The sequence below is a fragment of the Saccostrea cucullata genome, unplaced genomic scaffold (genome assembly GCF_032062105.1).
Source record: "Saccostrea cucullata isolate Sc308-1 unplaced genomic scaffold, CSIRO_AGI_Scuc_v1 ctg1483, whole genome shotgun sequence".
NCBI lineage: Eukaryota > Metazoa > Mollusca > Bivalvia > Ostreida > Ostreidae > Saccostrea > Saccostrea cuccullata.
Genome location: NW_026932763.1, coordinates 1 through 288,358, shown reverse-complemented (window position 1 = coordinate 288,358; position 288,358 = coordinate 1). Strand labels below are relative to the sequence as shown.

Here is a 288,358-nt window from a genome sequence, read left to right as displayed (position 1 = left end):
TCTGTAAGAAAAGAAATAACACAAAACTTAGCTGCATTTTATTTTAGCTGGACCGATCGAAGGTGGATGCATACTCCTCCATGGGTCATGGTATAACATTTGAAGATTTTGTAGGTCGTTTTCCTTTATATTTATATTTTGTTTCACTGGTCGTGGTCTTCACATTCTATAAGGACCTCGTGGGCGTAGTGGATCTACATATGCATTGATTCCATAATTACGATTGTCAATGTCTATTCCAAGGGGGCTTTAAAGCGCAGTCTTCTCAGTGCAATCTTAAACACATTTTAAGAAGGATTAACGTTCATGACTACAGAGAGGTAAGAATGAAACAAATTATAATTGATGAAATGCAGGGTCCTTTAAAAGTATAAATACTCTCAATAAACTCTTTGCAATACGTATAATTTATTTGGTAAAGGTACAGATGCAAATAAAATATGCAAATTTAAATATCAACTGGAAATTCAAAATTCAGTTTTAAATTCAGTTTCAAAAATCTTAGCCCTCTCGAGAATTTTTCATTCATATTGAGAAGTCAACGTTGCCGGTGGTGTTCTGTGAATTTCACACCTATACTTGGTTATTGCGCAGTGAAATATATTTTTCTTACATTACCTTTCTTTACATTCTATTGCTTTTTACTATTATAATAGTTGTCTTTGTTTGTATATTGCACTGTCCTGTTCAACTATTGTAAGTTTTTTTTTTATATCTTACTACAGCTATTATTTGTCGCTAGCAAGTGATGTATAGCATACGTTCGTCTACACCGATGAGAACTGATTACACTGAACAGTGACTAAGTCAGTCGCTTCATATATAGGTCTTCAGATATTGCAAGAGTCTGATCAAGAATATCACTGTACTTGTTTGTACACAGAATGAGAATACAGAAGAGTAAGCATCTCCTGTCGGCTCATCATGCCTAGTTCTTGTAATAGAGCAAAGAAAACAAGAGACTCAGGGGTTACATTGCTCAGCCGAACATTTTGTTAAAGGAAATGCATCAGTTCCCTCATGAAAAGTAAAATTATTGTTAACGACAGCTTTGCTGTTCTCGAGAAGATTTGGAAAAATTTTCTCCTTTGTATTTCTTAGTAAAATTAACCATTTTGGCACAACGTACCCCCTGGGATCATTATATGAACAAAGTTGAATCTATACTTTCTGAGGATGCTTCCATATGCATGTTAATATGACCAATCATGGTGTTGTTGTTCTCTAAAAAAAGATTAAAGATTTTTACCTATATATTTCTATGTAAAATTTGACCTCTGATATTGGCCCCACTCCACCCAAGGAGGGTGTGAGTTGAAAAAAACTCGAATCTACGCTACCTGATTATGCTTTCATATAAAATTAATAACAATAGCTTTGCTGTTCTTGCAACACAACATTTGTATGTATTTCAACGTGAAACTTGGGTGGCCAATTGTTGTCCAAGTCTTACCCCTGGGGCCATGATTTGAACAAACTTAAATTTGCACTACCTGACGATGCTTCCATATAGATATGTCGATTTATGACATATATGTTCTTGAGAGGATTTTAAATGATTGTTTCCATTCTCTCTCTATGTATTGGTCTAATTCTCCCTGGGAGGTCTTGATTTGAACTAATTTTCATTTATTCTACCTAATAATGATTCCACATACGGCTAGCTTCATATTTTCAACAATAGTATTTAAAAAAATTAAAATGATGCCATTCATTTTTCATGGAATCTCACTGTTCTCTCCTTGGAAGAAGGCGTAACCTTTCCTTTGAACAAATTTGAATTTCCTATACTCAAGGAAACTCTGTTGCAGGTATATTCAAAATAGACCAAGTGTTCCTAAGAAGAAGATGAAAATGTGAAAAGTTTACCACAATGAAAAAAAATAAATAAATGACTGCCGTCATGAGAAAAGGGCCCTTATCTTTTGACGTCACAATGCTCAGAAAACGACGTCAAAGTCGCGGTATTGTAAACACGGAAGTAAAAAAAAAAATTGTCAACTCCGTTTCGTGATCTAGAAAAAAAAAGATTTCAAAGTGTAACAAAAATTTGAAATTTGATGCGGACATTTTAATAGGTATATAGTATGATATTATTACTATTTAATACGTGTACGTGAATTATTTATAATTCTGCTTAAGTACATGTACTTAACTTGATTTTGATTGATACGCGACATCGGACATGCACCTTGCTAGGAACAGCGATGAAAACGACGTCTATTCGTGACTAAATTAAAGATGCTGCCTATTTGATTTTGAGAAATTTCCAAATGCTTAAATTTGAATTCATTTTCAGAAGTCTTAATATTAAAAGGTGTATTCCATTCCATACACCTCATAGTATTTTGTTCAGAGAGAGCAAGAAAGTGAGCGATAGGTCTATGCACTTATTGTATTACCGTTCTTATAAGCGCTTTTTTTTCTCTGAAAAATATATACCATAATTTAAATTTAGCCATTTTAATTTTAATCCAAAGATAATCATACTGATGTACCCCGATAGCTAGCCCACTGTTAACTGTCGATTTTAAAATGTATGTAAAAAAGGGGGATAAGTAGACAATACCCAAAAAATATATGCGAATAAAAATATAACCGGTTAAAGTTCAAACTAATAAACATAACCATCTTTGACTGGATATAAATATTCCGGTAACATGGGAGATCCAATAAAACCTTCTACATCAACAATGAATGATTCTATACTAAATCAACAGTAAGAGAATATGCTGAGGAAAAAACGGAAAAATACGGAGGATGGGGGTGCCATGAAAATTTTGCTAAGAATAAATTTTGTTTCAAAAACTGATTTAAAATGATCCAATAAATACATGTTTCAATTTTCTTAAATTTTTTTGATGAAATAAATGAATGAAATCCTACTGAACTGAAATATGTTTAGGAATTAAATACAGCTATTGCAGACTTTTCCCAAAAACATTATACCTTATTTTAAAGAAATGAACAATATGACATCGACAGTAATATTATGAATGAGGATATTTATAAACCAGAAAAAATATACTATAGATTAAGCGAAATGATAGCTGAAGAAGTGTTGCTCTCCCCCCCCCCCCCCCCCACAAAAAAAAAGGCAGACCGGAGAGCTACAATGTCACCCATGGTAAAAACTGTATAAGTGTATTTATTATGCACAAAATAGTTGCGCTTAGTTCTGGATTAATTCTTCCAAATTCTTACGTAAACTTCGAACAAGATAGATTTAAAAGAAAATACCTTACTCCTCTATAAAGTACTCTCGTAGTTGACATCTGCACGAAGTGTGTTGGACGGGGGAATATCTTTCAAACCAAAATGGCAGTATAAAAAACGAAGTTTTCGATAATCTCAATATCAGGACCAGGAGGGCTATTAACAACAATTATAAGAAATGTTTTGTTGTGGAAACAGTGAAATAATATGTTAGGAACACACAGTTCGTAATATTTTGAGATGGCATTTTAAAACATGGAGAAATAAATAGAGAAACAGCGCACCTTTTTCAATGGGTGGAACTGCAGTTCTCTGTCAAAATATTTTCTTCGGAGAGCTACAGATCTGCAGCTAGCGAAAGACGTACGAATTCCTGGCTAATGTCAGATATGGCGACATCTTTTGTGAATCACTGATAGAGCAAAAAGTCTTAATAACAAGTGGTTATGGGTGTAATTTCCAAAAGTTATGAAAATATTTAAAATCATAAACCACTTCAAACCTTAGACAACAAAGAAGTCTGAATTTTAGAATGATGAAAAAAATAAATTTAAGCACTGGTGATATTCATTGCGAAAAAAAGGACGTTCGTGCAAAACTTTAATGGTCGTGACTGACTATTGAATTCATGATATGAAGTAAATAAGTCTCGTTTTACTTCAACTCTGATACATGTACATGTATCTAGATACCCCGCATATCTCGACATTTATTAAAATTCCGTTGAAATCGAAATACTGAAGTTGATATCATAATCCTATAATGACTCTGAGGAATAGAATTAATAAACAAACTCAAATATTTCTGTATTGAAAGAAAAATACTGTCTACATTACAGTAGCACGCAAGAAGCATCAGGGAGAGCCGGGGGTACATTGAAAGTCCGGTTGCCCCCCCCCCCCCCCCACACATTTTGTTGCAGCATAGTCAAATTAGTGCACAATAGGACAAAAGGCAGTGTATTATATTTGATAAAGAAAAAATGATGCTGCAAAAAGTCTGATTTAACACCCCTCCCCCCAACGGTGAAATTGGATTCGAGTTTGGACAATCCCCACTTTTTGTTTTATTTTATGGTGAATTGGATTTTTATTTTGGTTGTCCCCCACCCTCTTTTCAAACGATGCTACGTCACTGAGTCGTAGGGAACAGGCGAAATAGAGTCATATATATATATATATATATATACTGAGTATATATTTTTTAATTTCGATATATCGAGAAAGTAGTACATGTGTGTTTTGAACTAATAACTAAGAAAAAATGGATTAGGGTAGTAGATCATAACTTAATAGCATCGCCTCATACAAAATACATAAACGTGTGTTGGACGTAATATTTCATTATTGGTTAAGACAATCGCATCGAAATGTGAAAAGCTTTTATTAGGTGTCAGATTAGCCAATGTCACGGAGGAAGATGAAAAGATGACCTTTCCTGGCCTTCAAAAATACAAATGTTATGTTCAAACGAAACAGAGTAAATGTGCCTCAAAATTTAAAAAAAAAGGTGAATGTGCAGAAATATTTTGGACCGATTTTAACCGTGATTTACTTTTTAAAAAAAGAAGTTAAAGTACAATTTCAATTTTAGGAATAAGTTCAAAGGAAGTTTCAATTTAAGGTACGGTATAAAACCATTCAAAAGACAATCCTTTGACATCATTTCCCTCTTTATTATAATTATTTTTACACCATAACTAAGACAGGCGAAGAAAATGATTTGTATAAACAATTGAAGGTAAGTGCTTTAAACATTTTAACAAAATATTCAAAAAAGTAAACTTTAAAAAAATCCGCTTGCATGGAGGTAGCGAACATGAATTCAATTCATACATTCATAATTTTTATTGGCGTATCTGCATTTATTCATTTTTCGGTGATACAGAAAATATATGGTGTTTTGATCCTATCGTAACAGTTATAGAGAAAAAGTGACGTGTGTGTGATGGTGAGTGAATTATGAATTTTGATGACTGATAATAAAATTATTTTCTTTTTAATTTCGGGTTCGAAGTGCTTTTTTGCGAGGGAATGTCCCGTCCTTCAGGGATTCTCTATTTATTTTAATGTTTAAGTGTCACAAGTGCTTTATGTACATGTGTATTATAAATTGAGAAGATTATTTTATATCACAAGAATAATTCGTATGGATTTAATCAAGTATAATTTTTCCTACTGAATATATTATAAACCTTTCCTAGATTTTCTCTAGACCCACAGCCCCCCTTCACGATATTACTAGATCTGTTCTAAAATAGTATGAAAATACTTATAAGATACGAAATCCCTTAGGAATAGTCACGTTGTCTCCTGGAAGAAAAAATATTTTCTCAAGTTTATAATTCTCAAAACGATTGAGTTTATTTAAAGAGCGTTATTTTAATACAATTTTTGGAAACGGTATTAGACACAGTCAACGTCATTACGTTTTCAGTGCGTAACGTCAAAGTTGTTTTGATTCGCTTTACTAAAATGCCCATAAAATAGTGAAAAAGCGAGATATTTTCAAAACTTATGTATATTTGCACTTAGAAAGAGTCCGGCTATCAAAATTTACCAAAAAGTCAATATATGAACATTTGACCCTAAGGGCCCTTTTCTCATGACGGCAGTCAAATTTTGTTCAGAAAACCTCGCTTAAGCCTTCTTCTCAGGTTAGCTAAAAAATTTGAAATTTTTGTTTAATAATTCATATGAAATATGCTACTGAACACAAGGCTAAGTAAACAGCATTAAAGTTTATTCAGTTTAAATTGATTAAAATGGTTTGATTTTTTTTCAGTTTGAACCATATTATCACGCCGTGCAGTGTTTTCCTCTAGGCACCTCGTATTGAGAATTGAACGTCGAACACACAATAGTTGGTTTTTATTCTGCAATTAAAAAAAGAATCAAGTATGAATAATCCAACAACAGAAAATAGTTCATCATATGAAAACGTAACCTATACAGTGTGTATTCTGGATGGATGTTCCAATATATCACCGTTACATACATTTGGAATGATAGTTGGAATTCTGATACTTTTAATAAATGGAGGTGTTTTTGTTATACTAATCAAGGATATAGGCATACGGAATAACCCATACAAATTTCTAGTTCTAATGTTAAGTGTGAGTGATTTTACAATCGGACTTGCAGTTGGGTGCATTAATCCCCCTGTTCTCAAACCTTTTATAAAATCTAACAAGATTATAAAAGTCTTACAAACATGTTTTGTGATTAATGGCTTATGTTTATCCCTTTTGCAGACTTTCCTTATCAGTTTACAGAGATACTTGGTTATCTGTAAAGAAAACTGGAACTTGTACATCTTTCAACAAAACCGAAAGTATTTTGTTTGTTTTGGCAGTTCGATTGTTATAACAATCATAAATTTTGCTCTTATTTCGCCACCTCAATGGAACTTTGACTTTTTCAGTGAACGTGCATTGTCGTATGTGTATCATGGACATTATCAGGCACATTCGATGTACCTAAGGTTTATTTCCCTGTCTCTCCTATCATCGACGCTCATCTTCTATTTCATCACAGTTTGCTATGTTCTAAAATCTTACCAGAAAGTTAGTCCTATGGGAGATTCTACATCCGTACCTAGGGGCAATTCATACACAACAAACGTGAGGACGATTTACGTTCAACCGGTACAAATATCTGAAATCAATGGTTCCACAAACAATAAACAAAATGCTATACTCAATACAAATCCCTCTACTAATGCGCGGATTCGCTCACTAAGACGGAAAAAAGTAGTCAGTACCCTAAAGCTAATTGGTATTTTGATTGCGCTCCTCCTAGTTTTGACGGGGCCTTATATATTTTCATTATGGACCGATGAAAAAGAGATTTCCGAATATTCCAAACAAGCACTAATTATGTTGTGTCTTTTAAATTCTCTTGCAAACCCGTTTGTGTATGTGTCCAAAATGTACGATATACGAGGAATTGTGAAATCAAAATTCCGCTGCAGTGTACATTAGTTACTAAAAAACGTGCTTGTATTGTTTCATTATATGTGCAAGAGGCGAGGTTAAATACTAATAAATGAGAAATATTTTGCTCTTGCTTTATTGTAATTTACCAACATTGAGCGTATTGAGTATAATGCTAGTGCTGACGCCGAGCAAACCCGGGGAGCACCCAAAGAGCGAACCCCAGATTCAGTACGCAAGTGAGTTAAGGCTACGTATGGAAGTTTCTATGCAAAATATTTAATTTAAATCTATAATTGCTATACATACCGCAAAGAAAATGTTAAGACTTGTTTTCTAATACATTCTTGGTACCCACGATATGCGATTGTCAGTACACATTATGACGTCATATTATGACGTCATCAGCCTTTACTACTATTGATGTTTATAAGAAACATCAATAAAATCGCTTCGGCGCAAGGGCATACCTTACTTTGTTTTTCAGAAACAAGGTATAAAGGAAAGCAGATTATTCCAAAGATTTAAGATATTGCTGCACAAATGTCGACACTGCAATAGTTCAGTTACTAATCGTACAGTTCTTAGTTGAAACAGGGTAAAAATGTAAAGTCCAGTGTAAGTTTAGTAAAATTTTTATCGATTGAAGAAGAGCATAGGATATGTGCAGCAATTTTATTAATTTTAAGAATATTTTCATTTATATTATACTTTATTTACTTTAAATTAAATAGGATATGCCCTTGCGCCGACGTTGTTTTGTTGATGTGTTTTATTACCTTGAATGGGAAAGAACTATGACGTCATATTATGACGTCATAATGTGCACTTGCATTAATATACTATGAGTACTAAGTATGTATAAGAAAATCAATTTGAACTTTCTCTGTACATAAAATACACAATTTATGCATTTTTATTAGCTCATTTGCATAGAAAACCCCATATTTAGCCTTAACTCGCTTGCGTAGCGGTCCAAGAGAGCAAATGCGCTTTCGGTATTTCTTTACAGAGCTGTCAATCAAGCGATCAACAAGTCAGCGCGTCGACCAATCAAAATGGCTTATTGATCTGTCGATTGGGACAAAAGAACGAACATGTTTACTTAATTCAATATAAATTCAAACATTGTACACGGAAGCAAAACGTGTGAGTAATTAAAATATTATTTCATATTTTTTTTTCATTTTTATTGTCCGTGTTGTATGTTGTTTTTAAATATTATATTTTTTTATTAATGCAATTAATAAATATATATGTTAATTTTACACGTAGAATGTTAAAGAATATTTACTTTTTTATTTTCTTAATTTTTTATACCAGTATTTAAAGTCCATTTGTAAATAATATGGGTACGTACAACAGTGATGTTTAGAAATGGTAATCAATAATTGGTATTCGAGTTTTACTGAAAAAGAGGAGGGAAGAAAAATAACTAGTCTTTGACAATTATTCTAAAATTTTATCATCTCAAGATACTAACAGTTTAAGAACATGTATATGCTCATTATCTAATTATTTGATTTCCATTATCTCAATTAACGTGTTTCTTTAAAGTATTTAAAATTTACATCAAAATTATTGATCTTCTTAATTGGGCAGGAAAAAATAAATGTACATTCTAGATTAAAATATTTGTCTAAGTATTATTATACAAATCATAATGTTTTTAAGTTTGACCAACTATTTAATTTGAACAGCAAGGAAAAATGAGATAAATTATGTAAATTTATTGGAATTATAATGGAGAGAGTCGACTCTGTTGGTCTGTGACACTGTCATTTTTTTTCCAATGTTTTTTCTTTTTCTTTGTCTCACGCATGCTTAATTGTAAATATTCTATGTAATATCCTCTCTATACTGTTTTGTACAGTTTATGAGAATAAAGTCTTATCTTGCCCTGTATATTATTTGAAAAAAAAATAATGCAGATTGCTGATAGAAAACAATATGAGTACAGGATTAGGACGACGACTCATAGAAATTTAAGAAAAGACATCAAGCTTAATCATTAAACTCTAGTCTAATGATAAGATTTTACAGATATGATATTTCATTCACTCTCTCTTTGTCTCTTTTTGATGTTTCCTGTATATTTTCATATTTAAATATTTCAATAATTTTTTTCTAAAAAATAATTTTAAATTTCATTAATGTGTGTATGTGAAGTAGGGGGATATATTAATATATTCCTTTCGGGCAGGGAGAACAATTATTATGTCATTTTATTTTTTCAGTTTGATTAAAATCATACTCACTCCATAATTCTGAGAATGATAAAATTTTGATATAATTTTGTTTGGAAAATGTACGATAAATATTTATTACAAACATTTAATGTGTAATTACTATAAATGAAATCTAAATATAACACGTGTACAAAGAGCTGCAGAACTGTAGCTCTCTGCTTGAGAAAGTTCGGATAGCTAAAACAGAGAGCTACATATCCAAGCGTTGTAGAATCCTTCGATTTACGCAGACAATTTTTGTTGCTACTCCAGGTATTTATTTTGTGTAGTTTAAACTTTCTCTGACTTTTTGAGTTGTATCATATAATTATATATATATATATATATATATATATATATATATATATATATATATATATATATATATATATATATATATATAGAAAAAAATTGCTTATAGCCCGCTGTTAAAATACTTGGAATTTCTCGGGATCGAAACTCCGAGGTCGGAGAAATAAAGGGAATTTTTACATGTAATTCTACATACAGTTGAATTTTGGTAAATTAATCAATGTTCTCCATAATGTCACTGTATACATGTACAATATTTATACATGTACAGTATTCATGTATCGATCGCCGCATAAACAACACTGATCGATTCTACAATTCCATAACTGTATTGGAATATAGAAGGGGCGGGGCTTATTGGTGGCGAAATTCAAGCGGGGTTCGATTCACGCATCAGTGCATAAAGCTGTTCCAGAAAGTGAACGCCGGGTTCGCTCATAGGGGACGAAGAGCTGACCCTTAGCGAACGCGGAGCGAACCCGGAGCGCACCCAGAGCGGTCCCAAAATTTTTGAAATGAAACTCGGACCCCGAGCGAACACCAGGTACGCATCGGGTTAGCTCTGGTGTTAGCTTGTGTTCGGTCGGTACTGTAGAAGCAGTTTCGAATTCAGCTTGGAATGAATATTTTTTTCTACAAGATAACGGAGTAGCTTCAAAATAAATTGTAGCTGTATATCTTCTTCAGTTATTTTACTCTCGCTTAGAAGGAGAGGGGATTTACTCTTTTAAACTTGTCTACCTGTCTGTCTGTCCTCAACAAATTTTTCGTCGCTCTTTTCTCACAAAAAAATAATTGGAAGTGCTTGATGATTTAACACACTCTTTTTAAGCATGTTATATGTTAAAATTCACTTTCGCTCGAATCCAATCTCAACTTCATCCTATCTGTGCGTCTGTCCGTACTATGTATAACAAATTATAAACAATAAAAATAATGACATACAAATAATTAACAAAATGCTATACTCAATACAAATCTCGCTAGCCATGCGCGGATTTGCTCATTGAGGCGGACAAAAGTTGTCAGTACCCTTTAGGTAACTGATATATTAATCATTCTCCTCTTAGTTTTGACGGGAACATACATATTTTCTTCGTGAACTAACAACGAACAGGTGTCCTTCCATTCCAAACAAGTACTGATCTCGAAATGTGTTTAAAATTCACTTGCAAACCCGTTTGTGTTTTTGTCCAAAATGTTTAATATGCCAAAAATATTGAATGGAGACTTCGCTGTGGTGTAAGTTAAAGCTGAACATGACTCATTATAGGCATAAGCCATTTCCGATATCAATATCTACGCTAGATCAACACCAGGTATACTTTTCAGATTCGTTGCAACCGACTGCTTTATTCCTACGGGTATCGGCGTGGAATGGCGAACGATGTTCATCCTGGTCATCTTGCATTACATTTGTTTACCTTTCATTGCAGTTACGTGTTTGTTTGTATACTGCACTGACCTGTACAAATATAAGTAAGTTTCCTTGGTATCTCACTAGCGACAATAATAACATAATACTTTGTCTAATGCAGGAAAGTAAGATACCGAAGAAACTTATATTTGTACAGGTCAGTGCAAATCTTGATACTTGAAATAAATGTGTATAATTTGCCAAATAAGATAATGGAATAAATATTTTTAAGAATATTTTGCAAATAAAAATTCTATGAAATAAACCATTTTAATTCAATGGGTTGCCGTGTCCCCCTTCCCCTTTTTCCGACTGCAGATTGCTTTTTAGACACATCACAGAGTGTTCAGAGCATAAATAATTTGTCCTTGGGCCACTATAAATTGGTGTAGAAAATTTAAACAATATCTGAATAAAAGTTTGGAGATAAGAAGCTGGGTTTTAAAAAAGTGTAAATTGTTTTTTTTTTTTTTTTTTTTTTTTTTTTTTTTTTTTTTTGACGTCCTTTGTCCATAATACATAAATCATTCTGCTCTGCAAATAAAATATACAGCAACTGCAAGATATTCAAGAATTTAAAAAATCATTTATACAAATAAATTGTTTTTATATTCTTTAATTAATTTATGCATATTTAAGGTTCAGCAACAAGCTGTCATAAAACAAATTAATATTTTCTAATTTAGGAAGGCGACGGGGGAGGGGGTTGATGATATGCCTGAAATTTCAAATTTGATCGGAAAAACTTAGTTTACATTTTTATCATAAGTCACTCATAATCATTAGCACAACATATATTATTTTTGGAAAAAAAAATATTGTTCAATTTTTGTCTTAACGTTGAAAACTGCTTTTAAGGTGAAAATATTACTGCGTAAATTTTCAATTAATATTTCCCCAAGCAAACGTGGAAATACTACATCTGTCAATATTTTCCGATACAATTTTTATTTTTTATAAATATAGAGCGTATCATGAAATAAGAAAATTATTTATTCACTTCAATTTTGATGCATGTATTGCATATTTAAATATTTACCTCATAAATATTAAAAAAAGAATGAAAAATGGTGTTTACAACCATGACCTTCATATGACCCTGCTTACCATGGTTTATATTTTCATAATATGATATCATTATCTTCAGGCAAATTATATGTAAAAATTAGAAAAAAAAAATCATTGGGCGGATTTCTTTTTCACGGAGCCTTGCAATCCCTTCCTGAATACGTCCTATTTCTACTATGGAGGAGTAAAAGTTCCTAGTGCGCTCTTTTGTATAAATAAAAAAAAAGGTCGCAAAATGTACAAATCAGAAATGATTTCTGGGACAAACGTAACGTAATCATTTAAACAATATTAGGATGTCCGTGAACAAATCCTTACAAAAATCAAATGAATCATATTATTGCTGTGGACTTTTTGTGCATGAAGCGGAGACACGACAACGATTTAAATTTTTATCTATTGGTAATCGTAAGCATCTGTTTATCGTCTAATTACAATGCACATGCCTCGGCAATATCGTATTTTTATTAATGGACGATGGATTAAGGAATCCCGCTCTCTGATATTTGTTAATTAATTTATCTATTCTTTAAGATATGGAATGGAATGACAATACATTTAACTTTTAAAATTGGATTGAGATAATTTGCATGTTTTATATTATCGTTATGCTGTCCCAGTCAGACGTCTACATGTAAACGCGCCTCATATTCTGAAAAGTGCTGTAATAGTAATACGAAGTATTGTATTAGGATAAATTTTGAAAGGAAATTTAATCAATTGACCATAGAGATGATATATATTAATTGTATTAGGATATTCTTCCTTTTCCTTGCGTGACAAAAAGCGTATATAGAAAAGAAGAAAATTACAACAAAACTCTTCCAAATTGCACTTCGTCAGTTTAAATCAAATATATGAACAAATTAAAGCGTGGTCCCTAGAAAAAGTTGATCTCATTTGCTTCACTCTTTGCTTGATTATTAGACAAAGGGAAAAATATTTTTGCCTTAATTAATTATCTGACATTCAAGAATCTGGCATGATTTTTTAACGTTTTATCGTCAGATAGAAGATTCAATTGACACTAATTATCAGCAATGAAAACCAATTTTGTAAATTATCACTATGATTATCAGGAATTTCGGAAAAAAAAATATTCATATAAACTGCAACTTAAAAAAAATATTGATTATTTTAAAATAGCAGTTTTTTTTTCTAAATACAACTTAGTACTGAGGAGTATCTATATTGAATAAAAGGTATGTAATTACGGCCAATTACAGAGTTTGCATTTTGGGCGAGTTACACTGTAAGAAAGTCCGTAAATGCATAAGGTCCATGAAGGGAGTTTTCCATGACCATTTCATGCATGTTTTGTGCTGAGCAGCGATAACATGACCTACGATGACCTACTTTTTTGGTATTGAAAAAGATGGATCAACTGTATGTAAATTTATATTAGTAATCATTTTCTGAAACATTGGATCTACAAATATATTAAATAAAGAGAATATTCAAACAGTAAATATATTTATTAGGCAATGCAGTTGAAACTTTCAAAAAATCAAAACTGTAGTTTTCTTTTGAGTAGCATGAAAAAGAGAATTACATGTATGTACATGTAAATGAAATGGTAATTCAGAAAAATAACAAGAGGCCAATAAGGCACATCGCTATCCTGAGTAATGACCATGCTGTTCTTCAACATATTCCCCCTTTTCATACCGATTGTGGTCCCACTCTACCCTTTGGGGTCAAGATTTTAACAATTTAGAATTTACACTACCCCAGAGTGCTTCTACATTATTTTCAACTTTTCTGGCCCAGCCTTTCTTGAGAAGATTTTTCACATATCTTAAGATATAAACTTAGATGCCAATCTACCCCCGGGGGTCATGGTTTGAACATTTAAAAATGTACACTACCTAAAGATGCTGGCACGTAAGTTTCTGCTTTTTTTTTTTTTGCCTACTGGTTCTTGAGAAGATTTTTTTTATGATCTAACCCTATTTTTGCCTTTTCTTGATTATCTTCCTTTGTAAGGGAATGTTGCCCTTTTCTAAGAAAAGAAAGATATGGAGATAACGAACATTATTCAATCTCAACGTCCATTAAACAATATACAAGATAACGGACAACGGGTGATTAGAAATGTTCACTTGATCTATCAACTCAGGTGGGTTAATTAGTATAGTGCTATTTGTGTAAACCGGATACCATCGGTTTCAGAAAAAAAAAATAGCTGGATATGACATAATCCGGAGTGCAGGAAAAAAAACGGTAATTTATCTCCGTCATATTGTACTGTATCTTCAAGTACATTGTATTTTATGTACAAGAACAATGCATTTTATCTTCAATATTCATATTCTTTCAAAAGATACATCAATCAGAGGCATGTCGTAAAGCTAGACAAAAAATCCTGAACTAAATTTGATAAGATAATGGAATGAATAAACATGTTGATTTGTTTACAAATGCCGAAAACTCAGGCTTGTTGATAAGACGTTACGGTGTCACCAACCCCTTTCGTTTTGACACACCTCCTGAGGCCTGTTGTGGCTAGATAGGGTGTGTTTATTCTTTGTATTTTTCATCTATCCTGGAATACACTTAACAATTGCCTAGAAGTTGAACACATGAAGACAAAATATACTTAACCGCTTTTGAAAGCAAGTCATTCGATGACAAAAAAATGACTTTTCTTAAAACAAGAGTTTTAAACTCCATAACCAAAAAAGAAGCCATTTAAAAGTTATTTAACTCAATCAATACCGAGATATAAACCCTAAAACTAAATTTCAATAAAAATGTTGATACTGAAATGTATTTCTGTAAGAAAAGAAATAACACGAAAAACCGCTGCCTTTTATTTTGATTGGACCGATCAAAGGGAGATGCCTATTCCTCCTTGGCACACTCTCCCAATTTTGAATGTCGATTTTGCTTTCACCCCCCTGAATTGTACCGTTTCGTTTGAATGGTGGTCGTCTTTACATTTCATTAGGACCATGTAGTGGATGTACATGTCACAGGTGGTGAAAAGTCAAGTCTCAACCGGGACTCGAACCCAGGGCCTCTGGCGTACCGTGCCAGCGCTCTAACCACTGAGCTATTGAGACCCCGATATATTGACTGACTCTCACGCACCTGTGAACCCGGTGACATACATATGTATGGAATGTATAATTAACTAATAATTAAGTGATTCTCGCTATGATCCTCCTGATCTGATTTGTACTTTTTTGTTCATCAATTCGTCGTCTTTACATTTCATAATGACCACGTAGTTGATCAACACACGTATTTATTGTATATACTCAGTAATTACCGCTGTCAATATCGTTCCCAGGTGGCTTTAAAGTGGAATCTTCTCAATTGACAACAATCATTGTAACTTTACAATTGATACCAATCTTAGCAACATAGCAACTGGGCATTCATGGTTACAAAAAGGTAAGAAAAAGAATTTAATCTAACATAACTGATGAAATACAGACTCATTTCAAAATTCCATTTTCAAGTAACCTTTAGTAATAAGTGTATGCATATTAAGTTAAGGTTCAGAAGCAAGAAGGATATGGAGATAACGAACAGTATTCAATATCAAAGTCCATTAAACAATACAAAATAGGAGCAGAGGAAACACGAACATCAAAAGTGTGATCCAGTGCCATGGAGGAGGGAACATGCAAATTTGAACACTAACTTGAAATTCAAAATTTAGAATAAAGACTGTAGCCCTCTCTCGAAAATTTCGCTCATATGGACACCACTACTTGTGGATGGAGGTTTGCGCGACTCAAAAGCACTGCACTTCTTTCCTACTGCAACGCAGAAAAGAATATACAAGAATAAATGCATTATTGAATGTAAGGCATGGTATATACAGATACTTAAACATTTATCAGCTAAATTTTGCAACAAATTAAGGAATTGTGATAAAAAAAAATATCTTTACCTGGCAAACATTATTCAAGTAACCTACCTAATTATGAATTCTATGAAAAATAATGACTACAGGTTAGGGCTGACCACGACTCATAAATTCACATAGGGCATTTTCGATGTTACTATCCTTAATATCAGTACCAATGTACACTTTGCATTTGATTCACCTTACTGCTTTTTGTCACAGTTTTCGATGTGGAATGGGGACCCGTGTTCGTGCTGGTTATCATACATAAACTCTGTTTACATTTTATTGCAGTTGTTGGTTTGGATTTTGCACTGACCTGTGCAACCATTTAAAATTCCTTTGGTGTCTTACTTTCCTTTTGCGATTGGAAGAATATACATTTTTTTCTGTCGCTACAAAGTGCTGTATAGAATACGCTCGTCTACACTGTTGACGATTGATGACACTGAACAGTGATTTAGTCACCGCTTTATATAGGGTCCTTACGTACAGAGTCTGATCAAAAATGGTGGACACCTTACTTTTACGAACCATGTTCAGCTTTAAAAAAAAATCTAAAGTAAACGACATAGACACGCATATTAATCTATATTTCGTAGAATAAATACATAAAGTATGTACATTTAAAAAAAAAGTTATCATAACTAAGGAAGATTTTTATCTTTATCTTTTATTTTTGTTCATATTAATGTTTATATGAATTTGATATAATTTTTCCTTACCTCCTTACCAACAAACTAAAGACGTTTTATTAAAAATATTACATATAAGAATGTTATTATATTTCAGTTATAGCCTTATTCCCTTTAAAACAAGAGAGGGTGAGTGCATGTACCTAATCACCAAAATGATATCTATAAAATAACTAAATATGGTTTCTGACATGATTTACAATGTATGGAATTGAAACAACTTATGTTAAAATTTTATTTCATTGTTTTCCGAAATAATTGGCTGTAATAAATTGTATATGTTACAGTAAATATGTTAAATCAGGTATGGTCTTCTTACAGGAATACACCTACAAAAAATGACAGTTGCAGTCTTAACTGTTCAAAGGGTATGACCAAGGTTAACGTTTTTAAAAAAGAAGTTCAAACTCTTATGTCAGGGTCAAAAGGTAAAAAAAAAATTACCAGCTGAAACATCAGTTAAAAAAAAGTGCATCTGAGAAGTTTGAAACCATAACTCTAACCGGTCAAAAGTTATGGCCAAGTTTAAAATGTAGTATATTTTATAAAAATTGGTCAAATTTCAGGATCAAATGGTAATATTTCATGGTACCCAAAGCATGGACTTGTCACAAAGACTAACCCGTGCAATATAAAGGCCATAGCCAACCAACTCAACAGTTATGGACTAGGTTATAGTTGAAATCAAAAGGACAGGACAAAAACAATGAAACCCGGATCTTTCGATCCAGGGGCATGAAAGAGACAAACAGACAGGACCAAAAAACATACCCCTTGGATATTTCGATCTAGAGGCATACTGCCTTAGTTAAAATATGTTCTGATATTGACAAAACATTCTAGAAAATGATTTAGTCATATGTTCTATATATTACAGAATAATGATATATTATAGTAATATCCCAAATACCGTGGTTTGAGAAAAAAAATAGTTCTTGGGGGTTTATTTGGTAGATGAAGTATTTTTCAGTAGTTGTGCATATGAAAATTTGCATATTCTGGCGGGCATGAATTCGTGAGTCTCTTCATACCTTGAAAACAACAAAAATCAAATTCCTATGAAACTTAATTTCATAATATTAAAAAAAGGTAATAGGGTGTACCAGCTCGAGATACCAATATCAGGCAGAGGGCCGAAGAATCATTTGGACGAGGAATGATACAGGATTTGATAAGGAAAAGGGTATGTTGAATTATGTTTATTACATACTTTCTTTTAGAATACAGTAAGCATTACGCTGAAAAGAAAATAAGTGAATAAAAATGTATGAACTTTTTACCTGTACACAGTCTACTGTCTCCTGGGGTTTTGGTGTGTTTCTACTAATTAAAATGTGCCTGATCCGTAATTTGAAAATGTTTTATTTGTCATTTACATCTACATATTTATGTATGGGGTCTCAACCGAGTAAGGAAAAAGCGACTTCACAAACGCCAGGTGTTTGTCACGTGACATGGTTGAAATGAGAAAAAAAATATCGGATACAAATATCGTAAAAATTCAACATTATGAGGTTAATTTTTACTAAGAAGTCGATTGTGTTTTCTTAAAAATAAATTACTTGTCCAGAAAAGTACTGGGAGAAATTCCCCCATGTGTTAGTAATTATAAGGAATACTAGTACTGGATGGAGGGGTTTTCTAGTTCATGTATTGCAATGCGAGAAGCGTCAAAGAAGGTTCAATTTTGTCGGGATTTTTTTGGATTAAGAGTACAGAAAACTCATGTATTTCTAGAGAAGTGTACTTGACAATGCTATTCAGACTATATTTCTCAACCATAGAATTTAAACTATTTATCTTTTTTTCTTGGAAAACCACGAAACACAAGAAAACTTTTTTTTTCTATTTGTATCATGACTAGTTTTTCATTAAACATAGTTTAAAAGCATGAAATCTATATTAATAGTTTTGAATGAAGAGGGAAAGCCGATGGACACAGAAACGCCACCTGGTGGGTTAACCTGGAGTTCATCCACAGCATTCATCATATAAGAATATATTACAGGACAGAAAATACACCATGGAGTAATTATAATTCAAATAGGCATTGTAGATAACCATATAAAATATTTAATCTTCAAAACATTGAATATCTATTTTTAATTAAATCAAGATGTGAAATGTTATTTTTGCATGACTTTTCAAACTTGTTTCAGTATTATTTAGAATATTCTCAATCTAATGAAACAAATAGTTCTCAATGTCCAACAAGCTTGTTATTTTATATTTTGGGGAAATGGCAATTAATTGCTATCAACACTTTTTACCTGAAAAAAAATCAAAGTATGCAAACCTAGTGTTCTCATAATAACTACAAGAAAAATCTAAGTAAAGAATAGATGAAATTTCTGATGTTATTTTATTTAGGTTTATAAAGAGACAATTTATACAAAAAGTAGATAAAAGAGATAGCCTTAAACTTTTCTCGGATTTAAAATATATTCATTTTTTTTAGGTCCTTCAAATGGTTTCACAACGAGTATTTGGGGATTTTATGTTCATGTTTCTAACACGACAAACAGACTCGAAGGCCATTTATGTTTCCATGACACAAACTATACAGGAGCCACGATTCCGGCCGTTATTGATATACCGTACGTGTCCTGTACATGGTCAATTTGTAATATACTATAATGAGAGACCACAGAAATCACCATAACACACAGAGTACTCAATTGATGCATACGCAGAATTATGTGAAGTAGAGGTTTTTGGTATGTTTTTTCAAGTTTTTTTTTTTATATTGGCTTTGAGATCTTTTTTATGTATCCCGAAAAGACTACATATTAACATTTTTTTACTATTCTAACCGTTTTAATACTTTTGGTCTAAGGATTAACAGTTATAATTGAAGCTATTGTTCTACAAGCGTCCTTAGAATACATGTATAAACATTTCATTCTAAATCGTCATATACCTTTTCTAAAAACTGAGAAATTGATTTTAAGAAATGTTATTTTTCATTAAAAAACAAAAAATAGTTCATTTACTTAAAAACGATTATAATCCCTGCTATTTAAGGTTGCTCTCAAACGGGTTACTATGGATCACATTGTTCCCTCCCTTGTCCCGATCCCAACTGTCGTTATTGTCAGATAGAAACAGGGGCTTGTCAGGGGAGTAAATCTGGAACCAGGGACATCATTGTGAATTACGTAAGTAGACCTAAGATTTAAATAAATAAAAAGCTTTCTTCTCTACTTTATCCAAATCATTTTTTTTATCTTTTTTTTGGCTAAAGGATAGTTTTATATTTTTACAAGGAATATTTTATTTGGATTAGTTGTACAAAAAGTATTCCAATGCCTGCATTTCCTATATGTACATTCGAATGTACAATGCCTGCATTGCATCAGTCTTGAGAGTCTATCATTGACTGTATTGGCGCTAATGATAGTCGTCCAATGCCTGCATTGACTCCTATGGGAGTCGCCCTATGCCTGCATTGACTCTTATGAGAGTCGCCAAATTCCTGCATTGGCTCGTATAAGAGTTGCTCAATGCCTGCATTGGCTCTTATAAAAGTCGCCCAATGCCTGCATTGGCTCTTATGAGAGTCGCCCAATGCCTGCATTGGCTCTGATGAGGTCAGTCAATGGACCTTGCGAGAGTCAGCAACTGCCTGCATTGGACCGCGAGTGAGTCAGCCAATGCCTGCATTTTACCTCGAGAGTGTCAGCCAATGCCTGCATTGGACCTTGAGAGGGTCAGTCAATGCCTGCATTGGACCTTGAGAGGGTCAGCAGGCATTGGCTCTCATGAGAGTCGCCAAATGCCTGCATTGGACCTTGCGAGAGTCAGCCAATGCCTGCATTAGACTTTGAGAGGGTCAGCCAATGCCTGCATTGGCTCTCATGAGAGTCAGTCAATGCCTGCATTGGAGCTTGAGAGAGTAAGCCAATGCCTGCATCGAACCTTGAGAGAGTCAGCCAAAGCCTGCATTGGACCTTAAGAGAGCATTGTAATGCCAGAATGACCATAGAGAAAGAAGGAGAAAGAAAGAGATATTCACATTGCCTGCATTGGCCCTTTTGGTAGTCGTGCAATTTGCATTGGCCAAGGATAAACACATAACCTTGAGAAATTATCATGAAATTCTGGCATTGGCTTTATAATAATAGTCGTCACTGCATTGCAAGTTTATTCACTTTCTTAGGTTGAAAATACATTGTGTATTTCTTTAACGCCAAATTGCATTAGTCAATTACTTTTAAAGAAATTTCGATTGCATATGTGATTAAGATAAAACACAAATAAGAATGAGATAAAAATTGCAAGAAATTGCATGGACATCATGTCATTGTTCCCGTGCATACTTGCATCAAATGAATTTGAAAATAAGTGAATAAAACCATACCATTTGGTTCGAATTTATTTTGTAATCATAAACAACTTCTGTATAAATCTATTAAATTATATTTACTTTGGTAAAAGAAGTCAAAATGTCTTTCCAAATTGCCCATAACATGGAATTTTAATTAAAAAAAATAATTTAGACAAATAAAAATTAATTGAGACTCCATAGCATCTAAACTTGATTATTTTAAACTCTCAAAATTCTTGTGTGGAAGTTTTGTTTTCGGAATAAGTATTAAATGGATTTTTAAGACTACTTAGCTCGTGCACTTTTGAAGAAATTTATCGTTGAGTGAGTATTCGCTCTTATTGTAGATGCTGAATTTTATCTAACTAAATATTGGCATTTTCAATTAAAAGAGCATGGACACAGATTCAGTTAAAAATTCTACTTTTCCCCCAATATCTTATTTTCAGAGATACATAGCTTTTTTTCTCCATTTAGGTAGTCAGGTGAAATTGATAAACATGTGCTCTAGAATCCACTTTGATGATTCTGCTTAAATTTTCTCATCGGATTTCAGTTCAAATATGAGAAGGAGCAACACAAACAACTTAAAATAGCATTAAATTTATTTGTAGACTACATATCTTTAATATTCTCTATATTTCTTCATAATACTCCAGAAAGTGCTGCAAAATTAATTTATCAAATTTAAATTCAATAATCATTTTTTTCTGCAGATATTTTTCACCTAATGTTTACACCTTTACATATAGTAACATATAGCACCAGGCAAAGCCAGTTCTTTTTGGCTTATTTCCTGTATTCTTTCGAGCAAACAAATCTTTTTAAAGTGTCATTTCGGTATTATTATAAGGATTGTACCTAGTCATGTGATCACTGTCTGATAGTAGCTCAATGTCATCCACTAAATGGTTCCCGTTTAAAGGGATGGGAGATTAATTCTATATACATGTATACATGTAAATCGATTAATTAGATTTAAATCACACAGATTCATTTCATATTATTTGATTTTCAAAGTTTTAAAATGTTCTGTGAATAACTAGGGTAAAAATAACAATTATAGTGTCTGATATCTTTGCTTTCATATATTTTTGGTTTTTACGTGATATGTTCACTATTTATAGATTAAAAAAATGATGCACCTAGTCTTTGATAAAATATCTATCTATAGGCATACAGGAAAACACATAGGAAATTCCCTTTAAAAATTACTGTTGTTCTTGGTCAGTGTCTATCAAAGGTAAGTGTTAGGTTTTGTTCTGAAATCGATGTTATTTCTTAAGTTTATTGCGATTGACTTATACTTCGACATTTTATCTTCTTGTTTAAAGATTTTCTTAAAGTTTTTTTATTATTTCCGAAGTTTATTATATATATTGTTTGTACATAATCGATATGTTATATTTCAGGAAAATTAATTGATACATTTCTTGACTCTCCCTTAAATTAATGATGTTGATAATTTTAATTTATTACAATACGCTGTAAATACATTAATTTCTAAACAAACACATGTGCACCAAGCCTACAGAGATAAACAATCCTTATAGATAGTTACATATTTTCACAGGTACGTCGATTTAACCTTACTGATCGAGAAATCCCTGTATGAATTTCATGACCTTTAAATATTATTTTAAGAATAAGAATGGTGTTATTGTAATACGATGTAGATAAGGTCATTTTACATTGAACAGTCATTAAAGTACGTGTAGATAAAATAATCTTTATATCGATGTGTACTATAGACATTGTTGGAAATCTGAACGTATTTTCCTTATCTGAGAAAAGGACTCGCGATTTTTTCATTCTTTTTAATTAGATACATGTATGAAGTCTAATAAAAATGTACTTTTGCTTATCTTACCTGAAAATATGCCACATATTCCTCATTTTGTTAAATTATAGAAACTGTTATAAAAAATACTTTAAGGGAAACATTTAATTCTTAATTTTGATTTTTTTTTTGTTAAGGAATCTGATTTTACACTTGTTTAGTTGTCCCTTGTCAATTACTGTAAAGGAACCATATAAGTTTGCAATGCCTTTCACAATAAGTAAGTATAGATTCTTTACCACAACTTATCTTACTGCCACTTTGATTCATTCATTCATGGGTTCTTAGAGAATCATGATAACCTTAACGAAAGATCTGAGCAGTATATCACGTTTGTTGATATGTGACATTATTTCTTCAATATTTGCATTTTTCTTCATTATACGTCATTTTCTCACATATTTTCCCATTTATCCCTTTAATAGAGCTCATGTGATATCGTTTTCATATCAACATTATGTATTCCGACGCCGAGTGACGTAATGTAAATAATCAAATACATGTGCATGATGGAGAGAATGACTTAACTTGTCAAATTTCACTTTATTTGATATATTTTAACAAATTTTTATTCATGAATTAAAAAAATAATAAATGCTGAAACATTTTTTTTTTATTTTTGAACAAACTATTCCATACAACGTAATATGATTTTATTACGTTATTTAGTCCGAGGTAACGAAAGGAGACAAATTACACATTTAAAGTGAACAAAAATATGTGATAAAAAGAATCTCCGATGATTTGTGGTTTGATAGGATTTTTATCCAACTCGTTGTATGTTTTCTATCCCCTCGACAAGGCTCGGGAATAGAAAATTCACAACTCGTCGGATAAAAAATCATATCAATCCACAAACCGTGGGAGATCCTATAAATATTTATTATACTTTCTTGTTTAATACTGAAATCTGATTGGTTTAGATGCAGTTAACAATCTGTTCTATTACCCTCAGCCTTAGCAACACACGTGACAACGGGTAACAGAACGGTGATGCCACATGTTGGGAAATTATGCGCGTACGGTTCACCGTAGAATTCTCAAAACGTCAGTTGCGCGTTTGAAAGAACCGGAATAAACTTGACGTCAATAAAAGCTTGCGTCCGATGTAGCTTACTTGAAAACAACAAACGACAGACGAAACATGCTTGCGAGTGCAGAAATAACGAAAGTTTAGATGATAAAGAACTCGTAGAGTATCAAATAAACAATAAAGAGTTCAGTAAATCTTTTTCGAAGTAGCGGGGAGTTTGAAAGCTTTCTAAACCTGAAAGAAAAGGCGATCGACGATTTGTTGTATTGCTGACATTTTAAATCTAGAAGACATTCAGTATAATAAAATAAATGGTGTCTGTTTTGGATGGTAACAGTTGAAATTGACACCCCTCGGAAAACCATTGTCAACCTACTCTGACGCTTCGGTTGACAGTTGTTTTCCTTTGGGTGTCAATTTCAACGATTACCCTCCAAAACAGGCACCGTTTCTGTAATGTTCATACGTTATCGATACAATGTTCTTGAATCCAGAAACAACTGTTTCATGAAATGAGAATGCCGATTTGATAGAAAATTGTAAGTTGTAAGTACATGTTCTCTACGGAATACACATTTTATGCAGATTGCATATTATTTCATATAATTTTTCAATGCTGCATTATACATGTACATGTATCAGGATCTTGATATAGAAAAACAGTATCTATTCATTAGTTTATTACAATGATAAGTGCATATATTTTGTTTGTCTTATTTTTATGTCCTCCTACGGGGGGTAAGTAGCCTTTACCTTATCATTCTGCCTGTATATTGGTTTTTCAACAAAATCTGTCCAAAAATATTGATTTGGTAGATTTATGACTCACATACTTCACATATTTTTTTTTCTTAAAAATTAATTTATAAACTTTGACCTTTATCTCTGACGAATATTTCTGAATCATTAAACCTAAATCTAAATTGCCAGTGCTAAGGTTGTCATGTTTTCATGTTTCAAAAAGTGTACTATTGATATAACATTTTTTTTAAATGTTAAGGAATAATTATATTTTTATTCATAGAGGGTTTTGAAGTTCCTGTAAGCGTTCCAAAGCTAGACACGCCAGGACCGTCAAGACCACGTTTTGGACATTCAGGAAGTGGTCCGGTTAAAGCCCCGTTACGACCACCACCACCACCACCACCTACCGGCAATTGTGAACATAAATAAATATGTCAAGAAAAAAACTATAATTTGTATACAGCAATACTTGAGGATGAAAACGTTTATCATTTACTTTCTCAAACATCTGAAATAAATCTTTTGGAAGAAATCTGAAATATCGCACTTAACGTATTTTTTTTTCTATTTAAACAAATAATATAAAACATTTCATATTTAAAAAAAAAAATCTGCAAGTTATTTGTTGTTCATATAACAATTTTACATATATGTGAATTTGTTTAATATAACAAATTATCTGAGTGTATTTTATTTCTCCCTCCATATCTTCCTTTTGATATCAAATATTTCAAATGAATTGCTAGGAAAAGAAATAAAATGACTGACTGTGTGTTATTTATGGCACATTCTAGAATGTGTCACTCATATACAAACATCACTATATATCGATGAAGGGAGAGTTCGCTTCGTGATCAGGAGGCTCGGATTCTATTCTCGTTCGCTGCGCAGCATCAAACCTAAGACGTAAGCATAGGTATATTTAGTCACTGAACATTCCTTTGCAAAGGGCTCGACATTAGAAGTGAAAGTCACCGGACCATTCGGATATGACCTTAAAATTGTAAGTTCAGTGTCATGGTAGGGGGTTGCACGAGAAAGAACCCCGAATGCTCAATGTCACTGAGTACCGAGAATAGATCTAATTTGAAGCTAATCACCGGCACACGGTGACTTCTCTAGATGCGTAAAAAAATTCTCCAATGTGATGTTACACTATACATATATTACATGGCTTCGAGGGCAGCATACCATAATATATGCCTCAAGTTGATAGGAAAGTCCTGGAGTGTTATGTCGCCCGATGCCGAAGGCAGAGGGCGACATGACACTCCAGGGCTTTTCTGTCACCGAAGGTAAAATATTCTGGTATTGCTGCCCGAGAATAAAGCTATGTATAACATTTTTAAACATTGAACCAAAATCGGTATTCCGACATCGAACACACTTATTGAACACTATGTACACATGTACGTTGAGTATGATTCCGAAATATCCTGTCCTGTTTCATGGCAGAATGTTTTCAATATGTTGACACTTTTGATGGTAACCTTTGTTACAAATTTCAAGATTGTTCTCCTCAATTTAATTATCTAATTCTTCTGAATTCAAATGAACAAATCGCAGATGTTGTCTCGACTTTTTAATTTTCGCGGAACTGTTTACGTTTGCTTAGCAACTGCCTCTGAGAATTTCGAACCCGACGTATTTGATATGCAGAATGATCGAAGCGAGGGAACATAACTGTGTGCGGGAAGGCAACATAACTGTTTCCGGTGGAACATAACTGTATCCGGCGTAATTCGGCAGTTTTTCAGTTATAAAAGTATAATATTTGTGATATAATGGGAAAACTTCTTCAAAAATGTTATATAAAATATTATTAATCGATGAAGAGCTTTAAATTTTGATCTTTACTGGACACTCAGTGCCACCAAGCATTGAATAATTTTTAACTGTGCTGATATATTTTATTGCATAACTATTTTTTTAATTTTAATTGATTATATTAACACATTTTAAATTAAATTATCAATGTGTATTTTTCTCCCTCATTAAAATAAACCAGTTCAATTTGCAAGTAATTAATAAAATAGCAGAATACCATTCTTCACCTTTCTCCACCTTTATTTTTTTTTTCACCCTACAATTGATGTTTCAACAAATTTATTTTCACATTATGTCACGCTGCAAAATGTAAGACATTCATGTCTCTTGATTTAAAATACAATTTAAAAATGCATTGGTCTTAATGTAATTCAACTATTATATCGATTTGAGAAGATATTTATCTCAAGTCTTCATATTGGGATTGCTTTATTACTTCACCAAGCGCCTGATATCTGTTACCGTCATCTTCGTCCGTTTTGAAAGGAATTGTGTAAAGTTCCAACTTTACTGACTTTCTTTTATCACCCACCCCACTTAGCTTCTGTTTCTCCTTCTTTTGTCTGACTCTCCTTCTACAGTTATGATAAAAAAATGAATATGAATTCAAAAATTAAAAAAAAAATCCTCATATACATTTGAATTATAAAACCTTGATTGTAATGATTGCCACCTTTCTTTTGCCATTATTAAATGCATTAATAATATATGGCATATTGACTTGACGTAGTTTTTAAAGATAGACACCAAATAACCCTTAATATTTATCCCAAACAGTTTTATAAATTCTGAATTAAAGCTTAAGGATATTACCTTACGTAAAATATCTTGAAAATAAAAAAGAACAATATCTGTTTACTATTTGAAATGAACTTTGATTAAAAAAAGAAGACGAACCTATTGAAAGCAATGTAGGTACAAACCACCAAAAATACAACTATGCAGACTCCTATGACTGCAAACACGCCATAGAACCATGACGGAGGATCCATGTCAGCCTTTCTTTCTGCCATTGTATCGAGAGAGAGAGAAAAAAATAGTTCGCGATTTTCAATTATATTACCTTAGAATAACCACATAAATAAGGAGCATTGAAGGCATGTATTTGGAGTGAAACAATTCACCCAAGCTGACCCATACAAATAAAAGAAAGGATATTGTCCTTGCAAACATTTCAATCCTTGCCATCCACCAATACATCCATCCTTACAATATCCAGTCACGTGGTGACAGTCACGTGATGTCTTGCAATATAAACTGCATCTTTCTTCGCAATCAGCTCCATAATAGCCTTTATAACACACTATTGTAAATGACAGAATATAAGAAAAGAAATACGTTAAATAGTTTCGTCATCTAATAGACAAATTTAAGCTTTTCCTTGTTTTAGGGACCAAAAAAAGCAAATACATATTGAGAGTTTGCACAATTATTTGTTTCTTGAATCTATGTGTTATTTATTTATTTATTTGAAGAAGGGGGGAGGATCAAACAGAAAAAAAACCCAGGGTTACCCTGATTGCATAATGTCCCTTGATACCCTTCAATATACGGCCCTGTGCAGGAACCATTTACATGATGGCAAAGAGAGTCCTGACAAAACCCACAGGCAAAACTGCAGTTTTGACCATATCTGTTTTCTGTGCATGCTTATTGCATGCGATAGAAAAAGAAAACAATATCAATTAAAACATAGATACATAGAAGTTTAAATTACTTTTGAAGTAAAGAAAAGTTCTTGCAATTTTTTATACTGTAAATTCCTTATTTTTCGCGAGAACTTATTATCGCGAGAAAGCTATTTTACGTCAAACCGTGAGAATAATTATTCGCGATTCGATGATTCATCAAGAGAAATTTAATGGATTTCAGCACCTTTAAATATAAAAGGAGAATTTTTATTTCGAGGTTGATGCTTCTCGCGAAATTAGGCAGTAATTACTTCCTCGCGTAAAATTAGGAATCTAGAAAACTTTTATTTTCAAGCATTGTTTAAGAAACTTAATGGGGAAAGAAGTAGAAATGGCAATCATATTAAACTGGAAAAGATAGTTGATCCTCTCAATCTTTGTACCTTGTTCACATTGAGGTCCTTCCCACCCTGGATGATATCCACCCTCACATTCACCTGTTGTTCTGTCACATTGATATGGCACGCCACAGTTTTTATTACAGTTCTGCTCACAATTATTTCCAAATGTACCAACAGAACAACCTATCAATATATGTTGTGTATTTATGCTATACATATATTTGTACAGATTATCATTCACCTACGTCGTACAGCAATCATGTTTAATGTATTGAAATGTTGAAATACAGATAAAAAATGTTTCTGGAGAATCACAAAAGAAATTACTAGTTTTACAGAGCTCTCCCGTAAATCCAGCGTCGCAGCCTTCAGTACACGAACCATTGATGTGATTACATTGTTTATACCCCTGACACGCTCCACATTTCTCTCCACAGTCATGTCCATATCTTTTACCGTTACACTCTAACAAATAAATAAGAATTACAAGCTTTCGGTGATAAAAGATACTGTACAGATTAGAGACCAAGCGCTGCTGCATTCGGATAACTATACCTATTAAAATCTTAAAGTACACACACATGAACACAAGTTCATTCACTACATTAAAGTCCTTTTACCTTGAAAACATTTCATTCCTTGCCATCCACCAATACATCCTTCCTTACAATCACCCATTACGTGGTGACAGTCATGTGATGTTTTGTTAAAGAGACTGCAATTTCCTTTCACGATTCTTTCCATAAAAGCCTTTATTACACACTATTGTAAAAGAAGGGGGGAAACGTGAAGAAAAAAAATACAGGAAATAATTGATATCTTGAATCCTATCGACCTTCCACTGACAACAAATTGCCTCATTGCTCAATTATCAATTATCCAAACAAACAGAGCATATTTAACAGAAAAACATGTTTTTACACTTTTACACAACTTAGAATTGGTTACATCATCCAAACAAGCTGAAGAAATACGGTCTTTCGATGCCTGGACTCTTCGTTGTTTACATCCCTAAATTCTTCGAGAAGGTATAATGCCCTGATATTATAATGCCTTGATTGACCTGATTGCATATATTTACTGAAATAAAAAGTTTTTATGTGCATAAACACTATTATTTTTATTGAAAATTGTGAATATTATCATTTTCTCAAACAATCATCAAGAAAATGCCAAATAAAATATTTTTATTTAATTTTATTTGACAGAGAAAATTGACAGGGGTATAATGTCCTGATTTTAGGGTATAATGACCTGATGACCTGATAAAATGAAAACCTATAATAAAAGCAAGTTTTCATAATATTTCTTTCATTTTTCAAATTAATTTATTTTCAGTAAGATAAATAAAGGTTTAACAAAAGGAATTTTCAAAAATATCGATTTTTAATTGCTCAAATGCGCTTTTAAAGTTAATAAGGGGTATAATGTCCTGATTTTTGAATGCCCTGATTTTTGCTAATGACCTGATTTCAATACCTATTGTCTATACGCATTCATTAAAGTTGATGAAAATATGAAGAATTCCCTAATAATTTGATGTTCATTAATATATTCTTTTATTTCAGTCTTCATTCCACTTGCAGACACTTGTTTCTGTAATAAATTTTTGATCCATAGTATAATAATACCATGGACCAAAGATTAATTCTAGAAACTGTCAAACAAGTGTCTCTGCTTAATTTATATTGATATTTTTAAGTTGTCACAAAATGTATAATACACAATATCATGCATTTTTTTGTAGAACTCATTGTCATGCATTTTTGTTATGCTAAGGTTTTTTGGACACAATAAAAATCTTTGAAGTAACTTTGATAGCTTTGGAAAAATTAATGAACTTCTTTTTAATGAACAAAATTTATGAGAGACTGCATGGTAGGCAAATGTCAATTTCCAATTATGTGATATCTATGTACTACTTAAAAAAAATATTATTATTATTTACTTTTTTGTAAAATTGATAGGGATGCAAACTTCTTCGAAAAAAATTGAACATGTACCGGTACATGTATATGATCATATCCCAATATTCATCTGCAATATTCTATGGCAAATCGATCAATTAAAAAAAACAGTTTTGATATTCATAAATTTCTTGTTTTTATTATGTCTGATAGTGTCAAAGAGGGACATAGAGGCCATACATATCCTCTTTACTACCTGGGGGTATATCCCATTTATAGCTTCTGTAATTATCACCTGTGTATTCCGGTGAACCGTGTATTCCCAGTCAACCATGTTCTGCTGACCTCATACTTCACAAACACACGTCATAGACTCGTAACTCTCTTATTTATCCTTTAAATTTTATATTAAAGACAAATTTATTCAATAATTAATAAAACTTTTGAATTTATATACTTTTGATGAATATTTTGAATATGTCTAATAACTACAAGTATAGAAACAAAATTATTGGTTCGATCAAAAATCAAAATATCATTATTTAAAATTTAAAGTATTATGAAGCGTTGATTAATCAAAATATCAGGGCATTTCAAAATTAAATTTGTTTTTTCTTGAATTGTTGCGGATATTTAGGTATTATTTAAATTACATGTAAAAATTTTGTTTAAGAAACATAGGTGTTGGAACGGGGAGGGGGGTTGGGGGTTGGGTTGGTAACGATAGAAATATAATAAAGGAATTGAACATTAGGGCGTGAGGTCTACAAAATGCTTTGAATGAATTTGAAAGCTACTGCTCAGAGTGGAAATTACAAGTAAATATTGAGAAAACCAAAATATTAATTTTTTCAAATGGTCCTTTGAACAAAAGAGTATTTTACTATAATAACAAAAGTCTAGAAACTGTCAAAGAATTTAAATATCTTGGTATCATTTTTTCAAGATCTGGCTCCTTTTTAAAAGCCAAGAAGCATCTCTGTGACCAAGCCCAAAAAGCAATGTACGGTGTTATCAGAAAAATAAGACAATTTAACCTCCCTGTAGTATGTCAACTTGATTTATTTGATAAAATGGTTTTACGAGTGTTACTTTATGGTTGTGAAATCTGGGGTTTTGAAAACCTAGATATTATTGAACGTGTACATTTAAAATTTCTGAAACATATTCTGTATTTAAAATCTAGTACCCCGAATTATATGGTTTATGGTGAAACAGGACGTCTCCCACTATCTGTAATTATATATTCAAGAATAGTTTCATACTGGTGTAAGTTACTGAATAGCACAGATAAGAAAATTCCATGTGTATTAAATCAATATTTAATTGCTAATTCACAATATGAAATTGGTAAAAACCCTTGGATTGACTGTGTTCATTGCATTTTTGATTCATGTGGACTATCTCATATTTGGAACGAACAGTTTTATTATCATCCTAATCAAGACTGGGTTACTTCTGTTGTTAAACAAAGATTGCAAGATCAATTTATACAAAAATGATATTCTGATATTAATAGTTCTTCTAAAGGTATTTTGTGTAAGACTTTTAAAACAAATTTTGAGTATCGCAGTACAGTTAAGGCAACACATGAAAAAATATGGTAATGAGGTCATAATGTAGTCTGACTTCATGACAGATGCTCCGACCTGATTGATCCATATAAAGAAATAGTGCTCAAAATAACTATTTACCGATATTTGCCAGACTTTGAAATAAACGGCAATATTTATATGTTTAAATGGAAAATACTTAGTGATTTTCTCGTATTTGAAATAGCATGTTTTTAAATAATTCTCTTTTTAATGTGTTGTTTGTCTGCATTCGGCTTCAGCCAAGCGCTTGCACTCGCTTGACATCAGCTGAGATTTGCAGTGGATTTTAAATGCAATAACCACACAATCTTTAAAGAAAATTGGGATAAAATAGGAGACCAGGCATTGCTTCTCCCTTTTACGAGAATATGAGGACATTATTTCGGAAAATGTCGGAAAACTAAGACGATTTGCACCAGCTCCGTAGATCCATCACTGTAATATTCCAGGCCAGGTATGTATGCGCATATGTAGGTACATGTATAGATCTACAATATGTATACATGCTTTTATCAACATCAAAGAAAAACCCCGAGTATGTGCATGTTCATTTAGATGTATTATTTATTACAGTCAGTGAAAAATTGTAATACATTGCCTTGTGTGTACCCCCTCCCTATACTAAGTTGCACATTTTTAGAATTATTAAAATTTAACTGCACTAAATATGTACTGAGTTCTTGTCAATTAGCTCATCTTCTTTGAGACAATATATGTAGTAATGTAGGTCATCAATAACACAAATTTAAACTAAACTAAATGAGATGTTTTCATTGTTTCAGTCAATGATTCACTAGTGACTAGGCTTAAACAAGTAATCATGTCTTTTGACATACAAACATACTACACAATTTCAAAAAAATTATCAGTATCATTATGTTGAAAACAGAGAACCTCAACTGGTTGTAATTTTGTATAATTTCTGAATTAATTAGAAAATATTCATTTTTTTGTTTAGATTACATGTACAATAAAAATATTTGTATAGTACTTTTATCATTGTAGCTGTCCAGAGTTTCAGACTTAAAGAATGAATAAATAAGAAATGTATCATTTCTCCACGGGGTATGTATACTTCTAAAGCATTTCACATTTTTAAAGCATGCATGTGCTATATAATTTTGTTTTTTTTTTTCATTTTGGTAAAGGTGAAACTCAGAATTTTGTTTAGAAAATATTCTATCAATAACTGTTGTAAATGTCAGAGGTTTCACTTTCCCAGAAAAGTTTTGTAACACAGTTTTTTGCCATTTATATGAATAATATAAATTCACTACAGTATACAATGTAGCATAATTTTTTTGTCAGATGTAATGCCATTTTAATTTACAATGTGTATTTAGTAATCTCATAGCATATAACTGCATACATATTGTGTTGTAGGCCTAGCTATTCCCAAATGTTGGACTAATGGATTCATTCAAGCAGCAAGTTAATCCATCATTTAAGGAAAATGGTATGCTCAGTATTAGCTATAAACCATACAATATTCCTAAACATGCTGGCAAGATTATTGAATTGTTTTGATAATAATTGAAAACTAACAGAAGAATTGAAAACATGTACATGTGCATATGCATTCTATGATAATTAAATGTTTCAATGCATTTTTTGTTTCACTTTTTTAAACACAAATTACTTTCAATAATGGTATTTCCTGATTTTCTTATATTTTCAGAATTCATTTTATCCACAAGAACATGAAGTGATGGAAATGATTTGCACCTGCCCAACATTCCTACAGTCTGTCATTGGATTTGTAACTCTTCAAGATAACAAATAGCTATTTTAACTAGAGTGTCTTGCTAAAAAATAAAACTGTTAAACATAAAATGTATCGAATTCCGTGAGTTTTTATAGAAAATGTTGCCTTAACTGTACTGCGATGAAAATTATTTAAGTATTTTACCACTAAAATTCAGAAAAATATTTGTCAAATTCCGTACTACTAATCACCGTCTACCAGTTGAGCTGGGAAGATGGACTGGTATACCATTAAATGAAAGATTATGTACACACTGTGATGCAAAACATGTTGCGGATGAATTTCATTTTATACTTGAATGTAATGCACTGTCAAAAATCAGGAAAAAGTATATTAATGAGTACTACTTAACTAGACCTAATATTTTTTTGTACATTTTCTCAACTGATGACAAAAGAAGATGCAATGTCACTTAAAAAACTTTGTATGTTTATATCAAAAATATACGATTTAGTCTGTCCTCCATAATTTGTTCCCCTTATTCATTTCATTATTACATGTATCAATATATTTTTTTCTATTTTTTTTTCATTTTCTTTTTCCATTTTTCTCCCATCTCATTTTCTGATTTTGTATATCATATACTTATACCTCTGACCTGATTATATATATATATACATGTATACATGTTGTAAATATTTATCTTTGTCCTCATGTACCATGTATTTAATATGGTGTTGAGTGAATAAATGAACTTGAACTTGAACTTGAACTTGAGGTTAAACAACCCGCCCCCACCCCACCCCTTCCCGAATTTTTGATTTAGGACAATTTACTATTTTTTTCCTTTTTTGTGTCGTTTAACATATGGGATCATTTGAATTTTTTTTTTCAGTGAAATAGCAAGTTTTGGGATGTGTGGAAAATGAGATCTGGTTATTTAAAAATGCAAATTTTTCTTCGATTGAATTAATTGTGTTTTAAAAGATATTCAACAATCAAGTCATTCCAAAATATTAGGTTATCAGATTATGTATCGGGTCATTTCAAAATATCAACAACTAGGTCATCAACTTTTTTTTACTATTATAATGAAATTCTTAAAATCATTTTCCTTTAAAAGTACATAGACTGTAAGTTCCAGTACAGAATCATCAAATATTATGCATAATTCCACCAATAATTTATTATCATATGCAAGCATGTTTTACATGTTTTACATGATACTATCAATATGCTTCATTTGTATATGCCTTTTTTTTCTTTTTTTTTTTAAATTCTCAAAAATTCACTATATATTTTTTCAATTTTTTTTTCTAATATCTACATTAAGATTATATAACTTAAGATTATCAAGAATTAATTAAATCACACATAATTTACATGTAAATTAGGTCAATCGGCATTATCAGGGCATTCAGAAATCAGGACATTATACCCCGTGCAAACTTTAAAAGCGATTTTAAACGATATACAATCGATAATTTAGCCCACACTGAATTAAACTACTTTAATATATGACCTTTAAAAGTTATTAAATCAAATTGTAAATTTTAAGTTTTGCTGAGTTGGGTTTATTAGAAGATTTTATACTATCAGGTCATCAGGTCATGATACCCTTCAATCAGGACATATACCCCTGTCAATGTTCTCTGTCAAATAAAACTTAATAAAAATATTTTATTTAGCATTTTCTTCATGATTCTTATAGAAAATGATGATATTCACTATTTCCATTTAAAATAACATTGTTTGTGCACATAAAAACTCTTTATTTCAGTAAATATATGCAATCAGGTCAATCAGGGCATTATACTATCAGGGCATTATACCTTTCCAAATTCTTCCGGTGACCGTTCACGGTTAGATCGTACGCCGTGTTACTCGAAGTTTATAATGTAAATCTGTTTTTAAAGAAAAGAATGTTTTATTTTCGATTGAAATTTTATAAATATTTCTTTTGTAAACATTTTATTTTGTATTTCGTTTTTGTTATTTATTCTGAAATAAGAATGAACAGTTGCTCGAATCTGATTGGCTGTAGGATACAGGATAGGCTAGGATAGGAAAGGATTGGATTAACTTCTATATGTTTCTATTGTGAATCCTCACTCCTGAATCCTATCCGATCCCATCCCATGTCAACTTGTGGGATAGCAGCATTGTAACCTGAGGTACGCAACTGGAAGTCGCAACTGCATTTGGTGTACATCAATCGGCTTTGCAGCGGTTAAATTCACGTCTCCACCAGCTAGGAACTCGGATGAAAGACCAAGAACTGGCTTTCCGAGCTAGAGTTACCACACCCAGATACGACCGTCAGATTCTCATTCAGTACCTGCTCAAGAACCTGGTATTCGTGTATGACGTCCGTACATTGGAAATCCACTTGAGCAAAGAGGTCGCAAAGAACATATGGATTGATTAAGACGTATGCCTCTAGAATTTAGTGGCTATGCCAATGACATCATCTTAACTTATCAATTTTGAACAGAGGACATGTTTGATTTTTATCACAACACACTCTAAATCACTTGAAATAAAGGTTTAAACTGAAAACTTAGATTTCCATGTTTAATCTGAATATGCGTTTCTTTCTTTTTTGTTGAGTATATATAATTCCTGTGACAAGAACCTATGCATTGCAAGTGCCCTGAAGAAGTCCTACGATTATTTGTTTTGTTTTTAAGAGTCATTTAACATCAATAAAATATCCCGTTCATTTAAAACCTTTACTCTAAACGACATACGAAAACATATCTTTTTATACAATTTTCACCTCGGTATTCTGTTATCCTCTTCATTCTAGTAAATATGCAAAATCTTCTCGAATGTAAAACGACTGATCCACTTTGACCAGTAACCTCAATATGGCAACATGTATTTGGTTGAATGGCTAATCATTTCAAGTCAAGTTGAGTGGGTCTGCAAAAATGTATGCAGATATAAGTGATAAAAAGTACAAGTATCAATGAGACTTACTAGTATTTGTTGTCCCCGGTTACTTGTCAAATTTCGAACATATATCAAAGGCCTTAAAATTTTTAAATTAAAGTTCGAGTTTTTGTTAATGTTGCAGAATCACCTCCGAGGTCAAAAAATGTTGTTTGAAAGATAAAAGGCTTTTTAATTTCAAACGGCATTTCGAGACCCATCATGTAATTCTACATCATTCCCGACAAGAAGGATTTTATTCTACTCTACTATGAGCTCTAAAATCCCTCTATAGTTAAACAAATCATATTGTAGGTCAAGTTTTGTGTACACTTTTCCATTGAACACCAAAACGTATTTTTTATTTGAGTATAAAAAACAGACTATTTAAGTTTTCGCTGCATTCAAAATTTTATTTCTTATGAATTTTTGTATCATTAATTTATTATTTTTTATGAATGTACAATAACAGAATCTGTTTTCTATTTTCTTGCTTTTATCACTAAAATCACGTTGTAAGGGGGGGGGGGGGTCTGTGAAACAGCCTAGCTTAGCTAATATGTTTTACGGTGTGACCGTTGGGGCGAGCGCAGTTGTACCATGAAAAACACTCTAAAAATTGATCAGCCACTTCAAACATCAAGCCGCACGAGACATCTCGACTAGCTGTGACGTCACACGACGTCACGGAGCTCGTTGGAGCTTACGGAGACAGCCCAGCGTCTGTTTGAAACTATAGACCTAGTGGAATTTTGGTTGAAAAACTTTGCAGAGTTATTTTTTTGTTTCTTTGAAAGGTTTCTACAAATTGATCTAGCCTTTATGCTTTACTTTATTTATTTATTTATTTATTTGCGCAAAGGACATTGGGTAGTGCAGGAATTCTGGGAATGTTGCACAGAGAATTTTGGCTGACGTATGTACAGATTTCAATCCGAATTTCCTCTGTTCTTACACGTTAGTCTATTGAGCTCGCTTCGCGAGCGTCGCTTCGCTACGTTCGCTGCGCTCGCTATAAAAATTACATTTATCAGATACTTTATGTAATTTACAGTTTTTCTACTGTGGAAGACGACACATCGAGTCTAAAAAAGTCGTTAATTTTAGATTCAAATATTCATTTCAATTTCACTTATCTGATACTCGTTTCTGATAATTATTGGATGACTTTCGTGATTTATTGGAGAATAATGTCCACAGCATATCTTTTATCTCAGAAGTAATTGTGGTAGAATATTAACTGATGATCTTGTTGTTTGATTCATCATCTAATATTGTCAAGTAATAGATATACGCAGCACGTGAAGATGTCTGTTGAGGTTTGGGTCCTTTGATTTTCATGAATATCAAAAGAACACAATGACAGATACACTCTTTAATAAAAATAATATTAATATTTTTCGTTAATATGCGACAAGATTTGCTTTTCCTAAATATTGAGAATAAAACTGAAATTTATGAAAGAGCAAAGACAGTCAATCAAACACTTCCAAAAATTCAAAGTTTCAATAACTTTTTGATTGAAATAAGATTTTATATATATATATATTTTGCGTTTTTGGCCTCCTCAGCTCCTGACCTATTCACCTGCCTAATTAGCATTCCCTTAGAATTATGAAAAAATCAACTCCGTCAATTTTCAGAGTTACAGTGTATCACAGAGAACAAGAAAAAGAAATATATAGATATATTTTCGAAGGGAAATTTAACCATGAACTGACCACGGAGATACTATATATTTACTGTATTAGGATATTCTTCCTTTACCCTGTGTGACAAACAGCGTATATTTAAAGAGTAAAATTACAGCATTTTACGCTGCTAAATTGCACTTCATCAGTTAAAGCCTGGACCTTATCAAAAGGTGATCTCTTTTGTTTCAAACTTTGCTTGATTATTAAACAAGGGAAAGGCATATCTGCCTTCAATAATTTTCTGATATTCTAGATTATTATAGTTGTACTGTAATTACTTTATATAATATTAATACCATAAAACTGCTGTCTATTTCCCCTAGAAGAGACCCTTTCCCTCACTTGAGGACTACTCCCTGAAAAATCAGAGCTACTCCCTTTGACTACTCCCTCATGAATATTTATTAGTAATTTTAACCAATCAAAGTGTTCAGTGGGCGGAGCGTTCAAGGAATCGCGAGTCTGTGACGTCATGTTATCAGCAATGTAACTATGATGTCAAAACATTTCGACATGCAATGTTAAATTCATACTTGAATTCTAGCAAAATTAAGACAACAATAATTATTCAAAATGTCAGAGAAAATACTTTTTAAATATAATTTATTTGTTTTAGGACATTATGTATTACTTATCATACAGTCTGTTTAACCGCACGCATTTGTAGCTATGCTTCTATTGTGTTTTTTTAAATGTCGGAATATTTGGTATATAAAAATTGAATCGCCTATGATTGTTTCGGTATGATAGAACAGTTATGGAATTAGAAATCGGGAAATGGCCAATTTATGGTTCCCCGAGGGAGGAAACTATTTCCCGAGGCGGTGAAGCTCCCTCGTTCCCATTCCATAACTGTATAATATTGTCCAAGTCTGTAAAATAGGGCACATACTTTTAATGTTTTATCAGGAATAAAAAAAAACAATGCTGTTAATCACCCCAATAATAATCTGAAATTTTAGAAGAAATATCTATATAAACAGTAATTTTTGAGAGAAAAAATATATTTTAAGAATGGTCTTTTTTTAAATACATCTTTGTGCTGAGGTGTTAATGTTTTGAATGTTGAGGTGTGTAATTAAGACCAAATACAGAATTCGTACACTGTTATTAAGAAGTGCATTTATGAAGTCCACAAAAAGTGGGTTTTCGCTAACCATTTCAGGCATAGTGCTGAGTGGAGGATAATAAATAAAAATATCAGGGTTCTAATGGACGAACTACATTTCTGGTATTAAAAAACAATGGACCCACCATGTGTAATTTACTTACTTTCTGAAACATTGCAACTTACAAAAACATTAATAAAACATATTCAAACAGAAAATATGTTTTAAAAGGCAATTCAGCTGAGGAAATAACATGTTTTTTCTAGAGTAGAGCGAAAAAGAAAAATCCGTAAATGTTAATTCAGGAAAATAACAAGAGGCTCATGGGTCACATCGCTCACCTGAGTACTTGGTAATAATGTTCTTTACCAGATCCCATCTATGATACATATTGTGGTCCCGCCCTACTCTTGAGGGTCAATATTTGAACAATTTAGAATTTACATTCCCCAAAATTCTCTCTCAGAAATTTCAACTTATCTGGCTAGGTGGTTCTTGAGAAGATTTTTCGTATATCTTAAAATCTAAACTTGGATTCCCTATTGTGACACCGCCCAATCCAGGGTTCATAATTTGAACAATTTAGGATTTACTCCACCCAAGGATGCTGCCACATAAGTTTTCAGCTTTTTTTGGCTCAGTGGTTCTTGAGAAGAATATTTTTTGATGAACAAATGCTGTTTTGTCTATTTTTGTCTTTTCTCTGTCTTCCCTTGTAAGTGGGTTTGGAACTTTCCAACTTTTGTACTTTTCAAGCGATTTATACTCCCTTTTACCCAGGGATACTTTGTACTACGTTTGATTAAAATTAGCCCATACGTTGGAAATGTAAAAATTTTTACAGACGGATGGGCGGATTGACGACAAACAACTGGTAATCAGAAAAAACTAACTTCATTTTTCAGGTTAGGTGAGCTAATTAATATAGTGCTATTTGTGCAAACCGGATATCATCGGTCCCAGAAAAGAAAATTTGCTGGATATGGCATAAAATCTGGAGTGCAGGAACATAATGATATTTTTTTCTTTTGTCTATCTACAAGTACAATGCATTTTACGTACAAGTACAATGCTTTTTGTAACTACAAGATTTGTGTTCATTCAAGAAGACGCTCAATCACAGCCATGTCGTAAAATAGAAAAATAATCTTGAATTAAATTTGGTGAAAGCATCGAATGAATATACATTTTGTTTTGTTTAACACATCCTAGAAACTCAAGCTATGTGATACGATGTCATTGTGTTAGTATCCCGATTCCTTTAGGCACACCTCCCGAGTCCTCGTAGTGGTCACGTAAGGTATTTGTAATCTTTAATTGTACTTATTTTCTGCATTAAAATTTACTTAAAATTGATTACTGAGTATTCAGAACATAAAGATTAGAATACAACTTATACTTTTTTTTATGATCCATTATAAAAATACCAAAATAAAGTGACCTTTACTAAAAGAAAACAGTTTTAAGCTCCTTGACCAACGTTCCTACATTAAGCCGTTTTATAGTTTATTAAACTTAATCATAACAGATATGTACTGTAGATTCCTTATTTTTCGCGAGAACTTATTTCCACGAAATTGATCTTCATGGTGAGAATAATAATTTGCGAATGAACAGTAGATCAAGATGATTTATATGGGTTTCTGCACCAGGAAAATAAAAGCGAAAAATTTTATTTCGGGACGGACGCTTCTCGCGAAATTACGCGATAACAAATTCCTAACGTATAATTAGGAATCTACAGTAACCACGAAAACAAAGCCTCAATTTAGATTTGACTTTGAAATGTATTTCTGTAAGAAAAGAAATAACACTCTGCTGCATTTAATTTTGGCTGGACCGATCAAAGGTCGATGCTTACTCCTCCATGGCTCTTGATATAACATTTGAAGATTTTATAGGTCGTTTTCCTTTATATTTATATTTTGTTTCACTGGTCGTGGTCTTCACATTCTATAAGGACCTCGTGGGCGTAGTGGATCTACATATGCATTGATTCCATAATTACGATTGTCAATGTCTATTCCAAGAGGGCTTTAAATCGCAGTCTTCTCAATGCAATCTTAGAGACATTTTAAGAAGGATTAACATTCAAGGCTACAAGGAGGTAAGAATGAAACAAATCATAATTGATGAAATGCAGGCTCCTTTAAAAGTACAAATACTCTCAATAAACTCTTTGCAAAACGTATATTTTATTTGGTAAAGGTACAGAGGCAAATAAAACATGCAAATTTAAATATCAACTGGAAATTCAAAATTCAGTTTTAAATTCAGTTTTAAAAATTTTAGCCCTCTCGAAAATTTTTCATTTTTCATTTATATTCAACGTTGCCGATGGTGTTCTGTGAATTTCACACCTATACTTGGCTATTGCGCAGTGAAAGATATTTTTCTTACATTACCTTTGTTTACATTTTGTTGCTGTTAACTATTATAATAGTTGTCTTTGTTTGTATATTGCACTGTCCTCGCAATACAGTTAAGGTGCGCAGTGGAAATATTCAGTAATTTTTGAATTTAAATATGTATTCGTAATCGGGATAGCGATTATTTTAAGTACATTATTTATATCGGATAATTGTAATTATGATTAATAACTACATATCGAGGACAATTATATTTTATATTTAGACTAGTCACGTGATACGGCAGTCCCTCGATTTTAGCACATTGACTTGAAGTATTGATGTTACATATAAATATCACTAGTGCAAGGGCATAACCAAGTTAAATTTCCAAGTTTAGTATATAAATATTTTCAACACGCATTGTAGTTTCTAAGAAGTGCTGCGATCCTGTCTAAATTCTAAAATTTCATTGTTAAAATGATATTTATATGACCGAATGCTATATTTTTTGCTGGTCAGCGGCATGAAATATTGATATTATTAAATTGTTTTTAAGATTTCATCAGGATTGCAGCATTTTTCAGATACCTTAATAGTTCTAGAGTTGAATTGTAAAATCTTACTTTAATCCATAGAGTGTATGCCCTTGCACTAGATTGATTTATTAAGACCCCCCCCCCCCACATTACCCTCCGACGCACTTGCATACAAATATACGGCAGTGTCAATTAAATACATAATGTACAGAAAATATATTAAATGTGGGTCTATGAGAAAACCAGGCAGGGGGCCATACATGAAGTGTCACTCACATTAATGAAATTTTCCCAAAAGACTCCAACAATATAGAATATAATCACAAGAAAATTTTCAATATTGGGGCCCACCAAGGGGGTACCCCATAAGCCACCATCTTTATCATCATTTTGTATTCACAATTTTATAAAAATTGCTATTTTCATTCACCATTCTCTTCTTTTCATTAAAATATTGAGTGATCAAATGTAAGAACAAAAGAAAATATATGTGACGCGCCAAGCAAAAACCTCCCTTATCTCTATTATGACGTAACGTCAAAAGACGCGTCTAAAGTTAACAAGGTAAAAGCGACGTAAAAATGCTTCCTCGAGAAAAACTCCCCAGAAGAAGAAGGGGATGTTGTTTTATTTATATGCTACGAGAGATTCTTGGTTGTGGTTTGATGTAGCTTATTCTTAAAGAAGTTAGTCTCCGTCAAGTGTCTGTGTGATTTTTCCTTTTCATAATTTAGTGTACATTTTTTGAAAGATGTCTAGTGGTGGTTAAACGATTCCCGTAAGGCCGTGTTTAAAATGAAGTTTGTTTGCCTTCTCCCTATTTGGGTTTAAAGAATGCGTCGGTAGGCACGTCGAAATTTTTTGTCGGAAATTTTCAATGTTGAATATCTGAAATAAATAAAAAAGTTGTTGATTGGGTGAGATAATTCCGGAATGAATAATTTGAAGGTTTTAGAAATATTTTAGTTGGTTCATCTTAAAAGGTCAAACAAACAAGTTTTTGAATATACATTTTATAATTTAATTGCCAGGTGTGTCATCGTGATGCATGTGCAAGAAAAATTAAATGGGAGCATTAAATCAAGAAAAATATCGTTTTTCTAAAATTGTGATGCGGCGAAAATGGACCTGAATTACTTATCCTTTACTTAATGAATGAGTTTAATTGCTATCTAATTTATACGTATAAATATATAAATGCATATTAAACTGAGTTGGGACAGTTAACGCTGCGGTTTATAAAAAAAACGTAAACTGTTCCAACCCAGTTTAAACCGTATAAATTCGGAAGCTATTAATTTCATTTCTGATAATTTATTTTCATTAAAAATCACTTCAAACAGTACAATATTGAAATGTAAACGTTCCGCGGATCGCTATTTGTTTTTATGCAAGTGATTGTGACATAGGTAACCAAATTTATGCATGCAAATAAAAAGTAATCAATGTCTTTAACCAATCAAATACCGCGTTATAACCTGGTTTAATCTTTTATTATGTACATTGTCTCTATTTTATGTGATAATGTGCTTGTATCTGTGTTATGCAGCCATGTAGCATCGTTTTTGAAAGTGGGGGGGGGGGCAACGAGAGAATTTTTTTTGACTTACCTGAAAAAGCTGACAAGCAAAAGAAAAAAAAACAAAAAAAAAAAAAGGATATTTTCCCAAACTCGGGGGGCCTTCTCTTTTCAAAATCCGATTTCGTTTGGGGGGGGGGGGGGTGTTGTAGAGGCCAACTTTTTTCAATGCAAACTTCTTCCAGTACCAATTTTTGTGCCTCGTATACTACATTTTCCTTGATATTAACTTAGTGTACCATAAGGTTGGGGGAGGGGGGGGGGGTTCAACCAGCCTTTCAATGTACATTTACAATAGTAGAAGTTATGTTGGCAAAAAAGTGGGGGACCCCCCCCCCCCCTTGCTACGTGCCTCTTATGTCCGCAGTGGGACCATGATTGGAAATAAATTCTATTCTATTCTATAACCGGAATTAAAAATAGAAGTATTCATTTTCGTAGATGATGCAAGTTAGAAAAGTGCATCGCTTTTTGTTGCACTTTTCTGTGCAAGTAGTAAGAACTGTACATAATCTTTGATAGCTTGCCAAGGATATTGATAAATAGTTAAATTTAGCTTCTTTTCAAAAAAAAAATGTAATTCTCTATAGATACGGCACAGAGTATTTAATTTGTTAGTTTTTAGCTGTTGATTTAAAATAAATATTTCGAAGAAAGGCCTTTTGAGCTTTTTAATTCATTTTTGTATTGTTTAACACCTTCTCATGTTGTACACAAAAATGTTAATAAATTCGCTCCATTCAACATTTTTTCGCAATAAAATGAGAGAAATCTACATCACTGCACAGCAGTAAAAGGAAATAGCAACATTTGAATAGAAAAATATCCTGTTATGGTAGTGGCTAGTGGATTATCCCTTAAACTCATTCAGTAGAGCACTGGACTGGCAAGTCAGAGGCCTCGGGTTCAATCCCAATTAAACAAGGACACTTAATTGTCTCTGTTACACTTTCAAAGAAGTTATAGATTTTAAAAATTTCGAGACAGCCCCCCCTCCTTCCCCCCACCGGCATGAAAAGTCTGTACAATAAACAGAATAAAAAGACATTATTATCATAGTTTATGTTTTAAATACCTGAATTTTTAAAGAGTGCGACAGGTTTATTTTATCTAATGGATACAATTACATTTTTACCACAAGTTTACTATTGACATGTTTTAGTTTCTAATGTTTTAATACGGGAAAAAAGTATGCATAATTACGGCCTCATCTCTGAAGACTTTTTGGCTATTTGATAAGATATTCCGCATCCAGGAATAAATTGTATTTGTCTCTTGTAGTAGAGTTCGATCTTCTTCTGGGTGTTGTTATAAAAACCAGTCTTTAATTCACAAGAGGAACTTGTTAGTTGTCAAACTTGTTTCCAATCCTTTTGTATATCTCAATAAATGTGTGTTCAAACCAAAACAATAGATATAAGGTGCATTAAATTTTAAAGTGTTCGACCATTATAAATATATAGTATAGTTAATTTTTTAACATTTGATTTATTTTTCCTGCCCCTCCGTTTTCTATTTTATATTAATACATGGGTCATTGAAAAGAAATATATTTAGAATTAATTTCATAACTATAAAATGTGTCTGCATACTTTTCAGTTAATCAGAATGTAACACCCAACCCCATCCAATAAAATATATATATATATTTTAAATCTGGTTTGAAGAAGAATTCTGCGATTTATATTTATGAAGATGATCATGAATTACTGCAATTTTGAATCGATCTTTGTTTACTAGCCGAATTACAAACCACAATACCAGAATATACATGAATCCCAAAAGTAACACACGCCACAACTTCATTTACATTCATTTCTGGACATAGCTTCACTGATATCTTCCTGAGAAAGTACATGCACACATTATTAGTTATTTAAATCATATCAAATACTAGTTACTTTTTAGCATAGGTTAAAACATGCATATTAAAAATTGCAACAGAAAGTAAGTCTCGGCTTTGAACATTCATGCTTAATTATTACCTGAACTAATTACATTTGTAAATAAGAAAAAGGCACCCATGTACAATCTTAAGATGTAACTTTTGTTATTAAAAAAACCTAATTTATTGTTGTAGGTTATACATATATTTTTCTTTTCTATAAACGAGAAGCTGTATGAATGGGTTCGTTGAAAGAGCACGCAATATTCGAGCCGACCAACATGTATTTTTTTTATGTTCAATAAATCATTTATCTTAGAACATATAACATTTTGATCATAGATTTAAGTAAAATATATTCAGATCGTATTTAAATCTTCCAACTTCCATATACCTTGAACAAATATAGGCATATCACCACGGATAGATGATACAAGCGATAACAAGAATTTATAATCAGAGCATTATTCTTTTCTGTGAGAAAAAGACTCCCATATATTTTTTTTTCATTCTTTTTGATTAGATATGAAGTTTAGCAAAATCAATTCATTATTTTAAAAATGGTTCTTTTCTAGATACATTTTAGTGCTGAAGAGTATTTCATAAAAAAAAAAAAATTAAAAAGAATTATCGTTGTTGCTGTTCGTTTGTTATAATCAGATTGATCTCATTCTCTGGAGCTTGTGGAGGTACCCGGATGAGTCAATTTCGCTCTTTCTTTTTGTTATACATTTCCTTGACATTTTATTTCCAAAGGATCTTTCCGAACCTGAAAACCGAACAGGTGTTGGGGAGTGGAAATGTTACCCAACCTATATGAAATGCAACCAAGACAGTCAAGATTCAGCTTTCCACTCTTTATTAAATTAAACAATCTATTTGTAATCGTTATGATTACAGTAAATAATTTCTTACAATATACTATAAATTATACTAAACATTACTAGTAATGATATAAAAGATTATAATCTGTAACTAAATTAAGCAATGTGAAATTTTTTATAATTTGACAAAAACTGCGTTATTTCACCCGTATGAAATACAACCAAGACATTCAAGATTCAGCTTTCCACTGAAATACTGTCTATCCCGGCCACTCATTTTATACTTGGTGTACCTTCTTAGATTTACATCTCCATATTTGTAACTCCTTCGAAATTTGCAGTAATTACTTTAAATTTCAATTTGAATTTCAATTACTATTACTTCCGACCTTGAGTACGTTTTAAACTTTTAATGCACTTTTAAAATAATTTCCAATCTTTTGCATAATCTTTAAATATTATTTGTTGTAGCTAATTTATTCGAATATCTGACCTCTGGTCACTTCAATACTACTGGTTTTTTCTTCACTATAACCAAATACATCTTTTGATAAACAAGTAAGTAGCAGCTGCATTCCCATGATTTATTTCGTGGGACCGTCCGGTTAAAAAGTTTAATTCCTATTGATCAGCCTCTTTAGTTACTTTTTAACCAAATCCATCTTTTCATACCCAAATAAATATAATTGATTCCAATGATTTATTTTTATCTCCAGAGCTCGCATCTTTTATCTCTCTAAGCCGGATAGTGCAAATCCATAAAATCTGTTTGATTTTTAAATTTACTGCATTTTTTGTTATGATAAGTATATGTGTTGAATGTTGAGCTGTGTAATTAAGGCAAATGACAGAGTTCGTATATATTGGGGTGAGGTTCACTGTAGGAAAGTAGGTACATTTCTGATGTCCAATCAGGGGTTTTCCGCTAACCATTTCATGCACATCTTGTGCTGAGCAGTGGAATTTTGAAAAAAAAATATGGTTTTAGGCTTCAAACTGCTGCATTTTATTATAGTTGGACAAGTCGAAGGGAGATGCTTACTCCTCCATGGCATGCGACCCCATCTTGAAGATTTTGAAGGTCGTTTTTGCTTTCATACTCCTTTTCTGTACTATTTTGTTTGACTGTTCGTCGTCTTCACATTTCATAAGGAACCACGTGCTGGATTTACATATATATTGATTGTTAAGTTAACATTGTCCATCTCAATTCACAGGAGGCAATAAAGCGCAGTCTTCTCAATTGACAGCAGTCCTAGGGACATTTTAAGAAGGGTCTGGACGTTTATGGTTAAAAGGAGGTAAGAATAAGAAATTTAAAAAAAGAATCATAATTGATGAAATGAAGTTCCTTTAAGGGTAATCAAGTTAAACACAAATTTGATGCATGGACTGATATATATTTTTTGACTGATTTTGATTTGAAATGACATAAACGATGAATCCATTAATCATAAAGAAATCGTAGGTTTCCTTGGTGCTTAGATATGAAACTTTATTTTGCTTTCTATATAATTCCATACAAAATTTTGCACAAATTTTTAAACTTATGACTCTTGGAAAATTATCCTACTATACTTGGTAAACATTATTCAGATTACCAATTTAAATGTTAATCTATAAGAAAAAAAATGCTGATTTCGGAAAAAAGGTTTTCATGTATTATTTATCCTTACAAATACAATTACACTCAATTCTTAAATATGATATTTTATCATGTATATTTTCTCAATTAATAGTGAAATTTAATACGGCATTAAAGGTGAAAGATTATACTAGTCAAAAAAGTCCCCAGGCAAATTTTTGCCTATACTGAATTATTTTAACAATATAATTTAATAAGTATACAGGATGAAAAAATTAGCAGAATAATTTTTCTCACTGAATTTATTTTATCGAGGCACTTTAACACAATATGCAGAAACGTTAAGGAACCCTTTAATTAAAAATTCACAACGTTAGATACTAGGAATGTCAACGAATATTCGAGTACTCGACTATCGTTCGATCATACCGACTATCGACTAAAATTTCTTTAGTAGGTTATTCGTTAAAAATGTTTTTCATCAAGGTAATTTTGAATTCAAGGCAATAAACTTATATTTGCTCATTTCATTTATTTACAGATCAATATTTTCATATGTAAAATTAAGGGTATGGTATAATTGTTCAAAGGAAATTATTTGTACGTCGATGTATGCTCGGCAAACATAACTTCAAAATCTACAGTTTTGGTATAGCTTAATAAAGGTAAACAGTGTTATCAAATATATGTGAAACTGAACTGTATTCTGCAGTGTAACATGAAACATGATGTATCATTTGCCAATCAGTCAAACAAATACACAGTCTTCAAATGAAACTTTCCTATAGTAAGTTCTCCGCATAAATGACAAAAAAGCAGAACGGGAAAGAAAATCAAAAATGTTTATTCATAATTATCTATCTCTGACTGTTTTAAATGGAGAGGGCAATTGTTTAGTTTTTGTAGATTCAACTAAGATCTGACCTTATACAACTATTAAGAACGAATATTAATTACTAGTAAACAGCCATAATATTACAAAATTGTAAATGCATGCAAATCGGAGTCAGTTAATATGAGAGTAATTAAACTGTGCTTTCTTTTTCTGATATTAATTTCATACAATCATTGATTGTTTGCACAAAATTTCATAATTTAAATTTATCCCAAGCTCTCGCTTTCTCTTTGTTTTTATAAGAAACACGCTTTATTTTTTTTCCTGTGAAAGGTCTTTGTCGGACACATAATAATTGGCTTCAATAATGGGGTACATGTAATACCGTTATGTAAAGAAAGCCAGGACAAATACGGGCGTTTGATACCCTGAATTTAGATAAAACGTGCATCTAAGATTTTAATTTTGAAATTAAATACATCGGATACAATATTGATGTACAATTTTAATTGCACTACGTACATGTTTACAATTCAGAAATTCGTTATATAATTGTGATAGCGTAGGTTCAATATTGTAAACCAGTCCGTAAAAAACAATCAGTGAAACTGGTACGAAAAAATAATTAAAATTAAACGAATATTCGACTATCGTTCGACTAAAGCATCCGATTATTCGACTAAGCTGTCCGAGAAAAATTGATATCCCTATTAAATACTGCATTATCCTCCATTCAAACGAATTCACAGCAAGACAATCGTTTCTCAAAGAGTTCACACTATTTAAGGAAAAATCTTTTATTCAATGTTTTTCCATGTGGAGACTAGGTCGTCCTCTAGTTCCGCTTGATTCTGCTGCTGGAAAAGCGGTCTCACACTCCAGTCTATCTTCTTCCATACATGTAAGTTAGGGTTGAGATAAGGATGACAAGTAGGCTTACCAAAAGTGCCTTGCCTTGCTGACAGTAGCTACATAATGTCTCATTGCATTTATTATCCACTCCTCCAGTTGACATCATTGCATTTATTTTTCCCGATCCACTGATTTTGTTGTGTTTGTTGAAAATCTAGCGATTTCTAATGATTAAAAGGAATTCAGGAATGCTTTGTATGTTTTACTGGCGGTAATTATAAAGGTTTGAAGTAAAATAAAGTCACATAGTGAAAGGAAACAGAATTCTCGTTAGCTACGACCAGTTTGGGCCATTTCAACTTCACTTTCACATTGTTGGTTGGACATACACCGCATTTTAATCAAACTTTTTTTCTGTTTTTCGTAATCAATTAAAGATGGAGAACACATGGAAGTATAAAATATGAAGAATACACCCGAAAAATATTTGGAACTCGAACTTCATGTTTTTTAACAAAAACGGTCACGGTCGAGTAATTTCACATTCGATTACATTTTTTTTGGCCGTGAAAGGTGAGCATTGAAAGCTAGAGGCAAAATTGTAAACAACTAGTACATTGATGTTAGGGTTTTGAACTTTTTGAAAAAATAAAAGTGGGGACTTTGACAAGTTTTGTCAAGTATACATGTGCATTTGATAACCTTTTTTGGCAAGAAAAGTTTACCTTTTCAACCTTACTTTTTGTTTAAAGCCTCATTTAAATGTGGACTAATATTTGATACACTTAAATTGTACTTTGAATTTCAACAAACAGTTTTTCTCTGTAAGTATATAAGAATCTGATTTGTCGATACTTTTAATTGATTAAATATACATGATATTTTATTAAAGCCTTATTTCAATGCTGACTAATGTTTTATACACTTAAAATTGCACTTTGGATTTCAACAAATGGTTTTTCACTGTTAGTATATAAGAATCTGATTTGTCGATACCCATACTTTTGTAAACAGATGTGTTCAGCTTAACATATTTTTATGTTAAGTTCTCGACTTCACACAGCTTTGAAAATATGTAATTGGTTGTGATAGAATCTTGTGTGTTTGCATATAAGTCCAGCTTCACACATTTTCATGCTCTACTTTACATGTCCTCAATGGAAAATATGCAACTATTGTTGTGTAAAATGTTTACAAGTGTTTGATACAGTTGAAAAAATATGTGTGTTTTGTTCTGCATGAGAAATTATATAAATATACTGCAATTGTGTCCTCTTAAGAAATTGACACAGTAAGTTCAAATTCAGTTTGCATAAATGTACTAAAAATTACATATCCGCTTAACAGGACTGTACTGAAAAAAAATAAAGTATCAGTCCTTATAAGGCCGTTTTGCAGCTTATAGTGACATAACATTTTCAGATAGTGTACATTCCATTAAAATCTGCATGGATCAGTAGGCTTATGTTCCAATGTAATGATAGATATTGATTCTTTAATGATACAATAATATTTGTTATGATATAGGGTCACAAATTAAGGCACTACCAGTCCGTTCTAGCGTTAGAATAAAAGGAAAATTCAAGAAGATGGCTGCGTTAGATAACTCCTACGCATGTCATTACCACTATTAACCAACACCAACATTTGGATGTAAACTTCTGTTAAACAAAAAAGTGACTATTAAATTATGAACTTGGTTAAGGGTGGCTATGACAAGTAAATAAATTTTGTCGCTTCCAATATACGATATTTTACGTTAATGGTAATCCAACAACGAAGGTATATGATAAACGTGATCACTTTAACTTTTCTATCGTCAATTTCCCTTAGTTATGCAGCAATATATTTTCATCACCTGCATACGCAGTGTATATATTTCAATTGGTTCGATACGCAAGACCATGCTCCACGTACGAACAATGTCTAAAACGAGGTAAATTATTGACCAGAAAGTTGATGAAACAAGAATATCAGCAGACTCGGTTAAAATCGTAATTTCTTAAGTTCTTTGGTCGGTACAGTGGCATTGTCAGCAGATACAATTTGTCATTGAGTCAGGAGCTGACTGACTCTTTTCATGCTAGTTGTTGGTCCGTTGTTTATACACTGAATTAACGACGGATTTTCCCGTTATTTCCCGATCATGACAAGGAGCACACGGCGGGTGTGACCGGTCAGCAGGGGTTGCTCACTCCTCCATAGCACCTGATCCCACCTCTGATGTTTCAGAGGCCCGTGTTTGCTTTGCTCTTATTTTGTATTGTTTTATTGACTTTGATATTGAATACAGTTCGTTATCTCCATATCCTTCTTTCAGGAAAAGCAACTACTCACAATGAAGGCTATCAGCTTACTATATGCTGATTATTTATTTTTATGAACTTTTTGATTAGAGTACAATTTTCTGTTGATTTACTCAGAATAGTATTGGACAAGTAATAAGACAAGTATTGGGTTTATTTTAATAATTACTAATCCAGTTTTATTTAATCGCAATCAAATTCCAGTCAGTGCTTTCAACATTTGATAATAGCTTTTATAGTTCAATAGAAACTTAGAAAACTCATATCTATATCTTACTTGGGTATTTTATGCGTAAAACCACATCAATAGAAATAATATAAATGTACAATTACAATATAAACCTATATGATCTTTTAATTAAATGCAAATTAAACTTTTTCAGCATCATACGGTGTGTATTTTGCAAAGGTATACATTCCAAATATGGAAAATGTAGATTCATCAATTTTGTTTTCATAAAAATATCTTGAACATACAATAAAAAAAAAATCTTTGAATTTATTACATAGGTCTGATGTGTTTCCGACATGAATATTCTATTTTTGATCATTTGCATTCAGAAACATGCATAGAAACTTGATGTGAATAGATCTATCCTCAATTTTACTTTAACTGACAGCCATTTTTTAAAATCTCTAAATCACCTGACTTAGGCGATCGATGTTGAAAAACAAGCATAAAATTCAATAAATGGAATGATTATACATGTAAGTATATAAAATACTATGTTTAAGTGATTTTAGCCCTAGCCCTAACCGTTTAGAAGTTATGACCAAGGTTAAAAAAAAATTAAAAAGTAGGTCAAACTCGAAAGTCAAGGTCAAAGGGTCAAAAGTCCTGCTATCAAATTGAAGTTTTAGTCACAAAAATTAAATATTATAAGTATGAAAGCGATAGACAGACGGACGGACACGACAAAAACTATATACCCCTAGACTTTGTTTACTGGGGGACATAAAATAAATCGAGAGCCAAGAGTGTGATTTGGAGGAATACATTTTGACGTCAGATTATTCCCGAGTACCAAATTCTGTCACCATAAATTGAAAACACCCTGCGTTTCTCTTATCAACTTTATTTTTATTTGTTTCTTGTTTGCTAAACATAGTTATAAACTAGAAACTGTTTTAGTTATATTTACAAAAACACAGTTACTGGATTTATATAAATAGAATGAATATTTAGCCAGTGTCATTTCATCCAACATACCCTATAACTCCGTCCCCAGGGTTCTCTACAATATGCCAACGTATTAAAAAAAAAGAAAATACCTAGTTAAATTTTTCAAACATTTTTTCTTACATTTTTAAGCTAAATATTTTTTTTTAGATTTCAGATATCATTCAATTGCATTTTTAGACAGGCATCAGCAAATACATAACACCTGCGTATAACGTATTCCATACGTAAAAAAAATGTCGCGCTAATGTTATCTGACCGCGTAAAGCATTCGGACAATTATATAAAAAATATCAAAATATGTTTTTCCATTTTCAATATGATAGGTCATGTTAAACCTTTGTAATAGACCATCATAAAAATAACTGACAGGTAAAAATGAGCATGTTAACGCACCTGTCAGATGTCGAAGAAATATCACATATGGGAAATGGTGTTTACTGATTTCACATAAAATATACCTGATAGTAACTTTTATTGATAAACAAAAGATATAAATTTCCAATCTTATTTAAACTGGCGCAAGTTATAGCGTGTATACTTTTAAAAATATATTCTAGACTTTATTCCGATTTGGTCCCTTAGGAGAAAACAAAGTTTCTAAGGTGATCTCCCTTTGATTACATAGTAACCTGGAGACGAGGAGACTGGATTGGGAGATAAAACATTGATGCATTGTATGTAAAATAAATAAGATTTGGAGGAAAGAGTGCCAATTTTTAATAACATTTCAGCATAATTAATCATGATAAGTTAAACATAGCTCAGCTGCGTTTGACTAAAAAGTCTTGAGTTAGGAATAGGGCGCAACAGGTTTACATCATTGCATCTTCATGCAGTCATGCTTATACAATAAAACTCGGTTACTACGAACACAAATATTGCGAATTCACGGATATAGCGAAGTTATCTTGGATCCCCAGTTATATAAATTCAACAAATTCTTACACGGATATAACGAAGTAATTTCATAGGTCCCAGTGACTTCGTTATAACCGAGTTTTACTGTAAAGACTATCGTACTTTTTTGGCACCACAACACAAAATAACGTATAATAAATGGAACATTTGCATTTAAACACTTATTAAAGTTTACAAAAGCAATATAGAATCTTGTTTCTTTTTCAATTAATATGGGTAAACCCATTATTTCTAATTTGGTGGTCGGTGCAAAGAGAATCGAACGAAAAGTATAAATTTTAATGTGGCATACCCCTTGAACAAAATGAAATAACGTTCTATTTGTTCATTTTTTTTAATTTCCTTTTTAATAGTATAAATTTTATTTTATTCAAAGGGTGTGGCCACAGAAAAAAATTGAACCAAAGATGAAAAAAATGCTTTATTTTGATAAAAAGTGGTAAAGTGCACGTGTTTAGATGTTTTCTACAAAAATATGACGTCACCAAATGAAAATTTTAGGGTAAACTATTCAAGTTTGATACATAAGGATAATATTTCCTTAAGTAATTTTCTTCTCTCTAAAATAAAGCCGAGGCGTTAGTCGAGGCTTTTATTATATATCAAAAACTTTTATTATATATCAAACAATATTTCAAGACCGAGAAGTTAATCCTACTTCATACCTGAGAACAAGGAGTTTATATCTACTCTGCTAAGGGCTCTAAAATTTTTCTAATGATGGAGAAAGGAATCACAATGTAGGTCACAAGTCTTGAGTACGCTGTTGCATTTATGCAATACTGTTAAGGCTTCCCCTTTCTGCATGGCAAGGTCGATTTTAAGTTTTATTTTTAAATAATATACCTAAACACGGTCAATTCTTATAGTTCCCTAGTATTTGTTACGATATCACATGACCTCAGTGATTAAGTGATGGTTATTTTTACCTTTTTGTCGTAGTTTTCGAAGTGTCTCGCATAAATCGCTTCGGCGCAGACCTATAACACAATTATTTATAACTTTTTGTCAAGTAAAAAAACTCGCTGCATCCTTGAGAACCCGAAATTAGCCTGGGAATAGTTATACTACTACTCTGGTACAAAATATTTCACAATAACTTCAACGTACCGGCAAATTTAAAGGTTTTTTCCACTCAATATCGACATCTGTTGAAAATCAACACCATCATACATTTTCCCCCACCAATACTCAGTTGGAGGGGAAACTTCTCTGACAAATTTTTACAAGAGACCTGAAATTAATCCTCATTAATCACTTGCGCCCGGCTCATTTTTTCACATACATGTATTAAGAATCATGTTTCTATTCAGGGGAAAGGGGAAAATATCAAACGTATATTTTCATACATATTTTGAACACGCTGTCTTTTAAACAAGAGACATAAAACACAATTATCTAAATTATTCTAATATATCAGATTTTTTAAAGATTAAAGAGAGATATTAACATCCACTGAATATTTTCTCCTTTATTTCTTAAGAAAACCCATTGCGTTAATCACTGCATGAACTACATTAGGCATGTCGCCTGTACAGATTTCTTGATCAGTGGCTGTTCCATCAATGAAACGTATAAAGACATTCGCATCATTAATACAATAATTAATCTTTTTAATCCTACTTTAAATGATTAAATAAACAGATATAAATATAAACAATAAAATGTCTTTCTTTGTTTGTTATTACTGGAATTAACGGTCACAGCTATTGCAGAAAAAATAACATAACCCGCTTACAGCTGCTTCCGTTAATTCCAGTAATAACAAACAAAGAAAGCATTTTATTGTTTAAATGATACACACAAACTTTTGTCATAAAAATAGAAAATAACAACCTTGGTCATGTTTAAGTGAGTAAGTTGAAGAAGTTTAACCGCAAAATTTTTAATTGTTCATTAACTTGTGAAAAACCTTTGTATAATAAGGATGGCTAAAGGAAGGCAAACATTTCAACATCAAAGACGGTTTGCAAATTCTTAATGATTTGGAAATTCATTAGGTGGATCAATTGCAATAAAAATAAGCCCAGAAATATATACTTATCCAGGCATCCATTTATTGTTTGTATCATCTGTTCTTGAGACACGTTTGATTTACACTAGCTTTTTGAAACTTTATACGCAGATTGGAATACGGTGTAAAGTTTATAACACTCTCCCCATTATTACAGCTCATGTTTGCTGTGACTTGACGTCATTTTCAATGATGACGTCATGTATTTGTAGTTCAGAGAAGTGCATGCACAGAGAACACAGCAATATTCTCTGGGAAGCCTATTCGTACCTGGGTAACACCAAAGAGTTAATTTGTTTCTTTACCTGCGTGTGAAAAGCAGACGATTTGAGCTTTTGCTGCATTAAAAATAACGGTTACAAAGTTTTATTTATTATAATTTTGTTCATATCATTCATATATTTTTTTATGAATGTACAATAGTTAAGTCTGTTGTATTTTTATTGTTTAATTTATCACAAAGGTCATGGAGTTAAAATATGGTGAAGGGAAGTCTGTGGAAGAGGCCCGCATAGCTATAAAATCTACATTCATCGGCTACTTTATTTAATTTACAGTGTTTCTACTGCGAAAGACGACACATCGATGAATCTAAAGAAGTACATTTGGTTCATTTTATAGTCAAATATTCATTTCAATTGCACAGGTTTGATACGTGTTTCTGATCTGATAATATTTTGATGATGTTCATGATTTATTGGAGAATAATCTCCGCAGCATATCTTTCATCTTGGCAATAATCATTGTAGAATATTAACGAATGTCTTTATTATTTGCATGAGTCATCATCTAAAAATGTCAAATAAAAGATATACGCAGCATACGAAGCTACGTGTTGAAGCTGGGGTCCTTTGTTTTTCATGAATATCAAAAGAAATCACTGACAGGTACACTTAAAAGGTACATAGACTCAGATTTGAAGTTAATATTTCCTAATTATTTTGTATCATATCACGTCTCATATACTGCAATAGCATTTCAAACGAAAATAAATAATAAATCTTATTTTCATCGCAATATTATTGAAACTTGATTTAGTAAATCTTATTTGATGTTGTAAAAGTGATTTTGTACATCTTCAATGTCTTAATTTACATGCAATTAACCTCTTTTTGCAGACTATACTAAAATACATAATAAAGTGCATTGATTTATTATTTCGATGAACGCTGAAGTTTCTGTGAAATTCCTTTAAAACGCTACTCCTCCTACAGTTTTGGTATGATTTCAATATAACATGGCACACACGAAGACTACAGTAAGATACATAATTTAGTGTATCATTTTTTTGTTTTCGATGAACGGTGTTGCCATGGTTACTAAAAATTGAAATTTCTGTGAAATTCCTCCTACAATTTTAGTTTGATTTCAATATAATTTGGCACATAAGTAGAGTACACTAAGATAGATAATTTTATCTATTGCTGCCTCTTGCAAAGTTTCAAATCCAAGTTCTACCTTTCATTTGTTATATCTGTAGACCAGTAGAGCTACAGTCTCTGCAAAGACTTCTGGTTTCTGTATGTCAATGATCTGAAAATAGCGAACAAACCGTAAACAAGCTAAAAGGCTTTGAAAACAATATTAATTTAGAGAACATCAAAAACACACTTTTGTACACGGAGTGGAAATCCAGAAGAGTAAGCATCTTTTTGATTGTAATTTGAAGCCCCACCCTATCCCAGGGGTCACGATTTGGACAAACTTGAATGTACAGTACCTGAGGATACTTTCTGTTAAATATTGCCATTCTTAGCTCTGCTGTTCTTGAGAAGAAGATTTTTAAAAATTTAAAGATTTTGTTCCGTATAATTAGTTCTTGTGTAAAACTTTGATCACCCGACGTGGCACCACCCTACACCAGGTGCTTGTGATTTGTATATACTTGAATCTACACTTCGTAAAGGACACCTTCTTTTAAATATAACTAAACAAAGCTTTGCTGTTCGTGAGAAGAATATATTTAAATATTTTTTTCTTATTTATTTCTATGTTAAGGTTTGGTCGCCAATTGTTGCCAAACACTTCCCTTGGGGTCATGATTTGAACAATCTTGAAGTTGTACTACCTAAAGATGCATCCATATAAATATGACCAATCATGGTTTTTCTATTCTTGAGAAAATTTTTCCATTGTATTTCTATGTAAAATTATGATCTCAGATTTTAGCACCATCCCACCCCAGAGGATCATAATTTTATTAAATTTGAATATACACTACCTCACACTGATTCCAGATCAGTTTAATATTTTCAAGCACTATAGTTCTTTCGAAGAAGATTTTTAAAAGATGCCATGATTTTCCATGAACTCTAAATAATCTCCATATGGAGGAAGGCGTGACCCTTTCTTTATACAAATTTGAATTCCCTATACCCGATGGTACTCTGTTGCAGATTTGGTTGAAATTGGCAGAGTGGTTCACGAGAGGAAGATGAAAATGGAAAGAGTTTCCGACAGCAACAATGGACATATTTCGATCAGAAAACCTTACCTAAGCCTTCGACTCAGGTGAGCGAAGTTATGGCTTAACATTTTTTCGATACGTGACTCAACACAGCGCTGAGTAAATATGTAAGCTTAAAGATTAATCTGTTTTAATTGAGTAAAATGCTTTTATTTTAAAATTTCAGTTTGAACTATTTCAACCTACAGTGTTCTCCTTTAGACACGTCATATTGACAATTGAAAATCGAACATGAAACAACTAGTTTTTATTCTGCAATTTTAAGGGGAAAAGGGGCAGTATGAATAATCTAACAGTGGAAAAAAGTTCATCATATGAAAACCTTTCCTGTACAGTGCGTTTTCAGCAGGACTGTTTCACTATATTACCGGCATATATCTTTGCGACGATATTTGGAGTGCTGATACTTGTGACAAATGGAGGCGTTTTCGTTATACTAATCAAAGATAAAGACGCACGAAAGAACCCATACAAGTTTTTAGTTCTCATGTTATGTGTTAGCGATTTTACAATCGGACTTGCAGTAATGTGTTATAGTCCCCTTGTTTTCAAACCTTCCTTAAGCACTAATAAGATTCTAACAGTCTTACTAACATCTTTGGCGATTAATGGCTTATGTATGTCCCTCTTACAGATTTTCTTTATCAGTTTACAGAGATACTTGGTTATATGTAAAGAAAACTGGAACTTGTACATATTTAAAAAAAACCGAAAGTATTGGGTTTGTTTTGGCAGTTCCATTGCTATAACAATCACAAATTTTTCTCTTATTTCGCCGCCTCAATGGGATTATGACGTTTCCAATGAACGTTTGTTGTCGTATGTGTACCATGGGCATTACCGGGCACATTTGATCTACCTAAGGTTTCTTTCACTGTCTCTCCTATCATCAACCCTCATCCTTTATTTCGTAACGGTTTGCTTTGTTTTGAAATCTTACAAGAAAATCAATCCTGTCGGAGATTGTACGTCTGCACATAGGGAAAATTCAAATTCCACAAACGTGAACACAATTCATGTTCAACCGATACAGATATCTGAAATCAATGGTGCCACAAAGAATAATAGAAATACCAACCTTAATACAAATCCCGCGAGTCATGCGCGGATTCGTTCAATGAGACGGAAAAAAGTCGTCAGCACCCTTAGGTTAATTGGCATATTAATTGCCCTCCTTGCAGTATTGACTGGGCCTTATATATTTTCTTTTTGGGCTGACGACGAACAGGTTTCCTCTAATTCCAAAAAAGTACTGACTATGATATGTCTCTTCAATTCTGTTGCAAACCCGTTTGTGTATATATCCAAAATGTATGATGTACAAAGAATTATCAAATCGAGACTTCGCTGTGTACATTAAATACAATAACTTGCATGTATTGTTTCATTATATGTGCATCAAACGAAATAAAAATATTGATAAATGAGAATTAACTTTTTAAAGGCACACTATGTTTTTGTAGCAACCAAGTGGCGACTTTAAAACACTTTTGCTTTATCTTAATTTACCAACATTGAGAGTGTTGAGTATAATCCAACGGTTGAATAAAAAGAAGCAGTTACAGTTAAGAAGAGGTAGCTTTTTACAAGCTAACGAAGTAGCTTCATAATAAATAGTAGTAGTTGTATATCATCTTTAATTATCGTAACTCCGCTCCAAAGGAGAGGTGGATTTACTGTTTTAACCTTGTCTGCTTATCTGTCCGCAACAATTTCCTTTCGCATTTTTCTCATTAACTACTCATCACAGATGTTTGATGTTTTAGCACACTCTTTGTTTAGGCATGTCATATGGTGGGGTTTTGCTTTTGTACGAATCCAATGTCAACTTCCTAGTTATCCCTACGTCTCTCCGTCCCAAATATTCAACAGCAACTTCTCACAGATGAGTGAAATTTTATCACGCTCTGTGGGCATGAAGCGAAGTCTAAAGTGAGGTTTTCTGATCGAAATTTTTCCGAGGTCTGTCGTTATCATTGGTTTTGTTGTCGTCATTGTCGTTGTCATTGTAAAAATTTTCACGATTTCATCTTCTCCTCCAGAGCTGATGGGTCAATTTCAAGCAAGCTTGGCACAGATTCTAGCTCGTTGGTCCAGGATAGATGAAACTAAGTGAGATTTATTTTCAGGTAATGTTGATTCAAGTTTCTTCTAATTATGACCCCCTCCCCGATTTAGGGTGGGGGCACAATTGACGATCAAAGTTTTAACATAGGATTATAGAGGGAAAAAATGAATGTCTTCGACAGAGCTAGCATTAGTCATATTTATTTGAAAACATTCTCATGTAGTGTAGATTCAAGTCTGTTCAAATTATTACACTGTACGTCCAGGGATAAGGTGGGGCCATAATGGACGATAATAATTTTCATAGGAGTAAACAGGAAAAATTCTTTTCATCCTCTCAAGAACCCCAAATATATGATTAGCCATATTTAAATTGAAGCATCCTCATGTGATATCGATGTAGATTCAAGTTTGTCCAAATCATGAATCCAAGAGATAGGTTGGAACTTCAATATGCGACCTCATTTTTGCTAAGAAATATATGGGAAAAATCTTCGGAAGAACACCAAATACCGTTTAACGATTTATTTGAGCGAGATGTAAATGTTGGCTTATACTGGTGTTTTAGTGATTGTCCGCTAAAATTTTAATTGCTAATATTTCCAGTACTTTGAGCACACAAAAGTCTAAAGAAGAATGTGCTGTTTTTGGCTTAATTGTGCCCTAAAAGATATTGTTAAAAAGTTATGAAATTGGCTTTAACAAGAGTTGAGTAGATGAATAAGATAGATCAATTAGGAATACGGCATGAAGGACACTCCTGGAAATATGACGCCAATAACTTGGTACATTTCTAAGTTCAATGCACAAAAATATACTGGTTTTGTTACAAGTTACAAATTTAAATTTAATCCTGGTATGCTACGATTCAGTGTAAGAAATGCTTCAGTGAAAGATTGTTACGGTGGCTGATATGTCATAGATTGTAAAGAGAGATGTGGAGCGTGTCTTGGAGATAAACAATGTCAATACATCAATGGTTCTTGTTCTGATGGGTGTGATGCTGGGTATTAAGTGGATCTGAGTGAATTAGGCAGATTTTTAATGCTACACTTCATTCCAATTATAGCTCTTAATAAATAATTAATGTTTAGAGCAATGTACGCTTTTGTATATCAACTTCAGGTAGCGTTCATCAAAGTATTAGTATTAATATTACCCAGGATTTTCAGCCGGAAAGTTTGGATGCTACTGTGAGAGCGATTGTTATGACAAGTATGGTACCAAGTAGATGTAATAGGGCAACAGGAGAATATGATTGGGGTTTCGATCGGGCTAGAGAGGACTTCAATGCTAAAGAGGTAGTAATATATTGATCTATGCTCTAGATTAACTTAGGTTTACGTCTCGGTTATAATACAAAAAAATAGCTTCTTTGTTCTGATGACTTGTAATCTCATATGAATTGTACAAGTATTATATGCTACACATCTTACTATTCATATGAGGCTTTTCTGTTTCTAGAAGTCAGTTTGGCTACTTTTAGACTAAACGTTTTTGCTATGTTATTTTACAATAATAGATATAAATATACATTTAGTAGGTCTTTTGTTCATATTTCTCTGAAATATATTAATTATACTTTCTTTAATATCAAAATGAGGTGTTGCTCATTTAGATAAAACTGGAGACAGAACTATGGAGCCCATCTTAGATATAAACAACGCAGCGGTGTTATTGCTTATTATGAAGATATCAAAAAAGAACACTTTAAATAAAAAAACTGAATTTATTTTTTCAAAAGTTGTTTTATTATCACATAAGTTAAATACTTATCATAAAAACATAGTATAATCCGCTCTATCTTGAATTATAAGTTTGGACCTATCGATTGACAGTCACGTGATTAATGCATAGTATGTGTACTGAATGTAGGCCATAAACAAATTTAAATATCGCAAAGGCACATTCCAGTTAATTTGTATTTTATTGATTAAAAGGGGTTCTGAATAGGAAAATGAAAGGAAAATGAAAATTTCTGATGTTGAGGCATTTAGTCAAAGATTCTGGTTAACGGAAGAGGAGCGAATGAGAGGTACAAAATAAGCATAAATAGTGACATTTCAGCTCATGCTACTGGCTACAGTTATATTAATTCCAAATTGAAATAGATTGGATTTCATAATATTACAGGTATGATTATTTTTAAAGTGAAAGTTATGTTATATTTTGGATTTTTCATTTGAAATAAATTGTAAAGGTGTACTTAATAAATTTATGAAAGAAGACAAAACAATTATCTTTAGACCCCTGGGGAAGGGGTCCTGTTAATAAGCACCTTATGGAGATATTAAAGAGGCTATGTTGCAACCACTATTGAAATAATTATTTCAATGGTGGTCGTAATTTCAATAGTTGTTGCAACATAGCTTTATCAACAGAAAATTATGAGCGGGAATTTTTTCCCCGCATTTATTTACATATATGTAGCTGTAATAGATGTTTCTGAATTCAGGTTTAACATTTTGCAGAATACAGTATTTCGAACAAGTATATTACGAAGAGTTATCACTTCTGAATAGAAGATTAATCAATAGCCATTCCTGATGTGAAATATAAGAGAATGCTTTTGCAACTGAAAGTCATGTATATTTAATTTCAAATGTTGTGTTTTTTTTTTCAAATTAACATGCAATGCCATGTGGCTGAACAAAAACTGGTCGAAATTTGTTTATTTGTTTGTTTGTGTGCAGGAACATTTGAAAGATGCCTTGGGGACTCCATGAATCAGCGTCATGCACATTTTGAATAGTGCCCTCTACTAATGTCCTGAAAATGTTTGGTTGCATTTATTACGCCTAAGTAACCTGTAAAATGTAGGCACCGCCTCATAAAAAGAATTTAAGTAACCAAAGCAAATTATATTAAAAGTTGACAGTAACCATTCTTGGATTGTGTTTTTACAAATAATAATAACAGCAATAAAAGAAAAAAGGTGTCTGAAAAAAAACACGTTCATTTCTAATATCAAAATTTTTCTCTTCTTCAAAAATTTCCTGTTCGCATCTTAGGAAATATTTATTTTTTTAAATGTATAAAATATATTAGGAAAAGAGCCGCAAAACAATACAAGTGAGCATAGCAATTATTTCCTTGAAGTTATATTTTATATATAAACTCTCTCTCTCTCTCTCTCTCTCTCTCTCTTGATACAAGACACTGTATTAACCCCCTTACCCACAGTCACGCATTTTAACGCATATATCATTTCCTATTTCTAACGCAAAATCACGCATATACCGTTTCCCCGCAATCACGCATTTTCACGAACTTTAAAAAGTTCATTTAATCTTAAATTTAATGCCAATTTTCTTCTATTTTAAACTTGCAAAATTCTCATCAAATAAGAAAAGTTATATTTGTATCAAAATATTACGTCATGATATCATTTACGCTAAACTTTAGAGAAACGTGCACCTCGCTATAAAATGCTTGCGGGGAAATGGTAAATATCTACTTTTATGACGTGAACATTAAGTGTATGTTGCATAACAGTTCAGTAAGTTGTAAAGAGTTATGCATGTCACCTATTACATGCATTAACTTGTCTTTGAAAGCACAAATTTATAAAGGTTTTGAGTTTATTTTTTGCTTCAAGCCGTAAAAAGTAACCTTTCCTCCAAATGTACACAACACAAAGTACGAGTAGTATTACATGTATATGGTCTAGCTAAAGTTATACAGCTTCATTAAATGTATATACATGTTTTACAATTGTTTTCGGCAAACAGTAGTTAATATAGAGTTTGTGTTCTGTTATTATTATACATGTATGTAAGAAATATTTTATAGGTGTAAAAAAAACAACTGTCCATTTTGTTGGTAACATTTGATGCTTATATTAACTACAATTTTGTTTATTGATCAAAACCTTTATTTTGATCAATAAAATTCAACTTCAATATACATTTGTCTTTTGTCCTTTTTCATGGCATTTTGGGAAAAGAGAAGGCATAAATACAATTTATGTCAATAAATTATTTTATGACAACGAATTTCCATGATTTACATTTCTCACCCTTGGTGAACCTCATATTTTGTTTAATCAGTAACCCGTATGTAGCCTCTCAACTTTCTTTGGATTTCATTGGCTAAGAGATAGCGTCCTTTTTGTACTAGCCTTAGCCTGGAGGAAAACAAAGATTTTTGGGGATCATTTTAACCAGTTTTTTATTTACCCTCCCTCTTCCCCTGAACCACTTTAGAGTGTGGTCAGGATGATTGACCCCACCTTTGCCAATTTTATAAGATTCAAACTATACATTGTATACTCTCTGTATTTACATGTTAAATTCTGGATTTTTTTTGTATGAAGAAAACTGTATATACATGTTTTACAATTGTTTTCGGCAAACAGTAGCTATTATAGCGTTTGTGTTCTGTTATTATTATACATGTATGTAAGAAATATTTTATTGGTGTAAAGAACAACTGTCCATTTTGTTGGTAACATTTGATGCTTATATTAACTACAATTTTGTTTATTGATCAAAACCTTTATTTTGATCAATAAAATTCAACTTCAATATACATTTGTCTTTTGTCCTTTTTCATAGCATTTTGGGAAAAGAGGAGGCATAAAGAAATTTATTTCCTAAATTTGATATATCTGTAGGCGCCTTTCATTTACTAAATTAATATTTTACCTTAATTATAGATTGTTCAGGTGGCAGATATAGCCAAGATTGGGTAGAGCATTGTGGAGCATGGTTGGGATAAAAAGGTCAACACATCAATGGTTCTCGTTTTGATGGTTGTGATGCTGGGTATTATATGTCGATCTGTGTGAATTGGCAAATTTTTTATACTACACTTCATTCCAGTCATAGCTTTCAAGAAATATTTAATGCTTCGAACAATATACGCTTTTGTATCTCAACTTAAGGAAGCGTTCATCAAAGCATTATTGCTGATATTATTCAGGATTTTCAGCCGGAAATTTTGAATGTAACTCATAAAAAGGAGATCTGTGTGAATTGGGCAGAATTTCAATGCTACACGTAATGCTTGTTGTTTTAAATGAAAAACTAATGCTTTGAACAATGTAAGCCTTTGTATATCAATTTAAGGAAGAGTTCATCAAAGCATTATTCTTGATATTATTCAGAATTTTCAGCCGGAAAGTTTGGTTATATCTTAAATTGTTATGACAAACGTGGTGTACCAAGTAGATGCAACAGGGCGACAGGAGAATATGATTGGTTGTCAATCGGTCTGGAAGGGACTACAATGAAAAGCAGTTTGGAACTCGGAATACATTGATTTTATGTTCTAGATGAACTTAGTTTTACCTCTGGGTTATAACTCAAATAATTGCTTATTTGTTCCAAAGACTTGTAATCTCATTACAATTTTACAAGTATAACGGGCTACGCATCTTATTATTTAATTAATATTTTTATATTTCTAGAAGTCAATTTAAAGTCGTTCACTATTTTTTATACAAACATTTTTGCAATCTTTATTTTACAATAAAAGAAATGAATGTATATAATTAGTGGATCTTTGGTTCAAATATTTTGATCATACTTTCATTTATATCATAATGCAGCGATGGAACATTTTGATAAAACTGTAGACAGACTTATGGAGCCTGTTTTGGATATAAACAATTTCACCACATCAACTGGTCTTGTTTGAAGGCTGTGATGCTTGTCTTTTTTTTGAGAGTTCTGTATGACAGGTAGCAATTCACATTGAATCATCAATATAATCAGTCTGATTCAAAGCTCTTAACCACATGTTACAAAACAATTCGATAAAAATACTTTTAGTATGTTCGATTCAAAAATATGGACGATATCGTCTCAACTTACTAGTCAGTACTGATATGTTTTAAAACGGAATTTTTTTTTACTTTGTTCTTGAATTCAAGTTCCTTTTGTCCGGAACTCAATGTTAGGAGTGGCCAAGGTTTAAAACTAATATTTTAATAGGGCATCGTTTAAAAAAAAATTCTTCTTTATCCTCATGGTATGTAAAAACATTTTATGTATGGTAGCAATTCAACATTTGGTCTTAAAAGTCTTCCAATCTGTGTCTATGAGCCCAAACTTAAGAGTTTCGCCGAGATAATGAATTTTAATATTCTTTCTAATAATCTGGGAACAAACCATCATTATGTGATGATATTAAAAGGTGTCCAAAGGAATAGATAGATATGTATGATTCTACTTTTAAAATTGTATGTAAGGTTGTTTTGGTCAAGTCTTCTTCATTTTACTCGAATAATCACCAACACTTCAAATCCTCTTTCATTTAATCCAATCCATTAATTTTTTTTAAGAAGATAAAGTAGGTAAAAAAACGCTGTGCTAGGGATTGAGGAACTGTTCAGTTTTGTAAACCTTCAACCAACTAATACATTTGAAAATTTGCTGGCCATGTTATTACAGGTGACATAAATATAGTTAACAATGAGGAACTCGGCTAACTAATTTAAAAGGTCTTTTTTAAAAGGATCCTTTACCTGGCTTCCGAGTTTCATAAATTTTGTATTCAGTACAAGATCTCGCCAAGCTATGGACCTGATATGCAAAAGAAGACGTTGACACTTTGTTAGAATGGATTAAATGTGTCAAATCTATGTTACAATCGCGGACTAGAAGATTGAGTGACAATATGAAAACCATCTATCCTTCTGTATTTTATAATATACGAGGGGTGATCAAAAAGTTCGCGAGCTAATTGAACAACTTCCATAAAAGAAACAATAATTATATTTCGTTTCAATGTTGATTATATTTTAAATTGATTCTCTCCAATTTTAATACACATCAACCACCGTTCTGCACATGCGCGAATCATGTGATATTGGCGGTCATGTGACTCCTTCCATAGCTTTCTGTCACAAAAGCTGAAAGATTTTTCTGAGATTTATATTTCTTTCCATGTAAGTTAATTTTTATAACAAGAACAGTTCATTAGTCAGAAATTGTCAACTCTCCGTAACAGAATGGGTGAATAAGAATACCCTTTCCAAAAATAAGCATGGCGACCATTAAAACACAAATCTTCCGTCTCGGGAGAGACGTTTATTTAAGTTGGATAGAGAACGGGTGCCATATCATATCTCATATGTTTGATTAGTTATCATTAGTGTCTTCGTTTAGAGTGCTAATTATATAAATGATATTCCATATTTATTTATTTTCATATTTTGATATTTTATTTGAAATAGACGTTGTAATCTAACAACCAATCTATTATGAACATAATAACTATTACTTTTCCATTGTCGACTTCCCTTGCTGAGCCAGCAATATATCTTTATCACCTACATGCAAAGTTTATATCTCTCAGTTTTTTTCGATACGGGAGAAGATTCTCTAAGTGTGAACAACTTTTATAACGAGGTAAAATATTGGCAGAAAAGTTGATGAAACAAGAAATATAAGCAGTCTCGTTTAAATTCATCATTTCGTAAGTTCTATGGGCAATACAATGACCTTTTCAGCAAATACAATTCATAATTGAGTCCAATGCAGATGAAGTTTTTCGTATTACTTGTTACTTCTTTATATAATCATTTACACATTGAATTGACGACGGATTTTTCTTTATTTCTGGAACATGACAAGGAGCACAGAGCGGATGTGTCCAGTCGGCAGTGGATGGTCTTTTATACATGGCACCTGATCCCACCTATGATGTTTCTGAGCTCCGTGTTTGCTCTGCATTTATTTTGTATTGTTTAATGGAGTTTTGAGTTTTAATACTGTTCGTTTTCTCCATATATTCAATAGTTCGTAAGCACTTCAGAGAATATACACTATACTAGCTTGCATAATATGATTTATAAGTAGGCCATCAAATTGATTGTTTTTGTTTACCCACTGATGCCCAGTTATTATCTGGAAGGATTTAGGGAATAATACATAAACGTTAAGAGAAAAACGGGTAAGAATGTCACACCTTTGTAACTCTCTGAGTAGTACTGCAGGGAAAAAACGAGGGAAAGTGAAGAATTGAAATTTACTTTGACCTTATTGTCGAAAAAAAAAATTACATTTTACCCTGCATACATGTATTTTCCACAAAGAAGAAAATAATTCTAAAAGCATTGGTTTTGAAATATTTCTTTAAGCAATTTTCTATCAAGCATTTTGAAATCTATATATGAAGCCTTTTGTTTATTAAAACAATGAGTAAACATTATTCTTTACAACAAATTACTAAACAAGGCATATTTTGATGGCTATTTACGTATACAGATAGAAAATATATCTTCAACATGTAATACAACTTTTTTTTTCGCCCGAAGATAATTTGAAATGCTACTTATCCACTCAGAGGATAAATAAAGCTATAATTGTTTCAACGAACTTCCTTATAGATATTAAGATTTAATATCAGGAACTTCCTTACATATTTATACGTATACAAATATATATCTCACTTAAAAAGAAGGAAGATGTTGGTTATATTGAAATCCGTCATAAGCGACTTTTACACCAAGGGGTTTTAAAGAAGTTTAGTGATATGGCTTTGATAAAAATATGTTTCTTAGCTTTGACATTCGGATTTACCTCAGGTTATGGTAAGGGTTTTTTTGTACATTATAAGCTGGGATATGCCTTTTTCTTTCGATATGAAACTTTGCATATTGAAAGAAATATGTGCAATCAGTCACATATTTTGAAATATATTGCAGAATACATTTTTATAGAAAACCTTCACTCCAAAGCTGGTATTTTATTGTTGGAACATATGCATTTAACGTATTTTTTATCATTCTGTTAGGAATCTATGTAAAATATCAGAAGTATTTCCTAAGCATATGTCAACAGAATTCATCCCTTAGAATTCTCGAAATATACTTAAATTATTTTAGTTTCCTCTTTTAAAATTGTACTATTTACTTTCTAGTGTTTTGAAAAAAAAATAATCTTAAAAAAAAAATATTGATTTGCAACACCATTTTTCCTTTATCATTACTTGTTCAATACTCTAGTCCAATTACTTATTTTTTTTTAAATGATCTATCTTTAGTTCGAAATTCCCTTTTCCGTATTGTCAAAAAGGATAACATATCATGGTTATTTTCGTAGAAATTGAAAAGTATTTTTCCTAACTTTCACATGAAAAAGACATTAATTTCTATAGTTCTTATAAATAAGTGATGCAATATTTTTTGTAATAAACTCATATGTATGCTTAACAACTTGCATTCATTATCTTTTCTCTCTAATAAGGTTTCAAAATCTTTGAAATATCTTTATTTCTATACGAATCAACAACAAAAATGTTTTTTTTTCTGTTTTTTTTTTTTTTTTTTTTTTTTTTTTTTTTTTTTTTTTTTTTTGTGTGTGTGTGTGTTAAAAAAGCAATAAAAACGTAATTTTGCATTACTTTACACAGCCTGACTTCAAAGCAAGTGCTTATATTAAATATTAGAGAACCTAAATAATTATCTTCTTACAGAAACCATGCGTATAGTTGTAATGAACGTTTTGTATGGCTTTGCTCAATGACGATTTTTTTTCTCATATCCTTATCAGTCTTTCACAGTATTATTTTTTTTTCGACGAACGATGGCCACCAACTCAGCAGTGAGCCAGTGCCAGACAAACACAAGGCTGTTCACCTCTCAAAATTGCTGAAGTATCACTTTTTAAACAAAAATATAACCCGTCATCAGTCCATACTACACAAAGTACATTGAACTGGTAACAGTTGATTTTAACTTACAGCATTTACACATTTGAGGAAAAGAAACTCTATATTTCTACGGCAAGATGAAACACGGCCACAATTAAAGTTACAACCCACATGCACAGGGAGTAAAAAACGTGTTTCTTTTTAAATTCCTTTCACATCTTTTATCAGCACTACAAAGACCTTTAGATACTATTGTACAAGAGTGGCAAATCTCTAGGAAAAGCAATTATTGTTTACAACTTTTTTCATACTGAGCATCTACTATTTCAGTACTCAAATAAATTCCCTTTTAAATGTATGAATTCAAATTTCAGTTTATGAACTCAGTTTATGATTTCTCTTTATAACATGCTTAAAATATATGTCTTGGATCTTAAAAAAAAACAAATATGGATATCAAAAACAAAATATTTGTTTATGTATCAAAACATCATAAATACAAAGGGCTACAACTCTTTTAGTTAGATGGGATAATTTTCATGTAGATATTGTTGACATAGTTATTAAAAAAAAAATATCCCTCCTAGGGATCCCTGACTGAAGAAATGTTCTATTCAATATACTGCAAAGTAAGTAGTATCAACGAAGGTTAATTTTCGTTATTTTCTTGGTATGGGGAGAGTTACAAATCCAAAAGTGAATTTCGTTTTTTTTTTCAACAAATAAATTCAAAATTAGTTAGCTAATTTTTATTTCTTGGAAAACCACGATCACTTTTTTTCTAACAAAAACAAGTATTTTTTTAGCATTAGTATTATAACAATTTCTTCACAAATTAAAGGTGTAACAAAATGAAACCAATACTAATGACACTAACTTTCAGCTTTGGAAAGGCAAATTACGGAGGTATGATAGGGTGTGTTTTTTTTCTCAGTAAATTTGGCATTAAATAAACCGGCGTGGCAATCCAACCAGTATGTTCTAGGAAGAGACACATTCCACTCTAGCAATGCTGTGGATGGACTGTGGACCGACCTTAGTGCTTGGGCAGGACAGTGTGTAATATCAGCTCCGCATCAGAGAACCGCCACCTGGTGGGTAAACCTGTAATCAATCTGCAGCATTCATGATATAATGATTTATTACCGGACAGACAACAGCTTTTGGGGTAATTGATTAATTTAATTTCTGAATCATTATCATAAAAATTGTAATTCTCCTTAGTCTTGCATATAGATGGTTATCAAAACGTATGTATGCGATGTTGTGTTCAAAAATTTGGAAAAACGAATTGCACTAAATCATTAATGTCAGAAAAATGTATATAATATTTCCATTTGTTATTTGATTACATGTACTGGTGTTTGTCATTTTTTTAATGTAAAATAGTTTTCATTCATTTAGCTTATTTTTAAACAAAGGCTTCTAGAGATGCAACCCTTGACTCCAGGAGTCTTGAAATTTTATATATTAAAAGTACCACATGTATTTTCTAATCCAAGTTTAATTATATGCATGTATATTCTATTAAATGTGACATTTCATGAAATTTATCCGTTTTACTCGTATCCTGTAAGTTACTTTTATTTCAATTTTCAGATGCATCAAATGGCTACACAGCGAGATTTCTAGGTTTCTACGTTTATGTAAAACACAACAAACCGTCAAGATGGTATTTTGTGTTTCCATGATACCTACTATACTAGATCTACAATACCTGCAGTTGCCAATATACGATGTCCTATCCATGGCCAGTTCGTCATCTACTATAACGAGAGACTTTCAGGCGTCACATATCCAAATGGATATTCAAGATATGCACATAATGAACTCTGTGAGGTGGAAGTCTATGGTATGAAGTGTTTTGATGAGGTTGTCTCATTAAAAAAAATGTTTTGTGGTCATTTTGATTATGCTTTTGAAGATACTAGTAACTTTCTTCAGACAGAAAAGGTACTTCGTAAAGAAGTGCAGATATTTTGTGGGTTTTTTTTTCAATGCTAAAAAAGGTTCAACTTAAGACAGTAAACATGTAGATGCTTTTACGTGACGTTGAAGAAGTTAACTTGCCCTGTCTATTTATTGCATCCTCTGTTAGAAAATTCCCATAAGTCAAGGGAGTAATGAATTAAATCAGTAAAGCAGTAATGATTCAATAATTAAAAATGAAACATTTTTCTCATCGTAGACTAGCATGCATCTTTTTTTTATAAAAATTAAGTAAAGAAAAAACACAAATCAACAGAATATACTCCTTTCGGTTTAAGTTCCTCGTAGAATTTAACAAATTTTATTATTAAATAAAACGCGATTCTGTTTAGAACACAGAATTAAAACTTAGTATTAGATATTCAAACTTAGTATTACATCAGTCGCCCGAATGTGGTTAAAAAGTCTTCTCTAGATTCGCAAAGTATGCAGTTGATCGTAAGTACAGGCACAAAAAGATCCCTCCCTGCTCGATGATCCTGGGTGTGCCGAGCATAGGACAAAATTTGCAGCTCTCCACTGCAAGTGGTGACATCTCGATTTGCGTGAAAAATTCTCTAGAGGGTCGTTAAACAACATACAATCAATCAATAGTCAAACAATCATAGTATTATATCAAGACTAAGAGAGAAATGTGAAAAAATATCTACAACTTGATATTTAGTAGACGTTTTGACACTATTTTATTTTTTTTATTTTTTTTTTTTTAAGAAAAGTTCATGGCTTATGGATTGTCAATAATAATCCATTTTTTATGAAGGTTGTACGGCTGGAACTTATGGATCAGGCTGTTATGCTCCATGTCCTGACAAATGTCGATACTGTCACATAGAGTCAGGAGTATGTTCCTGGTGTAAACCTGGGTACCACGGATATCAATGCAAAAATGGTAGGATATACAATTTGCATATTATATTCTGTTTGTAAGGTAAAAATGCACGAGGGGGGATGGGGGGGTTAAAGATTTTTTTTTTGTTCAGAGGGACCTTGAAACTTCGATTTTTTTTCTCTCATTTGTAACGTGACGTACATGCATGTCTTCATTTTGCTAAGGACGTTTAACTTTTGAGCAAATTCATCGCAACATTATTTCTATATGCGTTCAAATCATATCCAGTTGGATGCTTTCAAAAGAGTGCGATGGCGGAAAATATGGTCAGGATTGTGGACAGAGTTGTGAAGCTTGTCTAGGATATAAACAATGTCATCACATCAATGGGTCATGTCTTGAAGGCTGTGACGCTGGATATGAGGGATCGTTTTGTTATGAAGGTATTTTTTAATAGAATAATTTCAGATATTGGATTTTTGGTATTCACACTATTATAACAATCAATGGTGTTCTTCATCATTAAATTCCATTACATAATATTATAAATTTTGCACATAAATTGTGTGGACATCATTATATATTGACTATATAACGTGAACAGGCCGGTTAAAAGGTTAAAGCATGTATATTATTTTGACTTGCAAATGTTTAACGCCGAGGCAGTGCAACGTCATGGGCTACATGTAATAAAAAGGAAAAATTCACCCTCACACTGAGCAGAAGTTGCTGCATTTGTTCTTTTATTCAACGTTACTTACACAAAGAAAATACATGGATTTTTTAAAAATATATTTCATATTTGTAATCACCGGTCACGGTAGCCTAGTGGTGAAGCGTTCGCCTCGTTATCTGGAGATCCTGGTTCGATTCTCGTTCGCGTCGCCGCGTTATACCTAAGACGTAACAACGTTATTGACTGTTCTCCAAGGGATCGGCACTAGAAGTGAAAGTCACTGGTCTTTCCGATATGACCTTAAAAAATATGTCCCGTGTCACGGTAGGCGTTGGCACGATAAAGAGTCCTCATTGCTCAAAGGCCCTGGGTACCGAGTAAAGGCCTAAATTTGTAGCCGTTCACCGGCCAATCTATTTAAAATTAGATGCTCCAAATCCGCTACCCCTTCTCACACGTCTAACAACATCCCATTTGGGGTCATGTAGAGCGAGCTATCATTTCGCCAATGAAAACGTTGCCTCAGAAATCTTGGCTTATAGTTCGGATGGATTTCAACTTTTCACTGCCGAACCTAAACGCTCGAGGAGTTTCGTAATAAACAAAATATGCATTGTAAAAGCTATGTTATGTATGAATGTGACATTTGGGATATCTTGTATTGTTTCTGCTTTTTCGTTTGTGTTATTCACCTAAGAATGGCAGAATGGCGGACTATACAGTAAATTAATGCTAAAATTACTTTAATTCAACGTAAGACAGACAGATGTATCAAAAATGAATATGTAGCCATGGAACTAATTAAAGAATTGTTTAACAAAGTTTTAGTACAACGGAATCTCATTGGCCACATTTTTTGTGTTTATTCGTTATCAAAAGGTCGCTCTGACGTGACCAAGAATGGGATAATGTTAGATGTTTGAGAAGCGGTAGCGGATTCGGAACATCTAATCTTAATAAGATTGTTCACCGGCATACGGTGACGTCTCCATATGAGTGAAAAATTCTCGAGAAGGACGTTAAACAATGTAGAATCAATCAATGAATCATATTTATAATCACTGACAAGAACAAAAAAATGTAAATGTTAAATCAATGAATAATTTAAAAAAAATATTTTCATATCTACAATGGCCTTTGCAAACACAATTTCACAATGCTCTAACTCACATTTTTCAAATTGTTTGCACATGCCGATGCAGGTATGCGACTTTATCTTTAAGAAGACAACGATTCATTGGTTAAATATGCCATATACCATACAAAATGCACCTGATCCCACCTCTTATGTTTTGGAAGTTCGTGTTTGTGCTGCTCCTAACTTATATTGTTGTATGGTTTTTTTATCTTAAATATCTCCATATGTTTCATTACCAAAAATTAGCTCGTGCTAAAATACATGATTGTGATTTTTATCATAATATCTTGATAACAGAATGTACAGCGGGAAAGTTTGGCAATAACTGTCAACGAAATTGTAACAAAAACTGCAGTGATCCTTTAAAATGCAGTGGAATCACCGGAGAGTGTAAGGATGGATTTAAACCAGGCTGGAAGGGAACTAAAAGTGTATTAATTATTTGTAAACTAACTCTAAAGAACAAATAATAAATTCAATAATCAAAGGTAGAGTGTCTTTAACATTTGTGCTGTGTGTGAATTTGTCATGTCTGAAAGCTTCGTACATTTAGTGCTTTCTCTAAATTTTGTTATCATACTCAGAAATTCATATGTATTTAAATATCTGAATAGCTTGAACTCCCATCTTTTGAATATTTTATTTTCTTATTAATGCATTGGTCTTGCTCCTTTATATGCGGATTCATCTTTTCGTAGGTTTCTTCTCTGTATATCTATCTTTTTTTCAGTAAGGTTTTCTTTTTTAGCCTCAGCTTCCTCCATATCTTTCAAACCCATAACCAAGTATCAAAACTTCATACTGTTCTAATTCTTATTCTTGTTCTGATTCCCCAGCTACTCCTGGGACTCTAAAACTCATAAAATGTGATTTAACGAGGTCGAGTCTAATACGAGTGTGCATGACTTTTGTGTAGCCCTTTAATTTCACACAGTAATGAGTGCATAACTTCACCTTTCCAAAATATTGTGATTTTGATATAAAATTACCATTATCTGACACTCCAACTGGTCTGAAAATGTGATTTTACAACAATTAGTGGAAAATACTCTGAAATAATTCTAACGACGTCACAGTTTTCCAATTTTGTAAGCAATGCATGACGCTGACAAATGGCATATGACTCGCTTATATGTTCGTAGACGTCCATGGATATTTTACTAAAAACTGATGACAGAACATCAGAGGAAACATAGCAACAATCTAAATATTGCTATTTTTACCAAAAAAAAAAATATCTGCGCCGATAATTTATCTGCACCAATATGTATTTATACCACAATATGGCTATCTTAGAAGTATTGGGCATCGAAAAAAAACTTTTTAATAAAGACCCAGAACAATCTAAATGGTAAACGTTTTTGAAATTTCACAATTTAGTGACTTTTAGTGACTTTTAAAAATAACTTTTATCTACTTGACTGAAGATGAAATCTTTAGGGCAGAAATACTAAAAATATCTGAAAAATGTGATAATTTGGCGCTTTTCCAACGAATTCCCATTAGGTCCAATAGTAAAATATGACAACTTTTGAGATGACCCCAAAAGAAATCGGGGTGTTAAGCATTCGATTTTTAAATGTTTAAACAATATACATCACAGTAAAAATTAAATAACGAAAAATTATCGATATCCTTAGGGTAGAAATAATTAGACTCTGCGTCGTTAAAAGTTTCCGTTGTTCTTATTCTGAATGAGATTCTTAATCCTTTTGCTGGATATTCCCTTGAACTGCTTCTTTTAGATTGCTAAGATGTTGTAATTCTATTTTAAGCTACTCAACTTAACTTTCTATCTTCGACTACATTTTATGAGCTTCGTTCTAATCATTCAGTCGATTTGCTGCTCTTAAGTGTACATCATTTTTACTAAAGCTCTGCAAATTGAATTCAAAAAGAGTTTATATCTTTTTTTTTCACTCAAAATATTTTGTTCGTTTTATCTGATGATTCGGTTTATCGATGTTACTTTTATAACCATCTATTTTAACCTGTAGATTCTTTCTATCGTCTATTTATACTTTCAATTTAACCTTTGTTTATGTCTTGGGAAGACATATTAGTTGTATATCATGAAGCAGAATTGGAATAGTTAGTCCTATTTTTTACCAGTATCTTTTTTAATTAAATCAAATCAGAATGTGATGGTGGATTTTATGGTAAGGATTGTACCATACCATGTGGTCACTGCCTGAAGTCAGCTCAATGTCAACCACTGAATGGATCCTGTTTCAACGGATGTGACGCAGGTTATCAAGGGTCTTTATGCAACGAAAGTAAATATAATTTCAAAATATATATTGCTAAGAGTTATTTCAGTTGTAGTATATAATATTTCAAGATATTTTTGATCTGTGCCAATGCCAATACAACCAGGCAATAATCTGTAAATTACGGAGTACATGTAATATCCTGCAGATAGCTATGTAAGAGTCGATTTGTTTTATCTGATATAATATCGTAAGTATGGATTTCCTTCTTTTTTCACTACATATTTAGCCTGTGACCATGGCAGGTATGGGTCAGAATGTCAAGAACAGTGTGGTTACTGTAAAGATCACAGACCATGCCATCACGTGACCGGATCTTGTTCTGGTGCATGTGATCCTGGATATTCCGGAGATAATTGTTATGAAAATGTCTTTACCCAGCTTCTTGCTAACCAGAGAGTAATGATAGACTTGATGAGAGAATCCATGTCTTTTAAAAGACGGAATGGACAATTAAGAGAAAATTTTACATCTCCTACTGACTTTATTTAGATAAAAAATACATTTGTAAAGATTGAACTAGGGGGGTTTTACATCAAATCATGAGCTTTAAGTATAATATTATGGTTTCTACAATGATATATACATTGAGATAAATCAACAATGTTGATTGAGTTGTCATAAATAATTTTATACAAAGGATATTAAAACGTTTAGTATGGAAATTTTAAATTTAACAGCCATTTTCTGAAAGGGAATTTTTGCGACCTACAATGACTTTAATTTCCCTTTAAGACTGGATTTTTCATTTAACAAATGATCAAATTTAATGATTGATTATGTACCAACCCGTTTTACATCCCAATAAAACTAAAAAAAGATACCTTATCATTTATTTTTACATTTGTGACTGATTTATTACAAATACCAAAGTACTAATGCAAAGTTTTAAATCCATAAAGGTTTTTTTTTTAACTTCAAAGGTATAAATTGACTGTGTTTATAACGTCGATCGCTTATGACGTCTCTATAAAATTACGTAGATCGCTTATGACTTAACAATCAATTTATGTTTACATTACAAACATGTTTTACAGAGATGTAAAAACGACTTGTTTAAATAGTGTTATTATAAATGCAACATTTTCAAATGTAAATATTTGTATTTAGTTAATTACATATGAATAATGCTATAGTATTTGTTATGATATACATCAACAAAAAAATTACTATTTGTCTGTGAAAATTCCAAAGGTTTGGTTTTCTATGCATCACCTAAAATTGTCACAACACATTGAGCAGCATTAAAATGTACGAGTAAACTTCTTAAGAATTTAAAGAAGTGACAGTATTACTACAAAGAAGAAAAGTCAAATTGGTCCATTTTTGGCCCTGTGAATTTTTGAAAAATCAGAACAACTCAGTTTTAGTTGAAAATATGTTAAATTTCACTTGGACCCTTGGTGACTTTATATCAAATAAAAATGACGTAATTTTGTCTCTTGTCTATGTATTATGACGTCATGAATTTCGTCATTTTCCTCAAATCTGGAAAATTCTCTAAAAATGACAAAAAAATTAAGCTGCTTTTTTTTACTGTTTTGCATAGCCACCAACCTCTGATCTAAAATATTTAAATATATAATGAAATAATAATTTCAGATGATCCTAGTCCATGATTTTTTTTTGGATCGCTGGGTGGGCTCATATTTTCATGAAAAGTTAAAGATGCTCAATTTCACCCATTTTCTTAAAAAATCAAGAACATTGCAGTTTCACAACGTCTGAGTTTCCAAACTTTGACTCTCAGACGAATTTTTTTTATATGAACTAAAAGCACCAAGTCTCTACTTCATGTTGAAGTTCGAAATGGGACCTTCAGAATTGATCGGTTAATTGGTATATTGCCAGGGCCATTTTATGGAGTTTGTGAACCTACCTCTTCGGTTAAAGGTGCTTATGGTTGATGTTTTACCAAAATATTTGAGCTTTTGAAACATAAAGGGAAAAAAATTAAACTTTTTGCTGTTTTTCATGCATTAACTTTTCAGTCTCATAAGGTCTCATGATCAATTATTACAGCATGAGAATATTTTTATCGAAACCAAAGCCTTGAAATTCATATAAAGGGAAACCACTCGTGAACAAACGGTAATATTCGAAGTTTATTACAGTATTCTGTGAGCGTTCTGTAAATGTTAAATCTTGAAAATTGGAAGAAAATCCGTCCAGTAATGAGGAATATGTAAAACTTTAAAATTGGCGTCCAGCAAAGATTGTTTGTATGCAGTTTAAGGTTCTTCTCGCGGTTTCTTCACTCATTTGGAGACGACTACAAATTATGTCCTATACTCGGCACTCAAGGCCATTGAGCAGTCAGGGATATTTTTCGTATCAGGACCATCTGCGGCACAGGAACTCGGTTTATACGGTCTCATCGTAGCTGGTTTCGAACCCATGACGTAAGGATTGACTCCTTACGTCGCGACTCTAAGTCTATCGAAGAAGAAAAGGATAATGCAAATAATATTAAGCAACAGAATGAGAGATACATGTATTCGATGGAATGGGGAGACTTTTAAAAGAATCAACAAAGAACCCTTGTAATGCTAGGCTGTTTGTGTATGTGGTAAGTTAAGGAGCATATACCATAATCTTTTCATACCAGAAAGGTCCCCTAAAATATAAGTGAAGTCTCTTGTTTAATTCGTCATTTGTTTGTTTTTTCCTTACGCATAACTTCCTCATAGTGTCATTACTGCCACTATGCTATATGAAATATTTTTAGAATCCTCATATATATTTATAAACGTTATGCGTCATTCTAAAAATGTTTTTTTTAATCTCAACAGGATACTTTAAGTTTATTACGACAAAAACAGTGGGAAGAGACAAAAACATTATTGCATTTGAAAATATTAAATATTAATGTTTTCATTTAGTTTACATAGACAAAAAGCAAAACATATAACTATTTTGAATATGGTACCTTGACTTTTTATCAAAAAGAATATAGCTTTAAATAATCCAACACAAAAATCGTGTGTGTATATGAAGTATGAGTATGAAGATGCTACATTTGATTCCTGTAACGACTTTTATGACGAACAATTGGACAATAAATAAACATAAAATCCATCCATATCTTTCATTGTCTTAATTTGTTTTGCATAATTTTGTTACTCCGAAGATGGCATATAATTGATCTTAGCAATATAATATGTTGATGGAATTTTTTGGTGTTTGTAGAAAACATAGCTTTTTACAACACACACGACAATCACAACTGTATTACCCTCTAACTCTGCCGGCTGATATATTTGACTCCAGTAATGCTGTTGATGGTCTGAAGACTGATCTTTTGGCCTTAGGAGTACAATGTGCTATTTCAGCTGATGGATTCAGAGCCGCCACCTGGTGGGTAAACTTAACGTCCATCCACAGTATACACGACATAAAGATATTTTACAGGACGGATAATCAACCTTGGGGTAACGTTTTTGAAATGATCATTTTTTAAAAACTTCTTTCTAAAATAAGCATTTCGCATCACATTTTTAAATCATTAAGCTCGGAGTTTATGGGGAAGCGTTTAATATATTTGATAATCAAAATAATATTGATATAAATTTTGAAACTCAATTCTTCATTAAATCCAGATGTTTAATGTAAATTTTGCATTACAATTCAAATATGTTACTAAACTAATTACAAACTTCTAAGTCTAATCAAGCAAATAGTTTTCAATGTCTTGAAGCTCGTTATTATCGTTCTGGGGAAGGATGCTCATGTTTCTATAATATTTATACTAGAACAAAAAAAAAAAAAAAAAAACAATCTATGTTTGCTAACTATTCATCTCATTATATCTACAAGTACAATTCTTAATAAATAAAACAATGTCTTAAAGTTATTTTCCCATGGTTTTTTTGTGAAACAATTTAATTTTGGTTGTAACGCGTCATTTGATTGGATAAAAAAAATAATCTTAATTGTATAATCTTGTTTGCTTACGTCAAATTGACTTACGTCAAAATCGTATCAATACGCTTGACGTTACGTTTTGAAACGGAAACGGTTGTGATTTAGTTTCGTTTTAACGTTAGACCTACGTTCTTATATAAATTCTTAAACACTAAAAAATATTAATTCTCAGATCATACAAGTAGTATGAAACTGCCTATTTACTAGGGCTGCACTGAGGTAATACATGTTGTGTTACAGGAACTCAGGGGACCTCTGGTGACGGAGTGGATAAACATTAGTTTGTTTCATCTCTTACATACGGTTAGACCTGAATAAGGCAGACAGTTGCAGGGGATGGACAGCTAAGTGTTTCACAGTACACCAAAGCACGTAAGACCTGAATAAGGCAGTCACTTGGTTGTAGAGAGAGGTGGCATACCACAATTAGAGGTGGGGGAAATGCTAAGATGCAGCAGTACTAGTGGAGAGGCAGGGCAAGAAGTAATTTACTTGCTGGAGACACCCATTGACCACAATTAGTGGTTGTCCAATCAACTCATTGTATTATTGTATTGAATTTGTATATAATTTTATTTGGTCAATAAAAACCCGAGTTAACAGGTTAACGAACCTAAGTGTAACGCCTCGGTGATACAAGCCATATCACCACATAACAAGCTCGGCCGCGTTGCACTCTACAGTTTAAAATATGAACAATTTGAAGGCGTTTTAAAGAGAGAAATTGTCTTGTTTTATATTTTTAATGAGTGAAAATTAAATTATATGGAATGAATTAAATAGCAACCAAGTTATACTGTATAACCCGGGTTGGGGCAGTTTATTTTTTTTTTTTTTTTAAACCGCTTCAGTAATTATAAGCAAGAACTGCACCGTATCAGTAATTATAAAACATTATAAGTAAAACCTGGGATTCTCAGCACTTTTTTCGTCCAGTAGTGATTGAGACAGGTCCCTTGTCAGGGATGTTAACCTGGGTACCAGGGACATCAATGTGAGCAAGGTATGTAGACGAATGATTTATCACAATTGAAAAAAATGCTTTCATCGCTTATTCCAATCCCTTTTAGGCTTCTTTTTGCTTAAGAATTGGTTGAGTAAAAAAATACGATTTTTTGTAAACAGAAATTGTTAATGCTGACTAGAATAACATTATCCATAGATTTTATGCCACATAATGTTATACTGATTGCTTTATTTTATGAAGCTAATTTTACGCTCCAAGGATTACCAAAAATTTTAATGTGTTTCAAAACAAATCATAGCAATATTAGATAGGTTGTTTAAGCATTTAACTCCTTCCCGCAGTCACGCATTTTAACGCATAAACCATTTCCTACTTTTTAATCAAAGTCACCAATTTACCGTTCCTTCGCAATCACGCATTTTTCAAGCACTTTCAAGAGTACATTTAATCTTCAATTTAATGCTTTTCCCTTCTATTTTATGCTTGCTAAAATCTCATAAAGTAAGAACAGTAATTTTTTTTTAAATATTTATATATATTTTTTAATATAAATATTTAAATACGTCATAATTATTGAACCTAAACTTTACAGAAACTTGTACTGTGCTTAAAGTGCTAAGGGGAAAAGGTAACTCATATTTTTATGATGTCAACATCAAGTGTATATAACGTCACAGTTCAGTAAGTTCTGAAGAGTTAAGTGATTATAGCAAGATTTACATTTTTGAGTTGTTATTTATATCTCAGTGTACCTACATTGTTCATGATGTATTTAGAGCATTGTAATATGACAGAATTCATCACGTGATAATCAGTTTATTACATAACTTGGCATACCCGTATTTCCAAGAAAAGAACATATAAGACATTATAAATAAAGGAATTTTAATCTTTCCAAAGTTGATACTTTGCTCTTCAATATACAAAGAACGGGAAATAAAACCACAATACCAGGCCCCGGAATCATGAAACATCTTAGCTTAAGTCAAAAAATGTCTTAGTTGCTGAATTTTTTTTAGAGGTTAAGCAGCCCAAAATGAAAATGCTTTCCAATTTTGTATCATCAATCTGTTGTCATATGCAAATAAAGAGTTTCCTTTATCAAGTTTTTAAGATTTTATAGGTGATAGAAATTTTGACTTAAGGATGTACAACACACCTACCCCAAAAAATTCCTGTCGTTTAATTTTCATTATTTTTGTATATTTAGTACATGACCATATCTGCTGCATGTATGCATATTTTGTACAAAATCGTTCGAGTGGTTTTTGGACAGGAACTTCCGAAAGTTACCCCCCTTTAGTTGTTTACAAGGAGAGAAAATTTTTAATCAATGAACTACTTAAACCTTGATTTTCAATAAAACCAGGATAGATATAAATGTCAAATTTCATTGGCTTATTCCCTAAACCATTAAACACAAAAACATAGTCATCTTTTTGATATACATATCATCAAAATAATTTTTAAAGACCTGAATTTTCTAAGCCTTGAAAAATGCGTATTTTCCAAATTCAAAATTTTTTTGTGAAAAAACCTGTCGTTTAATTTTTGTAAAAAACTTTCTTTAGGTAGCTGGTAGTAAAAATAATATTCATAATTTTTTGTATAATTTTTGTACGACCAGTTTTGATTTAATAGCGGAAAATTACCCCTTCCCCCTTTCTCAATAAATCACGTTCCCGCGAGTCTTTCAGACGGGGGTCGATCACTTTGTTATATGAATCTACAAATACACATTAAAAAAATTAAATTGGAATATTGCTTTTGCTTCAAAAATATATTAACTTACAAATTTAAAAGTTCTCATATGTAAAGCGTATTTAAATGTAAATTTTAAGGCAATTTTTGAATACCCCTATCATCCCCACCCCCTCCTTTTTTGCGTCGCAGACCATTAGCGTTTGACGAAAGTCGAAACGTCGTTTACAGTGCAAATATACTGGTATTTCGTCAAGAATCTCAGAAGTATGCATTTAGTTTTAAATTCATGAATGCAGAATAAATATTGACTACTCTTTTTATATGTATCAGGAAAAAATTACTGAAAGATTTTAGTGTTTAGTCCATATACGTAATATGCGTTATGCATTCCATATCACATGAAACCTGGATACGAATTCAAGTTTTGTTGAACTTGAATATGTTGATTTTTAATTTTATTTCTTTAATTTTATTCATTATAAAAATGGTATATGTTCAACTCTCCTGTGATATAAATGGAATAATTGTAGTTTCTTTCATGTCATTATTTCAAACGAGACAGTATGTGGCCGTGGGGATACATCGACATTTGCATGTACAAGTACACCCCTCATGATACTGTACGCATTTCTTTCCATGTCGTCGCTTCTAAAGTTAAAATGAAAATACCGTATTCGTCCACATTAACTTTAAAATATCAAACATTAAACTCTTCATTTATTTCAATTTATATCAAATCCCAAAATGATATTTTTTTAAAATCTTATAGGCTACGTTTTGTTTTAATTCGAGGAAATGCGAACCGACACTGTTGACAGAAAGTCAAAGTTACGATTTGCTGCAGTAGGATATTCATAAATGCAGATAATTTCAGTACAAGTGAACAATTCTTTTCAATTCTATACTTACATTGTGTATACGAGGTCTATAGTATTCAATTCTTGGAATTATCAGGTCTTGCTGTGTATGTACATGTATCTGATTCTGTGGAAAACCGTGAATAAAGGGAGGAAAACAAACATCTCCTACATTTTCAGAGTTGTTCCTCTTTGATCAGTAAGGGTCTAAGAACAACATCGATTTTACATTGTAAAAAGTTTATTGTTTATTTATTGTTGTTTTATTTAATTAAAGAAGAAAAAACAATATTTATATCGTGTATGCACAAATTGTAATGAAGACCATTAATCAGAATGTTATATAGCCAATTGTACACAATGAGAATTTCGGCAATGTAAAATAAAATTTTCAGAATGAAAAAAAAATGCTGCGCTTTGATCAAAAATACAATTTATTGTATATGAAATGAAATGAAATAAACATTAAGGGATGGTATTTAATGTCTTGCTTTTTACGGAGTTTAATCGGGTTAATTAAAAAAAATACTTATTGATTGAGTATGGTACGCACAATCACAGCCATTCCCCATATCCCAGTTTTCTTTCATGATTGATATACATCGGGATCGTTTTACTCGTCGTTTTGACGCTTTATTTTTTACGTTAAATTTGACGTCACGTCAAACGTTCAATTGAAATCGCAAGAGTTATCTCCCCCAGTGTGTTGTACGTCTTTAAGTCTAAGTTTATTTCATGATCCTGGGGCCAGATTATTTTAGATCACTTGTACGAATTCTAATTCCTTAAAAAAACATAAAATAGTGCGATATTAAACAGGGGGTTGAAGAAAGACAAGATTATCAACATTCTGATAAATGTAATAAGGAGAGCAGTTTGACTTAAGGCATTGGATGAGTAAAACAGGTATTTTTTTTTTTTAATTGTTTTCATGTACAGAATGGTATAAATTTTTTTTAAAATCAATTCAGTGTTTAAAAGTATTCGTTTGTTGTTTCAATTTTTTTGTCCTGATATTGCCTTTCAATTAAATATTTATTTCAATTATTACAGAAACTTCGTGCATTTCCATTTATAAATCAAACATTCAATTCCTTTTTACATATATTTATTGATACATATATGTACATAGCCCTCATATAACTTAAAATTAGGCATTGCAATTTCAAAGAAAAATCACTGGATCCTCTACTTTTGCTAGAATTATCTCGTTAGGAAGCAAATAAGCTCCGAGGCAGTAAAAAAGGAAGAAAGGTCATAGCAATGTTTAAGATAAAGACTTCTACCGTCGTAATCTTTTAGTTTTAACTCCTTATTTCTATGTCAAAGATTTTTAAATGCAAATTTTAACACCGGCATTTTTTTTTCATTTGGTATTAACATAAATACCTGTATTTTTTTTGGTTTTGTTTTTGGTTTTTTTTTTTTTTGTTTTTAATCATGTCTAAAGTTCATGTGTCGTATTTTTTTAAATTTAGATCTCATTGCTACAATTTCATTTTTGAAACTAAGCAGGTTAAAAAAATCTGCTCTTCATCTTCCATAATTATCCGAGGCAACGTTATAGAGAAGTCATTATATGAATTTTATTTGAAAAATAATCAAAATTCAAAATAGTAAACAAAACCTAAAATCACATTCTAGATCTTTTTAATCGTTTGTTGTAGAAACAACTTAATTTATCAGATACTTCAAACGTAGCGTGTACTTTACAGTGCATTTGAATTTTCAAACTGAATAAAATCTACAAAGTAATTCGTGGTCCAAACATCCGATTCATATTTTAAATGGAACAATGTTTAATACACCAGGAAGTTAAAATGCATGAATCTTCTTCTTTTATTTAACCCAAATTTATTTTTTTTTTTAAATCAACATCTGTTGTTAAAAGAAAATAAAAGATACATGTACCTTTCCGGCCGACGACCACATAGAGGTCAAAGATTCAGCACTACACCTGTGTTGTCCGCCATGTTTTTGTGATCAGAAGTGTTACGTCAGAGGTGACTGTTGCCCGGATGTGTTCTTCTCTCCTCCAGTACCGACCTGTAAGAACGTCACAATCGTCAATGCGCCATCAAACTACATTGAAAAAAAACAAAGAACGTCATATTTATTGATCATATTTTAACTTCCTTGTTTGCTCAAAGTATTTTTTGGATTGTAACATACGTGTACATGTTTTTCATTCAATTCTTCTTTCACTTTCAAAAGTTGATATGGCTTCTGTCGACGCATTTTACTTAGTATTGGTAATTTGTTGTTCACATGGTTATGGTAAGTTGGTTTTATTGCTTATCTAACGTTAACTTTACTAGAACAAAAACTATATACAACAAACTATATACAACAAACTATACCGCTTTGTTTTTTTCTTTTATTTTGCATATATTTGTTTATAAGGTTCTTTATATTTCTTGTAATCTTTCTCATGTTCAATTTTTGCTACCTTTTTGTATACATTGTTTCAACGCAAAATGTAATATCAAGGTTTTGAGTTATTACATTTTGCGTTCATTTCGACGCAAAAATATATTAAAATTACCCCTGTTTATTACATTTCGTGTTGATTTTACATTTTGTGTTGTAACAATGCATCTATTTTTTTTACAACGCGTAATATAAAATTATAATGTTTTAGGGAGTACATGTACCTTCTCTTGGTGTATCTGCTTTCTTTTCATAAATTGACAATTTTAACAGTTAATTTTGCATTATTCCTTGTGACTCGATGGCCAAAATTAATGAAATTAGTCATTGTTTCGCCAGAAAGGTATTACACCAATAGTCAACAATTCAGTTTTTTATGTCTACAAGCTAGAATGCATACCGTTGTATTTTTACAAATATAATTACCTTTTCCAATTGAAAAACCGTCGCAGAAAATAAAACAGATCCTGAATGTAGTTACATGATATTTTTTTAAAAGATAATCATCTAAATCTGGATTTTACTGTTTTGATAAACATTATATCTGTGTCTTTTCTTTAAATTGTAAAATTTTGAAAGATTATTGAGACAGTCTGATATTTCACTTAATATCTAATTGTTTCAGAATATGAAACACATACAGTACCGACCGGACACAACCTAACAGAAAGCGAACCCGGAGCGGACCCCGGGTTCGCTCTCTGGGTCCGCTCCGGGTTCGCTTGGGGTCCGCTAGGGCTGACCCCGAGCGAACCCGGAGCGGACCCCAAGCGAACCCGTAGCGGACCCCGAGCGAACCCAAAGCGGACCCAGAGAGCGAACCCCAAATTCAGTAGCGGTCCCAGAGAGCGAACGCGGGTTCGGTATTTCTTTACAGTGCTGTCAATCAGGATTAGCGGTTAACCAATCAGCGCATCAACCAATCAAAATAGCATATGATCTGTCGATTGGGATATAAGATCGAACGTGTTGATTTAATTCGATATAAATCCAAACACTGAACATACAAGCAAAACGTGTGAATGTGCTGTTTAAATCTATTATGATAATTAAAATATTATTTAACATTTATTTATTCTAATTCTCCGGATTGTATTTGCTATTTATTTTCTTTTTTATAAAAGCAATTAATTATATGTTTAAATTTTTACGTAGAATTTTCTATGAATATTTACGTTTTTATTTTCTTTAGTTTTTTATACCAGTATTTAAAGTCCATTCGGTAAATAAATTGGGTAAATACATCAGCCAATGCAAAAAAATGGAAATCAATTGATATTACAATTTTTACTGACAAAAAGAGGAGAAAAGAAATATTAAAGAAAGAAATCCGGACTGCAACATGTATGAAATACGTCTGGTTTATCGGGGTACACTTAGGTGGAGTGCGATTTTCATAATTGAACGAATTAATTACGCAAATTAATCACGACATTTAGTAAATCGTACAATGTTTCATTCTCTCAAACTCAAAATCTGGCGTAATTAACTATAATTGACAAAGAATAATCAGAGAAATGTGAGATACATGTAGAAGAGATATTTTAACATATGAATATGATCTATTATAAATTTTGAAATGTTTTAGGACTAATTATAGGGGAAAAATAATTGATAAAGGCGTAAACAGTACATAGTTATGTGGGTTGTTCGAGAGTTGGTACATTTTGTAACGCAAACTAACTGTCGAGTTCCACTTAATTGAAAGAATAGTATTGTTAAATATCATCAGGAATTGGGTCTCATTCATGTTCATTCTGGTGAAGTCATTCAGTTTGTTATTACCATTAGGTCGGAATGACTTCATCTGTACATCCAGAAGAAAAGATTTTCATATACACGCATGTAAATCTTGAATAATTTAATGCAATACGTAACTTGAAAAATCATAAATAAAATTATTAAATAATTAGATTTTTTTAAAGACCATGTGTGTGTGAAATAGGGTCATATATTGATATATTTTTGTCGGGTCGGGAGAACAATTATTATTTGCCTTTTTCTTTATTCTGATAAAAATCATACTCGCTCCAAAATTCGGTGCAATTTTTTTTTTTAGAAAATGTCCGGTAAATATTTATTACAAACTTTGAATGTGTAACTACTATAAATGAAATCTAAATATATCAGATGTTCAAAAGGTTACATGTAATTTATAGACGATTTAGCAAAACGTAAGGAATAACAAATGTATATTTCAAACTATATAAAGCATGAATTTAAAAGGTATTTAGTTAAGATTTCTTTCATCAGTTTCACTTGTACACCATTCGATACACTGAAAATCAATTCAACACTCTTTTCTTCCTCTTTTTTCTTGTTTTCTCGTTATAACATAAGAAAAATAAATGCCTTATACCTCGCTGTTAATTTAGTTTGAATTTCTCGGGATCGAGAAATCAAGGAAATCAATTATTCATGTACATTTAAATCTACGTAGAAAATTAATCAATGTTCTCCATTATATCACTGTTTACATGTATAGTGTACATATCCGCATCGTCGCATGAACAACAATGATCGATCCACAATACCATTACTGTACTGGAATATACAAGGGGCGGGGCTTACTGGCGGTGAGATTAAAAGCGGGGTCCGCTTCACGCATCAGTGCGTAAAGCGGTCCCAGGAAGCGAACGCCGGGTTCGCTCTAGCGGACCCAGAGCTGACCCCGAGCGAACCCGGAGCGCACCCAAAGCGCACCCGGAGCGGTCCCAAAATTTCTGAAAGCGAACCCGAAGCGGACCCCGAGCGAACCCAGGAAGCGAACCCGGGGTCCGCTCCGGGTTCGCTCTGGTGTTAGGTTGTGTCCGGTCGGTACTGTAAAGTATTTTCATGATACAAGAAGAACGGATTTTCATCAGATTAATATTTGAAGATACCCTAATCTTTCATTTTTATCCTCTATTCAGATATTGTTTAATGGAATATTTACAAACAGGGCAGAACTTGGGATCAGGTTAATAATTCTTTTATTATTATTTTTTTCCATCAATATTGTAGGCTATTGTTTGTTTCCCAAAAAAAAAAAGTTTGAATATGAAGAATAGAATTACTTTCTTGAGAACTCATTGCTCACAGTTGCTGGCGTATGTAAGTAATAACTGCATTATAATTAATAATAAATACGAAGAATTATTTAATTTTTCATTATTAAAGTGTGACTACACAATTCAATTGAAATTGCTCTTCAAAATATCTACTTTTAAAAGATAAATAAATCAAGCGCCCTTGCGAGAAGTATATTTCCGGATTCTGTAGCAGTGAGGATTATGCATGTATGATAAGAAGGGAAACGTCAAATAATTTATTTAAACTTCCCGGTTTCTACATTTTTATTTCTGGATCTTATAATTGATGTAATTTGGAGTCCTTAAAAGTAAAGGTTTCAGAATTCATTATGGGATATCTAGAAGTATACTACCTAGCGTTGACACTTTATTGTATTCATGGTTATGGTAAGTTATTGGATTTGGTGAGTGTATGAAAGAAAAGTCAATATCTTCTTAATAGCAAATTTGATATGTGCTTCCTATCAATAGTTTACTATACTCTGAAAATAATTCATTTTTCCACTTATGTTCAGTTCTTGTTCTGAATTTGTCGGAGAAACAGCAGACAAAAGATCATTTATTTCCGGAAACGTTTATTTTATGTCTGGATATCTGTTATCTACAAAATTAATGTACGAAACATTTTTAAATTCTAAAAAGAAAAAGAAAATATGCATATAAAAAGCAACAGTTGTTTATATATCAAAACATAATAAATATAAACGGCTACAACTCTTTTAATTAGATGGGATAAATCTCATGTACAAATTGTTGATACAATTAATTGAAAATATCCCTCCTTTGGAACTCTAAACGAAAAAAAAAGTTCCTTTCAATATACTGCAAAGTAAGTAGTATCAACGAAAGTTAAATGTTTTCTTGGTATGGAGAGACTCACAAATCCAAAAGTGAATTTCAGTTTCTTTTCAACAAATAAATTTGAGATGAGTGAGCTAATTTTTATTTCTTGGAAAACCACGATCACTTTTTTCAACAAAATTAATTTTTTTTTGTTTTTGTTTATATTAGTATTATAACAATTTCTTTACATATTAAAGCTGTAACAAAATGTAACCAATATTAATGACACTACCTTTAAGCTTTTAAAATGCAAATTTGGCATTAAATAAACCGACGTGGCAATCTAACCAGTATATTCAAGGAAGAGATACATTCTACTCCAGTAATATTGTGGATGGACTCAGATCGGACCTCAGTGCTTGGTCAGGACAGTGTGTAACATCAGCTGAACATCAGAGATCCGCCACCTGGTGGGTAAACCTGGAATCTACAGCATTCATGGCATCATGATTTATTACAGAACAGACAACAGAATTTGGGGTAAGTTTAATCTAGAAAATTAAGGACAGATAATGCAAACAAATGTTTCATTTGAAAAAGATTTAATATCATTTCGCAAGTTTAGAAAAATGGATGGTTCTTAGAATTTTTTCTCCGAAGAACTGGAAAATGAGATAGACTTGGAAAATATTAGTAATATTTCTATGAAAAAACAAATATAGACAAATCACATTCAGTAAAGGTTTACAGGCGAAAATAAATTTCAGAATATGTTATCTTGGCGCTAAAAGTGTAAAATAAACGTTAGAAAAATATACCAAGCCGGGTGAATTTTAAAAGGAAGATCAAAATTACCAAAAGTTAGCAATATTACATAGGCTGATTTTTACCATGTAGCTTTTCCGTATTAAATTCACCTGGCTTGGTATATTTTCTTCAGTTTATATTACACTTTTAAAACCATCTTAACATAGTCTGAAATTGTTTTCACCTGTAAACCTTTACTAAATTTGATTTGTCTATATTTGTTTTTTCATTGAAATGTTACTAATATTTTTCAAGTCTTTTTCATATTATTCTAGTTCTTAGGAGAACAAGTTAAGAACCATCCACATTTCTAAACTTGTGACATGAAAAAATTTGCTTGTATCAACTGACCTTAAGTGATTAATTTAATTTCTGAATCATTATTATAAAAATTTTAATTCTCCGCAGACTCGCATTAAGATGTTTATTAGAACGTATTTATTTGATGTTGTGTTCAAAACTTTGGGAAAACGAATCGCATAAAAACAGAAAAATATATATATAATGTATCCATTTGTTATTTGATTACATGTATTAGTATTTTTTTTATTTTCGTATGTAAACTAGTTTTCATTCATTTAGCTTATATCTAAATAAAGGTTTCGAGAAATACAACCCTTCACTCTAGGAGTCTTGATTTGATTTTCTTTATATATTAAAAGTACCACATGTATTTTCTAGTTAAAGTATATTTGAATGTACATTTTCCATTGTATGTAACATTTTATGAAGCAAATGTATCGATTTTACTCGTATTCATTAAATTACATTTATTTAAATTTTTAGACTCATCAAATGGCTACACAGCAAGATTTCTTGGTTTCTACGTTTATGTATCAAACACAACAAACCGTCAAGATTGTATTTTATGTTTCCATGATACATACTACACCAGATCTACAATACCTGCAGTTGCCAATATACGATGTCCTTTCCATGGCCAATATGTCATCTACTATAACGAGAGACTTTCAGGCGTCTCATATCCTAATGGATATTCCAGAGATGCACATAATGAACTCTGTGAGGTGGAAGTCAATGGTATGAAGGGATTTCTTGAGGTTGTCTCATTATAAAGTTTTGTGGTCATTTTGACTCTGCCTTTGACGATAATAGTAAATTTCTTCAGAAAAGATACTTTGTAAAGAATTAGAAAATATGTTACAGCGCTTTAACAATGCTTAAAATGTTCAGCTTGAGATAGTAAACATGGACATGTGATTTCATAATGTGGAGAATGTTAACTTGCTGTGTCTACTGATTACATCCTCTGTAAAAAAAAATCATCGGTCAAGAGAGTAGTTCTTACAGAAATCAATAAAGTAGAAATAATTAAGAAATTTCAACTGAAAATGAAACATATCTTTCTTATCTAGAATATATTCCCTTCGGTTTATATTTCTCAAAGAATTTAACAAATTTTACTATTGAATAAAACATGATTCTGTTTAGAACACAGAAGCAAAACTTAGTATTACATCAAACTTGGCATTACTTAAGTCGTCCGCGTTGAGCAGTTGTTAAAGCGTCTGCTCTAGAGTCGCAAAGTATGGAGTTGATCGTAGGTACAGGCACGAAAAAGATCCTTCCCTGTTCAATGGTCTTGAGTGCCAACCATATGACAACATTTGCAGCTTTCCAACGGGAAGTAGTGACGTCTCCATATAAGTTTAAAAATTATCTAGAGGGTCGTTAAACAGTATACAATCAATCAAAAATCAAACAATCATAGTATTTTATCCAGATAAATAGAGAAAAGTGAATAAATATCTGAAAGTTGAAGTATAGTTGATGTTTTGGCAACATCATATCAGTGTTATGAGAAAAGTGCATAGTTTATGTATTGACAATAATAATTCGTTCTTAATGAAGGTTGTAAGACCGGAACTTATGGATCAGGCTGTAATATTCCATGTCCTGACAACTGTCGTTATTGTCACATAGAGACTGGAGTGTGTTCCTGGTGTAAACCCGGGTATCAGGGATATCAATGTGAAAATGGTAGGACATACAATTTGCATATTATATTCTATTTCGAAGATAATAAATGCACGATTTTTATTTTTATTTTATTTTTTTTTTGGGGGGGGGGGGGGGGGTTATTATTTAAAGAGGCACCGTGTAAACTTTCATCTTTTTCTTTCACAACGTGACTTGCATTAGAAGTTGTACATGTATGTATTTGTTCATTTAATTGAGGATGTACACTCTAGAACAAAATCATTGCCACCTTATTTCTTCATGTGTTCAAATCATATCCAATTGCATGCTTTCAATAGAATGTGATGGTGGTGGATATGGCCAGGATTGCGGATTAAAATGTGGAGCGTGCTTAGGGTATAAACAATGTCACCACATCAATGGATCTTGTCTTGAAGGTTGTGATGCTGGATATGAAGGAACGTATTGTTATAAAGGTAACTTTTTAAAAAGAATAAGGTCAGATATTTTTTTTATATGTTATTCACATTTTCATTCCAATTAATTATTTATCATTATTTATTTGCATTGCATAATATTATGTCTTTTGCGTATAAATTGTGTTGAAGTATATAACAATCAAAAGTTCATAATACGTACAGGGAGTTCGAAAAGTTAAAGCGTGATTATTATTTTGACGTCAAAAACGTTGAACTCATGGGAAGTGCAACGTCATGGCCTAATAAAAAACGGAATTGTCACTCTTACACTGAACAGAATTTGTTACATTGGCTATTATGTACACGGTAGCTTACCAGAAGTAAATAACATAGATTTTTAAATAGATTGCACAGTTTTAGTTACTGAAAAGAATTAAGAACAGTTAATCTAAAAATGAATATTTTATTGAAAATAAATTCTCGTAACTGCAATATGCCAAGTGTCGCAGTAGGTGCTGGCACGAAAAAAGATCTCTCATCGCTCAAGGGCCCTGAGTGTCGAAATCTCTAACCCTCCACCGGCAAGTGGTGGCCTCTCCATATAAGTGAATAATTCTCGATAGGGACGTTAAACAACATACGATTAATTAATCAATCAATACTTAAAAAAATAGCTTGTGCTTAATAATATGATTGTGAACATTTCTTAATATCTTTATAACAGAGTGTTCGGCGGGAACGTTTGGAAATAATTGTCAACGAAATTGTAACGAAAACTGCAGCAATCGTTTGAAATGCAATAGAATCAGTGGAGAGTGTGACGATGGATGTAAACCAGGATGGAAGGGAACTAATTGCTCTATGGGTAAAGTGTATTTATTATTTAAAAACAAACTAAAAAGGACAATAAACGTTGTTAATTGTTAAAAATAGAGTATCTTTAACATTTGTTTTGTCTGTGAATTTGTTATATCTTAATTTTGTACATTTTTTATGTTTGCGTCATCCTAAAAAATTATTTTTTATTCAAATATTTGAATTTCTTGATCTCTTATCTTCCATATAGTTGATTATTGGTCTCAGTTATGTATAAACATCGCATTTTTCCCTGAGGATTCAAGATGCCCATCTTTTCTTGTTTTTTTCTATGTAAATCTATTTTTTGTCCCAAGCTTTTTTTTAGCTTCAGCTTCCTCAAGATTGCTCAAACTTATAAAAGTGGTATTTAACGTTCCCTCTGTTCTTATTCTTATTCTAGTTCTAATTCCAAAGCTTCCCCAAGATCTCTCAAAGTGATAACATGAATTTAAACGTTTTTACCGTTCCCCTTCTGCATGATTTTTTTTTTCCTTTTTGCTTAAATTTCCTCTAAATTGTTTCTCTTAGATTGTTGATTTGCTATTACTCTATTTAAAGCTTTTCAACTTTATCAACTTTTTTCAACTGTAAATCATGTGCTTGTTATCATAATTCAGTTTTCTGTGTGTAATTTTGTGTATATTATTTGTACTAAAGCAAGAAATTAAATCAATGAAGAGTTAATATCCCTATTTTTTTTTCACTTGAAATATTTTGTTTTTTTTCTTTCTGATGTTTTAGTTTAGCATTGTCACTATCAAACCAAATTTTTTTTCTTTGTCTGGTAATTACTTTCAATTTAACCTTTGATTATGTATTGGGAAGACATATCTATGGTATATTACGAAGCAGAATGAGAACATTCAGACATATTTTTCTTTCTTTTAATTAAATCAGAATGTGACGGTGGATTTTATGGTGAGGATTGTAGCATGTCATGTGGTCACTGCTTGAATTCAGCTCAGTGTCATCCACTGAATGGATCTTGTTTAAATGGATGTGACGCAGGTTATCAAGCACCATTATGCAACGAGAGTAATTTCAGTTGTAACATATAATTTTCAAGATATGTTCGATCTGTAAGCAAAGCCCATACAACCAGACATTTATCTATAAATTACAGAGTGCATGTACATGTAATAACCAGTTAAGTATCATTCCGTTTTATAGTCGATCTTTTTTCATCTGATATCACATCCTAATGTTAAAGTATGGACTTCTTTTTTCACTTCATGTTTAGCCTGCAACCATGGCTGGTACGGAACGGATTGTTGAGTACAATGTGGCTACTGCAAAGCTTATAAACCATGCCATCACTCGACCGGATCTTGTTCTGGAGTATGTGAACCTTGGTATTCCGGAGATCAATGTACAGATAATGTCTTTACACAAATCCTTGCTAATCAGAGGGAAATGATAGACTTAATGAGAGAATCCACGTCTTTTAAAAGAAGAAATGGACAGTTTAGAGAAAATTTAACATCTCCAACTGACTTTATTTAAAGAATTCACTAATAAAGAACGATCTTAGTTTTTTTTGTTTTTTTTTACGTAAAAAGCATGAGCTATAAATGTAGTCTTTGGGTTTCTACAATTATATATTCATTAATATTATACTTCCATGTAAATTACTTGAATCTGATTCGTCAAGAATCATTTGATAAAAAACACTACTACCCGCTGAATAATGAAGCCGCGCCCTCCTGCGTAGCAACAGTCAACATTGCTTGACGACGGGTGGTATTACAAAAAATAGCGACTGAACGGAATTTATGCGCACACGGTTCACTGTAATATGTATTCGAATAAAACATTCAGTAAAATACAATAAATATTGCATGTGGTTAAGTGTAACATTGAAAATTTCACCCTCGAAAGCCATTGTCAACCTCGGCTGCGCCTCGGTCGAGTGAGTTGCCATTTTAAATCTTATTTGACCGATATCAAAAGTTTAGTTTGAAAATTTTGAATTACAAAGGGGGATCTTTTGAAAAGGCCATTTTAACGAGCTACAATTACTTCATTTTTAATGAAGGATATGGAGATTTTGAACAGTATTCAATACCAAATTCCATAAAACAATATAAAATAGAAGCAGAGCAAACACGGACCTCTTAAACATCAGAGGTAGGATTAGGTGCCATGTAGGATTGGGCATCTCCTGCTCACCGGTCACATCTGCTGCTTGCTCCTTGTCATGATCGACAAATAACGGACAAAAGTGTGTAAGTGAACGTCAGCATTTGACACTATGATATATTGTATTCGATAACAGTGTCATTGTTTCGTACATTGAACTTACAAATAATGTCTTTTAACACGGCTGCTAATATTCTTGTTTCCTCAACTTGTTTGTCAATAATATACCTCTCTCAGAAATGGTTCATACGTAGAGCATACTCTAACGTATCGAATCAACTGAGATGTATAAATGCCATATGTAGCTAATGAAAGTATATTGCTGGATAAGTAAGGGTAGTTGACGATAGGAAAGTAAAAGTAATCACGTTTATTACAGAGCTTAGATGTTAGATAACTATTAACGTCTTTTTCAAGTTATATATCCATGTATGAAAAAGATGTGTCAGACTCTGTCGTATCTTTTATCTCAAGCTCACCAGGGCATATTGCATTGACATAGGAATGGAAATTACTATTGTTAATTGACAATACGGCGTTTATATATCTAAATATTGAGTTGAAAGCAAAAGCAAGTGTTTTCTTCTTTTAACGAATAATATTTTCCATAAATTCTGCTTCATATGAATATAAAACGTTCGCTAAATACGGAGTGCAATTTTTACCCATTAGAAATCCAATCGATTATTGGAAGAGCAGGCCTCTGGGCAATAAATCTTAGACAAGCACCCTTTTAACCTCAATCTCATTTTAAATAAAGTTGTATAATATAATCAGAAAAACTAGTCTCCATAACCTACAGTGGAATTCGAACCAGAGACGTAAGTATTGACTTACTTTGCGAAACTACCTCTCGCGAAGAAAAAAGAATAATACAAATAGTCTTAGTGATCGGAAGGAGAGAATATCTTCGTTGAAACGGAAGACTTTTAATAAAATCAACAATGATTCATTATTATGCACTGCAATTTGTGCATGGTAAGTTAAGGAGCAAATACTCAGTAACATAACCTTTTTATAGCTGAGAGGTCCCTTACAATCTAAGTCAAGTGTCTTGTTTAAGGCGTTGCGCTCTTGTTCTCACATAACTTCCTCATATAGTTATTCCTACCACCATGCTACAAATCGGTCTTCTTTTGTCAGTTCTCTGTATTATCCGTGGATATGGTAAGTTTTCTTGCGAGATAGTTTCTTGTAAATCATTAAATTCGAATGATTTAAAAAAATATGTAAAGAATCCTTAACATTATTGGACGTTATATAAATGCATTAATCTTAAAAGGACACTATAATATTGTTACGACTACAACAGTCTAGCACATTATTGCTGTTGAAAGTGCCACTTATAAATGTTGTTCATTTTATATAGTCTTCAAAAAGAGTATATCATGAAGTTATTTTGTGTTTTTCACTAAGATTTTTTTTAATATAGAAAATATAGCTTTGAATAAACCAACTTGGCAATCACATCCGTTTTACTCTTCAATCTATCAAGATGGTAGTTTCCACTCCAATAACGTTGTTGATGGTCTAAGGACTGATCTTTCAGCCTTCGGAGGACAATGTGCTATATCAAAGGATGGGTACACATCCGCCACCTTGTGGGTAAACTTGACGTCCATCTACAGTATACACGACATAAGGATATATTACAGGACGGATAATAGTCCTTGGGGTAATTTTAGTGTAAATAGTTATTGTTTAACTTCAGGTAATCATTACGGTCAGCATTTTTTTGCTCATCATATTTCTAATCTTTAAGTTCAGGCTTTGTGGAGAATCGTATTATACATTTAATCTTTAAAATATCATTGATGAATTTTGAAACTTACTTCTTAATTTCATCCAGATGTGAAATGTTATTTTTGCATGAATTTTCAAATTTGTTTCAGTATTATTAAAAAAAACTTCTCAGACTAATGTAACAAATAGTTTTTAATGTCCAGAAAGTTCGTTTTTTTTTTCATCTAGGGAAAAATAGCAATTGTTGGCTCTAAACTTTTTTCTACCTGAAAAAAAAAATCAAGGCATGAAAACCGGTTGTTTTTGCAATCACTGCAAAAAAATCTCAGCCAAAAATACATCGAATTCCTTATGTTATTCATGCAAGAAGTGGATAAAAGAGATCGTCTGAAACTTGTAGACGGTATTAGATTAATATTACACTTTTTTGTAGGTCCCTCAAATGGTTACACAACACGTATTTTAGGATTTTATGTCTATGTTTCCAACACGACAAACAGACTTGACGGTTATCTATGTTTTCATGACACAAACTATACAAGATCCACAGTTCCAGCCGTTATTGATATACCGTGTCCTGTACATGGACAATTTGTGATCTACTATAACGAGAGACCTCAGAATTCACCATATCAAACACAGTACTCCAATTATGCACACACTGAATTATGTGAAGTTGAGGTGAATGGTATGGGTATTTTTTTTCAATTTTCGATTTTTTTTTTTACATAAGCTTTGGAGAAACATGTAGGTCTATTTTTTTTCAGAAAAGACTACTTACCCCCCTTTTTTTTTAAATTATAAATATATATCATATTTTGTCTAGGGATTAAAATAAAAACACTTTCCTTTGAAACTATTGTTTTACACGATTGCTTTGAATTACAAACAAGCATTATCTTCGTATCAGTTTTAAAAAAAAATGGAAAATAATTAACAAAAAGTAACTTAATTAAAAACAAAAATTAGTTCATTTAATTTAACTAGGGAAAGTTCCTGCTCTTTAAGGTTGCAAGAAAACTGGAGCATATGGTCCAGATTGTTCTCTCCTCTGTCCTGATACCAACTGTCGTTATTGTCACATAGAGACGGGTGCTTGTCAGGGATGTAAACCTGGGTATAAGGGACATCACTGTGAACTACGTAAGTAGACACTTGTACTTTGGATGTGATCACATACGGCTTTTATTACGAAGAGATATTCATCCTGAAAAGAAAGACACAATATCATTTATCGATAACTTGCAAGGAAGAACAAGAGTGGCAAAGAACAACTTTTGAGTCCTTGTTCGTAGACGATTGTTTGACTGATTTTATATTGTTTAACGTCCCTCTCGAGAATGTTTTACTCATATGGAGACGTAAACGTATGCCAGTGAAGGGCTTAAAATTTAGACCTATACTCGGCATTCAGAGCCATTGAGCAATGAGGGTTTTTTTTTTATTGTGCCACCGTTCACGGTAGCTCAGTCGGTAGAGCGCTCGCTCTGTGATCGGGAGATCATGAGTTAGTATCTCGACTGGGACTGACGTGAAAGTTGCACGTCCTTCGTATTAGACCTTAAAAACCGAGGCCCCGTGTCAGCGGCAGGCGTTGGCACGATAAAGATCCCTCACTGCTCTATGGCCCAGAGTGTCGAATAAATGCAAAATGTGAAGCCCTCCACTGGAAAACTATGATGTCACTATGTGAGTGAAAAATTATCAAAAACGGGCGTTAAATAAACAATATACAATAAATCAATCAAACAATCTTTTTCCCGCCAGTGCATACTGCGAAACGGGATCTACGTTTTCAAGGTCATATCCGAAAGATCCGGCCGTGACTTTCACTTCTAGTGTCGTACGCTTGTCGTAGGAGTAGTCAATACTAATGTTTACGTCTTAGGTACGATGCGGCCTCGCGAACGAGAATCGAACTCAGGCCTCCCAATTACGAAGCGAACGCTCTACCACTAAGTTACCTGATCGGTCGTAAGTAGATGAAAGATTTATCATAATTAAAAAAAATGCTTTCATTTCTTAATATCCAAATCCATTTTTTAAATTATTTTTCTAAGGAATAGTTTAAGATTTAAAAAATACAAATATTTAAACCAGGTATTATTAATGCCAACTAGAAACATGTTAATTATGGCTACATGTTACATGGTCCATAATATTGTACTGACGGACTTATTCATATACAATTCTTAAAGCTTAAATAGCCAAATCATAGCACTATCAGATAGATGGAACCGCACCGATTCCTGGAAGTATTAGGTACATGTATCAGAAAATTAGTATCTCGACTGGGACTGACGTGAAAGTTGCACGTCCTTCGTATTAGACCTTAAAAACCGAGGCCCCGTGTCAGCGGCAGGCGTTGGCACGATAAAGATCCCTCACTGCTCTATGGCCCAGAGTGTCGAATAAATGCAAAATGTGAAACCCTCCACTGGAAAACTATGATGTCACTATGTGAGTGAAAAATTATCAAAAACGGGCGTTAAACAATATACAATAAATCAATCAAACAATCTTTTTCCCGCCAGTGCATACTGCGAAACGGGATCTACGTTTTCAAGGTCATATCCGAAAGATCCGGCCGTGACTTTCACTTCTAGTGTCGTACGCTTGTCGTAGGAGTAGTCAATACTAATGTTTACGTCTTAGGTACGATGCGGCCTCGCGAACGAGAATCGAACTCAGGCCTCCCAATTACGAAGCGAACGCTCTACCACTAAGTTACCTGATCGGTCGTAAGTAGATGAAAGATTTATCATAATTAAAAAAATTGCTTTCATTTCTTAATATCCAAATCCATTTTTTAAATTATTTTTCTAAGGAATAGTTTAAGATTTAAAAAATACAAATATTTAAACCAGGTATTGTTAATGCCAACTAGAAACATGTTAATTATGGCTACATGTTACATGGTCCATAATATTGTACTGACGGACTTATTCATATACAATTCTTAAAGCTTAAATAGCCAAATCATAGCACTATCAGATAGATGGAACCGCACCGATTCCTGGAAGTATTAGGTACATGTATCAGAAAATTTCAGATTTCAGAACCTAAGAAATCTAATTTTTGTGGAAAATTATACATGTATATTAAGAAAAAGATTGTGTTTACCCTAACACAGATCTTCCTCCGTATTGTACAAGTGCGCAGACAAGTTGAAGAAGTGACATAAACCATGGTCTATAGTATCTTAGAATTAATGCTGATAGACCAGGGATTTTGATACAATCTTTTAAAATGATTATGAAAAAACCTTCTCACAATCGCATGCTGAAATTAAATGAATAACAATTTCTAACTAAAATACGTGACCTTGAAATACAAGAAAACGACGAAATGGTAGATACAACAATTGATGTTTCCGGCTTTTATATTGTGCCATTAACTGTATGCTTTAGAGAGCAGTTTTGAAGCCATATCCTTGCTTTACTGACATTTTTCCTAATTGTTTTCGCTTTATATGTTATATGTAATCTTAAAGCAAATACGTGATTTTGAATTATTGTGTAAATTTAAACGGTTTATCTTAAACTGTCAATTCTATCTTAATATACATCCATATTGTATTTATTGAATTATTAGATGACAGTTTCATCATGCAATAATCATATAATTACGTAAATTATCATATCTGTATTAATATTACTTATTCGTAGTAATGTTAAAAGGCAGATATAAATTTAAGGGGGTGTGTCTCTCTTTCTTTTTGAACAAATCATGTCAGAAAAAATACATTTTAACACTAACAGATATATCCAAATCTAAACTTGGCTATATATACAGCACATAAAAGACATTTTTATATACAAAATACTTTCCGCTTCTTTTTAACATGTTATAATTTTTAGAGTCTTTTCTACTCTTCTTCCCTATTTATGTAAAAAAAAAAAACAATTAACCCTACAATCTTTGACATAATTTTGTCCTTCCTTGAGTAAGAAAAAGCATTTCTTCAAAAAGCTATCAATACTTCGGGGTACAAAACAGTACACTTAAGTCTCTACCAAAAAGAACATAAATGAATTGCAAAAACAAAGTGCTCTTCAATTTTCTCTACATGTTGCTGCTTTGCAATGTATAAAAAGACGGCAATTAAACTACATTTAGCATTAATTTATCCCTCTTCTAAGGAATCCTATTTTTTCAAAAAAACTCAGCTAATAGTGTGATATTAGGTAATGCAATCCTCGTATGATGACATAGGTTTTTGCAAAAACTGTTATTAACTTAAATATATACCAAATAGAATAATGTCTTTTAGAAGAAAGCTTTTCAATATACGAGGGTTGATCCAAAAGTTTGTGGAATTGCTTTCCAAAATTTCATTGTGATTTGATGAAAGCAAACAACAGTTATATTTATAATATAGAGTCAAAATGAACCAACATTAGAAAATTTCACCAATTTCCAATTACCAATAAGGTCGCAAGAGTTTTCTGAAATTCGATTGTTGTGCAACACGGGGGAGATTTCGACGTTATGTTAAATTTGATATTTCACGTCGCATTATAGAAGCATCTCACCCTATTGTCTAATTCGAATACGTAATTCTACAAAATGCTGCCCTTTTTTCCATTTTTTTTTTCTCAACAAAAACCCGGATATTTTTTTCTCAACAAAAATCCGGATATCATCTCGCACCACCTTACCTTTTTTTTTTCATTTATATCTCAAAATACTCCAAGCTTTCCATATGATGTTTGAATATAAGTATGATGATAAATGATGATAAATATTGTTTAGTAAAAGAATTTTAAAAATGTATATTTTTTCTATATAATCATTCAATCTTAAAAAAAACGTTGACAAAAGCAATGACTCCTCTTCAGGTATCTTCATTCTTTATTGTACTTGTAATATTAAATAATTTCCCAGATATTAAAAGAAGCAAGTATTTTAGAACTATCAGCATCAGAATTATGCATTTGAAGCAGTTTTTACATGATTTTTTTTATAATACTGTCGACTTTGAACGTACGGTTTTTAAGTTCACATATACTTCTGTATATATAAGTTTCCCATATTTAATTATATGGCAACCAGTCCTTTTTTGCAATAATTGCTAAATTCAAACGATAATAAATGAAAATGAATTAAGTGTTTTGTTTTGTACTTCTAACCATTAAAATTGTGAGGGTGGAAATACCTTAACCTTTTCGCTACCGTACAGATATGAAGTTCAAATTACGTACAGTGCCGTGACAGTTTTTATTACGTTTAATCTATGACGTAACGTTACTTTGACGTCACAAACAAGGGAGGTAAAGGTAAAAAAACGTTTTCGCCTTTCACTTTTTGCAGAAAATGGTTTAAAGACAGCAATAAAGAATAAATTCTAAAAAACGAAACGATACATGCAAAATTCATGCACAAATAATATATTTTCAGTAGATTATGTACTAGAGGTACCTTTATTTATAATAATAAAAGTTAGAGTGATTTTAAATGAAATAAAATAAATATTAAATATAGGTTAACAAACTAAATAAAGTATAAAATAAGTTATAACTGATAATTTTCAATTAAAGTTTATTCTTTTTATTCTTTACTAACTTGGGTATTTAGTTATATAGCTATACGCCCCTTTGGATCCACACTTGTACATACACTTTTACATGACCACACACATATCTATTGGTCAGTGTTTGAAATGCTTAGTTTCCATTGGTTAGTGTTTTGTCTTTGTGGGGTTGTGAGTTTTATTCAGTTTAGACTCTAGAATTCTAATTTCAAATTGGTGAAGACTTGGTTTATTCTGTTGCTGACTGTAATTTATTTCTAAAGACATAAAGACCTAAGACACTTCCAGAAATGTAACACCACAAAGTAAAGAAAGTATTTAATTGCATAGGAGAAAGTTCAATTCCGTAAATTGGACATATTCATTGTTTCCCTTTTTTCCAAATTGTCCGAATTATAAACAGCTAAAGATGTCAACATAATAAACGTATAAAACTACAACTGGTGTTTTCCATCATATTGCCGGGAATACCCGCTACAAAATGGCGCCCAACGGAAAATCCACATGTAGGCCTAGACTCGAACAACCCAGACTTATGATTCCAGAAATATCCGATCAACCAAGCGCTTTAGTGACACTGATCAGTGACTGTGAGTAACTAATTCGAATTTTCTCTATTGACATTTCACGTGAGGATCATCTGCGCAGACCATCAACAACGCTGGATTAAAGTTTATTTATTTGATAAGCATTATATTTAGTATTTGTTTATTTATTTATTCAGCACTATACTGTATTTGGTGTAAAATTATTCATCTTTTATTGAATTTTGCCTGGCCAGATAAGAAGTGTAAGAATTTTGAAAACACGTGTTGCTGAAAACAGAGACAGAAATTTTTCGGTCATTTTGCATTGTTGATTATTTCCATATTAATTAATTATTATAGTAATTTTTTAGTACAAATATTTAAAATTACTTTGACTTAGATTTTTCAGGTCAAGGCCCTCTTTCTCCTTGAATGTGTCCCTCTTAAAACTTTAAGTTTTTTTTTTCCATTGAAATCTTTCTATAAGAAGAATCTTTTCCCCCCATAAAATACTACTTTAGAGTTCTTGTAACTGTATAATAAATTTTCCAAAGTATTCGAAAAAAAAATTAATTACACATCTATCTCACCGTGTATTAAAACTACCATAATTAAAATCAATAGAATGTGACAAGGACACATATGGGCAAAATTGTGGACACAAATGTGGAGCTTGTCTGGGATATAAACAATGTCATCACATCAATGGGTCGTGTCTTGAAGGTTGTCATGCTGGATATGAGGGAACATTTTGTAATAACGGTAATGTTTTACTAAATTAAAAGAGAATAATTATTCATATTTTTAACCAGGAAATGGACATTATTTCACGAATTGGACCGATGTTTCCATATTTTCAGGAATGTGAAGCATGAAAAAAAATCCGGTCTCATTCGGATTCGAACCAAGTCTTTCTTCGTGGCTTTAGATCAGAGGTGCTAACCACTGCGCCATGCAGGCGACTGAAAATGTATGTCAGTATCTCTAAAAAAAATTTCTTTACAGAGTGTTCAGCGGGTAAGTTTGGAAATAACTGTCAACGAAATTGTAACGAAAACTGTGGTGATCCCTTAAAGTGCGACAGAACGACAGGGGAGTGTGAAGGAGGGTGTCAACCAGGCTGGAAGGGACCTCATTGTACAGATAGTAAATATTTCGTTCAAAAGATAATTAACTATTCCCATGGATAAATGTACAGTGCATTTAAACGACTAACTTTAAAAAAAAATCAAATTTTTGAATGGTATAGTATATGGTGTACGTGTTTAACTTAAGTATCTGTTTACCAAATTTATAATTCTGATTTTCTCTTTCTTTTAGCTATTTGGCTTATGGACCTGTTTACAAAATTTTAATTAATACTTCTTCAATTCGAAATTCCTATGTTCAAATAGAAAAGTAAATGTATATACATGGATTACAAGTGGTAAATATTATAGTATCTTTTACCTGAATTAAATTCATGTGGTCAACAAAAGTACATGTATTCCTATATACGTATATTGTTCACTTATTTGAATTCAACAAACATTGTTTATATGCATATTATTTTCACCCAATTTGAAATCAATTAAAGTAGTTTTACATGCATACTGGCAGTATATCGTCATCCAATTTGAATTCAACTAAATTAGGTATATATCTTAATTTCTTTTTAAATCGTATGTCTAAAGCTTTACAAATGATAAACATATAACAACAAACAAAATGGATTTTTTTTACATTTTAAATTTTTTATTTTTTATTTCAAAAAACTCTGACCAGAATGTGACGGTGGATTTCATGGTAAGAATTGTAGTTTACCATGTGGTCACTGTCTGAAGTCTGCCCTGTGTCATCCACTGAATGGATCCTGTTTAAACGGATGTGACGCGGGTTATAAAGGATCATATTGCAACAAAAGTAAATAGAATGTTAAGGGATGAAATTTTTTCTTTAATGCGTGAATCTTGTATTAATTTGATTAGAATACTCGGAAAAAAATTCATTACCCAACAATTGAGCTGAAGATTGCTTTTTCCATAAATCTGACAAGATAGTTGTTTGTTTGCCTCTCCAGTAATATCAGCATTTATGCGCCTTTAAAAAGGGAAGGCCTGGTGTAGGGTGGAACCCCCTTGTAATTTGCAAAGTTTCAAAATCTATAAACTTGAACCAAGAATTTGTGACTTTTGACATCTTCATGCTCCCCAAAAATGCTGCGCCCTCCTCGAAAAGACAGATTTATGTGAACATGAGATCAAAAAGTAATAGGTTTAAAAAGTCACGAGTACATCCCCCCACTCACATTTTTTTTCACGTTTTGAAATTAGATTACATTTAGTTTGTTTGTTTCATTTTTTTATCAAGGTATTCATGATATGAATTATGTTTTTACTAGGGTGGAACCCCCATCCTTCTGGAAAAGATAATCTGAATTGGCGCCTTGTGTTAATGTCTTCTCATACGTTTTTACAGCGTGTAGCAATGGATGGTTTGGCATGGATTGCTTAAAACAATGCGGCTACTGTAAGGGTAATGTACCATGCAATCATGTGACCGGATCCTGTTTTGGGGTTTGTGATTCTGGGTATTCTGGAGAGAAATGTACAGATAACGTTTCTTCTCTTCTCCTTGCTATCCAAAGCGAAATGCTGAACTTGATGAGGGAATTCATGTCCTATAAAAGACGAGAATCTCAACTTAGAAGAAATTTCACATCTCCAACGGACTTCATATAAAGAAATTATTCGCTAAATAATAATGAGATGTGTCAATTTACACCTCAGATGTATAGGAAAAAATGTAGTCTTTGTGATTGTAAAGAAATATATGTCTATTTCCATAACAATTCAATGTTTACTTAGATTCAAAAGCCTAGCTTGCTTGACGGAATTTGGAAAGTTCAGACTGAAAATTTCAATTTGAAAATTTAAAAAAATATATATATATACTCAACAAAAAAAGAAACGCATATTCAGATTAAACATGATAATCTAAGTTTTCAGTTTATACCTTATTTTTTAAAAAGTGATTTTAGAGGGTTTTGATAAAAATTAAGCATATCATGTGTTGCGAGAAGAAAAGTGAAGTTTATGTCATGGTCGACGCCTTCAAATTCTTGGGGCATACCGTCTAAACTAATCCATATGTCCTATGCGACGTCTAAGCGCTGGTGGATTTCCAATGTACGGATGTCTTGCACGAATACCAGGTCCTCAGTCTCTTGCAAACAATTTATGCACTTTTATGCTGATTTTTTCATCCAGCAATTGTAGCAGCAGTTTTACAGCAAGTTCTGAATCGCGTGAGGTGCTGAAGGGGGAGGGGGTCAGATGGTCCTGACTGGGTGTGGTTACCTGCGGACGGCTAAGTCTTGGTCTTTCGACGATAGTTAAACGGCTGCAAGGCCCATTGATGTATTCCGAATGCAGTTGCAACTTCCTGTTGCGTAGCTCCGTTTAGTAGCATCGTTAGCCTGGTTGTGTTCATCTTTGTTTCGGCGTGGCATTGCAGCATCAACACTGCAATCAAATCTTAAATATGGGTTTAATAGGAGTGTTGATAGTTTCTCTAAATTCAAAATTTCAACGAAAATAGACGTCCGATTGAGAAGAAATCATGAAAAACACTACTTTCATAAACGCGTTTAATCAAGGGAGATAATTCAACACTTGGGTTTTAAAACCCCATGTTCTCCTTTAAATATGTCACAGGTATCCAATGATATAAAAGATAGTTGTTCCATGTACATTAGAAAAAATTCTTTGACGAGTAAAGCATTATGCGTTTCTTTTTTTGTTGAGTATATATAAGACAATTGTCAGGATAGATGAAGTAGAAAATGATGTTTTTCCCATTAAGTTTTGTCATTGATGCATTTGTAACTGTTCTTTGTAAAGAGCCAGTTAGATATGTTGTTAAGCGATCGAATTAAAATGTTTCAAGCAAGTCTGAATGATATGATGGCACGAGTGATTGTATCCGAAGGCCTCTTTAATAATTATTTCCCTTGGCAATGAACAAAATTGCTTTATTTGTTCTACCGATTAATATTTCTGCATTGTGTTACCCTATTTCCCACGTATATGTACATACCTGAAAGTCTTACCTTAATATTTGAATCTTTTATCTTGTATTTCTGTATGTTTTTTACAATAAACCATTATCAAAATAGAATAATTTTAAGCGAAAGAAGAAAAGTGATGCATTCTTTAATACGTTTACGTTAAATACGGTACATTAATACGCAAAGTTAAAATGACAAATCAGAGTATTTATCTTACTGATTCATTTCTCTCTTTCTATTTAAAAAGATAGAACACTTTGTTAAGAGACAACAATTAATATTATGAGTAGATGAAGTATGTATATTTTTTTTTCTTTAGCGAACAGTTCTCAAGAATGCATATACTTACTTCATCTTATGACGTTGTTAATTACTGCTTTGTGTATTCCTTTTTTTAAAACTGTATTTGATAATACGTTTAAAACCACATTAAAAGTAATAGCTATAATTTTTATATTTCATTGGCAGTTTCAGTAGAAACTAATTTTTAATTGATTTATATTGGTTATAAATCTTTGCGATATTACCTTAATGACAGAAAAAAAGTCATTCATCAACTGACTTACAGGATAATTACGGAAAAAAAAAAACAATTTAATCTCTTTATTTAATTTCTTGATGTCTTCTTATCTGCATTTTAATGAATGCTATGGAGAAGTGATTGCATAATGTAGAATTAAATGTTAAATGAATAAATATTGAAATAACTTTAAAAAAAAAAGCGTAATGGACATGTTTCAATAATCTTGCATATCTTGGGTATTAAAAAATTGAACCTGTTTGATATCTCTTCGGTGATGAGGTCACTTTGGGATGTTAAAGTGAGCGATTTTGATTTTACCATACTTTGAAAATTTCATCTTTCTTAAATGTTTTACTGTACTTAATTGTTCCAGTTTGCATGCGTTTTATATGTAAACTTAAATTTATTCAAAGTTTTCAATGTCATACCAGTTATGCAAATACATATATTTGAGAGTAGCATAGGTGCATCGATATCGGGACGGGGGTCTTAGGCACATAAATGTTTTGCAAATATTTACTAGTAACGGCATTGAAAATTTGGGGCTTACCTTTGAGGGAGATATCCATTTTCAATTTGTTACAGACGGCTATGTACAATGTATAAGAAAAAAAAGAGTTTGGATGAGAGCCCTTCTACTTGTCTTCTCCTTGTTCCCAATGAAGTTAAATGAGTACGTGTACATTGAAACGTTTTTTTTTTTATTTCAAGATATAATTGATACAAATTGATTCTCTCATTTACTAAAATCTAGGTCTTTAGTTTTTTTTAATACTTTTTTTAATCAAAGTCCGTTAAATGTGCCCAAGGTAAATTTTTTTTTGTATACTCTTAACACACATTGAAATATTTTTTTTTTTCAAAGTGCGTTGAATGTGTCCCAAAATCAACGCACTTTGAAAAAATTTTCAAAATGCCTTGATTTTATTCCAATTTTAACCCACTTTAATTTTTTTTTTTCCAAAGTGTGTAATTTTTCCAAACTGCGTCGCCACAAGGCACCTATACTTGATCGACATTGAATAAAAGACGCTCCAAAGAAGAGGATTAGGGTTTTGATGTTTACCATGCTTGTTCTCAGAAAGGATATCATTTATCCACGCATACATTTGCTGAGATTTGACCATTTCTAACAAATGATCTGTTTTTTGAGGAAAAAATTGGCTTGCATGGTAAAAAGTGTAAGAATCAGGAAAATCTTTAAGTTTCTGTGACAGAACGCGAAGGAGCATGTCATCTGATTGTCTATATCACGAAATCAGTGCATGGATAGAACGATTTCAGATACGCATTAAATACGAGAGAACTACGTTGAAAAAACCCACTGAAGCCCTATATATTTTTTTATTATATTTAATTAAATTTAATTAATTAACGATCTTTTTGATCAACCCTCTAATTAACGCACGTGCATACACTGTACAAACGGCACAAGCACAAACGGCACCTTATTATTCATTCTTTTGTTTTCAAAATACTTTATCAATATATACATGTATAGGTATGTATAGTTGACAATGTTCAGATATGAAATTTTAAAAAAAAATCATTCTTTGCAAATGATATGTCATTAATATCGATATCTGGAAAATTGCATCAGTCATTTTTTTTTTTCGTATGTAAATTTTTGCAAAATTCATATTGATCAAAGGTGACATCCAACACTATTTTAAAAGTGTAACTAAGATATGTAATAATGAACTTATATGAGAAATATAAATGGTGGTGTTGCATGTGATAGGGCTAAATTTCAGCAAAGATTATTCATTTTTCAGTATCATTTAACAATTTTACACGATCATTCCATGATTCGCGCGTATTAATGACTTTAAAGTTAAAAAAACAATACGTCAGTTTTGTGCCTGTAGAATTTAGTCCTTCTATTCTTTTCTTTAATGCATAACATCAAAAAACTATACAAAGAAGATTTAAATATCGTAATATTTCGACCAATTACTGCTTATACTGTACTTTGTTCTTTTTAACATTTTTTTCTCATTTGATGCTTTTAGAAAAAAGTACTGTGGAATAACACTCCATGATTTATGGTTATGTCTAAATGATCGATATGCATTGAAAGTAAAGTATATGTATTAAAAGTAAAGTAAACATGCTCAACTAAAAATGATGGTGTGATCAGGAGACTTGGAGGAGTAAAAATACCTTGTCGACTTGTCACATCCACCGTGCAAATATTTTCTTGTCACAACAGTGCAAACCGACAGAAATGACCTTATAATATATGTTTCAAAAAGGAAACATTTCATCGTATATGTAGTTTTCTAATCTCAAAACTTCCTGGATTTACAAGTAAAATAAATGTACAAACAAACAAAATGTTGCTTTCATTTTATGTTCCGAAAAGAATTTTAAAAGTCTTTTGGATTAAAGAAATGTCATAGTTTGACCACAGATGTGCCTCTTCGTCAAATAATTTTTCTAGAGGAAGCTATGCGTATTTTTTTTAAAATTCCTAGTATTATTATTTATTACAATTTAAAAGTTTTGGAACTGGTTACTATGGATCAAACTGTTCCCCTCCCCTGCACTGACAATTGTGGTAAAGTCTATTGTCATGTGAAACTAAAGTGTGTTGGTTGTGTAAACCTGGATATCAGGGATATCAGTGTATTAATAGTAAGGAATAACATTCATTTGTACATAAACTTCTTTATTTGTAGAAAAAGCAACTGTGAACATCTTTATTTTAGATTTAAGTAAAGGTTACATTTAAAGTATTCATAGAGGCATGCATAGATATTTGCGAAATATATGTATTTTTTTAAATTTAACTACATATCTATTGACAACGTGATGTGTGTGTGTCTTTATCAGTCTCTCTAAGTGTCTGTAATATAAAATAACTTGTCAACAAATTTCGAGCGGATGGGAATATGGCTTTTATATTTTACAGATGTATTCCTTAAGAGAGGGCCTTTCTAAGGGTACCAACCCACATAAGCTGTGCTTCCAGGGTATCGGCTCTTCATAAACACATTTCTTTTTACGAAAAAAAAATACTCCGTAGTAAGTTTTTATATCTTCATTTTAAAGAGAAATATTTTGATAACAGACGATCTACTGGCCAAACAAATCACGTTAAAAAAATTCAATATCTGTGTATGAAGATTTATACAATGTAAAGTAATAGCCTTTCTACAACAATCATATATGTCCTGCTTTGGTTACGGACGTCTAATTATTATCAAGATATTAAAAGAAATGTAAATAACATTTACTTAAATTCCCTGGTTGATTTATATGTTTCTCTGGGTTGTAATATTAAAAGCGTATTGTTGTCCCTACTAGTGAAATCAATTGGAGTAAAAATGGTTTCTGTAGAAGTATACCTCTTGATATTGTCAATCTGTTGTTCACATGAATATGGTAAGTTTTTGCCTTTGATTAATTCACATTTTGACATGTGTTTAGAGTAAGCTATTAACCATGTTTTCAATAAAACTTATTTTTTAATTTGGCATTAGAAGATTGATTTTCATACATTTAAAAACAATCCTCCATTTTTTTTACTTAAAGTGTGGGTAGGATGGTGTCGTAGAATGTACTAAGAAACGTAAGAATGTTAAGGCTTTATGTGAGATTAAGGATGCTTAATATGTTTTGCTCTGATTCAAATTTTTATCAATATTGGTTTTTTTTAACTAAACCGTTCGTAATCTTTCAATATTGCAATACAAAGTATAACAAGAACAACTATTAAATGTATTTGGTTTCCTTTTGATGAAATACCGACATAATAGGTTGTTACTTCAACAACTGATTGAGTTAATACTCAACGTTACTAGATTTTCTAGAGAAATATCTATTCGTGAATTGTTGGAAATGAGAAGTTTTTTGAGTAAATTTTCACTTTAAAACTTAACGAGCAATCAATGCTTTAGTTTGGTCTGTGCTAATTTGAGGTTTTTATGCACATTTAGAAGCACTTGTAGAATTAAATCCAAATTCATCTAAAATACGATTGATAAGATAAGCCTTACAAACGAAGACAGTAGAGATGTTAAGCAAATGACCGTGTACGTCTACGTGTACGTGTTACCAGGGAAATGCCCTAATTTAATGCGATTTATGTCATCAGTTTCGCATACCGTGTGGTTCTACAAGTTATACACAACGTGTAGATTTGCAAGTACAAGAAGGTGATTCAGAACCTGTAGATTCCTAAACTCAGACTGCAGAATAAATATATTTCAGCTGGTATTTGTATAAAGTTGAAAATTTATTACGTGCAACCAATGTATCTTTTTTTTTTAATTAAAATCATTGATTTATTTAATACAAATGTATTGGAAAGTGCCTTGCTTAAATTATATTTTATACGTGTCGGTACACATGTAGCTTGTTTAACCGAACACGGTAAAACTTACCCGTACGTGTAAAATCACTTCTAAGTTGACACGTACAAGTAGATATACAAGCTTAATGCTTAACCTCTCTAATATTGTTACCTGCTTTGTCAGATGGGACCAATTGGTACTGATCATATAATATATCTAAATGATAAAAAGGGTGAAATCATAAACATATAGAGTCATTTTTTTTTTTTTTTTTTTTTTTTTTTTGAATTTCAAATCCAAAGTTTTTTTTTTTAAATTTATACACGCTTTTTTGAACAGACCTCAAATAATATTGATGTCGTGATCATCAAAACAAAACGCTTGAATATCACGATGAAACAACATTGATCAAAAGATATAAATTGCATTCTATGACCTGGTAAACAGTTCGACTGTTTCATTATGAGCCAAATCATGAAATAAATCGAGAAAAAGTCTTATTATAATTGATATGGTACGCTACATTCTAATATAGTTTGTTGATATGTACTTGGACGATCATTTTTGTTATATTTATTGCATGGGAATTAATTATGAAATCAAAACACCTGGAAAATGAATATAGAATCTAGACATTATTTTAATTAAGTTGATCATTAACCCCCTTCCCCCAGTCACGCATTTTAACGCATATACCATTTCCTATTTCTAACGCAAAATCATGCATATACCGTTTCCCCGCAATCACGCATTTTCACGCACTTTAAAAAGTTAATTTAATCTTAAATTTAATGCCAATTTCCTTCTATTTTAAACTTGCAAAAATTTCATAAAATAAGAAAAGTTATTTTTGTATAAAAATATAACTTCAGAATATTATTTTTACGCTAAATTTTATAGAAACGTGTACCACGCTAAAGGGTGCTTGTGGGGAAATGGTAAATTTCTACTTCTATGACTGGACATTAAGCGTATGTTGCATAACAGTTCAGTAAGTTGTAAAGAGTTAAGTATAAAACAATTTGACGTTCAATTTTCAATGTATATGCGCCTATTTCAAAGAATTAAAACTTCACTGTTCAAATAGTGATTCCCCCAGAGAAAATCGAAGTGTACTCTTTGCTATCACTTCTCTAAACTATTAATATATTACAAAATATTTGAAAATAACATAGAATTACTTAAAAGATTGAGCTGTTATGACTTGAAGCAGTGAAAAACTTTGCTTTTCCATTCTAAAACATGTAAAATATTATAACTCCGCAGCAAATCCACGTGTCTTAATTGTATTTTTAGATCTTCGTATCTGGAAATTTTATGAAACCTTGTTTAAGTACTAGTAACCAAAATGATACTTTTATCTAACAAAATCAATGCAAAAATTATGCTTCTTGCACTGTATTTATAACGATGATAAGAGATATAATTTATAAATGAAAGAGTATGGCGAGATTAATGAGAACTAAAAACCATGTGTAAGAATTAAAACTCATAGACAGGGAGTGTGTCACGCTGCGTCTTAGGTTTATATGAAACTTGGCATACATACCTTAATCGATGTATGAATTTAAAATTCACAATAAAATTATTGATGTGGTCAATATTCGCCATGGCAACTGACATACAATTTCCATGGTCTAAAAAATCCTACAGTTAGATGAAAAATGACTCATTTGACTAATAAGAAGTCTTGAATAGAATACATCAATACATCATTTTACATTTCTTTGGATAATGTCCCCGTGCCGTGGGGATCCGGGTTAGAATAGGTCCTCATAACCCTCTTGCTTGTCGTAAAAAGCGACTAAATGGAGCGGTCCTTCGGATGTGACCGTATAAAGCGAGGCTCCGTGTCACAGCATGTGTGGCACGATCAAGATCCCTCCCTGCTCAAAGGCCGTAAGTGCCGAGCATAGGCCTAAATTTTCAGCCCTTCACCGGTAATCGTGACGTCTCCATAACAGTGAAATATTCTGAAGAGGGACGTTAAACAGTATACAATCAATCAATCGGATAATGTCCACTATTTGAGTGACCTAACCTTAAAGAAAAAAATCCCTTTTTTAAAATGGGATTTTCGAGGGAAAATGATGTAGATCTTTTGCCCTGTGTATTGATATAGAGACATTGATGATAAAAATTCAACCCAAATTTAATAGCTCTTCTATTTCCGGAAACTTAATCATTAATAATGTGCTGTATAAATTGCTGCATCTGTTCGGATTTTTAAGCCCAAGGCTAAGGAAAAAGAGGTTTAATTTGGGCTACAGTTTACTAAATGTACGAGCTAAGCTGATTTTATAATTGATTGTATGCTTTTTAACGTCCCTCTGGTGTATTTTTCACTCATATGCAGACACCACAACTTGTTAGTGGAGAGTTGCAAATATTTTGATATGTTCGGTACTCAAGACCATTGAGCAGTGTGGGATCTTTTTGTGACATCACCTACTGTGACACGTGACTTCGGTTTCTAGATCATAACATAAAAGGGGATAACGAACAGTATTCAGTCTCAAAGTAGGAACAAAGCAAACGCCGACCCCCAAAACATTACAGATGATAGTTTAGTAAATATGGTAATATTTAGCTTAATAGACCATTTATTTGAAATATCTAGACTTTTGAACATGGCTTAGAATTAAAACCAAGACAAACCTCAAAATAAAATCTTATTTTTAGTTCTATTTAGATATACATATATACCATTAAATCGTTCGTTTTATGAATGCTGGAGATATAATTGATGTTATTTTCAGAAAATTTAGCTCTGAATAGACAGACATGGCAATCCAATCAATACAATCCAGATAATAGTCTATTTGACTCCACCAATGCTGTAGATGGACTTAAAAATGATCTCAGGGCTTGGGGAGGACAGTGTTCTATATCTGATGATGGATACAGTACGTCGACCTGGTGGGTCATCCTGGACGCAATCTACAGTATTCATAATATTATGATTTATTACAGAACAGAGAACACTATTTGGGGTACGTTTATTCAATTGCATTTCTACAAAAGAAAGGATCGAACTTAACTAACAACAATTCTAAACAAGATAGTATCATTATTCAAATAAATAAATGCATTGAAATAAAAGTTTCGGACTAAAAATTGTCTATGACTTTTGAAATATACTGTTAATTTGCTTTTCATGAACAACTCATAATACTATTTATCATTTAAGGTTCATATATAAATCTTTATGTAGTAGAATATTTGTATCCGTTTTATAATTCAGATGCATCGAATGGTTATACAGCAAGATTTCTAGGTTTCTATGTTTACATATCAAATTCAACAAACCGTCTCGATGGTCATCTGTGTTTCCACGATACGAACTACACCAGTTCAACAATACCTGCAATCGCCAATATCAGTTGCCCCGTTCATGGACAATATGTCATATACTTTAATGAGAGATTTCCAGGAGTAATATATCCAAATGGATATTCTAAATATGCATTTAATGAACTCTGTGAAGTGGAAGTCTATGGTATGAAAAGATTTATAAATGATGATTCGTTTATTATAACCGGCGTTATTTTTTCTCTTTTTTTATAATCATGTTTTTATAGAACTATTTTTTTCTACTTGGTGATTCTTTGCAGTATATTTTTATTCATTTTTTTTGTTACATGTTGACTTGATGTTAAGAAAAAATATTAAGCACAAAGTCGATCCAAAGTATACAAACATATTTTTTTCCTGAGTCAAATGGAATTGATTTTCAATACCTATATAAAATTTTTTCAAGGTTGCCGAACTGGCTTCTATGGACCAGATTGTTCCCTCCCCTGTCCTGACAACTGTCGTTATTGTCACATAGAGACTGGAGTGTGTTCCTGGTGTAAACCTGGGTATCAGGGATATCAGTGTGAAAATGGTAGGATATTATTATCCCTTATAAAAGTATTTTGGTGAAAAATAGGTAAAGCATGTGTTTATGTCAGTAATTTATAGTATAAAACCTTAACAGGATTATTGTTCAAGGATTCATGTTTACCTTTTTCCATAACCGGTTCCTTCTTCAAAGATATCGAACAGTATTCAGGCTGAAAAGTGTATTCAACCAATACAAAGAAGAAACATAGCAATAACTTCTCTACCCTACAGGTGGAATCAGGTGTAATAGTGGAGAAGACATCTCCTGTCGATAGCATTGTGCTCCTTTTTATCATCGGAATGCTTATTTTAAATGAGCTTCCTGCTATACTTGTTTTATCAACTTTTTTGATAATAAATTCACTTCCTACACATTTTCCATCAGTAAATTATTTTTTTTTTTTTGTAAATCCGATGAATTTAGCGATACAAGCCCTGTATGCAGGCGAAAAGGTATACTGATGCATTGGTCAGGGGAGTTGACGGATGAAAAGTAAAACTTACCTAGTTCATTAGAAAACTTGATTATTGGATTAAGGACAAATGATACAAACAAATTTTTTTCTTTGAAAAAGATTAAAGATCATGTCTCAAGTTAAGAAAAGTTGATGGTTCTTAGAATTTTTTCTCCGAAGAACTGGAATATGAAAAAGACTTGGAAAATATTAGTAATATTTCTATGAAAAAACAAATATAGACAAATCACATTCAGTAAAGGTTAACAAGTGAAAATAAATTTCAGAATATGTTATCTTGGCACTAAAAGTGTAATATAAACTTAAGAAAAACATACCGACCCAGGTGAATTTAATTAGGAAAAGCTAAATGGTACAAATCAGCCTATGTGATATTGCAAATTTTTTGCTATTTCGATCTTCCTCTTAAAATTCACCTGGCTTGGTATATTTTTCTAAGGTTTATATTACACTTTTAGCGCCATAATAACATATTCTGAAATTTATTTTCACCTGTAAACTTTTACTGAATGTTGTTTGTCTATATTCTTTTTTTTATTGAAATATTACTAAAATTTTCCAAATCTATTTCATTTTCCAGTTCTTCGGAGAAAAGATTCTAAGAACCATCCACTTTTCTAAACTTGTGACATGATATTAAATCTTTTTCAAAGAAAAAATTTGTTTGTATCATCTGTCCTTAAAATAAATATTTTTTTTTCTACTAAAATATCCCAATTTGATAGATGTTTCGGACTGGATTGTATTTTCCCAAGCTCTCTGAGAAATATCGTGTCGAAATATAATTATTGTTAATAGCAATAATCGGTTGATATACGATGGTTGTTCAATACATAATTTCCTAAACTATATGACATACATGACAGATATCACATGACATTAAACTTGACTTTCTCTTATTATTGAATCTTTCATGAATTTATAATTTATGTGACCACTTTTCATCACATAGTTTCATCGCGAGAAGCTGGGAAACAAGGACTATTTGAGACACCGCAACATAAATGAATAGTAAAGAACAGGTAAACTAGAGTTAAAATAAAAGCTTCATTAAAGCTGCCGTAAAACTTGTTAAACATAAAGAGAAATATTTACTGAAATATGTGACTTTTACAAAAACCAATGCCTGTTTAATAGACAAAAGAGCTGGTGGATTTCAATAATAAAAAATAATATAATGGGCATCTAAAATTGATACCGTCCTTGCCAACAAAAAATAAAACAACTTATGTACTGTTTTCCAAATTTCAACAAATAATATTTGATGATGTATGACATCGTCGGAAACCCACGGTCGGTCTCGCTTCTCTTACCTCCCGTGGGACACAAGGCCGAAAAATTCGCTTGGAGGTGTGTCTCAATAACGCATTTTCATTGGTCGCAATACGAAACCGTATTGCGATGTGTAGCTTTAATTACCCAATCAAAATCATTGTTGCAACCCGTATGTCGGGAAGGATTTGCAAACAATATGGAGACGTTCGAGGCGAAAGTGAAAGAAGTTTTTCAAATAAACGATCTAAAAGACTTTCAAAGAGAGTCTTTGGCAGCGCTGTTGAAGAAAAGAGACGTTTTTCTGTCTATCAAAACCGGAGGTGGGAAAAGTATTTGCTACCGGGGCTTTCACACGGCATATAACGCTAGTTTTGACGACAACAATCCGATCTCAGTTTTGGTCGTCACACCTCTCCTTTCCATTATGCATGAACAGTGCAATTCATTGAATAGTTTAGGATTTCTTTCAGCATTTATTGGTAAGCAGACCTCCCCTATATGACCTATTTATCTACATAAACTATATATGCAGTGTAGATGATGAAACTCTTTTTTTGATTACATGTAAAAAAGATATATTAAAGAAAAGGAATTTTTCAATCAATTAAAAGTAAAATAATTTCTCGGCATTAGATGATAAACAAAAACTGTTTTTGGTTACTCAATACTGATTTTCATATGACAGGAAACATGTCAACGTTGTTTTTTTTCTTAATAATAAAAATTAAATAATATCAAAACAAACATTTTCCCATGTAATGTATTAGTATATTATTAATTTAACTATTCCTTAACTATTCCTTCGTGATAAAGGTGGTGAAAACGACGATTCCATATTAAGAAATGAAATGCAATTCATTTTCACCTCACCTGAAAGTGTGCTAAATGGAAAGTGGAGAGATTGGGTGACAAACAAGGTAAGAGAAGCGAGACCGACCGTGGGTTTCCGACGATGGATGTATGATTGACTTTAAGATACATAGCAAATTTCATAGACATCATATTGGGGGTAGTTTGCACCGTTTTTAGAAACGTTTGACGATAAAAAAGCTTGGTACTCAAAGGTCACCCTATATTTTGAAAAATGAGTGAAAACGACAGCGTATACGAAATTCTTAACAATTGTTTAGAAATACTAGAGCCGAGCTCGTTGCAAAGCAACGAGTAGGTCTTCCGTCGGAGCTACGGACAGAGAGAAATGACCTTGAGTCAAGGTCATGCCACGTTCTTATGATAAAGCAATCTTTTAGGGGTAGATATCATCTTATTATGTTTTACTATTAAAAAAGTGATAGAAAAGGAATGTTTGCGACCTTGACCTTGTCAAAATGACCTTGGGTCACACCATGACACAAGATGGTGATGAGCATACCCCATTTGTGTGCTACTGTATTGACAAATTCACACATGTCTTTTTCAAACAATGCATCCAGTCAAAATATCTTATCCTAAATGACCTTGATTCAAGGCCATAACACACTCTCCATGATTTAAGCCATACCTTTTTTTTAGATAGGCTTGTCACAGCTAATATACATGTGTAAAAAGTTATGGTCAATTTTAAGCAATGTTTAAATTTTGGAAAAGCCGGATAAACTTCAAGGTCAAAGTTCATGATATACTATTTGATATGATTTTATCACAGGTTACGTACATGACATTGTGATGTTTGTGTAATATGAAAGCCCTATCTCTCTTCATTAAGAAGTTATGATCAAGCCTCAAGGTCAAGTTGTCAAAAGTCAGTGTATTTAGAAAAGAGTTGTCATAGGTAATTCATAGGGATAAAATAAAAGCCCTATCTCTTCTCAGTCAAAAGGTATAAGTATTGTTAATGTTTTTGAAAAGCAGGTCAAATTTCAAGGTCAAAGGGTAAAAAATTAGTAAATTTTAAAAGGTGTTGTCACAGTTAATACATTTTTATAAAATGGAAGCTTTCAAAAGTTATGGTCAATTTAAAGTAATGTTATTTTTTTTAAGTAGGTCAAGCTCCAAGATCAAGGTCACAGGGTCAAAAATCCCAGTATATTTGAAAATCAGATGTCACAAATAATGCTCATATGAAATATCAAAGTCCTATTTCAACTCATTCAATAGTTATTATCAAGTTTAAAGTTCTCGTGACAGATGGACAGACTGGCTGACGAATAAGGTTTAATGTTCCCTAAAAAATAAATACATGTAATTTGAACATGATAGATTGAGAAGTAGGAATAATTAAAAAAAATTACTCAATAGAATATATTAGAATATAAATCAGGTTTCCTACATGAGATTTCCTTAAAGACTTATTAATACAAATTATTCAAGAACATGCAATACATGTTCTTGGAGGTTCAAAACGCGGAGACCGGTCATTTCGATGAGATGTCTCGTTACGGGGTTGGTGGTGCCATAAAAGGATTTCATTTGCCTGATTCCACCTCTGATTTTTTTTTTTTAAAGTCTGTCTTTGCGCTGCTAGTGATTTATATTGTTTAAACAAAATTTAATTTTATGAAAAGAATTATTTTTAATGCTTATTTTTGACATATGCTTAAGCTATTAACCTATCAATTTGAGTTTAAATAGTAAAAAGGAATTTGTCACTAAGTATTTATCTAAGGAATTAGTGTCAATCCTCTACATCAAAGAGCGTCTGACTTGTATGTATGATATAAATTGCGTAAATGTGTTAATTGAAATTTGAGTGAATCCCGTATGTTGTGTGAGAGAGTTTTTAGATCCGCCGTGGACTATCCCGGACGTGAACATTAGATGTACAGGACATTCCGTCATCAAGAAAATATAGTTTTACTCTGGACTATTCGGAGTTACCAAAACGTTTGTGTGTGTGTGTCGGTGTGTGAGTTTTACAACCTGTCTTTGTTTTCTGTGACTTGATTTGATTTAATTTTCAAAAAACAAACTTTAACTTTTTATTGCTTGACTTTCGTTTAATAAATTTTCATCACAAGTTCACTTGTGTTAATTTAACCAAATATATTCTATTAAAATAATGATTCCATCTTCTTTGTTAACTTTAAATTGCTTGAAATATAGTGTAAAAATCCAGAATGAAAAAAATGAATGTTAGAAATGAAATTATTAAGTGTCGGAAAAGCACTGCAAAATTCCGGAAATCAAACGCAGTAAAAACTGTACCCCCCCCCCCTATCCAAAGAAACTAATACATATATACACTTCGATGCTCGAATGAACACTTTAATCGGCACAAATTTTAGAAATTAAAACGTTTATATATAGGAAAGTTTAGTGACGCATACTAATTTTATTTTTTTTCCATTTATTTGACGACCTGTGAATAAAAAAAAAGTCGCGTATGATTGTTGGTTAACATTATAATATGTTATGGATTAAACATGAATTTCAACACCAGTCCTGACCTGTACGTACCTGAACAAACTAACCAACTGACATTCTCGACTCTGAAGGAAAACGTATCATTTGAGGGAAGGGGGGGGGGGGGTTACGTATCGCGATGAGAGGAAATTTAATTATCTCTTTTAGTCCAATAAACATGAAAGAATGGCTTGGAACATTTGTATGCAACTACATGACTTTCTCAGAAACAATTTTGAATTTGTTAAAAAAAATTTCTAATTATTCATTTTTTTCTCTCGTATTCTGAAAGCTCGGAATGTGTATATTTTGGGGGCTCTTCCGTGTAAAACCTGTAAAACAGCATGTATTTAGTTACCATCATGTACCCGTAAAATCGTGTCATAGTGATATTCTTTTTATTCGAAGAAATAAAAGGAATACATTCGGTACAATGCAATTATAAGTTATGTATCAATTCATGCAAATCTCAAAGTTGCTTCATTTACGATTTTCATGAGAATTGGAAACGTCACTTCCACTTACAATTTACTGTGCAGTGTTTATAGGTATTTGCTAATTTAAACAACATCGCAAATTTTTCTGATATAAAGCAATTAGAATAACTTGATATAGGCCCGTATACATGTAACGATTGCAATTACTTAAAAGTGGAGGGGGAGACGGGGCCTAAAAAACCGTCGTACTACGTGTATACCTTTCCAATAATAGAATGATCCGCACAAATCAAAAACAAGTTGCAGTATTGATATCCCCATTTTTTTTTAAATAATGAGACTATAATGGACTTCACAAGGGTAGAATTGAACATTAATTTATCATGTTTATGGTACATGTGCAATTAAAATCACTATCAAAATTGGCAGAGTTATCGATAGGTTATCCCGTGTCACCCTTCAGTGTAAGCGATGAACTCGTCCATAGATACCTCAGCAGATGAGAAAAGCGCGTGTAAACGCAGCCCCTTTTATTGATTCGTCAAAGACTAGAATCCGACATTCAACACTTTTAAATCATGTTCAAGAAAACCTTAAAATTTGTGTATAGAAATATTCTTACGATTAGCGCAAATGACATGTTTTCTTGATCTTAAATCTAGGACTCTCGTAAAAATCAAAGAGCGGTAATGTTGACCTCACGAATGTATACAGTTCAATGCGCGATCGATAAACGGGTTTCATAAGCATGTGATAACTGTACATACAAAACACGCACACTGTACACACGAAACTTTCGGGTCCGAGGAAAATTCACGATGCATGAATTGAATGACAGTGAATTATCTTAAGCTTGAATTTTTAAAAAAATAAATAATGCTACATTGAATATTGATACATGTAGTTAAAAATATTTTTCCCCTCTCCCGTCTAGTTCTTTACACTAAACACAGGGAGAAAGTTGTCTCTGAGTAATCTGTATGACATCCAGCTAGAGAATACGTTAAAAATCTTATTTCAACAAAGTTTAACATTCAATTTAGCTAGGTATATTATTCTTATCCAGTTAATTTCAGTTATACGTGTTATACGCGTACGCATATAGAATTCTTCTTCACTTGCCGTATAAAATCACTTACCTGTACACGGACTATAAAGTTTTCTGCTCATCTAATAAAACATGACTAGAACAAAATAACGTTTTCATGAGATCAATAAGATGCTAAAGAACCCATTTCAAATCGATAACCATATCGAAATATTTACCGTTTTTAAGTTATAAAGCAAAAACTTTCGAGCGCCCTTGGCCCCTAATTTGAGGGGCCAGCCCCTTTTTAATGATGTCAAATGATAGATCTTGAAATTATGCACAATATTTGTGAAACATGTCTTAACAAATTATTTTTAGTTTAAAAGATACATAAGGAAATAGATGTAAATTTTTGCGCTTTTAGGCATTCTTATTTTTGACCCCTATCTAGCACCGTTTTGAGCGCAGAAATCGAAAAAGAAAAACCGATGTGCACAACTTCAATTCTTCTAGTATTTAAATGCAGTAGACATTCTGCTCCAGCTTTTGTCGTTTCTGAGCCTTTGTCTGGAAACAAACAGCACCAAATTTTCATTTAAAGGGAAATAACTCAAAAGCGGAAGGGAATTTTTGAAATGTATGAAAACATTTAAATTGAGTTTTGTAACGTCCAAAAACTCTGAAAATTTGAGCGAAATCCGTTAAGAAATGAGCGAGTTACAAGGTCTCAAAGTTGGCGTCTAGGAAAAAAAAAGAATAATAAGAATAATCTTAACCATCAGAATCAGTAGAAGGTCTTCCCCCTGAGCGGAAGACCTTAATTAGCAATTGTAGTTATCCACGTTTGTTTTATTTTCAAACAGATACTGGAACATGAATCTATTACGTAAAACCCTAAAACAAAATTTACCTTAAGATGTACTTGATAAAAACGGCGAATGTCTGTTAACAGCACAAGTATTCAAGAGCACAAAGACAGATTTACATGTAATTTAAAGAGTAAATGGGTTTTCGGGATAAACAGAAAGTTAATGTTTTTTCACATTAACGATATTCGCCAGATCATTGACCTTTTTGACTTGTTTCTATTTCCAAATTTAAAAAGCACCTTTCAGAAGGAAGAAACAAGCCCGGGAAATCATTGGATCTGCCATTTTCCGGTATACTAAGGATCATACCTAAAAATGAGTTCTAAAAACAATAAGAAATTTGATAAAAAAATGTTACGGACATGTATTTTACTTAAAAGCGATTAATAAGTAAAATCGTGAAGCCTTAATCATTTAAAAGCGTCTTTTGCCTCTTTCTGAGCACCGAGGACGTTATTTATTGAACAGCCCTCGTATCTCAATGTCGATTTGAAGTCTATTGAAAGTATATCTATATATCAATTTTAGTGTTTTTTACTACAATACTAAGATGTTTATTTTAAAATCTAATCTGATGACAAATTTATCAATATAGCAATTTTACTCCTTCTTGCATAAGCATTTATTTCTATTAATAGAATGCGACGGTGGCAGACATGGTCAGGATTGTGGATTAAATGTGGAGCATGTCTGGGATATAAACAATGTCATCACATCAATGCTTCATGTCCTGAAGGCTGTGATGCTGGATATGAAGGGACATTCTGTGACAAAGGTATTTTTAATAATATTTTCAACATTTTGTATTAGTCGTTTGTGGCATTGCTCCTGATTTTTACAACTTGTCCTCAGAATTAAAAAAAAAACAACATGTATTTGTGAAACACTGATGCTCCCATATGCAACTTATGGTGAGGGTTTTACTTTTTCAAATGCCTGTCAAACTACAAAGATCAAGGTAAAAAATGTTTGTATCCAAAGGAAGGTGTTGTTAAAAAAATACACCTATGAAAAAGAAAGCCCTATGTCGAACTGTTCAAAAGTTATGACCAAGGTTAGAATTTTTAAGAAATGGTTCAAACTCTAAGGTAAAGGGCAAACGGTCAAAAAAATAGATATACCCGCTTTGTTACATTGAATTCACATGTGAAGGATGAAAGCCCTAGCTATATCTGTTCGAAAGTTATGGACAATATTAAAGTGTGCGTTTGAGTGTTTTTTTTTTTTTTTTGGTATAATACAAAAGCCATAACCACACCAACTAAATAGTTATGAGGTAGGTTAATTTTTGGCAACAGACACACACACAGAGACAAACAGACAGACAGACAACAAACGAAAAGATACATGTATGTCAAAACAATATATACCCTGGATTTTTCCATCCAGTAGCATAAAATTACTCGTCAATATGTAAAAAAAATAAATATAATCATTTATGTTAAAATGTAAGAAAGCTTTAGCTCAATTTGAAAGAAAGTAATATGGCAATATATGGAAGAGTTATATGTCAATATAAAAGAGAGTTATAGTTTAATAATTTGTGAAATTTTATTCAAAGAGTGTTCAAAGGGAAAGTTTGGTAACAACTGTGAACAGAATTGCAATGAAAACTCTAAGGATTTCCTAGAATGCAACGGAACAACAGGAGAGTGTGAAGTTGGATGTCAACCAGGGTGGAAGGGACTTCAATGTACAAATAGTAATGTTAATTTGATGAATTAAGAAATATCATAATTTTAAAAAGGAGGCATTTTGTATTCTAGGAGAGGGTAAAAAAACAAATAATATTTAAGGCTAAATAACTCTTGTTTGTTAATACCTTATGCATTTAAATCTTAAATAGCCAGCAAAACAGCTATTTCCCATTATTTATCAGACTATATTTAATTTAATAAAGGCAACTGTAAGTAATTATCATTATTTGTCAACAATTATGATTATCAACATAGTTATAATAGCAGTAAAAAAAAAGTATTTACATGTATCAGCAAAAACAACCCGCGTTTAGTAAATATTTAAAACCGTTAATAGAATTTCTTTTTCCTGGCATTTTGTCATATAATGCATTTAAAACCTAATAAAATGAGTACATTTAAATAATCTTTATTTCTGTTTTAATCTGAATCATATCAGAATGTGGTGGTGGATTTTATGGTAAGGATTGTAGCCTGTCATGTGGTCAATGCCTGAATTCAGCTCAATGTCATCCGCTGAATGGATCCTGTTTCGATATATGTGACGCAGGTTACCATAGACCATTATGCAACGAAAGTAAATCGATTTTGAAGATACATGTTTAATTAGATTAAGTGATATTTCACACAAATACCCTTCACACTTCATTTAATCAAAAATCACATTTGAAATTATTGTGGGAAAATTTGTAAAGGTTGTCTAGAATTGTATTGGTTTAAAAAAAAGAAGAAAATTTTACGTTTGGCAAAAAGCCGTTTATTATTTCTTAAGCTTCTTATGGCATTTTTAGCGTGCAATCATGGCTGGTATGGCTCAGAATGTCAACTACAGTGTGGTTACTGCAAAGGTTATAAACCATGCCATCACGTGACCGGATCTTGTTTTGGTGCATGTGAACCAACCAAAGGGAGATGATAGATTATCTGAAAGGATTTATATCTTCTAAACCACGCAATAATGAGCTTAAAGAAAATGACACATCGCCAATTGACGACTGATATGAGAATAAATATCTTTTAAATTATGAACAAAATTTTGAAAAATACTTTTTCATCGAAAATATACATACAAGATTCTGTTTTTGACATAGCTACTGTCTTCTTGATTGGAAATAAAAAAAATCATTGCCTCGTCGTCAGAAAATACAACTAATCAGCCTTTCATATACTGACTGAAGTGTTACATATTCATTGTTTGTCCAATCTTTTAACATATTTAATTTTTTATTTATTTATTTTTTTTTTTTTTTTTTGGCTTGATTTACAAAGAATTTAAACAATAATAGTTTGTTTTTTTTATATTAGAAAAAAGGTAGACATAATATATCATTATACCTATATTGATAACATTCAAATCAAATTTGCTTCCAAGAAGGCTTTAAATCTTAGTAATGACTCAAAAAAGTACTCTTTACAGTAAAAATGCTTTAGGAATTAATGGATCCTCGGTATATATATTGAGCGGCCATATACTTTTTTTTAAATATACTTTGTCTTTTTACATTACGATAGGGTCTCGGATCCTCATTTCACCATGTTGGTCTCGAAAGAGGAATTTAATTTTATACATGTAGTACGACTATTTTACCCAATAATTGCTGTAGCCACAATTCTTCTCTTTTTTCACTTTCAGTTTTCATCTCGTCTATACTTACAGTTTATCGTCGCTAGCTTTGACGTAGTAATCTTACAACATTTCATCTTCTCCAGAACAACCAATTCTAACAAGATTTGATAGAGGATATTATTTGCATCAAATAAAGGACTTCACTACATTTTGTATATCCTCTTACAGGCCACGATAATTCAGAAATTAGTAGATATTTGATCAGATCATTGAAAAATCTTCTTATGAACAAAACGGGAAAACAAGCATTTTTTAAAAAAAAGTTGTACATGTAGCAATATTGAACATTCATGGGGATGAAAAAAAGTAACTGTTCATAAAAATATCTACAAGCAATGCAAAGTTATTAACATTGCATAAAGAGAAACAAGATACATCAAGACGGGGCCAGGAGTAAAGGACAAGTACGTATGTCCTATTCACTACAGCTGTGAGTCTAAGTTTTGATTATGAAAACGTAACATTCCATTATAGCTAAAATTTATATAGGAACCAATGCGTAATATTTGGTTTGAAACAATTCTGCAAAAGTAGGCCTTATGGATAGGTGTTTAATTTCCTAAAGCCTTCATCGTTGGACCTTGGATTGCACAATCTGAATTATTTATGAAAGCACAGATTTCAATTCAAAAGTACCCGCTTTCAACACAACACACACGTTTCTTTAATCGCATCTTCTTGGCTTTTCTGGTAAGCTTAGAAAAACACCCTTGATGCATTTTTGTCACCATATATTTTTAATTTTTTTTTTAAACAGATAAAAGGTACATACTTTATTAGAATAGACGATCTTCATGTTGAGGGCATTTAGATTTTTTTTAATTTAGACTTTTCACGTGATGTCGACGTCACATGATTCTATCAATTATACTTGCAGTTTAGAGGTCGTCTGTAAATTCAAATATTTCAAGGTCATAACCAAGTTAAAAATCTTAGTTTATTAAATTCCTTTTCAACACTATATGAACATTGTGAAAAATGCTGCAAACCTATGTAGTTTCCCTCTTTGAATTGCTAAAATTTAATTTGTTGGACGGCAGGTTGAATATTTTGCTGGTCAACTACATTAAATTGAGCTATAATTAATTTATTTGCAAGATTTCATGAGATTCGCAGCAGTTTTTAAATATCTTAATGCTTCTTGAGTTTATGTGTAAAAACTTGACAAGATACATTGAGGGTACATAATACACAATACATCGATTGATTAAGGCCCATCCATAATTTTTCAATGAATCTACATACAAACACACAACAGTATCACTTGTCTGGAGAATGTACGGACAATCTTTAAATAAAATACTAAAATAGACATTGCATCCAAGTTAACGGCCTTTCATTTAACTGCACATAATATTTTATTTGAGAACAAAAGACATTTTCCATCGTTCAGAATATGACTTGATCAGCCTCTAACTGTCAACAAATTGCGTCATTTTTGCGAGATTATGTCAAATTGACAAAAAATTGCGATCGACGCATTGTTTATATACTGTTGTGTGGGATTTAACAAACGACAAAACTGTATGTAATATTAAGTTTATATTTAGTATACAGCTATCCGGCTGTTTGAAATAGCAAATAATTTCATTTTGTGTTATTTTGAAGACCTTATTTTATGTGTGACGTCATAGTAAACATTTCAAGTACAAATTAGGGCCCGCCTACTTAATGTAACCTTAACTGTGCTGCGCATCTATCTATCTATTAGTCTGTGCAATATACAAACTTGACAATTCTACCTACAGTATATTTTCGGGCATATAATCACATTCTTAAACTCTATTTACTTCCCAGATAATCAATACTAGCTCTTCAATGTTAGAAATAATTGGAAAATCCGGGATTTCCCTAATCTTATCTACATTTATCTGTGCATTTACATATTTTGAAGAACTTTCGTCGCAATTCGTTAGTGTAAAATATTTTGAAATATATTTAATGAACATGGAGGGATAGGTTATTGATTTGGTCATGTTTGCTTGACCTTGAGGATTAGATACAAATAAGGTATTGTTATGCTACACATATCTCTCTCTCTCTCTCTCTCTCTCTCTCTCTCTCTCTCTCTTTCAAGAAATATGATAAGCATTATTATCACAATACTTCTCCAACCACGAAATCAAATCCTCACAGATCATTTTTTTCTCAAAATTCGGAATCCCCCCGGAAATATTTGATTTTACAGTATTATGGATAAAAGTAATTATTTAGCAGAGTATTGCATCTCAAATTTGGCTTACATTTACATTAACATATAAATTGTACTATGTATTAAACATTTTATTTTTATGAATACAACAACAAAGTCATGTAAGCGTCATTCCTGATGATTGATTTATTGAAGTAAGAGGGCAAATATAAAGTAAAAGTACTATGAAATGCAACATACAAAAACAAATGGAGTAAAATTCTTGGTTGCATCACAAAGATTTGTAAGACATTCAAATCCATAGCGAATTTTTTTTTTCAAAACAATAATATTTCTATTAAGGTATCAATATACGCTGATACATTATGGTGTGTATAAAATCAATATTCTGATATCTATTCAGTCATAGCACTGAGTAAATAAACTCTTAAAAAGGAAATAACTTCCTTTCCGTGCAATTAGGATGCGAATCACCTCAAGTAGACCTATATAAAGTGATTTGTGTTATGAACAACACAATTTTAAAGTACAGTGATGTCATTGCAGCGAATTTTCATCCTAATGAGTTGTTTTTAAATCGTTTTGCACTCTAAAGAATTTTTTTCCTGAAGTTTAACAATATGATTTTATTGCTAATCTACGAAATAGCGTTGGTAGTATGGTGTGCAAGCAGTTATGGTAAGTAACGATTTATATATTTTAGTTATTTTAGGTTAACAGTTGTTAGGGTTTTTTATGACTCAACATTTCTTAATTTGCATCGATAACAGGTAAATCTATTGAACTTGAATGCGAGGTATGCAGTTATGAACCAGATTTGAGTTTAGAGTTTTATAGCTCTTTTTTCGAACTATTTTGATGAGCCATTTCCTTATCATGGGTGGGATTTCAATTCAAGAGTTTGGCAAAGAGTTGTATCACTTACAGCAAGTGAATAATTTTTACATCATATTAAAAAAATATGATTTTTGAGGGATGGATAGCACAATTCATAGCCTGGTTGTAGTCTATGAAGATTCAATGATCTATAAGTCTAAATCAATCCTATTGCAAGAAATCAAAATTTACAATAAAAATGAATGAAATTGGCTGAGGGGAACATAGCAAAAACTGCATGTACATGTATATAGCAAAGCATATGCAACTGACAGAGGAATATTACTTAAAAAGTAGGGAAAAGTCACAACGAAGAGTCATTTAACCCCATTTGTAATACAATTTAGTGCTTAATTGTTTGATGACATTTTCTGTCTAAATGTTATAAATGAATCTGTTTCTGTCGAGTCATTGTTTTTTTAACTTCACCGAGGTATATTTAGTAGACATATATTTGTTTAAGTATCTGTTGTTTAAAAATGATCCATATATCTCATTGTCAAGTATATTTCCGCATTAAGTGCTTCCTTCCGGAGAATAGTGAAATAGTTCTGCTTCCTTTTGAATATAGAAATTGCTTGGTTAATACATGGAGATAACAAACAGTTTTTTAAGCTCGAAAGTCCATAAAACAAAACAGAATAGGAGCAAAGCAAACACGGACCTTCTGAATATCAGAGGTGGGATCAAGTGCATGGAAGAGTGACAATCCCCTGCCGAATGCTCACACCCGCAGTGTGTTACTTGTGATGATAGGGATAGGGAAATAACGGGAAAATCCTCCGTCAACTCAGTATGAAAATAATGGACTAACAATTGCTATTAAAAAACCTCTGTCAATGATTAATTGAACGTGTATTTGCTAACAAGATCATTGAATAGACCAAAGAACTAAGTTTCATCAACTTTTTTATCAATAATTTACCTTGTTTTAGAAATTATACATACGTAGAGTATCCTCTTGCGTATCGAATCAACTGAGAGATATAAACTGGTATACAGGTAATGAAGGTATATTGCTGCATAAGTTATGAAAGTTTAGGATTGAAAAGTTGCAGAGAACACATTTATCATAGAGCTTTGTTGTTAGATTACCATTGACGTATTTTTCAAGTAAAATATCTCAATATCAAACAGATGTGTCAGACTCTGTGGTACATGTACATGTATCTTTATCATAAACCTTACTTTTTTACGATGATGCAAAGACTGTACAGTAGGTTCATTGACATCTTTCATGATGACTGCAATCCTTTTTATGAACAATTTGGGACTTAAGTAACTCAAATGATACAATAGTTATTAAATAAATCACTAAACACCGTCGGTGATTTACCAGATGTGTCGCATCGTTTATAATTAATGCTTAACGATACGATCACATGCCGACACAAGTCTAGATGTTAAGACGTCTTTCAAGGAAACAATTCACAGAAACATTTAATTTCTTTTTGACCTCTTGTATTTGTTCAATTGCCCATAAATGAGAAATAGATTCAAAACTGGGAAAATATGGCTGATTTTTGGATTGTGATTGGGTCTTGTTTTCAGAACTTGCTATATCATTCTGGATATTTTCCAGTGTTTAATATTACTTTTAGAAATCACTCTGACACAATACATAATACGGTCCTTTAAAGTGGCAAATAACTTGATAAGTAGTAAAGGAAGGGGCTTGGTAGGGCAATCTCTAGATCCGACAGTAAATATACAACTGGCTACTTAAATAGTGTTATATATATTCAACATTTTTCATCGTTAATTCATTCCGCATATTTTGATCATTTTTAAAAATTATTTCAATTCATTTACTGAATATCAATGAAACAGCAAATGTAACACAACTGGTGTTTAGTAAAATCTGGTACATGTATAAACAGGTAATAAGTGGTATAAAAATCCCATCGAATGATGATTTATTTCTATTGAATTTCATTTTTATTGTTATTTATTTGATGATTTGATAAATGAGTCAGTCTCTGATCGAAGATGAACGATGTTTTATAGTTCTTTAAATAAAATACAATATTTTACAATGCACAGTATGTGATTTAAACAAAATAAACAAAAAAAAAAAATCAGCTTTAAAAATAAATCTTAGTACACGTACTTAACTTATGGAAGTTGGATCCTTCAATTAAAAATAATGAGAATTTTTTTTTTTATCAAGTATATTTTTTAGAATTAATGCACGAAAATAATGTTGATCGATGCATTTCTGTTGGCGCTACATATCATTTAGATTTACCTTTTTGCACCGTAAATACGACTTACACATAAATATTTTCTTTTTAGTTTTTTTTCTGCAATAAAGTTTGTTCAAATTAATGAGTGGAACAAGCAAAGTCTTATTTCATCTTAAATAGACACGTTAAATTTGTGACAACGAAAAAATTTTCAAATCACTGCGCATGTACATTTATTTCACCCTTTTCCACTCAAATATGTTCATTTTTCTGGCATTAAAAATTTAACAAGCAAATTACTAAACTTAAGAAAAATGGTTAAAAGATATCACATATATTCAGAAAAGAAATTTAAAAGTGAGGATCTCTGGTCAATTTTTAGATATTACAAAATTAGTGCCAATTTCAATCTTAATTTGGGCTATTCTTTCTTAATTTTTACGATATATTTCCTATATTTATCAAATATGATGATAGAATTCGTGACAGTTCATTTAATAGATAATTCAGGATTTGTATAAAACAGTCCATTGCACAAAATAATTATATGAGCAGGCTGGATGTAAAAATAGGAATCCAAAATAAACATATTCTATATAATAAGAAAGAGAGAAAATGATTATTGTTTAAAAAAAAAATTCATCACAAATTATAGTCTCTCACTTTATGCTTTTTTACTGAAAGAATTCAAACATTATGCAAATATTTTAAATTCAGATAAAAATCTGCTCAAAAGCTCAGTAGCGAACGTCGTTAAGGATAATTGTGTGAAAATGGGAACGGATAGTAAAATACAGTTTTTCATTGTACAATAAATGGCCACCCCTATACAATGTAAATATTCATTTACCTAACAATGTTTTTTCTACACCTCTTTGCGTTGCAGGGAAAACTATAACATCGGGAAATATTCTCAAATGTCACGGAAAAAGCTAGGGGAAAGAGTTTATTTAAAAAAAAAAATTTAGCGCTCATTTACATTATCTTCTTGTGATTTTTTTTTTCATTTCCTTTTTCATTATTTATTATTATTTGTTTCCGTCTTTTACCTATAAAATTGTTTTTTTTTTTCTCTCCAAATTCCTTTTTTATAAGGAAAAAAATCATTTGGAAAATTTTTTACATTTACTTTCCTCTGTTAATTTCATAATATTTCAAATTCTTTTTTTTTCTATGTGATAACACTATGAAAGTTAGAGGAGATGGATTCTTGATAATTCTACCGGAATGTAAACTAGGAAGGTCGATAGATCAGGAGCTAAGGAAGCCTAATATGCATGCAAATCTCGTGCCCATCTGTCTCTGTGTCTGACACTAAGGAGGCCACATTTTCTTCATTAGATATGCTTTATCAACAAATACATTAGCAAACCTTTGAAACTTCATAAATGATCCAAATCAGTACATCTAAAATCAAGACCTTGTCAAAATTTATTAAAAAATTTAAATTGCATTTATGGTGGTATATATATTATTCTTCCCGTTTGGTCAACGATGAAAGGTGAAAAAGAACATAGATTCACATAAATAAAACTTCCTGATAGAATTTGAGTTTGCTTTTTGGGGTTTTTTATTGTCTGAAGAGCCATTGATGGATTCTGTGCTGTCTATCATTTTATATAAAGTTTATTAGTATGGTTTCTATGAAAACATATTTCTTAGCATTAGGAGTTTAATGGACATCTGGGTATAGTAGGTAAATTCTTTTTTTTTACGGCCATAATTATTTTTTTCCCACAAGTTAAAGCACACCTTGAAAACTGATCCATATTGTAATAGGATAGTGTACGCAAAGATGTGACAAATTTCTTTTGATTAAACGCAGTCTACCTTCTGACAATACATAGCTCATCATGTTGATAATTTAATTCATTTGTGTATTTTAGTAAATGAGTTTTAATTAGCAATCACATATGAATTTATTCATGTTGCAAATAGGGATATATTAGACAATCTGTAGCGTTAGTTTTATATTTAATAACGCTAGAAACAACAAATGCAATATTTTTTGCGCACTTTTGCTCATTTACATCATCTTCTTATGAAATTATAGTACATTATTTAACGAAATCTGTATATTTTATCCATCTCCCATCCTTTATAGTCGTCTCTATAGGTGATAAACTCGCTTCTTTAAATTTATTTGATAGATTGCTGAAAATTTACTTAAGCGAGTTTATTGCCTGTATAGACGACTATAAATGATTGAGAGGTAGAAAAAACATACCTATTGGCTACAGAATGAGTCAAGAATTAGGGAGTGAAAGGTAGTTGATTGACCAATTCTAGAAGGTGGAGAAATTCTGCCCCAAAAGTGCGCAATAAATATTGTATCGTAAATTGCACCTTTTTTTGCATTACGGGATCTGTAGCGTTACATGTAGGGTGAATGACTAAAATATAAAACCCTAACTTTACAGATCTGCAGCTACATGACACATTGTATATGTACTTATAGCATACATCGACAAAAGGGAATCCTATAAATAAATATATCTAGTGTCTTCCTTAAAGGAGTCTAATAACCAGTTTTACAATCATATAGAAGTTCTTCAAAAACTAATTACGATTACATTTTATTTGAGTCATTCAATATAAGAAAATAAATAATTTTTTTAAAATCTACATCCAGTAAAAATGTTCAATTTTTGAGGTTAGGTTTTATATTCTTTTTATTGTTATTATTATTTTTCTAAATGAGTTTATTTCTTTCTCATTACTTTATTCAAATTCATTTTAACTGACCACTTTTAGTTCAATTGAAATGGAAAAGAGATTCCACTATTAATTGTACTAATGGTAAAAGTAAAAACAAGATAAATAATATTATAATTTCAGTAAAACTCACTTTGAAAAGATAATATATTTTGGTTTTGTCACTATTTCTAGTGTAAATCCATTGCAATATTGGATTTGTGTGCATTATTTTAAAACACATTACGCCATTTTTATGTAATTAATTTATTTCAAATTATGATTTTCAAATATGAAAAAAATTGTTCATTAAATTTATAAGAATATGTTGATTTCTTTTCTTTTTTTAGAGAATGTGGCATTCAGCAAACCAACATGGCAATCACAGCAATATAATCCTGGAAATGCTTTGTTCAACTCCAGTAACGCAGTAGATGGTAAAAAATCAAACCTCAAAGCTTGGGGAGGAGAATGTGTTATATCAGCCGCTAGGTATAGAACTGCCACTTGGTGGGTGAATCTGGAATCAGTATACAGCATCCATGACATAAGAATTTATTATAGGACAGATAATGCTGTGTGGGGTGAGTTCAATATAAAAAAAAAAGATTAAGTACATGTACATATTCACCTTTAAATCTTAATATTAACATTCGCTGTGATTTTCTACTAAGCCAACTGTGAAATTGATTTGAAAGTCATTTTTGTGTATACTCACGCGTAAAAATATACACGGAGAAACGTGTGTTAACGTGACGTCACAATGAGGCTGCAGCGACGTAAGTAAAATTGTAGCGATATAGGACAGCGAGAAATTCAATCACTGAGTATATTTTAGTTGCTTCCAAACATCTTAAATGTAAATATAAGGAATGTTTTTTTAGTTAAGTATGAGTTATTTGTTGTGTGAATCACACAAACTTGCACGTATGCATATTTTTCATGAAGCGCTAGTGCGCTTCATGAAATATGCCTACGTGAAAAGTCTGTGTGATTCACACACCAATAACTCACACTAAACTGAAAAAAAAAACATTCCTTAAATAAACCAGCAGTCTTGTTTTGAATCATCATATCGTAAGTCCTATGTTCGATACAATGACCTTGTCAACATTACATTTTGACACTGAGTCAAATGACTGATGTTTTTCATACTTTTTGCTTTCTTTTTCTTGAATGATAGACAGTACTGTGTTCCATTATTCACACACTGAATTGACGACCTGTAAATAATATTTTATTTAATTAGAGAATACATATTTTGTTGAGAAAATATTACTTGATCTGTCTCTCATGTTTCAAATATTCCATATTGACAAGTCATGAGAAGGAGCACACGGTGGGTGTAGCCAAACGGCAGAGGTTGCTCCTCCATGGGATTTGATCCCACGTCTGATTTTTTGAAGGTCCGTGATTCCTCTGCTCCCATTTTGATTTAAAAACAACATCTTTAAAAATTCGATATGTGGGATCAAGCATCTAGAAAGATAACGCATAACCATCCCAGACAGACCACTCAAGCCCACTGTGGTATCTACATATACATGTAAATGTATGCATTGACCAGGAAAATATCTCCTGAATTAGTAATAGGTTTTTTTTTTCATTTTAGATGCAACAAACGGCTACACAAGAAGATTTCTTGGATTTTATGTTTATGTGTCAAACACAACTAACCGTCTTGAAGGCTACTTATGTTTCCATGATACCAACTACACAAGGGCAACTATACCGTCAATTGCCAATATAACCTGTCCTGTACACGGCCAATACGTCATCTATTTCAATGAGAGACTTCGTGGCACCAGTTATCCATCTGGATATTCAATATACGCTTTTAATGAACTTTGTGAGGTGGAAGTATACGGTATGAAGGTTTCGAATCTTACTATGTCTTACATGTACCAGTTATACAAATGTACATTTCTTCTTATATACTTTTAGTCTTGCTTTCAGAAATGAAAGATTTCTTGTAAGGTATGTTTAGGCCAAAATAAGTGAGCTTTCTCAGCAACTATAATTTAGATGATTTTTTTCATTGTAAGAATAATGGTTTTTAGTGGTTATACTGGGACAAGAAAAAAGGCGTCGAACTTTCACAGTGTCAGAAAAATGGAAATCGTAAATAAAAATGCATTCATACGATACACTTTACATTAACGAAAAGAAAAAAAAAATCTTCTTTTTTTAAAATTCTTATGAAAGATCTTCTTTCATCGTTATAAGGTTGTATACCTGGCTTTTATGGCTTGGACTGTTTCATCCCCTGTCCTGAGAACTGTCGTTATTGTCACATAGAGACTGGGGTGTGTTCCTGGTGTAAACCTGGATATCAGGGCTATCAATGCGAAAATGGTAGGACATTATTACTTCTATTTCAAACATATAAGTAACAATTTTATATATTTACATTACACGTGTTTTCTGCAAATAAAATTAATGGAAATCTATTGCATTCAAAACACCATCAGACGCACGGGGTTTCAAAGGGTTAAGACAAACATTTAAGTTTGACGTCGTATTCGTTGAATGTCGAGGAAAGTGCAATGTCATACATGTAAGCGAAAATCAAAAATCACGCTCAAATTTACAAGAAGCAGTTACATTGGCTATTCCGATTAACTGTAGCTAATACTAAGGATAATACATAGATTTTAAAATATAAATCTCATTTGCAGTCAAGGTAGAGAATCAAAAAAAAAAATAACTAATAGATCATTATTTTTTTTAAGATATAATCTCATAACTGCAACGGTGTGTGCAAACAAATCTTAAAAACGCGATTAAAAAAATTGTTTACACACACCGTAACAGTTATGAGACTATATATTTCAAAGAAATAACGGTTCATTGATTAAATAGATGCATTTTATTTTTCACCTTAAACTTTTTCAAATATGCTTAGTAAAGCTAAGAATGTATGTTGTCATTGTGTAGAAGAAAGAATAACATTAAAAAGCGTAAATTTAAAATTTTATTAAAATGATTATGAAGCTTGAGTTTTATAAATCTGAATATCAGATCTCTGTGTGTATAAGTTTGAATTTTAATTTTTTTTTCAAGTTTTTGATAACAACGAAAACAAGTATCATTTTCATGTGAACGATTTTTAAAGACTGAAATACTTACTTCCATTTTTTCAGAATGTGACGGCAGAAGATATGGTCAGGATTGCGGGTTTAAATGTGGAGCGTGTCTGGAATATAAACAATGTAATCATGTCAATGGTTCTTGTCTTGAAGGCTGTGATGCTGGGTTTAAAGGAATAGTTTGTGATCAAGGTATAATACGTTTCGAATTGAAACTAAGGACATTTTAGGCAATATTACGATTACAATTCAACAAAGAAATTTTTAAAATTGATATTAGATATGTTTTAAAATAATTTTTACTTGCCAGATTATTATATTGAAATTTATTTTAACATCTTTTTAACAGAGTGTTTGGATGGAAAGTTCGGAAATAATTGTGACCGAGATTGTAATGAAAACTGTGGTGAAGCCTTTAAATGTAACAGAACGACCGGAGAGTGTGAAGGTGGATGTCAACCAGGCTGGGAGGGACTTCAATGTAGCTATGGTATGCAGCAATAAATAAATTAAGTAGCTTATGTTGTAGAGTACTCACACGCCTCTATATAAAACTGTTAATGCATGCATCATTTCAAATTTTACTGTGGCGCAGGAATTTCGCGAAGTACTTATATTTGCTGTCATATCGAGACAAAATTTCCGAAGGAACCCCGAAAGAAATTGAAGAACATTCGACAGTTTTGTATCAAAATCATGTTCAAACACAAATAAAATTATTTTTTGGCAAAATGAAAAGTTCAAAAACGGTGAATTAATATCAGAATTAATATCGATGTAACACAGTGTAAAAACAATTAAAACATTTCCACGATATAACTTAACATTGTCCCCCTCCACCTCCCTCATCTTAAAACACACATACATGTACATGTACTAAATAAATAGATATTTGCCTATAAAATCTTAAAAATGTATCAGAATAATAATAGGTTTTTAACCATAACTTAAAAATAAAATGTTTACAAAAATATACGCATACATATAGTGTTCATTAAAGGACAGAAGAAATTCTTATACATGTAGATCAAATAAAAAGCAAAGAATGATCGATTTGTACAAGTGCAATGTTAGAGACGTTGTTAACTGTAGAACTTTTTAAGCATGGACTAACTAATGTTTAAAATTTACTTGATAAATTTCGTGAAGTGTACATAAAAAGGCTTCAAGTATCCAGCGAGGTCTTGAAGATAATTAATTTTGCAAGCCAGCCAATAGGGCTTAATTATAGTAAATTAAATTAACAGTTTAGCACTAGAAACTGAAAACGGTACATACTTTTGAGGCTCATTGATGAATAAATTTATATATTTATCGTACTGCCAACAACGATCGTATTGTGGCGCTAATATTTTAACTGTGGCGGAACTATGGCGCTGATATCTGTGGCGCTAAGAAATTTGACTGTGGTGGGGCCACGGGCCCATGGAGAAACGTGTGTAACGGAATGCATACGCAACAACATGTACCTGAAGAAGAACCTTTAATGCATGCTGCCCAGTAAAGATGTTATCAACATTAGTCTGTGTTTTTTAGATATGGCTGTTAAGATTGCAGAAATGTAAAAAAAAATATCTATATATCTTGAACAAATGTTTAAATGAAATACATTTTTTAAACTCAACATTTTGAACATCAGCTCTCTGTATTTTACTATGATACATTGTTAATTGTTTTAGAATGTTCCAATAATAAATATGGCATAAACTGTAGCCAGCCCTGTGGTAAATGTCGGCAGCCTTTATCTTGTCACCACATCAATGGATCTTGTTTAACTGGATGCGACAGGGGTTTCTATGGAGCATACTGTTTACAAGGTAACGTATTAATGCAAAAATATATTGTAATTCTACCCTTTAAGTTTTTGAAGACAGCTTGCTCTCTTGATTTCAATATCTCTTTTTAGGGAACTATACTTTAAGTTTACAATGACAGCTTGCACTCATGATTTAAATGTCTCTTTTCAGCGAGTTATATTGATAATTTTCATTGTCAATGTATATGATTATTTTCAGAATGCAGTCCATATACTTATGGGTTTGATTGTATACAGAACTGCAGTGAGAGTTGCGTAAATAAAACATGTAACTCTGTCTTTGGAGATTGTGAAGTTTATGGGGTTTGTATGATATTTGATGAATTTGACATATTTTTCAATAGAGGTCTTCTCATTATAAATTTGAAAAGTTTTAATCTAAGAATTTCAAAAAAGTACTTTGCATTTTACACATATTGTAGGCTCTTACTCAGAATAAGGATGAAAGCAATCAAATTGCAATCTCTGGAGGTATCGCTGGAGGTGTCCTTGCCCTTCTTATAATTCTGATCGTGGTGCTGGTATTCAGAAGGTAATTTTTATAATGTTTGGTATGAAAAACAATTTAATTGTAATCGGTATAACCTGTTTATTTCTAATCACATTCTTAGACGTATCTTCTTTTAATTGTTATTTTACATGTAGGTACAATGCAAATAAAGGAACTGAGAACAAGAATAAGACTCAAAAGGCAGTGCACCGTGAGATATTTCATTTAGATTTGTTTAAGGTTGACTTATTTAATTTAAAGAATAATAAATGCAATAAATGGATTTTTTTCTTTAAAGGTGAAAAAGGAGAAAGTGTGAAAAGTGTTTCTGGCATTGATACAAACGCTCCATCATCTTCAAAGGGAGAAAAAATTAAAAGCTCCAAGAAAAGAAAATATGAGCAAAATTTGATGGGTAAAAATGAAGATAACCCCCTAGCTGAAGTTGATAAAGATGAAATAGTTCACTCTGAGAACCCATATGGAGAAATATATATAAATGATATAGCAACACCGGATATTCCGATGAGCCGGTTAGAAAATGTTATCACTGAGAAAGGGAAAGATGATAATGAAGGATTTCAAAAGGAGTATGCAGTACGTAAAATTTTAGAATCAAATAAAATGTCTGCATGTGAGAGCAATGGCATTTCTACATAAAAGACTTCCATGATTTCTAGTTCTCCTGATAAACGACTGAGCTTTTCTGTTTGTTTTTTTGTTTGTTTGGTTTTTTTTTGTTTGTTTCTTTGTTTTTTTTTTTTGTTTTTTTGTATTGTTTTGTGTTGTTTTTGTTTTGTTTTATTGTTGTTAAAAGCAGGCACAAACAAATAGCATCAATATTTAAAAGTGAAATATTCAAGTAAAAGACGAAAGAAGTAACACACAGCTTACAAAATGGGAGATGAAGAAAGGGAACTCAAAGAAAGAGTATTTAACATCTTAGGTTAGGTATTGCCTAATTAGACCCTCAGCACCAAAATAACATTGTAACACGATGTACAGAGGAAAAAGGGGGTCAACTAGACGAGAAAAGGAATTTAAACCCTTTAATCTTTCACAAGATAGTGGGTTCCTGTTTTTCAATATGACCCCCTTATAAACATCATCAGATTCAAAAAACATATAAAAATTGAACTAATCCGATGCCTGCCATTTTAAAGGAATTTAAAACCTAATAATATGTTACCGATTTTCCTAAAAATTATAATAAAATTTTTAAATAGTAAATTTTTCGAGGGAAAACAATATACAAACTATCATTGTTTTGAACTGAAGAAAATATTGTGTTCGAATAAGGTGAATGGTTTTTTTTATTGTTCCCTTAGTAATAAGATATGTCAGAGAGATTCAAAATTAAATCAAAAAATGAAACAAACATCACAGTGCTACTAATGGAATACAACAATCCATACATGTTTCAGACGTTACCCTACGGTGAAAATTACAAATGTGACGTCGGAAAAAGGACTGAAAATATTCCTAAAAACAGATTCAAGACTACATTTCCTTGTAAGTATTCACAAATGCTTCGTTTTTGTGTCATAACAACTATGGTATAGCACATCAGATATTTTTTATTGAACTGTCCCAGTATAAATAAAACGAACTTTCTAAAAGGTTGTTGTTGATTAGATTTTGTTTTTCTTGGAACAGATGACCACTCTAGGGTAGTATTAAAGACAGATTCAGACTACATACACGCTAACTATATAGAAGTAAGATTTTTTTGCATTAAAACAGATATCCATGAATGTAATTTTGCAAGTCATATACCTTTATAATTTTACGTCACTAGAATCATTCAGGTAACTCTTTGTTGTACATGAATGAAATGCAATGAATTAAGTGTAGTTTTATAAGGATTAAGAATTCTTTTATCAAGATTTCGATGGGATCATTGGTAAATTGTTGGTGTAAGTGCAGGGTCCGCCGTTATAAAACATACTTAAGTCTGAGAATGCTCTCAAGTCTGAGAATTTTCTCAAATCCAAAATTCTCAGACTCAGCGGCCCTCATAAAAAAGTTGAGAAAAATAAAAATTCCTTAAATCTGTTTTATTCTCAAATCCTCAGCTGAGTAATTCTCAAGACTTGAGTTGAGATTTTTTTTTTTGAGAATTCTTAAAGTTTTATGGCGGCGGACCCAGGTCTTTAAAGCTTTTAAAGTGAAAATACATCGATCAATTCTTTGAATATCTTCTATTATGATCCTTGGTAGAAGAAAAAGTCAGTACAAAGTTATGATGAGCAAGGGATCCTCTTCCTAAAATTTCTTTTCATGGCTTCATGGTTACTGGGTTATATGGAGATAACGAACAGTATTCAAGTTCAAATTTCAATTAAACAATACAATTGGAGCAGAGCAGAAAGGGATCTCAGAGGTGGACTCGGGGGTAAGAATATGCTGTTTCATACTCTGGTGAACTTAAAGTGTTTTTTAACATCTGATGAAATAAATTCTTTATATATTTATATTTGATTTTTTTTTTATTTAATTTTTTTTATATTTAATTTTGTTCTCTTTGTTGTATTTCAGTTAAACGTAATTAATTTTAAGATAGGCCTAATCTAATTATATTTAAATAATTCACATTTTTCAGGGCGCAGAAAGAGAAAATGAGTACATTGCTGCACAAGGTTTTACTTGTTACTTTTTTTCTTGTGTTTGTGAAAGTTTTATTTAATATGCATGTGTAACCAAAAAAAATTAAATATTTGTGTCTTATAACACAAGAATAATTCTAAATAGTACATATGTATACCTACTTTCATCTTGCAAGCTTATTCCAGAATTTTTATTACATAGTTTGATTAATTTAGTTATTTTTTTAAACTTGGTAAGTAAAAGTAAAAAAACTTTAAAAAATAGTTCAAATATCTCTTAAGATCAATTGAGGTGACGGCCGAAAAGAATCAACTGATCGACGGGCGTCCGGCACCCGTCTCTCTGTTTGTTTAAAATCTGCTTTTTTCAGCATCACTAAATAAAAGTTAACTAAATTTGTCAGAATGCATACTCGAGGAAATGGATTATCAGTCAAATCCAGTTAGTTTTTCCCAGTAGAAATAATAAAGAAATATTCCAAATGACTGTCACAGTAACATTTGAAAAATCGTAGATGCTCCTAGTCCAGATGAAACATCTTATTGACATACTAGTAGTGTATAATTGACTAATTTACAGCCCTGATTAATGATATTCAAATAATTAGAAATCAAACGAGTAGGAAAGATCCATAATATGTGATCAGATTATTGCATAGCAGTGACCGGCGGTTGGGAAGGGGGGGGGGGCTTTTAGAACAGCAAAGATGTTTAAACATACATTAAAAGAGAAGATTTCTCAGGGAGGTTCTAGTTTGTTCAAGTTGTTCTCTTGATTAATTAGGGCTGTTCATGCTTTATGCAAGAAGGTGATTTTTTTTTTTGTCAATCTTCTTTTCAAGAGCAGAAGTCATGGTTACATACAGATAGTCCCATTTAGGAAAAATAACGCTGTAAGCAATCTACCGATTGCTGTATTATTCTGTTTTAGGACCGAAACAGAACACTGTTTGTGATTTTTGGACAATGGTATGGCAGGAAAATGTGACTGTCATTGTTATGCTGACAAATCTCAAGGAGAGCAATAAGGTATATTACAGAGAAATAAATTGAATTTCATTAGAATTCCAGAATTTGTAAAAGTGAAATAGTCTCTTTACTAAGACGCATTTTAAACATGGGTTTCTATAACATATACATGCATGTGTTACCAGAAATAAAAAACACTATAGGGAAAACTGGTTTGTTAAAAGATGATTCTGATTTTTTTTTCCTTTAATAATCATCTGTGTTATGATATCTATCGACTACACTCTATTCATGTTTAGATAAAATGTTATTTAAAATATGCTTGACCAAGAAAAGATTGTTAGGATAGGCATCTAAACTATGTTTTATTTTTAATGTAAAAAAAAACCCAACATAATGCAAATTTTTATCTAGTTTTTTCTTGATTCCGTTATCATTTTTAATTGTACATGTGTAGAGTTTTATGATATTGATAGTATGAAATATTTGTTAACACATTATTTTATTGACTTTTAAGAAAGTCTCCAAAAGCAGAATTCTTTTGCAAAAAGCAGATGGTTATCCTGATTTTTCTTTCTATACAAAGGCAATTTGGCCACATATGAATCCCTTTTATATGATTCCCATATGAAACTAATCTTATGAATCACATATATATGATACACATATGTTAAAGATATGTGTCGAAGTTAACTGTGTTATACTTAATATATTTCTTTACAAAATTAAAACATAATTACTGATTTACTATAATAAACAAACATTCAGGAAAATATCCTTGAATGTATATATACCCTACATTAAAATAATCTACTACTTTGTATTTTATAATAAAGTGTCAAAATCTATATTTTTTCCAGATCAAGTGCACCCAGTACTGGCCAGAAAGAAACAAACACATTAATTACGGAACTGTGTCTGTGAAAATGCTTGAAGAAAAAGAGTACGCATTCTACATTGTACGAAAAATTACTGTTATTCATAAGGAGGTGGGTATTTTACCAAACCATAACGAACTTCATCTGCTTATAGTGTTGCTTTCATTTTAAGTTAAAAAAAAATATTTCAAAGTCAAGCCAATTATATTATATATGCTTTTTAAATTCAAATTGTGATGAGGCATTTGATTTAAATTCTATTCATAGACAAAGAAATCACGTGTGGTGACCCAGTTTCACTACACCTCTTGGCCAGACCACGGAACGCCGGATCCTCTTTGTCTTGTTGTCTTCCTTGAACACGTGACCAGAAAAGGGACCAATTCGACAAATTCTCCAACTACTGTTCATTGCAGGTGATTCCTTATTAAGATGAAATATTGTTATTATTTTAGATATTTTTTTTTTGATTGGCATTCAATTATAATGATTTAAAATATTACTACGTGCATGTCAATTACATGTATAAATAAACCTTTGACTATCAAGAAAAATCAAAATTTTTAGTGCTGGAATTGGAAGAACAGGGACATACATAGCAATAGACGTTCTGAACAAGATAGGAAGAAAGACAGGGAAAGTTAACATAGCAGAATATGTCAAGAAGATGAGAGAAAATAGGATGAATATGGTCCAAACATATGTATGTCACCAATATTCAAATAGTAGTACCAGTTTATATACTGGCTTAATAAATTTTCAGTATCTATAAAGTAAACACAATACTTGGTTTTTGCAAAACAATGCATAATTAAAGATCATATTTACAATAACCAAGTATCAATATGTATTTAATTTAAAGTACTGAAATAATAGTTTAAATTTACGCTTAAAAAAATAAAGTGTTTTGAAAAATAATATAATTTAATTCAAAAAGCCTTTATATGAAGCTTGAAAATTAAATATTTTTATTCAACAATTTTCATTAAATGCCTCTCAATGTGCTTCAAGGTTCTTTGCAAAGCTCCATAAATCACTTCTAATTTCATATCATGTTAATTTAAACATTTTGTTTTGTTCTAAAAAAAATGCTTTTACAAAACAAATATATTAAATATATCTACTTTTAAATTAGACCTTTCTGACACAATTGAAGTTCAAAAGACACATTGAAGCACATTGAGAGCCATTTAATGAAAATTTTTGTGTGAAAAATTAATTCTTCAAAAAGCTTCATCATTTAAAATGTTTAATCTGTGTAATTAATATATATATCAAGGTTCTCCATCATTTGAAATTTTACTGTGTTGCAGATTTTATGCTGGTACTGAAAATTTCGCGGTATTTTCCTTCAAATTTACGCTTAAAAAAATAAAGTGTTTATTTAAAAATAATTATTTTGTGTCCACATATTGATAAAAGTAAAAGAATTTTTACGAAAAGGAAAATTGTGTTAACAATCTATAAAAGTACAAGGAATACTTTATTCATAAGTTGTTTTATGTATGTAGCTAAAGACTATAACAATAGGACGTTAAAATGAAGTTATGTGAATATAAAAAACCTTGTTAACATAAAAAAAGAATATGCTATTTTTTGTATAGAGATACGTGTATCAGGTAGCACAAATTTAAAAATATGCTTATTTTGTTTTATTTTTTCTTTTGATTTTAACATAAAATAAGATTTTAAAATACAAAACAAATATATTTGCAGGAACAGTATATCACTATTTTCCTAGCGTTAAATGAAATATACAAATCCCCTGTGAATGTACACACAATTGACGAGTTTACCAACAAGGCACAATCTATCACGATGGACAAACCAGCCAATCAGAGCGAACTTCATAAAGAATTCCAGGTACCTAATAGAATATGACTGAAAAATGATTTATGTCAAAAAGGAAAAATTCATCATTAAAAATGTTATGGTCCGTGTGATTGTTATATATATTGCAGAAGTGGTGAGTTAGAGAAAATAAATGAATATATAAGGAAATGTATTTAAAAAATAAGTTATTTACAATAATAATATCTTTAAGTGACAGAGTAAAAGGAACTGAAATTGTTTTATTTGTTATAATTTCTTTTTGATTTCACAGGTTTTTATTTGGAAATTGTTGTAAAGTTGTTTGGTGTTCAAAAACTATTTAGATCGGGGTCAATTGCCTATTTTTAATATATGACACAATTGTCTTAATTTACAGCCAATCAGCGTGGCTTCTCCAATAACGTGATCATTGTTTTTATTTACTAAAGGAGAAAGTCATGCTAATTTACAAGGGAAATTTTTGTCGAAAAAAAAACGCATTTCCAGTTTGTTGCTTAGTGAGATAATGAACGAATGAGATTGTAAATGGTTCAGTTATTAAATAGCAACTATGTAACAGCAATGGAATGTCATCAGGTGATTGAATGAGCAAGTCTATCAGTGAATGAGTTTGCTGGGACAGATCGTCAAATTAAATCCGTAAATATAGGGAAGGTTATAAAAAAGAATTTAGATTAATGATACAAGCAATCAATATTGTACATGATAAAACTTGATATAAGCAATATATATGTGTATTTATGGTTAATATGTGATAAAACTTAATGTATATACAGCAAAGATATATAAATTGTGTACTTATATAAAGTTACTCTTTAGTTATTCTTAAATCTATTCTGTAGCTTTTGATGAAAGTGCGACCTACATACACTGACTCTGATTACAAAATAGCCAAGGAGAGTTGTGGTGATGCTTACAGGAATGGGATACTTCCTTGTAAGTAGTCCATCGGTTGAGCTTTTTTAAAGAGAATGACTGATTTAAATTAGTTTTTATTGTTCATTTATTTGATTGTTTTTCTTTAATATCTCTAGATATTGTCTTTAGTTTGTATTGTTTAATAAATATATGATACTTTAACATGTTTATTGTGATCTTGCATCTGAAAGCTTCAGTGATGTGAGAAATAAATTCACAGAGCTTGCTAGATATTTTCCATAATCTTAAGTTTTTATGCTAACTTCAAATTCTGGGCACATAGTTCCATGTGCAAACACTGTAAGTTTAACATTAAATGATGAAGAAGGGCCAATTAGGCTAGAAAGATGCTGGCAATTTATTCTTTTTTATCTTAATGCAATGATTTAAGATTTTTTCTCTAATGTCGAAGGTATTTATGGATCAGAGTTGAGAAAAATTTAACAAAACTGTAAAAACGCACGCGTGTGTTCACTTTGGAAAAAACCTGAATTTTACTAGCCTTTGGCGAAAGAACATCAAAGATAACAAAATATGCCTAACACAGGGGTTGTTCATTTCTTTGAAAAACTAACATTTAACACAGAAGTCATTTTTTTCTCTCAAACAGAACTTTAAAATAATGTCCTTTTTTCATGACGTATATATTTTGTTTCTTTGAATAGTGGATAAATTTAGTGTCTATCTTTCTCCAATCGTCCCAAAGAGAGGATGCTTCATCAACGCAATATATATATCAGTAAGTAAAAAAATATGCAAAATAGTTTTGATGATTTTGATGATTTGATGATAGTCTAGATGATTTTATTTTGTCAACAAAACACAAATGATTTTACATTAATGGATATTTTATGTTCATTCTTCACAATGAAAAAAAAAATAATTTGATTTTTTCCTGCGATTTTCAGTCTTACACCAACAGTAGAGCGTTTATAGTGACGCAGTATCCGCCGACAGAGGACGCTGTTGATTTTCTGCGCTTGCTCAATGATCATGATTCTGATATCGTCATCTGCATGAATCCTCTGGATCAGATTGAATCGGTACTTACTTATTAAAATGTCTAGACTGTTTGCACACTAGGATAAAATGAAAAGATAACGGTGGAGTAAAGGGAAATGGTGAACATGATGAACGAAAATACTATAGTCTCAACAGAAATTGCTGCTTACCATTATATTTAGGTTTTAATCCAAGAGAATATCCTATTAATATTTTTTTTAAATAAAAGAATAAATTTTAAGGAAAAGAATTTCCTTCGAAAAGCTTTCTTTATCATGATTTCATGCATATTACTTATGCAAAGTTTTCTCTAAATACTAGATTCACAATAATCAATATAACATTTAAATAGCCGAAGCTTTTGATTTTATGCACACTAAATTCGTCCATCTCATTCGTGAATTTTCTTTGGTACTTTCCAAAAAATCGTAACTTGAAATTACTGACTTTGATTTTGATTCCCACAGACGAGGGTCATTCAAATAATACGTAGACAGTGTTCCTCATCGGTATATTATTATTTCAAGATTATAGATAAACACATTTACCTAAATAAAAACATTTTTTATCGATGTGTTAAGTTTCATTTCATTTGATTAAGTTGAATTCATCTTGCCAATTTTTAAAGAAGATGTTTTGTTTCCACGGAGCACGGTTTTGTAACGTTAAAACAACGTCTAGAAAATTTCTCTAAATTACTTTGCTTTTTAATTCCATACACAGTTTGTTGGGTCTTCTCTATTCATAAAAACATATCCATAACACTCAACACCTAGTTTGCTAACAATTGAATGTGCAAATATCTTGAACTAGATTGTCATTGTTTTCAAATTCCTTAGGCCTTCCCCGGAACTCGATTAGTCCCGCAACAGTGAAGCACACATGACGTTTAATGACGTTCGTATCTGTTTTAACAAGATTTTAAACTGTAATCTGTTTCTTTGCAGACCATCTATCGTCTGATTTAAACTTGCTACAACTAAAAAATTGTATTTTCCACTTTATACAAATATACGGCTTATTTTTCAAACATTTCCAGGTGTATACAGATTTTTTAAAGTTTGTTAAAGAAGTTTCCCGAATGCAAAGCAAAATTTTACTGCTACTCGCTGCTTCGTGAGGTCCTCCAACGTCATGATATTTGGCCTTTCAATCAAGTCCATATGTATTTAGAAACTGATATCTTTCAAACAGAACGATATATTACAGTACCTGATAGCATCTTCAGTAATACATCAAGACTGAATTTAAACATGTAAATTTTATTTTGTTTCAGCTCCATTTATTCGAGTTCTGGCTATTGACACTATGAAGTGAAAATTAGTAATTTACTCAATTTTGACGTTACTCGGTGACCCCATTTTTGCTGTTCCAAATCCTTGATAATATGCATAAATATGAACAGATGTTTCAATTTCTAAACTTAAATTATTCCAATTTGTTGTTAAAATATGTGTACCAAATTTGGATATAATATGACGTAAAATAACAAAGTTGGAACAAAAGTCTACGAACTTTTTAATTGACTCTCGTAGGTTAATCAATATTATATGCAGTAAATAAGATATGAAGGAACCAAACGGTAATTACTCAGAATATATTAAAATACTTTTGCAGTTACTGATTACGTTACATTATAAGAATATTCTAGATAAATGATTGCACTTGTGTGTTCTTTCTAAAGACTAAAGCGTGGCTACCTACTCCTTCCTCTCCAAAGATTGTCACTCCTTTCAATGTTCACTATCAAACAAAAACCGGATCTGACGTCAGAAAAACCGTACTGCACGTCATGCAGAATAATGTGAGCATTTTTTTTTATTTGGTGATATTTCAGACTTGCATGAATTTACTTTTTTGATACTTTCATTCAGAGTAAAATACATACTTTACAAAAAAAATATTGCATATTTAGTTTTTTTAGTTTATTTTATTATATTTTACTTTTTCATTTTATTGAATGATGATTTAGAGTGAGGAGGAACCCCATTCAGTTACAATTATTGATCCGAACGTCACCATTGGGACATCCGGAAAACCTCTAGACACATCCATGCTCAGAAGCCTGGTATCAATCGCCCTGAGTTACGAGAATGAGAAGCCGATTACAGTTATCAGCAAGTAATCACTCTATATGTTATATTTATATCACTTCCAAACTTTTTGTTTTATTTATATACCGGTGTGGTAGGGAAAACTTAGAAGCGTAAGCTAATAAAGTATACCAATGCCCAACCAAACAAAATTAAATATGTTTGTTGGAATCCCCTTGTTCCTTTGGTTAAAAGTCGTTCTGATTGTCACCTGTATATTTATCACACTTCAGGATGTAGTAAACACATATCAGAATACCTTTGTACATATTGTATCATCCTCTTGCTTAACTTGCGTCTTTATTTCTTTCAACAGAGATGGAGCGTGCCTGTGTGGCGTTTTCTGTGCCCTTCATAACGTAATACAACAGATAAATATAGACGACTGTGTTGACGTCTTCACTGCCGTCAGACAACTTCAAGTTAGAAGACCGGAGTTCTGTGCTAATTTTGTAAGTTGGTAATAAATTAACCGCAATAGTACATGTAACTAAATATTTAGCTTTTTGTTGAGGTCATGATAAAGCTTCATTCAAATGCAAAAGTCACGTACGGTAAAGCAAATAATTTGCGCGCATGTGAAATTTTCATAGTTTTACAGTGTATCCCTTCTCAAGTGTGCTGCTAACGCTTGAATGTTAACATTACGGATTGCTTTAAGCGTCTAAACCAAATAGACCTTCGTATATAACATAAAACTATAATAATACATTTTGATAACTAAAGGCTTGTTAAAATTAAATATATCTCCATTGAACTTCGCCACGACTCATAATAATTTCAATAAAAAAAATAAGTTGATGTTTTGAGAGGGGAAGGTCATTTACGTAATTCAAAACATGTTTTCATCGCATTTTTTTTTTCAGGATGAGTATGGTCTGGTCTTTAGATCTGTATATGATCACATACAAAGTGCCAGAGAAACCATTTACAGCAATCAGTAAAGTGGTGGATCCATATGTGGCGAATATTTCAAAAGCATTAGACTTACAGTGCATCTTTAATGCAATATATCTCTTGTATTGTTATAGTGCCTATTCAAAGAAGCTGAGAAATGTGAAGAAAACATTTTAGAACCTGGAGACAGAAGGAAATATCACTGAATACATGATTTCACCTCCTTACCAATCAACCCTTTCCCTTCCTCTCCATTTTTACTCTTTGATGTTATTTAGACTTTGTAAATAGGACAGTTATCAATAATCTAACCATTACTGCATTTTCAATTTTCTTAGACATTACCCTGTGCCATATTTCCGGGCTTTTCATACAGGATAGAGTTATGAATGAATGTTTTATAATAAAATACTAATCCTTTTAAACCGAAATATGAGAGAAAAACCAGAATTATAAGTGCGATGATCCTAAATTATTGCATAAGTATGTTTTACAAGACTTAAATGTACAAAAAGGTTTATGACGTCATTTCATTAATCCATCTGTTCTTAGTATTAATAAATACACCATATTGGAAATTGATTCGAATTGTTTTATATCTTTAAATTTGAATTTAAATGCAAAAAATATATCCATGTTTCGGCTCGTTTATTTAAACAGTGCCTCTAAATACCCTCAAGTACATTACAATATCCCATCTTTGATGACTGTTCCTTTTTATAATCTCTGTCTGTCAGACATATCGTAAGATTAAAGAACAGAAAATGAACTGGTATATTGATTGCATTATCATAAGGAATCAGGTAAATTTTTTTCAGAAAAAATTTAGCTCAGTTTTATAACTTTTCCTTAAGTATAAAAAAAATATGGCATAAAAAGTTTAAGAGTCGATTCAGTTCCAGGTTATATTTCCTTTATACAGTATACTTTAAATTCTGTGAATAGATCGTACCACTTTTAAGATATCCCCTTAGCATATTGTATCAAATTATACGCTATTGGCTATTATAACGAAGCAGATACATTTTAGTTGTAAATCAAAATGTCGTTGGAATGCATAATTATTTGATAAGTGTTTACCTTCTCATATTAAAAGTTTAATTTTTGACACAAAGATTGTACATTTATGCATGATTTGATTTGATTTTTTTTTACAAACTACACTATGCTTTGGAGACATATACATGTAGTGAATGTTGTTTAAATGACATAATAAAAATAAGTAGATATTATATTCAGAAAATGTCTTTGTATGTTTCGAAACATTAATGATAATAATGATACTAATAATAATTGAAATAATAATAACAAGTTGTGGGGTGAGTGGGCCAATGGGGTGTTACTGCCTTTGATGGATTGATTCCAATCTTAAAAAGAAGGAGGACGATGATCATATTTATGTCATGAATAAAGAACTGCCACCTGTAGCAGCTGGTGACATGGGTATACCTGAAACCATTTAATACCCTTCATTACATGATAAAAAGATCACTCACATAATTGATTATACATGTAAGAAGTTGGGTATGTTCATATTCAAATAGATTTTTGATTATCTTTCCAAATTATTTTAAAAAATAGGAACTTTTCAGCTAAGTTCAATGGCAACATTCAGAGACCTTTCAGTTTTCATTCAGTCACTAAATGGTGGTGTATTTGTATGAGTGAAAAAAAAAAATCTAGATGGACCTTAAATGATATACAGTCAGTCATGTTTTTTTTTTCCGAAAAGGTCACAATTTGAGTACTTGAACAGGTTTCAAATCATGTTCCCAAAGCTCTAGACAAGCCTTATGTTCTACTCGATCGACGGTCAAGTAACATTGTTAGAGTAAATGTCTAGCATTGTTGACAATTTAATTGAAGAATAACAGCCTTTATGTTTATAACAGATATATTCGACGCTTATTATATGCATGATTTTACAAAAACAAGATTAAGAATATATTGTGTTGAAATCAATGATTTTCACTATGTTTTTTACCTTTGGAATTTACTTTTTTTTCCTTTTCAGTAAAAGCTAAAATGTTCTCATAAAGTAGTCTTACAGTGATATCAAAGTGAGGTCAGGATGTTTGTTTACGCATTTCCTTTGTTAAATACTGATATCAAATCGTCAAAAGAATTAACACATAATTAATTCTTTTGAATCTTTCACAAGAACTTGTGTTACAATAGTATAAAACTTAAGGTACTGTGAGTAATGTGAGCAATGAGCTACAAAAGTAAAATTGGAGGTGTACAATTTCTCTATGTTATTAAGATTCTGTGAAATTCTCATTACATTTTATTCAGAGGTTCTGTCTAAGGGGAAATGGGGATTACAAATGGGTACCCCACTGTCTAACAGACTGCAGACAGGTGGACAGATGGACATATGGACGGACATGGCGATCACTGAATACCCTCTCCTTTTTTCTAGCAAAGAGTATTATAAACGTTCTCGAATCCTTATCATTGTGTTATTAAACTATTTTCACATTCAGTGACTCGTGTCTCTTTTATTTTATATGAAAACTTTGTTTTAGTGATAATACCAATAGATTTTGATATCAATTTGAATTTTGATTTAACCATAAGTTATTTCAAATTTGGAAGATGGATACGGAGATTATGCACATTATTCAATTTAGATAAAGTCAATAAAGTCCATAAAACAATACAAACCAGGTGCAGAGCAAACACGGACCTCCGAAACATTAGAGTTGGAATTAGAGTTGGAATCAGGTGCCATGGAGGAGTGAGCGTCCCCTGCTGACCAGTCACACCCGCCGTGTGTTCCTTGTCATGATCGGGAAATAACGGAAAAAATCTGTCGTCAACTCAATGTTTAAATGATGGACTAACAGCTAGTAAGAAAAACGTCAGTCAGCATTTGTGTGAATGATAAATTGTATTTGCTGATGTGATAAACGTCACCTGTTTTAACAATCATATCCTGTCAAGGGATAAGGAAAAGAACATCGTTTATTATGTAATTGACACTATCTGAGTTTGAATGAATAGCAGATGAATCATAAAGGAAACAAACTTCCTTCCGTTTTCTCAATAATGCAAACAAGTTTAAGTAGATTTATCTTGAAAGATGAACTCATTTTATTTCATTATTATTTAGCTACCAAGGAATGTTCTGCCCTCAAAAAAGTTGAATATTCATTCTTAGTACATTTTTTTTCTAATAATTTTGCATTCGAGTTACTTTATTGATATTTATTGAAATGGTGTTAATTAGTTTTAGAATATACTTCTTAGCATTTGTAATCGGATATACACTTGCTTATGGTAAGTTTATTTTACTTCTAAAGAAAAAAATTCATTGATTTTCTTTTTATCCAGTTAATATACGTATCAGGTTTACTGGTGCCTGCCATCAGATATATTTTTATCAAGTAGAAAAACATTTATCATGTCCTATTTAATAACCTATGTTTTCAATCTTTTTTAATAAATCTATTTAATCCATATTTTTTTATTTAAAGTGATTGAAACTGTTTTCTCTTCGGTTATAAGAACGGTACGATGCATCATTACTCAATATTAATTCAATCATTTCTAAAAGTAAGCAAAAATTCCCTTTTCTTCTTTCTTTATTTTTTTTATTGGATATCTCTTTTTTCTTGTTTCTATCATCTGTCTTTAAAGTGTTGTTCTCAGCCATGACAAAATCTTTTATATTTTTATGCCCACGTGGAAGACGTTTCGGGAATAAATAGTTTTTGTCGTGTCCGCCAGTCTGTCTGTCTAGCTGTCTGTCTTTCTCTCTGTTTGTCTGGAAAAACTTTTACCCTTCCCATAAATTTTAATTTTGTGGAGCTATTTCACGTGTGTATTTCTTGTGTAGAAGTCCTTTCTTTTAGTACCTCCAAATTTGACCTATTGTCCTTGAGCTTCGAAATTGACCCACTTTTACACAAAAATTCCAAATTTTTACATTGGCCATATCTTTTGAACAGTAAATACCAGGACTGTTATACTTCAAATGAATTTTTTGTGGCGATTCTTTTCATAGAGTACCAACAACTTTAAGCTTTTGACCTTGACCTTTGAGATTTTCGTACTTATGAGAAAACTTTAAACTTGGCCATAATATGAACAGTATGGGCTAGGACTTTCATACTTCATGTATGTAATCTTTATGAGAAGATGTTTCATTACATTTCAAGAACTTTAACCTTTTGACTTTGACCTTGGAGTTTGACCTACTTTTCAAATACAATCCTGACCATAAATTTTGAAGGGCTAGAACTAGGGCGTTTATACATCACATGTTTAATTCATGTGACAAGACCTTTCATCTGATATCAAGAATTTCGACCCATTGACGTTGACCTTGGAGTTTGACCTATTTTAACACAAAAAATCAAAACTTTTACTCTGGTCCTAATTTTTAAACAGTAGATACTAGGAATTTCAAATTTCAAATATCTATTCTTTGTAGCAAAGAAACCAACAATTTTGACCTGTTGACCTTAACCTTGGACATTTCCCTACATTAAGTTTGGCCATAACTTTTGAACGGTAAGGGCTAGGGCTTTCATTCTTCACATACGTAATCCTTGTGACAAGATCTTTCATTGGATATTAACCACTTTGACCCTTTGATCTTTCTGTTTGACGTACTTTTTACAAACTTTAAGCTTAGTACGATATGTTATCTTTGAGACCAGGCCTTTCTTTAGATACAAACAACCTTGACCCTTTGAACTTAACCCCGGAGTTTACCTTACCTTTAGAAACGTTGACCTTGGTCATAACCTTTGAACAGAAGGTGCTAGTGTTTTATTATTCATATTTGTATTTCTTATGAAAAGGCCTTACTTCAGGTACCAACGTATTAATCTACATTTGAGAAAGCTGAACCCTCGCTACGTTGGTCCATACGGAGGCATCAGTATTTCACAAACACATCCTGTTTTTTTGCTTGTGTGTGTTTGTGTATTTTTTTGAAAATCTAATCTATTTGCTGTAAATATGTCACAGGAAGTAAAAATTTTTACCATTTTAGTCAATGTGGCCCTGAATAAACCAACATGGCAATCAAATCCGTATAGAAGAGAAAACATATTTGACTCAAGCAATGCCGTAGATGGTCGGACATCTGACCTGAGTGGTCGGGGCGGACAATGTACTAAATCAGCTTCAAAACACAACACTACCACCTGGTGGGTTAATCTGACGTCCATCTATAGTATACATGACATATGGATTTATTACAGGACGAATAACGATGAATGGAGTAAGTATCTTTCCTGACAGAATCATCTTAGAACATGTCTAAAGGGTTATTTCCTTTAGGTTTTAAGTCCTACTACTTAAAGATTACGTATTAATAATAATATAGTTCCTTGATTCAACACTTTTATTATTTGAATCCTTTGGCGCTCCTTTTGCAATAAATAAAAAGAAAAGAAAAAGAAAATAATAAAAAAGAGCTTTGTTACTTTTTTCCCCCTAAGACAATTTTTGAAATACATTTTTTGCATTTTTTAATATTTTTCCTGAAAAAAAACAACTTTGTGGGTGTTGAAAAAAATTTATCTCAGAAAAGTGAAACTCAAACGAATGGTAACTTGAAATTTATTTTATTAAGTGTGGCGATATTAGGGCACGGCTGTTATTAGTAACTTGCTTTCAAATACAAAACAAACAAAATGGGCAATGGGCAGCCAGCAACGAGCATGCCCCAAATCAAATGCACAAACAACATTCAACATCAAATACAATCAAATAGTAAGGTCATGACCAAAGGTCAAAGTTCATATAGTGGTGGGTCAAAGTTTATACAACATCAAAGTTCAAAGTTCACATTTTATCGCAATCAAACAAGTTCAAAGTTCACAACAACATCCAAGTTCAAAGTTCACCATATATATCTAGAAAGCATTGACCCTGGGAGGTGCAGAGGTCAAAGCTTACAATATATTTATTACCAAATGCCGCTTATACGCCACAAGTTCCCTGAGATGAGGATCAGAATGAAACTCATCCAGGGAACTCCGCCATCATGGTGGGGGTAGAGCGGCATATACGAACAGCCGTACCCAGGACCCTTGTTAATTACGAAAGCAGGATTGACCATGCGCAACGATAGCCTCAAGTCCCCCCTGGAGAGAGTTTAGAAATATGTTATTTCCCAACGAGGACATGTGTACCCCGTCGTGTAAAAACAAGGCCGGATCAGGTTTAATGTCTGTATGGCGGATTATTGCGCCCCCAGATTGCAAGACAATTGCAGCTATACCAGAATTAACCCGTTTGCGTGCATTTTCCATAGCTTTTAACCCTAGTAATGCTATATATAATACAAAGTGAAAAGGCTGTGAGCTGAATATTTTTGCCTAGTTTTGAAAGAAAAAGAGGTGGTTTGTTTAAATCAAATTTATTTAGTAACAATAATAGTAATATAGACATATTATACATCAAAATGTTCAGCAGACTTTTAGCTTCTATTTCAAACATGTTATAATACAATATATTTGTATATATACAGCTGTACAGGTAATCTCCAGGTAGATACAGGTAAAAACATAAAAAAAAATAGATTTTAAAAGAGAAATATTATTTTTTAAATCAAATCAATCAATATTTTATGAGAAATTAATAAATTAATAATTAATTGATAATTTTCTTCATTCAATTACAGAACAGGTATGTATTTTTCAACAGGTATAATCCATTTCAACAACCAATGAAAACGACTGAATAACTTTAAATATGCAGCTAATTAAATACATATAAATAAATAAATAACTTATAACATATAACATGAATAATACAATAAATACATAATATGTCATGATAAATAGATATGGTAGTATTTAATGTATCCACACATAATTTTCACACCTGAACAGGTAATAATTATATACATGTATATATATTTAGGTAATCTTCAGGTAAATACAGGTAAAAACATAAAGAAATAGATTTTAGAAGAGAAATATCATTTTTTAAATCAAATTAATCGATATTTCATTAGAAATTTATAAACTGATTAATTACAGATAAATAAATAAATAAATAAATAAATAAATAATTTATAACAGATAACATGAATAATACAATGAACACATAAAATGTCATAAGAAAAAGGACAGGAAAGGAATCTAGTTATCAATGTGCCTTGTGCATTGATCCCTGTTTCAAACTTTAAATAACTTATAACAGATAACATGAATAATACAATGAACACATAAAATGTCATAATAAATAAATTCTTTGGATGGATTTGTATCCGCACATAATTTTCACATCTGAACTGAAATCTACTCGTCGACCATCACACGCACCTTGTATGCAGCTATGTAGTCTTTATGTGTGTGAAAAAGTTTGAAGCAGGGGTCAACGCACAAGGCAGTCAGACACTTGTCACACTGATAGCTAGATTCCTTTCCTGCTCTTTTCCTTTTTTCACCAACTGATTCGAGCCTCTGCCTCTCTGCCACCGAGCACACGACACAAGCACGGGTAATGTTTTTCTTTAAGCCTGTTCCAACGATCTTCATGGGGAAGTGCTGCCCCTGCAGTCTCATGATGGGTTCTGCTGCAGTGCTAGGCCTCCCCACAGGCTTTGTACACATTCCTGGGACACATGCTCTATTAACGGACTGCACAAGTTCGGTTACAAGTTGTTTTCGGAAAACTCTGTGAAGCATAGGTTTCCTTGGAGTTAGGGTCTTGTAGCACAGGTAAGCATTCAAAGTAGCTAGAGAAATCACATGGAAAATCACGCGCTTCCACCACTTCAGGGTCCTGGCATTGAAAGTAGCGTAAGAAACCATTTGATCAGACCGATCTACGCCTCCCATATACTTGTTGTACACATTAACGATAGCAGGATTTTCGATGGGTGTTCCTGTTCGTGGTGCCACTCTTCCACAGGGGGCTTTTGCAGCTTCCTCGATGGTAGATAACAGGTAAACAACTTTACGGTCATGGTACTTCACAAGAACAAGTTCATCATTGCACATACTGAACATGTTACCTTTGTCCACCTTTTTGTCCTTTATCCGCTGCGGAATTCCCTTCCGGTTAACTCGTAATGTTCCAGTGGCACCACACCCGAGCACAAACAAGTCTGTGTAAAGCTGTGGTGAACTATAATAATTGTCCATGTACAAAATGTAACCTTGTCCAAAGTATCCTCGCATCATGTCCATAACTAAGTCGTATGTAGCCCCATTTGCACTAGCAGGTGTCTCCGATTTCCCAGTATAAAGTTTGAAACGTAAACAATACCCAGTCACTGCATCACACAACATGTAGGCCTTGATCCCATACTTCTTGGGTTTGTCTGGATTGTACACACGAAAAGACAGATTTCCTCGCCACGGTACCATCCCTTCATCCAAAGACAGATGTTGGTGTGGACGAAACACAGTCCCGAATGAAGAAATAATGTTTTTGTAAAGGGATCCGAGTTTGTATAGAGGGTTGTAACCCGCGTTTCCTCGACGTACCTGTGCGCTGTTATCTGCCAAATGAAAGAAGCACATGAGGAGCCAAAACCTGTCCCTTGGCATTAATGACGGAAAAAACGGTGTGGTATTCACCTCCGATGTCGTCCAATACTCGGAAATGTCCAGCTGAACTACTAAACCCATCGCAATCGTAATTGCGATAAACACCTTCATTTCATCCACTGTGGTTTTGACCCAGTTACGAAATCGGGAAGAAGGCTTGAGGTTTCCCTCATTTCGTTGTAGATACTGCTCCGCATAGCGATTAGTTTCGTCTGCCATAGTCTGGAAATCATCATCCTTGATGAATAGGTTGAAAAAATCAAGTGGCGAACGTTGATCATCTGGCATTTCAACATTTAGTCCAGGGACGCCTGTGAAGCCCATGTCAGTGCGAGGTCGGTCACCATCTTGCCAGTTTGCCATGAAATTATTCGGATTTTCGTTGACTTCTTCATCGGAACTGTCGGCCAGATCATCAGACTCAAATCCCTCAAACTCTTCGTCACTTTCATCGTCGTTAAATAATTCGTTGAAGAAGTTTTCATGTTGTGGTAAGAACGCCGCCATTTTGGGTCACCCATAAATAAACTCGCAACTACACACTTGTTTTAAATAACAACCAATCAGATTTTAGCTACGTCACTGAGCTAGTTTTAACCCCAAACGTATTACCAAATAAGGAAAAGGTTTTTATTAGACTTTATTTCCATTGGATGTTTAAAAATACGTTATAAAAATATGCTAATGAACAATATGTCGTAACCCGGAATATTCCGGGTTCAGCTCACAGCACATGCATTCGAAACCCGGAATATTCCGGGTTCAGCATTACCATGAGGGCACATAGTGTAATCTCAAGTCAATATTCAATTTCCAAACTGTCTGGAATATATTTTTCATTATATCAGCCAAATGCCGGTCCCGTGACCTTTGATTTTCCCAAGCATGCAAGACTGCGGTATTGTCAACATGGATGTCTAATCTGTGGTCTTTGATTTTCATCGCTAAGGACTTGAGGGCAATGTCGACAGCTGATGCTTCCTTAAGATGAATCGGTCTATCATCCTCGTTTGACCAATAGTCTCCAAAAGATAGACCCTTGTCTTGGCCTGACATAAGGGAGATTCCATAACGGAAAGAGGATGCATCCGTTGACAGTGACATTTGAAGATGTTTCTCTTGTCTCCAAGGCGCGAAGCCTTCCCAGTCGTCCAAAAACCTCCAGTGTTCGATCTCTTGTCGCAGCTCACGAGAAATGATTGTTTGTTTACTATTCTTCATGCACAGTGATATCGCGAAATTCATTTCCCTTGTATATAATTTGGCACCTGGTATAACGATTGCCATTGATATACATTTCCCGGCGAATCGTTGAAGTGTTTTAACATCAACTTCATTTGTTTGCAAGATACTCTCTCGTATTCTGATGAATGATTTCTTTTTATCCAATGGAAGTAAGTAGGCCTGTTTAGTAGAGTCAACTAAAAAACCTAAGTATCGGACTACTGTAGTTGGGATAAGCTGGCACTTTTTGATAGCTAGTGTATATCCTAAGGCTGTTAATTCGGTCACAATAAGTTTCACCATTTGTAACGGACAAGCTTGTTCTTGAATTTCTGATTGAACATATTGCTGACACACTGCAAGCCTGTCATCAATGTACTAAACCATATGAATACCTTTCTCTCGAAGATATGATGTGATTTGCATCCCAATCATTTGATATAGGTAGGGAGAGGCTTTCCAACCAAATGGTAGGGTTGTGTATGTGTAGACCCATCCCCCAAACTGAATTCCAAAGTACGTTTCTGATTCTCTGGTGAGTTTAATATGATCGTATCCGGATTTTTCATCGCAACACATCATGTAAGCATGTTCCCCAACAAGTCTATGAACGTCTTTAAGTGTATCTAATGTGAAGGGTAAATCCTTAGTCCACAAGTTCAAAAAGCGCTCGTCATGACAGAGTCGTGGCTTATTTGGCTCCACTGTCAAAGGCATGATAATCTGAGGGAGACAGCTTGTTCCCACCCTTCCCCATAATCTCAATGAACCATTCACTAGTCTCTCACTTATTTCTTCTCTAATAAAATGAACAAAGTTTCTGCAAGTTTTAGAATTTTGAAAATACTGTTTTGGTGGGAGTCTATTATCATATGATTGCCCCTTGAAGTTTCCCTTGAACGGACGCAGGAAGGACCTAACATCTATGCCATTATTGACCCAATTTTGAATTGTAGTTGACATTTTGTCCGAGTTTCTTTGAGTTATACGCAACCATTCATCTTTGTGTTTGTGAATTTCACCCGAAATGAATCGATCAGGATTTCTTACAGACAAATGCAGTAAATCGCTGTAAGAATCCATAAATACTTGTCCATCTGCATGGATTGTTGGCTTGGAACCGTATTCTCCCAATGTCGTCCAAGTAGGATGCTCTCTCTTACGTAAAATAATTTCCTCTGGGTTAAATTCGTCACTTTTCTCCCAGTCAGGAACGTAAATGTTAAATTCCTGCAAACATGAGATATTTATTATTACTAATAATTATACCTCTGATTTGAGCATCATCTACTAGGATAACATGGGAAAACATGATCCCAAACCATCAATCCACGTGAGAGTACTCACTAGGGCTTCAGTGTCCCCGGATATCAGGTATTGGGATAACAAATACCAATAACACTCATTTCATTTTATATGTAATTAATTCTACTTTCAGACTGAAAACACACTACATGTACATGTATTCAAATCATTGACAAGTGATAATTAATATCATATTTTACTTAAAGAAATTACCAATAAATGTACATTTCAAGTCTGAGAAATTAATTAAAATTGACTAAATCCGTTCTTTAAAATTGTCTGATGTCATTGAGAATTCATTTTTCCTCTCGCAGCCTTCATTTTCGTACAGTCTCGGACATAGTGGTCATTTGCCCCGCAGAATAGACAGCCGGTCCTCGGTTGCCGATATGGAGCGCGCTGGTATCGGCGGTACCCATACTGAGAACCCACTCCGTGCGAACCAGGTACAAAATTGCAGTGTGGTGGAATATATCCCATGTAGTTTGGTTGACCATATAGATTCAATAGTGGAGATTGAGTTTGAGTTGGAGTCTTCTCCGTTTCCGACGGTTTCGTTTCGGGTTTTGATTTGATAGCTTTAGACAGCGCTTTACCTACTATATCAGACGCTTTGCCTCCAAGGACACTTAGACAAAAGTTTGGGACATCAATTTTGTCTTGATTTAAATTAGCCTGTCGGGAAAGCTCATCAAACACGGAGGCCTCATCATGGCCCTTCCGCCTAGTTATTCTGGCGAGCTCATCCAAAGAAACAAGGAGAAGAGGGATACTAGGGCTGCTTTGAAGTGCCAAACTCCTCACCTTTTCTTTCACATTCTCTATTTCTTTGTCCTCTTCATTTTTCTGACTTTTCTCAAGTTCTTGTAGTCTCTTCTCAACGCTCGGTGCCGACTTTCCTTTCTTGGCAGGTGGCTCTTCCGGCTCACTCTCCTGTACACAAATAATTGTGAAAATCAATCAAAATGAAAATCGTTTATTTATTTATTTATTTATTTTTTTTTTCTTTTCTTTTTTTAATAATTTTATCTACACAAGTATAATTCATGGAATAAGGAATATTGATTAAGACATCCCGTAGTTATGATGCTAGTAATAATTACACTAATTATCATTACAGTTTAACTGTTTACCTTGTTCTCGGCGGCTAATTCTTGGCCAGCTGGTTGGCCGAACTCATTCGCCCTTAAGATAACTAGATGGAGAAGCGTCCTTAAATTCTCGTCTGACATCTCTCTACCAGCCGTCTGCAGGCAGTCTTTTTCCGACTCTCCGGTCAACTCCCTGACGGCGTTAATTACTTCCTCTTTGTCCATGTCTTCAAGCGGCGTGTTAATTTTGTACCGTGCGAACTGCTTCACCGGCTGTTCTAGTCCTCGCAGCTCTTTGATGACGGGGAACAAGTCTTTCCCCCGCAGAGAGTGTCTCCGCTTTAAGACAGTCGGAGGAGGCATCTAGTAATGAGAAAATACATGAAAATGATTACCACATTTAACTTAATATGCTAGACGTTCATCTTAATATCATCTGATCATGTTATATCTATAAATCTTTATAATCATCATGATTCGGCCTCTCGCATCATTACTTAAAGAGCCATAATTCATATAAACAATATACTGTATATTTATATCTATTCTTAATAACTTTCGTATATTAAAGATTTTATTCAATAGTCGTGGATAGCCCGGGCCCTTCACTGGCATTGAATTTTCAAGCAGCTTATCTTCATAAACTAGTATCTCCTAATATCTCATTAATTAGCTTATAGACAAACTCTATATTTTGATTATCATCATCATTTAGCGGCTTTTCAAACTTTCATGTGTTTTACACGCCGAAGTGGCTTTTAACTTTCTACATTTCATTCAACAATATGTTTTAAGCAGCAGGAAAAATTCTAAAGCCCTCAGCGGCTTAAAAGTTAATGCATTTGATATCAATAAATCTACCCTCAGTGGCAGTAAAATAACAGCGACAGGAAATGTTCAATAGCCCTCAGCGGCTTCAAATTCCATGCATTAAACTTTTGCCCTCAGCGGCAGTAAAATGTTTAGCCCTCAGCGGCTTAAAATTCCATGCATTAAACTTTTGCCCTCAGCGGCAGTAAAATAGTTAGCCCTCAGCGGCTTAAAATTTCATGCATTAACTTCTGTCCTCAGCGACAGAAAATGTTTAACAGCCCTCAACGGCTTAAACTTTTGCCCTCAGCGGCAGTAAATTTATCTATTAGCCCTCAGCGGCTTAAAATTTTATGCATTAACCTCTGCCCTCAGCGGCAGGAAATTTTTAACAGCCCTCAACGGCTTTTGTAAATTTAGAATTAATATATTACCTATCCTTGTTTGTCTTTTCTTCTTAACACTGGCTATACACGTCTTATTTGTTGCTCTGCAAGTCGTCAAGTGATGGTGCTCCTTGTTATCAGCCGTTCTCAGTGGGGATCCCGGAATATTCCGGGTTCAGCATTACCAGGGTTAAATTTGCCGAATAGCCCCATTGAAGACGAGGAAGGATAAATGACCATATAATCCTAATGTTTCGAAAGTGATTCATTAAAAATAAAACCAACTGCTTTGCCACAACCCTTATTTTTCTGATCGATACATTGCCCAAATCGTTCCCCCCACAATGTATAAGAATGAAATTAGGTACAGGGCCCACCTTTTCCAGAGTTCTTATCTTTTGTCTTGTTTTACTTAACTGGAGGCCACTATAACCCTGCCACCACAGGGAGATGTGCTTTCTTTCTAGTGTCAAATTTGTACCACCTGGTCTTAATACAGCTTCCAAAAAGGCGTGCTTGATTATTGATGAACCCACCAACCATATAGTCTGTGTATCTAAAATTAAATTAGAACTTTGGTATGCGAATGTAGGATTTGTAAGCATCAGATTTCCAACGACCAGATCTCTGAATGTCATTATTTGAATATCCTTTTAACGCGAGATCAGTACTTGCGCCAATACGAAAAGAGTGAGATTTGTAACCCGAGATACCAGGTAAATTCAGGTGCTTTACTGCCTTACACAGTACCCCCGTAAATTGATAACGAGTGAGTGGGGATAAGTCGAAGTGTCGAAATAATGGACCTGATCCCTTTGGACGGATGCTGACGTATTTGGTAATGAGCTGATATGGACATACTACACCCCCCCTGCTTATCTATTTGTAGTACTGCGCCTCTACCTAACTGATCCGTTTTCGAGTGCTGGATAGTCAGTGAGAGAGATTGTGTTTCGTGATTTATGTTCAAATGGTCAATTTGAATTGTATTTTGTTGATCACCTTTGCTTGTATTAACTGTTAATTCGCCCACTCTAAAAAACCCATGAAAGGCCAGGGAGAATGCAGCAGAGAAAAGAGCTGTTTCAAAAGCATTGGTACATATTATGGGCAGAACCTGAATAATATTTATCAAAATTGTTTTCGTTATTGGCAATCTCGTATCTGCTTTATGTTTCAAACGTTTCATACCCTGCAATAACTTTGTAACCAAGAATTCCGGGGTTGGATCGTGAATACTCTGCAATTTACAATAGAATGAAATGGCAGACAAGTATGACCTCACGGTACCATATGAAAGACCGGATGATGATGAATGCAAAACGAATTGCACGACTGAGTTTAATGTAGGAGGCCATGGCGTACAATCAAGGAGTCTACATACTTTGTAATAAGCTGCCATTCCAGCACGATGAGATTTATGTGTGTTTTCAGATACTGAAGCGTCTAAAAGTTTAGCAAACTCAGGCTGGAGATGATGTTGCGGAATGATAGGGGCACTGGGCAAGGATGTGTCCTGGCATGTGGAGCTGCTTGTCGGAATCTGGCCCACTGCTTACGAGAAATTGAGTCAGCTACTACATTGTCTTTACTTGATATGTAAACTGCACGAAACAAGATATTATATTTCATAGAAGCAAGTACCAATGATCTAAGTAGGGTCATGACCCGCTCTGATTTGGAGGTGAGCTTATTTAATATAGCGACTACCGCTTGATTATCTATATGGAGAATTATCTTTTTATTAGCTAGTTTGTTACCCCATAAATAAATAGCCAAGACCACCGGAACTAACTCTAAAAGGGTCATGTCTCTAAGTACTTCATTGGACGCCCAAGTTTCTGGCCAAGGGTAAAAACACCATTCCCCATTGAAATAAGCACCACAACCTAAGTAAGACGAACCAGAACTATCTGTATAAAAATTAATGTTGTTGTCTGACGTCCACTCATTATCTAAAAAATACACAGTCCCATTAAATGACTCAAGAAAACTAATCCACATGTACAAGTCCTGCCGCATTGACTGAGTTATCCTTATGCGATAATGTAATTCTGAAATTCCTATTGTAGCATTATAAAGCCGACGCAGAAATGCCCTACCTGGTATTATGGCTCTTGTAAAGAAATTCAGTTTACCTAAAACAGATAGTATTTGTTGGAGTGTTGTCTTGCGTTGAACGACAAGATGGTGTAAAATACCCAGTATCTCCACGCATTTTGAATTGGGGATCTTAACTAACATATGATAAGTATCTATCTCAAAACCTAAAAACGTCATAACCATAGTAGGGCCTTCAGATTTGTCCTCGGCAATGGGAACACCTATTTCATCACAGACGCCTTGAAAATTCGACATAAGTTCTTGACAAGAATGGGCATCCCTCCCAGCAAATATAAAATCATCAAGATAGTGATCAATTGTTGATGTTTTAGATCGCTGTATCGTAGCCCACTGCAAAAATGTAGAAAATTCCTCGAAAACCTTACACGAAATGGAACACCCCATAGGTAAACATTTGTCTATGAAATAATTACCCTGAAATTTAAAACCAAGAAGATCAAAATCGCCGGGAAATATTGGGAGAAGTCGAAATGCCGATTTTATGTCCCGCTTACCTATGAAAGCCCCCTTCCCTAATTTAGCAATCATCTGAATTACTGAATCAAAGGATGAATATTGTACAGCAGTCTCACAAGGATCTATGTAGGAATTCACACTACTAAACTTCGGAAAAGAGAGGTGAGTTATTAGACGCCAGCCCGAATTATCCCCCTTAGGCACTAACCCAATTGGAGATAACCTAAGATTAGAAATTGGTATTTGCGTGAAGGGACCCTGTATCCTCCCCATTTCAATTTCTTTGTCGATTTTCTCCTTAAGTTCATTCGGATGTTCGTCCGCGGATTTCAAATTATTACATTGAATTGGTAATCTGGGCCCATGATAATGGAGTTTAAACCCTTGAGAGAATCCTTGAATTAGCCGATTTGCTACAATTTTGTTAGGATAGTGGACGAGACATTTTTTAAGGGCGTGTGAATTAATAGGAGTTGAACCTAGACGCCATAGATTGCGGACTGCGGAATCTTGGTCTTGTGTCGGTTTGGCGCTGGGTGTTGCTGTTGGAATACCCCTTATAGTTGGTATTTGCATTGGTGGAATACCCTTTATACATGTAGTTGGTATTTGCATTGGTGGTTTGTGTACGGAAACCTGACTGTCCAAAGAATTGACCATTTGAATTTTGTTGGCGAAATGTTTGTGCAGACCCAGTGTTTGGGGCTTGTACACTAGTAATACAATGTATCAGTGGATGGTTACTGCCACAGCGAAGACAGCTGTGCTTATACGTGCATGGAAATTTGTCGCAGGACCCCTTGAAATTGAAATTGTAACATTTACCATTATTTGTTTTGGGTTCATTTGTCACGTTATAAGCAGGGCCAGAATGCATGTACATTAACCATAATTCTGAGTCAACTTCGCCCCATGATGATGAAGGATTTTGCTCCTTACGCAGCCTAAACTGAGTATCATATTCTTTCCAAGATAGAGACCCCCTGCTAACACCCATTCTTACGGTCTGTATGTACTTAAGCAGGTCAAGGGTCTTGGCGGGATGTGCACTCAAGTACACGCTTGCAAATATGAGCATAAGATCAGTCCATTGCTCTATGTTTTCTACCTTTTTTGAGTTGAGATCTTTAGAAATTATCTCCCCCATACTATTTATAACTAATTTCTTTTCATCAGACCCCGATTTTGGTGTTACCAATGTGGCCAAATCAATATACTGCCCCCAATAATACGTTGCTTGATTGTGCTAGAAACATTCGTACCAATCATATGTACTGATGGGACAGAAACAGGGGTGGTGCCCACATCTGCTGAAGTTGAAATCAATGTTCCAGGCGTAGGCAGTGCAAGGGATTGCCCTGAACTTCTTGTCAACATGGGTTGAGCTTCCGCTACAGAAGAATTTGCTGGAGCCTGGGCCGGTGGTATTGGTACTGGACATCCTGCCGACACCGACGACGAGTACGTCTGGGAATTCACTGTAGCCTGACTACTACTTCGTGGCTGCTGTGAGACAGTCGCTGATGGTTGAGCCATTCTGCGCTTCTTAGCTCTCGGTGGCATCGTGTACATTGATTGCAAGAAACAGAAAAGAAAATTAATTAATTTTTTATTTATATATTATATATTTTTATTTATTTATTTTATTCTATTTTTTATTTCTTAGAAAAGAAATTGAAATTCATCAACTGTTAATTCTTACATGCTAATCTATTCTTATATAAATATATATATATATATATTTTTATCTCCCCTTGATATAAAAACGTGTCTGATCAATTTGTAAAACAAAGAAAATTTAATATAAACCAAAGCACTACGATATAAATCCTAACGATCGAGATTAATGACTTAGCAATCCTTATATCGTATCACATACTTACATGATATAATCTGTTTAATGAAAAGTTATTTATTTAGTGGTCGGCAAATTTTATGCAAAATGGCCACAACAGACGCTAGAAATAATTGGCCACCCATTCTCAATATAAGGGCACAAATGCCTCTCTGATTTTTTTAAAAAATGAAGTTCAAGATAACAATTTTTCTATCAATTCCTTTGAAAGAAAGTATCTGAAGATTTTGTTTCCAGATTTTTTTCATCAAATTATAATACATGGAATAATGACAAGACAATAAAGTAGAGGGTGATTTTATTCAGAAATGTAGCTTGAAATGTACGTTACTCTTTCTTCAATGTCCAAAAAAATATGTCAAAAAAAATGTAGTCATTAAACTCACAATTGGAATATCTCATCTTAACACCAGCACATCCTACCAACTCTGTCAGCAACATATTTTCGCGGCATACGAACGTGCGTTTGATTTTTCCTTTCAAAAAACAAAGGTCACTTTTTGATCCAGATGTATAAAAACACTTTTCAAATATATGCTTTAAATTCTTCTCTCTGTTTTGTTAAGAGCGATCAGTTTGGAATCTTGTCATTTTTAATAGATACTGAAACCTAACATGTACATGTAGTAAAATTCTATTTTGTAGTTACTGTCTTTTTTAACATATATCCATGCCGATTTAGAAAACTATGTAAATGTAACGTACATTTCAAGATATATTTCTGTTTAATAAAAAGCTTAAAATTCATCTAAAATTCATTTAAAAATTCATCGCTTTGTTTCAGTTTATTCCAAAAAAGATTCTCTATGTAATCACATTGTGTAATATGTCACAATCACCACTATAAAGACACGATTGCCTCAGAATATGAGTAGGTAACGTACATTTCAAGCTTGTAATAATATGTAAATTAGTAATAAGAAAATATTGAAAAAAAAGCAATTATTGACATAAAAATCATATCAATGAAGCGTTTTAAGGCAGTGATATAAGAAATCATAATGTAACAAACGAGGTTATTGTCATCAACTACATGACTGTCACGTCACTTCGGTAACGTTCCTTTCACATATTATTGGGGAGTCCCCTCCACCTCAGTTCATTACCATTCGTGTGTGCTGTTTCGCTGAAATTGACACCGGTCGTAGCCTAGTTACTTCTAACTGTGTGCAAGGGTACAGACAAAAAAATATAAGAGTCAGATGTATTTTGCTATGATCTAACAAATGTTCGTGTTTGGTCATTGAAACTTAACATAAATCTATTCCGAATATATCCATCGACAGTCTTGTTAACAATTTCATTTAGTATGTTGCAACATCGTTTTTCAAAACACAAATATACGTGCTTTTCAGCAGATCTGGAAAAATATAACCCAAAATGCAATGATTCAAACAAAACTGAGTATTCAGTATTTGAAATGTACGTGACCGTCTTGTGTTTTGGGTTTATTTGTTTTGTTTCCCTTTTTTTTTTTTTTTTTTTTTTTTTTTTTTTTTACCAATTGTAAGCCTATGCATACCTTGTTTTAAATTATCAACAACAATTCAATTAATATTGACGAAAAGTCGCATATGAAAAGTAAACAAACTGCAAAAAGGTTGCCAAAGATGAATTTAAGACACTTAGAAATAAATTTTCTAGCATGTGGTAACAGTTTAAAACATTTACGAGGATTGGGGGTGCATTTAGATGGATTTATGTGGCCAGTTGTCAAATGGATTGTAACGATAATTTTGTTCCGCTCGTGTAAACGCAATTCATTGACTAAATTTAAAAAAAATGTCAGTTAGAAATACATAAAATGTACGTTACCATACGTAACGTACATTTCAAATATAAAAATTATTTCTCTTCCACAAGCATACGTTAGACACGCAATATATTGATACTATTTGAACCTGCATATCATAAGAAATGCATCATACAGGTTTCGTATTCAGAAATATATACCAGGTATCAAAATTATATTGCATAATAATTGACCTTAATATATTTTTTTCCTAAGCAGAGACGTTTCTTTTCATTAATTTTGGGATTTAGCCGACCTCCAACCTTTGAAACTTTCCTTTGTGTACACATTCGAGTGTGTGAAAGTATTAGAATACATGAAAATTCGTGCGAGATTCACTTAATTCGAATTTCATGGTAACGTACATTTCAGTCACGTACATTTCAAATGATCACTTTTCATGTAAAAAATAATTTTTAATTGTGTTAAGCAAAACGTCTTTGCCAGTTTACAGGATACAAGGGGTTGCTTATTCAGAGTCGTCTCATATTTTCTACTTAATATGTATTCTTAATGGAAGAATATAGGTAACGTACATTTCTTTCTTATCTCTACGATTGAAAATGCCTTTCATTCCGTAAACATATTTATAAAAGTTGCACAAGTTCTTCAATTTCATGTTATATTATCTAAGTAGGAGTAATTAATCCTTTGAAATTTCAAATTTAGCCCATCAATAAATAAAGGAGAACAAAACTATCAGGTGTATAATCTTTGTGTTTGCTTGTAATGTGGTTGAAGTAGAATTAAGCGACAGGGACATTGCACAAAAAAAATTATTTATTATCACAAAGAAAATGTATTTATTGTTAAGAAAAGAAATATATATGATACAAGGTTTAACTTATCAGAAAATTTTTACTTGAGAATCAAAACTATATATTACACAGAGGGGATTCAGAATAATATTTGCCTCGGCGACAGTAACGTACATTTCAAATAGGCTACTATATTTGAATTTGGAACTCCTTAAATACCCTTTCAGATCGATAATTATATGAATTCTTATTCATTGTTATATGACTATTTATAATGTTGATTTAAAAATTACATCAGTGGTATTTCTTTTAAATGAAAATGAGGCGACATTATTTGAGCCCTTATATTCCCCATTTTCAAAAGGTGAGTTATTTCCCCTGAAAGGAACTCTTTTACTGTGTTTAATACGCATGCGCTATAAATAAAGTCACTTCCGCGGACGTTTTTGATGTAAACATGTTCATGGTGTAATGTATCTGTCATACGAAAAAATGTTATTGTGTTGTTAAAAAAAAGAAATCTTAGCTGATTCGTATTTTTTTAAATTGCCCACACATAGTCTCCTTCTGGATTTGTATTAATCTTTATAGTAGTATAATAAGGCGCTGTTTGAGCCCCCCCCCCCCCTTACAAAAAGATCCCGAAACAAATTACTGATAAAATGCTGATACATATTCGAATAGGCCTATTTAAAAAAAAACAAAACAAAAGATAATTTTTGGTAGTGGATGTTCTGCAGACGGATCGTCATTATTTATACAAAATGTGCAGAACAAATATAAGAATTTCAAGTTTAGTTATACAGTTTTTACGAATTAATCTAGCCTGCTGCAGCCATATTTTCTTCTGTGCGTCTCTAGGAATTTTTTGGACACTGATGACGTGTCCATCTACAGTTTTACCTCTGAAATTGCTGCATAAACAGCAGTAGTTCGTCTTCCACGACCGATATCAAGAAACTGCGTTTTTTGCTCGATTATATGTCATAGCATAGAACTTTTACTTAGAAGAACACATTTGGTGACCTATTTCATTTGAATTAACCGCGTTTCCAGAATTTGTTATTTGTAAAATAATTGATTAACTGTATATAGTATTAAAACTTTGAATGGAATTCTAAATGAATAATTTAATCTCATGTCATGTAACGAAGAAAGACTAATTAAAATAGCATCGATCTGAATTCGTGTTACATATGTCGTATAAAATCTGAGCTGCATTTAATCAAAGTTTTAGTGTAGGATCTAAGCATATGTACATGTATATTCCCGAGTAAAATACACATTTTGTTTTAGATCAGAGAATTGATAGCAGAAACACGAAATTGATACAATAATTTCCTAGCGTATTTCGCGTAAATACGTAAAACATTCTTTTCCTCAAGTCAGCAAGTGTTATCTATGTTTTATAAATCCTTTCAGTGTAAGTATTTATTTTTATAAGTTATCCTTTTTTGCAAAGTGTGTTAAAAACAATATCAGAGAGAGAGAGAGAGTCATGAAACCCCGTGTAACTGATATACATGTAATTATATTGAATTCACAATTAATATTTCTTATAATTTTTAATTTCCACTTTTGGTTCATATTCAACTGTTCAACCCATTTTCATATTCGTTCTCTGTACACGCTGTACGTACGCAACCCTCGTGCATCACCTCAGTGTCAATCAATTTTGCATGAAAGTTGATTTGAAACATTCTTATGGTCAGTTCTGAGTTCAAGTGTATAACACACTCAACTAACATCCAGCGAAATTCATCTTCCCGGTTTCACCAAAACGCTTATTAAAAACTTACATGTATTTTGTAAATTATCCTTTTTAAGACATAAATAAGATGTATCCCGTAGATTATACATGTAAGATTTTAAGAGAAAAATACAATAACGTAACATAGAATTGCAAATTTCTGATGAAGTTGTTTTCCAGCTAACAGGCACGTAGTTGCTGGCACCCCCCCCCCCTACACACACACACACAGTTTATACTACGATAAAGTTATATAAGGGAAATGTAGTATTGTATACCAAGGAATTGGTACTGAAATAAGTAGCTTTTTCGACTTTGGGCAAGGTTTTTCTTTGCTTGTCAACTTTTCCAGGTAAGAAAAAAAATAATTCTTTGCCCCCCCCCCCACTTTTAAAGACGATGCTACGTGCCTATGTAATTTGTAGAGCTTTCTAGAAAGGGGGGGGGGTAACAGACCTTTTATAAAATCGCTTATTATCTAAAAAATAATTTGCAAACCGTTTCCTTCTTTTAAAATTTTTAAATGCAGCGTGTAAGTTGATCACTATTTTGTTGGATAATCGTAATGCGTAGTCCGCGGAAGTTATGTTAGTGTAGAAGAGTTCCGATTTCGAGGGGAGATAACTCACTTTTGAAAATGGGGAATTGAGAATGGATGTGGCATGATAAAATCAAGGATCATCGGGAAATCATGAATAAATACACTTAAATTGATTGCAGCAAACAACTACCGAATAGATAACAAAAACATCCATATGTATAATAGCCATTAACTATTTTTCTAAATATCTAATTTTACAAAAAAATTGTCCTTTAAAATTGCACCAACCTCATTCATTGATTCTTTGATTGAAAAGGGATTAACGGAAGTTGACTCAGGGGGAATAACTCTAACTGATTGTAGGGATTATAGGCGGATCTAAAGCTTGTATTATATATGGGAAATGAACACTTTCTTCGATAAAAGCCTCCAATTGGAATAGAATTGGATGTGGTAATATAATGAAAATTATTTAAAAAATTGACGACTTTGTTAACTGATTTTTCAGATAGTTAGTTGGTCATATTTTTTTTCTAACTATAGGACACAGCTACTTGAAAAAGGAACGACTGAATAATCGTTGACTACTAGTAGTTTATCATGAGTTAAACCTAAAAAATTCAAAACCAATAATAAAATATCAAATATTTAGAACACAATATGTAAATTTTCTAGTCCAATCCTGTATCAGCTCGAAAGATCAATATCTGAGAAAGCCCCCCCCCCCCCCCCAACCACCACCACCATAGCAGCAACATCATACAACTCAATAACACTCTAGATATAATTTGAGTTTCAAAGAATTTAATATATTAATTGAGAGTTTAAACAATAAAAACCTTTTCAGTCACTGAAGAGAAACAATTCCAGAAATCAAAAGATCAAAATTCTGCGAAATCTCTTTTTCTGTGTTAAATCTGCAGCTAGAAATTTGCGTGGATTTCTTACACTCGAAAAGTTCGTGGACGATGTCGATATTTATTATATTGCTCACTAGAAATTTAAAATACGTACAATATAATATGTAAACATATTTGTTTTGCTGGTGTGTGAAGTTTCATTCCATTTGATTTTACTCGCACGAATCGATGTAACAGTTCTAAATTTGAATTTAAAGGATGTTTTTCGGTTTTGCTCCATTTTACAGTGAATATCACTAAACATTATTAAGTGTATTGTTTGTAACTTACTAAATTTTGACCAGCTAGGCTATAGATTTTTGCATTTTTTAAAATCTGGAAAAAAAATTGAAAAAATCGTGGAATTTAAAAATAAAATTACCAGAAAACCTTTGAATTTATTGTTAAGATATTTCTACATAATTTGGATAACATTTGAAGTCAAATAAAAAAAAATATGTGTCAGTATTCCACGAACTTTTCGAACAACCCTCGTATATGCATAAAACGGGTATTAGAGAACACCAAACACGCAAGGATCGAAGGTATATCAACGATATTAACCGTATTACTAGTTTATAAATACCATCACGTGCTCTATCTTTATTTTGTAGTTACCTCAAAGGCGGATCCAGCACCGGGGCACTGGGCGTGTGCCCCTTCCCCCATTTGATTTTTTTTAAAAATAGTGTTTATATCTTAAATCAACAGGGAAACACCTCAAATATGTTATGTGTCTTGGACCTACTTGGGGCTTTATTGCAGCCCCAGACTTCCCAGTCTTCTACTCCCCCCCCCACCCCTCCCCCTCCAACGTTTTGAAATTCCTGGAGCCGCTGAATAAATATTTAGACACAGTTTAACTGCTAGGGCATATTTCCACATTTCCTAGTTAGATATGGACGACCATTATCGGTTTATTATATTTATGTCGGGTTCCTTATATCGACACCCTATACTAGATTGGAACTTGCATCTTTTGTTAAATTGTGCTCAGCTCTTGCAAAGCTTTAAGCATCGTATTGGTAATTGTAACAACCTCCAAGTATGGCACGCCAAATTCACCAAATGAGCTAAACATATATTGTTTCACAGTTGATAAACTAGATTTATCAACTGTAAACTATAGCTAACAAACCGTTAACTATTCATTTACTATAGTTTCATCTGTAAAATTATATTTAAGGGTTGTTACCTAAATTGATTCCGAATGCTAATCTAAGTTTATATGTCTGTAATAGAATGTTTACAATAAATTTTGTTGATAAACTCTGTACAAAAATAATTTTTATCTTTCCATACGTGTGATTCGTCTGTACGATTCGTCAATTACACAGGTAATCACAAAGTAAACAACTTTACCGCTACGTGTTTGGTGTTCTCTATTAGGCACAGCAAGTAAAATCTCCGAGGAAAATTTGTGACCGCGTATATAACCTTAATTATAACCACTTGAAAAAAAGTACTTATGCAGTATATGAATCATTTTACTTATACAGTATATGAATCATTTTACACATCGCTTAAACCAGCATGTGCATGTACTTGCACACAAAATGAAATTAGACGATCACATTCATAGAATTTGCCTATCACCTCTAAAAGATGTCTCGATTTAATTAGATGAACAGTTTCAAATAACAATCAGTGTCAAACTTAGACACATTCTTAACACTCCGAGCCGTTGAACAGAGAGAAATCTTTATTTTAGATATATTGAAATCGCATTTTTACGGAACCGTTTAAGTGCTACGCAATATTTTATTTAAGTTAGAAATTCCAACTTTTATCTTGGTTATTCCAAATTTAAAGATGGTAATTCCAACTTTAATCTTTGCTTTTCCAACTGTAAAGTTGTTATCTCCCCCTTTTTATTTTAGTTTTTCCTTTTTATTTTAAACCATAACCAACTTTATTAATCTAAATATTATACACTGGAATAGACTGGTTATCAATAAATTTTCGCAACCTAGATGAGGGGGAAGGGGGCTGTTGCAGAAGAGAGGCTCATTAAGAAGGGCGGACGGGCCCATAGGGAGCTACGGTATAAAACTTGAATTATGATTAATAAAGTTAATATATACAACTACACTGAAATAAACTGGTGAGCACTTTTTATCTGTGTCAGTTAATTTATTTGTTCAGTGTCAAAATTTTATTAATTACAAATAAATATACATGTAATGGCTGCTGTAGGATCCTATTTTATGTTAGTATAAATTTCTTAAGTTATATCAAATTATAAAATGCTTTCTTTGGATGATAGTATGGGAATTAATGTCGCAGCTGTTGCAGGAAGAAAATAAATAACCCTCGTATAAAGAGACTTTCAGTTTACTCCGTAAATGACAGGATTTCAACCTTGGACATTTGAAAAAAGAGACCATATCAATTCTGTATATTCTACATGATATTTTCAGTGTAGGGCACTATCAACAACCAACTACCAATATTATATGTCTGCAACTTATTGCATTATTGGTGGGGGAGGGGGGTCGGCAAGCCACCATGCATCCCCTCCGGCTCCTACGGTCATGCGCAATAAAATTATTCCTTCTAAAATCGTCATTTTATAATAAAATTGTATCTTTTAATTTTAGTTAAATGTATAAAGCGTATCACGATTTAAGCTACAAAGTATCTCAGACAATATAATTCATAAACCCGGAAAAAAAAATTGGAATTACCAAGATAAAGTTGGAATTACCAAGATTAAAGTTGGAATTACTAACTTTAAAGTTGGAAGTACCAAGATGAAAGTTGGAATTACCAACTTTAATGTTGAAATAACCAAGATGAAAGTTGTAATTACCAAGATCATAGTTGGAATAACCAACTTTAAGGTTGGAATTACTAACTTTAAAGTTGGAATTACCAACTTTAAAGATGAAATTACAAACTTTAAAGTTGAATTTCCAACTTTAATGTAGGAATTACCAATTTTAAAGTTGGAATTACCAAGATTAAAGTTGGAATTACCAAGATGAAAGTTGTAATTACCAAGATTAATGTTGGAATTACCAACTTTTAAAAACATATTGCGTGGCACTAATACGCGTCCGTACATTTTTAATTAATAATGACAATTTCCATTCCTATGTGGATACGATATATCCTGGTGAGCTTGAAATAAAAGATACAACAGAGTCTGACACATCTCTATCATAAAGCTATTCATGATCACTTTAACTTTTCTATCGTCAACTTCCCTTACTTATGCAGCAATATATCTTCATCACCTGCATACGGAGTGTACATATTTCAGTTGATTCGAGAAATAAATTCTAAGAGACAGACGGAAACCGTAATAATAATAATAATAATAATAATAATAATAATAACAATTCTTAATTTCTGAAATACTTTTTTAATCTGTATCAAAAATTTTACATCAATAAGTAATTTCGTTTAAATATTCTATAATGAAACATATTGTATTAAACTACAGATGCAGAAAATACCTACAGAAGAAGATTTCTGGGGTTCTCTATTTATGTATCTAACACTACAGACAGAAAAGATGGTCACTTATGTTACCATGATACAAAGTATACCAGCTTTACAATACCCGCCGTCGTAAACATAACCTGTCTTGTCCATGGACAATACGTCATCTACTATAACGAAAGACTATCAGATGTAAATTATCCAGAGGGATATTCAAAGTATGCCTTTAATGAAATATGTGAATTGGAGGTTTATGGTATGTTGTATACTAATATGTAATGTAAAATAGGAAATCAAGAAGTTTTTTTTTTAATACATGTATAAAAAATATATCTAAATACATTACATTAGAACAAAATAAGCATATTGTACCGTATAGCGGTGTTTTTTTGGCGGGTGTAAAATTTGGCGTTTTGCCTACTTAAACGTATGCCAATAATTTTAGCCTAATTTATTTTAGTGGTTCAATTCAATAGTATTTCAATTCTTTTAAGATGAAAACAAAGAAGGGAATGGACTATTTTTGCGATAAATATTTAATCGGCCTACAATGCATCATAATAAGCCAAAATTAGCACCCCCGTTAAAATAACCCGCTCTATGGAATTTCTTGATCTATGTGACTTTGTTTAATATATTACACGTACTCAAAAGTTAAGGACCACTAACTTTGATATAAAAATTGAAAGTAAAAAAAAATATTTTTGATTGAATACATTCAGAATTACTAGTCAATCGAAAGTTTATGTATTATTTGTATTTATGTTACATCGATATCTCCATTCAAATACTTGTAAAACCGGTTTCTTCAAAGCCACCAATGCATGTTCGAACAACGCAGTTTTCAATTGTATCCACATCTTTGTTCTCATAAGCTTAAGTGATAGGAAAAAAATGTTTTAAGTTCGTACAATCATGCCTCGTCGAAAACTATCGGATGCTGAACGTTGGCACGCCATTAAAATGGTAAACACTGGAATTACGTATAGGAGGGTTATCGAACACTTTAATATCAGTTACACTAATTTTGCGTCTGGGACAGCGCTGGAGAAGAATTGGGGTTGTGGACGAAGCCACAAGATTGGGAAGACCCCGACAAACCACAGAAAGGGAAGATAGACTTCTAAAACGACAAGATAAACAGAGTCCTTTTAATACTGAAAACACGCTGAGAAGCAAATGGAACATCCAAGCTCGAATCAGCCGAAGCACAGTTAACAGGAGGCTAAACAAGGAATGGATGAGATTATGTTAGCCAATAAAACGTCCCAGAGAAACAAAGAAGAAAGACTACAACAGACAAGACAGCATAGGAGGTGGAACATTCGGTCATGACAGAGAATACATTGCTGATTCTTGCTTCACCCAGTAGAAGGCAGTGTTAGGGTATGGAGACACCCAAATTCTGCATACAAACAACAACATGTATTGGGAAGAAAGGCCTCTGGTGGAGGCGGAGTGACAGTGTGGGGATGTTTCTCTTTGCGTTGTAAACTGGTGTTACACATTCTTGATGGTACATTAACTGTTTAAAAGTACAGAGACAACATCCTTAACCCATTAGTTGTGCCCCATTTCGATGATCATTCATTAGCCAGTCGACCTGTACTAATGGATGACAACGCTAGACCTCAACGGGCCTGAAAATTTAAAGATTATCTTCGCAGAGAAGCCATTGAAACTATGCCCTGGCTCGCCATGAACGTGTGTGATATGAACCTAACTGAACATGTGTGATTATTTTGGTTGAAGAATTAAGCAGATGACCCCAAGTTGTGAAAACTCTCAGGAATTGAAAGACGCTTAATTCAGGAATGGAGACAGTTCCCCCAAAACCGCCTAAGATGACTTGTCCACAGTATGAGAAGGCAGGCAAAAGAACTGTACAAAAGTCGTGATGGATAGACGCATTATTAAATATCTATGCCTAAAAATGCTGAAAATTTTTTAGTCTTTAAGTATCAGTAAAGTTTGTAATGCTTACTGCTAGCCACTTTTGTCAAGATCAAATTAAAGTGAAACTTTTAAATCTGCTTTTTTGACTTGTATTCTTTTCATTGGAATATTATTATTTGAATAAAACAGATTAAGTGTACAGATGATTTCGAAACATGCATTGACTAAGGAAAGTATAGATCTACTCAGATTTTAAACCAAAAATTAAATGATTAATTGGATTGGTCTATGAAAAGGAAATGTTTAAAGAATTTTCACAGAACAAGTGATGGTCCCTAACTTTTGAGTAAGTGTATATTTGAGCTAGAGTTATTTTTAAGCACATTGATTTTCAATATATCTGGAAGTATATGTTGAAGATAAAGTAAGACGTGCCATCATCAGTAGCTGTTTTGGATGCATGGATTCTAAATGGGATGTCTTTTAGAATGCTTGCCATTTAGTATTTATATTATTCATTCAGAATTACCACTATGGAGGGATAACAAAATTTTCCTAGCTATTTTCACTTCAGGCGTGCAGCTAGGTTGAGGACTTTCGTATTTATGTTTTCGACAAAGCTCAAATGACGTCACGTTTAAACAATTGTCATGAATTTAGACGAATGAATAACATATGCTCGTTTTTAAACATACTAAACATACTCAAACACATTCTTGTATATTCCTGAATTCGCTAAATTATCTTAAATTTTTTTGGCGTCGAGGGGAGAACAAATTATTAGCTTTAGCAAGCCAAAAATAAGTTTCAATGAGTAAGGACAATTGATTGATTGTATATTGTTTAGCGTCTCTTTCGAGAGTTTTTCACTCATATAGAGACGTCACCGTATCCCTGTAAAGGGCTTCAAATTTAGACCTATACTCGGCACTTAGGGCCATTGAGCAGTGAGGGTTCTTTACCGTGCCAGCGCCTATCATGACACAGGACCTACATTATTATGAATAGGTTTCAAGAAAAAAAGACGTATAAGTTTAAATCTATTGCTTCAATGTTCTTTATTTTTTTAAAGGTTGCAGGATTGGATACTACGGACCGAACTGTTCTCTCCCCTGTCCTGACAAATGTCATCATTGTCATATAGAGATCGGTATATGCCATTTGTGTGAGTCCGGTTATCAGGGACTTCAGTGTGAATTTGGTAAGGAATCTAGAATTTGCAACAGTTTTTGTAGTATGTTGAATTATATATATTTACATCCACTGAATATTTTCTCCTTTATTTCTGAAGAAAACCCATTGCGTTAATCACTGCATGAATTACATTAGGCATGTCTCCTGTACAGATTTCTCGAACAGTGGCTGTTCCCATCAATGAAACTTATAAAAACGTTTGCATCATTAATATAATAATTAAACTTTTTAATCCTTCTTTGAATAATTATTTAAAGAGATATAAATATATACAATAAAATGTCTTTGTTTGTTCGCAGCACAGTTAAGGTTACAAAAAGGAGGCGGAGCCTAATTTGTACGGGAAAGCTTGACTATGACATCATACACAATATACGTCATACAACATTTCTTTAAAATACCACAAAATGAGTTTATCTGCTAATTTAACCAGTAAGAAATCATCAAACTACATAAAAACTTACTACAGAGTGTTGTTTTGTCGTTAGTAAATCCCACATAAAAATCTATAAACAAGTCACTGATCGCAATTCACTTGTCAATATGACGTCATTTCTTACAACGTGACGTAGTTTGTATGCAGTGAGAGACAGATCAAGTAATATTTTCTCAACAAAATATGTATTCGCTAATTAAATGAAATATTATTTACATATATTCTATGGGCAATTAACTTGAATTTAATGTCTTCTTCATTATTTTATTAATATATTTTCTGTACATTACGTATTTAATTGACACTGCCGTATATTTGTATGCAAGTGCATCGGAGGGTAATGTGGGGGTCTTAATAAATCGATCTAGTGCAAGGGCATACACTCTATGGATCAAAGTAAGCTTGTAAATTTCAACTATAGAGCTATTAAGGTATCTTAAAAGTGCTGCGATCCTGATGAAATCTTACAAACAATTTAATTATATCAATATTTCATGCCGCAGACCAGCAAAAAATATAGCATTCGGTCAAACAAGTATAATTTTAACAATGAAATTGCCGAATTTAGACAGGATCGCAGCACTTTTTAGAAACTACAATGCGTGTTGAAAATATTTATATACTAAACTTGGAAAAATATAACTTGGTTATGCCCTTGCACTAGTGATATTTATATGTAACATCAATACTTCATGTCAATGTGCTAAAATCGCGTGACTGCCGCATCACGTGACTAGTGTAAATATAAAATATAATCGTCCTCGATATGTAGTTATTATTCATAATAACAATTGTCCGATATAAATAATGTACTAAAAATAATCGCCATCCCGATTACGAATACATTTTTAAATACAAAATTCAGTCTATATTTCCATTACGCACCTTAACTTTACTGCGTTATTATTGGAATTAACGGTCGCAGCTATTGCAGAAAAAAATTACATAACCCGCGTTGGCTATGTATTTTTTTTTTCTGCAAGAGCTGCTTCCGTTAATTCCAGTAATAACAAATAAAGAATGCAATTTAATGTTTAAATGAGCGATATAAAATACAGAAAGTACTGGTCGCCATGAGACTACATGTAGTAGAAGCGCTCTAGTTTTAGGGCGGGGAGATTTAGTTTCGATTCATTGTTCTCTGCTCCGCTTAGAACCTTAGACGTCAAACATGTATTGAATGTACCCTCACCAAATACTTTTTCTAAGAGGTAAATGTCTCTTTTTTTTGGGGGGGGGGATCATAAACATGGATGCTCTGTGTCATCGTGTGTTAGCACGATAAAGCCGTAGGCGTATTAGGATATCTGATCCTCAGCCAGGAACTAACTAAAACTAACAGGATAACTAAAAAAATTAGTATTTAATTTGAAATGCATGAAAATGAAGCTTGAAAATTTATTTTTTTCATGCAACAATTTTTATTTTATTCATCTTTATAAGATGCAAGGTCTTTGCAAGTCTTTGCAAGTCGTGGAAAAGGTTTTTTTTTAATTTGACTTTTGTACCCTATAAAAGGAGAAAAAATTCAATACAATTTTAGAGAAATAAGATTTTCTTGAATCCAGCCTTAGATACCTATGATTATAAGCATGATATGAAATGAGAAGTAATTTGTGGTGTTTTGCAATGATTGCAAAAGCCATCTACACTATTTATTATGAAATACATGACGGAAATAGAAGAGAAAAATACCAAATAAGTATGAAAATCATGGCAATTTCTGTGAATGCCTGGATACCTACCATTTTTTTACCTAAATTATATTTTCTGATTAATTTGCAATTAGAAGATGCATTGATGATATTCCGATTCGCTTTTTCTGCAAAAATATTGGAGATTTGACAATTTTCCCTTTATAATATGATTAACTTTCATCTATAACTTTTAAGAAATATTGTGGATAAATTCACAAAACTTTGTGGATTCAGAGATATTTTAATGAGTATTTTTGATCACTTAACTGCTAATTTAATATACCTGAGGATCGGACTACCTTAAGTAAAAATTCAAGGCAACCCACGTAATGCAAAATCTGTAATGGTAATTTTCCTTGAATGGAACTTAAGTTAAGAATCAGTATAATCAATCTTTTAATGATACACAGAATTGAAACTATATTCTCAACTGTTTTCATAAAGTATTCAATTTAACATAATGCGCACTCTATGGATTCTACGATGACAATGCATTTTATTATACTCGTATTTAACAATCTGAAGTGGTATCCTCAGCAACATACTTGACAAGCGCAAGATTCTCCATCATTTCAAATTTTACTATGGCTCAAGAATTGCACTAAATACTAATATTGGCGGTAATTTCACGACAAATTCGCAAAGGAATCCCGAATCAAATTGAAAAACACATGTTAATTGTGCATCTATGAATCAATATTCAAACACAAAAACTTTTAGCATTAATTATTTGGCAAAATGTATGATGAATTTAAGAATGAAAATTTAAAAAAAAAGCGATATCGATTTAAAGTAGCGTAGAACAAAAATTGAATTATTTCCACAATATATACAGTGAAAAAGCCCCCCCCCCCCCCCACCTCCCCTTACCCAAACACGCATAAGAACTAAATAAATAGATATTTGCTGATACAATCTGAAAAGAAGTATCGGTAATAACAGGTTTTGAGTATTGAACTCTAATTTGATAAAAGATTGTTTTTTTCATAAGGTAAATATACACATGCAGGTTGCATTACAGATTGACAGAGGAAATTCTGGTAGGTCAAATATGACACATATACGAGTACTATGTTTTGAATTTGGGTGCAAGTGTTATGTAAGAGACATGGTTTACTGTAGAACTAGTTGAAATAATTGATATTTAAAATTGATTTTCCTTTGTAATTATTGTGAAGTGTCAAAAAAACGGCTTCAGGTTATGTGTCTAGCGCGGTCTAGAAGATAATTGATTGTGCAAGCCAAACAATGGGCCCTGCTTAGAGTAAATTATCAGTTTAACATAAGAAACTTAAAACGGTACATAATTTTGAGGTTTAGAAGTTTATCTGATTTTTTAAAAAAATACAATTTGTCTAACTGACAATGATGATCTTACTGTGGCGCTAATATTTTAACTTTGGTGGAACTATGGCGCTGAATTTTTAATTGTGGCGCTAAGAAATTTAACAGTGGCGGAGCCGCCACATTAAACAGCCTATGGAGAACCCTGAAGCCGTAACAAAATAAAATGAAAATCAAATGTTATACAAAAATAAATTATATTTTTATTGAGATATATTCGACATCAATTAGGAAAACAAGATTCATATTTGGCCTCTGGCTAAATAAGATAAGATTACAAACAGTCATTCAAATCTATCCTTAATTGATAATACTTGTTGGCATGAAAAACTTAAAGAATTCGTTTTTCTCCATAAAACAGTTTCACACGTCTATCGTTTCATACATCAAATATTTCGTATACATATATATTCATGTTAGATAATATGTTTGGTGGATAAAACGAGAAAAAAACCCCTTAAAAATGGCCATTAGATGTATTTGTTCTATGGGAAATTTAAAGTCTGAAAATCACAATACACGTTAATTAATTAATCAACGTTAACACACAACACACTTTCACCGATTTAAAGATTATTAATTTATCTTTTTAATCGCTTTTGTTTGAGAAGAATAACACGGAATTACAATTGACCGTAATATTCATTCAAATAGACACCATTAATGTATAATGAAAAAAACCTCATGCAAAACAAAGTTGTACATGAACGAATAACGTGTAACTTATGACGAAATTTATATATATACCCGGCTATTATGTTCTTGAGGCCGGTGTAACGTTGAATTTTGACCCGGGTTGAATATTGACCCGGGGGTCATTTTTCAACGTTGAATACTGAGACCAAAGGTGTTGAATTTAGACCCTAATCCGTTGAAAACTGAGCCGGGTCGTGGAATTTTGATCATGAAACCGGTTCAAAATTCAAAAGCATAAAAGCACATATTCATGATTGTGTTTTCACTACTGTGATTTAATTCATAGGTATGAGGCCCCGTTTTGGTATTTACTGCAAAAAGTAATATCCCCTACTTGAATAAGTGATATCACCTGTTCCAATCGATGATATCACCTATTTGATTTGAATTTGTGATATCACCAATTCGAAAAAATGATATCACCAATTCGAAAAGGTGATATCACTTATTCGAATTGGTGATATCGCCTATTCGATTGGGTGATATCACCTTTTCCCGTCGAACAGCTGTGATTTTTTTTTTGCTTACAAATCAATTTATTTCACTTATATATCATGTATACAACAAGAAAAACGTAGAAAACGAATGAAAACTGGGTAGTCCGAATTTTCTTGGTTCCAGTGGTAATCTATATATTATAGTGAGCATTCATTATTGACTGTTGTAAGAAACTCAAATACGTAATATCACCTTTTCGAATAGGTGATACCACTTATTCAAATAGATGATAGCACCTACTAGTATTTAGCACTATAAGGTGATATCACCTTTTATTCTAAGCTCTCTGATTGGCTCAAACTTGATCACATGATTAAGTATAATAAGACCATAAAGACTTGAGTTACTATTTATAGAATTTGAAATGCATATAATTGACTTCATGTTTTTTTTCTTGTGATCATATGCTATATTGCAGGAGTCCTTTTAGAAAATTTCATTAAAGTGAGTGACATCAAATAGTATTCCCCATTTTTTAAAGGTGAGTTATTTCCCCTGAAGGGAACTCTTTTACTGTGTTTAATTCGCATGCGCTATAAATAAAGTCACTTCCGCGGACCTTCTTGATGTAAACATCTTCAAGGTGTATGCCTCTTTCATATGGAAAAATGTTATTGTGTTTGTGAATAAAAAGAAATCTTAACTGATTCTTATTTTTTTTAATTGCCCACTCATAGTCTCTTTCTGGATTTGTATTAATCTGTGTAGCACTATAATAAGGTGCTGTGTAACACCCCCCCCCACCCCTTACAAAAAAAAAAAAAAAACGAAACAAATTACTGATAAGGTGCTGATTGATATTCGAATAGGCCTATTACAAAATAGCTAATTTTTAGTTATACAGTTTTTACGAATTAATCTAGCCTGCTGCAGCCATATTTTCTTTGTATCTCTGGGAATTTTTTGAAAACTGATAACATGTCCATCTACAGTTTTACCTCTGAAATTGCTGCATATACAGCAGCAGTTCGTCTTCCGTGACTGATACCAAGAAACTGCGTTTTTGCTCGATTGTATGTCATAACAGAGAACTTTTACTTACAAGAACACATTTGGTGACAATTAAAGGCCCATTTCATTTGAAATAAACGTGTTTATAGATTTTTTTATTTGTAAAATAATTGATTCACTATATAGTATTAAAACTTTGAATGGAATTCTAAATGAATAATTTTATCTCATGTACTCATGTAACGAAGAAAGACTAATTAAAATAGCATCGACCTGAATACGTGTTACATATGTCGCATAAAGTCTGAGCTGCATTTCATCAAAGTTTTAGTGTAGGATCTAATCATATATACATGTATATTCCCGAGTAAAATACACATTTTGTTTTAGACAAGAGAATTGATAGCAGAAACACGAAATTGATACAATAATTTCCTAGCGTATTTCTCGTTAATTAACGGAAAACATTCTTTTCTCAAGTGTTATTTTTTTTAAATCCTTTCAGTGTAAGTACATTTATTTATTTTTATAAGTTATTCTTTTTTTGCAAAGTTTGTAAAAACCAATATCAGAGAGAGAGAGAGAGAGAGAGAGAGAGAGAGAGAGAGAGAGAGAGAGAGAGAGAGACTCCGTGTACTAGTAACTGAAATACATGTACATCTGTGAAAAAATATATGTACCATAATTTTATTGAATTCACAATTAATAATTCTAACTTGATATTTTTAATTGTCACAACTATGGTTCATATTCAACTGTTCAACCCATTTACATATTCTCTGTACCTGTACGCAGGGAGGGGGGGTCAAGGGGTTTAGCCCCACCCCCACTTTTTTCCTAATATTACTTTTTCTATTGAAAATGTTGATTGATAGACAGGTTGCCACCCCCCCACCCCCCCACACACACACAGTTTACACTACGGTAAAGTTATATCAGGGAAATGGTACTGCAATAAGTAGCTTTTTCAACTTTGGGCAAGGTTTTTCTTTGCTTGTCAACTTTTCCAGGTAAGAAAAAAATATTTCTTGGGCTAACCCCCCCCCCCACTTTTAAAGACAATGCTACGTGCCTGGCTAATTCGTATAGCTTTCTAGAAAGGTGGGGGGGTGGGGGGGCTAACATACACTTTATAAAATAATTTATTATCTAAAAAAAAATGCAAACCGTTTCCTTCTTTTAAAATTTTTAAAGATAGTGTGTAAGTTGATCACTATATGGGAAGTTAGGCTAGTGTAGAAGAGTTCCGATTTTGAGGGGAGATAACTCACTTTTGAAAATGGGGAATTGATTTCTCAATTAAAGATAATACAGAGTATGACTTGATGTTTCTGAAAAAAAAAAATTACTACAACTTGTATCAATATTTTTTAATGTTCCGTAATTGATTAGACGTAACAATGCTTTAAAGTCTTGAATTAGGATCTACATGTACTTTATATTAAAACATATTGGATATCTTTGTCAAAAATTGATACGAGACATAATCAAATAATTAAATTAGTATTCTGAATAACTAAATCCTATATAATTACTCCATCGATGTATAAAACGAAACACATTTAATATTAAACAGCCACAGCTTAATTTATGCTGATATCTAGTCTCTAAGTCTTGAAGAGAGAAAACTTGTGCCTTATACCCATATTTTCAAATTTTGTTTTGTCAACCTATGTGATAAAATGAGTCATATACGATAATAATATTAAACTTTACATTCCTATTTAATTGAGTTTACAACCAATTGTAGTTTAATTTGTCATATTTCCCAGAATGCAATCATGGCAATTATTGAAAAAGAATAAAAAAAAAAACATCGCATAGGAGACCATAGAGATAAAATTATTTAATAAGATGAGAAGATTATAAAATAGGAATCGTATTTTTTCGAATAGAAATGGATGCTAGTATGTTTTCGAACAACAACTTTATTGCATATAAACCAAAAAATTATCGAATAAAAAAGATAAAAGAATAGGAATGACAAAATTAGCAACTAGCAACCGATTGTTTTAAATATTAATGACATCGAATAGGAAACGTAAAATGGCATGTGCCTGCTTGACCTTTAGTGCAATTGAAGATATAACAAAAAAAAATCACCTTCATCAATTTGCAAATAGAAAATAGATCATTTTTTAGGTTTTGATAATTTGATTCTGAAAAAAGGGGGATGATCTAGAAAAAAAATTCGAGTCAGATTATTGATTTTAAACTTTTTCGAGGACTGCATTTATTTTCAAAATCTGCCAGCCCCGCCCCCCCCCTTCCTCAGATACATGCAATGTATAACAAATATGTCTGTAAAATGCTACTCGTCCCCTCAATACCTCGATGTACTGTCTAATGAATTGGGCCATATTCCGCTTGTCTTTAATTAGAAGTTTTTAGAAAAAAAAATTACCTTTCAAAAACTACTGTTATCAGATTTAGATTAGTAATTACCAGAAATTCTTACTGAAATGTTTTGAAGAAGAGAGAGATCGACTTACCATTCTGACAGTAATGACGAATGTTTTGTTCGCAATCTCCAGCTCCTTGAGTCCTCCTTTGTACGTCTTTGTGCTACGACCAAAGAACTCGACGTAAGTCCCACTTTGATCCTCTCCAGTTGAAAACTGGTCACATTGCAGCTGGTGGTGCTCGTCGTGACCCCTCAGGACCATAGGGGCTTGTCTTCCGGATTGATACATGTAAAATAATTTTTTTAAACTTGTATCTACTTTTAATACACTCTAAAAGTTGATTTAATAAAGATTCTGACACGATCGGGCGAGAAAAATAATGTTTTAAAAAAGTACTACACCTATTATGTATATAGGTGTAGTTATTTTTTTAAAAACATTATTTTTCTCGCCTGATCGTGTCAGAATCTTTATTAAAGCAACTTTTAGAGTGAATTTAATGTAAATACAAATTGAAAAAAAATATTTTACATTTATCAATCCGGAAGACAAGCCCCTATGCTCAGGACAAACAACATACATGCATAAAAGAACACAGTACTCTGTAATGCCTTCGAATTTGAGATTCCAAAGACGCCTTTCTCCCAAAGCATTTCCTCGTGTTTTCGAGAAAAAAATATGTAAATTTAATGATATATGAATCATATTATCACATTTCCTGTAATTGGAATAGCAATTTATCGAATACAAATTATAAATAATGGAATAGAAATAACAAGTAATCAAATAGGAATCACATTGTATAGAATAAGATTTTTTTTAGAATAAGAATAATCTCATTCATAAGGTTATGGTCCGGAAGCGATCAAATTTCAAGCCGAGACAGGCTACTGACAAATAAGTTAATTTTTACAGGGATTTCAACAATTTATTTAAAGTCAGCATTATTTACAAGCTATAATCGCTATAATATTGCTCTTTTTCACAAATATAACCTATCATTGGAATCATTTTGGTCGGTATGTTTCATTCTAATTTTTAGGCAATTAATTTTGTTATTTTTATACTGAATTTGACTAGATGGGATGTTCCACCCACCTGATCAATATATATAGGGTTCACTTTCTAGACAGCAGATTTTTAAGATTTTTGTTTTATGCCCTATTCGTTGTTTTGTAGTTATTTATGGATGCCATCGATTTTGGAAAGTATTTTCAAAAAATAAAGTTGTCATGCTTGAAGATAACTGAAATCGGGCACTGATGAAATTGTACATATATACACGGGGTGATACTGTATGTTTATTTCTATTATTCTTGATAAGGGAAAAAATTGAAACCGAAATATAAATAAAGTGATATTGCATGATAAATCCCGTAAAACAACTTCCCAGCTAAAAAAAAATGTTCAAACTTTGAGGAGGGGTCAATATTCAACAGGGTCAATTCTCAACATGTTGACGTCATCAGGTGTAAGAAAAAAATTATCAAGCTGTTGAAAAATGACCCCGGGTATAAATTCAACGACTTTTGGTCTCAATATTCAACGTTGAAAAATGACCCCGGTTCAATATTCAACGTTGAAAAATGACCCTCGGGTCAATTTTCAACTCGGGTCAATATTCAACGTTACACCGGACGGGTATTAAATCTTATTTTTTGGAAATACATTGAGCTTATTCGTTATCTCTATATTTCATCAAACAACATATCGATTATAAACTGGCATTTGAAAAATGTTATAGTTTCATTTTTTTAAAAGATTGTAGGAATGAATACTACGGATCTAATTGCTCTCTTCCCTGTCCTGAAAACTGTCGTTATTGTCACAAAGAAACAGGCGTATGGGAGTGGTGTGAACCCGGATATAAGGGATATCAATGCGAAATTGGTAAGAAATCTAAGTATAATCATATTACTGGAGAGTAATAACAACTTGCTCACAAATTGTTTCTACAACATAGGATATCGGAAGTATTTTTTTTCAAAACTTCAAATAGCATTTTAAATTTCCATATTTTGTAATGACAATTGCTCACTCAGATCCATGACACAATATCAAAAATTTAAAATTGGTAGAAAACAGTATGAGCACTACTCTAATAAGTAAAATGTAAACTATTTCCCCATTTGATATTATTTTCAAGTAACAGCACAACACTGTATAAGAACAAAACCAAAACACCACGAACTCTTTTTTTCAACAAACCAAAAACAAATTGATCGCAGCAAATGCATAAATTTGCAGTACTTTATTCAGTACTTCTAAAGCAAGTTATATAATTTTCATTGTAGTTAGCACAGAGGAAGATAAAGTCTGGCAGTTAAGGTTTTATAGTACGCTTGGTGCTGTCATCGTCGCCGTAACACTTAATGCCTTTTTCATCACTATTATAATCTGTCTGAAGTTGTATGTAAACTTATCGAATATTTTTAATTTAAATGAAATGCTTAAATCATAATTATTGTAGTACAAAATTTGGAACGTAATGTATCATCAGATACTGTTTAATTTTTTTTTAAAGGAAAAGAAATGAACCAAAAGTACAACAAACCAAGACAGAATCTTGTTTTCCTGAGGCAAATCATATCTATGATAATCCTGATGGAAATATCCCTGGTGAATATCAGCAACTTGGAAAGCTGGGAGAATCCTCTCAATATGACGCTCTGAAGCAGATAGATGGAGAACAGAATTCGGAAAATGTAAAAATAAAATAAAATAAAGAAATCCGGATAGACATTAACAATACTAGGAAGGATATGATATAATATAGAAACTGCATTTGTTTTTCTTTTTGATTTTATTCCAGGCAAAACTCTTGATTTTTCTGTATTATTTATTTTTATTTCATATACATTCTATCTTGAAGGTTATTGAAAGTCTTCTGATACAGAAATAACAATAAAATCAAAATATTATAGACTGATACAATTGTCCATTGCCTATGGAAAATCGCATCCTTCTTGATGCAAGTGTTCTAGTATGTATTAAGAGGCAATCCGCCGAAAAACCAGGCAATTGTTGGCACATCGTATGTCATTAAAAATATATATACATTTGAGAGACACAATTGAATATTTTCGAATTTCAATTATTGCACTAACCGCCCGTCGTAGATTTTGAAAAATTACGCAAGGTGTAAATCGGCTTGCATGGCGGTTACGCTTTGAATGCATTAGGCTAAGGAATCTGTTTCGAAGGGAATATTTTGTGAAAGGCTACTTGTGATCAGTAATAGTGAACAGATTGTTGTCTGGGAATATTTTTATTCGTGAAAAATGATAATCGATGCTGAAAAGACACAAGAAACACGCCCGAAGTTTGATGACAAAAAGTTGGGAGGAATTTCGGTCGCTGTAAAGGGATGGATGGATCCGATAGATTGACACACTTGTCCGAGCAAGTTAATTTGCAATTTGATCAAAAACATTCTATGGTTTCAGTAACTAAAGGCATACTTATCGTAAAACACTTATAAACACGGAGACACTGGCGACAGCTTTACATTGAACTACGAAAACGCCGAGGTGTTTGGCAGCTGTTCATGGCATGATTGCGATGATATTTTTCAACAGATTTACACATTTATCGTGAGTAAAATTAAAGATAAAATAAAAGTTTATCATTAAAATTTAACCTAAGGTCTACCCCCCAAAATAAGTATGAAAGTTAGAGAACGTGCAGCTAACAAAAGTGAAGAAAAATGTAAACAAACGCTAGGCTCCTAGTTTTCTCAAAGTACACAGGTTGAATCGATAGCCCAAAATCTGTATGAAAAACTTGTTTACATTTTAAATAAAATAATTATCATTTAACTTGCTTATTTTGTTCATTTTTATACCTGAAAAGCAAGTAGAGCAGGTCATTTTATAATTTATGTACCGGTAGATATTATTGCGCCGTGTGATTAGGTCACATATTGACCTCTGACCTCTGACAAACGTCATACAGAATTGAAGATATTTTCTCTCTGTATGTTTATAAAATAGAGAGATACCACAAATGTATATATTTTGATTTGAATGCATAGATAACTAAATTCAAGTTTTAAAAAAAATAAGTATATTCATAAAGTAAACATCTCAACTTCGTTGAATTAAATGCTGCGTAAATCTAAAACATTCATTCCCCATTTTAAGAAAAAATCATTACAAACTTTTCATTGATTATTTTTACGCATATCGTAGTAAATCAGTTAAAAAAAAAAAGTTCTCAGACATGTACAATTTTACTTATCAAAAAGTCATCTAGCTGAGACGCCGCCCGTGTATATTTATATTTTGATATTAAAATATTATTTAACATTTAGAACAATGCACTATATGAAGACTTATTAAAAAGCAAAAGAGAAATCATTTTCTGAAAAATCGTTTTCTTTACACTTTAACGCAATGAAATTATAAAATTTTCTGGAAAACTTGTAACTATTTTATTGTGACGTAATATTAGTCAGGTATATGACATCACTGATACATTAATGGAAACGTGGATTCAACCTGAATAAAAGAGTCAGTTTTAATCTAAATATTACGTTTGGAGGCGAAAATGAATTATATATTGAAAATAAAATATTTATTTTTCGTTAAATAATTTTCTTTAGCGTATCAATTCTATAAAATTTAACTAGGATTCCGATAAAAAGGTGTTAAGCAAATTTACCGATGTCATGGGAGATAACTCTTGCATCGCAAAATTTCATAAAAACGTCTATATATTTTGTCAGGAAACTACTATCAAAAGTGTTTTTCCCACCGATTTTTTTTTTAAACAAAAAGATGAAATATTTCTTGATTTAGTTAAGTGTGAATTATAGTCCTTTAAAAAATGTATTGGAAATAGCAGTTCTTTGTTTCTGACCTACATTCAGTGGTTTATATAGGGGAATTCAAAAATACAAAACACTAGGATATTTTATTAAATAAGCAATTTTCAAACAAATCTTCAATTACATTATTCTTTAGGACTACATCAATATTGTTTTTAATAAAATAGAAAAAATATTCCTCACATTCGATGTGACGCCTATCAATATAATTCTGCCTGGTTTTTGGTGGACTGCCTCTTAAAAATAAAATTGCTTACAGTCAGTGCATCGACCTTAAACGTTTATTGCATATATATGACGTCAAAGGATGAGATGTTTTAATTCAAAGAGAATATAGTACCATCGAGGTCAACTCACAGTCCACAAAACACATAATCAGGTCATACATGTAGCACCAGTGGGCATCAACCTTTCTGATATTCATCTCCATATTTCCAGAAAAGTTCTGATTTGAAAATTGCTTTACTATTCAGGAAAAAAGATCTTCAAACAGGAATGGTTTAAAGAGATTTTTTGTTAGGAAAGTTACATGTAGTAGCTCTGCCCGTTCAACGGGGTCCCATGGTGCCTTTTTTATTTCTAAATACATTATATTTACATTCAGTGTGATTTTCTTTATGAAATCCATTTAAAAATCCATGACGTTCAAAATTCTATAACACGCGATACCTTTGTCTTCGCGCTTTTGACTACACAGTAGGAACTATATGCATTTTCAATACATTATATATAATTATGGGCACCAAAATGTACATTGTTTGACACAATTTAATAAAAAAATTACCCTGTTGAATTAACGTAAAAATACAACAGTTGTGCAATAAAATTAATCTGTCACTTTTTTCCTCGCAATGTCCGTTAGCGTTATTAACTTTACGACGTCACAAACGTCACAAAGGGTACTTTCGTTTCTAAAGTACACAAGTTTTGAAGGGCGCTTAATTCACAGTAAAGATAACCAAAATAAACAATTATGAAGAGCAAAAATTAAAGAATGTAGATATAAGTATTGAATTTAAATTTTGAGATGTCCTCGGTTCTATAACACTCCTGGCCGTGCCGACAAATTATCATACTGTGCTAATTGAATTCAATGCTTAAGTAAAAAGCTTGCATCCTCATTCGTTATTTTCACTTCTTACCATATACTGCAAATCCCTTAAACATGATACAACGAATGAGCTTTAACTATAATGGTATGTTATGTAAATTCTCACCATGTTATTCAAGTAAATCTGCCTAGTATATCAAGTATCTACATTAAACAACAACTCCCAAAAATAATATAGCAAATGGGTCGAATCAAACTGGACAGCAAACCCAACAATATACCAACAGCACCAGGAGATGATGTGTTTCTTAAAGAGTTACAGGGTTACATTAATTTCTCACAATTTTAATGACGGTTTTAAACTTGGTTGCACTGAGCATCTTAATCTTTGTTAGGAACATATATCTATCTGATTAAAAAATCTGATGATAAATGTATATAGCCAATAAAATGATGACTAACGTATTTGGGCTCATTTGTATTTCAAGTCTAAATACATTTGATAATCTAGTCATCATTGCCTTGGACTTATGGCTAAGGAGCTACCTGTAGAATTTAGAACAGTTAGGCATTGATGACAACATGGCTGAAAACTACTAGGCATTACTTACAACATGGCTCAACTTGGCTTAGAACTATTCGTCATTACGTGCAAGATGGCTCAGAATAATAAGGCATTAATTACAACATGGCTGAAAATTACTAGACATAAATTAAGTCCTGTTTACATAGTTTCATTATGGTTAAGTGACAGCAAATTACATGTATGGGACCGATTGGAAATAAAATTAAATAATAATTTAAATTGATTATTTTAGTCAAATGGATGAATTGTGGGACGACGCTCCAACTCAGGCAATAGTTTTCATCCCAAGAAAGCTTAAGCTTCATCTACCATAAAAAAAACACAGTCAATAATTGTCATGTTACATAAAAAAATCATATTTTTTTTCTATGAATTAATTATCTGTACCCAGTATGTTGACCTTGTGTTTGTAAGTCTTGACTAGATTTTAATGGTATATATATATATTTTGTTATCAATCCTTTTATCAGAATCCGAATCCAAGTCAGTAAAAATGTGGGTAAGTTTTCTTTTTGAGTCAATAGTGAAAATTTGATAACAGTCATTATTCTTCTGGGAACTTTTATCAATTGGGATGACTGGTTGTTTTTTTGTATAGAGAATATACCTACAATTCTTAATTGAATAAAACCAAAAATGATAATTATTATGGTTTTAAAGGAAAAGGAAGAAAAGAATGACTGAACCTGCATCTGAAGAAAAGTTTAATAATGAGAAAAGACAACCAAGTGACATTGGAGAAACCAAGGAACTTGGAGAGCTGGAGAACCCCTCTCATTATGAAGTTCCTCAATAACTGGAACTGGAATATAAGAATTTAGAGACGAAGAAATAGAGATATTTTTCATATTAATTATACTTTTGCAGCATTTTTGTATGAAAATGATTATATAGACATTTCCAAAAGTCAGAAGAATCCCTTTTTGGCATTTGTTTTTCGAAGATTATTAAAAAGATATTAAAACATAATAATTTTGTAGTCCAATAATGAAATATTTGGAGGGTTTTTTTTTCTCCTTGATTTTATAGCACCGAAAGTTTTTTTTTTCAAATCTGTCATAATTTTTAAATTAAATAAAGAATTTATGATTATGAAATATACAACAACGTCAACCTCTAGGTTGATAACTCAAAATTAACAGTGGAAATGTTTATTTTATTTATTTTTTTTTATACAAATGATAATGTATATTTTTTCATATTTGTTGATACTTGATGATTGTACCTTGGAACTTTGATTAACTAAGGTGAAAACTTTGGAACTTTGATTTGTTATAGTAAAAACTTTGGAACTTTGATTTACTATAGTAAAAACTTTGGAACTTTGATTTACTATGGTAAAACTTTGGAACTTTGATTTACTACAGTAAAAACTTTGGAACTTTGGTATACTTTAGTGAAAACTTTGGAACTTTGATTAAGTACTATAAAATCCTTGGAATAATGTTTTGGCTTCCCATTTAGTACATTTTATGAAATTTCAAGAATAAGGTTCATTAAAGTTTCAGAGAACGTTTTAAAAACCAAACCTGTCGCCTTACAGAACAAAGTACAATAAATAAATTTTAATGTAAAAATTGTCTCTTGCACCGATAAATAAGCAATATTTATCATTATTTATGGGAAAAAAATTAATATAAAATAAAAAAATCCGTCATTTAGAATAAAAATATTTTTTTTCCTCAACTTCAGATAACTTTTTTTCTGCTGTCAAATGTAAATATTACATTTTAAATAATTACTTTGCATATCTAAATTAAGATGAACAACAAAACCAGCCTAAACAAACCAATATTACCCCCCTTAAAACAGACTAATTACAAAAAAAAGAACTAAATACTTTGATTTACTATAGTAAAAACTTTGGAACTTTGATTTACTATAGTAATAACTTTGGAACTGTGATTTACTATGGCGAAAACTTTGGAACTTTGATTTACATAGTAAAAACTTTGGAACTTTCATTTACTGTAGTAAAAACTTTGGAACTTTGATTTACTATGGTGAAAACTTTGGAATTATAATTTACTATAGTAAACTATGGTTAACTATTGTATTTTTTGTTAGGGTTTAATTGATGTTATAAAGGTGATGTATGAGGGTTGTCCGGAAAAATCCTGGACCAAGCGTTTTTCTCAAAAATTAATCTGCGCATTAAGCTAAAATTATCAGTAAATCTTTTTTTATTATTATTATTTTAATTGCATCATATTTGTTTTTCATTCGTTTGATTTACACATGAACACATATATATTCATTAAAAAATTTGTGTATTTTTTTTCAACATAAAGTATGAGATCTTAGTTAGGAACAAAAGTCAAAAAGTAAAAAAAAAAAAAAGCTGGTCTAATTTCAAAATAGCACAAGTTTGTCTATGAACATATCTACAGACTAAATATTTCTAAAACCAACTTTCTTTTTTTTTTCAATATCTTTTACATATTTTTTGCAAGGAGTCTACAAAATAGCATGTATCTGGATGCATTAATATTATAGAGAGTCCTTTCATCATGCTACAATATGTAAATATATGTAAATACATAATTTGGTTGACAATTAAGAAATACAATCTTAAGATATTTTTTTTTCTGTTTTCAAAAGTGATTTGAAATGTATTTTTTTTTTTTTTTTGCATATTTAATGAAAAGTATAGTGCTATTTAGAACGCACATAGGCTAATCTTAAAAGTAAATTAGCATGTATCTGGATGCATCATAGAGATTCTTAAAAATACAATCTTGAGATTTTTTTTTTTAAAGTGATTTGGAATGCTCTTTTTTGCATAGTTACATGCAATTGAAAGTATAGTGATATCTTGAACGCACATAAGTTAATCTTAAAAGTAAAATTTAAATTGTTTTTCAAGAGTTCATGTAAAGCGTTTCCGGCTACGGTCAAGCTTGGGTCAACAATCATGCAAAAATAAATGAAAGGTCAAATTGCGCACTAAAACTTCCTCGTGGATTTCTGACTTTTTCCTATATTTGTTCATTGACAACCCCTATTACTTATAACTGATAGGCTATTATTTTGGTTTCAATGGAAATACATGTACATTATTTTACATTGACAATTGCTTATACATATGGCTATGGTAAGTATGATATATTCCCTATCTAACGTCTTCTTTTTATTTAATAAGTAATTATATATAAATTAAATGAATTTAAAGCTAGTTGTACATAATGTTTATTGAAATTGCAAACTTGAAGTGCATCTCTCTTATACCGAAGCTGGTTTACTTGTCCTGAATAATTTTTTTTTATTTTATCTATCTCCCATCTTCTTTAAAAAAAAAACATTTGGACTTAAGGACATATGATACAAACTTTTGTTAAAAAATTGGAAAAAACGACTTGAGTCATGCCTTAATGAATACGATGAACAAGTTTCAACGCGTGTGTTTAAAATTTTTAGTCAAATTTTCACAAAAATAAAATTCGAAGTAATAAAAATTTTTGTATAGATTAATAGATTAATAAGGATGGTTTCAGAGAAACAGACTTTTGAACATCATAGAAGTTTTACAATTTCTTCACATTCTAGAAATATAATATTTGCATCATTTTCAATGAAATTATATAAGAAGAATATATACTAATCCAGGCATTCATTTTTTTGCTTGTATCATTTGTCCTTAAGTCCGTGTTTTTCATTAGTATAATGAATCAATACAAAGTAGTAGTCATTCAGATTCATACAAGGCGTTTTAATTTCAATTCCGGAAGTCGGCACTTTGTAAGCAACGGGAATTGTGCGGTCATTTTAGCTTAATCTAATGGAGATTTTATTTAAAATGCTCAGGTCATAATTTGCAAATTAAACTATCGACATTTTTTCTAACTGAAAAGGGTACTGAAATGCCGAAGATGTTCATTTTAGTGCTCAGCCAATTATTGACGTAATAGAGGAGAGGATGTTAGAGGAGTAAGACCTTTTTCCTTTTACTAACATGTTGATTTCAGTGTTTGATATTTGACGGATTGACATATCGTATGAGCGGGAGAATATGAACACGCTAGTGGAGTTACTGGATATAATTGGGATAGAGGATGAAGTGACTTGCGACCCCCGGTAAATTGACAAAAAAATGAAATGTCTAACTTTTACTCAAATTTTTGTATGTAACTAATCACTGACCTGTGTACCTTTACAGAATGCTATTTTTAACAAAAATAGAAACATGATTTGAAAGATATAGATCTTTTATTGGGGTAGGGGAATCATGTTTACATCCAATTCCCATAGCATTTTAACCCCTCCCCACTCTTTGAAGCCCATAAAATATGCAAGCGCAGGGAGGTACAATTTTCTCCTTTGGCTGGTCACTGTATTTTATTGAAATCTACCTACATGTGAAAGGAGAAAATTGTACCTAACTGCGCTTACATGCTATCTAAACAAAAGTTTTGTTCCGTGTTTGATGAGCAATTTGCTAGGTCCCTAGTATCAGTGAATACAAGTTTCATGTGCATTTCGTGTCCTTAAATTCGTAAATGCTGAAAATCCATGCGTATTATTAAGTATAAACAGCCTTGGTTGACCATTATAAAAGTTTGAAATGTAGAAAAGGATAATAGGTAAATCGACCTAAACTACGTGTCTGTGATAAAATGTGAACGTAGAAAACCAGCATGTTTTGTTATTCTGTCATCGGATTGGACAATGACTAAGTGCGAAATAATAACAATAGCCATATAAGGTCTTCTCGGACACGCATATCCCTCTATTGTACTAAGACCCGCCCATTCTCATGTCATGAAAGAACACAAACCTGGCCGAATTTAGCTGTGATAGGGTCTAAAAATCAAAGATAATGCAGTATTCCTTACACTTAAAATGTGTCTGAACTATTGAAACTATTCAAAAGGCGTCGTATTTATTCACTCACGTTTGAAAACTACAAACTTCGTTGTAGATTAAATAAAATTCGTCGTGGAAAAAGGGGCCCCAGATAGCAGTTATGTCACATCATCCTTTGTATGATTTTTAACGGAAAACTACTGCATAGGCAAATTTTAGCAAAAGCATTCAATAAAGTATACATATATAAATGTCTGGTGAATTTTTTGTCAGAAGGACGTCTGCTTATAAACCAAGGGGTAGAGCTAAGATTTTCAAAGAAAGAGGTAAAAAAAATCTCCTTGTTCGAATATGATGTTAACCTTTAAAGAAACTTATGAAACAGTGTCTGGTTAAAGTATTCAATCAAATTTACCATGTTATCACGATTATGCACTTTTGTGTTTCGCGATATTAAATTGTGAATATTATATTTGAAACGTGTTGAATGTTATGGGATAATTCCGTTTTAACACTTTCTTCCAAGAGATGTTCGTCATCACTTGTTTTTCATGTTTTCATGTTCCTCGTTTGTTAAAAAAACACTTTTTAATGGAATATTTTTGTCATTTTTAGTGAACGTAGCTTTGAACAAACAGACATGGCAGTCAAATCCTTACGTAATATCGGACAGTAGATATGATTCTAGTAATGCAGTAGATGGACGGAAATCAGATCTCAGTGCATTTGGAAGACAGTGTGTCATATCAGCTGATAATAAAACAACTGCCACCTGGTGGGTTAACTTGACATCAATTTACAGTATTCATCACATAAGGATTTATTACCGGACTGAAAATAATGTAAAAACATGGAGTGAGTTCTTTTTTCGACACGCATTTGAGGCAATTTGTAAACTGTAGCTTTTGATTTTTGCAACGTCATTGAAAACGTATTTTACATGAAGTTTTATTACCATAAACGATTTAAAGGTATTTCCACCTTTATTTCCTTTCGCGATGTGAAAATATCTATTCCAATGAATGGTTCCCATGGTAAACGGCTCTATTTTGCTATCCTCTCCTAAAATGATACATTTTCATTCAATTTTATTATCAAATTCTATCTTAAGGTTGCTTTAGAAAAACCGTTCCCAAAAGAGCAAAACAAACTCTATAAAGTATACCATCTTTAATGTATAACAGAGTTTTCCAATCTATATTTGAGGAAATTCGGGATTAGGGGACATTTTCATTTTGATATTTCCTGAGTTTACTAAAATACGCATGTTGGAAATCCATATAAAATGACAAACCATAGTATTGACATTTTGAATAAACAAGAAGTTTAAAAAACCTTTCTGCGAATTATAAGACAAATACAATTGAAATAGAGGGTTAAATGTTTTTTCTGCATTTTAAAAAGAAGCGCTTAATTTGATTGTAATGAGTTTTTTGGATTCTGTGTTAGTCCGCAAGAAAACGAAAAACTGTAGAATCTATTTAACAAAAATAAATTTATTTTACAGATGAAACAAATGAATAAACAAAAATAAACACAAAAATCTTACATACACCACACTCGCAAACACTCACACAGAGAAATAAAAAAAAATATAACTTTACAGAGAATAAACTGGCACGCCTACGAACAATGAACTTAAAGCTGCGTGTCAGAAATTAATATCAAACAAGAGTTGTTAAATGAAAACAGTAACTTTGTTTTAAAAAAATTTTAACTTCAAGTTGCTGTAAAAAATTTTAAAATAAAGTTTATATTTTCAAAAACTCTTTACTTAATGTAACTTTAGAAGTGTTTTCTGAATAAACCAAATTGGGAGTTTGTCTGACAAATGTTCCGATTTCAACACTAATATCGTCACCACTGGGCCTCCGTACACCGCTGGGTCGACACCACGTTCACTGATCGTCTAATCCGCCGGACTCACAGGTTTTCCTCTTATAGTGTCTCTAAATACATCTATCCCTCCGTTAGACGGGAGCTATTGTGTTCCCACAAGTCTGTGAGGACGTAGTACACGTATATCCTGTACCGCCGCCGCCCCTCCGTATGGTCCGGTCCTAGACACAAACTGACCACTCGACCACTCACATCTGCCGTCCTAAGCCCCTAGTATACTCTATGCTTCTGCGCAAAAATAAATTTAACGACTTTTCCAGAATACAGACTATCAGAAACAGAATATATCCACTTACCTAATACGAACAGGTATACAGACAAAAAGTACAAAGTCCTATAAATAGTAACGAAAACAAGCTTACCGGCTGGAGAAAACAGAAATGACCACACACAGAAATTCACCGTTTCCTGGCTACCGGTTCCAGACTTATTTCTAGAATTCACCAATTATAAGAACGTCCATGGTGACCAAAACTGTGGCGTGGCACAACGCCTCATTCACTACCACGCGTCATTTCCTTCTGACCAACCAGTTTTCTAAATTTAGCTTTTGTACACACCCTCAAAAGTACTGAAACTCATAACCACCAAAACTCACAAAAAAAAAAACACAAAATCAAACATAATATTAACTAAACAAAAGTCAACTTCATGACATTGATAATATTGGATTTCTATCAACTTCAAACACTTCAGACGAGATTTAAATCCTAATTATTCTAATAATATAAGAATGCTTAAAATAAATTATATAGTAGTATGAAAGTGTTCCTATTTTTGTGCTTTAAGAGAATATGGGGGTTAAAAATGCTATATTTCACGAAATGATCATATTTTTGTTAGTTCTGGTTTCCATGGCAACGGACACCCCAAAACTTGGTTTTCTCAGTTAGACACCTGGGTACGCTCTATATACAAAAACATTACGTATTTCGGGACATTCGTTTGAACGGCGCCCTTGGATTTTTATAGAGAAGGACTTTTATATATGTAAGGGATCTCTGAAAACGTTTTCTAGTGATAAGGCAGTTTTATTACTAATAACCCATTTATTTTTTAGGGAGAAATCACAAGATGTCAGACCACCTTTAAGCAATCGCTTAATGTTAGCTTAATTGTGACTTAATGGTGGCTTAAAGAAGTTAATTCCTTTAAGCCACCATTAAGCTGCAACTTACAGGTGCTTAATGTTCAAACTTCATTAAGCTACCATTAAGCCACCATTAAGCTGAGCTTAATTGTGACTAAATGGTCAAACCTCATTAAACTTTTACCCACCTTATATAGAATCTTTGAACTAACTTTTTAAGTTATTTTAATATCAATTACGTGAAATCTATTCTAACTCATAATTTTGTCTCGATCTTAATTTCTACAAGTTTTTTTTAAAACTGCATAAACTCGATCACTGAGAACAAAGTTAGCTTATATCCACAAGGGGCTTGCTCCCGGTGTCTAATAATCATTTTTTTTTAAATCATTTAGTTTACAATAATAATAAAAGAAGACATCGTTTATCAGTACCGTATATTATTTTTTCAAATAAATAATTATTACATGCGTTGTTTTTATTACTTTTTGTCAACATGCATAGACTGTTTCACTGAGTACAAAGTTAGCTAATAGCCATCGGTGTCTAATATTTTTTTTAAATCATTTATAGTAATAATAAAACAAGGCATCCTTTATCAGTACCGTTTATTATTTTTAAAAATAAATTATTATTACATGCGTTGTTTTTATCATTGGTGTATATGATTTTTTAAGATAAATTATTATTACACGCCGGGAGCAAGGCCCTTTGAAACATAATAAATTTTCTTTAGCGAAAATCAATTTGTTCTTAAAATTATCTTTATCCATGAACACAAAATATATATATTACTTTTTTTAATGGTATTTTTATTTCATGCGTTAAAGCAACATTCCGCTATAGAATTCTCAGGAATATAATATGTTCTCATGAAAAGAAAAATCTCTTTTTTTTTTGGGGGGGGGGGGCTACTGGTTTACAAATGCTTAGTTTTCAAAGATTGTCTTTTACATTTTGAAGAATTTGAATTAATTCGTTATTTCTTTTTATAATGCAGCGGTAAGTATCTGTCAAAATCTAGGTCTTCAATGATTGTTATTTCAAAATAGATTTTCAGAAGAACAGCTGATCAGACTAAACATGACATCCGACCAGATTTATACACATTGAGAAAAGGGGTAAGATTAACAGATTGACAGTGAAAGTACACAGACTGGTCAGACAATAGACCTTAATTAGGTGTCCATCATTCCTCGGTTAAGTAACAGGAAACTATGCATACACATTGTGAACTGACAGATTTTGATGATCAATTATTTTTACAAAATTTTATAAATTTAACGCAAGCATATAACAAATTAAAAATAATGATTCATCGTAAAAGGACAATTATTTTGATACCCATTATGATACAAAAAGAATTGAAACTGAATATGATATCCTAAAAAAAGTTTTTGTTCAAGTAATTAACCAGGTTACTTTTACGCGAGGATTGTCACTAAACTGTAGACACAAAAGCAGTTAATATCCGCAGTATATTTAAAAAAATATAGTAGAATCATTCTGTTTTTTCGTCTTCCTTTTTCCATGATAGATTTTTTGTGTTTTATCTATAGTTAATTTATTTTCAATTATGATTTAATTAAGTCATAATTTGCTTACATGTATAAATTTTTGGAATGACAGAGCGAAGAATTCAGTCACATTACATCAATCTAAAAGCCGAACTCAATGGTTAAGAAATATTAATGTGATATGTCTTTTAAAAAGATCCATAAATAAAATTGTTTATATTTTGATTAATAAATCAATTCAAGACATTGAAACGTTCAACAAAATAAATACTTTTTTAAAGTCCAAACAAATTCCGTAAAAAATAAAAGTTTAATAGTTTTATTTAAACTAAAGAGCAGTGATAGCCTAATGGATAAGGTACCTGTAAGTCCCCCTTAATGGTAGCTTAATGGTGACTTAATGGTGGTCTAAAAGTTACCATTAGGGACCTTTAAGCCATCATTTATCTACATTTAAGCACCCATTCAGGACTTTAAGGTGGCTAAATGGTAACTTAATGGTGGTGTTAATGTTACTTAGAGGTGCTTAATGGTGACTTAAAGACAACCATTAAACCATCATTAAGGACCTATAAGCCACCATTAAACCGGACTTAAGGGATGTATTTCATCTTGTGAATACATTCTAGATTGCTTTATAGATAAAAAAAAAAATATCCGTTGTTAAAGATTTGTCTGCTGATTTCTGAAAATTGTAAGAAACCTAAATCAAACTTATATGCATTGTACTCATACTAGGGACCCTTATCATTATTCCTTAAAGAGTCCCAGTCTCCAAAGAACCAAGTGCACATGTACACATGTGTGTTATATTTACAATATTATTTACAATATAAAAACGCTTACATTATAATCTTTAAAAAAATACTTGGCCTCCTCCTAGGCTGAACGAACATGTTGTCATCTCTTGTTTCATCATTTAGCCAATAATATAAATAAACGAATAAATTGATTAATAGAAATCAATTAATGAATGAATTATTTTTTTTAAAGTAAAGAAATGTAAACTTCTACGCTAATTTTCAGTATAGAGAAATCATAAATTTTTGAACCAAAAAAAAAAAAGAAAATTTAATCATGCATATGTCTCAGAACAATACCAATTAGATTTTTTAAAGAGTGATTGTTTTTCCTCTACCGACCGACTAACACATTTTTTAACGGCCCGAGTCCTTGTTTAGAACAGGAAACAATGTTTATTATATTCAAACCAATTATCCCCAACAATTAACAGTTCTATTTAAATGGATTTAGATAAAAGAAATTTTCTACGACTACATGTACCTATCCCAATTTTTTTTGGTCGGAAAATTGTTTTCAAAAGATAACCTAACGAGTGAAATCGACATGCAAAAGGAAAATTCCTTTTCTTTTGTTTGTCTTTGTCATAGATTCTTGGAAAGTCATATGGATTGTGCTTACACTTCCAGACAGTTTAGTCCACTGGAAAAAATTGAGCTGTAGCTGACATTTTTGTTCTTTGATTTTTAAAAACAGACGATTAAAAAAACAATCCATGCAAACTTTTATTTTACGTTAACATTCACAATGTCTGTAAGAAATACAAACTGTTGTGGCCAAGTTCTACTGTGCCTAATAGGGTTTCGAGGTTTATTACTAAAGGGTTTTCAACTCAAAAGTTTTTTCTCTGTTTTAATCTTTGAATATGGATTCCTGGTTTATTCATCAAGAGAAGAACGTAAATGGCCCTATAGAAGGCAAGAGATGAGTTAGTTCTTCACCTAGTGCAAAGACTTTTACACATTTCAAATTCTTATCTATTGATATTGTCGGTGCTATAACAGTGCCAGGCCGTGCCAACAATTTGAATACTGTAAACAGGGGAATTTTCGCCCCGTTTACATTCGCCCCTTTCGCCCTACCCTAATTTAGGCGATTTTAATACGGGGCGAATTCAATGAATACAATATAAATTGTTAAACAAAACTTTGAGTGGGTGAATTTAAAGCGTGGAGAAATTATTTTGCAACTGTGAAATGGCGAAAATAACATGGGGCGGACATAACCCTGTATACCGCGGGTATTTTACATATACATGTAAGTAAGCATATAAGTCATTATTGGGGATATTTAGACTATTTAAAGAAAATTAAGATTGTTAATTTACCAAAACCGCTGATAAAAGTAAATTATTATTATTTATTGCATAAAGATAGAAAACTGTCAACGCAACGAAGTACACCACCACCACGGCATCACGTGACTTCTATGAATAGCCAAATTCACCTTAATAAAAAAGCTAACCGAACAACAATACCCCGGTGATTAATAATTTTTTTGAGTAAATAATGTTGTTGAAAAACATCTATTTTGCCTTAAAAGTGCCGCTAGAATCCCACTGTCCCGTCAGTTAAATAATCATTCCACACATTCGCACGCGTACGAAATATTACCCAATAAATGTATTATGAATTATTTACACATGAACCGAGATTTTACGTAAAACCATGCTTAACTCGGAATTCTAGCAGCACTTTCCAAGTATATTAGGAGGCAAACTTTCAATCTGTACAAATCTTATGTTTTTAAATATACAGCTTATTGTTGTTCTGTTGCATTATTTTTTTTCAAAAATCACAGAGGAAAGGCCAACCGGGAAACATATATAGCTGACTGTCTTCGACTGAGAATATTTTCAATGAAATAAATAAGCATACGTGTTTAATTTACTAAACTCCATATGAATTTTACAAAATATTCACGATATTTGCTTGTAAACCCCCTTTTACGCATCTTTGTACATACCATGTAAACCAAATTCTCTTTACACGACATGATCAATTCCAAAGTTACTTGATGTACACATAGGACGTCATCGGTGGTAGATTTTAACCAAAATGACAAAATACAGTATAACAAAATAAGAGTATTTTATTGTTGTTAAAGTTTACACGTTTCTATTCATTTTCCAGAGTTAAATCACGTCTCTAAATAAATGACGTCTCCAGAACTGACGTCATCTCGCCTACTTTGACGTTATAATGTAGCACTGATTTAGTCAAGGTTGAATATTTTGTATGCTTCCTTACCCCCTACCCCACCCCCTGCGACAGTACCGCGCTATATCGCAGTATGATAACAAGTCAAACACGTTTTAGGACTAATATTGTAGACATCAATAAATAAAAGGCCAGTGCTTATATTCACAATCTCTAACTTTTTCTCTTTAAAATTGTATTTTTTTTATTCTTCTTCTGAATTCAGAGCCTGTTGTGCTTAAATGACGTATACGTACATGTAAGTGCCGTTTGTGACGTTGAATGTTACATGCAAGGCGAGGGTGCCGTACAAATGTTATTTTTATAACGATAAATCAACGGAGCCATTGATTTTAATAGAATTGAGTCAACGTCATAACAATTCACGTTATAGTGTTCCAAAACTATGGAAAATGCATATAATTCCTAAAATTTCTACAATGTACCCCCCCCCCCCTGTGACAAGGTTTGATGTGTTTTATAGGATATTAATTCATGCTATTACTTTTTGACTAAGGCATGACAATTCCACTTTTTCTTCATGGTAAATCGACGAAATTCCTAATCTTGAAAGAAACTAAAAAATTAAAACATAGAAAAAAGCACAGTTCGTAGGGCTTTCAAACAGCCTAGTGCAATTAATTGGAAGGTAACACATTCTTACAACCCGTACGCAATGTATTTGAGCCAAAAGAATTCATTAGCAAAGCATTTTTACAAATACGTATATTTTCCAAATGCAAAAAATCACCGCTTCGGAGTTGAAAACCCGTATACAAATTAACAGACCAACATGTTTTCCTTTACATTGTGTTTCTGACAACCTTCATGCGAATTTTTTCCCCTTGCATTTAATCGATATGCTTTTCATACTTCATATAAAATATATTTTTTTTTAAATCATGTTAAAATTGAACAAAGTTTTTATATAAAATCCATGTGTCACGTTTTTCGTTTTTTTTTTTATTCTTTTTCAAAGAAATCACATGAAATTTGTATGCATTTAATCTAAAATTTATCTGAGCCACTTTGGCTTGTATATATATATTTCACTGATGAATGTATCATCATTATTTAGTAAACTTTTTAAAATATTCTTATTATTAATCTTTAGGCATTTAAAATATAACAAAAAGTTTGTTTAATATAAATATCGCATGATTGAAATGTGTTTTTCAATTCCAGATGAAGGAAATGACTTAACTGCAAGATTTCTCGGGTTTTATGTTTATATATCGAACACAACGAACCGACTTGATGGTCATTTATGCTTCCACGATACTTACTATACCAGATTAACGATTCCTGCCATTGCCAGTATTACCTGTGCCTTACATGCACAATACGTTATCTATTATAATGAACGATTAGAAAATATTAAATATCCACTTGGATATTCAAGATTCGCTCATAATGAACTATGCGAAGTAGAAGTCTACGGTATGAAATCTATTATTTTTTTGTTTTTGTTGTTTTTCTTTTGCATGTTATCAGCCCATTTTTATTTAACTACATAAGCTGTGTTGTATTGCCAAATTTGTACTTTTATTTGCTATTTTAAGGTTGTATGACTGGATACTATGGACCTAACTGTTCTCTTCCCTGTCCTGACAATTGTGGTGACGGTTATTGTCACATAGAGACTGGAGTGTGTTTCTCGTGTAAACCTGGGTATCAAGGATATCAATGTGAAAATGGTATTATTGATGTCCACCAGATTTTTGCAACAGCCTCATTTCGCGAGTTAATTATTTATTTACAGAGTTATCTATAATGAATTTTAAAAAAAAACATCTCTGTTGAAATGAAAAATGTAATTTGTATTCAATAGAGTGTACCAGTAACACATATGGACAGGATTGTGGACTGAGATGTGGAGCTTGTCTGGGACACAAACAATGTAATCACATCAATGGTTCATGTCCTGAAGGATGTGACGCTGGGTTTAAAGGGACATTTTGTTATATTGGTAAATAGAGTTATAAATGATGTCTTACATATTAAACAAACATTTCAATCTTGTGCGAAAAAAATCAATTGTATTTTGTCAACTTTTGAAAAATACATTTATTCTTCATGTCATTTAGAATGTCCTGCTGGATATTTTGGATATTACTGTGAACATAATTGTAATGACAACTGTGGAGTACCAAACAAATGTAACAAGACGACAGGTGAATGTGAAGGTGGATGTCAGGCAGGTTGGAAGGGACTTCAGTGTAGTGAACGTAAGAACCGAGACTTTTCATTACATTAGTTAGTTCAAAGGATGTTAAACCATGTTTAATGTTATTGGTTAACAGCTCGACATATCGCTATTTTAGCAAAGCAATATATGGAGATAACGAAAAATGTCTATACTCATACATGTAAGTCCAATAAACACCACAGATGTTGGAGCAAAGCAAATAGAACCTAAAAAATTATCAGAGGTTGGACCAGATACCATGGAAAGTGATCATCCCTTACCGAACGGTCTTAGCTCTATATGTAACCTCAACTTCCAAATAAGTAATTTCAAAGACTGATTCTTGTTCGTATACATTTCTATTTCCTGTTACACATGCTAAACATCTTAGTATTTATACATGTAAATATTTTCACTGATAATCACATATTGCATGTTATTCAAAGTTTGATTTTACATTTTTTGGTACCTGATATAACTTTGTTCGTTTAATTATGTATAATCTTTGGAAAATCATTACAAGGAGGCGTATTAATATGACTTTGCTTTACAATTAAAGAGTGTGATGGTAACAAATATGGACAGGATTGCGGACAGACCTGTGGAGCGTGTCTGGAATATAAACAATGTCACCACGTCAATGGTTCTTGTCTTGAAGGTTGCGATCCTGGATTTCAAGGAAAACTTTGTACAACAAGTAACTCTATGGATTTCTGCATTAAGAAAATCGGTTACGCAGCACAGTTAAGGTTAAAGAAAGGAGGCGGGCCTAATTTGTAAGGGAAATGTTTACTATGACGTCACACATAATATAAGGTCTTCAAAATACCACAAAATGAAATTATTTGCTACTTGAACAGCTGGATACCTGTATACTACATACAAACTTACTATTACATGCAGTTTTGTCGTTTGTTAAATCCCACTCAACAGTATATAAACGATCATCGATTGCAATGCAGATTCATTAAAAAAAGTAATGAAAGGGCCCTAATAAAACGATTTATTGCAAGGGCACACCCTCAATGTATTTTGTCAAGTTCTTATACATAAACTCAAGAAGATTAAGATATTTGAAAAGTGCTGCGAACCTCAGGAAATCTTGCAAATAAATTAATTATAGCTATACTTAATGTAGCTGACCAGCAAAATATTCAACCTGCCGTCCAACAAATTAAATTTGAGCACTTAAAAAGGGAATCTATAAAGGTTCGAAACACTTTTTACAAACTACATATAGTGTTAAAAAGGATTAAAAATTAAACTAAGATTTTTATCTTGGTTATGCCATTGCAACATCTGAATTTATATATGACCTCTAAGCTGCAAGTATAATTGCTAAAATCATGTGACGTCGACATCACGTGACAAGACTAAATAAAAAATCTAAATGTCCCTAACATGTGGATTTAAACCACATTACATTTTTTTATATCAGTGAAGTCCTAAAAAGAATCGCCCATCTTAATAAAGTATTTTTTATCTTACAAATCGTCGATATTTCCATTTGTAACCTTAACTGTGCTGCGTAGCTACAGAAACGAAACTCTCTAGTTGAGAAAATTTGGACAGAAAAACAAGAGAGCACAGATCCAAGTATTCCTGTACACGACTTAAATAAACAGTTTTATCATACCAATTACCCATACATTGTAATAGTAAATGATTTATCTTTGAACTGTTTCAAACAACACTCGTACTGCTAATTTTAATATATGCATTCTGACCAATGCTAATTTTAATATATGCATTCTGACCTTAATATTGGTATCACGCTAAAGCAGCACGCCCACGTATTATTGATACATTTTTTTTATTTCATACATATTTTCTTTTTGTAAGATGTGCCGCAGTGGTTAAAGCGTCTGCTCTAGAGTCGCGAAGTAAGGAGTAAATACTTACGTCGCGGGCTCGAATCCCACTGAGGGGCGTGAAGGCCGGTTATTCGGATGAGACCGTATAAACCGAGGCCCCGTGTCGCAGTAGGTGCTGGCACGAAAAAGATCCCTCACTGCTCAAAGGCCCAGAGTGCCGAGCATAGGACATAATTTGTAGCCCTCCACCGGCAAGTGGTGACGTCTCCATATGAGTGAAAAATTCTCGAGAGGGACGTTAAACAACATGCAATCAATCAGTCTTTTTTCTAAGATCAAATTGGTGACATTTGAATTCTTTTATTTCATTATCTCTGTATGTGTTTGATATTTGACATACTCACATTTTTTTGAGAAGGGGGGGGGGGAGGAGAGGGGATCTACTTACGTTGAAAAGAGATTGTTTTTCTGACATCCACAGACCGTACGGGGTAAAAGGTTGGTTTGAAATTTTGAGAGGTTGATAAAAAACATATATGAGAGTGAATTATATGCTTTTCAAGAGCTCCAATGATTTACCATGGAGTTGTTTATGAAGACTGAAAAAATGTTTGAAGATAGCGTTCATAGATTGCAGAATTGAATCAACTGTTTATTTTTATCCGAATTGGATCTGCAGTTCTTTTGTACATTTGACCGATTTTACAAAATGACAGATCTATAGTTCTGCAGGTATAAAACCCGTATGATGTAAATATTCCATATAACTTCTAAGGTTGTTCGAATGGAAAATTTGGAAAAGACTGTAGTAAAAATTGCAGTGTCAATTGTATGGTACCCAGAATATGCCACGGTACAACTGGAGAATGTCAGAGTGGATGTCAGCCTGGTTGGGAAGGATATCATTGCGAAAGGGGTATATAGAGTTTGAATGTTTACATAATTTTATTTCCTTACTTAAATACTTTCTAACGCTCATTGCAAAATACCTAAATATTGTGTTTACATGTATTTTATTTCAAGCGTTCACTACAATGGATTAAATTTTTTTTTGTCAAATGACGTTATAAATCAAGAAACTCCTAAATAATGATATTTCTATACATAATGGACAACATACACAAAGGATTAAGTGAATTAGCAAAAAAAAAAAAAAAGATCTGACAACCTTTTTTAATTTTTTTACAGAAACATTGCAACCTTTAAAGCATGTAAAACACATCATGACAATTAAATACATTAATATAAAACATAAGATAAATTCATCTAAAATAAAAAAAAAGAAAAAAAGAAAGAGAACAAAACAAAAGCTTGCTTGAATCAGTACCTATTGAATAAGATTTATGAATTGACATTGTAGATCAAGTACAGGATAAAGAAAACTGCCACCTAAGCTTTTATGGCACCCTTGGCGCATTTTTGGTGTCTGCTTTAGCTAATGTTGTCTTAATTGCTTTTGTCTTCAAGTTGATGCAGAGGTATGTGCAGTTATTGATATAGACTGCTGAATTAAATTGTTTGTTTTCCATTGCACTTGTGCAATTCAACAAATTTAAAGATGAAGACATGATTTGTTTAATCATTTTAAGCAAATCTCATTATACGCAGGTGACAGCAAATTACCGGGCCGATAAACCTTAAACGTATTTGATTGAATATACAAATAGCAAACTTTGATCATGATGGCCTTCAAGGGAATATTGACTAATGCTCTCGAGAATGCAAACATAATTAATATTACCTATAAACACAGTCAAAAACTATAACGTTCAATTAAAATTAAACTTTCTAATTATTAAGCTTTCAATGAATTAACTGAATCTAGGTGTAGACTTGGTGCTTTCAAATCTTGAGATTTGATTGTGGCGCTTTCCATTGTTATAGAAATTCAAATAATCTATTTTCTAATCAATAAAAATGTTGGAAAGTCCTACTTACCGGTGAAAAGGTAAAATTTAATGATACTCAATATTTTTGGGCGCAGTTTTATCAATCACTGTGAAATCACATATTTTCAATACGGTTTAATATTCGTGTTTTCGGAGGTATGAAGAGCCCAAAGAATTTTTTGTCAACAACAAAATGCAATTTTTCACGTACATAATTGCTATACATTTCTTCAAGCACAAATTCCTGTGAACCAGTACATTTCCTTCAAACCACAAAAATGAGTCCTAGAAAATATGTGATTTTTCAGTATGTTGACTGCATCTCTCTCTATATAAAGATTAAACCAGAAATTAGTTACAGAATCAAACACATAAATGATATTTTTTTTTTTATTATTTAAAAGGAAAGGGGAGAAAAAAATGGCTGAACCAGCAACAGAAGAAATGTTAAATGATGAGAGAAGACAACCCAACGACATTTATGAAAATTCGGATAGAAACGTCACTGTAGATTACCAGGAACTTGGAGAGCTGGGGAATCCCTCTCATTATGATGCACTACAATAACTGGAACTGGAATAAAGGAGTTAGATACCACAAAATAGATTTATTTTTTAATATAAAGTATACTTTTCACGTTTTTTATATGAAAATAGTTTTATATACTTATATATAAATATATAATTTTCACAATGTCTGGAAAATCCCTTTTTGGCAGTTTTTCTAAACTTATTAACAAGAAACTCAAACAAGAGGCCCCTGGGCCACATAGCTCACCTGAAAAGCTTTGATCATGAAATTCTTAACCAGACCCCCCCCCTCCCTTGTAATACCTACTGTAACTCCACTGTACCCCAAAGGTCATAATTTGGACAAATTAAAATCTACACTACCCCGGGATTCTTCTACAAAGTTTCATGTTTTCTAGCCAATAAGTTTTTGAAAAGAAGATGTTTAAAAAGAATTCCTATATATTTCTTTGTAAAACTTTATCCCTGTTGGCCCCGCCCCACACCCGGGGTCATGATTTCAATAATAGAGAATCTTCACTACCCCAGGATGCTTTCACAAAAGTCCCAGCTTTCCTCGCCCAGTGGTTCTTTAGAAGAAGAATTTTCAAATATGTTTCCTATATATTTCTATGTAAAATTTTGATTTCCTATTGTGGCCCCGCCCAACCCCCGGGGGTTATGATTTAAACAATAAAGAATCTAGACAACCCCAGGATACCTCAACATGCATATAAGTTTCAGCTTTTCTGTCCCAGTTGTTCTTGAGAAGAAGATTATTAATGACCCCACCCTATTTTTGTCTTTTCTTGATTATTTTCCCTTGTGAGAAGACCTGGACCTTCATTTTAAGAATTTTAATTTCCCTTCACTCGAGGAGTTTTTTAGAAAGTTTGTTTAAAATCGGCCCAGTGGTTCTTGAGAAGAAGTCGAAAACGTAAAAAGTTTACAGACGGACAGATGGACGGACGACGGACAATATGTGATCAGAAAAACTCTCTCTCTCTCTCTCTTTCTCTCTCTCCTTGATTTTATAATAACAAACCTCTTCTTTTTAATCTGTCATAATTTTGAACATAATATTAAAAAAATATATGATTATGCAATATCCAACGGTGTCAATATCTAGGATGATAATTTAAGATTTACATTGAAATGGTATAATTCATTCACTTGCATTGAAATTAATGATCAGATGATTTTTCATATTTGTTGATATTTGATGATTGTAATACGATCTTTATATGGTAAATTCATTCATAATTGTAGTTTGGCAGAGATTCTACTTGAAATTATGCAAGTTTTAGTAATATCTTATGGTGAAACATATTTTTTTTTTACATGAAAAACGATAGCTCCCCTTTGGACGGATTAGCAGATTAACATGAAAACGTTAAAAATTACACTATTCTTAATTTGTGCTGCCAAAATCCTTGTTTCATAGATATAATACCCGGTAAGTGTATGCATTTTTATCTTAATTTATTAGTTTTGACCAAATCTAAAGTATTAAGAGACGAGATTTACATGTGAATGCATTGAAATTCTATTTCTCATTTTTTTTTAAAGTTTGGAAACCAATACAAATCAAAGAAAATAAAGAAATCAACTTATTTATGTGAAGAAGAAATCAAAAATTAATGCAATTAAACTTCCTTTTTTACTTAATATTTTAACGTGATTAAAGTTGTTATTTTCAAATGATTTTATAAAACCTTCATTGTTTTGTCCGATCATGAAAACATGTAGTAGAGGATATAAAGATTTTTAAAAATATTATTGTAATTTTTATCCACTGAATCATGAAAAGAAAACTATTATTATTACACAATAAACGGGAAATAATATTAAAGTGTTATTTATGCAAATGCACTGACAATAGTTTTGCTTCGTTTGATATTGTAAAAACAAAATGAAGAGACTTTGAATTGAAAATTGTCATTTATTTTGATCTAATAAATGACGAGACAAATCATGTAAAAATACTAATTAAACAAATTGACAAACATTACACAGTCATTAAAAACATGTGCATAAAATTAATACATTTTGTTAAGCCAGTTATCATAGGTGGGGCATAAAAAATCGCCCATACAGTTTAACTAAACACAAGAACAAAATGATTTAAATCGTTCGATTTATTTCTCTCATCAAACATGACAAGAAGATAAAAATAAAAAGCATTTGGGTGGGACGGTGGGAAAAACAAATCAAAATGACTGGCGAATGTATGTTGACAAGGCAATGCACGCTGGAAGAATGACGGCGTGCGCAAAATAAGCTGAATCTAGTCAGTTGCTGATAAGAGATTATCGGATTACAGGAATGTGAACTGGCGAAGAGAAAAATCAGAGTTGTTCTTCTTGCCATGTCATATGTTTTACATAAATTGATTAATGTTGTAAATTAAGATTTCATGCAAATACACTGACAATAGTTTTCTTCGTTTGATATTGTAAAAACAAAATGAAGAGAGTTTGAATTGAAAATTGTCATTTATTTTGATCGAGACAAATCATGCAAAAATACTAATTAAACAAAATGACAAACATTACACAATCATAAAAAAACATGTGCATAAAATTAACAAATACATTTTGTTAAGCCAATTATCATAGGTGGGGCATAAAAAATCGCCACCTTATTGTGTTCATGGGGAAACTATGAATACAATAAACCCCACCCAATACTATTGTCTTCAGTGAATATGATATATGGTAACATTCACATAAAGAATACAAATTACATTTGTGTTATACAAAAGTACTTAAATGATGTACAAGTAATGGTCAGCATTTCCCTTTTAAGAAATGTCAGAGGCCCTTGTCCTCGTGGCAAAACTTTACATATTATTTGTGCAGCAATAAGTAACAAAATGTTTTCATGCAAAGCTACATTACCTGTTATGAAGTCAGAGGCCAATGTTTCCATGACCAAGTGTCTAATTGTAAGTGACAACAAACTCTCAGCCATAGATCACTAGCAATTGTGGAATCAGAGGCCCGTGTCCCCATGACCCAGTGTCAAATTTCAAATGACAACAAACTCTCGCCCATAGTTCACTAGCAATTGTGGAATCAGAGGTCCATGTCCCCGTGAACCAGTGTTAAATTTCAAAAGTCTGAAAGTCATTACCTACGGCAACAAATATACAGATTAACCGAAAGGAAAACTACTGTTCAAAAACCTGCTGACCCTCACCTAAGCGTTCGCGAAGAAATAAAGGGTTGAAATACTAATTTATACTATTTGATCAGAGACCCATGACCCCATGATCATATTCATCTAAATATGAAGCACAGGGATTTTTATTTACTTTTTAAAAGCGTCGGAATGCCATCTTCCCATTCGTTTGATTTTTTCCTCTGAAATTCCCATTGCTGCAGCGTATGTTGCAGCTCCTATTCGAAAACTGTGGCCTTTATAATGACTCGTATTTAGCCATGCCCATTTAAGAGACATTTGTAAATAATTTGTAAAATGTTGTCTTAGTAATCCATCACCATTTGGATATGCAAACAAAGGGCCTGGTGACTGGCCTCTACCTTTAAGAAATAGCTGAATAGCCTGAATAGGACAAAATTGCTCTTCCAATTCGTTTCTTTGTAGAATCAACGTGGGTATATGTTTGCCTGCACTATGTTTGAAATTATCCATTGTGATCTCAAGAGATTCACTGGAATTTATTTTATCCGAAACGAGTTTTACATTGGCCAGATTTAATACGTTTTTAACGTTCGTAAACGAAACTGTTATTTCACCAACCCTTAAAAAGCATGGAAAGCCAGCAAATACATTGCCCTTAGCATACTGCATTGATAGGCTGAAATGTCTAACTTGTATAAAGAAGTCACAAGCTGTTTCAGAATTGACTTTATTATGGGCAATCTTGTGTCACTTCCTACAGTTTTTAACTTTTGATATCCCTGTAGCATTTTGCGAATTATAAATTGTTGTGATGGATCTTCAAAACCTTGAATTTTGAAATTATGACTAAGAGCCGAAATGTAAGTTTTCAAGGTTGATGCTGCGATGTTACTTTGAAAACAAAAAGCTATAAAAAGCGCCAAATGCTCAGTAGTAGGAGGCAGTAAAGAGACATTAGGAAAGTAGGTTGACATAAAGTCAGCGTAAAAAGCTAATGTTTTTTTTCATAAGCTGCCCTTGATGTAGGAACGAGGGAATTCTTCAGAATAGCTGTTGATATATCTTTCAGAATGTTAGCATTGTTGGGTGAACTGCTGATGGCACTGGGTCAATATTTGTACATAGGTCCTGAAATTCCCGGACCTGCAAGCGAGAAAGGCGATCAGCAGCTACATTAAGAACACCTGGAATATGTGTTGCTTTGAAAAGAATATTATATTGTAATGTATTTACTATAAAACGACGCATATACTTCATAATTATTGGGTCTGCTGAAGTTTGTTTGTTAATGATGTATACCACTGCAATGTTATCTGAATAGAAATTAATACAGGAGTTCCGTAAATCAGATGCCCATAGTTCTAAAGTTATCACAATAGGAAGCAATTCTCTGACTGTAATGTGAAACTTGCACCACTCTTGTGGCCATTTTCCGAAGAACCACTTTGTTCTAAATGTATCCCCAAACCAAAGGTCACTTGCATCCATATACATACATAGTGTTTCAGAGGTTTCCCACCTATCATCTAATATTAATAACCTACCATTAAAACTATCTTTGCAAGCTTCAAGATCAACCCTAGCCTCTGTGTTGAAACGCCGTTTGAAATGGGGTAGTTTAAGCCTTTTGTGAGGTCGATTAGCCGTCGTAGGAAAGTGCGACCTGGTCAGCCGCGCAAGCAAAGTTTTGTAATCCAATCAAAGATTGTAATTCTTTTAGACTTACTTTTTTTCTGTGCTTAAACGAATCTATTGAATCTCTTAGCTTATCAAGCTTATCCCTTGGTAACCTATATTCCATAGTTACATGTAGTGAATCTACTTCTAGACCTAAAAATGTTATTGTCGTTGTGGGATACACTGTTTTCTCGTTCTTAATTGGGATACCTATGTCATTACATTATTGAAGGAAGTTCTCTAAGGACTTCAAACAATTTTTCGAATGAGCTGGTCCCATAAAAAGAAAGTCGTCCAAAACATGAAGACAGTTAGATTGGTAGTGGTATTCCATTACCCAATGCAATGAAGAACTAAATCTTTAAAATAAGTTACAGGAGTAACTTAGGCCCATTGGTAAGGTCTTATCGAAATAAAACCCACCAATTCGCGATCTGATGGATGGACTGGAATGATTTGAAAGGCATTTTCAATATCTGTCTTTGCAAACAAGACCCCCCTTCCAAGTTGTTTTATTAAAATTAGTCGCGTCATCGATGGTTTGATATTGAACCGAGAAAATATCCTGCGGAATCCCATCATTTATAGATTGTCCCTAGGGATAAGATAAATGATGTATTACTCTAAATTCCCCTATTTTTTGGGAACAAAACCTAATGGTGAACACTGAAAATTGTTGAATGGAGCATTTTTGAAAGGTCCCGCTGCTCGACCACAACGTACCTCATTATTTATTTTTTCTTGAAGGATAGATAAATTTTGATCAGCTGATTTTAAGTTGTTACAAAACCTCTGCTCACGAACACCCTGAAAAGGAATTTTAAAACCCTCTGTAAAGGCATCAACTAAACATTTTTGTCACTCTCATTGTATTATTTTTGTTTGCTGCATTAGTAGGTTTTGGGGTTGATGGGCAAGTTTTTCTACTGTGTTCCCCACCACAGCGTTGGCATGTGTGGGAGAATCTGCAATCTTTTCAAATGACAAATTCCCTGTTCGGAATTATTAAAGTTGTAGCATACGAGTTTATTATTCCCTGCCCTTCCCTTGGTACCCTGTAAGGGACGAAAATTACGTTTTTGTTTACTCCCTTTAACTTTGACTGAATACCGGATGCAAATGCCTCTTGGTACTTTTACGCGTTTAATTGGTCCCATGGGAGTTTGGTTGGAGATATTTCTCTCCATTGACGAAAAGTTTGTTTTGTCATACTGAATGGCTGCTGATGCAGTAGACTGGTCAGCAAGTTTTTGAACAATAGATGCATATTTCATCAATTTTGTGGCATCATTTGTGTGCCTCTCGCAAAATATACTAACGAATTGTGTGCTGCGTTTTGGTTGAGACTCTGTTGGCTCCGCAGCTTTTGTCGCCCGACTCCTTTTTCTCTTAGGTGGCATGTTCCTACCTTGAATAAAATACGAAACTTAAGTGATATCATACAAATCACATGTTGTTGTAAACTCAAACCAACTTCCCGTCAGGAATCTTCGCCTGATTACAGATCCGCTTGCCCTGGCACAATGAAGATGTACCAAGCGCTCGTGTAAACATGGCTTTTAAAAAAAAAAGGCCTGACAAAAATGATTGAGTTCAACATACATGTCTATGCTCATCATGCTCATATCATAGCCATAGTTGAAAGCGCTCATACTCAATTGAATTCGTTAAATAAAAGAAGACATCATAACTACTTAATGTACGCATATGCACAAGTGAGTAACTGAAAGTGTTTGCACACAAATCATATTTGTATCAGAACATATCGTACATTATCATAGTGTCCGAACATAGAAACATAATTCACGTGCGTACACACAAATACATAAAGTATGTGCACATTCCAAACCGTACGTGTATCAACATATATATGAGATGCATTAGTGCCAGCTCACTGTGCAAACTCATACTTTCGGGAATGTACGTTTACAACTGTGCCAGTTCACTGTGTATCTGATACCAACATAACATGTTACCACTTGTACTGTACACAGTTTAAGTAGCGTATTTTATATCTATGTTTATGACATTTCATATAATTGAGATCTCAAATACAATATGCAGTAATTAAACGCAGACATACTGATTACTATTCATAATTGTAAATCATTGTCCACTAACCGTATAAATAAGACTACTCATTACATATAATAATTCATAATTTGCTTGAGATCGTGCAGATGTTGAATAGACTTATTTTTTTTAGTTGCAAATGAACCTGATTAAAAATGTGCTGTTTATGTTGACGGACCATATATTGTAGATGTCCTTGCTACCAATATTATTTTAAACATTGGATAATTGCCCCACCAATCTGAAATTCTCGATTTTGATTTACATAGTGCTCAAATCTTTTAACATGTGAACTTCCAGCAATCAAAACAGACGCCATTTTGACTGTTTACCGCAATGCATCTTGGATGCTGGGCAATATATAAATAGCCACAAAGTTCACTAGGTCATTCATGTGATATGAAAAATCAAAACAATGTAAAAATTAATAGGTGGCGGAATCCAATTATCATTGGATTTTGTGGCAAAATTTTTGTATATGCCACCTTAATTTTTACATTGTTTTGATTTTTCATATCACAGGGAGATCCCCCTGCCATTGTTGTATATATGTTACCTGGTGATCTCCCATCTTCTAAATGTACATTCAGCAATGATAATCATGTCTTGCTTAGACTTTAGGGAGATCCCGCTGCCATTGTGCTATTAGGTGCTCAATAAGTCTATGTATGTTTGTCTGGGATCTCCCTAGTAGTTAAGGTAGTTTATTTGTAATTATTTGTTATTTTCGTCATTAATAAATGACAATATTCATCAAACAATGTCTTGTAGTGTTTTAAGGAAGTAAAAATTAACAAAGCTGCAGGACCAAATGGGAACTGGTTTTCACGCATTCTTTACAATACAGGCATTTGTCTAGCATAAGATAAATGGAGGGCATAATGAAATATTATTTTTAAATAAGATGTTTTATGGCATCATTGTATCGCAACATCTATTTTATCACAAAATCTATTTTTAGTATTCGATTTTTATAACTATTTTTAGCCTGAGGGTTCATCTGTATCTATTTTTATAAATATTTGTCCTTGTTCCTCATGATTAACCAATGAAATTGCAGAACTGTGATCACGTGGAAGTCACTTTTGTTTTTACCATAGTACGTGAAGGACGCTTTTATATAAACAGAGCGATTGTTTGTGTAAAAGATTAACCCTCCACCATCCCCATCTTAACCACCTCATTACACTTAGTATTATTTTATAGTTGTGTTTTATAATTGTGTTATATCGGCATGTACAAAGGCAGAATATATGTCCATTTTGAGTTGAATACTCATTTACATTTGATAATTTAATGTTGTAAATTAAGATTTTATACAGCATATAAGAACTTCACAAACTTCAAAAAACTTCATGGCTTTTGAAATACTATATGACTTTATAATTGCAATGGCCGTTTTTACTCCTAATCAATAAAGTATGAAGAATCAAATTAAATATTTCTTTTACTTCAAAACGATTCGTCGATGTAAATATCCTTTTCCTCCTTTTATGCATATGAATTCTGAGCGCGTGCTCTTGCGAAGGCATCCAGTGTGTTGCATTATCACTAACGAAATACAGTAAAACTAGTTAAATACGGACACGGATATAGAGAATTCACTGATATAGCGGAGTTATCTTGGATCCCCAGCCATATGTATTTAACTATTTCCTTAAACTGGTATAACGAATAACGGATATATCCGTATGTAAGAATATAAAGAATTCGAAGAAATTTCATAGGTTCCAGTGTGTTTGTTAAAATTGAGTTTTACTGCATGTGTTAAAATCACATGGAGGTAAAGAGGAACACGTAAATAGTATGTATATGTAGTTTTTAATTTCTTTACGATGCGTACATGATTCAAGCATAACAGAAATGAATACATTATTATAGTGTTACGATGAAAATGTGCACACGCGATTCTAGCATTAAATAATTAAGATTTGAAGGACTTATTTACTGATGAATTATCTATATTTAACTTTCGTACAATTGTGAATCACTTTTCTTTGCGAGAACTTTATTTTGGCGTGATCACGCGAGCATGTAATTTCGAGGTAATTCCACTCTATTTTACATGTATAACAGTATTCATTAAAATTATGTAAAAGATTGTGAAACTTATGTTCCACTAATCAATGACAATTGCGAAAATAAGGTTTGCAAGAGTCTAGTGATTTATAGTAAAGTGCTTCTTTGTTGGGGAAACGAAAACATATTAAAGGTCAAATGACGTATTAAAACTTCCTGGTAGATTTAATTTTATTTTTATTAGATTTTATCATTGACAATATCTCTGTTATCGTCCTTGTGATAGTTTGTCAGTTTGATTTCAATCATGGAAATGTTTTATTTAGCATTGGTATTAAGTTATTCATATGGTTATGGTAAGTTTGTAATTTTGCGAACTTTACCTATTATTTTCTCTTGATATGACTAGGCTGAAAGTATGACGAATTGAAGCTTGCAGGATGTAATGCTTATTTAAACTACAAAAATTTTCAAGACACAAATGGTATTTATACTGAAATAAGTTTAAATTTCTTTTTCGAAATAAATATTTCCTAATTTCATCGATTTTTCATTACTTGATTAAGTCAATGTATTTAGAGTTAAAGTAGTGTTTGCCTTTAATACGATGTTGTGAAATTAAGATTCATACAGTGCGGTTTTATTTAATATACGGAAGTTTTCATGTAAAACTGTTTTCATTATGACTTAGATATCACTATATCAATATTTATTAGTAAAAGCGATTATTTCTAGAATACCTCAAAGCTGCACAAAATACGCTTTGTTTATTAAGTCTACGTTAACAATTACACAAATGTTGTAAAATTAGTAAACACTATCATATCAATTTCCTCGACATATTCTGATATCAGTTTTTGATATTTTGGCGATTTGACAATACATTTCTGCGGACTGACATGGATATGTTAGCGGGAATAGAAATATTTTAGCCGTAGATTTGTAGGACAATTTTACGCATTTAGAAACAGGCTTTTAATGAGCTTAACTTTTTGGGATTTTTAGTGAATGTGGCTTTGAATAAACCCACATGGCAGGCAAATCCTTACATTGTGTTGGATACCAGATTTGATTCTAGTAACGCAGTTGATGGACTGAAATCTAACCTCAACCCGTGGAAAGGACAGTGTGTTCAGTCAGCTGACAATAAAAGAACTGCCACGTGGTGGGTAAACCTGGAATCAATCTATAGCATTCATCATATAATGATATATTTCCGGACTGATAATACTGTATGGGGTAAGTTTTATATACGTACCATGTTTGGTAGGATTTTTGTAAAATGTTGTGTTTGAAAAAAAAGACTTTTGAAATATTTCAATCCTGTGTATTGTCATAAGATTTAGTTTTAAAGGTACTTGGACACTGATTTGAAGTTAATATTTTCTCATTTTTTCTATATAATATCACGAATTAAATATTTTAATAGCATTTCATATAAAAATTAATTAAAAATCGAATTTCGTTTAGAAGTAATTAAAACTTTAAATTTTTTGGCGGGTTTGATCTACACATCCTTGCACTTTCACAAATTTTAACTTTATTCGTAATCCTTAGGACAAGTGGCAATTTTGATGTGTTTTAATGAGATATATTAAAACTTTAATCAAGAAAAATAATTTTATTCAGAGTAGAAATGTTAGAAAGCAAAACACCTTCACAAGTATCGTCATTCCGAACTAAGAGATGCGTACAGAGTTTAGCAAATCGAGCACATTCGTGTTATGTACACAGTTTTTGTAAACAGGGCTCGAGTTCTGTTATTGTTTATATTTAGAATTCACCGGGTGCGTTCAATCGTCACAGTCTGCTTACCACAACTGCACGAACTGACAATATGTTGTGTGTTTGTTTTGCTTTCGGACGCGTCTACTCTGAATTTTCTGGATTATAGTATTAATATTTTTCATTTATACAAAACGAGATTGCCACTTTTCCTAAGGATTAAGAATGAAATTAAATTTGTGAGAGTGCAACGCTATGTCAATCAAACCCGCCGAAAAATTTGAAATTTCAATATCTTTTAAACGAAATAAGATTTTTAATTAATTTTTGTGTGTAATGCTATTGAAATATATAAGTCGTAATATTATAGAGAAAATAATAACTTCAAATCTGTATCCAGGTACCTTTAAGGAATATTCCTTTTTAATAAAGTGCTCTGGCTCAGGTGTTAGGGCGATGTTAGATGTTTGGACTACGCTCTATTGATTATATAATGGAAATGTATTAATTCTTTGAAGAAAACTTCTTTACTCCTAGGTATTAAGCAGATGAACTACATAGACCTACATAGTTATAATAAGCAAGTGTACTATTCTAAGAATTGTAAATTCCAAAGCCAATGTACCAGAGAGGGGAGGGACCTAATGACCTTATGCTTTCAAAGGTTCCTTTAATGTGATATCTGCTGAAAACTACAGATTAGTTGCTGCCATAATATGGGTGGAACCAATCTCTGATTGGTGCTGTATGTTATTTTGATTTACCACGTTTTTGAAAGTATGTACACTGTAGTCGTTTAGATCATTCTATATGTGTTGTATTTAATCTTATGATGTTTATAAGGGGGTCAGCTTGAAAATACATTAATAATATATTACGCAAAACAGAATTTGAATTTGTAGTCCCTTTTTCCTCTTTAAATCATTTAAAATGTCATTATTGTGCTTGAGTTGGATTGTGCAATATATTGCGTAAGATGTGTATTTTTTTTAATATATACCTAAATGTGTTTCACTCAATTTTACTGTAGATTTAACACAATCACGTGACGTCGTGATCCGACTTTCCGGATCACCACACTGATTTTCTGAATCCATATCACCACTCTCTGAAACCAATGACGTAGTACGCAGATACATGATGTTATTTTTTATGCGCGTTAAAAAGTCCCTTGTTATTGTGCTTTGTTTTATGCATAAATGTTATACAAATGATCTCTAAAGATTTATTTGCATTATTTAGCAAGTTATAAGGGGGTATAGGGTGTCCCAGAACATACGTTTCACTTTAAATCATCTATAACTTTATCAAACCAAAAGTATTCACAAAAATATTTTGTCAACATCTAGTGTATTAGTATACATTTTATCTGACAAACTTTTTAAAAATTCTGTTAAAAGAACTCAGGCAATTATAATGTTCTAATGACGTCATCATATTTTAATATGGAACCTTCATGTGAACATCTGGTAGAAATTGAAAAACTTTACTTTAGGTCTAAGTCTGCTACTTTATTCATTAGAACCATAGAAAAGCACAATCCTGTGATGAAAGTGCTCAACATAATACTAATTTACAATTTTGTAAGGGAGTTTGATGTTACAGGCACCATAAATGAAACATGACTTAAATAATTCGGGAATTAGAAGACCAAGGAGTGCCTGTACGAAAAAGATCATTAGTACCATTGATAGAGTTATTACTGAAACTTTACAAAAATCCCTCAGAGGGCCCTGCATGAACAAGATAGCACCTTTGATAAATCTAGATTTCATTAAATATTCAAATTTGATTTAGAATTGATTCCTTACAAGATAAGTGTAATGCAGCTTTGAAAGAGAAAGACATTAGAAGTTGTTTAGAGTTTGCTTATTGGATTTGAATTTGACCCGACTCTGAACATTTAAAAGCTGATGCATGTTTTCCTGTGAAGTTCATTCCATTTTAACAATGTTGTTAAAAAGAACCTTTAATTCTGTTGTTTGGTGAAACCAAAAATTAATGTGAAAAAACCTCTTAACTGTTAAAAAAATACATTGAAATTTTAGGAAAAAAAAATTCAGAAATCGAGTTCACACAATGTTAATTAATTCAAAGGGACGTCATTTGGAAAACGTTGTAAAATGATTTAATAAGTAATTCAAAAAAAAAATATTTATGATTAATGAGGAAACTGTGACAAATGTAAGCTTGACAAAACATTTATAAGAATTTCTTTATATGTTTTAAATTTCATAAATGTTACTGGAGGCATAAAATTTCATAACGTTTTAAAAGTGTACCATAAGTTTTGGAACACCTTGTATATAATAAATTTATCATTAAAACAGTAACTTGATCCGAAGAGCCGTATCACGCTTCGCGTCTCGTTAGATCTGATGATCCGAGCCTGTCAACTCGACATGACCCTATTTTGGTGACTTAATTTTACTTCCTTCGTCGTTTGCTTGAATAAATGACATAACCTTTTCGGTCGTTTGCTTGAATAAATGACAGAACCTATTTAGATTCTACATGATGTTATTTGTTTTTGCTTGTTTTTAACAAAAAACAAGCGCAGTCGTCCGGCAGGAGAACTGAGAAATATAAAATGAATTTTTCCCTCCCCTACATTTTGTATGGGTATAAAGTAACCAAACGAAACATAATAAGGGTACATATTTTTTTAGCCTTTTTGAAAAAAAAAAGAATTTCATCGTCTTTTGCAGGGGTTGTAAAGAAGCATACAAAATATTCAACCTTAACTAAATCCGTGCTACATTATGGAAATTAAATATTTTCATGCAACAATTTTCATTATATGCCTCTCAATGTGCTTCAAGGTTCTTTGCAAAGCTCCATAAATCACTTCTAATTTCTTATTATGTTAATAAACATTGGTATCTAAAATTGGTTTTCGGGATCGAAATTCCTACTTTTAATTAGACCTTTCTGAGAAGTTCAAAGAACCTTGAAGCACATTGAGAGGCATATAATGAAAATTGTTGCATGAACAGATTTAATTTTCAAGCTTCATTTTAAGACTTTTTGAATTAAATTATAAATTAATGAGTTGTCCTTCCTGGCTGAGGGTCAGAGTCCTTTTAACTCTATGTCCGACTTATAGGCGAGTCAGTATATTTCTGGACACTGAAATTTCTGACAATTATCAAAGAAAATGTCTGCATATATATGATAATTTATGCATTCTTAGATTATACATAAAGTACATATACATAAAATAATATTTTTTGGAGTATCTTAAGTGAGCATTTCTTATTTGTTTATTGGTATAAGTTTTAAGAGCCATTCTCTGTACCCACTTAAATTTCTTTCCACGCATGGTCACTGATTTCGATGAAACTTCACCCATTCTTAATTCTTGACTCAAGAAATTTCGTTGCTACGTGTCTCATTTACCATGGTAATTGAGGGAAAATTTGATCAAATGAAATGTTCAGCTACTTTTCATCTTCACTGAGCCTAAATAAAAACTAGGAAAAAGCAATTAAACCACTTTCACAAAAACATGACAGCTTGCTGCCACTTATGCTTTAAAGATATCTTTGAGTAAGTGGTACATTTGGGGTACATTTGGAATACATTTAAAATGCTGAAAATGCTCAGTATTTACTATTGATAGGTGTTACATGTTCAAACTCAATCAACAATTTAAGAAAAACAATGAAAATATTATATGCATATTACAATATAAATAACATTTTTAGCTTTCATGGTAACACAGAGTAACCACGCAAATTCAGTCACTAAGTGTCGGATATTGTCATTGTTTTGAGGAAAAACATGAAAAGTAAAGACTCAAAAACATGAATATTTGGGGCGTAGCAACACCAACACATTTACAAATCTTGGACTAATTGCTACTTTGCGTTGTTATCAAGAAAACAGAGTACCGGTTTTTAAGTGATTTTTTTTTTTTTGCTGCATTAAGAATTACATGCCATTAAATCAAGATAATATGTTGTGACTCAACTTGAATAGTTCTGATCTGGTAGAACTGAAGTAGAATACCATATATTGATAAAATTTGAAAAGAAGAAAACAACATTAATTATATGGTTACCAAGATGGAAAAAAGTTCAAATTTGAAAACTTTAAATTAATTTTAAACCCTGTGAGTCAGCTCCTTGCTTCTAATTAGAGATCAAATAGTAATCAAAAATTAAAATTCAGTATAGCCGTTAATAAATAAAAATCATAAGAATTTTTGGAAATCTATTTTTGAGGATACGTATCCAAAGAAAAAAAATAATTTTCAGATTTTTAAGGAAATATTTTCTTATTTCCATAGCAAAGCTCTATTTAAAAAATCTGATTTGATGTTTTAATAGGAAAATTGGACCACACCATCACCTTTTAAGGGGAGACAGGACACATGTCACAGGACTAAAAAGACATTACGTCATAATCGGTGATGATATACATGTTAAACGTTGTTAAAATCATTATTTCTTGTGTAATTTTATTCTAAATTCTAAAATTGTTTTTAAAACATTTAAAGTTAGAAATTATTATTAATTAAATTTTTAAAGATATTGCCATCATTTAAATATTGTGAAGTTGCCCAATCCACATATTTGTTTCTCTTTACCCTGCAGTCTGACGTCAGGGACGTCATAGACGTAGTGTTTGAATTCTCAATGCAGCGAGATCAAGTACACACACCCGTCATGATCGGTTTTATTTCATAATAAACAGGTAACAGTCAATGTATCGTGATAAATTTCTGAAGCAGATTTTCTTTAATTAATATTTTTTCGTGCTTAGTAGCAGAGATTATCTCTATTTAGATAATTTTGAATGTTTATGTTTTCGTGTGACCTCACAATTGATTTCTCGCACTGGGAAAATACAAACGTGAAGCGTTTTTATCATGCTTACGTTTAATTCAACGATGTCCTGTGCGATATTGAGGTAAGCTTCACCCTGTGATATTTATGCAGTAAATAATAACGATGAAGGTCTGACATTCAATCGTAAATTTAGAAATATTTATTGATAGAATTTTTTTCCAAATGAGGTTTTTGTCGTTGAAGTTGCCTTAATAAAATGCAGAAATTATCCTACCCAAATACTATATAAAATTAAAACAATTGCTTTCAGATAATTTAAACACTATGAATATTCTGAAATATTTGAGTATATAGTGTTATCTATCTTATTTATCGTTTGGGCGTAAAAATTCTCATTATGGACTCCGTTATGGGCCCGTAAACATGAAGTATCTAAACTCCATACAAACTTTAAACAGGGCGGTATTTGTGGGGCGATATCTTTTGAATAAGTCAAGAAATCCCATAACAGGACAGTTTTAAAATGTAAAGTACATATTAAATTAGTAATATGAAAAATATGAAAAAAAAATCATTGACAGGAATTTTTTCAGGTAAAGGTCCTGTTCCTCCTTAACTATTATCATCAGGTATATAGAAATATGCTTTAATTTTAAAAAGAAAACATCAGATTTAAACATGCATTGAGTGAATTTGAAGGGTCTTTATGGTATGAATACTTTGGCAACAATTGCCAACTAAAATGAAATATCATAACTTGTTCTTGGTATATGCTTCAAAGCTCTTTTATTAGGATTTTTTTTATATTTTCTTACCATAGTAATGTACATTATATCTGATTTATCAAACATGTTTATTATGAATTTTAGATATCAGACTTTCACATTTACGAAGCAGTCATTGTCAATTGTTTGCTTTGACGGAAATATCAACTATGGGGTTCTAAACATGATTTAAAAAATGCCATTTTTAAAAAAACTTAGACACGTTGCCATGATTACTATATCACATAGCAACCAAATTATCCCCGATTTTGGTTAAGGGTATCAATGACTTTTATCGTAGAGGGTTTTGAGACAATCTGAGATTATACGTGCCACAGGTCCTATATAAAATTTCAAGTCTTTACAGACAATGGCTCTAAACGTGTTTTTTGCACTTGATGACATTTGAAAAGATTACCAGGAATATAAAGTCTAATTTCTATACCTCCCTTTCAACAAAACAGTTATTCACCTGAAACCCCGCAGTTAAAGATGCATAAAATGTCAAATATGTTTATTTTTTCAGACAAAATTTAAATTGTATATCGAGTAATTAAGAAGTCTTTAAAATTTCAGATGAAAAGAATGCTTTAACCGCAAGATTTTTAGGATTCTATGTTTATTTATCGAACACAACTAACCAACTTGATGGTCATTTATGTTTCCATGATACAAACTATACAAGGTCTACGATCCCTTCAGTTGTTAATATAACCTGCACATTACATGGACAATACGTCATCTACTACAATGAGAGGCTTCGGAATGTAATATACCCGGATGATTATTCCCCCTACGCATTTAATGAACTCTGCGAGGTAGAGGTGTATGGTATGAGTTTTTTTTTATCCATCTATATATATTTTTGCGTCATTTAAATTGAACTTCGTTTTTTTTTTTTAAATAAATACTTACACTGGTCATTACTCATGTAATTTAAGGTTGTATTGCCAGATTTTTTGGGCCTGATTGTACCTTCTCCTGTCCTGACAATTGCCGTTATTGTCATATAGAGACAGGAGTGTGTACATGGTGTAAATCTGGGTATCACGGATATCAATGCGAAAAAGGTAAGAAATATAAATTATAAAGCTTAACCTGGTTGCCTTAAGGCATTATTATTATTTTAGGAGATATTTTAATTTGAGAGAGAGAGAGAGAGAGAGAGACCCTTGGTTTCAAGAATATCAGTGTGAAAATGATTGATGATTACCAAATTTTTGCAAAACCCTAAATTTTTGTAGTTTCTATGCCCCGCCATGAATATGGCCGGAGCATATAGTATATGTAATGTCCGTCTTCCGTCCTTCCGTCCTTCCGTCCTTCTGTCCTTCCGTCCTTCTATCCTTCCGTCCCTCCGTCCTTCCGTCACACTTTGTGTTAAGCTCTGTTCAAAGCTAAGTTTCAAAGAAATTATCCAAGATATTTTCATCAAACTTCATATGCTGATAGATACTGATGAGAGCTATGCAACTGCACCAACATTTTTTGACCTTGACCTTTCCTTTGATCTTGACCTCACTTTTCTTAAATTAGTGTTTTGCTCAGTTTTAAACATACCATTCAAGATGGTGTTATCAAACTTCAGATGTCGATTCAAACTTGCATGGATGATGCATCTAGGGATTAACACTACCAGACTTGGACTACTTCGGATGCTGGATCTGACCCACATTTTCCAGATAAGTGACCAGGTTAAAGTTTTGGAGTAGTTCCATTCCCAAGGAACTATAAGCCCTACTTAGACCAAACTTGCATTGATGATTCATCTTAGGATGGGAACTGCCAGAATTGTATCGGATGCTGGATCTGACCTAATTTTCCAGATGAGTTTTTGGAGCAGGTCCTTTTACTAAGGTACTATAAGCCCTAATTAGACCAAACTTGAATTGATGATGCATCTAGGGATGGACACTACCAGATTTGCTACGGATGCTGGATCTCCCCTATATTTTCATTCCCAAGTAACTATAAGCCCTGCCTGAACAAAACTTGCATGGATGATGCATCTAGGGATGGACAAAATCAGACTTGCTTTGGGTGCTGGAACTGACCTACATTTTAATTCCCAAGTAAGTATATGTCCTACCTGAACCAAACTTGCATGGGTGATGCATCTAGGGATGGACACTACCATACTTGCTTCGTATGCTGGATCTGACCTATTTTTCATTCCCAAGTAGCTACAAGCCCTGCCTGAACCAAACATGCATGGATGATGTATCTAGGGATGGACAATATCAGACTTGTTTCGGATGCTGGAACTGACCTTTATTTTCATTCCCAAGTAACTATAATCCCTATGTGAACCAAACTTGCATGGATGATGCATATAGGGATGGACACTACCAGACTTGCTTAGGATGCTGGATCTGACCTTAATTTTCATTCTCAAATAACTATAAGCCCTACCTGAACTAAACTTGCATGGATGATGCATCTAGGGATGGACACTTCCAGACTTGCTTCGGATGCTGGATCTGACCTACATTTTTATTCCCAAGTAACTATAAGCCTTACCTGAACCAAACTGATCAAATTTTACACACATACAAATTTTCATGTTGCTTTACTAATATATCATGGCGGGGGATTCATGTTCCATGGACATATTTCTAGTTTTTCTTAATTTTGAGCAATGCAAAATTTTCATGAAATTTTGTTTTAATTGTATATTTTCTACATTAACGCAAATACACCCGAGAGTGATTTTTTGGCGAGCAGACTGTCTCGTTGTATTGTGCGAAAAAGAATTTTTTCATACAATTTTATTTACTATATAGATACATATTCTTTTTCTGAATGCTTTTTACTCTCCCCTTTCTTTATATATCATTAACCATTATAAAACCTACATGTACATGATATGATGATATATACTAGTAACTGTACGTGTAGAGAAATTGGGAAGTTTCTAATATTGCCGGTCCAAAGAATCACGTGATTGTGCATGAGCAGTTAATTTCCTTGCTGTTGCTATGCAGAATGTAAACAAACCGCAATTTCCCACTTATTTCGACAAAACGCATTCGATCGAGTGATTAGGGTTAAATTTTTTTGTTTTTAAAATTGGGGTTGTTTTTTAAATCCGCTGTAATCTTTCTGCTTTTGGGATACTTTATGCACTTTTTGGGTGCATTCTGTGACCAAAAACTTGCATGAATTAATTTACTGATTATCCAATTGTGCCGATATATCATCCCACACTTTGGTTTAATTGATGAAACTTTTGCTGAAAAAAGAACAGGAAAGTTCTTTTTGAATAAAAGTCTGGTGAATCTAATGTCGAAACATGACTGATTTTGAGCGCTAAGTTTATGCAAGTTATTGTAAAAGCCACTTACCCAGCATCCTGATATCTTAATGTCCATATTCAAAATACTATTCATTTCAAATCGATGAGGACGCACAATTCGATTTATCAGTGTTAAGTATTCAGCTATTATTTGTTAAATCCCTGTATTTCTCACAAAAATCTCGCAATTTTAATAGCATTGCTCTTTGAATCCTATCGGGTATATCATCATTAAGTCAAAACACAAGTGACGCATATGCATCTCATGAAAATTTATGAGATATGTCAAAAATTGATCATGTGATTACATCCCTAAACAACGCAAGATGGAGTTTTTCTTCCTAAACAAGTACGTTATTTTACGAAATCTTTTTTTTCTCATTGAAAAAAACTGTGTTTAAAAACCAATTTTTAAAACCAATTTTTCACAAAGAGCACGAATTTGGATTCAATTTTGCAATCTTTGGCTTATTTTTCGATTTTGTCCATCGATCATACGATCGTTTATATATAATACATGTACACCGCCTTCGGCTGCACCTATTTTAACGCAATCTTTACAGGGACCGGTATACAGAACAGTTCCGAGAAATTGTGTGCAAACACTAGGTATTGAGTTGATTGTGCATTCATGAATGAGTGCTACAGGCATTCACACGCTATTCATTTTTAAAAAATGATTCTATTCGTTTTTCATGCAAGTGTCAAAGCCGCCAAAAATAAGAAGTACGTTTTAATGTACACATACAGTAAGATTATGGATTGTGTCAATAACGAAATCATTTGACTTTTAAAAGAATCAACGATAAATAATAAAAATGTTACATGTAGCTGTTACCCTAAATGTTCATCGCATTCAACAGAATGCGATGGTGGTAGGTATGGACAGGATTGTGGACGGATCTGCAGAACGTGTCTGGAAAATACACAATGCAATTACATCAATGGTTCGTGTCTTGAAGGCTGTGACGCTGGGTACGAAGGAACATTATGTGATAGTGGTAAGTAGAGGTTTAGATAATGCAATAAATTATAAACAATTATTTCAATTTTGTACAGAAATTCAATTGTATTTCGTCACCTTTAAGAGATATATATTACAAATTTATTCTTTAATCCACTTAGAATGTTCTGCAGAATATTTTGGATATAATTGTGAAAATAAATGTAACGACAACTGTGGTGTACCAAACAAATGTAACAAGACGACGGGTGAATGTGAAGGTGGATGTCAGGCAGGTTGGAAGGGCCTCCTTTGCAGTGAGCGTAAGAAATGAGACTTTGCATTACATTATTTAGATCATCGGATGCTGAACAATGTTTTAATCCTTTTATTTAACAAGCCGCTATAGCGCTATTTTAGCACAGCAATATATGGAGATAACAAACAATATTCAAGCTCATTAGTCCAATAAATGTCACAAATTTTGGAGTAGAAGAAACTCGTACCTCTGACATAATCAGAGGTTGGATCAGGCGCTACTGAGGAGTGATCATACCCTGCTGACCGGTCTTAGGTCTATTTGTAACTTTAAATTACAAATACGTAATCTCAATAACTGGATCTTATTTATGTACATCTATATCCTCTGTTACATTTTAAAGATAAAATACTTAACATCTTATTATTCATACATGCATTATATTTTTACTTAAAGGGATTGTAATAACAATAGTTTGTTCTTAAATGTTTCTTATCGTTTGGAACGTTATTGAACTTTGATTTTGTATAATCTTTGGAATATTATTTTAAGGACATTTATTCTTATGAATTGTTATGCGGCGGGATTGATAGATCCGGGGCGTAAATTGTTTTTGTCCTGTCTATCTGTATTTCTGTTAGTCTTTCTGTGTTTCTTTTTGTCTGTTTCATTGTTTAGCTGTTTTCTGCATACTTTTACCTTTGCGATAACTTTTGAACTGTAAAGATATGCACACTTCACTAATAGAGCTCTTTCAAATGACATCAAAGTCAACGACCTTGTGACCTTGACTGTGATATATATGCTAACAATAGCTTTTTTCGGCAAACTTTCACCTTCGTTGTAATTTTTGAACCATGAAAAAAAGAACCTTTATATTTCAGATGCATACTCCACTTATTAAGCTCTCCCCAATTATACCAATACCAATGATATTGTGACCTTGATTGTGACTTGTATGCTAAAAAGAACATTTTTGTCTTCAAACTTTAACCTTCTCCATTACTTTTGAAACACGCATATATGTTAAGGTTACAAACAAATATTCTACTTGTTTATATGATATGACGTCATAGTAAGCTATATGACGTGAAGTTCAGAGATAACCATTTCTTGAAATCAATATCTAAGATTTTTTGAGGTCGTAAAAATGAATCAAAATATGCAGAGGCATAATATAAACGGAATTTTGTCGTTTCTGGGTCTCTGTATTTTTCACAGTTGTTAAATACCAAACATGTGCGGCCATAACTGTTGATCATGCAGTTACAGAGTGAAAGTGAAACGTAACAAGAATTCATGTAAACAAAAAACGGAGTTTAAAAGCATTCAGAATGAATGCATGTGTCATCCATGTGGGAATAAATCTGATGAATAAGGTATGCCAATATTTTTACAATTTCTTCGTAAAATAAAAGCAGACAGGGTGTTTACTTGCCGATCAGCCTTTCCTCTGTCGTTCGTTATAAAAAGGATGCAAATGTTTAACACTACGCCGTTAACTTTGAGACTTAAATTTTGTTTTTATCCAAAGTTCTTTTTCTTTTGATTTTGGTAAATGATGCTAGAATCGTATGGTTTACGGGAATTGATGCAATTCTGTTCGATCGTATGAATGAAATGTTAAACTTTTTTGGAAAGTTTCATCCGAAAGTGTTGAATAACTATTTCTGTGATATAAAAGTAGAATTCTAGCAGCACTTTTCATGGTACATAGATGTTTTACAAAACAATTATTAAAATTGAAATTGATTATTCCTGGTGTAGTGGTGAGCTTTTCATTTTTTCATTAAGGCATTTTTTTCTAATTATAGACGTCACCTGGTGACGTCATATAGGGATGCTATCTGTGGTATAAGTCCCATTGAAGTCTGTAGAATGCATAATTATAGCAAAGTTTTATCAATGATTTTTCCGATTTATTTGTGTTACATATTATAAAAAAATTGTTAATTCGCCGAATTCTGATCCGTGTGCTGCCTTATAAAACCCGCGCATGAAAGAAAGAGACTTCATATTTGGTATGCTTATCTCACTCAATAAGATCTTACAAATGACACCAAGGACATTTACCTTGTGACTCTGACTCTGACCTATATGCTTAAAATAGCTTTTTTGAACCTGAACCATAACTTTTGTGCCATGAGAAATAGGGACTTCATATACATATATAGGGACTTCATATACATACTCCACTTATCAAGTTCTTTCTAATGATACCAAGGTCAATGACCTTGTGGATTTGTAAGTGACCTATATTGCCAAAAATACCTTTTTTTGAACTTTGTGCCGCCGGGCGCATAGTGTTTCACAAACACATCTTGTTTTTACATTACAAGAATGTGATGATAACAGATATGGACAGGATTGTGGACAGATATGTGGAGCGTGTCTAGGATATAAACAATGTCACTACATCAATGGGTCTTGTCTAGAAGGATGTGATGCTGGATATGAAGGAAACCTTTGTACAATGGGTAACTCTATGAATTTCTCAATAATGAAAGCTGCATAAGTAAAGCTCTCTGGGTAAGAAAATTCGGACAGAAAATCAGAAAGTTACAGGTACCGATACAAATATCTACATACATGACAGGGTATCTCTAAAATAAATAGATATCTTACTCAAATCCCAAATAAATGATATATCTTCTTATTGTTTCAAACAGCTAGAATAATGCTTTTATTGATTTTTAATATTCTGACGTACATGTTGATATAATGCTGAAACATTTTCTTTTTTAATGAAGAAACTGGTGATAATTGCACATCGATTATTTTGTTTAACATTGTATTTTATTTTTTTCAGCATGTGCATAATCTTAAACATTTTTAAATAATCGACAGCGAGCTATATAATTATGCAGCCATAAAACCAGAATGTTGTTAATTTTATCACAGAAAGAGTTGAAACATTTCCATATTACTTCTAAGGTTGTTCAACTGGAAAGTTTGAAAAAGACTGCAGTGAAAATTGCAGCGTTAATTGTGTGGTAGCTACAGTATGTCACAGTGTTACAGGAGAATGTCCGAATGGATGTCAGCCTGGTTGGGAAGGGAACCATTGCGAAAGGCGTATGAAGATCTTGATTGTTTACACAGTTTATTGACTTAAATACTTCCTAATGCACGTTGCAAAATACCTATTGTGTTGTGTTTATAAGCTGATTTCAAACGTCAAAGAATTTAACATTTGAGTCATGTGACGTTTTGAATCAAAACACTCCTCTAGAACGATATTGATATACATAATGGAAATCATACAATAATGATATTGATATACATAATGGAAAACATACACAAATGATTAGGTGAACTGGCAAAAAATGAATCTTAAAACCTTTTTTTAAATCTTAAAAAAAACATCACAACATTTAAAGCATGTAAAACGCATCATGACAATTAAATACATTAATATAAAACATTTGAAAAATTTAGCAGACATAAAAAATAAGATATAAGACAGAGAACAAAATAAAAGCTTGCTTGAATCAGTTCCCCTTTAAAAAGATTTATGAATTGACATTGTAGTTCAAGTAGAGGATAAAGAAAACTGCCACCCAAGCTTTTATGGCATCCTTGGCGCATTTTTGGTATCTGTTACAGCCAATGTCGTCTTCATTGCTTATATCTTGCTTAAGAGGTATGTAAGATTATTAAACTTGTACTGCTTAAATTGATCTTTTTTTTCCGTTTCACATGTGCATTTCAATCAATTTATAAATAAAGATTGGATTAATTAAGCCCTGTTTACATAGTTTTATTATAGTCAAGTGACAGCAAATTACATCTTCATGTATGGGACCGATCGGAAGTAAAATAATAAAAGTAATTGATTATTCTAGTCAAATGGATGAAATGTGGCCCAACGCTTTAACTATGGAAATAGTTTTCATCCTGAGAAAGCTTTATCTACCATAATCAAAGTTGCTTAAAACACAGTCAATAATTGTCATGTTACATAAAACAAATCATTAATTTCTTTTCTTTGAATTAATTATCTGTATTAAGTATGCTGACCTTGTGTTTGCAAATCTTGACTGGATTGTGATGTTATTTTATTATCATTCTTTTAATCAGAATCCGAATCGAAATCAGTAAAAATGTTGAGAAATTTTCTTTTCGGGTCAATAGTGAAAATTTGATAACAGTTAACACTCTTCTGGCAGGCTGTACAGTGTATCAATTGGGATGACTGTTTAATTTTTGTGTAGAGAATATACTTACAATTCTTAACTGAATAAAACGATAAATGATATTTATTTTGGTTTTAAAGAAAAAATGAGAAAAGAATGACTGAACCAACAATTGAAGAAAAGTTCAATAATGAGAAAAGAAAACCGAGTGACATTTATGAAAATTCGGATAAAAATGTCACTGGAGATTACCTGGAACTAGGCGAGTTGGAGAACCACTCTCATTATGATGCACTCCAGTAGCTGGGACTGGAATAAAGGAGTTGGATACGACGAAATAGAGTTATTTTTCATAATTTTCAAGTTTCTTTTATATGTAAATAATTTTATATACTTATACATGTATATAATATTTAATTTACAAAATTCTGATGAACCCCTCTATGGCATTTTTTTCGAGTTTTTTCCAGATGTATAAGATATGAATTCTGCAGCCTCATAATAAAATATTAGAGACCCCCCCTCCTCTCTCTCTCTAGTTTTTCATATTTGTTGATATTCAATAATTGTAAATAGTTATTTATATATGGTAAATATATTTGTTATTATAGTAGTTAAGAAAAGATTCTACTTGAAATTCTGCAAGTTTTAGTGTACAATAATAATAAATGTTTAAAGAGGATGCATGTTTTTTTTTTGTTTTTTGTTTTTTGTTTTTTTTTTAAATGATAGATCCCTTTTGGACATGATTGGCAAAGTCTCCACTGTGTTCTGAACACGTGTTCAAAATGACAATATTTTCAATCTTTGTATAATGTTTTGTTTGAATTTACATAGCACATGTATATATTTATACTTAAATTTATACTCATTATATATAATCATATATACTTATATACTTATATTTATTCATTAAGAAAAACTTATATATTAACATACGCGATTTTCATATGAACGCCTTTAAATTCAACTTTTCATTTAAAAAAAAAATGGAAACCAACATAAATAAAAAAAAATATAAAGAATATAGCTTATTTATGCGAAAATTTAATCCAAAATTATGCGAATAAACTTAATATTATAATTATATAAACATGACTGAAGCTGTTATTTTTCAATAAATGGATAAAAGTTTCATTGTTTTTTTTTTATTTCATATGTATTAGAGGCATAAAGATTTTTTTTACAAAAAATGTTGTAGTAATTTTAAATTTATAAAGGATGCCGCGTATAGATCCACCACTTTACTGATTGCTGTAAATGATTTCTGTGGTACTTTGTATGTGATCATATACAGATCTAAAGATCAGGCCATACTCATCCTGAAAAAAAATCAAAAAAATATGTGTAATTTCAAAATTATGACTATAGCTAGAAAAAAAAATAGGTTTTACCCACGAGAAAAAAAAGTCATGCGTTTTGTTAATGTTATGATGATATTTTTTGCTTACTTAAATTATTCCAGACACGAATTATTTTTATAAAAATCTTTTCATTTGAGGGGTCAGAAATAACAAGCAAATTTGTTATCAATTTGTGACCTATTACATCATTTTCATGGCAACTTCACGCATTCAGGGTAATTTAAAAAAAAAATATTTAATAAAGTACCAAATGTACTTACAAAATTAGCACAGAATTCAGGCCTCCTAACTTGAAGTTGTTTGACGGCAGTGAAGATATCCACACAGTCGTCCATGTTAATCTGTTGTATCACGTTATGTACGGCACAGAAAACGCCACACAGGGACGCTCCATCTCTATTGAAAGAAGGAATGATATACATCAATTTATGTTAAAGAATAATTATACATTACACACAAAATTATTGTGATAATTGTTCATCATTCTCTCAAAACTATACACCTGGCCATTAGCATTACCGTTTTAACAAAAGAAACAGAAGTGATTAACGTTGTTTTGTTTTGCATTTGTATATTATAAGCCTTAAATGAAATCAGGTACCTACACTTATTTATCTTAAATAGCAACAGCAAAGAAGAAGACAGAAACACCTAAAGTTTGACATAAATTTTACAAATTCAAATATCTTTTATGCTCATCATTTTGCTTGGATTTGCTTTACTTAGCCTTTTGAAGAGTGATCTTTGCTGATATAGCCTAGAAGCAATAATTCTGAATGTTCATTCAGTTTTTAAACAAAACAATTGATGACATGGTTTAATCTAGATCTAAAACAAGTTCCTATCTTTCGTTATATAAATCAGATTTCCCGCGATGATCGAAAACGAAAGTAGAGATGTGCCACATGGCTTGGTCAATTGAGTGATTTCTAGTTCTACTGACTTTGATGATAAAGTTGTGAGCTTCTGTGCTTTTAAAGACGATGTAAAATATTTTCATCTAATTCTTAAAACATGTAAAAGCTGTATCTCCTTTTTCATGGCAGGGATGTTGATTAATTTATCGTTACCAATGTAATCACTGGTAGTCTTGTGTTGTTGTCGTTGTCAAATCCTTGCTTGAAATCTATGTACAAAACAGCGTTTGTATGATTCCAAATCAAATCACGCGATATCTAGCGAGATTTTATGAGAGTGGCTTCTAAAATGGATACCCAAGCCAACCAAAAATACTTTAGACGCAGTTTTTGTAGAAAAGCGGTAGATTTCTGAATTAAATCGGTAGACGGGAGATGGAGTGAAAAAGCGGTAGACTCCCGCGGAAATCGGGAGAGTTAACATGTATGTATAAGAATATTTGAATTACTTGCTAACAACTGTTATTGGCTTTTCATTCTCAGAAGTCAGAGCGACAGATACCATGCTTCTAAGCTGGGATGTGTCTAGAGGTTTTCCAAATGTTTTAATGGCGACGTTTGGTTCAATAATGGTTACTGATTGAGCTTCCTCCTCACCCTAAATTAGTAAATTTTATTAAATAGAATAGAAATCGATTAAGCAAAAAATAGTGTTAATATTTAGAAAAAATACAATATGTGAATATACACAAGATGGTAGCTAATGTAACTATATCTATATTATATACTTATGAAAACAACTTAAAAGCTAAAATGTAGTGCTATACATGTATGTATTGATCTATAGTATATTTTAAAGAGAAAATTACATACCCTTTTCCATATCACATCCTGTATCAGCCCGAGACACCAATATCAGCCAGAGGGCCAAAGGCCCGAGGGCTGATATTGGTCGAGGGCTGATACAGGATGTGATGTGGAAAAGGGTATGTTTTATTATATTTATTACATACTTAGTAATAAAATACAGAACACATTAAGTTGAGAAGAAAATAAGTAAATATTCATGCATGGACTTCTTAAAATGTACATACTCTATTGTCTCATACAGTTTCGGTTTGTTTCTGTACTATTATTTCAAGTGTCCCCAATCCGTTATTTGAAAATAATCTATTACATGTATCTGTAAATCAAGATTAACCATATTTTCAAAAAGTTAAAATAAAGAGAATATGAACCCACCGAAAATTGTGTATGATCATGAGTACTGTTTTTGTGGTTTAATTAATTTACTTAAAGGGTGTGATATTGAAATCACAATAGCCGTATCAGCCCTGCAGGGCTGATATGGATTTGCAGGGCTGATATAGGTTATCAGCCCCCCAAATCCATATCATCCCTGCAGGGCTGATAGGGCTATTGTGACGTCAGCCATATCGCATATGCAAAAAAACCTGTATTTATTACTTAATATGTAAAAAAAATCAAATTATCTCTGGCCCCGTGGGGATCCGGGTTGGAATAGGTCCTCAACACCCCCTTGCTTGTCGTAAAAGGCGACTAAATGGGGCGGTCCTTCGGATGAGACCGTATAAACCGAGGCCCCGTGTCACAGCAGGTGTGGCACGATAAAGATCCCTCCCTGCTCAAAAGCCGTAAGTGCCGAGCATAGGCCTAAATTTGCAGCCCTTCACCGGCAATGGTGACGTCTCCATATCAGTGAAATATTCTGGAGATGGACGTTAAACAGTATACAATCAATCAATCAATCAATCAAATTATCTCTGCTTTATTGGTGTAAAAGCATATTTATTTTTTTCATTTATCATGTAAGTTTATGCAGAACAGATAAATGTATTATGTCCGAATCATCATTAATAAAAAAAAAATACTCACATTAGTTTGCACCACGTGAATTTTAGTACTTGTGACATCAGTTCCGGAATTTGACTGATAGTGAACAGTGAAAGGGGAGACTGCCTTGGGAGAGGAAGAAGTAGGTAACCACATCGTACTCTACAACAATGAAAATTAAGACACATATACAGTGTACAATCATTAAATTGTACTATTTTTTATTTCATCTAATCTTGTAATTACCAAAATATTTGAATATTCTGAGTAATTAGCGTTAAAACTATTTTTGTTGATTTAGCTTCTCAACATAAGCCAAATTATTATTATTATACAGTGTATCACTTCATTAAATTCTGCATCAGTAATTTTATTATGATTTTTACACTGGTACATGTACCAAAGATAATCTACGAATTATACGTTAACACTTTTTCGTTACACATCTATGCCTCAATAAAACATATTTCAGCGAATTTCAATGAAATACCGATTCAATATCGTTCAGAGGATCCATACAGATAACTGTGTCTGATTCATGGTCATTGAGCAGACGCAGGAAATCAACAGCTTCCTCTTCCGTTGGATACTGCGTCACAATAAACGCTCTGCTATTTATGTATGACTGAAAATTGCAGCAAATCAAACAATAAGAACTGTACGTAGAGAAGAATGAACATATAATATTAATTTATTTTAAGAAATAATAACAACACTTAATTCTTAATACGATTATGCATATTCTTTCTCACTGATAAATATATTGCGTTGATGAAGCTTCCTCTTTTCGACAAGACTGACGAGAGATGGACACTGAATTTATCCACTGAATAATGAAAAAAAAATTTCATTACACAATACACGGGTCATAATATCAAAATTTTATTTCAAATAAGCAGAACTTCTGGGACAAATACTATTCATCTTTGATTTTTTTTTCATCAAATGCATGTGAAATTTCCCAACTCAATAAAGGAAAAGTTAATCTTTCCATTGTTTCAAAGTGTGCATTTGTGTACATTCTTTTGCATTCTTTCATTTCCCTCAATTCTCATCGATTTATATCCTTTGATGTATTTTTTTTCTGATTTCTTACATTATATCTGACAATAAAATTTAAAATATATCTAAATGTAAACGGGAATTTTTTTTTACCATGCGTATGCTTTTTTGAAAGGATCACTTCAATTTAAATAGGGATCTGATCTAGAGGACCGGGCTTGGTTTTTTTCTCTACAAAAAACTTCTTGATTCCTGTTCCGATTAATGACATTTGTACTCCCTAGGATTTCATTTAGGCCTATATACTTTGCACACATTAATGACATTTATTTTATATCCACGGATAAATAGCCTAGACATAAGGAATAGAATTTCAGAGACAGTAGACATTACCATTATGCACAATAAGAAGTAAAGACAAAATTAATATCAATTATTACATTTGGAGATAACAAACTCAGAAAATCAATGAAAAGGTTTCTCTCTACTCACTGAAATACAGATTTAGGAAAAAACAAATTGTTAAATGTATTCAGCCTACAGTTACTGATCTATGTAGCCAAAATCAATGTGATTAAATTCTAAGGAATATATATAATTGAAATTCGACGCAGCTCAATGCTGTCAAGAATACCTAAATCAAATAACACAGAGTGAGTTACTCTTGTCCTTGGAGAAAGTGTGCTTATACTGAGTTTTGTTCCGCCTGACTGACAACTGTACATTTGATTGTTACGATTTGACATTTCTTTAGTTTTTCTTTTATCAAGAATGGGCATGCATAAACGATAGATAATTGAAGGAAAATACACAAGTTTATTAAAAAAATTAAATTGTTTTTGAAAAGGTGAAATTTTAAACTTTAAAAGTGTGGTGCCAGGTGGATTGAAACCAGCGACTTTAAAAAGAAGCATTTTACGGTGTAAAACGAACTAATATATCAACTGAGCTAGTCCGTCGATAAAAATAATAGGTATACTTTGAAGCAGATTTTCAGAATCAGGTTCCCTTATTTTTTGTAGTTTTTTGGGGAATTTCGACCCTAGGGCAGGGGTGCCCCTAAAAAATCATATCTTGAATCATTCCTTACATCATAACCTATCAAAATATCACAATTTTATTTAGGGACAGGCCTGCCCTGAAGGACTTCTAGGCCAAAATTCATGCAAAAATCAACGCTTTAACGGACAAAATGGTGTTCCGATCAACTTTGGAGGTTTATTGTGAAGTTGTAAATAATAAATTTTAGGTATGAAATACAAATTTGAAAAATTTAGACATATGTACGGTAGAAAACAACAAAAAAAAGATTAATATTTAAATGTCACTTTTTTTCGGGAAATTGTTCTCTTCTATAGGTTAATTCTTTTGTTAAAGCGAATACATCCTCATAGGTTTACACGTGTACATGTGTGCCGGGATGTCGTTATAAGCGTATAAATTGTAGAAGCTCTAGCAATCTCTTTGATTTTACTTCTAAAAGCGGAATCTGAATCAATGAGTTTTCATAAAATATTCTATTAGGTTATATAGCTAAAAACAATGACAGTATTTAAATAAATAAAACAATCACAACGATTAATTGAACATTTATTTGCTAATCCGGACCAGTCGATCCCTTTAAAACAGCTCAACTAAATAATAGCAAATAATTACTGAACATTAAAAAGCTCAGCTGGACCACTCATTTCTATTAAAATAGGTAGAATGACTACTCAGAAGGAAGTATTCCTTTCCTGTGTGCACCACCACATCCTTCCTTGGCTATCTTGTAATCAGAGTCAGTGTATGTTGGTCGTACTTTTATCAAAAGCTACAAAATAATCCAAGAACCACCAAACAGTAACCTTGCAAGATTAAACAAAAAAAAATTGCCTTATTGTTTGTGTTTTCTTGCATTTACCCCAATAAGGCTTTTATCAATAGCACATAAATCAAATCACTTTAAAATCCATTACCCATGCTCTGACTCAAATTCTTTTATATTTACACGTACATGTACTTGTTTGCTTAATCTCTTATTCAATTATTCTCTTGCGCATTTCTAACCTTTTCTTTCTTATTTATTTGATCGTATATTGTTTTGGGTCCCATTTGAAAATATTATACTAATGCAGAAACACGGCCAATAACACTTATCGTCACTTATTCTTTAAAACCGATTTTCGTCTGTCACTCGTCTTCTTTTACATACCTTGAATTCTTTATGAAGTTCGTTCTGATTGGCTGGTTTATCCATCGTGATAGATTGAGCCTTTTCTGTGAACTCTTCAATTGTGTTAACATTCACAGGGGATTTGTAAATTTCGTTTAAAGCCATGAAGATAGTAATGTACTGTTCCTGAAAAATCATATTTCTTTTTTTAGAATACTAAAATCAGGTTAAAACCAATGATCTAAAAGCAATAAAAAACAGAAGTCTATGATAAACAGACAGATATTTCTTTAAATAACAAATAAACACATAAGTTTTTTGTCGTAATTATTTACATTGGGGAGGGGTCAACTATTTAAAAACGTCTTGGGGTCAAGTTTTAGCCAAATACTTCACACCACTGTTGAATAAATATATTTTGTACTTTCAAAAATTGTCATTACAGTAATTCAATGTAAAAACAATGATTTTTTAGTATGACACATATTTTAAAAATTTTTTAATTTGTTAGGGGTCCTCATAATCTATTTATTAGATTTTTTCTATTTTTTATTTATTTATTTATTTTTTGGTTTAATATATAGATATCTTATCATTGTATCTCTGATCTTTTAGACAGCTGAGATAAGTTAGACATTTGATATATAGGAATCGTGCATTATATCTACATATTGATGACATACATATGTTTGGACCATATTCATCCTATTTTCCCTCATCTTCTTGACATATTCTGCTATGTTAACTTTTCCTGTCTTTCTTCCTATCTTGTTCAGAACGTCTATTGCTATGTATGTCCCTGTTCTCCCTATCCCTGCACTAAACCCCAAAAGAGATGTGTATATGTATATTAAGCAAACATTCAATTTACAGGCATTCCGACACATTATATTTATAACCATTATAATTTCACATTTTATAAAAGAAATATTAATCAAATAATAACTGATAAGATATAAAATAGGAGTGTAGTCTTTATAAAAGGTACATGTACCTGCAATGAACAATAGTTGGAGCTTTATTCTGATTGGTCCCCGTTCGGGTCACGTGATCAAGGAAGACAACAAGACAAAGGGGATACGGGGTTCCGTGGTCTGGCCATGAAGTATAATGAAACTGGGTCACCACACGTGATTTTTTTGTCTGAAAAATATCTTAACAACATAGTCTGTATGCATATAAGGACTGAAATGGTTTTAAATAATTACAGATAATTATTAAAATGTGAAATAATATGTTTTACACTGTGACCGTTGGGGAGAGCGCAGTTTTACCATAAGAAACACTTGCAAAATTGATCAGCCACTTCCAACATCAAGCCACACGAGACATCTTGACTAGCTGTGGCGTCACACGACGTCACGGAGCTCGTCGGAGCTTACTGAGACAGTCGAGCGTCTAACTGAAACCTAGTGCAATTTTGGTCGAATAGCGTTGCAGAGTTAATTTTGGTTTCTTTGAAAGATTTCTACAAACTGAAAACCTTTTTTGCTTTACGTTATTATTTATTTATTCGCGCAAAGGACATTGGGACTCAAAGGCATTCTGAGAATGGTTAACAGAAATAAAATGTCTGACATATGTATAGATTTCTTTCCGAATTCCCTCTGTTCTTACATGCTAGTCTATTGAGCTCTCTTCGTAACGCTCGCTCCGCTCGATATTATTAAAAATTTTAAATGAAAAATAATCTTTGATACAATTTGAATTTTTTTTTTAAACAGGAATTTTCAGAAATTCTTATGCTTAATCTGGTGAGCTCTATCTCTGTTGTGTTTTCAAACATTTTATTATTTTAGGATCTTTGGAAAATGCTCATTCACGTTCTTTTTTTTATTATTATTGTATTATTTCAATTCAAAATAAAGTTGCATTTCATATAGTGCAGTACGTACATTGTTCTTATCCAAGAATTAAAGGTGTGTATCTATTTAGATAGGGTTCTTACCTCTTTTTGGACTACCGTCATTTTTCGTACAATATAGAATGCATACTCTTTTTCCTCGATCATTTTCACAGACACAGTTCCGTAGTTTATGTGTTTGTTGGCATCTGGCCAATATTGTGTGCATTTAATCTAAAAAGAAGTACATCAATGATAAGAGAAAAAGCAAAGTGAATTAAACAAACGATATGCTTTAAATTAGTATTCAACATCTACAAATAAGTATTCATTTCTGATTTTGAATTGCTAAAAACTGAGGAAATATGGTATATATATCCAAATATATAAATATAAGCTTTTTTATGGTACATTCATTCCAATTAAGGATAACAGGAAACAAATAATAGCACTGGTTAAAATTACCTGATCATAAGCAACCAATTACAAACATCATATCAAAAATTTCAAATTCAAATATGGAACTTACAAATTTACTTTTTTATATAAGACATATTTCATTTTTCTGTTATTTGATGAACAGATAAATCAGTAAACCTTATTTCTTTCCTTCAGGTTGGTTAACATCACAATAACAGATACGTTTTCTTGCCAAATCATCCTCCAGAAATCAACAACAGTATTCTGCTTTGGTCCTAGAACAAATGCTAAGTTATTTATAATATATTATGATTAAGATTGATTTTATATTGTTTAACGCCAAGCGGGCAATTTTATCCATTTTTGGCAGATGAAACATTATGAAATTCTTATTATTTCTTCCCTATTTCTACTTCTAAGGAGTTTGATTAAATGAAAACTGAACAAGAAGAAGTTCTGGTACATTTCTGTAGCTAGACCAAATCACGTGATTAATGTCTAACTCGCAAGAGGAAAACAAAATAAGACAAGGTATCATAAAGAAAAACAATTCTCTTACAGGAGCCTGATAAGTCCTTTAATTATGTGGGTTAAAATATGGGATTAAAATTCTTTTAATTCTGTACTTGGTAGGATTTTCAGTATGTTTTTATCTCATTCTAAATAGCTTAATTTAATCAATTCAGTTCATCTGACGTGAAACCTTGTGAAGCGATGTAATCATGATCTCCTTCAGCGCCCTAAAATGTAAAAATAAAAGTATTATTTTTGAATGTTTATAATAAAAAAAAATCTTATTGTAATTGATATTGACATCTTGTATAATTATATATAAATATTTCAAAAAAATCATTTTAAATTTTCAAGGGAACAAATGTAAATTTTAATATAAAAAATAAACGAATTTACAATTAAAATGAATTATTGTGGATAAAGTTTTGATTATAAAATAAAAAGTAAACGTGTCCTTACTTCTATATAGTTGGCATTTATATAGTCAGATCCCGTTTCAGTCTTTAAAATCACTCTTGAATGATCATCTGAATAAGTAAAAGAAGGAGAAGAATGATGTAATCAAATGTGCTTTAAAATATATGCTTGACATTTAATATATTATACATTAAGAGCAGTTGACATTGAACTAAAATTAAAGTAGGCTTACAAGGAAATGTAGTCTTAAATCTATTTTTAGCTAGATTTTCATTCCTTTTTCCAACGTCACATTTGTGAATTTCACCATAAGGTAAAGTCTGAAATTAAGAAAACGTATGGTTCATTAAGCGTTTTGAAATGTGTTATAAAAAATATTAAGTATTATAAATGTAGTAAAAATGGTCCATAAACAATACGTATAAATGCATTCAAGTCAAATACTTTAATTGAACAATGCCAAAGTACAATTCTAATGATGTTTTCTAATATAAAAATAATGCTTTTGGTTCTGATGTAAGAAAAAAAAAGTATATTCAAAGTACATAATCAAAAATTACAAACAATGAAAAGAAATAAAGACTTGAAAAAAGCTTTATTTTAAAAATAGACTTTGTTGCAGGTTAGAACCCCTCTGTGGGACTTTGAGACTGTTCCTTCGGATAAGACCGTATAAACCGAAGTTCCGTGTCCAATAAGTTGCTGGCACGAAAAAGATCCCTCCCTACTCAATGACCCTGAGTGCCGAGCAAAGGACAAATTTACAACTCTCCACTAGCAAGCGGTGGCGTTTCCATATGAGTAAAAAAAAATTCGAAAGGGACTTTTAATAACAAACAATCAGTCAATCATTAAAAATCGACTTGATAATCTAATGAGAATACAGTATCTGTGTACAGAACTTACTGCATACTCCTTCTGGAACGCGTCATCATCATCTTTACTTTTCTCAGCAATATTCCGCTCTAACTGACTCAGTGGAATATCCGGTGTAGTGATGTCATTCATGTACATTTCACCATACGGGTTTTCTGCATGGATAAGCTCATCTTCATCAATATCAACTGTGTTCTCAGCTTTTTTACTTCTCACCGAATTTTTGTCTTTTGATTTCCTGGAAGCTTTGATTTTTTGGCTTCTGGAGGATGGTAGCCCAGTGTCGATATCTCTCTCATTGTCAGGTTTTTTCAGATCTTTAAATATATCCCCGGTATAACAGTTATTAGCATTGCTTTTATATTAAAAACAAAATGAAATTGTGCTACATAAAAGAAAAAAACTTAGCAATTCTATAATGGTTTAAAACATATGTAAGTACCAAAAGCTGAACACAATTCGTAAATATGCCATTTGTTAACACTTTCCCTTATATCAGTGCAAAGATTTAAAAATCTCAGCATCTCTCCTCAATTATGTATAATAAATTATTCAAATTTTCAACTAGATAAAGAATAAGAAAAGTTTCACATATAGATCTGAAGAAATTTCTTTAAATCTCACCGTGTACAGTCCTTTCGTTTTGTTGCTTGTCTTCTCTTCCTCTGAATACATGATGCCTTATTTGTTTAATAAACAATTCTATGAAGTTTATGTTTTAATAAGAGTTCAATATTAGATAGTTTATGCTTCAATACAATATGACTGTAATAAACGGTGCAAAAAGCAAATACCTTCTCAATACCAGTATCACGGTCAAAATAACAAGGAAGGCAATTAAAGCTCCGGTAATTCCTCCAATGATAGCTACTTGACTATGTCCACTATTTTCATCAGCATTTTGTCTTAAATCCTTGAAATATGCAAAAAATAAATATTATTAAATGCACTTTATTAAATGCAAATGAGTAGATATCTATAAGCATTGTACATTATTCTACATCCTTACAGAGATCATACACTCACCCCATAAATAGAACAGTCTCCAGAAAAAGAGTTACACGTACTATTTACACAACTGTCACTGCAGTTTTGCATGCAATCAAACCCATAGGTATATGGACTACATTCTGAAATGAATTGCAAAATTGAGAGAAAGCAGTTATTGTAAAAGCACAAATATATGTTGTGGATTAAATTTGGTTTATTTCCTTGATAACAATTATTAATGGAATTAAATCTAACAGGTAATTTTATATATGACTATACGTATATTGAATTACTTTTAAAAGAACAAAATTAAATGCCCACGAAACTAATTTCGATGACAATTTAACGATATTTTATTCCCACGAAAATGTGTGCCTCTACAGTATATTGCTCTTAAAAGATATCAAAAGATATCAATATTATTTTTAACCATAAGATATATTTATATATTCATTTGAAATGTCTAATTGAAATGTTTTTTGCCGTCTGTCAAATATCAACTTGTGCAAAGGAAATTGAGTAATTCAAAAAATAAATTTCATTAGGGATTTAATTAAAGGGCATTGGATTATACTGTCTGAAATGTATAGGGATAGTATTTTTTAGAAATTTTTGACCGTTTTGAAATCTGGTGCTCCGCGGGTAAATTTTTGATTTCTGTACATAAATTTTTATCATTTTATATTGTGCTTAGTTTAAATTTCTAATGAGTAATATGACGAAGATTGCATTCGAACAAAAATATTTGTCTTAAAAATTAATTACCATTAAGAAAATGTAAACAAAACAGTGGTCATTCGCATAATTTTGAAACGTAAAAATTAATCTTAAAAGATATCATTTTTTATAACCCAAATATTTATATATTCCTTTTGAAATGTATAATTTAAATGTTTTTGACGTCTGTCAAATATCAACTTGTGAGACTTGTACAAACCATAAGGTAAAACTTACTTATTCTTATGGTATAATAGATATTTTTAATACAAACACTTTACCCTGTAAACAGTATATCCCTTGGTAACCCCTGTCACACCCAGTCAAACAAGATCCATTGATGTGATGACACGAGGACGGCTGCCGACAGTCACCACAAGACTCACTACAGTTTACACCATATTTATTGTTGGAACACTCTAGAAAAGATAACATGTAACCGATTTTAAATAAAGGGTTTGAAAAATGTTTATTTTGTCTTTCTTATTAAGCATTATCGATTGTAGATAATTCAAAATAATTAAAAGTCGTTCTTTTCAAAAAAAAAATCTTTTATAGAGTCTGAACTGAGATTATTATTATTTTTTAATAAATTCATCAAAACGCTTGCGTTTGAGATTGAACCGTTTCAAATGTTCAATACACTTTATACCATCAGTGCAATGAATCCCCTCCCAGCCTGCCTGACATCCACCCTCACATTCTCCTGTTGTTCTGTTACATTTGTGGGGTACACCACAGTTTTCATTACAATTTTCCCGACAGTTATATCCATACTTTCTCTCTGAACACTCTATTATTAAGATATAGAGAACTTTATGATTACTATGTAGGTTTCTTATAGCATGAAGCAGATATCATTTCATCACTGAATCACAACACCTTGCTTCCGCTAAATTGACATTTTCATTTTATTACCCAGACATTATTTTGACAATTTGTCTGCTCTTTATATTCTTAAGAATTACTTTTTTACACGAGAATAATCTTTTTGTTCTTTGCATTATTTTGCATATATAAAGTTTTTTTGCAAATAAAAACTTATTTATATTACTATTTTTGAATTAATGATACAAGAAATTGATTTTACGGAATGCACCATTGTGAAAGTATCTCTTTGAATTGTGAATGAAAATTTTACTATCCTTATCTTGTTATATATATGTTGTTCTCAAAAGGTCTAAGTAAACAAAAACACCAAAGAGAATTATATATTGAAAATGGAAATTATTTTAAAAAGAGTACTATTGTATATGCACATTCTTAAAACACTGTACAGTTAATGCATAGGAAGGTAACATCATTTTTTAAGAGGAAGTTTTTATTAAGTAAACATTCAGTTTATTTAAATTGTTTAAAAACATTCTTTAAATATATTTAAAGATTTTTTTCTGACTGTAAAATACATTGTATATATATAAAAAAATATAGTATTACCAATATCACAATATGTCCCTTTATATCCAGCATCACAGCCTTCAGGACATGATCCATTGATGTGGTGACATTGTTTACATCCCAGACAGGCTCCACAGGTCTTACCACAATCTTGTCCATATCTCCTACCGTTACACTCTAATTAATGTAATGTGTATATATGTATGCAAAAGAACGTCAATAATTCAAACAATGAATGCTACTCTTTTTTCTGTTAATATAGAGAAATTAAGATTGCAGTTGTAACAATAAACGCATAACCAACGAAGACGGGTTGTGACTTTTTTCTTTAATGGATGCATTTTTTATTCTAATAATTACAAACAAATAAATGCATTTTACTGTTCACATGCATAGTTGTGAAAACAATCATGGCATGTTAAATACGATTTAGTAGAATAAATATCATGGAATTAGTGATACTTACATCATTGTATTTTTCATTTATGACAGGAACATTGTTTGAGAAATTTGTAAAGACGATATGCTACGCGGCTAATAAAGGACAATTATTTTCGTAAGATATATGTACAAGGAAAAAAAGTCAATGGATGTAAATATTAAATGGTTAAGGATATATAACTTTTTACCATTAATATTATCAGCTTTTTGTCTTTGCATTAGTGCTACTTAGCTACTCCAGAATAAACTCACTAAAGCGGGATTTTATACAGTCTTGGTTATGATTAATAAAAGATTAAAATAGGTGAAAACATGAGAGGAAGAGAATAAACATGATTTAAACGAAGACTCAAAATATATCCCCTTAAATGAATAACATTTTTTTGGTGCCTTGAAACTCCTTTAAAGTTGAGTTTAAATATTTATAATTTTCTTACCAGATAAACACTGATTTCCCTGGTACCCTGGTTTACACCAAGAACACACACCTGTCTCAATGTGACAATACCAACAGTTGGCAGGACAGGAGAGGGAACAGTCAGGCCCGTATAATCCAGCTTTACAACCTTTAAATAACATTTGTAATGACATTTGTAAGCGAAACAACACACAATATGAAGTTGAATTAAAATGACACAAATTAACAATCATATGGTAATTTCCATTCCTATGTCGATACGATATATCCTGGTGAGCTTGATATAAAAGATACCACGGTGTCTGTCACTTCTGTTTAATACTTGGATATTTTACTTGAAAAAGACGCTAATGGTAATCTAACAACCAAATTATATGATAAACGTGATGACTTTAACTTTTCCATCGTCAACTTCCCTAACTTATGCAGCAATATACCTTCATCACCTGCATACGGAGTATATATATCTCAGTTGATTTGATACACAAGAGCATGCTCTACGTACAGTGTAGAAATAATTTCTGAAACGAGGTAAATTATTGCCAAGCAAGTTGATGGAAACAAGAATATCAGCAGTCTCGTTTAAAGTCATCATTTCGTAAGTTTAATTGTCGATACACTGACCTTGTCAGCATATACAATTTATCATTGAGTCAAATGCTGACTGACGTTTTTCATACCAATTGTTAGTCCATTATTTATACACTGAATTAACGACGGATTTTTTCCATTATTTCCTGATCATGACAAAGAGCACACGGCGGGTGTGACCGGTCGGCAAGGGATGCTCACTCTTCCAGAGCTCCTGATCCCACCTCTGTTGTTTCGGGGGTCCGTGTTTGCTCTGCCCTTATTTTGTATTGTTTTATGGACTTTGAGATTGAATGCAGTTCGTTATCTCCATACCCTTCTACAAAAACATTTAGAAGGATCTGATGAATGCTTACCGTAGACTTCAACCTCACAGAGTTCATTATATGCGTAGTCAGAATAACCATCCGGGTATGTTACATCTCTCAGCCTCTCATTGTAGTAGATGACGTATTGTGCATGTACGGGACAGGTTATATTGACAATAGCTGGTATGGTAGAATTGGTATATTTTGTATCTTGGAAACAAAGGTGACCATCAAGTCGGCTTGTTGTGTTTGATAAATAAACATGAAACCCAAGAAATCGTGCTGTATAACCATTATCTTCATCTGAAATTTGAGAATATTTTATAATGAAAATTTTATAGAAAAAAAAATCATCGTGATGATGTTATTAAAACATTCTGATGTACACACAAATATTCTGAACTTGAGATTAAAAAGATGCTAGAATTTCTTATTGACAATATTTCGTTTTTTGGAAACCAAGTCTTCCATCAATCTATCAGAATTTCCATCGGTACCAATTGCGCTCCGTTATTAGCAGATTCATTATTATTATATTCATATATAGCAGAATTTGTGCAAAATCATATGCGTGAACAAAGGGAACACTAAATGGGGCCTTCATCTCGACATTTAGATACATCGACAACGATTTGTCAATTAACAATGATATTTTTCATACTTATTTCGATACGATATATGCTGGTGAGCTTGAGATTAAAGATACCACAGTGTCTGACACATCTGTTTCATATTTGGATATTTTACTTGAAAAAGGTGTAATGGTATTATAAAAACCAAGCTCTATGATAAACTTGATGACTTTAATTTTTCTATCGTCAACTTCCCTTGCTAATGCAGCAATATACATTCATCATCTGTATACGGAGTCTTAGTATCTCAGTTCAGTCGATACGCAAGAGCAATTACTAGGTATGAACAGTTTCTAAAACAAGGTATAATCTGACAAAGACTTTGAGGAAACAAGAATTTCACCTGTCTTGTTTAAAGTCATCATTTCGTAAGTTCTAGGGTCGAAAGAACGACCTTGTCAGCAAATACAATTTATCAATGAGTCAAATATAATGCTGACTGACGTTTTTCATACCAATTGTTAGTCTTTTATTTACACACTGAATAGACGATAGACGTTTCCGTTATTTCCAGATCGTGATAAGGTGCATATGGCGGGTGTGACCGGTCATCAGGGAATGCTTACTCCTCCATGGCAACTGATCAACATCTGATATTTTGGAGGTCTGTGTTTGCTCTGCTTATGTCTTGTATTCTTTTATGGATTTTCATATCTTGAATACTGTTCGTTATCTCAAAATATTTCATTTAAAAGGTCACTGGACGGGTTTTTTAAAAAATTGATAAGCCTTTATGTGAAGCAAGTTATGAGCAAAATATAAAATGCATTCACGTTGTAGTTTTTATGTAACAAGATGTGACAACCAAAATTTTCATAATAAAATGTATGTAGTCGAACAACATTTGTTAGACTTTTTGAATGTCATGGCATGCAGTGAATACGATAAGACTCGATATAGTTGATGTCTGATATTAATTAAAATTCTCGACGGTACAATAACAAAACCAATAATCTGTTCGAATAAGAAAATGAAAGTAGTCATAACGCTTTTCAATTTGTTATCGGTTAAAAAATCATACCAAGTATAACATTCACAAATACCATTTCTAAATTTCATCTGGTACACAAAATTATTTTACATAAAATGAAATGACTCATAGATACTTATATTTCTCAAAACTTTTTTTTTCATATGTGTTGTAAGCTTGTGCTATTAAACATGAAGTCACTCCGTGATATATCAAAATGATAAATCTGTACTCTTCACATTGCGTCTTTCAAACAATAGTATCGAATTTTTAGTTTTTTTTTTTTTTTTTTTTTTTTTTTTGCTTGTTGTTCATTATCCCTCTTAAGAAGTTTTCACTCTTTTGTATTTAAATCTCTTTATTTTTATATCTGAGACAATTAAATCAAGCTTATTTAGATTTTTTTTATTGCGAAAGATTTAAAATCTTATCAGACGTTTTTAAAGAATATATTTATTCAGTTCTGATTATACACATAATTAATATTTTTTTCAAAAAAAAACTTGATGAGACAATTATAAAATCAATAGAAGAGAGAACAAATCTTAATAGGATTCCTTTTGTTTCAAAGAAAGCCACAAACAAGTGATACTTATACATGTTAATTTGTATATAAACGAATGCAAAGTATGATGTCCGTATGATAAAGAATAAATAAATATACATGAACTGACGAAGAACATTTTTGCTTTACTCAGATAAAAAAAAACATTCATCTAAAATACGAAGACATGTCGTTGTTTTACGAAAACTATGTGTGAAATGAAAATCATTACATCCGGTAAGACTAAATCTAAAACCTGTCAAACAAACCCAGAAAATTCCGGACTCTTGAAAACTCGACCTCTTGATCTCTCGAAGTTTTTCCTCAGTCCTGCGGACTTCGAGGTTTCGAGAGTTACCTGTGTACTGATATTGTCGATCATTCATTTTTTGTAGCTGATGAGTCCCCCTTAAGGTCAGACGAGACGTTCCTCAAAATCTGTTTTGTATATCTTCGTAATGTATGAAAAATATTCAAAATTTTAATAATATTCTGATTTCTAAACCAGTTTCTAAACGTTTTTAAAAAATCCAAACACTTAAACATTTGAAATTGGAAAATTATTTTTCTTCCCCAAAGGATTATATAAGAAAAACTACCCCTGGTATCTTGTAGAAATGCCTGGTAAGGTACCTCGATTTTTTGTGAGTAAACATGTTTAAGTAGCAATACTTCAATGACAAAATCCTAGAAAAAATTATCTATTATTAAGGAACGTCTCGTCTGTCCTTAACTTCAAACTTTAAGGCTAAATCAAGGTACCGGTGATTTTCACCTTTCATTGTATTAAAAATTATGCCTGCCCAGATAATTACGAGTGCTACCGTATATACTCGCCTATAAGTCGGTCCGCCTATAAGTCGGTTGTATTTTTGACGTAATTTTGGAGAGATTTGGCATTAACCCGCTTACAAATCGGATCAATTTTTCGTCATAAATGAGTGACAATATCAAGTAAATCCATTGACGTTTTAACTGGTTACAATAAATGTTTTTAAATGACATCAATATTTGATCTTAAACCATTAAACAAATGGTTATGCTCACATAAGATACAAATAAAAATATCAAAATATTTAAATAATTGTTTTTATGTATAATCCAAGAATACATAAATTATCATGTACCGGTAAGACATTAAGACATTTACTTCGATAATCGTCGGAAATGCATATACAATACTACGTTTCAGTGTCCAGAAAAATACCAATCTCTTTATGACTCGCCTATAAATCGGACATAGTGTTTAAGACAAAAATTTTACTCCCAAAATACCGACTTATAGGCGAGTATATACGGTAATTCATGAAATTATTAAAACATATATGTTTTACATTGATAGAATCGTCAGTTAATTAAATATCACTTTACATAAAACATATTGTATGAAATGTTTATTATTTGAAATTGAACAAATTTCAAGGTATTGCAATTTAATGCATTACATGTCAAAGTAATTAACCCCCTTCTCTGGCATTATTGGTTTCAAACTATATTCTGGCACATTTTTCTTCACATATTGATAAACTGCCAGCGAGTAAATAAAAATGGTGAACATATTCTAGTTTTAATGAATAAATTCTTTTCAAAGCTATGACAGGCACTAACATTTTTTTAATACCACATAAATATTTAAGTATTCTAAATTGTTGCAGGAAAAAAAAATAAAATCTTCAGGATAAGTAAATAAATGTTTCGTAAATTATCTTACCCCAAACAACATTATCAGTTCGGTAATAAATCCGTATATCATGAATACTGAAGACCGATTCCAAGTTTACCCACCAGGTGGCAGTTCTGTATCTGTCAGCTGATATAACACACTGTCCTATCCAAGCCCTTAGGTCAGTCTTCCGCCCATCTACAGCGTTACTAGAATCAAATCTCCAATCTGACGAAATGTAAGGATATGCCTGCCATGTTTGTTTATCAAACGCCACATTAACTGAAATTGATGCAAAAAAATTAGATGGTATAGTTTAATTTTTTTTTACACACAGGCTTAACTTTAAAAAAAAAATTCAAATGGTAAAAAACAACTCTTCATCCTGTTTTCTGTTGTGAATAAGACTTAAAATTTAATATTATTTTCTTATTTATTTGATTTTTATTTTTACGTTAAGATGAAAAATTAGATATTGATTTTTCTATTCGCCATATCATTTTTTTGATTCCATACGCAAAGAGCCTACCTATGAACAATTTCTAAAACGAGGTAAATTATTGACAATCAAGTTGATGAAACATGAATATCAGCAGTTTCGTTTAAAGTCATCATTTAGTAAGTTCTATGGTCGATACGATGCACTTGTCAGCAAGTACAATTTATCCTTGATTCAAATGCTGACGGAATTTTTTATTATTATTTTTAGTCTATTATTTATACACTGAATTGACGACGGATTTTTCCGTTATTTCCTGATCATGACAAGGACCACACGTCGGGCGTGACAGGTCAGCAAGGGATGTTACTCCTCCATGGCACCTTATCCCACGTCTGATGTTTCGGAAGTCCATGTTTGCTCTGCTCCTATTTTGTATTGTTTATGGACTTTGAGATTGAATACTGTTAGCTATCTCCATATCCTTTTCATATCCTGATCAGATATAATATTCATTTCTAAAAATGTACATATAAGCAAGGTTTCATGCTTCAAACTTCTTCTTTCCTTTATGAATGAGATGCTATAGTTATTGAAAAAATCAATGTTGGGAAAACCTTTTAAGAAATGTTAAATTTGAGCAGAGGGCTATTTCACCTTAATTTTTGAATATCATTGAAGTAAACATGTTCTCTTTTCGACGGAATATTCTCTGATTCTTTGTTTAAAATGTATGACCAAATTTTTAAATTTGGCAGGCAAAGTTCCGGCCAGTGAATAAATTCAATTGTCATAATATGATGTAGACAAGTACTCTTTATACAAAAAGAAGTAAATTAAATAATTCGTATAAACAAACTGATGCCATGTCAGCAAATTATAACCAGTAAATAAATTAGTGATAAACTCAATTGGAGGCTTCAAGGACGCAGGAAACAACAAACCCCAACCCATCTTCATAAAGGAAATTAACAACTATACTCTATGACATACCAGATGACTCAAACTTTTCCGCCGTCATTTTTTCTTAATTATATGCTTATAACTTTATGATATGAGTACATGTATATCTCCAATCTTGTTCTATATACTCAAGAGACTGACAGATAAGTAATATTAATGTTACATAATTTCAATTAACACATTTACAATTGGCATCTCGGAAATGTCATGGTCGTTTATATGACATCGTTAGTAAATATAACCTTTCAATTGGTCGTATTTTTCTTGATGGGCTTCATACTTAGTGTCGGTTTTGTAGTTTTTTTTTTATTTTTAATGAATATAACCTCGGACGTTTTTTTTAATTTAATTTTTTTATTTTTGAGGCATTTTTAAACTTGTTTGTTATAATCAAATACGGAGGGCACGGACAGTTCTCGAGTTCAAGCGTCCAAGGAAACAGTTGGAATAAAGAACAGGGGAAATATCAGAAATGGGATCATACGAAGGTTGTCCGTAAAGTTCGTGGACAAACTAAAAATTAGATAAATGTGGGGTCATTGATATTTATTATTAGCATATTTCTAATCTTTTACTAAATGTGAATTGAAAAATGTAAAATTTTATTCAATTTCAAATGTTTAAATACAATGATGGCTTCGTTACATGTATTAGACTTGAAATGGAGACCCAGAGCACCTCAAAATTTTAATTAAAAAATTATTGATAACATCATAAATTTCATTTGTATTTTATTAAATTCTCCGGAAATCTGGATATCTTTTACATTGTGAGGTTGACAGAAGTTATCACGTCAAACATGCAAAATTTGAACGTTTAAAGTTTCAAATGTCTGAGCAATCAAAGGTAGAACATATTAAGACAGGATCGGAATTGTTCAAAAAAGGGAAGTTTTCAGAATAGGTGGAGCAGTGATAAAATTCTTCGTAAATATCGGAAAAACACCTAAAGAGACCAATACATTTAATACACCATCGGTGAAATATAGTAAAAGAAGATGTTCATTAGTATTTTAGTGACATATATTTTTGGACGAAAGGAACAGTTTATATAGGATGAAATGCGAAGAGGAAGATCATTATTCCAAGATTGCATAGCTGTAACAAATGATTCTCGTAACGTGACTTTGTCATATTTCCATATATAAGATATTAATCGTTCTTACATGGTCAAGGTTGAATGATTGCATTATATGAAACAGGTATTGTTAAATATTATTTTACGTTTGAAACTCGAACATTTTGTGCACATTTTTATGACTGGTTAAAGCGACATAAGTTCGTTTTAGTTATCCGGGAATAAGCGTGTGGTTTATTTTTTTTGTATCAGAAAAAATATTACTCTTTGAGCTTTGTTTTTGTTGAAAACTTGCATTTTAATGTAATGAAACATGAATTTAATTAAAATGATAGTTTCAGATATTTTATCAGTGTTTGTCAGTAATTATCAATGTTGTCCACGACCTTTACGGACAACCCTCGTATGCCTTGGAGGAGTGAGCATCCCCTGTTGACTAGTCACACCAACTTTTGTCCTTGTCATAATTGCAAAAAATCCATACACAATTCAGCGTATAATTTAAATAGTAACCTAAAAATTAGTATTTACAAATTGAGTAGTTTCCGAGAGCGATAGAGAGAGGAAAGTGAATGAGTAAGGCATTATATCTCACTTATAATGAAGCAGTAATACATGAACGACATCCGTAATTGAAATTTAAAACAAACGCCTTGTATGAATATGAATTACTACTTAGTTTTGAATATATACGTACTAAAAACAGATACTTAATTAACTACAAATATCTTGATTTTGTCAACAATAGAAAATTTAATTTATCATTTTTGGGGAATGTGATCACACGGATGGATTCAGAGAGAGCCCAGGTCCCTCTTTTGTTATCAAAATATACATAAGTTTTCAAAAATCAGATTTGGGGGTGACTGTGTGTCTTCAGCCCGACCTTAAACTCATCGACCCCGTTTCAAGATTCCTGGATCCGCCATTGGAACAAAACAAATATCATGTACCAATCATACCTTGCGTTATCAATTTGAATATACATCATAAATATTTAAAGCTTAAATTTATTTAACATGTATAACCTCTTTTCAAGAGAAAATGAAGTGTTTTAAAATAATGGAAAATTTCAACTTACCGTAACCATACGCATAACTAATTATCAATGCTAAATAAAATATTGCCATTGAAACAAACTGACGAACTATCACAAGGATGACTAGTTACAGTGTACATGTACGTTGTCAATCTTATAATCAAGTAAAAAGTAAATCTTCCAGGAAGTTTATCTACGTCACTTGGCCTTAAAGATCATTGACCATAACTAAGTGGGAAAGAAACTTTTTACTTGTAAAAAAAAATAACACATTAGCAAAAAATAATCCTTCAATTGAAAACGAAGATATTAATAAATTGTTCATGAGGAAGGTAAAAGGGTTAGTCCCTGTGAAAGAAAACTTCCTTATTAGCTAAATATCTGAAAAGGTTAACAAGAGGTAAATTGTATTCATATTTCAGGACAATATAATATCAACAGAAAAAAATTTAAATACTTCATGAAATGTACATAGAGTATCAAAAAGATACAAGCAGTTTAAAAAGGCGTCACTCTTTTGCGTCTAAAAGGGACACATATTTGGAGATTACATTCGGTGTCCATAGATTATCCACAGGGATTTTGAATGCACGCAATATGTGTAATCTTCGGATTCTTTGTTTTTTGATACAAAACCGATATTGCATACCAAAAAATTGAAAGAATGTAAAGTTTCTATTAGAGATTTTGACGATTCCTTTTCTGATCCTATGTGTAAGTTTTCAAAATATATGTATTCTGTAAGAACTGTGCGTAGGTCGTGGAATATTTTTATTACTACTCAGTAAATATTCCTAAGCTATAGCTGTAAATCTTAATGAACAGAGATTCTATATCAAAGATTAAGCTTGTCGAAATTTGAAGTGTAAATCTTCTAATGTTGTCCACGAAAGGAAATTCACTTTGTGTAAGCTTTTGTTGAAACCAAATATTCACTAAAAGAAAAGTTAGCAAATCATAGATTTCAAATGAACAGTTGGGACCAGCAGCTTCTACATGTATTTGTGCATTTTATAAACATAATATAGGCATCAAAAATTGGGGTTTTCCTTTTTTTGTTCATTAAGCATTAATTTTATCGGTACACCACTATACGCGACTTTACGTTGCGTATACGTATCTTTATACGGACACCTAAATACAGGTATTTTGGTACATATTATTTTGTCCAGAAATTATTCATTTATTTGTTCAATCTTTAAAATTACAATTACAGAAAGTTTTTTTAAAAAATTGTAAAAGATGAAAAGAACAGTATACTAGTAAGTTACCATTCAAACATAAATAATTTAATTTTGCTTGTATTCTTGCCTCTCATTGGTTGATTTCCAAAAAGGAACGCATAACATTTTGTATAATCTGGTTTGGTATGGGGACACACCCCCTTGACAACCAGCATAATCATCTGTATCCATCAATCCCCTCATTTCCAGTCCTTGGGATTCATGGAAAATTCCAGATTTAATGAATGTACCTTTAATTTCAAACAGTTACTCGATCTTACCTCAATGCATGTAAACAAGCATCATGGCTGCTAGATCTATGTATCAGTTTTTACCTCCCCTCGCTTCCCATCACTTCCGTTACTACGGTTGTATTATTGCGCGGTAGATTTGAACTCATAAAAACAACACAATTTTACATCCCAAGTTGAATAATTATTTTAAAATTAAATTATAAGGAATGACTCTAATTCTTGGCCAAATTATCGAGTATAATATGGTTTGGGTCAGTTTACGCTTTTTTATAATCCGCTTCGCGGATTATAAAGCGTAAACTGACCCAAACCATATTATACTCGATAATTTGGCCAAGAATTAGAGTCATTCCTTAATTAATTTCATGTACAGAAAAAATTCAAAAATGTGAAATTTTATTTTTCTAGCATACTTTTAGGAAAAATAATGACTAATTCATTTAAAATCATTGTAAAATCATTGTAAATTCATTGTAAAAATATCATGATATTTTCGTTATAATTTTGGGGGAAATCGTGAGATATCGTGATACGATTTTTTTTTTGTCAATATCCATCACTACCTGCAATTAGCGCTCCCCCCTCCCTTCTTTCCATTTGTTTCTGACGCCTATGCTTTTATAAAGAAAATGATAACTAATCACAACACTTTATTTAAAAGTTTAATACATTTTTACTCTGGTCGTTCACACCATTGGCGACCTTTAATAACTGCGATTTTTTTTTTAAATGATAAGTTCACACAATAAAAATAAAACTATTTAAACTTGGATTTTCATAACATATTTTGGTATACAATAATTATATTTTGAAATATTCATTTTGAAAAAACTCCATTGTCCACGAATTTTTTGGACAACCCTCGTATTTACACGAAAAGCAGCTGTTTATCATTTCAGTAAATGGCCTTTAATTTATCATGGCCATGGGGGTCTGAATGTTTGTAAAAGTATTCAGTAGACGTACATTTTATCAGAATTAAAATGGGTCAAATTTGATGATTTTATTTTGTTTTTAAGTTCGTCGAAGTTTCTAAGTATCCTACAATGTTTTACACAACTTCATAGTTAACGAAAATACATGCAATATTAACTGAACTCCTGAAATTTTTCCTTCACAGTCTTAAGAATTTTAGCTCAGCAAATCCAACATTATAATATTACACAATTATATAGTCAATCAATAGACCTTATATAATATATACAAACAGAATTGGTTCATAATGCTACAAATTCATGGGATTAGAAGTTGTATTCTCCTGAGAGTCAGTTTGTATATTTGCAAAAAAGGAGTGTTAACCCCCCCCCCCCTTTGGTTCCTACGCCTATAAAAATGAGTCAAAGTTTGATAAAAAAAGAGAAAATATCACAAATATAGCGGTTTTAATAATTTTCTGATACCTTTAGTATCGGTTACTATTATTCAAGGCTAATTCACTCTGAATTAGCTGCTTTTATAGAAGAAAGTGCATAAATATTTTACCTAAATCACAGTACTTAATCCTAGTGATTATCGTTCTTCTCAAATGTTTTAGTTGATTATTCCCCCTTTTAATAAAAACACCTGAGGGCGCTTTGGTTGCAACCTCCTTTTTCAATATTCCAGCATCATCTTGGGTGGGTAAAAATTTTCCAGCCTGTTATTGTGTATTATCAATTTGAAACAGTCATTGAAATTATTAACTGATTTGGAGAAGGCATTTTTAAAAGTGATCGATATTTTCAGCTTTTATGCTCGGATTAGGTATAGTTAGCCTATTGTCCCCGATGTTAATGGATTTCCTGAGGGGGGGGGGGGGGGGGGGGTAGCGTGGACATTATGTAAAGCTTGTAAGATGGGGTCTTAGTTATAAATAGAAGGTCTAGTTAGATAAAAATGTATTTAAAATACATAATTAAATGGTTGGGGGGGGATCGTCGCCAAGCCTTCCAGCACGATAGATTCAATATTAAGATCGAAGACTCTCGAAATTACATGTCGATACGGATAGCTATGATCGATATATTAAAACTAAGATCGATTGCAATTACTAGATTGATTTAATAATTAATGTTTTAACACGGTTTTTCTATAGTACTATACCCCTAAATTATCCTAGCATTTGCTGAGTGATCTGACAAGTGATTGTTTTCCGGATTTGGTTTTTTAGATTAGTTTGAATATTCAACTTCCAGTTAAGAAAAAACACTTTATGTTTATTTTCAGTTTTAGTCCACTAATTGACTAAATATTTTATTACCTGTGAATCGATTTCATAAAAGGTAAGCGGGATCAAGCACAACAAAGATATTTCTGTCCGTTAAGTCAATATCAGAATTGAAACTTTATAAATTTAGTTTAATTTAAAATTGCTCATATCCTCTATGTTTTGCTCGTCGTTGAACAACAATTCAGGGGTTCCATTTTTAATGGTAAAATTCAGGAAATAAAATATAATTAATGCAATCAAAGCAAGTTATTTATTGTTAAAATGTTTTAATATAGTCAAGACTTCTTGTAAAGCAGTCTGACATGGGAAATTTAAATTCACTTGTTATTTACCTGTTGTTAATTTTATAAAACACAAATAGGTTATCACTTAAATTACCATAATTGACTGTTACACCGAAACTTTCTGTTTTTAAATAAAAACGCCCAAAGTTTCCAACAAAGTTTATTTGTATTCACATGTAACACTTTACACACAGGACCCGACTGAGTAACTAATTGAACACACAAATTCTACGCTAAATATTAAGAACTGCCAAATTAACCCGTAAATTGTGAACACTATGAATTCTGCATTTTCTCATGGCCAGCACTTGGGACATTCAATCCCCCTGAGGCTCGGGTGATAAAAGTCAGCAATGCTGATACAAGAGCTAAATTTCCCAGCCAAATCTTAATGAGCGGTCACGCCCTTATCACATAAACAGATCACTGCAGTCTGTAGCTTAGAGCAATTAGTACAAATCAACAGGATTAAGATAATATAAATCAAGTATTAATTATACAAACAATTTCACACAAAATTTCACTTTAACATTGACATTTGACATGGTTTTCAACAGTGTTTGAAATAACCGTGCACCTGACCGCCCGAGATGCACAAATTTATACGTATTGACGCCCAGCTAGACGAGTAAACTAAAAAAAATTCCCATAAATTAAAATTCAGATCGATATTTAAAACTCTGTAATCAACTATTACTGGTTGCAAATTGTAACAAGTAAATGGGTAATTCATCATGCAGACTATAGGTAAGGAATCAAATGTGTAGCGAATCAGCCCTATTCACATTTTTGCTGTTTAAAAGTTTTAAAGATTTCAGATAAAAATAAGGTACATTCTAAATACAATTTAAAATTTCCTCTCTTAAATATTTTGGATGGTTTTATCAAATTCTAGCCAGATAAATTTTTACCCGCTTCCAGCAGGACTGTCGTACTCATGTAGAAATCTGGAACACATCATACATGTAGAAGTGTGGTGATAATTCCTGGTGTAGGGTTTTGCCTAACTTAGTGTAAACAGTTTTATTTCTGCTATATCTCCTTTTAACCTCTCTTTAAATTTATAGGTAGTGTCTTACGAGTTTAGGCACCATACAGTGTTTTTCCCTTTATTTCAAAGTAAACGGTTGGAGGTCAGTTGTAACAGGCTCGGAGCTGATGTTTGTGAACAGAATCTCTGTGGACCTGGCAACAAATTTTGTTTCAAAGCGGCATTTTTGTCGATTGGGGTGGTCGATTTGCCTGGTGGCCGGTTCTTAAGGAAAACACTGAATCATACTTTTAATGCAACTCTGATGTGCTAGACTGTAAAGAGAGCCTAAACAGTTTAACAAAATGGACAATTTCAATTCATGACAATATAGATCTATCTAACTGATTCCTTTGTTAGCAAGAATGTTTATTTTAAATATTGTTCATGAATGTTCTAGACATGCATGCATCTATGGGTTGCACATTGCACAAGTTTTATTTTCAATTCATTCATAATAGCCTGTACACTAGAATCAATTTTTAAAATACATTAATCCCCCAAAATAAAGCCCATTGTCTATCTAACATTTTTTATAAATTTATAACACAACTACTCACACAGAGCATTTTACATTTTACACTTACATCTTGCATCATGCATCACGAAACATACACATTGCATTTTTACAAAAAAAAAAATCTGATCATGAACTCCCAGCTACATTGTTGTATGTGTAGCTTATAAATTGAGTTGAATGTTGTGAATATGTGTTGTTTGATGTTGTTTGAATATTTGATTTGGGGCATGCTCGTTGTTGGCTACCCATTGCCCTAGTTGTATTTAAATTCATACAGCCCTTAATTAAAATATTCAACTGTTAATCAAGATCTGTAGCAGTAATATGTTGAATGTTGTGAATATGTGTTGGTTGATGTTTGATTATTTGATTTGGGGCATGCTCTCTGCTGGCTGCCCATTGCCCTTGGTGTATATGAACTCATACAGCCCTTAATTTACATACACTAATTTAAACACACACAACGCATTTTTACAAAAAAAATCAACTGTTTATCATGACCTGTAGCTACAATATGTTGAATGTTGTGAATATGTGTTGGTTTATGTTGTTTGAATTTGATTTGGGGCATACTCTTTGCTGGCTGTCCATTGCTCTTGGTGTATTTGAATTACAGCCCTTAATTTACATAGACTAAACATACACAATAAAAAAAAAAGAAAAAAAAGAGAAAAACAATGGCTCAATGCCCTTATAATTGAATTATAGCCCTTAATTTACATTATACAAACTGCATGATTAAATGAACAAATAAAACTATTCATCATGACCTGCATGTAGCTGCATGGTTATATATGTATAATAACTGATACACTAAACATTCAAAATCTACACACACTACAAAATTTCTTGATTTGCACCTAGTTCATTGTAGTCTTTTACATGTTCTAACTATTTTTCAATTTTTATGAAAATTAAACTTAACACATACATCAAACAATCAAAATATGATGCGCAGCTGATTATCATTTATTTTATTTAGAAAACAAATAATTTAACAATTTATTATGCTTTGTACAAATATTTACGAGTTTTAATTTCATATACTACAAGTCAGAATATAATATTTAATCAGCGAAGCATGAAAGATCACTAGTATTCACTAAGTCTACAATTGTTTATTGGAATTAATTTTTGGCAAAACCTTGAAATCACAAGACTGCTTGAGTATTAATTTTTATAACTACAACTGGTCATTGATCGGACATACTTCTCGTACAAATTCTAATTTGAACATCATTTACTTTCTTGCTGGAACTGTGGCACATTTCCGAACTCTGAATATTAGTGGTAGGGTGTCGTAAGCTAGCTAGCATTATATGGTACATTATACATTGTATATTAATACATTATTTCTAAATCAATCGTATTGTGCCATGTTTGCTAATCAGTATAGCTTTAACCAGAATTGTAACTTAGTTTGTTTAACACAGATAAACTTTCTATAAAGTTTAGATTTTGTAAATTCTATTGCTGTTATACTGACCCTGTTAGTAAATTTAACCCATAAGTATGTCATATTTTAACAATTGGTAGACCCTTGTTTTTATTCTAAATTTCAACACAATGTCCCATTGCACCAATCAATATATATAGGGCTTGTTTGAACAGTCAGTAGGGATTGCTTTCTCTTAAGCACATGATCCTACCCAAAGAAATTCAAGGGGTACTTGTTCAATAAAATGTTTACCTTTGTATGTCCATACATATACACTTATCCGAGTTTGTTCAACGTTCGTTTTCTCCAGTTTTCTCATAAGGTTAGTTTGATATACATGTACAGCTGTATTCTAATAAATAGGTAATAATATTTCCAGTAATAAGGTTAGTACAGTTTCCTTTTAATTCAGATATAAAATAGATTTTGAAAATTTAATCTGTTTCTCGCTTATGTATTTTGCTTAATATATATTCCTGGTTTCTACATGTGTAGTGATATACATGCGTACATGTTTCTTTGATCTACTCATCACCAAAATCTTAGATACTATTTTATTAGGGTCATCACATCGACTCCATTGGGGGTTAGGTTTAATTTTACAGGGAATCAATTTCATCAATCATGATAGGTATTGGCTTGGGCAGGGTTACTTCTGCCGCTCTACCCCCACCCATATGGTGGCGGAGTTCCCTACCACAAAAAAGTTGTGGTCGGGAACTTGTGGCGTAAACGATCGGCACTAAGTAACTATCCTTGTATGCAGTCATCATGTAACTCATGAAAGTTGAAAAGTAAACTTTGGATTTAGATATACATAAATAAGTGCTTGACCTCTGCACCTCCCAGGGTCAAGGCTTTTACCACTTTCTGATATGGTGTTTGTGAACTTTGACCTTTGAACTTTGAATATTTAATATGTAATATTTGCTTTGTTGTGTTGTCAGAGACACCAATAGCTTTTCATAATTTGTGTCTCTGGATAAACAGCCGTGCCCAATTTTCGCCACAATAAAATTTATTAAATACATACCTGATGTTTTTATATGCACTTATCTGAGATAAATAGAAACTGAGAATATTACGCAAAAACCGTTATAAGTATATTTCAAAAACTGACAGTAAAAGTAACGTAGCCCATTAAACGGGCCAGTATCCAATCATTTGATTATAGTTTAATATGTTTAAACCGACGTCAGACACAAAATATTTATTCAAACAACTTGAAATCACAATAATATATTTTGTCTGTTGATTTGTAATTGGTGTGTACGATTGGTCAACGATGTGTAAACTTTTAAACACACTACAAATAGTGAAAACGCATTGTTATTTGTTTAAAATAGGGCATCCTTTATCCTGACGTTGTTATAAATCTAGCGCCCTGGGCTGTGCAACCTGTGTTTAAGAAGTGTTTACATTGATGACGCTGATAAATTATCGTGTATATTGTTTTGAATTTTAAAAATCAAATCAATTATGGTGTAGACATAAGTATTATGTTGCCCTCACTTGATAGTGCAGCATGAAAAAGAAATTAGCGCGTGTCTATGAACAATTTCTTAAAAATTCAAAATCTATATTTTTTACTTTATCATGAAATTAGCATTACATCATACTGGCCGGTGCTGGTTGCATATGCAAAGTATTTACACCTATTATGTTCAGAATAAGGTTTTCATTGTTTTACTTTTTTATGGTCTATGTTAAGATATTATTATACATGCTTGCAATTGCGGGCTTTATTAAAAAATTAAGCATTTGTCAACAAACTTTTTGGACAACTCTTGTATATCTTCCTTATCAATTGTAATATCTTGTTTTAAGAAAAAATGGTACACACAAGTAAGCTGAAGTTGATATTAAAATTGGTAGAGCTTCAAATTGAAACATATATGTAGTTTTTAGAGGCCAGGCCCTCTAACAACATGTTGGAATTCCCAGAGGTACCCAATGCGTCCTTTTATTAGCAGACCTATTCTTAAATTCATTTGAAGCAGAATTTATCTAAAAAAATATTTTGGAAGAAAAAAAGAACACTTGCTCTGGACATCAAATCGACAAGTATATAAAGATTAAAGAGGTATATTTGATTATAAATGGTTCATTTCCATGTGTTGATATATCCCAAAGAACTTGAAATAAAAGCTAACTCAGAATATGACACATCTGATTCAGATGTAAGCATTTTACTAGAAAAAATGTTAATGGTAACCTAACAACAAAAAATTATGCAAATATGATGATTTCAACTTTTTCTATCATCAACTTTCTTTTCTTGTGTAGAAATAAATCTCCTGCACAAAGGGCATGTGTTCCCATTTTTTTTTAATACGCACATGTATGGTCCTCTACACATACTATCATTTTTTTTAAGTTATTCTATTAACCAACAAGATGTTTGAACTCATTTAAACTCTTTATTTTGCAGGATCTATGGTAAATTCAAATACAACCTGTCAATGGGTCCAATTCTCACTGACGTATTTCATGCCAATGTTTACACACTGAAAATTATCCGGATTTTTTTCCCGTTTATCCGATTATGACAAGGAGCATATATGTACACAGTTGTACATGTGTTACTAATGCCGCCTTTTATGTTTTTGGAGAGTTCTGTTTGCCGTGCTCCAAATTTGTATTGTTCAATAAGACTTTGGCTTTGAGACCTTTAAAATTTTGATTTCTCCATTAGATATCTACTCACAAAGAAGAACCCCATGTGAAGAAAATGCAGAAAAAGATACATATATATTTTTTTCTATTTTTTTCGTTGAAAATTTCGACCTACAATTGTCCATTATCATTTAAGGAAGTAAAGAAATAATAATCAAAAAACATTAATTCTTTATTTCAATGAATAAACAAATTATTTTTTTTTACAAACTCGAATACCGCATTTGTGGCACGTACATTTCAAATGACTCAGTAGTTCTCAATATCGTCCATTCTTTGACAGTGAATCGTTCTCTTATTTACCGGTAGTGCCTAGTTCTTTCAGCTTGGAATTTTGTTTTTTAGAAGACATGAATCCCTTTATCAGGTCTATCATTAAGCTCTGATTGGCAAGGATTTGTGCCTGATTTGCCTGCAAGGATCTGTGCTTCCGGAATATCCAGGTTCACATAAACCAGAACAGAAAAGTTAGTCACGTGATGGCAAGGTTTGTGATCTTTACAGTAACCACATTGTTCTTGACATTCTGACCCATACCGGCTATTAGTGCAGGCTTAAAATAAAACAAAATAGCCATTGTTACACGCTGAATAGAATGTATTAGAATGTATTAAAAATAGTAAAAGGAAACAAACCTAAGCAGTTGGATAACGAATCAGATGTAAAATATCGAAACATTTCTAAGAAAAATAAAAATATTGGAATCACATTTGTAGCTGTCACCAAATAATCGAAAATTATATCGAGAATTTATTCAGAATAATTAAATTGTTGCAAAATATTTTACAACTTTTAACAAAATGAATTGATGTATGATCAATGTTTCATAAGATAATAAGAAATATTTATAGAATTTTTACGATTATTTTTCAAATATTTTTAAAATTTTATTTAATTTCGTTATATAATTATCCCTGATAGCCTACGTCACATCCGTTTGAACAGGACCTATTCAGTGGATGACATTGATTGATTGTATACTGTTTAACGTCACTCTCCAGAATATTTCACTGATATGGAGACGTCGTGGATGACATTGAACTGACTCCTTTAAATAGTTTTAAATCTAAATTGCAAAAAAAAGTACTTAAGATAATGTCTTTCTTGGGACTTTGATCAACTGTATTAATGTTTTTTTTTTGTTTTTGTTTGTTTTTTTTTTTTTTTTGATTTGCACTGTACATAATAAAGAAGACGTCTTTGTTATAAATTCAGCATACATATATATGTAATTTAGTTCAGCATTTAAGACAGAAAGATTTTCTTGGTATAGTACATGTAACTTCTCCTGAATTGTTCAATACCCCATTGGATATGAATAAATCATATCAATTTCCCTTTATTAAATACACATTTCTCATTTTAAATGAACGTTACCGTTGGTAAACGGAGATCACACTACGTTTTTGAAATATTCCATAGAATATTAAAAAAGAGAATCAGAATATTAGGATAAACATCATTCAAATGATGAATCCAAATATCCGCTAAAAGAAACGAATGCTTTTGGTGCCTTGAGTCACCCAAGTTAGGTTTTGTACTTTAAGGTAGGTCGCGGGTTTACTGCATAAAAATTCTTACGAGAAAACATATCCTGAAAATTTGATATAATGTTCTTTAGAATTTACAGCGTATTATTTGCAATTTATATAAAATTTGTGTACGTAGTTTTAATGCTATATTACTGTAAACGCGGTATTGTTATAAGGACTTTTTTTTACGCTTTACTATTGAAATATATGGGAAAATTTTATCAGTTGTTTCCTTAAAATAGCTTCTTTTAAAAAGGTTGGATAACTTTTAAACCAATATCGAATTAGTTTAAATTTAAAAATGTTTGTTCAAGATGAGGTAAAATCAAAACTATTGATATAAAAAAATCAATATGTCTTCTCGCTAGATTTTTCGCTAAATAATCTCAAAGTTTGCTTTTATATTGCTAAAATGTTGCGTTTATGGCGTTATTAATGTATACAGCGTCATTTGTTGAACGTAGTCACGTTTACAGTATGAGTATAAATTAAATATCTTGACATTTGGAATATGCAAGATCTAAAAGGTGACATAGATGTAAAATTTAATTTTATTCATCATTTAACTTATTGCGGAGACATATGAGGATGGCCAGCAACTTATTTTCACTAGTATTGTGAAATTCATATTCATATTCTGATCACAAAGTCAGAATAAACTGTATAAACATTCCTCGTGTATGAGAATTTTAAAACATGCAGCGACAATACCGCGAGTTATAAAATATTAGTTCCTGTACTTTTAGGAAATTCATGGTAATAGAATTTCAGGCATAACACATTAATTTGATCCCTTTATTCAAAAACTGTCAAAAATATTCATCCAGATAAACTAAGGAAATTAGCTTGTTACTTGCAATGTTCTTTTTATATTTAGCTAGTATATGGGCCTAACTCTCAAACATTTGTTAATTTCGAATTCTCTTAATCAAATTTCCTGAGTTGCAAATAATGTACGCAAATACAACCCCTGTCAAGTTTTCCACTTAACAACTTTATTTATGATAACTTTTTTCAAAAATTCATAACTTTAATTTTACAAACTTATGCTTTTTTAATTTTAACACTTATTGTATAAATTATTCCTTTCATTTGGTATTGTATTGAATTTGTCCTAAGGTGCATTAAATAAAATCACATCAGAATTCAGAATTTCTGAAATTGAATTATAAAACATGTGCGAGGTTTACATACAATAGCATGCACTTTGTATTAATCTACTTGATTCGTACAGGCTTGGTGTCATTTGTAGAGAATTAAACGGGAAACAACGCAACGTTGCCTTTGTGACGTAACTGACGTCATAATCAAATGTGCACAAAATAGCCGCTCGAAGCGTCGAACTTGTGTACCAAAATTGATGACAAAAGCAAACCCGCGACCTACCTTAAACGCCTTGACGACGGATTTTCCGTTATTTCCCGATCATGCCAAAGAGGACACGGTGTGTGTAATCGGTCTTTTGGAGGTCTGTGTTTGCTCTGCTCCTATTTCGTATTCTTTTATGGACTTTTGATGTTAAATACTGTTCGTTATATCCATATGTTACCTTACCAGCTTCACACTGAGGTCCTTGATACCCTTGTTTACACCAAGAACAAGCTCCAGTCTCTATGTGACAGTAACCGTCACCACAATTGTCAGGACAGGGGAGGGAACAGTTTGGTCCCTAGCAGCCAGCAAGACATTTTTTCAAATAACACATGTAGTATATGTAATGATATTTTTAAGAAATACAACACAAAATATGAAGTTGAATGGAAACGATGCGCAAATATATCGAAGGAAACAAAATGGCGTCATACCTTAGACTTCTACCTCATACAGTTCATTATGTGCTTAGAGTAAATAATCATCCGGGTATTGTACATATGTCTTTCGTTGTAGTATATGACGTACTGTGCATGAAAGGAACAGGTAACAATGGCTGGTATGGTAGATCTGGTATAGTTTGTATCGTGAAAACATAATTGACCATCAAGTCGATTTGTTGTGTTTGATAAATAATGATCACGTACAGAGTGTCACAGAAAACATTTACAGCAATAAGTAAAGTGGTAGATCTATATGCCGCAATCCTTCATAAATTTAAAAATCATTTTTAAAAAAAAAAAATGAAATATTTATAGCCTCTACTATATATAATCAAACAAAGCAATGAAACTTTTATCAAATCATTTGAATATAACAACTTCAGTCATATTTACATAAGTTAAAAAAAAAACAAGTTTAATCGCCTAATTTTGGATTTATTATTCACTTAAACAAATTAATTTCTTTATTTTCTGTAATTTGTATTGGTTACCGTACTTTTTTCAATGACAAATTGAATTTTAATACGTTCACATGTAAAACCACGCCTTATAATAAGTATAAGTCAAAACTAATAAATTGAAATAAAGATGTATACATGTATTTTTTTGAAACAAGGGTTTGCTGGCAGTAAAAAGATTGAAAATGGTATCAATTTGAATGGGTGTTTAGTGATGTTAGGAACAAGTGGGGTTTCTGCTAATCATGTCTAAAGATAATCTATCATTTTCATGTTAAAATAATATGCTTAAACTTAATTAATTATTAAGTGCACATTAAAATTTGCTGAATATCAAAAAGAATCTTCTATAAACTACGATTATGAATGAATTAATCATATATATAAAAGAACTTATTTCATTAATCGAATATCACCAAATAAGAAAAAATTTCATGATCATTAATCTCAAAACAAGTATATGGAATATACAATTTTACCGTTGATTTTAAATTATTAACGATATCGAGTCCGTTGCATAATCATAATCATCACTACTTTATATAATGTTCAAAACTATGACAGATTTGAAAGAAAGGAGAGAGAGAAAACAAAAAAAAATTATCACGGGGCTGTGGAATCAATATTGTATATATTTGTATTAAATATTTTTGGGGGAAAATCTCAAAAAAGGCATAGACTTTGGTATTGAATACTGTTCGTTATCTCCATATATTTCATTCATTTGACTTTTGGAAATGGTGATATAATTATTTACTGTAAAAAAAACTGGAAAAGTATATTTTATATTAAAAAATAACTCTAGTTCGTCATCTCCAAATTCTTAATTTCATTTCCCGATTATTGGAGTACATCGTAATGAGAGGGTTTCCCCAGCTCTCCTAGTTCCTGGTAATCCCCAGCCACGTTTCTATCCGAATTATCATAAATGTCATTTGGTTTTCTTTTTAGATTATTAAATTTCTCTTTAATTGTTAGCTCAGCCATTCTTTTCTCCCGTTTCCTGTAAAATAATAACAATTATCATTTATGTGCTTGATTTTGTAACTAATTAGTAGTATATTCTCTATATAGAGAAGATGTCAACATACTGTAAAATCACATATCTTCTGGGGGTCATATTTTTGTGGTTGGAAGGAAATGTTCTAGTTCATGGGGATTTGATTTCGTGGTTAAAAAATTGTTCAGTAATAATGTATGTGAAAAATTGCCTTTCCTAGTGGACATAAATTCGTGGGTCTCTTCATACCTCCCAAAACACGAATATTAAACCCAATCAAAAATAATTGATTTCACAGTAATTGAAAAAACTCCCCCAAAAAACATTGACGGTCATTAAATTTTACATTCTGACCGCTAAGGATAACTTTCACACATTTTCATTAATTAAAAAATTGATTTATTGATTTTCCGTCACGATGGAAAACACCACAATCAAGTAAAGATTTGAAAGCACCAGTTGTACACACTTGATGCAGTTATTTCATTTAAAGGTAAATTGTATTTTAAGGAAGTTCCTTTTTTTATTTAAAATTATTTTGACTTAGGCAACATTAATCATGTTAGCCTCCACGAGAGCATCGGTCAATATTTCCTTGGAGGATATCATGATCAAAGTTGGCTATTTGTTTATTCATTCAAATAAGTTTGAGGCATATCGGTCCTATAATTCGCTGTCACCTGCATATAATGTAACTTGATAACATGATTAAATCAATCATGTTTTCATCTTTAAATTTAATAAATTACACAAGTGCTATGGAAAAGAAACAATTTAATTAAGACGTCAATATTAATACTTTTACCTACCATTTCATCAACTTGAAGATAAAAGCAATTAAGACGACATTAGCTAAAGCAGATACCAAAAATGCGCCAAGGGTTGCATAAAAGCTTGAGAGTGGCACTTTTTTAGATAAATCCTTTAATTAAAATCTTAATAATGCCAATTCATAAATCTTAAATTAAAGAGTTACTGATTCAAGCAAGCTTTTATTTTGTTCTCTCTCTCTTTTATCCTTTTTTTATTTTTGTTAAATTTATCATGTTTTAAATTTATGTATTTGATTGTCATGAGGCGTTTTATGAAAAATGTATACTTGACAAAACAAGTATAAATTAATTAAATTATAAAGTATATATTTTAAATTTCATTCATGTAATTTGAGGCAAAAAATTTTTATTACGATTTAAGAATGTAACGTTTGTTTTCGACACCCTGAATGTACACGTAGGATTTATAATGGGAACGAATGCACTATTATTATGAAACAGGACTGAGTAATGCATGATTGTATAAAAATATTTATACTTTACATGACTTTTTACATGCCAGTTTTTTTTTTTTTTTTGCATGATAAAATATGACAGCCTGCTTGCAAAAACAAAAATATCCTCGTATACATTTTTCCAGTGTTGGATATATTCCATTAAAACCAATTTTGATTTTATTTTCCTGCCGATTTTATATATGCAACTCAACATACAATAAATATCATAGTGTTTACCTGTAATGACTATTCAAGGAATGAATATTTCCTGAGAAAATTCTTTTTTTACTTGTATCTAAATTCATGATTTAATGGCTTTTTAAAAAATATATCTATCTTTGACAATATATTTTTAAAAACCTGTATACCCGGAGAATTTAAAACAACACAATATCTACATGTAAATGGGGAACACACTAAAGCAGACATACAAGGTACTACTTTATGTGTTCATGATTTACAAGTGTCAAAAGAACAATAAGAAAAAAATGTGTGTATTCAATTTTTTGAAATTTAAAAAAATACTGAAAAAACTGAATTAAAAAACTCCAAGTATCAGTTAATTCATTGATTATTTATATATCAATTAACATTTTAATTTTGTTATCAACACTAGAGAAACTGGAGTCTCTGTTGTAGTTATATATGCACATAATAAACTGTGTGAATTATTATTTAATATTTTTACAGGTGTAATATACAGCCTGCCTTTTTCATAGTGAATACATTGAAGAACAGACACCATGACCACAAGCTTGCTTCAAAAGAGGTAAGTAAATAGTCTGTAATGAACTTAAAACTTTTTTATATATTCTTCCCATGAAAGTTTTAGGATTATAATGTATTCAAAATGTCTGGTTTTTTTTTTTTTTTGCTTGTCTGTTTGTTTGTAGTATTTATTTTTTGGCCAAAGGTTATACATTTGTAAAATGTGAATTATCACCTATAGCATGTTTAAACTTTGCAATTATTTAACTTTTAAACATTCAAAATTCAATTGTCAAAATTTTGATATATCAAAAGAAAGTAAATACTTTTTGGTTGAAGTCTGTCACTTGTCTGTCTATTCCATCATTAACTTTTCAAATTTCATCTTTATATAGTTTCAAATCACATTACATATACCTGGAAAACTTGCAGTGCTTTTTTGTATATCCATTCAGCAGAATCTTTACATTGTAGGCTCCACCCCTGCCCTAACATGAAATTTGCCATTATCGAAAACTGATGAAATTTCTTAAGTGCTCAAGGTAATTACTTTTTGTGGTAACATATTTTAATTAATAATACATGAAGAAGGATATGGAAATAACGAACAGTATTCAATCTCAACGTCCAAAAAATATACAAACATGTGTTTTGATCTTGCCATGGAATTATCATGACATTGGGACTTTTTGATTATTTAATTATTTTCTTCGTCATTTCAGAAGCAATGAAGTCACTGTCGGGGAAACGATGCCAGAATTGTGTAAAAATTTGAAAAATAAATGCAAGATTAATGCTTACAATTTTGTTCTTTTAATTTCTTATTGTTTGCTTAAGGCATTTAAGGCCAAGTTTAATATTTGGTTCACATTGCAATCCAAGGAAATACCAATTATTAATAGGAAAATGTAAGGAAAGAAATAAAATTAACATATGATCAACATATGAACATAAACGTATGTTCATCATATGATCATACAAAACATATGAATAACATATGTTAAACATATAATCAACATATGTTTATAAACATATGTTGAACATATGTTGCAACCTTTATGGCGAACATATGTTTCGGAACATATGTTAAACTTATGTTCAACATATGTTGAACATTTGTTGCAATTTTACCTGTGTAACATGATTAAATCAATCATGTTTTCATCTTTAAATTTAATGAATTACACAAGTGCTATGGAAAAAGAATCAATTTAATTAAGACGTCAATATTAATAGTTTTACCTACCTTTTCATCAACTTGAAGATAAAAGCAATTAAGACGACATTAGCGAAAGCAGATACCAAAAATGCGCCAAGGGTTCCATAAAAGCTTGGGTGGCACTTTTCTTTATCCTCTAATTGATCTACAATGCCAATTCATAAATCTTAAATTAAAGAGGTACTGATTCAAGCAAGCTTTTATTTTGTTCTCTCTCTCTTTTATCCTTTTTTTATTTTTGTTAAATTTATCATGATTTAAATTTAGGTATTTGATTGCCATGAAGCGTTTTATGACAAATGTATACTTGACATAACAAGTATAAAAAATTCAATATATATTTTAAATTTCATTCATGTTACTTTAGGCATAAAATTTTTATTACGGTTTAAGAATGTAACATATGTTTGCGGACACCCTGAATGTACACGTAGAATTTATAATAGCAGCGAATTTATTATGAAACAGGACTGAGTAATGCATGTATAAAAATACTTATACTTTACATGACTTTTTAAATGCCAGTTTTTCTTTTGCATGATAAAATATGACAGTCTGCTTGCAAAATAATTATTCTCCAGCATAGAATATATTCCGTTAAAACCAATTTTTGGTTTAAATTTCCTTAAATTTTCTTAAATATGCCAAATACAAATATCTCGAAATTAAGGTGTTGCAAAAACATGGTGATTATATTAATATTACCATTTTGACAATGATATCCCTGATACCCGGGTTTACACCAGAAACATACTCCAGTCTCTATGTGACAATAACCGTCACCACAATTGTCAGGACATGGTAGAGAACAGTTAGATCCATAATATCCTACTATACAACCTTTTAACAATAAAAGAAGATCTATCTTTGGAATACATATAATCATAATATTGCTCTACCATTTTCACATTGATATCCCTGATATAGCGACAATTTTTAGTACAGGGAATAGAACAGATAAATTCATAGTAGCCAGTCAAACAACGTTGAAGTATCTTATAAAAATTACAAATTTGGCGATACAATACATGTAATGTAGTTGAATAAAAATGAAAGGATAACATGTGAAAGAAAGCAAAACGATAGAAAAAAAACATAAACAAAAGTTAAGACTTCATACCGTAAACTTCTACTTCGCAGATATTGTTATATGCGTATGGAGAATAATAATCCGGGTATGTTACACTTTCCAGCCTTTCATTGTAGTATATGACGTATTGGCCGTGCACAGGACACATGATTTCGGCAATAGCAGGTATAGTAGACCTGGTATAGTTTGTATCGTGGAAACATAAGTGACCATCAAGTCGGTTTGTTGTGTTTGATACATAAACGTAGAAACCTAGAAATCTTCTTGTACATCCATGATTTTTATCTGAAATTTGAGATTACCAATTAATAATGCAAGTTTGCCCCTGAAAATAAAAAAAATCTTTTTTTTTTTTTTAATTTTCAGGAAAAGTAACGAGAAAGGTATTTTTGAAATGAGCCAGACTATGAAGCAAGTTATGAACAAAAAGATAAAATCCATGCTCATTTCAGTTTTAGTATTTTAAGATGTGACAGATCATGGAACGATTTTCTTGCATAAGATATAATTATTCAAATGTCATGATATGGAGTTTACATGAAAATGAATTTATATATACGAGTTCAAAAATCTCGAAGGAATGTCAAACAATTACATGTAACATTAAATAATTTAATCAAATTGTTAAATATGAATAGTCATAACGCTTTAATAGGTAATTTATTTTCTCTTTTTTTCGAAAATAGACTCAAAGATTGCAAAGTTAATTGTTTGTTTGTTGCTTATCGACCTCTTGAATTTTTCGCTCTTATGTAAACTTCATCATTTGCCGTAGGATAGCTGAAAATTTATACTTATACTTTTAGAAGCTATGGCAAGTTTCATCATTTTTGAATACCACATAGATGTTAGATATTCTAAATTGTCACAGCAGAAATTAAAAGCTAAACGTTCCGTTATTAAATGGTTCTGAAAAAAACTATCCTTATCTTTTTTTTCGTAAATCAACTTACCCCATACAACATTATCAGTCCGGTAATAAATCCTTATGACATGGATGCTATAGATAGAATCCAAGTTTACCCACCAGGTGGCAGTTCTTTGACCGTTAGCTGAAGCTACACACTGTCCTCCCACCGCTCTGAGGTCAGACGTAAGCCCATCTACTGCATTACTTGAATCAAACCTGCTATCAATGACACTGGAAGGATATGCCTGCCATGTCTGTTTATTCAACGCTACATTAACTAAAATGGGACAAAATAGAACAGATCGTATGGTTTATATTTAAATACACAAGCTACATTTAAAATTTAAAAAATCTCATGCGTTGACCATGTATATTTTTTGAAAAAACTATTCTGGAGAAATTTATATGACAAAAATTTCACGAGTCAGCTGACACAATTCTTAATAAATATCCGAAATACTATTTAAATTGAAATTGAATTTGTAATGTAAAGGACAACTGTAGCATATCCTAATCTTACGATATAATATACAATTATAAGAGAATTTTATTTCAGCAATTCAATGTAATGTTCTTTCAGATCTGAATTACCTTTCGTATATCTTTTTTGAATTTTCTTTTGTCAATATTTTTTTTAATAATTACTTATACATGTTATGGTTTCCTTATAAAATTTTTACTCATGCCACTAAATTGTTAAATTGAAATATGCTTATTTCCTAATATGAAATTCTTATAATTGTCACAAAAACTTTATAGATGCAATTTGTTTTTATAACCAATTAATTTTTGTTTTACTAATAAGTATTTTTTTCTAACGATAAATCCTGTTAAAACACGATGTAATATTCTAATTTAAAAAAATCCCTTCATCCTCACTTTTTTGTCAATTCTACGAATTATCTGGATGACTGCTGCTTTGTACTAATGACAGACACCAGGTTAACTTCTAATAACTTGAAAGATTGAAATAAACATTTATTTATGTGGATGAACAAAACAAATTTAAGCACTAACTATGCTTTGCACTATCAGTTTGATTGATTGATTGTATATTGTTTCACGTCCCTCTCGAGAATTTATGAATAAACATCATATATTCAAAACTTACATTCATTAAAAATGTTATTATTACTCTCTCGTCAGGAGAAAATGGAAAGTTTTAAACTAAATTGAAAATATAAACTTACCATAACCATAGGTACAACTAATTACCAATGCTAAACAATATATTGCCATTAAAAACAAACCGATAATCTATCACAAGGATGACTTGTTGTAGTGTACGTGTACGTAGTCAATATTATGATTAAGTAAAAATTAAACGTTGCAGGAAGTTTAATTACGTCATTTGACCTTAAAGATCATTAAACATAACAAAGTGGGAAATAAACATTTTACATGTAATAAGATAAATAAGCAAAAGAAACCTTTCTATTGAAAACCAAAGTATTGATAAATTTTTCATGAGGAAGGAGAACAGGTTAAGTCCTCGTGAAGGAATCCTTCCTTATAAGTCTAATATCTGAACGGATTAATCAGAGGTAAATTATGTTCATGATCATTTTTTGCCAATGAAAGTCAGATTTCTCGCAATTATTTACTATCATAAACATAATCCTTCACTGCATGGGTACAGCTTTGCGTAGACAACCAGAAGAACACTGAATAAAAACGTTTTGCAAGCGGCCTTCCATAAGGAAGGGATTACAAGTTTTACATTGTTGAGAATCTTTCCATTTGAAGAATTTTACAAGCGTTTAACCCTGACTCTCTGCAGATTGCATTTGTATGAGGCCTGTCGGACATGTTTCATAGCTCTGATACATGTTTATGTATTTCTACACTTCCCATTTCCATCCAGTGTTTTATTTAAAATATATATTTCCAGTTTTGGTTTCCATTCGAAGGTTATGAAAATAAACTATTGAAAATGAACAAATCGATTTCCATCATTATTCACGGACTCGTTTCGCATAATCAATAAGTCCATTCCAATATACACATAGGGATAGGAGTCAGAACACCTCTACTGTTTTCTTTTTATACCCCCCGCTTGAAAAGTGGGAGGGTATATAGTAATCGGTATTTCCGTCCGTCTGTACGTCCGTCCGTCTGTTACGCTTTGGGGTACCCATCTCTTATCCGCAACTCCTCTCATACCACTGAAGGAAATTTAATGAAACTTTCACAGATTCTTAATTACATATTGTCATTGTGCACCTCCTATTTTACTTTTTGATCTGACATGTCTTTTTGATTTTCCAGAGCAAAACATGGACACTGCTATTATATTCATATGGGAGGCGGGGGGTATCCTTTAGTGAGCTCATTGCTCACAGTACCTCTAGTTTCTTTCTTTTTCTTTCTTTTTTTTTAATTGTAAATTCTAGATTATTTTAACAAATACATGCAGTTTGCCAAGTAATAGGAACTCAACCAGGAGCTACTCGTTTTATGAATGAAAATTACATATTTTTTTAGATTCTCGAAAGTGTAAACTGCAAATATTCATGTGATATCTGTGTAATGAACCCCTTATTCAAATCTGAATGATACTGAGTATATGTCTTCTATTCTGGGTATTAAGAATGAATAGATACATTGTTTCGCAAAAATTGCTGCAGTGATTGACCATCATTTGTTCCATATGTCCTGATAATGCATATTCATCGTAACATTAATTAAGGACAGATGATACAAACAAATTTTTTCTTTGAAAAAGATTAAATATCATGTCACAAGTTTAGAAAAGTGGATGGTTCTTAGAATTTTTTCTCCGACGAACTGGAAAATGAAATAGATTTGGAAAATATTAGTAATATTTCAATAAAAAAACGAATAAAGACAAATCACATTCAGTAAAGGTTTACAGGTGAAAATAAATTTCAGAATATGTTATCCTGGCGTTAAAAGTGTAATATAGACCTTAGAAAAATATACCAAGCCAGGTGAATTTTAAGAGGAAGATCGAAATGACAAAAAATTGGCAATATCACATAGGCTGATTTTTACCATTTTGCTTTTCCTAATAAAATTCACCTGGCTCGGTATATTTTTCTTAAGTTTATTTTACACTTTTAGCGCCAAGATAACATATTCTGAAATTTATTTTCACCTGTAGACCTTTACTGAATGTGATTTGTCTATATTTGATTTTTCATTGAAATATTACTAATATTTTCCAAGTCTTTTTCATATTCCAGTTCTTCGAAGAAAAAATTCTAAGAACCATCCACTTTTCTAAACTTGTGACATGATATTTAATCTTTTTCAAAGAAAAAAATTGTTTGTATCATCTGTCCTTAAAGGTGTATTATTTTTTGTTTTGTTTTGTTTTTGCACTGTCTGTACGTATATATATGAAAAACACAGTAGTTGAGGAAAAATGACGGGTTTTTTTTTACTTTGATAATTTCAAAATGCTGATACGAGATACAAACTTGCAGTAGTACGGTATCATTGTAATAAGTAATCTGTATAATAAATTCTTAAATTCTGTTTTTTGCATATATAAAAACTACAATAATTGTTAGAATAATTCATTTGAAATTTGTTATCTGATAAAAAGAAACTTTTTAAAATTGCTCAAAATTGTTAAGGAGAAATTTCAGGAGTTCAGTAAACATTATTTCGAAAAGTTGTGTTAAACAGAGGAGGATACTTAAAAACTTCGACAAACTTTAAGAAAATTTAAAATCGTCAAATTTGACACACAATAACGCTGAAGTTGATATCAAAAATGCTAGAACTTCAAATTGAAACATCTATGTAGTTTTTAAAGATCAGGCCCTATGACAACATGTCGGAATTCCCAAGTGTACCCAATGCGCCCCTTTATTAGCTGGACCAATTTTTATATTCATTTGAAGCAGAATTTATTCAAATAAATTATATTTGGGAAGGAAGAAAAAAGAACACTTGCTTTGGACATCAAATCGACAAGTATATAAAGATTAAAGAGGTATTTTTTAATTATAAATGGTTAATTTCCATGTGTTGATATATCCCAACGAACTTGAAATAAAAGCTAACACAGAATCTGACACATCTGATTCA

General features: G+C 32.0%; 6 protein-coding genes, 3 long non-coding RNA genes and 1 pseudogene across 18 annotated transcripts; 7 read left to right on the top strand and 3 right to left on the bottom strand.

Moving 5' to 3' along the window:
- The first annotated feature begins 23,034 nt into the window (after positions 1 to 23,034).
- Positions 23,035 to 25,212, top strand: LOC134236048 (uncharacterized). The gene is made up of 2 exons (XR_009985525.1): positions 23,035 to 23,116; positions 24,954 to 25,212. It is a non-coding gene; the product is annotated as an uncharacterized LOC134236048 (long non-coding RNA).
- A 1,643-nt stretch (positions 25,213 to 26,855) lies between these two features.
- Positions 26,856 to 28,974, bottom strand: LOC134236050 (uncharacterized). 2 transcript variants are annotated; one of them, XR_009985527.1, is made up of 5 exons: positions 28,869 to 28,974; positions 28,575 to 28,715; positions 28,015 to 28,149; positions 27,398 to 27,803; positions 26,856 to 27,075 (listed from the first exon to the last, which is right to left on the bottom strand). It is a non-coding gene; the product is annotated as an uncharacterized LOC134236050 (long non-coding RNA). The 2 variants fall into 2 exon arrangements; XR_009985526.1 differs by having other exon boundaries at positions 28,860 to 28,960.
- A 3,368-nt stretch (positions 28,975 to 32,342) lies between these two features.
- On the top strand, positions 32,343 to 33,785 carry LOC134236052 (uncharacterized). Its single transcript, XR_009985529.1, has 3 exons — positions 32,343 to 32,488; positions 33,418 to 33,490; positions 33,713 to 33,785. It is a non-coding gene; the product is annotated as an uncharacterized LOC134236052 (long non-coding RNA).
- Positions 33,786 to 69,283: 35,498 nt separating this feature from the next.
- Positions 69,284 to 96,538, top strand: LOC134236034 (multiple epidermal growth factor-like domains protein 10; annotated as a pseudogene).
- A 522-nt stretch (positions 96,539 to 97,060) lies between these two features.
- LOC134236035 (receptor-type tyrosine-protein phosphatase T-like) lies at positions 97,061 to 153,314 on the top strand. The gene is made up of 29 exons (XM_062718212.1): positions 97,061 to 98,447; positions 98,713 to 98,955; positions 99,457 to 99,711; positions 100,032 to 100,166; positions 116,712 to 116,945; positions 117,197 to 117,451; positions 117,713 to 117,841; positions 139,645 to 139,782; positions 139,940 to 140,080; positions 141,270 to 141,407; positions 141,606 to 141,709; positions 141,829 to 141,938; positions 142,052 to 142,107; positions 142,195 to 142,493; positions 143,321 to 143,408; positions 143,553 to 143,614; positions 144,499 to 144,535; positions 145,434 to 145,531; positions 146,332 to 146,460; positions 146,617 to 146,765; positions 146,917 to 147,052; positions 148,066 to 148,212; positions 149,025 to 149,118; positions 149,766 to 149,839; positions 150,009 to 150,143; positions 151,787 to 151,906; positions 152,075 to 152,223; positions 152,512 to 152,647; positions 153,062 to 153,314. Exons 1-29 carry the CDS (start codon positions 98,396 to 98,398, stop codon positions 153,137 to 153,139), a joined length of 3,921 nt encoding a protein of 1,306 aa, XP_062574196.1. The 5' UTR covers positions 97,061 to 98,395; the 3' UTR covers positions 153,140 to 153,314.
- On the top strand, positions 131,194 to 241,508 carry LOC134236039 (multiple epidermal growth factor-like domains protein 10). The gene is made up of 10 exons (XM_062718224.1): positions 131,194 to 131,423; positions 136,852 to 137,085; positions 138,114 to 138,368; positions 138,728 to 138,856; positions 236,699 to 236,836; positions 236,961 to 237,101; positions 239,377 to 239,514; positions 239,972 to 240,112; positions 240,569 to 240,680; positions 241,314 to 241,508. The coding sequence occupies exons 1-10, from the start codon at positions 131,366 to 131,368 to the stop codon at positions 241,474 to 241,476; spliced, it is 1,509 nt and encodes a 502-aa protein (XP_062574208.1). The 5' UTR covers positions 131,194 to 131,365; the 3' UTR covers positions 241,477 to 241,508.
- On the top strand, positions 156,097 to 194,962 carry LOC134236042 (protein draper-like). 3 transcript variants are annotated; one of them, XM_062718228.1, is made up of 7 exons: positions 156,097 to 156,374; positions 158,098 to 158,328; positions 180,054 to 180,308; positions 183,021 to 183,149; positions 192,931 to 193,059; positions 193,464 to 193,578; positions 193,694 to 194,962. In XM_062718228.1, the coding sequence occupies exons 1-7, from the start codon at positions 156,311 to 156,313 to the stop codon at positions 193,887 to 193,889; spliced, it is 1,119 nt and encodes a 372-aa protein (XP_062574212.1). In that variant the 5' UTR covers positions 156,097 to 156,310; the 3' UTR covers positions 193,890 to 194,962. The 3 variants fall into 3 exon arrangements, with proteins under 3 accessions (XP_062574212.1, XP_062574213.1, XP_062574214.1); XM_062718229.1 differs by lacking the exon at positions 192,931 to 193,059 and having other exon boundaries at positions 156,099 to 156,374; XM_062718230.1 differs by lacking the exon at positions 180,054 to 180,308 and having other exon boundaries at positions 156,101 to 156,374.
- Positions 164,295 to 166,589, bottom strand: LOC134236043 (uncharacterized). The gene is made up of 3 exons (XM_062718231.1): positions 166,479 to 166,589; positions 165,277 to 165,597; positions 164,295 to 165,076 (listed from the first exon to the last, which is right to left on the bottom strand). The coding sequence occupies exons 2-3, from the start codon at positions 165,595 to 165,597 to the stop codon at positions 164,429 to 164,431; spliced, it is 969 nt and encodes a 322-aa protein (XP_062574215.1). The 5' UTR covers positions 166,479 to 166,589; the 3' UTR covers positions 164,295 to 164,428.
- On the top strand, positions 201,408 to 216,407 carry LOC134236040 (multiple epidermal growth factor-like domains protein 10). Of its 2 annotated transcripts, none has more exons than XM_062718226.1 (10): positions 201,408 to 201,561; positions 203,053 to 203,292; positions 211,134 to 211,382; positions 211,505 to 211,639; positions 211,774 to 211,911; positions 212,030 to 212,170; positions 212,690 to 212,827; positions 214,720 to 214,860; positions 215,305 to 215,422; positions 216,238 to 216,407. In XM_062718226.1, coding segments are annotated over exons 1-10 (1,464 nt in total). In that variant the 5' UTR covers positions 201,408 to 201,560; the 3' UTR covers positions 216,401 to 216,407. The 2 variants fall into 2 exon arrangements, with proteins under 2 accessions (XP_062574210.1, XP_062574209.1); XM_062718225.1 differs by having other exon boundaries at positions 211,128 to 211,382.
- An 850-nt stretch (positions 241,509 to 242,358) lies between the features above and the next one.
- LOC134236037 (receptor-type tyrosine-protein phosphatase epsilon-like) lies at positions 242,359 to 285,613 on the bottom strand. Of its 6 annotated transcripts, none has more exons than XM_062718217.1 (26): positions 285,490 to 285,613; positions 284,343 to 284,576; positions 283,420 to 283,674; positions 283,005 to 283,139; positions 255,619 to 255,756; positions 254,834 to 254,974; positions 254,463 to 254,600; positions 253,501 to 253,604; positions 253,269 to 253,387; positions 253,099 to 253,154; positions 252,505 to 252,791; positions 251,831 to 251,918; positions 251,641 to 251,708; positions 251,372 to 251,408; positions 250,846 to 250,943; positions 250,354 to 250,482; positions 249,400 to 249,548; positions 249,089 to 249,224; positions 248,445 to 248,591; positions 247,970 to 248,063; positions 246,001 to 246,074; positions 245,739 to 245,873; positions 245,291 to 245,410; positions 243,904 to 244,052; positions 242,798 to 242,933; positions 242,359 to 242,495 (listed from the first exon to the last, which is right to left on the bottom strand). In XM_062718217.1, the coding sequence occupies exons 1-26, from the start codon at positions 285,536 to 285,538 to the stop codon at positions 242,418 to 242,420; spliced, it is 3,294 nt and encodes a 1,097-aa protein (XP_062574201.1). In that variant the 5' UTR covers positions 285,539 to 285,613; the 3' UTR covers positions 242,359 to 242,417. The 6 variants fall into 6 exon arrangements, with proteins under 6 accessions (XP_062574201.1, XP_062574205.1, XP_062574203.1 ...); XM_062718221.1 differs by having other exon boundaries at positions 253,099 to 253,139; XM_062718219.1 differs by lacking the exons at positions 283,005 to 283,139; positions 283,420 to 283,674 and adding exons at positions 256,458 to 256,586; positions 257,386 to 257,640.
- Positions 285,614 to 288,358: the final 2,745 nt, after the last annotated feature.

Bases quoted from the DNA above. Each gene is read 5' to 3' on its own strand.
- LOC134236035 (XM_062718212.1), top strand. From the start codon at position 98,396: ATGCTACAAATCGGTCTTCTTTTGTCAGTTCTCTGTATTATCCGTGGA. The intron at 117,452-117,712 runs GTATGAAAAGAT...AATTTTTTCAAG, and splicing joins CTGTGAAGTGGAAGTCTATG to GTTGCCGAACTGGCTTCTAT. The intron at 148,213-149,024 runs GTACCTAATAGA...TCTATTCTGTAG, and splicing joins AACTTCATAAAGAATTCCAG to CTTTTGATGAAAGTGCGACC.
- LOC134236039 (XM_062718224.1), top strand. From the start codon at position 131,366: ATGATTTTATTGCTAATCTACGAAATAGCGTTGGTAGTATGGTGTGCA. The intron at 137,086-138,113 runs GTGAGTTCAATA...TTTTCATTTTAG, and splicing joins GACAGATAATGCTGTGTGGG to ATGCAACAAACGGCTACACA. The intron at 138,369-138,727 runs GTATGAAGGTTT...CATCGTTATAAG, and splicing joins TTGTGAGGTGGAAGTATACG to GTTGTATACCTGGCTTTTAT.
- LOC134236042 (XM_062718228.1), top strand. From the start codon at position 156,311: ATGGTGTTAATTAGTTTTAGAATATACTTCTTAGCATTTGTAATCGGA. The intron at 180,309-183,020 runs GTATGTTGTATA...ATTTTTTTAAAG, and splicing joins ATGTGAATTGGAGGTTTATG to GTTGCAGGATTGGATACTAC. The intron at 183,150-192,930 runs GTAAGGAATCTA...TTTTTTTAAAAG, and splicing joins GGGACTTCAGTGTGAATTTG to ATTGTAGGAATGAATACTAC.
- LOC134236043 (XM_062718231.1), bottom strand. From the start codon at position 165,597: ATGCCTCCTCCGACTGTCTTAAAGCGGAGACACTCTCTGCGGGGGAAA. The intron at 165,077-165,276 runs GTAAACAGTTAA...ATTTGTGTACAG, and splicing joins AATTAGCCGCCGAGAACAAG to GAGAGTGAGCCGGAAGAGCC.
- LOC134236040 (XM_062718225.1), top strand. The intron at 203,293-211,127 runs GTGAGTTCTTTT...TTTCAATTCCAG, and splicing joins AAATAATGTAAAAACATGGA to ATGAAGGAAATGACTTAACT. The intron at 214,861-215,304 runs GTATATAGAGTT...TTGACATTGTAG, and splicing joins AGGATATCATTGCGAAAGGG to ATCAAGTACAGGATAAAGAA.
- LOC134236037 (XM_062718217.1), bottom strand. From the start codon at position 285,538: ATGGCAATATATTGTTTAGCATTGGTAATTAGTTGTACCTATGGTTAT. The intron at 254,975-255,618 runs GTAATACTATAT...TCTTAATAATAG, and splicing joins AGGGACATATTGTGATATTG to AGTGTTCAGAGAGAAAGTAT. The intron at 250,483-250,845 runs GTTTACTGATTT...ACTTCTTTTTAG, and splicing joins ACCTGAAGGAAAGAAATAAG to ATTAAATGCACACAATATTG.